Source organism: Motacilla alba, chromosome 1A (genome assembly GCF_015832195.1).
Source record: "Motacilla alba alba isolate MOTALB_02 chromosome 1A, Motacilla_alba_V1.0_pri, whole genome shotgun sequence".
NCBI classification, from domain to species: Eukaryota; Metazoa; Chordata; class Aves; order Passeriformes; family Motacillidae; genus Motacilla; species Motacilla alba.
Window position 1 is genome coordinate 41094098 of NC_052031.1, and position 288358 is coordinate 41382455.

The 288358-nt window shown below is 34.0% G+C and overlaps 2 long non-coding RNA genes across 5 annotated transcripts; one reads left to right on the plus strand and one right to left on the minus strand.

Annotated features, from left to right (window-relative positions):
• Positions 1-35291: 35291 nt before the first annotated feature.
• LOC119708339 lies at positions 35292-185958 on the minus strand. Of its 3 annotated transcripts, none has more exons than XR_005259054.1 (4): positions 185570-185958; positions 107912-108012; positions 106548-106674; positions 35292-37142 (listed from the first exon to the last, which is right to left on the minus strand). It is a non-coding gene; the product is annotated as an uncharacterized LOC119708339 (long non-coding RNA). The 3 variants fall into 3 exon arrangements; XR_005259055.1 differs by lacking the exon at positions 35292-37142 and adding an exon at positions 98849-99931; XR_005259056.1 differs by lacking the exon at positions 106548-106674 and having other exon boundaries at positions 185570-185954.
• A 3742-nt stretch (positions 185959-189700) lies between these two features.
• LOC119708262 lies at positions 189701-198454 on the plus strand. Of its 2 annotated transcripts, none has more exons than XR_005259012.1 (4): positions 189701-189911; positions 194333-194400; positions 196143-196202; positions 196587-198454. It is a non-coding gene; the product is annotated as an uncharacterized LOC119708262 (long non-coding RNA). The 2 variants fall into 2 exon arrangements; XR_005259013.1 differs by having other exon boundaries at positions 196143-196167.
• Positions 198455-288358: the final 89904 nt, after the last annotated feature.

The window sequence follows — 288358 nt, forward strand, 5'->3', positions numbered from 1 at the left end:
TTATATTCATATTAATATACAAAGTTATATATGCTGTGTGAGGCATGTCATAAAATGCATTTAGGCATGTTTTAAAGTAGAGTTTCTGAAGGTAGTAAAAGAAAAAAAGAAAAAATAATACAAGTATTCAATACTGCTCAATAAAACTAATTCCAGGGGACAGTAGTAGTGATAGGAGAAGAAAAATAATTTTGAACTAAAATATGGTAGACTTAGATTGGATATAAGAAAGAAATTCTTTGCTGTGACTGTGGTGAGACACTGAAGCACATTGTCCTGAGATGTTGTGGATGCCTAGTCGTTGGAAGTATTCAAAGTCAGCTTGGATAGTTTGATTAAGGTGACCTGTTGAAAGTTGTCCCTGCCCATGGCTAGCTGATCTCTGAAGTCCCAACACTGAGATGCAATTTGAATTATTATTCAGTAAAGCACACATACAGTTTCCTGTAGAATGAAAAGCATATACAAGATACAATACTAACCACTACTTTATTAAGCACAGTCTATTAAAATGATAACATCTTAGGCTTTAGAACAGTTTTAGTAATTAAAGCTGGTCAAACCATTCTGCACAAAATAGTTGAATTTTGGGAGAATGTTCAATTAGCCTGCTACATTAAATCTTTCTTGGTTCAAATATGTCTGGATAATTTAAAATGGGAAATCTCTGCTATATATGAGATTCAGTTTTAAAATAACACTCGCAAGTTCAGGTACCTACATGTGATTATCTTATCTCACTTCATAACCACGCAGAGCTAATCAATACAAAGATTGGAGCCTAGAAATAAGTTCATTTTGCTTTAAACTAGGTGTCTTTGTACAGATGTAATAGCCTAAATACAAGAGTTATTTTAAATAATGTTTAGTATTTTTTGAGATGGCCAAGGGTATCTGAAGCATCAACATGCCAGTGTAGCTGAATTCTCCTTTCTGAGAAGTGAAGGATAAACACAGGAGTTACAGGAAACCTGCACCCTCCTCATCCAAGGTCTTCAGGCCAGGAAACTACACAGCAATTTACAAAAACCCAAAAAACAGCTTTTCAAAGAATGTATGTTTTACTTATTTTCCCTTTTGATGTGTACTTAACAAAACTAAACCGTGAGGTAAAATAATCCCAGTGATTGTACTTCTATAGAGTGGGAGCATAAATTGCATATAGATCTTGCACTTGTAGATGAAGCATAGGAAGAGTGGTGATCAATATTATGTTTTATTGTCTCAATATTACCTAAAATACACCAAGTAAGGAAAACCAAAAGTATAGGGCTATTTTCATCAGCAGGATTGTGAGAGTACATGTGCTCTCTGAGGTGGGACTGCTCCATAATGTGTTTGCTTTTCAATCGTGAGGCTGAGATTTTAATAGATTTAATTTTGTGAAACAATTTTTTTTTTCTGAAGTAGACATTAGGATATCTAGAGCAGAGTGTTTGTTGATTAATTCTGCATAAAACTGAAATTCAATATTCTCAAAAGAAAAATCTGAGCAATACCAACATGAAAACGTAGGAGTTGCATCCTATGCTAGACTTTTGCTTGTTTCTTCTTTCTGAAAGTCACATCAAGGAATTATATGTGTACACTAGCACCTGTTAGCATAATATCTCACCACATTTGCAAACTTGCAACACATTATTTGGTTATATGAAATTATATAATCCACTGCTTCTATATAGCACCTCCTGCCCCACCTTCTCCACTGACTTTGGTGTCTGCAGAGCTGGTCCTCTCACGTGTTCTCAACCTGCTTTTCTCTGGCTGCAATTATACCTGAGTAATAACTTTTTTTTTTTTACCTTCCTAAATGTGTCATCACATTCCCATCATTGTTGATTGTTCCAGACTTGGCCAGCAGCAGGTCCATCTTGGAGCCACTGAGGCCCTGCATGACATGGAGGAAGCTTCTGGAAGCTTCTTAGAGAAGCCATCCCTGCAGCTCCCTTCTGCTGCTACCCAAACCTGGCCACACAAAGTCAATAAACTCTGTAAAGCATATCTTTCTTAGATATAAACATTTTTTACAGTCCTCTATATATATTGCTGGGTCAGTGAATCTTCTGCTTTTTGAGGACATGATAGCTATGTCACAATGACAAGTTTTCTTCCTATTTAAAGTGCATGATTGAGGAATTTCTTGAAATGATGTCAAAACAGACCACTGTTTGACTGTGCTGACTTCATGGGTAGAGGCGCCCTCCCCACCACTGCTGAAACATAGACTCATGTTTTCCACATTAACCTTGTTTTAATCTAAAAAATTCCCAAAATTTATTCTAAAGTATACCTTTGATATATCTTATGATATAACCTTGCTTTGGATTCAATTAATAATTTTTTGATTATTTTCTTTTCTTTTTTGATTATTTTCTGCCTTACTTTAAGCTACAAAATTATATAAGTATTATCTATTCTGAGATTTCTTTTTGAAGTTAATGACTCATATATTCCACTTCATCTGCTTTGGTTAATAAATTTTGAATCCTATTTCATCTTTTCTTTTCTGAAATTAATAATCTTTATGACCTTTGCAACCTTTCTTTGACTTAATATTAAATCTTCATACCTATTTTTGCTTTCTGTGTCTTGAATTGATGAACCCAGTTTTGTTTCCTTCAATAAAATTGTTTCCTTTAATCAATTGGTCTTAATTTTTATTTAGATAAGAGAACCCTTTTTTACAATTTCCTTGCCATAATTTCTTCATTTCCATGAAAGGTCTAAAACAGTAACATATCAAGAAATATTATTTAAACAATTAATCTATTGCTTTAGTACAGAGTTTCTTTCACCTCTGTATCCTCTTCCCATCCCATATATTTTTTTTTTTTCATTTTTACCAATTTTATGTTTTTATTTGTATTTTTAAAATTTTGTTTCTGTTTTGTCCCAGTAAGGTGCACTCTGAGCCTCTAGCTACACAGCCTTCCTCCCACATGCTCTCTCTTCACAATTAAATTTGCAGTGTGGCTGTAATTCATCCCTGTGGCAAAAGGTAGGAACAAAGTCAGTGAATTGTCTGAGTCCAAGAGCAGCCTTTAAAAAGACTGTATATTATCACTGTGCATACAAATGAGACTTGTGATTAGAGTTTCCTCTGTCAATTTGTTTGCTACTGTTAGATATGTATAGCCCAAAAGAAGCCCCCTGGGGGGAAAAAAAAAAAGCAAAAGAAGCAATCCTAACATAAACCAATCAAAACCATGACTTTTGTGAACTTTCAAAGTTCATATAAATGATATCACTTTAAAAAATTTAAATTAATTTTCACATTACTTATCAGTATTCTTATTTTCAAGATGGATGTTTGAGGGTTTTTTTCCCTTTAGGTATTCAATTGGCTTGAAATAATTAACATGAACTGAACTTGACGGCTGAAATAAATGTCCTTTGTGGACTCACCAAAAACTGAAGGTAAGTTCTAAGTCTGTTTTGTGAGATGGTTGAAATGTTTACTTACTCCATATTTCAGAACTCCAAGATGTCATTTCAGACCTTTGGTCAACCTCCATGCTTAGGATCTTTTCATCAGTCATTATTTCTGTTGCCATGTGATCCCTAAGCTGTGATTGAAGTTTGCATTTTTAAAATCACATTTTACATTAAAAAACATTTTAAGACTACATTACCTAGAGGGTTCCTGAATAGATAAGAATCACAGACTAACAGGATCACAAATGAGTAATGTTGGAAAGGACCACAGAGGGTCATCTAGTCCAACTTCAAAAATAGCAAGTACTACATGAGAATCATGGAATTATATAATATCCTAATCATCAATGTCCAACTCCTGGCCCTGTACAGAGTGGCCACAAGAATCACACCATGTGCTTGAGAGGATTCTCCAGACGTTCAAACTCTGTCAGGGCTGGTGTTGTGACCACTTCCTTGGGGAGCCTGTTCCCGTGCCCAACCATCCTCTGGGTGAAAAACCTTTTTCTAATATCCAACCTAAACACAACCTCAGGCCACTCTCTCAGTCTGTCACTGGTCACCACAGAGAAGAGATCAGGGCCTGCCCCTCCTCTTCCCCTCACAATGAAGTTTAGACCGTGATGAAGTCTCCCCTCAGACTCCTCCAGGCTGAACAGACCAAGTAACCTCAGACACTCCTCATGTGGCTTTCCTTCTAGACCCTTCACCATCACCTCATAGCTCTTTAGAAGTTCTCTAATGCCTTAACATCTTTTTTGCACTGTGGTACCCAAAACTGCGCACAGAATTCAAGATGAAACTGCACCAGTGCACAGCAGAGTGGAATGCTGGTGAAAAAAAGTTAGAAAGAAGGTCTACCAAATGAAGGCCTGCTCCTAAACCTATAAAACCAGTATAAAATAGATTAGTATACTAGTATAAAAATTCTCAACCTTTTTATTTAGCTTTCCTCAATGTGATAGGAAACACATAATAAATAACAAAATATTAGTTATTGGCTTCAAGTTAGATGAGGCTGAATCCCCAGCAGATTTAAATTGGTGCAGCTTTTATTTGTTTAAATTCAGTTGCATCTGAGTAGATTAAATGAGGCTGTGTCAAAATTTCATTTGTAACTTTCACTGTGTACCAAAACATCTCTTATGAGTGAAATGTCTCTGTAGGTTAATTTGGGGTCATTCAAAAGAAATTTAAAGGAATATATTTCTAAACTTGTAATCACTTAAAATACGTTAATGAAATGATCCTGTTCATTAAGAATAGTTCTTTGGGATGTTATCAGGGAGGAATGGTAACTACTTTTAATTATAACACCCGTCTAGTCTGAATAATTTAACCACAGAGCATTTTGTGTTACGAGTCATTGCTGCTGCCTATGATCCTTCATTCTCTCAAGCAGCTCTTTTAAACCCCTCACCCTCATTCTCTTTCTGTTTGCATTATTCAACACCTTGAAGCACTAGCTAGAAACACTCATAAAGAGGCAGTGATTGTGCTTCACAAGCTTAAAAAGGAGGGAGTCCTACTTGGTATTTATCTTCCATTGTGAAACACCTTTTTTTTACTGGGAACTAGCCATGCTTTGTATTTAAAGAACTGTTCATCAAGATTATTGTGTTCAAGGATGATATTTTTTGTGCACCGTGACTTTCCATGATGAATAATTACTTTCAGCTGCCTTCAAGAACCCCACTCACAGACATGAAGGAAAACAGCAATTCACTGTGATGGTCAGGACTGAGCACTGCTGACACCAAGAGAGGAAACCTGTTCCTGTTCTGAATATCCTTTAAAATGAAAAGTATCCTCCTTTCAGTCCCCTGCTGGTCAAGCAGAATGACTGTTTACTCAAAGATGGCTGCATGCAGATGAGGAGAGATATTATGGCTTAGATGGGATCTCTCAGTAAAGAGATGAAAATGACATCATTTTTAATAAATAATTTGAAATATTTAAAGTCAGATTGTTAGGTGGTTTGTTTTCTTTTTTTAAATTTCTTTTGCCAAATTTCAGCAGCTTCTTTCTCATTCAGAATGAAAATAATCTGCATGATAGAAAACAGAAATCAGAACATTCAAAAAGTCTCTTAGAATACATATATAATTTTCCACTAAATGTAATTTCCTACAGTGTGTCTTTCAGATAGACAGTACTGAGGGACAGCTAATGAGAGGAAACATGCATTTTCCATTGTAAAACTAGATTTTAGACCTAGTTAGAACATATTTCTTACAGATATGTCAAGTCCTCCTTATCCTCCTTGTAGCTGCAGGGATGGCAAATGTTGAAAATTCATAATGATCTTTCTTTACACAAACAAAACCCAAGAAAATAGTTTTTCTAAAAAAAGACCTCATTTGTACTTACACAGTTAAAAGAAAAATAAAAATTTCCATCTGGGTGTTTTGCTCTCAGATGGAAAAGAGAAAAATGCATCCTAGAGAAATCATTATAAGAGACTACCTAAAAATAATTAATAATAAGATGTGTAGAAACTGTCATATGTATATATGATATAAAATAAATTAATAGAAGTTTACATTGCTTTCATTGTTTTCCACAATGAGTGCTGTTCAATTCTATTTGACCTTAATTAGTGTAATTGATAGTAGTTTTAGAGCTGCATGCCATTTTAATAATGTAGTTACAGCTTTCATGACAGAAGAAAAATGAAATAGCAGCTGGGAGTTATGTATTAATAGTGAGAGAGCAGAAAAGTAAAAGGAAAGACTCTTCTCTTCTAGGACTCCAGGGCTTTTATGGTGTTAGTAATGAGTGACTAATGTATTCTAAGAGGAGCACACTGATCTCCAAGGATGTAATGAAGGGCAGTAGGAGGTAGGATCAATACGAGTTAGAAATTTTACATCATTAGGAAATCACATGGCTACAAGAGTATACAGATAGACCAGTCAAAATGCCAAAGCTTGTGAATACAAACCATGTATATACATACATGTATGATCAGGATTACCTGGGCCTGTGTATTTGGGGATCAGACTGTGTCAGAGAGAGTGTTTAAAAGTTTTTTGGGAAAACATGTTGTGCTACATCTGGTCACAAAGTTAGAGAGAATGGGACAATCAAAAATTTCTTTGGGATGTGATTATTTGAAACGGATTTGAAATAAGACCAGGATATAATGAAAAAAAAAAGACAATAAATGAGAGCTTCTAAGTTGTGAGCAAAACATTCTAAATGAGTAGGTACATTCATTAGCTTCAAGTGGCAATTTTTTTCTTGAAGGTTTCTCCTATCACTGTTAATGACACTCAGTTTCTGAAGCTGGGAGGCTTTAGAATGAAAGAAAACTTGTTCTACTCTCTCTTTCTCACTGATATGGTTAAAAAAAGCAGCATAAAACAAAATAAACCTCTACCAGTAGTACTTGGTGCATATTATACTGCAAGAAACAAGCATGTTGAGCTAATTGCCAATTATATCTAAATCTGTATTCCACTAAATTCCTCTCTGGCACTACAGTTTGGCACAGTTCTTTTGTAAAAGTTACAGTACATGACGAATTCATTCACAGAGGCTTACTATATTTTTTAATCTAACAATTATTTTTTATTTCTTTAAAATAAAAACAGGAACACAGAGTTAATCAAAAATATGGCAAAAGATGGCTGAATGGAAAATGAAAGAATCTGGGGACATATATTAGTTTTTAACTGTACATGTTGCCAGCAAAGAACTTAGTTGACTTAAGGAAGAGCAGCTTGCTCATGAAAATAAATAACAAAACATAGCTCTTATAACTTCAGCAAAATCATGCCTATTTTGAAGACCAAGCAAAAACATCTGAAGTGAGGTACTGACTAAGTTATTCATAAAATATTTTGAAGTTTCTGTCTTTATGGCATTTATATACAAACACACTTAAGAGTATGCAACTGCCTTACAGACATGTGAACACTCAGATGTAAGAAAGGAAAATATTTCTAAAGATTTGTAAAACAAATTCTCATCCAGCTTTTTTTCTAGTCTTGCAGAATGATTGATTTTCTTTTTCCCTCGTGTTTTTGCTGTCCGGTATTCTTAAACAACAAAATGAACTTTGATAATAGGGATTTTAAAACTTTCATCAACTAGGAAAAGTGAAAAACATTCACCCTGTTGTTAAATCTGTTGCTGTTCCAGCTAAGAGTATATTGTGGCTACATGATGGACAAAGTTATTTTTTCAGATCAATCAGTGCAAGAAGGACACACTTTTTTTTTTTTCTGTGTATTTTTTTATGACATATTTTAATATTGGAGTTGATACTTAAAGATCAATTAGATCCAGGAAAACAATGAACTCAAGGTTGGACACAGGATTCTACCTTTGATATGAAAAAATATGCACAACAATTGCTTTTGTTATATAGCTATATCAAATAGGTGCAATATTAGATGACTGTTCCAAAAATTTAAACTATGCATATTTAGTTTTGCCCTACTTAATTACTAAACATGCAAACATTATTTGCTTTCTATATCTTCTTCTCTTCTGCATTAATTCAAGAGTCCTTTAGATGTAGCCATGCACTTCAAAAAGTTAAATCTTTCAATAAAAGGGCAATGTGCAAGAGAATCAGAGGAGATATTTGAAATCAGGTCACAACTCTGATGAGGCACAGCCCCTTGATTTCATTATGGTTTTCCCTTCACAGTTTTATAAATCATGAAAAACAATTAGCATTTTTGATTCCTCCTTTGTCTTATACACTGCTCACTCAGTCCAAGTACAAATTAAAACTTCAGAGATTTACCTAAAATTTATTTTCTATGTTTCTTGTAGATTCAACTCAACTTTAATCAGTGAAAAGCATAGTATTCACTCTTGAAAAAATGGAAACCTCTTTTTTTGGTTCAAAGCCTCATTTTGCTCTAGATGATTTAATTTACTGGGGGAACTGTGGCAACATCAGGATCATTCTCCAATCAATAAAACCAAAATCACCACAAATCCCCAAGCATTTTTATCTATATAACACCTAACCATCATCTGTAAATGTTTATCTGAATGAGACATAGTGTAGTTTCCTTGTGGATAGTTATGCTGTTATGTTCTTGACTACTTTGTGCACTGATTCATAAATTGAACTGTGCAACACAGTCTGCTTAGCATGAGCAGGTTTGTAAACTCACCTGCAAACTCCCTAAATGACTCTACTTTCTCCTTCTGGTTAAGGATGGAATTACCTTTTAGGGACTTGAAAAAATGATTGTGGCAGAGTATTTACTATTTTATCCTGGAATAATCATGAACCACTTTAGACAGGTAAATCCTGGACGTAAGCTCCTTTGGATTTTCAGAACATCTTGGTAACTGAATTAACTAAAGCTTAGAAACACAAGATTTTTATCTTGTGAGTATAAAATAGGTTGAGTCATATTTCATGTTTCATATATGAGGTTATTTATTACAATAGTGGTATTCTTTTTACAGGACCTCATACTCCATTCAGTTGCAAGACGGAGGTGTCTGAGACTGACTTATCATCTTACATGGCAACATGAACAGGGTTTTAGCTTGTCATTGAGAAATGTGAAAGGTATGTAAAGAATTAGATTTTTTTGGGTTGTTTTGTTTGTTTGTTTGTTTTTAATTGGATGACTATAGCAATCACAGAATATTTTTACACTGAAAGGTCACATGAACTATTTGTTTGCACAGTACATCAAGTGGCTGTTGCTGAAAATGTATTTCAGCCTTTCCTGAGTATAATATATGAGGATAAAGACTCTCAAATATATAATACTGCATTTTTAACTTAGCCTTCTTAGGCAGTAATTACATCAGAAGATTGGGTTGAACAAGAAGCAGAGTATGCAAATAATCCATTTCTAAGATAAATATTTCATAAAACTTGTCTTTAAAAAAAAGCTAAAATATTCCCTTTGACATAGTTTAAAATCAAAGTTTTCCATTTTCAATCTTTAATTTCAATTTACTGAACAAACAGTTTGGACATCTTTCTTTCTTTTTTACTTTCTGGCCTGACTCCATTTTTATCAAATGTTAAGTGATTTGTAAAACCTCCTCATATTTACATGGCAATAAAGAAATGATATTTTTTCCATCAATGACTTTTTCCATGTAAAAAACTGCTAACTTTATGTCTTAGGTTGCAAATGCAAGATGTGGCCGGGGGTGTGTACTCTATTGCCATCTGTTGGAGGTAGGGCAGTTATCTTCTGTTAACGGAACACCTGTTAAAATCAGGTGGGGCAGTTTTCTTTATCTCTTCCACAACCCATCCTCCCTCTGGGAAATATCTTCTGTTGATGGGCCACTGAGTCTTGCTGCATGACTGATAAAATTACATAATACCATTGTGGGATGCTCCACCCAGAGGGAGGAGCCAAGCATTTTCCTGTATGTTTTCTGAGATTTGGAGCACCACCGGCAGCCTTTTCCCACTGGATTCTCAGAGGAAGATCAGGCCCCTCTGCACCACCACTGGACCTTCAGAGGAAAGCTACATGCTTCTACAGATCACTGCTTCAACAGAACCACGTCTGCCATTCCAGGAGGACTGCAGTCCTTTAATTGGACTGCTACCAACAGCCTGACCCATAGGGTGTCAGGTTGTATTCTGACTCTGTCAGTGTTGTTCTGTATTACTGCATTTTTTAAAATTATTTTTCCTAATAAAGAGCTGTTTGGCTTTTGGTTTTTTTGGGTTTCTTTTGTAGACAACATACTGGGTATGTTTCATTATTTCATGGTATTGTAAGTCCCATTTTTTAATTATTTCTGAATAGCAAGTTGTCACATATTGATGTAAAGACTTGATTGGTTTAAAATTTCCCAGAGAACATTTATGACATTTAATGATAAAATATGTATCTAAACTCATAATTGAAAGAGAACAAGAGGCAAATGGACATAAACACAGGAGATTCCATCTTAACATGGATGGAATCAGATGTAAAACCCACTTGTGATACTGTGTAATGATTCTACACTGGCACACACTGCTCAGAGCACTTGTGGAGACTTCATCCTTGGAGATCTTCACAAGCCATCTGGACATGGTCCTGAGCAACTGACCTTATGTGGCCCTGCCTGAGCAGCAGGGTGGGACCAGGTGGCCTCCAGAGGTCCCTTCCAACCTCAACAATTCTGTGTGATTCAGTGAAATCCGTGCACAGTTACAATTTCAGCTTAACAAACATTTGAGCCATTTGGCTGCTTAGAGTAAGGGACTGTATCTTTCTATTGTCGGCTGAGTCACTGCACAGTTAAGCTTTTTTACGCTTCTGTGTATATACCATCTGGAGTGGTGACTCTGATTTTGAAGTTGTTGGTTTACTCCAAAAATGCTGTGTCTGTCAAGTCTGTCTCCAAGAATTCTTCATGTAAAATATTAAACAAGCCAGGTCCAAACTTCTGCATTGTGGTGGTAGAAAGTGATCCACTTCTCAGCATTGTCTGCATTTTTTGTAGCTGTTTCTTTTAACCTTTTGATAAAGCAAAGCAGTCTTTCCCCTCTTAGAGAATATGTTCTTTGCAAAGCGTTAAGATTCCATTTTGATATTTCTGATTTCCTCTGATTTTAATCATAAATCACTAAACATTCTTCTCCTTATTGTCTAGTAAGCATATTTCTAGAGAAAATGTGATTGGGCACATCTCATGAAAAAGACATGGTATGTGTGTGCACATTGGCAAGAGCATTCTTCCTGCTGACCGGAGTATAGCGATATTAGGTTTTGTGTTTGTAACAGCTTTGTTTTGTAGTACTTCATAGGCATGAGCATCAGACAAAGTACCTCCTTGATTTCAGAGACTTGCAATGACTACTGCTAAAAATTATTGTGGGGAGCAATACATCACCTAGTAAATATCATAATCAGAGTTCTTTGAAAGATAAAAAGTACCTTTCCCCCCATTTCTATGAAAAAGGTCCAGCTGGTGATTTTACAAGAGGAATACGTTTTGGGCATAGGTTTTTTCTGAGTTTGGGCAGGGGAGTTTCCCTTTCTTTAATTTCCTTTTTGTTTTTCTCTCTTCTACACACTTCTAGTTGCTCTCAGGAAATGAAGTCTGCTCAATCCAGATTATCAGAGTTTAAACTAAATTGCCACATAAATCTTCTAAAACACTCTTCTGCTTCTTTTCACATCACTATGATGACAGCTAGTCATCGGTCTAAGGAACTTACATATTCTTCATGCTCTAGATCTCCCTGTCTAAATATGTTAGGGATAGATGGATGCTTTTCCCTAACTTTTCTTCAGTTTGAACCTGCTTGGCCCTCCCTCGTGGAATTGAAAACCTGGCATCATTTGTTAGACCCTCCATGCTTTCTTTTGGCTGGTTGTTAGTAGAGAGTGAATTAAGTGCTCTACTGAATTCATGAAACAGATTTTACTTTTGGTTCCAAGCAGGCAGAAAAACATCACAAAGCCATTGCATTTCCTAGTAAATTGAAGAAAGAAGATAGACAAATGGTATCTTCTAAGCAAAAAATCTTGGCAAAAACTATACATTTCTAGAATGTATTAAAAAAAAGAAAAAAAACTTACAAAAAAATAGAGTTTACTTTTATTAAGTACGCCATTTACTACATAAATAAATAAATCATCATAGAAACACACATTTCACTTGTTTGAAGTTCTGACAATTCAAAGACCCTTGCACAGTATTATTTCAGTAGCCTTTGGTAGATGCATTCTAATATGACCCTTAGCTACATGATTGCAGTCTTAGTATAGCTTTGGCATCTTCAGATCCAATGTCTCAGTTGTTGCCTTCTCAGACAAAGTTTTTAATTTAGTTTAATTTCCAAACTTGCCTCTGTCCTAGTTACTGCTGCATGCTTGCCCAAGCCCCATCATGTAGGCTGACTCTATAAATCAGCCTCATTCTTGCTGTTGAGAAAACTCTACTAAATTCCAGAAACTTATGTTCACTTTCAAAATACTAATTTCTTCTTTTAATTTAGAGACATGCAAAAGTGGCTTCTCTTAAAAAAACAAAAAACCCCAAAACATGATAAAGGAGTACAAACATTTGCATACAAACAGTTGAAGCGAGAAGAGATCCCACATCTGATGGATTCCCTAGAAATTCTATATTAAATGCAAAAACCTATGTTAATTCTATATTAAATATGCACCATTAAATCTCAAAGTCAACCAGTTGAAAGGTTAAGAGTTTCACACATCAATAGCATTAACAGAATACATTTAATAGAAAAGGGAATAAAAAAATGAAGCATGCAGAATAGAATCTCCAACAGAGAATATATGGAACATGTGGCATAAAAAAGTAAAGAAATCAAATAAAAAAGTAACTATATGACAAAGCAATTATATTGCTTTGAAACAATAAAATAAAATTTTTAAAATGTACTAAACTGTTGGAGTTAAAAAAAATTAAAAAAAATCAACTAAAATCAAATTAGTATTACCAACAAATCCTGCAAGTAATTTCTTTTCATTCTCTAGCAACGGGACTATATGACCACAGATACATCATTCTTATGGACTCTTCAGAAACATTTTACTTAAAAGAATGGCTTCAGGATACAAAGGTAATTATCCTAACAGCTGAAAACTTTAGTTTTCAGTGTTCATCATAAACTTTAGAAAATGTAGCAATCTCAAAGCTGAAACCTTCTTTGTATTTTCTGCTTTATATTTTAAAAAAATCCTACAATTTAAATGCACTCCTAGTTTACATATAACTATGGTTATATATTAGTTTTAATATTGTGACACTGTGACTGCTTTTATAATAGAGAATATATGTCTGATATATATATACTGGAGAAATCTCCAGTAGGCAGTAGAATTGCAATATGTGATGCCCCAATTTGTTTGTCTCAAAGTATATTTAGATTAAGTACTTAAAGCTAACACTTGACTATTGATAAGGTTTTCATGAAGTCAGGCCATTTTGCAAAGAAATGTTTGACGTATGCTGTATGCTAGAGTGGCAAAATTAATGGGACTATAATGCAAACAGAAATCAAACAGCACTGAATAAATACAATAAAGATTTTTTGACCCCTACATTTGTTTGTTGTATCACAGATGCCATAAATAGATTCTTAATCTATATGTAAATTAGATTATTTCATACTAGGAAGCTGCATTAAGCAGCTGCTGGAGTGTCTTTAAAACAGCATTTGGGTGCCTGTAAAAAAAGATGGCATTTGTACATGAGCTATGAACCACAAGAAAAAAGTTTCTCCCTCTCTTTAGTTTGGTTTAAACTTTCTCATGGTATTCGTATTGGGATTGGGACTATAGATTTTAGGTCCTCTGAATGTTCTTAATGAACCAGTGCTTGCCTCTGTGTTTCAAGACTCACAGATCTGAAATTTCTGCTGTCATGCCTAAGCATCTAGCTTTAGAAACACATGAAATCTTTTGCAATATCAGTGACACCACTACTGTACTTCACCGGTATTTCAGAAATTGCTTTTATAGTGATTAACAGACTTTTACACCTGTAGAAGCACACAACAAGCAACAAATTGTAATCCATCCTTTCTACTGTGAAGCAAACTGTCCCTCACTACTGCATGCATTTCCTCCAGCTTGCTTTTCAAGCCAGACTCAGTAATGACCAGGCCAAACTCTTTAACTTTCCTCATGTATAATATAAACTTCATCTTCTAGCCTCCTGCCTCAAAGGTGCTAAAAGGAAGTAAAATCTTTAACTGCTCAGCAGTCCTCCTGTGGTTTTCCACTGCATATCTGAATCATCTAGCCATGTGGAGCTGCTGAAAAAATACAGGCTACATTGCATTAGTTGTACTATGAAGTTCTCCTCTTGATTCTTTGTTTTTCAGCACATAAGAGAGGATAAATTTTGTCAGTTGAGTTTGAGCAGATGTGTATCATTCTCCCCTATCTGAGTGGTGATTTCAGGCAGACTTCTTCCCTAGACAGGCATTTTTGCTGCTTATAGATAAATCTGGTGTACTGAGCTTCTGAAAATTGAGTACTTTCCTCCTGCTGTGGGAGCCTTTTTGGGCCTGCTGAACATCTATGGGTCACATCCAAACAAATGTGTTTTCTCTTAAACTGTTTGAACCACGCCCCCATACAGGCCAACCTGTCAGTGTTAGGCTGAAGATTCAGGGTAATATTTTTAAAGAACAAATATTTATATATCAGTTGCATTCAGTCACAGAGAAATGTTCACAGAAAAGAGCTACGTTTGTTAGAACTATAACCAAATGCGATCGATTGCAAGAAAAAAAAGGTACAACAATGTTTTTTTCAAATTTCCAAAGGTAAACAGGGTTGAATTTTTTAAGCACAGTTTCTTTAGCATAGTATGTGGACAAACAATCTACTTATATTGCAGAGTATGTTAACTACTGAGTACTTAAAAACAGAGAGACAAACCACAAATAAATATCCCTGAAACAAACTCTTCTATGTCTAAAAGAGGACTGAAAAAAACCCAAACAAAAAAACCCCAAAAAACCACCAACAAAAAAATTACTCTTAAGATCTGGTATGACAGCAAGATGAATTCTAATTTGAAATCTAATTTTCCTATTTGCATGTATGGATTTGCAAGAAAGAATCAGAGGAAACAGGCATACTTGTCTGAGTTATAATTTAATTTGCCAGTTATTTCTAATCACATCTTTCTTGGTAGGTAAAAATCATCATTGAGAAGCTGCACATGTACCAAATTTAACTGATTATTAGTCAGCACTGACAGTTTGCCTGCACAAAGGCAGCCTGAAGATGATGACCTGTATTACTTCTGCAATGCCATCAACATGCCACATACCAGGAACTCTTCTATAGCTATATATTTCAGATAGTAATATTTCAAAAGACAAGACAACAGCAAAACAAGAAAAGATGAAATTAGAACTGGTTACTTAACTTCACATGTAAATATTTCACCAAGATTTCTGTTCAAACACTAAGAAGTTTTCTATATATAGATTAAGGCTTTATTTTAACTTCTGACAGAGAAAGTAATCAAGACATCATCATGCACCTATACAGAAAACCACTAGCCTTGGATTGCACCTGTGGCCAAGGAAAGAACCAAAATTGATAAATGAGTCTGCCAATGCTAGCCTAACTTATTGAAAATAACCCATCTGAACATAAATATAGAAACATACAGAAATAGGATGATATAAAACTTTTACAATAGGTGTTTTCAGTAAATGGTGCATTTTTGGAGCCATACATTTCCATTCTATGGTTCATTTTAGTTTTTTTCTCCAACACATCTAAAGGCTGTCTGCCTGAGTTGTATATTTTATTCTACTATTTCTTCCTCCAATCACAAAGATATGTAGAATATAAAGTATATTGAATATTAGGGATATAAAACATTCAAGATATCAGCTTCCTTTATAAATTACAAAGGTAAAACACATAAATGTAAGTTTAAGTTCTATAGAGTTGAGAGAAATATAGTCTCTTTTGAATAATCCCTGCCTCCTTTTGAAGGAAGGCATAGACTACTTAGATATTATTTTAGTTCTTTGGTATAGATTAAAGAAATAAACAAACAAACTTCCTTATATATGTGTTCAATTACAAATGACATGATCTCTCATTTAAAATATGATATGCAATGATTTAAAATGGCTTTTATTGTAAATGGAAATAATCTTACATGTCTTGAATGTATCTTTTATGCACATGTATTGAATAGAATATATAAAGAAATAAATAGCTGCACGTACATAGTGGTATACCAGCAGAAGACCAAGGCAGCACTGAAGATGCAAAATGTTGATACCCTTACATCAACAGGAGCATGGTATGTGTTCTGTGTCCACCAAAATTGGTGAGTTTATGAATCAAGAGTGACCAGAGAGCTGAGTTATAAGATCTCAAATCTAACAGTAGCCTTGGAGTGATCACTGGTTATTTTTATAGTAATTTTGTGAAGCATAAATAACTAGAAGGCTTCAAAGAGCCCAGCTGAACTCCCTCTACCTTTTCCAACCCATTCCTATCATACCTTAGTCATTCCAGTCCATTGCCAACCATTTCCAGTCACTACAAAAACCAGATAACCATGCAGCTTAATAACATATTCCATATTAGGGGACCAGCAATGTAAACAACATATATCCACATTTATGATCTAAAGTCCCTCCACTGCAATGTTCTTCTCTTCATAATATTTTATTGAATTAATATAAAATACCTTAATTAAATTTATTGACTTGTTCTACCAATCCACACTTGTGAAAATGGATATAAGGAGAAAAGCACTGTCTTACACCTCAATGACAACTTCAAGTACTATCAGATTTTTGAGTAAAAATAATTGGTAGACATTTTAGATGTATTCAAGGTGAAATTTGCTTTCATTATATGCAGATAGAAGTATCAAAAAAGTGGTCAAACAGGATAAAAGGCAGGATTTCAATTGCATTTCAAGGCAAACCATGTTCATGAATATCAGTATCTGCCTTTCATGAAAATATTATGTCATTAAAAATTGCTGGAGAAGAAATCCCCAACACAAAAAACAGATGAGAGATGTCCAGCACTCTGACAACTCCCTCAAGGGAACAGACATTAAAATGAAGCCTAAGTCATATTATTAATTACTTTGTAATTTCAGTAAGTGATTCATGGTATGACTTGATCTTCACAAATTCCTTAGAGCAAAAATTATGACTTTGTTCAGTTTCAGGAAGTAAATGATTTTGCTATTGAAAAGTAAATTGTTTCAATTAAGAACAATTTCCAAGGCTGAGCTCCTCAGCACAGACTTTCAATTGTTCCTATTTAGCTCCTTTTTCTTTTATGTCTGATTTAATATATTGACCTAAAGATTCAGATTTATTTTTTCATTTGAATGGAATTTCTTCTGCTTTTTTAATGCCAAAAGATTGTCTTCTGCTCTTTACAATAACTTTTTAAGTAACTTTACTAAACTACTTGGGAAAGTAAAAAATAGGCAGGAAAGTAAAAAATATTAAAATTATTTATATATGCTCATGTAATAGAATTGATATTAGAATAGAATTGAGATTAAGATTGATTCCACAAGCACTGTGATAGTCAACATTAACCCTCCATTTATAATGAATCATAAAGGTAATTTATAAAAAATATTTCATTCTTTAATGTTTTGATTTTGTGAAGATTACTGGGAATATTTTCATCTTAATATCCAAAGACCCTGAGAATATGAAATTTGGTTTCCATTACCAGCATGTGTGTAAAACCCTCTTGTATTTACAATGCTGTTGGAGATATTTGTAGATGTCTCATCTTTAAAGGTAGCTACTTTATAACGTAGCTATTGCTACACACAGAAATTTCTTAGAGCTTGTTTGTCATGGGTTAAATGAAGAACATCTCATAGAATGGGAATACTTATATTTACTTACCTCCTTTTCTCTTTGTCTTTCACCTTTGATGAAAGTGATATTTTGTCGGATTTTCTTTTTGGTATGGCCAATTATTTATACAATTAGTAAGAAAAATCAAAGATGTATATGTCATACAGCACAGAAATGTGGTCATAGTCACAAATGTATTTTCATCTTCCTTATGTGTTTTGGGTTTTTTTTTTTTTTTACAAATATCTGATTTCCATTGTTTGCAGCACTTATTCCTAGGAGCAAATATCAAAACATTTTGTGTTTATAGTACCACCCATTATTCACAATTTGTATGCAATCAAATAATTAGCTGCAAAGTCAGCAATTTATGCAAGCTACAGGAGAACTCAACAAAAGATGTCATGTGTAGAAGACAGCTGTTTTAGTGTATGTGAGTCAGAAATTTGTCACTGGATCCTTAATTCTGCACCTTTCCCTCTGACATGTTTCTTGCTCATTTAAGATGTGCAATGTGTTTGAAACAATTTTCTACAATGAAGCATTTATTTTGGTTTCATCAGCTTCCTTGCTAAAAATAAAATAAAAAAAATGCTTCTTCGTGTTCTCCAAATAAATTTGATTATTTAATGAAACAAAAAAACTTGTGCAACAGGGGATTTCATAATAAGAAGTGTTTGCTGGAAATATCAACTTAAACTATTCCATGTCCTTCTTGTAATGAGGACAGAAGGTGAGATTACTCATTTTAAACTCTGAATCAGTTTGCTGTTCCCACTCACCAAATGACTCTACCTGTAGCTGCTGCCAACAAAATGTGGCTGGTTAAGGAGCCACAAGCAGTATGGATGGAACAGCAAACAACAGTGATATGGAATAGAAAGAAAATGTGGGAGCATCTTAAACCAGGATTACTGGATATTTTGGATCAAGTAATTACAGCAGACAACATTTGATATCGTGAACAGTACAGCAAATATTTGGGGTGCAAAAGAAGAAAAAAGCTAAGGTTTTCCATGAATACTTTGATGTAAACATTGAGAGTTTGGAAATGCCTGACTCAGCCCTGTTTTCTGCATAGTGATGAAGCCAGATAAGTAGCTGCACTTTTCCGCTGGAGTTCACGGTTCGTAAAGCTGTCACCACTGACACTTGCCTGATAGCACTGGGGAAATGACCGCTCACAGCACAACAAGAATGCAGATTGAATTGCTTTGACTATGGGTGTCTTGGGACCTTGCTAAACATTTTATCCAGGAACCAAGTCCTGTCAGTTCTTAAAACTGGAAAAACTGCCCCATGATACAGATCCTACTCTCCACGTATTTTAGACTACTAATCTCAATTCCACTTAACAAAAACAATGGCATCTGAACTGTCAGCTCTACTTGCTGAAAGTATTCTTAAATTAATTTGCATTATGCATAATTCAGTGTTGGAAAAGACAAAACTTGATTCTAGAATTAGTTGAATGTTGAATTAATGTGCAGAAAATAATTAAGAAATAATGAACTTCATATCTAATTTTAGCTTTAGCTGGAGTGACCTTTTGCACATAAAGACTTCTTTGGAAACTTTAAGAAAAGTTAAACCAAGTCAGAAATACTTGCACTGTTCCCTAAAATATGTAAGTATTTTGTGTAAATTTAAGTATTTGTGTGTTGTTAGCCCAAAATTAGAGGAACGCTTCTGAAAATTTAAATATGCACTGGAAATCTTCTGGTTCTCCATAATGTTCAAAATTCACAGTCAGAATATTTTTGTAGCAATTGCCTGTAGAGAATATCCACAGAGTATATGTCTAAGACTGAAATGTTATGGTTCATGGCTTAAATATTGGTGTGAAGGACTTTTGAAATCTTTATAAAGAAGCTGTGACCACTGAAACTCACCTGTGCCTTAAGATGCCTCCCGAGGGAAACTTTGGACTGTGAGTTAAGACACCTAAGGGAACTTAAGATAAAGGTGACACTATTGTTCAATCATTTGTGATCTAAGAAAAAGCAAACAGGCTGAGGGAGAAAAATGTATCCACAAACCCAGCAGTTGTCCTGGAAATCAGGTCTAGCTGAGTTCAGAGTGGGGGAGGCCGTAGCCCCCAGGCTCATCTGCTGAGGCCACGTTTGCACACACTCCCCACCGACCAAGGTGGGGAGAGGAGAATTTTGGATGCGTGTCATAACCACTGATCAGAGGCAGTGATCCTTTCTCACTCAAACTGGCTGAGTTGTATATCTCCCCCCACCCCAGGAAGGCCACATCCACGGGTCAGTCACATGAGAGGCAGCTGAGGAGGTGTCATAACTCATCAAAGACCCCCTTAAAGTGCCTCCAGACTCATTCCTGAGACCTTGCAGCACAGGACTGCACATGATACAAAGTGAAACAACAGATCTGCTTCAGAAGTCTGCTGCAGGAGACTGTGTCAAACTTGCTCCCCCTCAGGAAAGGTATCTGGGCATTTCCACCTGGCTTAAACGTATATTAATCCCTTGGACTCTATGGGTTTTTTTGGGGGTACCCTCACTGCAAAGATGGAGAAGATCAATAGGACATCACTGAGATCCTCTGAATGGTGATATTTTCCTTAGTCTGACCTGTCACTATTTTTCTTTCCCCCCATCTCTTTTGAATTTCTTTCTCTTCCCCTCCCCTGCCATTTTTAGTTTTCTTTTTTAACTTTCAAAGAAATGCAAGGGAAAATCATCACTTCTAAATCTCACTGCAAATGACTGTACTATAGAGTTGATGCTGCAAAAAATAATTTTAAAATATTCTTTTTGGATAGAGGATCAGAGCAAAATATCTACCAGAATTAGAACTAAAATGGGATTGGATTCTGGTGGTCCTTTTACAAAACTACTCATTTGACTTTGATTATATTAAAATAAAAAGCATGCAACTCACTTTTATATGCTCAAAACTGAATAAATTATGAATAAAGAAAAGCAAAAGGAAAAAAAAAAATTAGCAGTGTGTCAGGTAAATCTGCACACCTATGGTGATGGTGTATTCCTCTGATGCAAAATTTGTTCACCACTTCACCCTTCCTACATGTACGCTCACCCACTTAAATTTATTCATTATTTAAAGTTATAAATATAATGTACACATGAAGATAGGGGGGATTTATTGGAATAACTCTAACTGTATACTTTTTAAAACTCCTTTTTATGTAATATTTATCATGTACAATTGTAGTGTAATCTGTGGATGATTCAGTGTTATAAATACCAACAGTTCATGTTTCCAGTGTATACATATGCATATCCTAATATGGTGAAATATACCTTATATTACCTTATATATATTACCTTATATATATATATACACTTTATATATTACCTGCATATACATAACTGTATAATATATATTACCTGTACATATAATACTATAATTTATTTAAATATATATCTTATACAATCATAGAATGTTTTGAGTTGGTAGGGACAGACAGCAAAAAACATCTACTTCTAGCCCCCTAACACATCCAGGAATAGCTTTCGCTACACCAGGTTGCTCAGAATTCCATCCAGTTTGGCCTTTCCTTCCAGGGATGAGGCATCCACGATGTCTTTGGGTAACCTGTTCCAATGCCTGACCAACCTCACAGTAAAGAATTTCTTCCCAGTATCCAATCTAAAATTACTCTCTTTCAGTTGGAAGCCATTCCCCCTTGTTCTGTCAGCACATACCCTTCAGCTACTGGAAGGTAACCATTAGGTCATCCAGAATCCTCTTTTCTGGGCTGAACAACCCCAAACCTCTCAGGCTTTCCTCATAGTAGAAGTGCTCCATCCCTCTAATCATCTTGGTGTCATCTGGACTGTGTGGACTCACTTCAACAGCTCCATGTCCTTCCTCTGCTGGGACCCCAGAGCTGGATGCAGCCCTGCAGGTGGGGTCTCACAGGAGCAGAGCAGAGGGGCAGAGTCCCCTCCCTCCTCTGCTGGCCACGCTGCTTTGGATGCAGCCCAGGACTCGTTTGGCTCTCTGGGCTGTGAGTGCCACTGCTGGGTCATGTCCAGCCTCTCATCCACCTGCACCCCCAAGTCCTTCTTAGCAGGGCTGCTCTCCATCTGTCCATCCCCCCGTTTGCATTTATAACAGCAGTTGCCCTGACCCAGGTGTAGCTCATTGCACTTGGTTTTATTATACCTCAAAAGATGCCCATGGACACATTTTTCAAGCCTGTCCAGGTTTCTGGATGGTATCCAGACCTTCAGGTGTGTCAACATCACTCAGCTTGGTGTCATTTACAAACTTGCTGACGATGCACTCAGTCCCTTCATCTATGTAATCAATAAAGATATTAAATAATACTGGTGTGTAGGTATATATATATATATATATATATATATACACAAAATAAAAAACCAAAGCCAAAACCAAACTCTAAATAAAATTAATAAATTATACAGTTCATTGAGAAGACACTGACATATAGGTATCACTAGTGCTTTCCAAAAGTGAGAAATTGCTCAATATTATGTTCAAAAAGCTAGACATCATTTCAATGAGAAGCTTAGAAAAACAATTCTTACAATTTTTCTCTAACAATCCACTACCCAGTCAAATGTAGCAATGTGCAAAATAATGTAATACACAAAACTAAATGTCATATTGTTTTTAGATTTTCATATACCAGCTTTATTCTGATTAAATAATATAACTTCTTAAAGGAGAAGCTTCCATTTTTCATATTTTCAATGAGTTCATGCAGAAAGAAGAAAAAAATAGATGGATTTTACTGCACGGTGATTATACTAACAAAATGTTATTTATATAATAAGAATTATTTTCTAATGTAAAAAATAATGTAGATAACTACAAAATATTTAATTTCCTGCTTATTTTGGTAGCCTTAGATGAAATCCATCTGAAAACTAACAGTGCAAATCAAGGAAAGAATAGCAGTCAGCAAAAATGCAAAATACTGCTTACTTGGTTTTGTCATATATGGTATTGCATTTGGTTTTATATGATGTTCACAAGGGGAAATGATTGGTAATCTAATAGAACTTTGCATTTAATATTTCACATAATATAATGTGTGAAATATCACCAGTGTATCTGAAATGAAGATAAGCAGACTGAATGTAGAAAAGTGCAAATTCAGCTCTATAGTTGAAAGATTTTTTGATATCTCAATAGTATAAAACACAGTAAAAATGTATATAAAAAAGAGATCAAGAAATTTTACTATTCCAGATTATGCATAGGTAGTTTTGACTGTGGGAACCTGAACAAAAGTTATAGGCCATTTGAAACCCACTTGGTTTTGAATCAAAGTCAGATCAGTGGCACTGTGATATGCCATTTAAGAACAGGGTAACTAATCTGAAGAGTAGAAGTTTTAGAGTGTTTTCATGTAGTTTTGAAAAAAAGATAAATGTTTGCTTCAGGTTTGGATCTATTACTGAAAATAATATACTTCTAGCACCTGCTGGTATTGATAGAGCTGGGATTGTAATACCTGCCATACTCAGTCATTTATCAAACACTACATTACGTAATGAGAGCTGCTGATTGCTTCAGGGTTCCAGAGAATACATGGAAACATGGGAAAATGCATGGAGAAGCCTTTGAATAGTGATCTTATTCAATATTTTACTATGGGTAGTATGAACTGAGTTAAAAATACCAACAACATAAAAGTACATGATTATTCATGTTTTTAATTCAATTCTATATAAACCTGTATATCTATAACATGAGAAGAAGTTGGACAACAGGATCTGGTTCCTTGAATATGGAGAGTTTATTCTGAGTAGAGTTTGAGAATGGTTTCTGATAAAGAATTTCAACAAATTCTTCTAGGACTGGGGCAGTAGCATCACAGGGAGAGCTGGTAATGAGAGCTGAATGGACATGGGAAATTGGCCCTTCAGTCATATCTGTAAGGAACTATGAATGTCTTTTTGCAACGTGATATCAGAATGTCAAACTGACTGTTCAGGGCTTCTTAACAGGTTGAAAAGGAATAAGTAATCTAAAAGAACATATGGATTATATGGCACAGTATAATGTACTCAGGCGGTTATGTCATGGAGGTCAGGCACAGGCATTGATAGGGAGATTTTTAAATCACATTTAGAGAAGCATCCTTTATTACTTGCTAATATATTATGAAATGTTAATTTCAGATTTGAAAATACATTATATGCTGCACAGCCACAGAATTTAAGTGTATTATTTTGATAAAGTATGGTTAAAATAAAGATTATTCTATTAAGTCAAGTTGGTAAGAATTTATATATGGTATCCATGATTATATCTAGCAACTCACTTAAAAGTTACAGTTGCCAAAAAGAAAAGTTATTAATTTCTTGTGAGCTAGGTCTAAAGAACATTAATCCTACTTGGAAGTTATCACCAGGGAGAAGTTAAGAAATTTATGTTCAGGTCATGATCAATATCCTTGATTTAACTAAGAGAGACAAACTCTGGCTCCCCAGAGTCTTCTTCTTTGCCAAGGAACTTAACCTAGAGAAGAAGACAAACCTTACTCTCTCATTTTTTACAATTATATCATGGTTAAAAAAAAAAAAAAAGTTTTAAATGAGAGGCTATAACCAAGGGAAACAAGTTGTTTTACCTAATGATTTATAAATCCCAAGATAAAGGTAATAAGAGTCACAGTTCTTAATTGCTGACTGAATATACCTGTAAATGTTGACATGCATAAAGAAATTATTTGGAAGACCTGAGAAGCAACTGAAAAATTACCATAAAAGTCAGGTTTAGTAGCTCTTCCTCTCTGAGGATTTGTTTATTGAGACAGTTTTCTTTAATGAAATTAGGGTTGATATGCCCTGAATTTTTGTTACAGTTAAATTTAATCATAAACTGAGGAGGAACTTTTAATGTTTAGCAGTCCATTTTCATTTGTGCTTCCTAATGCCTCTCTATAAAATATTTCTTCACCTTTTTTTCTCTGTACTATGTTATTCTCTTGCCGTATGTTTTTGTAAAGAAGATAGGAGATGAAGGCTACTTTTAATAATTAGAGAGAGGCATGATCAGACTTAGAATACTACAAAAATATACTCCTTTATGTGAAACTAAAATACTGTGGACTTAGTGAGGTTAGAATTATCCCTGTTTGAAAAAATTCACTTGTCATGAGAAAATAAATACTAAGAGGGATGGTGCAAATTGCATTGCTAAATGTAACTTCAGACATGAACACATCTCAATAATGAATAATAGATGCACATAGAATCCCATTCATTTCTACAACTTCAAAACAACTATGGAATAGTATGAAGTCACACAAAATAGGTTGGAAGAAATCAAAACCACACATGCACACATCCTCTTTAATTCATGTTCCATCCAACAATGTCACATTTCCCAGAAATTATGTAGCCATAATATAGAGGTAATTTTCCTTCACTCCATTGGACAACATGTATAAAGGACTCATCCTCCTGTCAGGAGGTATAAACTTAAATATTTCCATTAATATAAATTATTGTCAAATTTAATAGTGTTAATCAGAGTCATTCTGCAGTATGGTCAGTTGTAAGTTATATGCACACTGTAAGTTTCAATGCAAGAGATTTCACAGCAAATAATGAGAAAAATTTGTTTTCTCACTTGTAAATTAGACCCTGGGTCTTCTAGTGTTTGTGATCATCTTGTTTATGATAATTCATAAACTTCAGTACTTCAAGAACAAAAGCATTTTGCTGAAATGGATAGTATTTGTACAAAATCTTTGTTATAGTACTAATGTCTGCCATGTTATTTCTATTAACCTTTTGCACAAATAGTTATCCAAAAAATTGTGGAAAATTTTTTAGGTATGCTAAACGTTACATCAGATGGTTATGTAGATACTGTTAAGGAAGAAGTTACGAATATAGCAGCATCTTTTCTTCCACTCACTGAATGTCAGCTGTGATCGCTGAGTTGAACTAAAGTCTATCAAGTGCCATTAAAATATAGAATATACTGCTCTATACTGAAACATACTGCACTCTAGTAAAGCACAGCTCCTGCCAAGCAAATAGCAATTGGGATTTTCTTCAAGACACTATCTTTACTTGTCTTACCAACCTTCTTCATTGTCTTAAGAAAATTGAAATGTAACTGGTGGGAATACCAGTGAGTCCAAAGATTTTTACTTAATCCCATTCAGCTGATGAGCAGTCTACTTATGGAACTCAGTTCAATAGCCCTGACTGTAGGGCTGTATAAACAGACTGCTTTGGGTCTCCTTCTCACTAAACTGTCTGTGAGTTGGGTAGCAATGCATAGCTCTTAAATTGTTCCATGTTCCTCTTTCCAATAGATTAGAGTGTAGATTTAGGCAATTGCTTATCCCCCACCAGACACCTTTGCTCTGTGATTCTCCTTTGAATTGTTCTTCAATATGTATGTGGTGCAACAAGGAAGGAGAGAGAAAAAAATAAATGGAAAGTTGTGTCAGCAGAGATGTGAACCAGACTGAGTTATGTCGTTTTTTAGACTGAGGTGTCTTGATTTATGGGTGCATGCTGAGAGTGAGTGTTTGGTTGAGGGCAATGGTTTCTATAACTATAATAGAAAAGAGAATTTTATTACAAGAACATTAAATGAAACCTTTGGATAGATAGAAGGGATTGAGAGGGTCTTTATTATTTACTTATACCCACTTACATATCCATTACTCTTACTGGTTTTAGCTAAAAATTTTCCTTTTCTTTTCTATCTCATTTTAGCTTTGTAAAATTTCTGCAAGTCTCATGATAAGTAAAAGACCTAGAAAATAAATTTTTGAATGGGCATTAATGGCATATATTTGTATTTTTTCTAAATTCTTTAGCAGTCTGACATATAACTTAGCTAGATGTGGACATGCAACACAAAAATTGTTGTGTCACCTAGTCATTTCAAAAAGGAATAAACTCTTAATATGAGATCAATGCTTAGTGAGTAGTTCCCTGAATTATTTTAGGTGGAAGAATCAGACATTTTCATTGCAATCTAGACTTATTCAAGTCCCGCCAGCATTACTGTAATTTGTTTTATAGTAAGAAGCCAGCCTCTTGAAACAAACTTTCAGGAATGCATTAATTTAAAGAATTATAGTCAGTAGTACTGTGTGTTAGAGGCATATCAATATTACAATAACCTAGAGATGGATGAGAATGTGATTGGCATTAGTAATCAGAATTAGGAAATTGGAAAGTATGCAATAGATGGTAAGTAGGGAGGAACAACTACTTAGGGAATCTACCTGTTAGCTAAGAAGGGCTTTGATGCAAAATCAAAACAATCACAGCAAACTTGCATATTTCCTGTTATAATGTTCATTTAATCATCAGCCCACAGTCAGTGAGACGTCAGGCACACTAGGATTGATTCTGAAGTGTGATTGCTTTGCTCACATGTAGTAGCCAAGCACGGTCACTTCTAGAAAACACCTGCAGCAGCCTGGTAAGAAGTTGCACAGAAATCTGTGTCTGTATCCATAATCAGAGCAGCACGACAATGGATTACTGGCTTTTACTGACCAGAAACATAGAGTTAATCACATCAGACCAGTTATTGTATGTAGCAGAATAATACAGAACTCTACCAAGTGCTATGTAAATCACTAGAAATGCTCCAAATCACTCTCTTCAGTATATTTGCTTATTAACCTGTATTAACAGGCAGCTGTTATACAGGATGGAATGGCAAAATAATGCAGAATTAGCACATTATAAAAAATGTTCATCACAAAAGAATTAATACACACATTAAAATGTATTAGTAGTTCACATCACCAACACATTAATGTAATGCTTCCTCCTTGTATTATTTGGATTATCCCTTCTGGCATTTTGCATTGTCAAGCAGTATGTTCTATGCCCAAAACACTGTTGTTAATTTTAGTATTCTACATAGGTATCTGAAGAGCCTGTACTGAAAATGACTCCCTGGAGAAGACAGTGTTTATCAGTGATGATGAAAGATGTGACAACACTATATATTTCACTGGTTTGGCAACCAGCATAGTATAGAATTTGCATACCAATGATTTTTGATATTTGCTTATCATCCATGCAGGGCTTGTGTTAGCAAATTAATACATGCATTGGAATTGGGTTTTTTTCCTAAGTTTTCTTCTAGGGTTTCAACAATTTTAGATTAATGTTTTTATATATCATCTTTATTATTACCTCTATGAACTGTATATATATATATGTGTATACAACTTGGTGACCTGTAAGTATCAATCACTAAGTCAATGCATCCACATGATACAAATCCATGAGGTTTCCCCCATGTCTAAAATCATATTTATATTTATATATCTATCTCCCTATGTATAATTATTTTAATAACTATAAACCCCACAATTCCCCCAAAAGTACATGAAAAAATATTACAACCTAAATTTAAATTGAAAAAAACCTTCTAGCTTGAATCTATAATTATTGGTTTTATATGAGGGTATCTATTGACTGTAAATTTCTTAAATCACATAGGTAGGAAGCAAAGTCTTTCATTTTGGTAATTCAAAAAGTAATTACAAGAAAAAGATTAATTTCTATTGGACATTGATTTCTAGGCACTTGGAAACTTTAAATCTTAAAATATATTTTGGTATTAGAGAACTTTATAATAAATACATTTCAGGACATATTCATCCTTACAAGAAGCCTTTTTTGAATGACCATGAAATTTGAAGTCAACAGCGCATTCATTAGCTCACTGTTTTGCCCATCAAGACAGTTAAATTTATCTCATGATAGCTTCCAAAAAATGTTTAAATGCCAAATATAGTGATGTATTAATTTTGATAAGCAAAAGTGTTAGCATAAGTTAAGATGTATTTTTGGAAGTACATTCTGATCTAATTTATGAGGTGCTCTTCTAGTAAGTTGTACACTTGCCCAGTTGAAATAATGATCTTCTTAATCAGGCAGTAAGTATGTGCTACCACCTTGAACAGTTAGAACCTGGCTAAAGAACAGTAAACCAAGAACTGGAATAAATAGTTGTTTTAACAACTGTTCTTGGTGACCTTTCAGGGAACCTGTGCTTTTTAGTGTAGTCCTAGGTGTATGATGTGGAAAAGATATTAAACAAAGACGTATATATGATTATATTAAAATTATTTAGAAAGGTTAAAGTTGACAGTGAAGAATTGCAGAAGTGCTTTATGATACTAAGTAATTAAACCATAAAATGGCAAAAGAAATTCAGTATAATCAGTGTAAAGAGGAAATATGGGAAAAAAGGTTTTTTTGTGCATATATATGAAAATGAGTTCTAAACTAATGTCTTAGAAAAAGCAATAGGGTTATTAAAGGGTAATGTTATGAAAACAGTTCCTAGCAACAATCAAAATTGTGAAATATTAGAGAGGAAGAAAAAAATAGACAAGAAAATTATAAAGCATTACTGCAAGGTTTCACAATTGTGTATCTTGAATGCTGAAGGTCTTTCAGGTCTCCCCAATTAAAAAAAAAGTATAAGTAAAAAAGAAGTATGAAAAGACTTGTGTATGAAGAGATATAAAATCAACTGGGATTCTTTATCTGGAAAAATAAATTTTGGAGAAGAACAAATATAGAGAGATAAGTGTTATTCATTATTTCCCACAATATTAAACTCATAAATAATCAAAATAAATATTCAAGAAATATTCTTGAGCTAACTGAATTTTTTTTTTTTAACTCAATGTGCAAATGACTTGTGAAACTTACTGGCAACATGCTGTGCCAATATAACTGCTGTTGCAGTTATTAAGTGATATCAAACAGAAGGATGTAGAGACAAATTCCAGTTCAGAAGGTATTTAACTACAGGATGTCAGTAGCTGTGAGGTTTAACTGAGTGAAGCATTAATTTATTCTTGCATCCACAATTGACCACTGTCTAACACAAGATCTTGAAGTAGAAGTCTTTTATCTTGTCCATTATCGTTGCTTTTATGATCATTTCACAGTCTGATCCTTTCTTGAAGTTAAGTATTTGACTTGTGCATTTTTGATATGGGCCTGTGCATGGGTAAAATTAATGAACTGAAACCCAGTGAATTTGTATGGCTCTATCTGCAGACATGCAAAGAACTTGAATTGTGTTTCAGCTACTGTTAATTGAATGACAATTCTAAATAGTCATAGTGCTATGGACAGATAAGAGATAAGAGTGAAAGACAAGGCCCACATAAATGATTAGCAAAATCCTTCCCTTTGACATACAGTAACAATCTGAGTATAAAAACCTTTATTTTCTTAATATATGCCATTCAAAAATTGCATATGTTGTTGTGGTAAGTACTGGTTTACATTTTAAGATGATCACAAAGCTGAACACATTGAGCTAAGAGAAATTCAAGTTTGTAGAAGTGGCAGACTTTTTTCTTCCTAAAACTTGCAGAAGCATGACAAAGTACAGCTTCAGAGTTTTCTGTAATTCCATTCAAAGAATTCCTGTGTAGCTGAGAAAGATAAACTAGTATAGACTCAGGTATTCTGTAAGAAAAGGGAGAAGTAAAAGACCTAAAGGTTTGCTATGGCATTTATTTATTCCATCAGTGTAGAATTGTTGCCTGATGTGTATTTCAGGCATTGGACTAGTTTGCTCTGAAAGACTGAGCAATAATGTACTGCTTATTACAGTGTATACTATTTTATGGTTTCAAATGGATATATATTTTAAAACCCTTACTGTAATTTACAGTACCATTTCAGTCACATTTCTCTTCAAATTCCCTCCTTGCATGTTCAAGGACCGTACAGATTACTATTCTGGAGGAAAAGAACAGCAACAGATATTAAAAAAAAATTTAAATGTTTGCTATGTCTTTATATACTTCTCAACTCTTAACCTTTTAGGAGGAGTTTTAACATGTTATCTTCCTTTTCACTCCTTGTGCATAAGGGATTATGAAATTGAATTTTAAGTTAAGATCTTTTGGTATTTATCTTGCTGTTATTAAATCTGGTTGAAGAGGTACAGGAATATAATGTTTTGGTTTTTGGGTTTTTTTTTTAAGCAAAAGAACAAAAAAATGATGCTTATGCTATTGAATTTATATGTGCCAATCTGACTGATATATCTTTCCCAGACTGATGAACTTTAACTGATTCTAGCCTATTGCACCTTGCTCTTCTTCACATGCTGATCTGCTAACAGAAAGCAGGCATAACTTCATGTATAATGAAGTCAATCTTTTGTGGGTCTCTTTTCCTATGAACAGCCCAAGACAGAATTTAATTTTAAAAAAATCAATCATCCAGAATAATATAAGCTCCTGATTCCCAAGGACCTGATCGAGATGAGACAAATCAATAGACCAGTATTTCCTGCAGCAGCATGGAAGAGAATAATAGTCATGGTCCTTTCATAAGCAGTGGTGTGTTCAGGGAACAAATCTTTCATATGATTTCTGGGTTTGACATCAGACCTGTAAAGTCAAATTTTATCAAAAGTTGCAGTTTAAAGAATTTTGTGCATGTTCAATTATTAATTCTTTTCACATCTTCCTTTGTAACAAGAATATTAAAATTTCCCTCAATAGAAATATGTTAAACTTCATTTCGGTTTAATACATTTAATGCAGATTTCATTCGGTACATGTGGATTTTGAGATGCAGCCAATGCCTCAGACAAGAAAAGTACTTTTCAAAAAACCTTAAGGGTCTTCTATAAGAAGATTTCTGTGTTTCAGTTTGCACAGAGCAGCAATAGAACAAAATGCCACTTTTTATAGTGGCACATGGTTATAGATCAATTATTTTCCAATATATTATAGAGTAGTTATACAACAATATGGAATATTTTTATGATGTAACTTCAAATTTAAAAAATTCTCTTAACTACTGTCCTTGAGAGATCAAAGGGAGACACAGAATAATATAATTTGAAGACAACTGCTTGGTTGTAAGCCATGAAAAATATAGCACTGAATTGAGATATATGTACATAATGGTTGGATTCAATGATCTTGAAGGTTTTTTCCAATCTTAATGATTATATGATTACTTCCAATCTTAATGATTATTAAACATTAATTCTGGCATTAAAGGAGCCCATTAGATCTGGATAAATTTTTTTTGTATCTAAATTCTTTGTTAAGAGACAGAGTAAGTATTGTGCTTTTTATTTATTATTTCTCTTCAATACATCCACAGCCTGTTACCTAGAGATGTGCATTGCACTGGGCTGTTTGCATTAAGAGTGTCTTCAAGAGTTAATAATTAAAGGGTCAGGCACAAACATTTTCTGCAGTTTTCACCTTGTGCCCAGACTGTTCAGTTTTCTGAACAGTGAATTTCAAAAAGTTCACACTCTAAAATAAAAAAAAAAAAAATAGAAAAAATCAGTATGGTCTAAGATGCTGAATGCAGTAATGCTTATTTAGAGAGATTTATGGAATAAATAAATATGTTCTTCAATGGCCTGTGAAAAATCCAGATGTTACTTATTGGAGTCTTTACTTATTGCACACCTAAAAACTCAACATACAAATTCTGGGCATGCAGAATTCTTCAGAGAATTCTTGAAATGCTACATAGTTTGCACAGCATATCTTTGTCTATACAAATCCTGATTTTTAGATCAAACAGAAGGAGAAAATTTTTTTAAGCTGTCTTTATTGCCATGCCAAAACCCTCATCTCCAAGGCCTTGTATAAAGCTGAACTAGTCAATTTGTAATTAAATCTTATAGGATACAGCAAAGAAAAGGCATTTTATGGTCTGCAATCTTATTTTCAACTAACAAGATGACACAAAAGTCACATTTCACAGAAGTTTTATGTCTGTTATTTCTTGCTGGAATAATGCTGCACAAACTAATTAGCCAGTATAATAGTGTCAGGATGTACTTAGAGAAAAAAATGGATCTGGCAAAATACGTCTGACTTTCTAATACTTATAATGACCTGTGTATTGCTGAGACAATATTCTTACACTTGAAGGGTTAGTCTTTTGGAGTGCTAAGAAATAAATCTCATTAAGTCTAAGGCACTCAGAGTCTCTCAGTCTAAGGCACTTAGATTATACATAATAAATATAGGATGGTGTAGCTGCCATTTCACAAATAACATTTTTCTTACAGTCAGAAACAATGGCCACAGTTCTAGAAAAACCAAAGCTGAAAAAAAGCTATTAAAATTAAAGACAAAAATCATTACAACGTAAGTCCTTCAGTTAATTCATCCATTGAGGTAAATAGAATGCAATAAATGAGACAACACAACAAGTTTTTCAAGCAGTTGAATTAAGGCAGCAATGCACTGAGGGTAGCAAGAAGGTTTTTAATATCCATGAATGCTTGGATAAGCATGGCATGTTTTTGTGGTTTTGTTTTGGTTTTTTTTTTGGTGGGGGGAGGTGTTTGTTTTTTGGTTTTTTTTGTGAATTCTTTTGGTTTGATTTGGTTTGGTTGGTTTGGGGGGGGTTGGGGTTGTGTTTATTGGTTTCTTTTTGTCTTTTTGTTTGAAGAACAACTCATTCAGGAATGTCACAGAAAAAGACAGGAAAATGGGAAAGGAAGAAGATTGAAAGAGTCATGGAAGATTTGAAGTCAGGTGAATTTACTGCCTTAAATTTAGCACAGAGTTCTAACTCCCAGAAAACTTTTTTCATCAGATTCTTGTAGATTTGCAGATAGCTAAGATATGTATAAACTTTTAGAGGCATGATGAATGTTGTAAAGGACATCTCTTATTTAAATCAATGAACAAAGATGTTACTTGATTCTCAGAAAGCCACCAATTCTTGCAAGATCTACTAAAATGAATTTATAATATTGGTACCTTTCTACAATAGCAAGTGAGTTTCAAAAATTATAAAACTAAATAAAATGTGTAGGAAACTATCACATGTAAATATTTGTCCTGTGACTACATGATTTTTCTAGGGAGTTGCAAAGCTCTTCATATTGCTGCATTCCTGTAAGCAATCCCAGTATCCATAAGTATGAATGGAAAAAAAAAAATTCACCACAGATCCTGGCTACTAGCTCCTTTTTGTAGTCAGTGTGGAGAATATTTTCAGTCCAAATCTGTAAATAAATCTCATTTGGATATTCATATTGTCTCTCTCTCATCATGACTAGGAAATTTAGACCTTTATCAAAATATCAGCATATTTACATGACAATTTCTAATCATAGTCTGCTACTATAGAGCAGTGGCAACTTTTCACTGTTTAGATATTTGATACTATTTTAATTGGATGACTATTTCAGTTTCACATTTTAAAAACTTGTATTGTTTTATGTATTCAGAAAGGACAGACAGGTATATTAATTAATATTAAAGAAGCATTACAGCAGGATATAAATGTTCTTTTCAACAGAGGCCAACAAAACAAGTTGCAAAAATGAAAAAAAAAAGCAGTTTTCAACTATAGAATTATGGACTAAGCATTTTACTTCATTCAGCAGGAAGTGAATATCTTCATGTCTTTCCTTTCTTTAAAAAAAAAAAAAATCAGTCTTAAAGGAATTAAAAAATGGAAATATTGCTGTGAAATTACCAGACAGCCCATCTTTCTCATAGCTTATGGAGCACAAGAAGAAAATTGAAATTAGTCAGTGAAACATTAATTTCTACAACTAGAACTGTAATTGTAATATCCAAATCTACTGCTGATGTTCTAAAGTGCTCAGAAAATCATGCACATGTTTTAGCTTAAGTAGTAATGTAGTTAGAACAGATTAACTCCCTTTGCCTTGTGCCTAGTTTCCTTTACTTTCCATGCATTACGTGGAAATGGACACAGCTGGGATAAGAAAATGAAAAAAAACACCCCAAACTGTCAATGAAATAGAAAAACATTGAAATAATATCTGTGATATTTAGGTGACATGTCCCAGATTAAAAATGTGAATAAAATGTTGGCCAAAAATGTTTTCATCTAAAAAGGAAAAACACTATGAATTACTGTGTATAGATTTTTTAGTATTCAGGAAGTTTATCATCTTTAGCAATACATGCTCAAAAGTCAACTAAGACAAAATGTATAACATCTCTAAAGGAGAAAAAATGTTGACTTGTCATGTGATGCAATTTCCTGTCCATGCTTGACTTGCAAATGTTTAACTGGACATAAGTTTCAGTTTTGTGTTCTTGAAAAAGAATTATGAATTTAGCAATTTAAAAAAATTATGTCTCTATAAATGCTTTTAAATTTGTCACCAGTACTTATTAGATAGAAACACAAGGTTGAAGTTCATAGTTTAACTTACAGATTTTTCATTTAAATACTGTGAATTCTAAATTCATAATTATGGTTTAATAATATATTATAATATATATAATATAATATATAATACAAATTTTTAAATATAATATAAATTTATATAATATATAAATTCATAATAATGATTTAATAATATATCTTTCATAAGGCCTTAATAAGTACTGATATAAAAAAATTATAATTAACAGTGGACATGATGGGGAAGGAATAATTCTTAATCCATGCAGTGTAATGTTTTTCGTTTAGTCTACAATATACTATTCTTTTAAAATGGAAAGAAACTAATTCCATTTGGTTTGTGCTTCATCCCTGTATAGAACATGCACTTCTCAGCTGAAAATAATCAATCGATTTCTTGACATATTTTGCAGTTACAAAGACTGCAATTACAAAAAAACCCAAAAAATACAAAACCAAAAAAACCCCAAAAAACTCAATCAACCCCCCCAAAATATTTATCTTCTATTATATTTCACTTGTCCTTTATTGCATTAATTTCATATCATAAGTTGGGAAATGGAAGTAAAATAAGGCATCTTTCTAATGCCCACAGTAGGAGAAAAGAGTAATTTGCTACAAAAAAATGTATTTTGAGTCAATGTAACCTTTTCCCATTGAAAACATGCTGATTTACTTTTAGGAAAAAATTCATTATTTTCAAATTAAAAGATTATTCACTTCCAGGGATCAGGACTTCAGGAAGTTTTTAGAACAGACTTAGGCTTGAATAAGTCTGCACCAACAGGAGTAGATTTGTCTCTCTTATTCTGTAGCACACCCCCCTGGCCCTAAAAAGAAGACCTAGTGAAAAAGCAAGAAATTGAGTCTATCTTTAATATGTTAGTAATTGCTACAAAAAGCTTTGCTAGCAGATACTGAAAAATTCATTAGGAATCTTGACAGAGCAATTAGTGGCCACTCAGTGGCTACATCAGAGGTAGAATTAAACTATCCATTGCATGACTTTTATCTATCTACAAGATATTAAATAAAATTCAACTTTTCCAGAATAATGTTAGAAAAGATAATCTGTTGTAAAATCTCCCGTATAGCTGGAAATTTCAGACACCAAGTTCTTGATAGAAACAGCCTGTCTGAATCAAGCACGTTCCACCCAGGAATATGGTTTTGATGACCCCTGAATATGACCTACTCCCAGTGGAAAGCAATTTAATGCCCTACTGCACGTAGAACAGTATATATGAATACTGGGGGGTTGGGGGGGGGAAGCCCAAACAGATTAATTACTGACAGGAACATTTGAATATGACTGCTTCTTATCCACTTGTCTGTAGCCAGGCAAGATTGTTTCACCTTAGAGACACATGGCAGGCTGCCTCTGCAAGCTCTCATTAGGCAAACGGCCTTCATTGTCCATTAGAGGAAAAATCCCCCTATTATTTAAGGAAATGTGACAGCAGTGGAGCTGAAGTTTTGGCAGGAAATTCATCAGTGCATTACAAAGCTTTCTGCATTCTACAACTTTCACCAGCCTCTTTCCACTCTTTTATCTGACAGCTCAAATGCCTCAGGGCTGTGGTCATGGCAAAGGTCAAGAACGTAACAGCAGGACAGTAAAAAGAGATTCTTTCAGGGGGAGAAGCTGCCATACAGAAACAAATTTATTGAGCACAAGACTGAGATGAGAGCTCATATCTCAAAAAAATTATCTAATTCGTTACCATTACTTCTGAAAAACTAATAAGAATCTTAAAAAAATTATTTAAAACATTTACATGCTCTCTGAAACCTAATACAAGTAAGGAATATGAAATTATCTGTTATAACATAAATATTGGAAAACCTCATATGTTGGGAACAATTGTAAAAATGCATAAATAATAAGTAGTCTGTGTTTAGGAAAACCTATGTCAGTTTCAAACAATTAATTTCAAATATTAATAAAATAGTGTATTGCTTATACCAAGATCACTTAATTCATATACAAATGTGTTTTACTGAACACTAATTTACTTAAGCATGATGCTTAATTAAATCAGAACCTCATAATGTGTATATTTGTTATTAAAGAAATTTGCAGTGTTATAGTGGTTGAGTTTAAAGCTAAGAAGTTTGTTATGTCTTTGATTATTTATCATCAGTGGTAGCAATAATGTGAATTTGAATTACCTGTCACAATGTCCAGAAGTACTCTTATCAGGTCAAGGAACAGGTTAGCTGTCTGATTTAAAAAGCCACAATGCAAATTCCTGTTGAAACAAAGACAAAACAGAATCTTAACTTCCTATTCCATCAAATATTAGTTTTATAACATACACATATTCAGCGTGTGCAAGGAATAAAGGAATTTAAGAAGTATGAAATAATTTCTGTATGCACATTCATTCAGATATGAATTTGACAATAGATCAAAGTGTCTACAGTCAATATCTGGTTCCTATTAAAATGCACACATCACATAAAAACATGCTTGAAAGCAACTCACCCAGTAACAATTGTTAGGCTCAAACACCAATGGTTTTAGGTATATGTGTAGTTATACCAACATCTTTCATTCTCCAGATTGTATAGTAAAACATATCATTCAAACAAGATTGGACTGACCTCAGAGAGATAAATAGTTTTTATTTTTAAATTGGTTTTATATGATTAATTTCTCCAATTAATCCCCACTCATATAGATACCTACCAAATGTACTGCTAGATGAGATAAATAACATGACATTTACAGACCTGGGATTCTTCTGATCTTCATTTTTAGATTTCATACAGGTATTCTAGTCTGGGCGAGATATTTAAACTGAGAAGCTTGGATGAAAAATTATGTCTTTTTTTTTGAACATACATCTGTGTTCTGCATTGTTATGACTGCAATGAAGGAGACCATCTAAGGAAGTATATGTCATTATTCTGTCTTTAGCTAGTCTGCATTCAGAACACAGCAGTAATAATAATAATAATAATAATAATAATAATAATAATAATAATAATAATAATAATAATAATAATAATAATAATAATAATAATATAAACTATTAATAATTGCTTTAAAATTTGAAATATTGTCATAAGACATTTCAGGCAAAATAGCTGATTTGCAGAAAGAAACTGAATTATTTATCTTGAAATTTATTAGCAAGAATTGATTTCTACTGCATTGTCTGCAAATTTTTTTACCTTGATTTTATATATAATACTTGAGTATCTGTACAATATAAATGAAACTCTTGGAAAACTTAAAAAGAGTTTAAACATGGTGATCATTACTGTTAGAATTTGCTGAAAAAATGCTTATCAAAAATTTAGGTTCCTTAGACTCTACAATCACTAACAGCACGATGCAGATTGATTAGGCCTATCTAGTTGTAAAACTCCTTACAAATGCATGTTGCTTTCAGTGCATTTATCTCATCTGCAATATCTTAAAAGAATTTTTTCACCTCTTTAATTTTTTTCATGGAGCTGATCCTTTCTGTGAAATACTTGAATAAAGCATATTTGTAATATATGTTCAGAAATTCCTGGAAATGTATTTCAGATATTTCAATATTCTAAAATTAAAAAATTCATCATGTACCTTGCTTGCCCTTGAATTTAATTAATCTATTTTCGTAGTGTATGTTTCATGCTGAGTAGACTAAAATGTGTTTAAAGAAGGGCAGATTATAAATGTTTATATTTGTTAGCATTTGTACATATAATATAGATATTTATATATCCCTTAAAAAGATTTTATTTTGCCATATGTGTCACACCTTCTTATTATTAGGCGAGATCCTTAGTTTTATGCCAAGAAGTATTTTGGGAGTATTCTACAGTCATGAAAGCAGGATATTTTCCTGCAGATATTTTATATTACATGCATTTCTGTATCTGTGAATAGCTCGACCTCTGTTTTTCTATCTATCTTTATATTTGTGTATGAAAACATAGGTATGTATGTAACTAATTTCAACAGGATGTGCAAAAAGCAAGGGAGTACTATTCCTCTCCTTTTCCTGTCATCATTAACATGGCTCATAATGGCAAAGTTTCCTCATGAGTAGTCTATACACACTTACCCCACTCACCGAAGGTACTATTACATGCTTTGGTTACATGCCTGAAGTTGATTTCTTTGGACACCACTACATACTTATGTGGATTAAGCTAATATACCCTAAATCGCTCTTTTATGTGGTCAATGGAGAGCAGATAGCCTGCACTATTGCTGACTCAAGAACTTGAATATTTCCCCTTAAATCTTGGGTTACCAGAAGACAAGAAAACAATCGACAAGACACTTTTTTTCAAAGGTAGTCGGCAAAATGGAAACAATGCCAGGCAATGAGCTGAGAATCAAGGAGGGTTATCTTGGACAGAGTACATTAGGGCAAAGGCAGCAGAGAGGAGAGCTGGCAGGGAACCTGATCCCCTGACTACCTCCATCATGAATGCAAGGAGAACTGGTCGTCACATCTCGAAGCTAAGAATTTCTGATATCTTAAATTAGTGATACAATGAATTATCCTTCTATCATATCCACCAAAAGAAAAAGTAAAATTATACAATGGTAAAATTACAAAAATAACAAAAGATGCCTGTAAACCTCATCAGTCCCAATGAAGGGAAAATATACCTAAACCTCTAAAACTAAGAACGTAATACTTAATTTCTATTTGAGCAGTCCTATGCTGTAAAGAAGCATTTACGGTTTGTAGAGCAGTGTCATTTCAAGGACAGAAAGAGTTTATTTTCAAAAAAAAAAACCAAAAAAACCATAGTCTAAGTATTTACAATATTATGCTTTCATGATTAATGCTGAAAGCATGGGTAACTGTGATACATACTCTAAAAAAAGGATTAATTCAAACTTAAAATTCAGTTAGGAAATATTATTTAGATCAAAATTAAGACTTAAAGAATAAATCATCATTAAAGTGACAACAAATTATATGATATAGTGAGGTAATTCTCCAGTGATTTTAACATGTCCAATACACTGCAATAAAAAATAAGACTCAATTATCTGAAGAGCTGTTATTTGTGATGAAACTTTGACCCTATTTGAAGATGCTTTAGTACAATTATTAGAAAAAATTAAAGATGACAGAGTCATAAAATACATAAGCTCTGGCAATTTGTTGGAAGAACCACAATTTTTTATAATTGTCAAATCTTTATTTATATTTGTGGCAATACCATCAATCATAAAGCTTCAGTTTGGTATATTTACACATGAGTAGGACCTGTTATCACAGTTATTTTCCATTTTCTGCTAGCTGTTAAAAGTTAATTTTGGATAAGGGTTGTAAGAAACATGTATAACAATATATAAACCAAGATGAAATCTAATTTTGATGAATTTAAGGTATTGCAGGAAGTCACATAACCCTCTGCCTAACAGGACCTCATTCCTTAACTAGGAATAGGATTTTATCTATTTCTCAAAAATAAAAACCTAATTTTATATTTGAAAAACATAGATAAAAACTAAACTGGAAAAAACATATCCCTGAAAATATAATTCTAGGGTAAAAAGGAGCTGAACAACTGTGTTGTTGGAAATGTACAGTAGTAAGAAGTACTTTACTTGGGGAAAAACAGCCAATGGGCTGGATTAAATTTTTTTCATGGATAAATATGGGAGATGCCAAGGACATCATGTTAATTAAAGTTCACAAACTAATAATCCATGACTGCATGTTGGTGAATACTCTTGTTATGATACATGAGGTATCCATCTGCAAGAGGACATGAAACTTTTCTTAATATCAACTAGAGCGCTGCTGATATTTCAGTTTCAAAGGTCTGAATCTTATGAAAAAGCATACTAGCAGGTTGTGATTTCAGATGAAATTTAAGCTTTATGATGATGTACTTAAAATGTTATGATGGCGTGATGTGTCTCGGGGAACAAGAACAACAGCACAAATTTGTGCACACTAAGAGACATTACTGTCCTCTTTCTTACTGTTATATCTTGTAAATTCTTGATAGTGCTAGAAGAGTCCAGAAGGAGGTCTTGAGGGTATGAAGAAGCATAACTAGATTTTTCATTTACGAGAATTCTAACATAAATTTAAAACATCTCAATTTCAAGGTTCAAAAACTAAATGAGACTATTTCAAGAAATTAAAACAAAAAGCAGCAAAGAGGTAAAATGCATAACTTTTACTGTCTCCCAGGCACTATATTCTGCTGTTACATTATGAGAAATATATTTTGTCTTCAGATAAAGTTGCAAAGTCAGGTTATTGTCGCATCACTTTTTTATTCTTACACATCTGAATATAAGTTTGAGAAGAATGACTAAAGAGTAGCATTTCTCACACAGGAAAGTAGAAGAAATATAGGCCTTCCTCCCCTGATTTAAAATTTGAAAGAAATAAAGCAGAGCAATGGACTGTCATTTTTACAAAAATCATCGTTCAAAGATAGATTGGTCTAATCAGCCTAAGCAAATTACAAAAAACCTGATAGTCTTAAAATGACAAGAGACATTACTTCTGAAGATCTCAAAGTGGATGATGATGAGGCTAACTATACTTATCACAGTTCTTTCTTGAACTATCTGTAAGAAAATGAATCCTTTTCTTTGATGCAATGTTCTAACAATCAGAGAACTAAGAAATATTTTTTCTTGACTATTTTAAATAATAAGTATTTATTAAAGCAATCAATTACTCCCCAGAGCTTCATTAATATCAGTGACCTCACAAGAAGCTGTTACTCATATTTACACACTCCAACATTCATGAATATGCAGTGATCTTATTTAATATTATGCAAAATAGAGGTTAGATAGGGTCTCCCTAGAGGTTTAAAACACAATTCTGATACCGTGTCTATTTTCACAAGTAGTGGGATGATTACAAGTGAATTAGCAGGTCAAGGCAACGAAGACCCTACAGCTAAATTGTGTTTCATGGCATTACAGTTATTTTGACCATCTGGACTAAGTGCAATCCATGCCGAAGTTCCACAAGGCCAGCAGCTCTCTCTGGGCTGGGGGAAAAGGAGGGGGCACATGGCAGGCAATCGGGCAGGTTCTGGCACACAGAGCCAGCCACACTTCCCCAGCCAGGAACAGGGCATTCCCACAGGCACTGGGGCAGCTCCAGCCCCAGGAATGGGCAGCTCCATAGAGAGTGTGAGAATCTGGCCTGGTGAGGGGAACCAGCATCTCACAAATCCCTGAAGTAACTTAATTCTCCCCAAATGATGGACTCAGGCTGGAGCTGGGTCAAGACATCAGCCCACAGGCTGGACTCATATGAAGCACTTTCTCACAACTACACTTGAACCTTTGGTACGCCCAATAGAGAGATGCTGGCAAAGAAAAGCAAGGGAAAAAGAATACAAAGAAAACCCTTAAAAGAATTCAGTAACAAGACAGAGTAGCCAAAGAAAAGGCAAGGACAGGAAATTGCATTAAGACAAGAAAAAATCTCTGTGAACAGCAAAAGGAATGGGCTGTAAAACCAGAGGGCTAGTGACTGACAAATTACTTTTGGCTTCATACTGAGCATTTCAAATATGATGGTGTTTCTCAGTGGTTTAAAAGCTTTCTTTTGGTATGAGTGCTTTGTAGGCACTGATGTAATCTGCACAATCCCAGCATTTTGGATGCTCCTGTCTGCACTACATGAAAAAACAGTGTTCTGGAGTGGGTATTCCAGTTAATTTTACTCTGAAAGTAATCTTGCTTTGACTTGGCAGTCACAAGCAAACACAATAAATGAGGAAGTTCAGAAGAGTTGTTTCAGAATTGCATTACTGCTCCAAATTAAAATGCTAATGAAGATTGATCTTCTGTCAAATATAAGTGTGGGGAAAACTAGAACTAGTGCTAGACAATCATTCTCATCAACATAACTTTTCCCTGCATTTCTGTTGTAGGGCTGTCTCTAGAGAAACTGTGGACTGATCATCTTCTAAGAGCATGGAACTTCCATGCTGTGTTCAAATAGTAGCAACAGATACTGGCTCAAACTCATGAAACCTGGAGAGTACAAACAAAGAATATTCGAAATCAGGAGACCTTAATGTCTTATCAGATACAATAGAAGTAGATCATTTAGGTTCAAAATGAGATGAATGAAAAGGGATAGAAATGATCTCAAATACATTAAAGAAGGAATAAGTGATTAACCAGATAGGAAAGCTGCAGAATTGAGACAAAAAAATGCAGTAACTTCAAAATAAACTACCTTATCCACATAATGTTGTGTATTTCCTACTCTTCCTACTCTTTTGCTACTATTCAGTTTTATGTCAGCAAAATATTATTTATGAATTTGCATTATGAGTAGCATATATATGAAGAAAAAACAGTTTCTCTTTCCCTACCTTTTCTTTCCATTTTTGGTTAACAGAGCAAGACATCTACCAGGACAATAATTTTAAAAAATAGCAATTATAAAACCAGAACCACAGATCTATAAACTTAGCACTTATAGAACTAGAGACAGGGTTTTTGTTAGTGAATTGGTATGAAAAAGCCCCCCAATGCTGTATGCTTTATATCATTTCAGACAAATATGTAGTTAGCTGAATGTGAGACACTTTTCTTTCCCTGAAAAAAATTAGGCAGTTATCTAAGGAAGTAGAGACATACCACTCCTTGACAGTAAATTAAATTTTCTGACCTCAAGAAAACAGGACCACAAGCAGATATATACATTCTTAATAACATTAGGAGAAATCTCATAAATAATAAAGACAGTGTGGCTTTTTGAGTGTCATTCCCATAGTTCCATTAGAGAAATTATATCTTGAAAATTCACACATTGGCTATTTAAATTTTGGAGGTTACTTTACTTCAGTTTCTCTCTGAAAACTTTCTCTTCTGCTCCTCTGCCCAATAGTTAAGTATATGTGAGGAGAAAGTGGTTGAAAATGGAAAATTGGGGAGAAGAAAGAAAATTAAGCTGCTTTTAGATTTTATTTATTTTTTTGCTGAAATACCAACCTTGCATCTGGGAGAAGCTAAAAATACTCAGTGTGGGAAATTTCACATATATGTGTTTGCTTTGGGCTGTTTTCTGTCTGCTGAAAAAAAAATAGAAGTCTCTCAAATCAGATAACAGGATGCTATTAGATACCCATAAGCATTTTTCCCATAGACTTGGCCCTCCTTGTAAGGGAGGAAGAGAGATAAAAAGTTTGGGGATTGTAAAACACAGCTTTGTGAAGGATTGTGCTTGTGTCAGAGCTTTTTCTTTAACGTGAGGCTGGGCAGGGTGCTTGCACTTTTGGCCCCTGCTAAGTTTGAGTTAACTTAGCAGTGCATGTGTCCCCATTCTGCCAGTTCAGTGACGGAATAAACCTACTTTTTACCCTTCAGGTGTGGACTTTGGCCTTCTTGGTTGCCTGCAGATATTTGTTTCACACAGTATATTTTATATTTTGTTACAGAGATTGTGGCTTTTTAGAATTGGGTTACACAATAATAGGCATTCCACTTTATTTACATTTGAAAAACATTTTGCAATGAAAAGTGTTTTCAACATGTGAAATAATATGAAGGTGATTGTCTAAAATGAGTTTTGGAAGACAGCAGAATCAGGCATGGTGTTATGTATTTCCTAATCAGAAACAGAAAGCAGAATATGGGTTTTTATCGCTATCTCAGTTATCCCTTGTTATTTCTAATGATCCCCTCTTTTATTAGTTGTGAAGTCTAACAAAAACTTAATGTAATTTAAAACTGTAATGTTGATCAAAGATGGATCCACAGGTGTCTTACTTCACCACCAATAGGTGAAAAAAAATCTATTTTTACTTGGAACACAACATTTACAACAAATCTTGGTGTCCTAAAGGGAGCAATAGTAGTGCTCTGTGCTTTCTGATGCATCTCTGAGAATGTCTTTTCATTATTATTTCAGTTAATTACTTCTTGACAAACTCTTTTTTATTACTTAAATTAAGTAATAACAATATTCCTAGTTTATATCTTAGGAATAGAACTGTCCTTACCATGGCAAAATTTCAACCAAATATGATTTTTCTGAATCTAAGAAAATATTTTCTTCATTGCCTAGCTGCAAAATGCAGGGAATTTTTATAACAGAGGGATCATATGCAGGTATCTCTATTACATGTCTATTTGCAGTACTAGTTTTTCTGTTCAGATTTCCAAAGGCCAGAGAAGGATGTAATTTTAAAAATCCCACTGAGCAAATAATTTTAGCCAGTTGCATGGAGGAGGGGAAGTGAAAAATATCAATGATACTTGTGTAGATACCAAGAAAGATTGTAGATAAAGTAAAAAAATGTTCAACTTTAAATAACTCTATTTAGAGACAGTACAAACATTCTGATTCTGAGTGTTTTACTTTTTCCATTAATAAACTATACATTTGTCCTTATATTTGTAATTATTTTTCATTTTACATTTATTTTAATATTTAAAACACATTAGTTATATTTAGATCAAAAATAAATAACCAAAAATATAATATTTTTTCTGTTGTTCCCCAAAACCGCCAGCACAATGATAGACGGAAGCAGAACTAGCCACAGAAATTCAAAAAAAACAACTACAGAGTAGGTGCTTTGAAATGACTTTATGAGATATTCACTTTTTTGAGAATGACTTTTGCTTTCCAAGTAAGGAAATGCCTGCTTTTCAGCCTGGGGTTAACTACCACTTTAGACAGACTCTTGTGCTTAATGTTTCTCATTAATTAACTCCAGGCATACCCTGTGGGAATATTAGGTACCTAGACTCTCATTAGTCAACAAAGAGAGGGTAGAGTACTTGGTCTTCAAATTGTTTTGCAAAGGAGGCAGCTTCTCTTCACAGAGCAAGATTATTGCCTGCCTACAAAGAACATCTGCTTTCTAACAGAGTATACAGTTCCCTAAAGTCCAACTTTTGAAGCTTAAAATAGAATATAGCTTCCTTTATACTCCTGAAAATTGAGAAAATCTAACATTTTCATGTTGCATTGGCTGTACTTTTCAGAAACATCAAAAATCTTTTCACACTCATCAAATTTATTCTGCAAAATTAGTGTATACAAAACATTTATGAACATCCAATCCCAGTCAAACATTCCAGCCAAGCTGATGGAATATACAGATTTGTCTATATTACAACAAATTTTTCAAAATCTTCAAAAATTATCTAAAGAAAAATTACAGGTATTAAGAAAAAATACATGCAGATATTTTCAGAAATGATTGCTGTATTTCTGTACATCACTGGCACATTTTCTTATAAACTGTTAATGTTCTAAATTACTTACAGACTAATTTTGTTCATTTTATTTCTGTATAAGAAGCTTTTTGTATTCTGTATTCAAATCCCGATGGAATGGACGAAATTCTCAAATCTCAAAGCTTACTGGACATGAGGAGAAAATAGCACATCTCCCACAACCAACTAGAATGATGTCGATTTATTTATGCATGTAGACACAGATGATTAAATATAATTATCTATCTAGACATCAGCTTCATCTCACATAGTTCCAATATTTTAATTGGAATTAGGACACATGAGACTGTGCCTTATTGATTCATTAACAACTGCATCAAGTTCACTGTCAAGCATAAGGCTAAAGTTTGCATACTTCTGGCCTCGTGAGAGATTTGTTATTCAATCACTTCTAAAAAACTCAGTGTAGGACATTATTACAATGTGGCATAGAATTATTGCATACATCTTAGAGAAATAACACATAACAATAACTTGGGAAAGTCTTCCAATTATTGAAAACAATTCTCAGGGTGGAAGATGGCAAGTGATAGAAAAAGTCAGGTGACTGGACACTCAGAGACGCGAAGCTGACATCCCCCAGATTTTAACAGGCTTAGATTGTGAGGGTAAACAAACCACATGGCCTTCTCTAAAGCCCTGCCTGGGATTTTGTAAAGGTCTACCAATAACTAGCTGTGGACTTTTGGACTCTGCCATTATTTCTGTTATTTCCTGCTGTCTAGTATGTTTATGTCTCCCTGTGTTCTTATTTAACACTGCCCTATTTGCTTATTACTCCCTGTTGATTGAAAAAGCCCATGATTATCAGACAACCTCAATGAAGCAGATGCTTTCACCTATAAGATTATTTTACAGCCTTTTTTACTCAATTCCAGATTACCCATCTACCCTTTTGACTTCCACCTATTACAATAATGCTCAACACAAAGCCACAAAAGGCAAATAAATTTTTGTTCAGCAGAGGGAACAGTTGCACCTGACTCTTCATGAGCAACTAATGACCCCTTGACCATCCACTCAGTTATTGTTCCTGTTTTACAACCTCCCCACAGTTTACTATTGCTTTCTCAGTACTCATACCAAATAGACATATAGTCTGTTAGGATTTCAATCTGTTATGCAAACACTGACATTTATCATTGGCTAACTTTTTTACTTGAAAAACAAAGAAAGCACAATCTTTCTCTATTTCTATAGGTATTTTCTTATATTTCATTAACAGACTAATTCCTTCTGGATACCTAAGGATCAGACTTAACAATTTCAGTTTTCTGCCTACAGTTCCTTTGTGCCTTTTCCCCTTCACATGTGTCAACCACAGGCTCACTTAAATGAACCCCTTCTTTACCTTATCTCACCCAAACTTTGTATCACCTTTCTGAATCCAAGATTTCTGCTTGAAATTTTCTTCACTGTTGGAAATATTTTTATCCAATACTCTCTCGTATCATCTTACCCTTCATTTTTTTTTCTTTCCAACAGAAAAGAAATTTAGAGAATACCAGATATAATCCATGAATTAATGTAACAAAATACACTTTGCAGAAGAGGTATCTTGATTTAGTTATCTTTCAGTAGACTACTGTCTGTGTTGTTAATGCTGTCTTTTTTACTGTACTGATTTTACAGGAAAGCCATTTCCCTCATTGATTTGACAAATCAGTCTTGAAACACTGCTTTTAATTACTCTGAAAGAAAAAAAAACCTAAAGTGTCTTTCTGCTATAACACTGTAGAAACAACACGATGAGCAATAGTAAAAAAAGCAAACTCACTGAAACACTGCTTGTATAAGGAGGTAACTGTATAGCTAGCATGAAAGTAATTTTGTATTAGGCATTGCAAAATGTCCCTGAGTAAGGCATTTTGAAATTCATATCTTAAGTTACTGTACAATGATTTCTCTTGTTGACATGCCCCAATTTCTTATCTTTGCTTAGGAAGAGCTCCAGGCTTGCTTTGTTTTACCTCTTTTTGACATCAACAGCTACCATAAGAATGATAGTTCAGCTAACCATGTTAACTCATTTCTAGGTCTGGGAGAAGGAAAGGATATTTACACATCTGGATCCTTTCTGTTATTTCTTACAATCTTGGTCTTATTCATCCCATCAGACCTTTGTTAATCAAACACAACATCCATCTGGATAGCATGTTGAAATTCTCTTTCTATGGAACCCCAAGTATAAAAAAGTAGGATACTGTGGGAAAAGCTTACTTGTTGCAGGGTAAGAATGGCAGCCAACCTATATTCACTTAGCTCATGTGAAGTGAAAGTCAGAAATCATCGTAAATCCTGCAGCCAACTGTAGTTTTAGGGTTTTTCTTCTCTAATTCCTTAGCAGAAAAAATGTCATAAATAAAAATTTTTCTCCTTAACTTTAAAATTTTATGAACACAAAAAGATTATAAACCATCTGTTAACAAAAAATGGAGAGAGTCAAAAGTAATATTTTAGATAATGTTTTAAGAACCTTAAATTATTACAGATATTCATGTTGGGCTGGACAAAAGACATCCAGAGAAGATTTTTATTCTTCAGTAATAACTAATGGAGTTCAGACCAGGCAAGGCATTTAAGATGTTGCTAGATATGTACATACAGTCAAGGACATTGCACTCAGTGTCTCATGGATCAGATGTCATGGTCACACACAGTTGAGAACACAAGTGTTCCTATAAAACTGGAGCTTAAAGAAAAAAATGAAGCATAGAGTGTAAGAAAAAAAATTTGTTTTCATTTATTATTTTTGAGGCAAAAGAATAAAACTAAGGAAGCACTCTGATCATTCTTATGTGCACAAATATTCCTGAGCATGCACAATTAAATATTCTTATCAATAAAACTTGTTACTTAAGTCACTGAATATAATATATTCAGCAGTACTGCAGTCAATAATCGTATATATGATTCACAGTTATTGCCTAAACTTTTGAGAAAATTGTGAACTAAAGAGACATCAAGACAAAATTGATGTGCTGTTTTGTTAATATTACTTATTTCCCTACTAAAATTATGCCAGCCATTACTTGATCAACTACTCTAGCTTTCTAAATTTTGTTGCACACTGTTTATTATAAATAGTATAGATTTTTTATATACCTCTTTTAATTTTCTATAATCCTATTTCCAAATGAAAACTGTAAATCTCTCTCTGCTTTGCAGCTTGAATATGCTTTCAAATCAAAGTCAGAAATCATAGTAAAACAAAACTCAGATTTGACATTTTCATACTACAAAACTTGTATTTGTTAAAGCTCTTTCTTGCCCTGTCACAGGTCAATACCAAGGAACTTCTACAGACTATCAATTTTAATGTCAAGAAATGGTCTCCTAATATTCAGAAAAATATAAAGTTATAGAACCAAAATTCCATATTCTATTTGCACATTCAATCAGAAATTTGAGTCATAATCTTCTTAAGAACAACAGTTACTGTGTAATCTGATTAGCTGCTGTTTGTTTGTTGGGTTGTTGGGGTTTTTTTTCATTTTAAGGATTTGGAAGAATACTCTGATCTTTATTTCCAAATAATCCATGAAGAAAACAATCACAGCAATGAAAGATGCAGTAAAAATCCATTTGGCTAATCCTTCCACAATCCTGGCATTGTTAATAGAATCCATCAATTGCTTGTCTAAGATACCAACTGGGTAATAATAATAAAAGAAGTTCAGCATTTGGTCTGAGTGCTGTATTACTAGATTAGCATAATGATTCTTGCTAGTAATTAAAGAAAATATGAATCAATAGAATAAAGGAAATCCATACACTAAATTTCCATTTGCTTAAATATGAGATTAATTTAAATATATCTGTGAGTTTATGTGTATATATATATATATATATATAAATATATATATATAATGTAAACACAGAGCCATGTTGTTCAATAAGTTCAATAATCATAGTATTTATAGGTAAGAGAGGGTCATTTTAAAGAATGGAACTTACAGTTTCCATTTCACCTGTTGTGACACATAACATAACACTTTTAAGGGATAAGAAAAAATAACTCATTTTCACACATATGTTAGTAGAATTTAAATGGTTATCACTGAAATTTTTATTCAGATTTTCTCTTTTGTCAGAATTATATTCAATAGGGATAAAGGGGTCAGGTTAAATTGGAATAAACTGGTTTTTTCCCTACCCATCCAAGAAGGTCTAAGTCTCTTAATATTTCTCTATATCTTTTGACATATATCCTAGTTAGAAGCACTACTTCTTAAGAATCTGATGCACTGTTTTGTTAGCTAGATATAAGTGGTGAAAGCATAAGAAACACCTCAAAATATAAGCATTTATGTAAGGATTTTATTAAATCTTATAAATGTGAGAGTTTCTGCACTCTATATCACCTCAGAAACCTTATCAACAGTTTGGAGTTTTTTTTCTGGAGAGAGATAAATTGTTTTAAGATGACTGTGGCATAGTTGTCTATCTGTACTGCAGCTGCAGCACAGTTTTGAGGCAGAAATGTCAACGGGGTTTATGCACATATGCACATATGTGCATGTATACATATCCATAGATATCTTGGTATCCATACATATGTTTCAATATAGACATATAGAGACATATATAGGGTTTTGTTGTTTTATGGTTTTGAAGTCTTCAGGTTTTTTGGTGTGTGGCTGTTTGGTTTTTTCTGGGGGGGAGGGGGGAAGTTGTGGGGTTTTTATATTGTTAATTGACTTTTTTTTTCAAATAAGTGAAATTGTGTACATAGTCATCCAGAGCTGCATTTAGTGACTTAAATGAGTTTGTCAGACTTACTGGGTGATACAATGAAAAGAAGTATCTTAAGATTTTTTTTTCTGAAATGCAAGAGAGGCTGCTATGATAAGACAGTTATAGTCAGGACAATGTAACTGTTATAAAGAAAATTGATAATTAAGGCTTGGTCTTTGCTTTCTGTTCTCACAGCTTTCTGTATGGAAACCAATAAGAATAGGGACCAATGAAGTGGGAGGCAATACTCCAATGTTAATGATGCCATAATTTGCAAATATAGAATAGAGGATCTATGCTGTTTCTATTTTGCTTGTAAGTGCATCTGATTGACCCCAAAATATATGGTTATCAGATACCTAATGGTCAACAGAGACTTGACAACCTAAACTGCTTAGGTCTAATGAAGATAAATAGCATTCTAGACACGGATACATACTACATACCGAAGGGAAAATGACACAGATGTTGTTGCTAGGCAACTCATCAACTTATCTCCCCATGTAAAACATACATTTCCTATGATTTTACTGTATATATAGCCATAAAAAGATGGGGATGGAGGGGCAGGGGATACTAGTATCCTCTTTCACTGAATTACTACTGCATAGTAACATATCAGAAAAAAAAATCTATATTCACTAATTAATTTTACTTTGTTCCTAAATATAAGACATTCATTCCTTTTTATGGCTTTTGTATATAAAACAGGGTAAGAAAGCACAGTCACTGCTGGTCAGTTTTAAAAAGTTATATTACACATTTTTAATTGAATAATGATGCTCTCTAGCAATTTATGTTGGTAGCAATTTACTTGATACAGCACCAATGATTTTTTGTAGTTGGATGAAATTACATTTTGTCTCAGTTCAAACAGTAAGAATAACGGATTCAGTTTTAGCATAATTTATCCTGTATGCAACCAATTTATGACAGATTTTTGTTTTCGGTTTTATGCGCTTTCTCCTCTTATAGAATAGGTCTTTGATTGTTCTTGTTACACAGAGGTTTTCTAAGTGCTATACAACTACTGCATAAGCTTCATAATTGAGATTTGTTTCCGACAAAGCAAAATTGAATTACCATTAGGAGAAGTGCATAGAGCTAAATGATATTCTAGTAAAGCTCAGAAACCCATCCCATGACAATCATTTCTCTAAGAACCTGCTCTCTAAGATTTTCTTGGTTGTGCTACAACCGATTAATGCAAAAGTAGAATGAAGATTGTTTACAGTAAAAGCAAATGTCATTTTGCATTCCATTCCACTTTGATTCTTTGTTTTAGAAACCACTCTAAGGTACTTTGTTCCTGCATTCTCACATAGCTACTTGGTGACAAGAATAAAGCTATAGAAAGACATCAGCACACTCACTATAGTGTAACAAATACAGTGAATTTAAAATTAGTTCAGCAGTGTACTTGATACAAAACTGCATGTTCTTTGATACTGGCCCTGACTGTCTTCTAGAGAGTCTTCTATGGCAGTTATAATAAATATTCAACATTTTTAAGATGCATGAGGATTGTTTCTTAATTTTACACAACACAGACTCAGACTGTTTTCCTCACAGCTAATGCTGAGATAGGTAATTGGGAAAATCCTAACTTAGTAGCCTCCAGATCAAGCAATGAATGATACTACATACAGTTATATTGTCAAGAATCTTAAACCTAAAATAGAGATCAAGGATTCAAAGAATTATAATTTTTTGTTCATTTTTACATTCATTTTTGTCATCATTGTCTTCAGGCCACTGAACAATTAAAAAGTTTATAATCACTTCAAAAATAAAATAATGATCAAAGTTTGATTTAATGCTGTATCCAACATTGGATAGGAGAATATGTAGGACCTCCTGTAACTTAAGTCTCAAGACTATACATTGTGATATGGCTCTCTAAAATAACTAAGTTTTTTTCCATTTTTAATATGAAAAATATAATGTTCTCTATGTTTTTCTGTGATTTTTTTTCCTCTCTTGCATCTGGCTTGGAACTGTGTTTAGTAACATAACTATAACTTCTTATGTTACATTTTGCTGCCATGTGATGCTGCACAATGCCCTAATAACATGCATTAAATTTTGGTCAGTGGTCAGGTAAGTAGACTAAATTATCATCATAGGTTCCTTTCATCTGGAACTATTCAAATAACACACAAATTGCATTGAAACTCCATGAAAAGTTTATCCACTAAAGCCACAGGTTCTGCATCAGAACTAAAGGAAAATATTGGGAAAACATGGCATATTGCATTGACTCCTCCAATCTGCAAGCTGTATGTATTTTTTTCCTTTCTCTGCTGCTTTTAAATGGAATTCTTACTGCCCTGCTTAGGAGTTACCCAGGGCTCAAAATAGAAATGATTTTTTTTTTTTTTTAGTTGTCTGATTCCATTTTTCTGCAAAATATATATTGGCTTTCGAGGCTAAACTCAGATTGTGTCAGGTATACAGTATCTGTCACAAAGAAGATTCAGGGGGTCAATTTTTTTCTTAGTAAGTATATTTCAGAGAGTTAAGGCAGTGGATGTGGAGTTGGTGAACTTCCCCATGCCAGTGAAGGCAGGAAATTTATGCTTCTTTGTTTTGGTGGAACAGGGTCTTTTTGAAGGCACGAGTTCTTTTGTTTTACTCACTTATACACACTGGAAAGAAGTACATTTTGACAGGATTCTCTGTTGCCTTTTTCTGAGGACAATACTTAGTGCTTTTCCAATATCTCAGTTGTCATACCAGAGAATACATCTCAATGTAGCAGAAATACAAGATGGGCAAAGCTGAAGAACAAAGAGGTTCACACACTTTTATCCAGCAAAGATTACATTCAACTGTAAATAAAGGACCCATCATCCTGGACTTAGTCCTAGTATTAAGTGGTCACTGGATAGAATACAAACAGAACATCCCACAAGGAATGCCTTTTCCTCAGACATATTCAGTTGTTAATCATTTGTTCAAATATTCCTTAGCCTTTTGATTTTATCCTTATAACGTATGCTGATGAAATTTGTTGAAAATTTTGCACAGTGGGGTGCAGGCTTCATCATATGATAATCTTTTTTTTCTGATATGCATTTATAATCAATGAGATTATTTAAAGTTAAAATTCACAGTATTATTACTGGAACCACACTGGGTACCACTAAGATTAAAGATCAAGGTTTTAGAATTATGCTGTATTACAAATAACTCAAGAATCTACCAATAGCTCTCTCTGCTTTCTTTTGCTGGCTAACTTCACAATAAAACAGGAAGTAGGAAGAGATACTTAGAAGTGAAGTGCTTACAGTTTCTTTTAGATATTGTTTTCATGCTTAATTAAATATACCAAGAATGTTCAGATATTAAAGGAATAGTCACATATATTTGTGCTTTTAAAATTGACATGAACTAGAGCACATCAAAACAATGGATTTTTTACACTAAAGAATGGCACAGAACAAAGAATGCAGAAAACCTGAAACTTCTGTATCTTTGAATTTAGAACTAGGCTTTGTGGGTTTTGGTGGATTTCAGCTGTACCTTCAGGAAAATCTTATTCTTTCTATAGTAAGAAATAGCAAGAGGAATTACACAGGAGTAAGATATTTTTAACATTTTTATTGCTGAGGCAGGTAGGTGACATAGTTATGTTAAACTATGTAACAGTACTGTAGAGAAAAGACTGAAAAAACGCTTCATTTCTGTGACCATGTATGATAAAAAGCCTCTGGAGACTACAGCCTTACTGGCAACAAAAGATTTGGCACATATAAATTCATAACAAGGTAGATATATAGTCAAAAGTACCACTTTAAGAAAATATTTTCCATATAAAAGATTCTCATAGAAACTAGGTTTAATTTATTGTATTGGTACTGGTGGTGAAGCAATGTAATTAATAATTAAATATTTTTTAAAATTTTTTTTGTCTTCTGCCTAACATGTAATTTACTAAAAGTTATTTTATTAAAGTAGCTATAAATATTCCAAAACTTAAAAATTGGTCATCAGTATGTAAATTATATTAATTCCACTGCACTATTATTTATTTAAAATTTAAAATTTAAAATATCAAGTGTTTTTCAGAAATTGTCAAGAAAATAATATGGTTGGTATCATAAAGGGGCTTGGATTGTTAGGCATATAAATTATTTTATAATAATTTTTAATAAAATATATTTTAGAACACCTGTAAGGTCTCAACAAATATTTAGCCACCAAAGGTTTTAACAATTTTCTTGTAGAAAGTTGAAATGGAAAGTTTAGGTTATACCCTATACTCATTCCTTTTTCTGTAAACATACCCTCTCACCCCCATGCAATGAAATCACACATTTTCTCCTTAAGTCTTCCAAGAATTATTTCTAGCAGGAAAAAATTAAAGTAAAAAAATCTCTCTGACTGTATTTTTAGGCAGATCAGTGATTCTGATAAGGGAAAACATGCTTTCTAAATATGCTGCGTTAATGCTCCAAAACAGTCCAACTGGAACTACAAGAAAATAAAATGCCTTGTAACACATTTTCACATTGGCAATTTCAGTTGCCTAATTATTGACAAAAAAATTAATTTTAGAGGCAGACACATGAACCAATTAGGACCCAAAAGAAGTTAAGCCATTCCATGAATTTTACTGAAAAGGGAATTGAGATCAACAAGTAAAACAATAACTTGCTATTCAGTTACAACCAAAGATATGTAGATTCCATAGTGTCATTAACACTGCAGTGTGCAGTGTCTCCTAAATTATTCAGCAAGTTTAAAGAATGATTTTGAGGCTGGGGAGAAAGCATTGGTATGACAACATATATCCTAAGTTCAAATATTTGAATCTACCTTCCTTTTATTAGACTTTGCTTGCTTGTATGTTTGTTTGTTTTCATTGGAAGAGAAGGCTTAATCTCAAGTTATTAATAAAATTTCTACTTGGAAAAAAATATGATCTTCCTTCTCTACTGGTTTGCTGTTTCTTAATGGGGGCTACATATCCTTAATGAACTGCCTTGTTGGAGTATTCAAAAACATCACTTTGAGCACAACACCCAGTCTTCAACAATTACAAGGGAACAAAACTTATGGAGGATCTTCAGCTGCATTCTTTGTGGAAAAATCTATATTGCCAAGGGGATGATTGTAACTTGATGATCACAGACTAAAATAAGCAAGCTAAATATCCATTTAATTTACTCAATATTTCTCCTGCCTCAGTTAATAGAATTTGTTTTCCCCTCATCAAGGCTTATGTGGCAGAAATCCTTCACTGAGGCATGCTGTACAGGTAAATTCTACAGTTTATATCTGTATAATGTAAAAAAAATCTATTTGGCATCTGTTGTTAAATCCCATCATGTAATTACCCAGATTTTCCTTTAAATTGCTCCAGGGTTAAGGTTTCCTGCTTTGTGGAGGGTGTGGAAATCTGAGTTGTCAGACAGATTTCCAGTAAGCAGGCTTAGACATATTAGAACACTTCCAGCTGCCCAGTAATCACAGATTTTTGAGCATAGAAAAACCCAGGAATTTTCTTTTCCTCCATTGTGACCACTGAACACATACGTCTTCCTCATGCAATTGGCTGGACTAGGCATGATTTCTGCTGCTGAGACTCCAACCCATTTCACTGCAGGCTCATTCCTAGTTAATGAATGATGAGAACGAATTTTGTTGGTCACTGAGAAATCCTATATATACAATTAATGAACTGACCAGTAATTAATATCAAAATTTTCAGCCATAGAAGATATTGCAGAGTCAAGAATAATCTGAAAAATATAGCTTATGTGTTTGCAATAACTATGTAAAACTAATTACAATATTTCAGATATTCTCACAGAACCTATTCCAGCTTTAATAAACCTTAAATTTGTTTTGCTCCATGTTTTTAATATTTGAATTTAAAGTACTGCTTGATGGCAGAACATTATGCAAATACTGTCGTGCAATATACACTACAACTTTGTGTTTGTCTAAAGTTGATATTGTTCCATCTTTCAAATGACAATTCATCATACTGACATTTCATAAGACATTAACAATTCAAAAACTACTCTATGGCTCTCAAGTGAAATGCATGCTCGACTGATGGCTTTGTAAGAGATGCAAAGTTCTATTCTTCACTGTGATAATAATGAGAACTAGAAGAAGATTGTGTCATGGATAACTAATGAAATCAGCCACAAAAATTACTCTTACAGCTATTGTTAAAAATATCACCTTAAGAATTCTGTAAAATTCTGCTTGGTTTATAAATAATATTTTTTCTATTATATTCTATGTCTGTTTGTATAAAGCATTCCAAATATCATTTGTTAGTACTACTTCTCTGATCTTTCTTTTATTCATTTTAACCTGTATGTATTTAATTGTCGTATTTTGTAAATAAAGTATACCAAAACAAGTTAAAAGAAAATAAAATGCTTGCATGAGGCAAAATTTTTAGTTGTCTTTAAATCAATATTTATGGACTTGCCTAGTGCGATACCAGTTTAGACCACATACAGACTTTTGAGAAATATGTAAATCACATGATAATGGCCATATAAACTTGTTTTTCAACTCATCTCTGAAGAACGTGGTTTCATCGCCTTCTCCCTTCAAACCTAGTTTAAAGCCCTCTCAATCAACCCTGAAACACATGGGCTAGAATACTTTTGTCCTTCCTAGGCAGATGAAGCCCATCCAGCTCTAGCAGGCCTAGTGCTGTAAAAATTGCCCCATGATCAAAGAAACAAAAATTCTACTGGTGACGCCAGCCCTTAAGTCACTTACTGATAACGTGGGTCTGTTTTTCTGTTCCTTTCATCATTTATCTCTGCTACCAAAGGAGCTGAGCAGAATAGCACCTGTGCTCCTATGCCATCAGCCAATCAACACAGAGCCTTGAAGTCCTTTCTAATTACCCTGGTGCCCTTCTTGTCAATCTCATCACTTGCAGACTGGACAACCAGCAGTGGGTAATAATCAGAGGGATGAATTAGTTCAGGGAGTATCCTGGTAAGATCTCATACCCAAAGAGGGTGAGTGCTGCTTGATCAATTCCTTTAAATCACCTCACAATGACCCCCTGACCACCCCTTGCTCACCTGAATGGCTGGCAAGAGGGTGGATATGAAATAATTTTCACAAGTATATAAAAATTCTAACATTTTCCGTTGAATCAAGCCATCTTCAATGATGAAAGAAAAAAAATTCTGCAAAATTTCTGTATTCAAGAAGTGGGAAATGGCATGAAAGCTAAAGGTGATTTTGAGAAAGAGCAGCTGCAACCCTTACAAAAGTTTTAATAATGAGGATCCACCACCACAACAATAGTAACAGCTGGTATACATGACATCAGAGCACTGCAGAGGTGTGGGTCTTATAACTAAGAGCAAATGAGTACTTACAAAATTTGTTAGGTAGCTTTTTTTTTAATTGTCACATGTTCTTCAAAAAATTATGATTTGGATTTCCATGGTTATTGTCTGTGGTTGACAAGTATAAAGATGGTGGACGGTATAAAATATATTGGATATGTAAAATCAGAGTTGATCTTATCAACATCAAAAGAGCATTTAATTTAGTTAATGTGTTCAAAGAATGTCCTTATTGACAGGCCAAAAATACCCAATTGCATTTATTGCTCTTTCTGTTTTTTTCAAATTATTCAAAGGAAAGGAAGATATTAATAATGGATGATTGTGAATTGTTCAAGGCAATAATGACATCTGCTAAGAATCCAGTTGCAGTGTCTCCGTATTTTAGGATTCCTGAAAAATCACATATCCACATGAATTTCTAATTGTCTTCCAATGTCTTATTTGCAAGTTTTTATTGCTTGTGCTAACTTAAGCCCAGTCTGTAATAAAGATATTATCTGTGGACCTAACTAACAATACATTTAAACAGTTTCCAAATCTACATTTAAAACATTGATCATTGATAACAGGGCATTTTAGAAATATTTACAAAAGCGTCTCCCACCAGACCCACAAAAGTAGCGGCAGAGATAGACAATCCCATTGTTTGCACTTTCCCAGCGTACAAAATTAATTAGGTAACTGAACACTGAAAGCTGGTTTTCTGTGCATTCAAAGAGTTTGTGTGGTGTAGAATCTAGGAATTGCCTTTCAAAGAATTATAGAAAAAGTGTTCAACTGAATTTGAATCCATTTTTTTTCATTTCATTACTTTGAAATTGAATCAGTAAAGAAAGCAAATTTTTCCAATTTAAAGTGCTTTTATTCTGAAGTAGGGGTTTCCAATTGAATTTTGTATTAAATATTAAACACAATCACAGCTGTGACAATTCCATTATTTCTAAATGCATCCAGAACTGTAACATTTACTTGGATAGCTGTAAGCACAACAGAGAATGTAAAGACAGAATCTCAGGATATGCTGAATTGGAAGGGACCCACAAGGATTAATAAGTCCAACTCCAGGAATCCAGGAGCCTGTTCCAGTGCCTAAAAAACCTCTGGGTAAAAAGTCTTTTTCTAATATCCAACGTAAGCCTCCCCTGACATAACTTCAGGCCATTCCTTTCAGTCTGGTCACCAGAGAAAAGAGATCAGTGCCTTCTCCTTCGCTTCCACTCTTGAGTAAGTTCTAGACTACAATGAGGTCTAACCTCAGTCTCCTTTTCTCCGGGCTGAACAGACCAAGTGACTGCAACACTCCTCATACAGCTTCCCCTCTAGGCCCTTGACCATCTTTGTTGCCCTTCTCTGAATGTTTTGGAATACTTTAATGTCTTTCTTATATTGTGATGCCCAAAACTGCCCCAGCATTCGAGGTGAGGCTGCCCCAGTGCAGAGCAGAGCAGAGCAGGACAATCCCCTCTCTTGCCCAGCTGGCTATGCTGTGCCTGATGCACTCCAGGACATGGGTGGCCTTCCTGGCTGCCAGGGCACTGCTGACTCATGTTCAACTTTCTGTTCACCAGTACCAGTTTCTTCGCTTTCCTCCTTCCAAGACAGTTTAATGAGCCTGACTAGCTCCTTTGCTAGAACACTTTTTGCCCCTATAAAAAGGCCCATTCTGTCAGCTGTCAATAGATCATCCCACGGTCAAAATACCAATATTTTTCTGATGACACCAACCTTGGAACCACCAAGATCCAGAAAGAATTGAACTGATGAATCTATCTATTCCCATCAATGTTATTCCTCTCTGGCAGATTGATCAAGACTACTTTTGGTTAACTTGTTCTTGGAAATCACGAAATGTCATTCAAGTTAGATTGAAAATAGAAACAAAAACACTGCCTCAATTACTTTTGTAGAATTAAGTGCTTCTCTAATCTGATATTCTTCTCTAGTCTGATGTTCTTATTGACTGATATTCTAGCCTATATTAATTTTTTCTGCATTGTTAATGCTTCTTTTATCTGTATTATATTTTAAATAAATCTGAAAAAAAGACAGAAAAAGAAAATATGAAACTACAGTCAAAACTGGATATTTAGTGTAGTTTTTTCCCTGTCCCTTATATCACTTACCAAACCTGAATTCAGGGCATAGAGAGAATTCTGAAGAAGAATATCATGTTGACAGCAGAATCTGGAAAATCCATCACTTCTAAGTTTCCTGAACTTTGTTGCATTGCTAGGATTTTTTTTCAAAAACTCCAACATACCAGCCTGTAATAAGTTTTGAAGAAAATTTAGCTCTGTAACATTGCAGCTTAAGTATCATCAAAATTACTGACACCTTCAGATCATTTCCTCCAGATTGTTTTCTTGGAATCAATTTCATTTTTTCCGAAGGGCTACAAGAGCAACAATTATTGAACTGGAAAATCAGAAGGAAAATCTGAGATCAGTCAGGAGAATGTATGCTTAAGATGTGAAAGACTCATATTTCCAATGGTGGAAGTCAGGTTTTCCCCATGCTAGATGGCTACATTTTAAGGAAGGTGACAAAGGCTCTACTAGCAATGATTGCACTTCTAGCCATTCTTCTACTTTTCATTTCCTCTATTGTTTTACTTTGGATATTCCACTAAACCTACAGGAAGACAGGAAAAAAAAAAACAAACCCTAGATATATTTATTTTACTCTTTTAATCAAAAGCAGAATTTTACACTCTTTTTTGTAACTCAAGAGAGGAGTTAAAAATAATATAAAAAAATGTAAAAGTTCAACTAAAATGAAATGCTGAAACACACCTCTTGTATTCTTTAAACAAAATTGATTCCACTCACACACATAAAAATACAAACTTATAATCTGAATGCATGTAGATATTTCACACTGTTTTAAACTCGGATTCTGTAAGGTATCATTTATCTTTTGCATCACCTCTGTCTGTAAACCCTATAAAAATGTTAACTTTGGTTTCCCGTCATTTACCTTGAATGAGTAATTTACTAAGAAAAAGTGGTTTTGGGATGCATAAAATCTGTTGATATTGCACTTAAAGTATTATATGTCCCATGTCATATGCCTTTCACATAAAAAAAAACACAACAAAACAAACAAACAAACAAACAAACAAAACACCCAAAAACCCCACAACCACCTTATAAAATTCCTTTCTCAAAAGCAGGGGTGTATATTATGTACTGTGACCATGAAATATCTTTACAGAGGTTATCAACAGAGGCAGCAGCTTTCATGGATGGATGGCAATACAGTTTTTTCTTTTCAAAAAATGATAACTTCAAATTAAAGTAAATAAATTACTGGTGTTTCTTAGAAATACAGTATGTGTTGAGAGACAAATTAATTTACTGTGACAAAGAATCTTCCATCACTTTGTTTAGTACAATAACTGCAGTGGTTTTGAAGATATGTTCCTGTAACATATTTTAGATGTTTCCTATAACCTATTTTAGGTTCATCTTGGCCAATATACTAGGAAGACTAGAAAACAGCATACCATAAAGCCCATAATTTAAGTTACCTGCCTGGATCTGACATATTTAGGACATACTGAATAAAAGTATTTGAAAATTGAATCTATAGTCTGACAAGAACCATCAAAAGTCAATTTTCTTTTAATATTCTTCATTTGGTTCAGATAGTTTGTATTTCCTGTCCTGTAATATGCTCTTGATTTTTAGAATAATTTTTAAAGAAAACATGTAGGAGAATAGAAAAAAAAATAGTATAAACTAGCACTTTTTATTAATATGGCTAATAAGAGATACTTTTTGTGCTTAAGTGAACAGAATCACCTATCATCCCATAAATGCACTCAGTGACTACCAGTGCATCACTGATAATTTATGTATGGCACAATAACTGAGACAATCCAGTTTTCTAACTGAAAACATGAGAATTGGATGGCTTCTTCCTCATCATCATCAAAAGAGGTATTTTTAGGTTCTCCCAACTAAAGCAGATCCATCCCAAAATTTTTCATGCCTCTTAATGAAGGCCCTTTATTAAAATATTCCAGTCTTCTAATGCTCAAAAATGGAAAACGGATTTTTATTTGTTTAGTAGTCTTGTAAAAGGTTTTGTAAGCCTTATGACAAGATTCCCCTTCTAAGCTTCTGAGTTTTTAATCAAGTTGACCCCTCACACAAAAGACAAGACACTCACAGACCATATTTAAAAAGAATCAGAACACTCACTTTCAAAAGAGAGAAAATCAATAAAATAAGTAAAAGAATCCATATGCAAATAAAAAAAGTGTTACTCACTATCCTAATATAATATGGATGATTAAATTATAAAAGGCATAAATATGTAAAAAGATATAAAAATAGAAATAAATGTGGATATCTTTCCAAACCCAGTGAAACATTAGTATTCATCTTAATTTAAAGCTGTGCTACCAGAAAGAGTTATTTAAAACTAAGCTGTATTTCAGCTGCAGTCCGAGAAATGGGAGGAATTTAGACTGAGCTGTTGAAACTTGAAGATCAACTGTTAGATGGCAGTTTCCTCACTGACATGCATAAGACAATGCATTAGGAACAAGTAGACGGAACAAAAATTTCAATTAAATATTAAAAAAAAACTGGATGTGGCACTCAGTGTCATGGTTTAGTTGATGAGGAGATTTTAGATCGTAGGTTGGACTCTGTGATCTCAAAGGTCTTTTCCAACCCAGTTCATGCTGTGATTCTTTAAAGAAAAACCTCTTTACACCATGAGTGATTAAACATGGACCAGCCTCTCCAGAGATGGAGTGAAATCTTGCCCTTAAAATCTCAGAGCTCAGCCCAAAAAGACAAAGGGAAATCTGGCACTAGCTCTGAATTCAGCCCTTTGAGCAAAAGGTTGGACTAGATGATCCCCCTGAAAAACCAGCAGGATATATTTGCCTACCATAGTATTTTAACAGTTCTAGACCTAAAATAGTGAGGTTAATCCTATCTCAGTAATATTTTTGTTCAAAATGTAAAGCTATTTTCTGTTTCAGAAAACCTGATTTAAATCAAATTGCATCTAACCTAAAAGAGATTCAAACAAAGCCAAAACTCATGCATTTGTCAGCCAGATTGGCAAAATTAATAGCTTGTTGCAATGATTTACTGATGTTGTTTTTGGGAATAATAAAACTGGAATCAAAAAGGCGTGTTCAAAAGAACAAATAAACACTACAAAATACCAAATTCTCAAAAGGAGAAAAAAAGTTTATTAAGATTTTATGAACTTCAAAAGAAATTATATGAGGTTCAAAAACTGAAAGCCCATGTGCATTTGACTTTGATCATATACTAGATTCTGCTCAAATGTACTTGCTGGTATCTACATCAAATCATAGCAAAGTGCAGTGCACATCAAGCAGATTTTGACCTTCAGTTCACCTACACCTGCTATGCAACAAAGTGCTTTTTCAGCAGTTTGCAGATCCAGATTTTTTCAAAGATTTCAACAACACTTCATGTGCTGAAGAGATGGACAACCATGTGGGTATAGGATGCAAAAGGCCTAGAATCTTAAAAATTTGTTGTAAAAATTAGAACCCTAAAGATTGCATTAATTATTCATTAATTTCCACATCCAGAACCAGGCATGATCTCAGGGATGCAAAGTGTAGAACAAAATTTAAAAACATTTTTCAAGTAGGAAAAATCTGTGTGCATGTAAGAATTTAAGGCAACTCTTAAAATCACAAAATCTACTGTGATTCAGGGTTTTAAATGCAGTGCTGAAATAGAGATGCTAATTTCAGCTCGTAAGTGACCTCTTGCTAACGCACATCAAAGTTTGATTATGGCCCTGGATTACAGCATGTTGTACCCAGACACCTTACATAATCATATCACTGTTGAATTTACCAGCTCTTCCTCCCTGTCAAGTTCTAAGCAGTTCACTTTATTTTTTTTTTCAAGAATCTTCTCAAAAGCATTTAGGAGAGCAGAAAGTTAAAAAATAGCTTTGATTTGTCACTTCTTTTTTAGTGAACAATGAAACAAATTGAACTATTTTCCCAGGGATTTGTGTTGTTTCTACCTACGACACATCTGCTTTGTGGTGTCTTCAGTTTACCACTTTGCTTCTCGCCTACCTTGTGTGTATTTCTGGTTCTTTCTATGCCCTTTTCTCACCTATCACCTTGGCAGGAGTGAACAGGAATTGCCAGGGATCAAGTCAACCCTAATCATCCTAGAATTCAGAAAGAATAAAAAACTGCTGAGCTCCTGAAGTAGCTTTTCTTTCAATATGGTATATATTTTTCTTTCTACTCTCCTGCAAATTTTAAAAACTCAGAACCATATATGTGTTTTGAGCTCTGTAGTTTTGGGTCAAATTTAGTTTAAATGTACCAGCAGGTAAAGGGTTATTAGAGAAAAGGGAATGACAAATGGATGAGTGATTGCACAAACTCTTCTTAATGAAATTGGATAAAAAGGAGAAGATAAAAAACCTGTACATTTTGTGGACATTCAAAATTATATCTTCAGCACTCAAACTCCTAGATACTTTGTAAAATGTCTTTTTAAGTTATCTTTGAATAAGAAGTACCCCCTTTCAAGACATATAAGACAGTCCCAGGGGACAGAATTCAGTTTTATGGGTTTCTGTTGTCTAAGAAATTCAAGCATGGTTTGTCTGTGATTGCTCTAAGAGTAGGGTCCTTTAAATCTTTTCAAAGTAAAAAAGGAGAAGACATGGAAAATTAATATTATCTTTTAAATATTTTTATGCACATGGAATTGGTTTTGACTTCCAGTTTTGGGTTTTGAGGGTTAAAATTCAGTGGTTTTTCCTGCAAAGTTGAACTGAAGAAAGAAAATATGTGAAATTAGGTAATGAACTCAATTCAAATCCAATACTAAAGATACTAAACCTGATAAATGTCAAACTTGGATGCAAAGTAAGCAATTTACATATACAAAAATTCCCAGTAAAAGTTTCAAATTAACATAAATTAAAGTCATCACTTTTAGAGTCCTTTTCTGGTTTGGAATCAGGCAATGTTCACTTCCAACACTGCCTTTCTCCATTTTTTGGAAGTTAATATTTGAATTAGAGGGCTTCCATAAATTCATGGAGTTTGGAGTTACACCTTCTACCAAGGATGGATTGTCTTAAGCTCTGAAGGTGAGGACATAAAGAGGACCTTCAGTCAATAATTTAATGCAACTACTACTCCCATTCCAAAATGTGATTCAGCTGAACTGAGATTTTTCTCTGAAAAAGGGAATTCTACACATCTTTGTCCAATACAGAGAAAATACTTCAATTACTACAGATTCCAGTTTAAGACTTCTAAATGTCATGGATATACCTGGAAGCTTATAAGCAGCTGTATAGGACTAACATGAAATAAATTATACCAGAGACAAAGCACATTGTTGAATACATTCATTAATCTTCCATGAAGATAACTGCACAACCCAAAAGCAATAAAAAAGTCATTGAATGCTATAGTTAGTTTGAGTAAAATCCTATTTAAGAAAAAGTTTTATCTTACTTGTCTACTCTTTTCATAAATTGAATTTGAAAATGTCCTAGACGGAAGGAGAAAAATCTTCCAAACTAATTGCTGCACCTACACTTTTAGGTCAAGCTCTGGAGAATATAGACATCTTATTTTGTAACAGTTTCTTTTCAATCATATCTAGCCAAATACTGCCATACCTTCAAAGACAAAGAAAATAATATGTTAATTTATTCTATCACAGACATACTGGACAGAGGTTTCAGACTCTAGAGGTTCTTCCTTGTGATGAAGCTGTCAAAACCTTGCTAGAGTTTCTTCATTCCTAAAGGAGTGATGATGTCTCTGATAAAATCAAAACATATTTGTACTGTATAAACTTTGCTAAGGAAAAAGAAAGTCTCAGTGTTTTTTCAAATTTCCACCTCATCATTCTTTGTGAAGAGGTATGCAATTATTTGTTTGAATATTTATTAGGTCCCAAAATAATTGAGAGAAAGTCCAAATTGGATATGAAAAAAAAAATCCAGCTTTGAAAAGTTGGAACTAGCAAAGTAGGTCTGTCAATCACTGTCTTCAAGTTCGTTAAAAATACAGTACAAAAGTCAACAGTGGTTGCTTTTCATCTAAGATAAATTTTTTCCAGCACCTAGCTGACTCTGAAAATCTAACCAAAGAATTAACTCAATACCAGAACTATTTCTTAGCTTTTATTTGACTTAAAAAATCTGGGAAGCAGCACAACTCTGTGATAACTCTGGCCGAAGAGAAAAAAAAGAAATAACCCCCCCTAAAATCCTGTGTACTTACAAGACATAAAAACTCAAATCAAAAGAACAGTAACAAAACCAAAGCCTGATTCACTGGTCATGCCTCTGGCAATAGAAAGACATGAATGCTCTATTTTGCACAACAAGCTATGGTTTTGTATGTGCACACATCACGCAACTACTCTTATTCTGTTTAGAGATTAGAATGCAGCCAATATTTAGATATAAATATCATAGGTTTGCTGGCATCTCTGTCAGGCTGTAAAAGGTCATTAACATTAGTAATAGTACAACATATACATGTAAAAATTGTATCTAACAATGCAAAAACCTTTTTCTACTTTTTTTTCCAATGCTGATTCTACTTTGCTTCCTTTTTTACTGTGCTGTCCCTAAACCAATTATTAATATTCCCTATAATTACAAATACTGTGTCCTCCAACTTTTTGAATACACCAGAGGAAAATCAAAACTCTATAATCAAACATAAATATATAAGTATATGAAGAAAATTTGCAAAGCTTAAGCAGCCTTGTTAGGCGCATGTTATTAAAATGCTAATCTAAAAGAAATGGTGAAGTTAGGATTAAATGAAGTTGCTTAAAGCATGAATTATGCAGTTTGTCAAAGTCACTGTAAAGTTAAGAATTTCACAGGAATCAGTTTGAATTATTAATAGTATGTACTTGACTTCAGCAGTTGTCCAGGGAAATAGTGGTTTTGGTCTGAATGATTCTGACTGTAATTTATGGGTTTCAGAAGGAGACTGTCCTCAGCATATCCTGAAGTTACTGACTTGTATAATACATCTAGGAGGGTATTCAAAAACCTTAAAGCCAGTGTATATGTTCTGTGGCTGTTGTTGATCTACTGGAAATATCAGGGATATAAAAAAATACCTTCAGTAATAGCATTCAAAGTCTGTCTATTCTTTTCATTAAAAACCCATATATGTAAATCAGAGGAATTAGAAAAGCTGATAAAAGAAAAATGTTAGGTTTGAACATTTTGTCACAGACATAGTCCTTTGGAAGAATGAGAATTTCAAAGATGATAAAATATGAATATTATGAATATGGGGCTCTTATGGTGTATTTCCTGATGAAAATTAATTTCCTGGATGATAGTTACTGTAAATTAGTAGCCTAAACTGTACATCTTCAGAAATATGACTTCAAGGTTGCATGGAATTAGGTAGGAGTTTATGCTCATTTGGAGTAATAAGACAGTATGCTATTTATGCCTTTCTCTAGAGGCAAAGACATAATTTTAACTTACAGGAATGTACCACCACGATAGCAAATGAAAAAAGACATTGAGGACTTGAGGCTAGCCAAATTAGGGTCTCGCATGTAAGTTACATCACAGACAGTATCTTTCCTGGTTGAAAACATTTATTGCTTCATCAGCTACACTTTCTCAATAATGGTACTATCTCAAATGAAATGTTTTGTGGAAAATGCTACATTAATAACTTTATAACACCCATCTACTCAGAAAAAGAACAAATTCTGCAATATAGCTCAATTTCAGAACTGATAATGTCATCAAAGTGAACTGTCAGGGGTTTGGACTCCTAAGTACTGTTGGAAAACTGTTGACTAGAAGTCTGAGACTGAAGATGGGATACAGGTGATTCATGACAGAGTCAAAAATATATTTGCGTGGTAATCAGTCAGCCAAAGAAAGAACCAAACAGACAGTAATGCAGCAAAAAAATACTGCAGATAAACTTTTTAAATGAACTTTCAAATATTTTCCTGTTAAAATGAAAATTATTGGGATGGAGAGGTATTTTTATTTCTAATCAAAATATCAGGGAACTGAATCTTTTGTGATCACACTGAGCTGTCTTTCAATCACTTCTTTCTTTGGGTGTAAGCATGCTTTCCTGTAACAAACTCATGTAACATGAGATTCTTAGTTGCATTCCACAGTTTTCTAATATACAGCTGTATTTACATATTTATACCTTATTCTCTAAGGCTACTGGGTGATGGGGCTCCTTTGCATTCAGACTGAATAGAACAGATGGTGAAATGCTTAGATTTATCTTATGTTGGCTTTTAAATGACCTCAGTATAATAGCAGTTTAGTTTACTAGAAGTGAATTTATGATGCATTTGAATTAATTGCTAGATATACATATATCTGTTCTCAATAGATAAGATTTTCAGTAGGTTTTTTTTTTTCCTTTAAGTAAAAATTATGAGGATTTCATCTATTTAAATTAATGGAAGTGATTCAGAAAAAGGCACTAATGTATTCTGTTGCCTAAAGCATGGCTCCACAGTATGAAATGATTGACCAAAGTTCCAGCTTAATGCATTCTTGTTCCTCTCAGTCTCTATTATGAGCCCCTGCTCCGTATCTGAGAAGCACTTGCCTCTGCAGTTTTTTTTTTCAGTCTGCCTTTTAGGGAATTCAATTGTGGACTTGCTTAAAAAACCCTGTAAACATGACATTCCACAGAAAATACTAGCATATTTCTCTAAGGAAGAAGAAAAGCCCCAAACCAGACATACTGAACCCCAAGTACTCTTAATTCGTTGTTTTCCCTCACAAGGATGATTGCTATTCACCTCTCAACAATGTTATCTAGCCAGAAAAGCAAATAAGGAGGCTGAAAGGAAACAAAAAAAAAAAATACTGTGCAAAAATACTGGCCATATTTATGATTGTAATGTGGAGACAGGATCAGGTGGAGGTGAAGGAGATACAAGGTGTTGTGTTCCTTCCTAACGTCAGTTCCAAGATTATTTCTTCATTTTTTTTAGACACCACAAGAATAAAAATAGAAACAAAAATTGGTTTCTAAGTGAATGAGTATTGTATCAGTAATTTCAGAGTGACCTTATTTTAACAAAATGATACTTTCAGGGAGTGTTGGCTTTTAATTTGAGAATAATAGGGTCCCTACTCACTAGATCTTCAAACATAAGTTTTATTTTGTACCTCTATTAAGATAGCTAAAGCAGATATTGGCACCAAGCCTGTCACCACAACACAGAAACACAAAGCTTTAACTGAAATAGAAAATCTGCTGCACCTGTCTGTTGAGATTCTCATCAGATTTAAGTGACTTTAGTAGTTTCTGGCTTGATTATTGGGATGTTTACTATTTTAAAAATACTGTTTACATTGACTTAATTTTAATATGTATTAATATCCCATCAAACTAATGAAAGTTACAGAATAGCTTATGTTACCTTATAGAAGGAGCAGAATTAAACACTGTCTTGTCTTACCAGTTTTTCAGGCATACAGTGAATGGAAAAAATTCATCTTAATTAAAGACAGATCTGAAATACACAAGAACAAAAGAAGCAAAGTACTAGTACTTTCAATTTAAATTGGTGAGTATTTCTGAGATAGGAAACTAATAAAAAAAACCAACAAACCAAACTTGAGGAAGATTGACAGAATTACAATGAGAAGAACACATTTTTCTTTCTTCATTCTGTAAATAATATCATTATTTAATCCTTTTTTAAATTGTGCTTTTGATTGAAGAACTTACAAAGCCCCTCTCAGCTACTAACACATATTACTTCACTTTAGGGCAGACTGAAATAATTAGATATGTTTCTTTGGTAAACAGGACAGGACATAGAAAGAAAGGCATTTCCCTCTTGGATAGAATTAATTAAGTATCCAAGTTATAGATATGCAGACATTTCTCTGGGGAGATTTAAGTTGATCTCCAAGTCACATGAAAGACAAAAGTTCTCTATCATAGTTCAGAGAATGCAGTTGCTCACATTCTCTCATGTCTGAAAGCTTAAGTTAAGAACTCCTAGGAAAAATGCAAATGCTTAAACTGTATCATAACAGTAAAGTTACTTCATAGGACCATGTTCCCGTGTTCAAGAGAGTCTTCTGATGAAGCAGCATGCAGAATCCCCTATTTTTTAATTCTTGGTAAAATTGTGTGTATGCAGTGTGTCCCCTCTCTGTCACAAATAGGAAGGTAGATGTGCATCATTTGAGAATTTATATCACTCATGGAGAAAGAACAGTGAAGAAAATCATAATGTACTGTAATGTCTCTTGCTGGTTTGTGGTAGGGGAATGCTGAGAGACAAATAGAACACAATATTTATAAATAATTCCTCAATACTTATTATTCTTTCATTTTATGGTAGATATTCTAAGACATTCCAGGCAGAATTGGCCTGTATGCTGCTAGGTATTCGATAGATTTATGACAGAGAGCCTTCCCTGTTGAAATTTACAATCTAATTATAAGAGAAAATAGATGGGTACACTGTCCTGAAACAAGTAAATTGTGGTTACACAACTATGGATCTTGTTTTATTATGCCTCATGTCATAATAGGTTTCATATTTTTTCTCAACTACACGTCTTAAAAGAAATAAAGTTGTAATTACCCTGGCACAAAGCTACTATTTAAGAGAAAGGACAGAATATTAATATGCTGCTTCTTGTTTTGATTTGTTCTGCTTTAGTATCAAATTTAATAAAAAGGAAGTAAAGAATTGAGAAAGGTAAAGGAAAACATAGGAAAAGGAGGGATTCCTTGAATGAATATATGATTAAAAATCAAAGGGTATGTTTAAAAAAATAAATGTTCCAGGAATTTCTACTGGGAGGAAAAAAGACACATAAAAGTTCATTTTGTATCAAAAAAAATCTAATTTTGCTTTCCTTTATGACATTATCAAGGTTCAGCAGTCTTCTTCATATACCATTTCAGCATGGATTGTTCATCAGTCGCTGTCTTAAAAAGTATAAACCCAAATCCAAAATAATCCCTTATTTTTAATAAAAGACACAAAAATTTACTCCTAACAAAAGGCAATCATGGACTAGCTAAAATATTATCATGTTAGCTGTTCTTGCTTGCAACCTGCAGAATCAATTGAAAATTTCAGGCAAACTCACATAAAGTAAAGATTTTGTGATGCAGGATAACGTTCCAATATAGAATATAGGAACATAGAAGGCTTGGAACTGGAAGAACACCTTTTACAATGAACTGTTGTGTGGTTTCATATGATAGTTATTGACCTCGGAAATAAGAAGGGCAGCAAAAACATAAGTGTAACACCAGAAAATAAGAGGGTTGGCTGTGTATAAAAAACCTTATTATTAAAGGATTTTTTTGTAATAATTTTTTTACTTCCCTTTCTCTCATAATTGATCTGGAATAATATTTTTGTTGGTGGTGGTTTTTATATTTTTTTTCAACATTTAGGCTATCTTCCAGTTTATAATGTAGGATGGAATTTATGTTTGCAGTCCACATATGTTTTACATGAGAGGAATTATTGTTTCTGTATCCTTAACAATATATTCAATATAAACATGGAAAGGCAAATGAAATATAACACATCAAACCCCACTTCTGAGAAATGGAGAAAAGAAGACAAGTACTGGATTAGAGTGGACTCACAGATGAATCAAAACTTTATATGCATCTAATTTTATGCAATAATGTATATTGGCAACTTGCAAAAATATTCAAGCTATCCAAAATTGAAGTAGAAAAAGAAGGAAAAGGGTTTGTTACAAACAAAAAGGATAATAGATTATTCTATAGTAGAATAATATGTATTTAAAAATGCATAATATTTAGAAAATTATATGTAAATTATCTAGATAAAAGAAAAAATAAGACACTTCAATATTATATGAAATTATCATAGATATATTTGGTCTTACATGAAATTCTCAATTCTCACCAACTTCTTTCATATGATTCATTCTTTCTGTGGTATTTTAGTTGTCCTCTAAAAGTTTTAATCTAAATATTAAATTTGCATTCAATTTCATTGAATTGAAGAGGGATTGCAATTCAAAACAGTACAAATGGTCTTCTTCCTTTGCAATATGCTATTAGGTATTGTAATGATAATAAAAAGATATAGAACTGTGAGTTTCAATAAGATTTTTACTTAGACTTCAGGATACAATGATCCAGTGATGTTTAACTGAAGAACTACCCATACAGACAGTTCTTTACTAGTATTATTTCCACATTATAAAGTTTTCTAAATATTTCCAGAGAATTTTTCATTTAAAAAATGTATTTTATTATTATTCTTCTAATTTAAAAATATTCACAACCCTCTTCTTTCTGTGACATAAGAATTTTCTTCTGTCACAGAAGATTTTTCTTTCTGGTTATTTTAGGAGATACTAATGACACAGGTCAGCCTGCTTTCTACAACATTATGGGTAACATTCAGAGAATGTCAGCTGGGACATCTAAATTTTCCCACAGAAAATTAAAAATATGGGAAGGAAAGGTACTATTGAGCTTTACGGAAAAGACCAATATGCAACCAATGTACAAGATAGATCCTACAACAAAAGAAAAATATGAAGGGTAACTTTTTTTTTTTTTTCCAAACACCAACAAAATAACCAATATTTTTTGTGCTGGATAAAGTACTGAATAACCATTTTATTACAATTATTTAACCTGGACCAGAACTGGATTCTTTGCAAATGAAAATGCAAAATTACTTATCACATTCTTGAACAACTGTGTGACATGCATTTCATAAACCAGACCATTAGAGGGAATAGAGTTTTAGACATGTAGATTAATCTTATATTAGCAATTTTTTTTAATGTTTATAAAAGTACTTGGGAATTTGGAAAGGCTAGCAGATGGAGAATATTAAATTTAAAATGGATTGGCTTTAAGTAATTACAAATGAGACTGTTTGCAGACAGTTAGATACTCTGAACTGCAGAGAAAATTCTCTGAACCCAAGATGGGAAACTTGCAGTCCTCACTATGATGAAAACTTTTAAAACTCACTGCTTAATCTAAAACATCCATGTTAATGTATACAAAACAATAATTGGGTCTTCTAAGGCAGAGACAATGAAAACAGCAACATAAACAAAGGTAATCCGTCTTCCAAACTGTATAATTACCAAGAATGTCAGTGCTTGAGTTTTGAATTTATCAGTGATTGCACTTTGTCTCTCATTCATATCCAAATAATGCAGATAACCTGTTTACTGAGAAAATTATCAAATTAAGTGAAATGAAAATTTTATTCCAGCTAGTTTGCAATAAAAAGAACATACACCACTGTAGTTTTTCTAAACTTAAAAAGCACTCAGGTTTATGATTCAATCATTCTCCTAGATGAATGGAAAATTAGACATGCAAAATTCTGGTTTATTAATTTAGTTTTTCTGCATATGCTAAGTAATCCCCTGTTCTATGAATTCAGAGATTCATAATTCTTTTATTATTCAGAACCATTCAGAAGTCTAGATTTATAAATCACAGCATGTTGATCCATCACCGTATGGCTCCATCTAAACTTGCGTTGCCTCCCTTGTTGGCAGCACTGCACTATTGCCTTTCTGGTGTTCCATTGAGAGCTTTCATAAGGTACAGGGAATATTGTCTCCTTAATATAAAACTGATTGCAAAATAAAGATGATATAAAACCAGCTGAAAAATTTTTGACAAGACTTTCAGAAAGAGATTAAATGGTCCATAGAACTAAAGCAGAATTGCAATGCTCCTTGCATCACAGAAATTTCTGAGCCAGTTCTCTCTTCTACCATCCTTCATCTTACCTTTCTGACTTCTATTTTCCACTAGGCTAATGAGTACTGTGTGCATTCTAAGGTGTTTGGGATGTACTCATTAAAGTAAGATCTTTTAAAATATTAAAACCTTTTGAAAACCTTTCAATCTGAAATCTCTGCACTCTGTCTCCCTTCCCAAACAGCCAGAAAGAAAGCTAGAGAAGAGATCATCATAATTGGTTTGCCTGCCAAGCAAAGTCTACATTAGTGTTTTAGTTCATACCAGGAGTGAGGTCTTGAAGTAGTCATACCCACTTAGTGTACATTGGCTCAAATTTCAGATGTGGACTTATAGACTGGATTTTGAGTTTGGTTTTCATAATGCAGAACCAGATTATATTTTCTAAGAGCACAGATAATAATGTCGAAACTCTCATTTAGTCAAGAGGAGTAAAAAATCCACAGGATAAACTAAAAACCACACAAAATGTATGTAGTAATGACCTCACCTCCATCTCCCGAAAAGCCATTTTATTGGGCTGAAGTAGACCAACTTGCAAGTAGTTTAACAAGAAAGAATAATTTCAGACTGAATTTTAATTCAAAAGCTCTGCTGGTCAAAGTGATATTGTGGAATGATTTATAGCAAAAGCAGTATTTCTCTTCAGTTAAAAATACCTTTTCATAACATATATAATATACTGGAATATAAAGAAAAGTATTATTTTACACCTTACTATTTTAAGATGATCAGAGACACAAATTCTCAGTTCACATATTGGATGGTTTCAAGATGTGGAATAAATTATCAAATTACGTCAAACAGCATAGATATAACTCTCAGTTTTACTTTATCTAAAATCCAAGGCACTTACAAACTTTAAAATAAGGATGATCACATGAGCATGATTGGTTTTTAACCAATCAGGGTTTAATTTCTTCAGTAGTCTATATTATGCATAGGCAGCTAGTCAGCAAAGGGAAAGGAAGTTAATTAACACAAATTGTTCCCAGAGCTTCACGGATATAATTAATAATGTAGGTATGCACAGACACAAATGATGAAGAGGAATACTGAATTGTCTTATATAAAAAATTAGGGGTAAAACCCTTTAGTAACAGTAGTTTTGACAGAGAGCATCCTACTTTGTAAAAGAAGCTGTTAATACTTTTGCACCCAGGAGAAAACATACAATGCTCCATTTAGGTTTTGGAAAGTTATTCTCACATGCACACAATTCAAAAAATGGCACTTAGAATAAGGTAATGGTTTTGAACATTAGCTTGTAAATCTTGGCATCAGGTAAACTACAGGATAGTAACTGATCCTTCAATAGTTATTGATCTGTATCTAGAGCTTGTCCATACATGGAATTCTGCTCTCCTTCATGATTTAAGTGTTGGATTAGGTAAAGGTAAAGATGGATGAAGCATTTTATCTAAAATTTGGACGCTGCTTGCTCTTTGAATCACTTCCTATTCCTGGTAAGAAATCTGAAACAACGGGTCACTCAATATATTTCTTATGGGGTACTTGGCTTTTTTTTTCACTTCTGTAATAATTATGCCAGAAGTATTACTTCTTTACTTTGAATAGCATGAAGTATTTTAAATGAACAGTTTTAGGTAAGTTGGTTTGCTAGCCTCCTGTTAGCTAAGGCGTAAGCAGCCCTGATTCCAAATCAACCTTTCAAACAGCAGCAGGAAAACATGAGCAGGTGTGTGTATGTGAACACATTGCAGCCAAGACAGAGTAGCTCATGTGGTGCTATTGCTCCTGAAATGATAAAGCACTGGAGTGATGCTCCATTGCAAACATCAGTCTAAGATATAACCTCAATCATCTGAGCAGCTACTCAATCCAAAAGACATAAAATGTACCTTGTGCAAAATGCAAGCAATTCCTGAAAATGTAGGGGGTTGTTGCTATTGAGCATCAAAATTAGCAGCATATTAGGTAGAACTAGTATTTCAAATTCTTTCTTATTCCAAATTGCAGGAAGAGCAAATTAAAATGTGTGATACTTACAGGTAACTGCCCATGAAGGTTGAATTAGAGAATTGGAATGGAATGTGTCCCCAGAAAGGGGCCAACCATTGATATATTTGCTGACATCATATGAAAGATCTGTAGCTTGAAATTTGGAGGTAAAAGAAAGGCCACTTATACAGGAAATGAATATATGAGTGACATGACAGCAATCTCTTCAGGAGAGCCATGTCATTAAGGTAACAGAAGTGACCTTGTAGAGTAACAGATGGATGAGAGGAGAGATGGCTTTAGCTGTAGATATAATAGAAGGAAGACATGGAACTGCTGAGGCTCCAGCCTGCTGTTTTGGTGACTATATTTTGGACAAAAGGGGAGAAAAATTCAGAAGAAAGAAAACTGGAGTAAGATTTCAAGGAAGTAAAAATTGTCCCTTGTCAATAGGAAACTGCAACCAAGTAAAATCAGAGCTAGACATGAGGAATCTGTAGATCAGAAATCTTGGAAAAAATCATAACTTTATCCTTTTTATACTTCTTATATAGAAACTGGCTCTATTGAGATATTGCCAAAATTATTTAATTTAGCCTGCACAACTGAGATGGTATACAAAAATTAAAAGTAAGAATTTTTAATTAAGATCATGACATTTTCAAAAGTGAAGGAATTTTAAAAGTATTAAATACAATCTAAATTTTTAATGTTCAAACTTTTAAAATTTATTTCTGATAATATGAAAGAAAATTTGCTAGGCAAAAAAAACCCTGTAGGAACTATATAACAAGAGCAATATGTGAAGCATAAGACAATTTTATCTTCAGCCTGTGATAAGTAACTTCATATTCATGGACCAAAGCTAAAAAAATTATATATTGTTGAAATAATGCAGTACTCAAGCCACACCAAAGGTGTTCAAGGTTTATTGCAAGATATCAGAGAGGAAGGTTTACTATTTTACAGGATATTATGGAAAATTTGTATATAATAAATGAATAAAGGACATCCAGGTGAAATATAGGTATGTTTCCATCAAGAGTAAGGAGAAAAAATGTCTTGCCTACAAATAATAATTTAAAAAAAAAATCAGATACAATAAAGACAAAGCTACACAAATAAGTTATGTTGCTACCACATCTGTTGAAAAATAATAATCACCTAGAGCTAGCTTTTCCACACAGGTGATGTACACTCTAAGAGTTTACAAGTCCTGTTTACCTCATAATTTCTTTTCTACTAAATAAGTACTTCCTTTTAGGATATCAGCTTTATCCCTTTAAGCACAGCAACAGCATCCTTATGACAGGTTTGACACATCTCCAGCGATAGATAGGATCTGAGGGAATGGCAAGAATTTGTGCCAGGAGAGGTTTAGGTTAGAGATCAGGATAAGGCTCTTTGAATCAGAAAGGTTCTTCACCCAGAGGGTGGTTGGAGACTGGCACAGAGTGCCCAGAGAAGTGGTCATTGCACCAACCTGACAGAGTTCAAGAAGTGTTTGGACAATGCTGTCAGGCACAGGGTGTGATCCTTGGGGTGTCGCTGAACAGGTTCAGAAATACCATATTGTAGGGAAGATGTCAAGGTTGTCGAAAAATAGCTCAGGATCAGGAAGAACCTATACCTTGTATTGAGCCATTTTTATTTGCAGAAATGAAAATACTTTGACATAAAACAATTTCTCAAATGTACTCAGGCAGAATGAGGGCTTAGTTTTCAAATATTGTAGAAAATGGTACATGTTTAAGCATTATATTTATGGTCATGTACAATATAGAAAAAACAACATAGGTACAACAATGTGATTGAAATCCCAGCTGGTTACACTCAAAGAGGAAGAGGACTCAGACCTTGGTGGTATGTAAATTATGGCATATCACACCATATAAACATACTGCATTAGAGTTTGATGTAATAATCTATACATAATAAAGATATTATATATTGCCTTATATGGTTGCCAGACCAGAGCACAGGAATAAGAATTTCTTGAATGTCACAAACAATTCATACATTTTACTAACTTCTTAAAACACGTATTGATCTGAGTTAGATATTGCTTTGGCCTTCCACAGTAATAGTATTATAGGCTGCTGGGCTATTATTCTATTTTATTATTAGAGACTTAACCCCACAGGACTAAAAGGAAGCTTCGTTAGGATAAAATTGCAGTGAGAACATAGATTTTATTGATCAAAATAACTCAAGATACTTTTTTTTTTCTTTAATAATGAGGAGTAGAAGAATATTATATCTTTTCTATCATGTTGTTTTTGAATAAGACAGCACAGGAGATTTTTCTCTCAATTTGAATGGTGAGAAAAATTCTAAAGGAAAGAAACCAGAACACAGTTCTATACATATTTGGAGGAGAAAAAGAGAGAGAGATGTAGTGGGATCACAAATCATTGTCACTGACTGGCATAGCCAGTTATTGGTGTAACAGTTCAATGGAATGAAAGTGTTTGAAAAACAGAGGAAAAAGCACAATTTTACCCATAGAAATTGTGAAGTACTAGAAGATAACTGTGAAGGAAAGGTCAGAATTAGAAAAAAAAATGAAGTCAGATGCTCTGTCAAAGAAGTGGATCTGTAGGAAAGATGGGTGATCAACAATGCTAAAAGAGGTAGGAATAAACAATAGTAGATATGAAATAGAGCTGAAAGAAAAGTAGGTGTTTATTTCATTTTGGCACTTTAGTTTGTCTTAAAAACATTTAGCATTCTACTGCAATGTAATGTTTGACGGCAACAATAAAATAAAATGTCACTGACCCACTTCGACTGACATAACCCAGTACAGCTGTTCTGTTAGCAATGCCACCACTATGATTCATGCCAGTGTAAGGTGACTAAAAAAATCAAAGGAGGAAGCTTCAGCCTGCCTTTTACAATATTAAAAAAATATGAATTTCTACCCTGCCTTCCTTACTTTCCCCACCCTCTCTCTCAGGGAAATTATGTTCCAAGATTTTAATAGGTCTCTTCAGGTAATCCAAATGTAATGAAATAAACAGAAAAAAATATACAAGATCTGTTTTATTAGTGTACCAGTCGATATAGTAGATATTTTTGTCAGGTAATTTATAAATCTGATTTTTCTATTAATTCTTTTCTGATCATAAAGCTTATTCAAATACATTTATAGAAGGATTGTGGCTGTACTTCATGCAAAAGATGACTTCATCAAAGTGTAGTGTGCACTCTGCTGCCCACTGCAACCTAGGTGATCGAAAAGAACAAAAACTTAAATGGACTAGAACTAAGGAGGATTTTGTACCACAGACGTTCTTAAGAACATGTTATCCTTATTTCTCTTGATCAAGATGCAAATAGATCACATATATTTCTAAAATTTTGTAGACTATCCTTTCACCTTTTTACATCTTGAAGGTTAGATCTTGTTTAAGGATAGCTGGTCACATATGCCCCTATGTCAGTATTCTGCTGTTATTCTCAGGGGATTTTTTTTTATTTTTATATTTTTATTTATTTTCTAAAGTATTCTAAAGCTATTGTGATATGAGCATTTCTCAACACAAAAATAAACTGACATCAGAAGGAAAAAACTGGGAAAAAAAGCCAAAGAGCAAGAGGAAATGCAGTAGGTAATCCAATCACATACATACAAAAAAATGTTCAAATAAAGTCATGTGCTTGGCCACACAGTGAAATCTTTGGTATCCCTTAAAACTTAATTTTCAAAATTTAAGAGGAGTTGTTTGGTTTTTTGTGTGTGTTTTTTTTTTTCATTTCTATTGAAAAAACAAATGCAAAATTCACAGCTATAGTCTCATTTCTTTAAGCTGACTTCTTTTTGAAAAGAAAAAGAAAATTACCTCATTAATAAATGGAAAGACTTTCCAATATAATTTTTTTAACCTGCCAATAAAAATGCCACAAGCTGAAGTTAAAGGGATTTTCTTATTTGCAAACTTTTCATATTTAAGTGCAAAATACATCAGTAATAAAAAGGTATCATAAGAACAGCAAATTCTTTCTTTTCAAATATCTTTGACTACAAGACATTAGTGTAAGGGAGATTAATTTAGTGCATTTAAATTATTCACATTATTTTCACAGAATGGACTGGCTTTAATCTAAGAGAAAAGAAAACTTTCAGTATGATAGTGAAATAAAAGAGCAATACATGTTGGAAGTACAGTGTTAAAACTGAAGACTTATAATAATACTTGATAAAGTGCGGTCATGGTGGATTTTCTGAGGCATTCAGTAATTTCCTTTTGAGTCAGTCAGATCAAGATATGGATGCTCAGAGATTTGAAATATGATGGTTAAGACCCAAGGTGAAGCTCAAAAAGTATGTCCAATCTTGGAGAAATTCAAAATGAAATAAAATTAAGTTAAAACAACAACAACAACAAAAAAAAATCAGAAACTATGAGAATTTAAGCTACTGTTGATTTAATCAAACATTGTTTATTCCCAGTAGGGAGTAAGGAAGAAGAAAAACTGATGCAAACTTCAAGTATTTTCATGTAAATTAAGACACAAATTAGTTGTAGCCCTCTGGTCCCTGAAAAGTTGCCACTGTGGCTTTTTGTATGATGGAGGCTGTAATCCATGATCTAGACAACAGGAGAAGACTACAGTTTAAGTGAAAGCCAGAGAGTGCAATTTAAGGAATTAAACCCGAGCAAATTAGAGAAACAGCAGAATCAGAAATGTCCTCTAGATAGGCATATTTTTTCATTCATTTCCTCATTATACTCCTTAGTTGTTTCTGAAGCACTCAAGTGATGCTAGAGTTAAGTATTAGCTCTTCATTCTGTTTAGGTCTTTGTATACTGACAGAAGTTTTTTATGAAGAAATTAGTCAGATTTTATCATTACATTGAAATATTTTGGCAAGACTAACAGCATACATTTGGCTCTGTCTCCACCATAGTTGTTGTACCTTTTCTTAACCCTGAATAGAAAGTTGTTCCCATGCTATTGTCAGTTATGTCAATTGCATTCCTGCCCTTTATATTACCTTTATTTAAAAAAAAAAAAACTAAAAGAAAAATGTATATATATTTTTGCTTCCGTCTTTCTGCTATGCTTATAAAATATATTATAAATGAATGAAAAGGATTTCTTGCTGCAGTTTATCTCACCTCAACCTACTTCCGCCCTTATCCATGTGCATGAAGGCACATGCTCCCTCGCACGCCCATTTCCCAGCCAGTTAGTCATGAGGAAGAAGATGAGACTGAACTAGAGCAGAAGATAGGGCAAGGATGGAAATGTGAAGCCAGAATGAGTAACTGGAAAGGTTACAACCACCAGAACATGCACACAAATTATGTCACTGATCCTGCTACCTGAAGATACCCCTACCTCCGAGACTCACCACTGACAAAGCAAAAGTTCACAAAACGTTCACTGTGTGTGCACAAAGTTCTGTGCACGTGGCAAGAAACAGACTTTGTTTTTGTGGTTATGGCAGTTACTACATGTGCCCCCCCTCGATGATTTGGCCTGAACTTCCTGATTGCACTTTTACGTCAATAGAAAGATACAGATAGTAATTTTTTGAGTCTTTGCCTCATTAGATTGGGACTTTCTATGACCAGAACATGATCTCTGGAAGCAACTTCATGAACAGATTGGTTTAATTTCCTTCTCTTTGGAAAGAGACAGCCTGTACCAGCTCTTGAGCCTTCAAATGCAGAAGGGCATGGCTGAAGCCTTCTGATATAATTGGTTTATACAATTTTGCACAACTTTCTTTTAAATAGGAGATTTAAGGATTTTTAAATGTAGAAAAAAAGATTACTAGGTGGATCTTTTAATCCCTCACTAGTTATCAATTAATGAATCATCAGTTGGAGAGGACACCTTACAGATTTTCTCCTTGATGATGTATATGAGAGATACTGATGACACCATCCAAGTATGGAAAACATATCTCCTCTCATTGCTCATCTCTTTTCTTCTCTATGCTTTCCTGGTGTGGGCGTGGTGTTGACAAGCTCCAAATTTCAGTGGTGTGCCCACTCCAGGATATTCATGATTGCATAAAGCACAGTTTGAAAGGCTTCCCAGAAAGAATGCAAAACAGCTGAGTTCTGTTATTCTGCCCCAGAATCAAAGGAGATGATGACACCATTCTCAGCAAGACAGAAATATTTTCATCCCTAATATCAACTTGTTTAGGGGAGATATTATACTCCAGCAACACTGATGATAGAACAGATGATGATAGAACATATTGTGACATTTATTTGCACACCACATGGCTGTAAAACTTGATTGCCTGAGTGCAAAGTGACTCCACATAATAGATCAGACACCAGCATTTTCAGTATTTTCTAATTATAGGTGCCAGATGTGTCTTGCATAGTCTCTGGTGAAATTTTCTATTTGGACCAGAAGTGTAAGGACCCAGTTTTCTCAGGAGCTGTATGGTCACAGATCCACATGATTTGCAAGGAGTGAGGGCACCTAGAATAGCACTCCATTAAGTATGCTTTCAAAACAAGAAATAATCTGAGTGCTGAGGAGATTAAATAAGATGAAAGTAATGTAGCTGTACATCAATGCCTTTGGGTTTTTTTCTTTTCCTTTTGAGAAAGATTGGTGAGCTGTTCCATTTCCTTGGAGTCCTGTGTGACATCACAATGGAACATCTTTTCGAAAACATCAAAAGGGGAGATCAGGGACGAACAATCCTTTCAAGAAGGGGCAACTGTATATAGGGCATGTAAAAACAAAAAAGGAATGCTGAGACAAGAGGAAGATGGGATCGATGAGGAAAGAACAAGAGGAGTTACTAAGGAAATTGAGTGCAACAGCAAATATGAAAATGTGTGAGACGTGTTTTGTATCACATAAGATGAACTCCAAGGTGTGAGATGAAATCCTGATTTGTTCAGAACTTTCTGTCAGCACATGTGAGATAGTGCATTCTGGAAGATTGTGCCCAATCATTGATATATTTTTTTCCCATTAAAGAAACTCCTGATTAGCCCTCTGTTTTCAGTCAAAGGGAATCTGCTCACCTGCACAAAGCCCACTGTTCATGAAGAGCAACCCAGAAAGTGTACATGAAAATGGATCCACTACAAAAGCACACTACTCTGGAAATGCATTGACACCAAGCTCAATAACTGCTAAATTTTTTCATATCAGGAAAATATTTCCACAGAAGTAAATGACACATAGCAAAATATAGAAAAAGTCAAATGGCACATTTTTTACACATGAAATTAATTGAAGTAACTGGTCTTTTAAAATCTAAATGGAGAAATAAGTTTATGAAATATTGACAAGTTTACTTGCTAACACAAATAATTAAGAGACCCTGAAAGTGGTCCAATTTATACACTTGTGGCAACTGATGCTCATTCACTTTTGAGACCAAGGATGCTTATGTCTGAGCTAAAGTGCTTCATGAGGAATATATTCAAGCAATGCTTAGAAATTATTTGACTTAGTAGCACCAGCTGAGATAGAACTCATATAGCATACAATTAGTAAATGCATTTTTCCACAGCTTGATTTCTCACAAACACTAAATTTGCATAATTTCAAAAAAAGTCTTGCATTGAAAAAAGTACTTTAAAACAATTTATACAGTATTTTTTCCTTTTAACCACACAAGCAGATGAACTAAAATTTATTTAAAATGCACAAGGCAGTCTAAATATCATGCTTAAAGTACAGAAAAACCCCTCCTTCCAGTGAGTAATAGTAATTACCCTGTAGGTATGAATCACATTAAAAAATTAATTGATTCTTTTTGTTTTATGTCAAGTGTTGTTTTCTGGTTTGTTTTGTTTTGTTGTTTTTGGGTTTTTTTATCTGCTGGGGCCAATTATTTATTCACAGTGTAGAAATTGATATTTGTGCATCACTTGGAAAGATCTGTGGTACTTCTAGATGAAATATAAATTATTTTTTACTTCTATATAAGCAAAATTCCACTTTTTGCTGCATTTCTTCACACATTAGTTCTTCATACTTTGAAAAATATTCTTTACCTGAAATAAAATAGTTTTCCCATTACTTGTATCTTATATCATGAAATTGGGCAGAGACCCTTTAAAGTCCAATGATAATAGTGGTGGAAAAAAGGTTGGGGAATGAAATTTAAAGATATTTTAATGAAATCTAGTTCAAATACAAACATTCTAAGGCATATAGATATCCAATGAAAGAACAACAGTTATTCTTCACGTCATAGAAGCAGTGAATGATTTGGGGTTTTAGGGGACATGAAGATCATCTACTTCCAATCCTCCTGCTGCGGACAGGGATGTCACCCATCAGACCAGGTTGCTCAGACCACCATCCAACCTGGTCTTGAACACTTCCAGAGATGGGGCACCCACAACTTCTCTGGGCAACTTGTTCAACTGCCTCATCAACCTCATAGTAAAGAATTTCTTCCTAATATAAAATCTAAGCCTACTTTCTTTCCATTTGAAGACATTCCCCCTTGTCTCGTCACTACATACCCTTGAAAAAGTCTCTCTCCACCTTTCTTATAGGTTTCTTTCAGGTAGTTGAAGGCTGCCAACTAGGTGACCTTGGAGCCTTTTCCAGGCTGAACAACGCAAATTCTCACAGTCTGTTTTCATAGGAGAGGTGCTCCACCCTTCTGAACATCTTTGCAGCCTTCTTCTTGACCTGCTTTAACAGATTCATGTCTTTCTCGTGCTGAGGACCAGTACCCCAAACAGGGTCTCAGGATGGCAGAGTAGAGGGGCAGAATCCCCTCTCTCAACCTGCTGGCCACTCTTTTGGTGCAGCCCAGGATGTGGCTGGCTTCCCAGGCTATGAGCGCACACTTTTGGCTCTTGTTCAGCTTTTCATCTACCAGAACACCTAAGTCCTTCTCTACAGGGCTGCTCTCAGTGAATTTTCCCATTCAGTGTGCATGTCTCGTGTTGCCCGGAAGCAGGTGAAGCACCTTGTAATGGGAATTGTTAAATTTCATGAGACTCTCATGAAGTAGCTACCTTTGTTTCCCTGTTCATCTAACCTAGTTAGCTTTTCTCATTTGCGATCGGTATGCAAATTAGGGTTACAGCATGTCCATTTCTGATTCTACAATAGTGGTGAAAACCCCTGTTTGGGTTTTCTTTTTTTTTTGAAGGAGTAAAAGGAAGGCTAAATGTATCAAACTTCAAATACCTCTGGTTTTCTTTTTGAGATTTGATCTGACCATTTTTCAGCTCATCTCGTGTTGGGCTCCCACTATGTATTTAAGAAAACAAGGCATTCATCTTTATTTTCAAAATGGTCGCAATAAAGCTAAGGGGATTAGATTATAAATGAGGAAAGAGAGGAAAAAAATTGCCATTGCCTGGCAAAAATCTTTTTATTTTCCTGAGAAAAAACCTTGCAAATTCATTTTCTTGCCAGCTTGAATGATTTTTTATGCCCATGTCCAGATCTTGTTTTTGAAGGCTGGGAAAAACAGATGAGTTCACAAAATCCTACAGTACACAGGAGACAGTGCTGGGTGCTCAAGCCTGTCTGATCTCTACCCATGAGATTTACTACAATGCAAGGACCTAAGAAGAACTTTTTTGCTGCATACTGTAACATCCTATATATTTTAGAAAAAAAGGAGAATAAATCAGAACATTTTGCTATCTGAATATCTGAAAGAAGTCTGATATTTTAAACAGTCTTTGGAATGAAAGTACATGTAAAATTTTAAATAAAATGATACCTTCAGTTTGTTAAATTGCACTTCACTCTTTCGCTAAGTTATCTGTGAGAACACTCAGAGATTTATCTCAGAAACACAATGATATTTTATTTACATGTTTATTAAATATGCCATTTCTCAAAGATATTTCCCTCTAAATTCATAGAGAAGCAGACAGCCTATCTTGTAATTTACCCCCCTCAACATACTAGGTTGACGAGGTTATTTATCTTTCCATGAAAAAGAAAAAAATATCATCTGTGTGTAGTGTTGCCACTATTTGTGGTGAATGATTTAAAATATTATCTAAAAAATATCAGAGACAGAAAAATTAAAGATTATGCAACGTTAGGAGGATACATGATAGAGTGCAGCTGGTTGTCAGAGGGCTCAGTATGCACAGTCCATCGCACCTGCACTATTCTGTTTGGAATAAGATTATCCCTGCAAAGAATGCATTGCAACGTTATATAAAAGCAGTAGTAGCATTTTAGGGATGCTTATGATTTAGGTGTTTTGGACTGCAATAATACATTTAAAACTGTGCAATATCCAGGCTAGTCTGTGGCATTCTAAAATCCTCAGTGATACAATACTGGTGTCAAACAGGTCTGAATAAATCACAGAAATTCTAAATATCATATATTCCACAGAAGTCTGCAAGACCTAGATAGACAATATCCATTATGTTTCGCCCACTCATTTTTGACAGAGTAATTTTACAACAGAACTTGAATTCATTCATTCCAGAAAGTAGAAATAACAAAGTATAAAAATAGAAAGCCAGATTGTTTTACAATTATTTTTAGATTATTTATGTTCAAGTAGAATGACCTTTAAAGGAAACATCGGTACTGACCGAAGGAATATGAATAAAAATTCCCTTTTCCAACAGAAACTAATGTGTACTCAAAAGATTAGGGAAATATGTGTTTAAAGTCCATTTTATATACTTGTGTCTTTAAAATCTTAAAGACCAATCAATTTTTTTTACCTAAATTAATAATTTTTAAAAAGTTTAATATCAAATTTAATGTTTAGAAGAATCTGTTTCCTTAAATTTTTTGCTAGGTATATATCTTGATATTCTAAAATATCACAGGGGTAAGATCCTTTGTGTGTCTTGATTTTGTAAAAATCAGACATTAACAGAAAGCAGTCAAACCGTGAAAGAGATGGAAAGTAAAAGTGATCATCTGCAACACTGACAACTAGATATCTTCTAAAACACCTATTTTTAACCCCTTTTTGCAGGAACTTAGTGAGTTTTCTCTTTTAACTCTTCTTAAATACAGAGATATGGATAAGGATAGCCAATGTCCCAAGTATTGTTTTTATTTTGTGCTGTGTATTATGAAGCCCATTTAAAAACTTTTTAAAATGTACTTAATGTATGAACTGATATAAAATACAGTGGATGTAGACAAGTTATACTGAAAGGTACTGCATAAGTTGCTTATGAAGGATCACTTGTTGAGTCTAGAAATCGTTAAGCTAAAATCAAGATCAGAAGCTGACATCTGCTCTGACAAAGGAATATTTTTTATATGTATACCTAAAAGCATGGAACAAGACTTAATTTGGTTCTTTTTTCCAAGCATAGATGTAGATATTCTTGAGGGAGGAAAAAAAACCCACTGGGTTGGCAGAAAGGTGTAAAATATATTTCGGTGTATTTTTTAGAGATCTCAAAAAAATATGTAAGCTGTGCAAATGGACTTCCTCCTGTAGAAGAAAAGTGTATCTGATATCATCTGATATGTGGGATACATGTACAGAGACGATCCATGGTGAGGTGCTTGTCAGAAAAGAATTTATCATTAATTAGTTGGTTTTAACAGAATAAAACTTTACAGTTTTAAATCAAATGTAAATAATGTAAATAGATGGAGTGGTTTTCCTCCTATGTTTTCATTTATTTTATAAATATATCAGCTTATGCATATTTTGATATCATAAGTGCTCTTACGTGTCTATAATCTTAATTTAGCTCAAGTTAAAAGTCAATTACAGCCTAATAAAAATTGTTGGCGATGTCTACTGGGACATGTTTTCTAGTGGAAGGTGTCCCTGCCCGTGGCAGGTGGGTTGGTCTCAATAATTTGGAAGCTCTTTTCAACCCAGATCTCTTTGTGCTGCTTTATATGGACTCTGCATAAGTATCAATGCATATCTAGAATATTTTCTAATCTTCTCACTATACATATCTAGAATATTTTCTAATCTTCTCACCTATGCTTTTGATATTATCATACAGTTGCTGACTTGATAACCTCAGGAAAAATGCTGCTTTAAGTGTTGATTTTGGAAAGATTTTTGAGAATTCCATATCTGTAAGGAATTTGCTATTTTCTCCTAAATTAGTAACCATTTTTCCTATATTAGGATTTCTGCCCTTTAGTTTAAATATCCTTTTTATCTCCTCAAAGCTTGCTTTCAGATATCAAAACTCCACCCTGATGTTTTATACAGAGCAGCCATGATTCAAGACAAGACAAGAAAATTAAAATTCCAATAAATCCACTCAGAAGTAAATTGGAGACAATCAAAAACAGGCTTTTGGAAACAAGTAGGGCCAACGTAAATTGTGCAGACATGATCTGTTTGAACAGAGTGCTTGCAATATTGAGAACATGAGCTAATTTGATATTAGTTTAACTGAAATACTTTTTTTTCTGGAGGCTAGAAGTAAAAAAAAAAAAAATACAATAAAGAGGAAACCTTGTCTTCTGCCCTTTGTTTGACAAAAATTAACTCTCTTAATTTCTCCACTACATTCTATATAAGTTTTTATAAAAATAGACAACCATTTAGTTTTACAGATTAAAGTGACAGTAATGCAAATTATGCACATTTATGCATTATTTTAATGCACTGCTTTTGTGAATTATTTTTATTTAAATTCCCTCACACAAAAAAACTGGTATTGAGAAATAATTATCTCTACAGAAAAGCATATTAACTGAAAAATTTACCTTATTTTTGCTGTGGCAACATTCTCAAAAAGGTTTAAATGGAGTAGCAACTTAGATAAATTGCAACATAAGTTTATTAAAATGACAGATGCTTAATTAATGTATGAATGTATGTATGAATTAATGTATGAAGTCAATATTTCTGCCATATACAAAAGAAAGTAATAGCAGTTATAAGAAAAATTCAGTGTAATGATTGTGTTTTGTATACTAATTCTGCATTTAATTATCTTACAGTTAATGTATTGTTGTTACTACTTACAGGGATATCTTTATGTAAAAATTGGTACTAAATATACTCTGTAAAATAATCTAAATATAATGAGCTACTTTTGAAAAGTTCAATTGCCTTGAAAAGTTCAATTTTGAATAGAATAGAATTTTTGACATAGTAATACCATCATTCAAAGCGAAGATTCTGTGGATGTTCATTTCTTTAATGATTTCGTCCCCCACTCTGGGCAACCTGGAAAATGTCTCCAATAATTTAATTATTTTTGGCACGAGATTTGTCCTAAATACATTCTCACAACATTTTTATTCTATCTAAGATACAGCTCTGATGGGAAGACTTGTAAGCTTTGGGCTACAATATTCTACTCTATCTTCCTGTGTCTTGAGACCAACAAATTGGAAATGATTGCTAAAATCAAGCCATGTAATTAGACAGCATAACATCTAATATACTCCTTTTGTCAGCTGGCCAGAAAGAGAATTTCAGTAAATGATACATTACACTGTGAAAAAACTCTTTCAAACAAGCCTGTTAATGATGATAAATAAAGAACTTGTGCAAAACCAAGCAATTAATCCTTTGGAAGCTTTCCATTGAAGTTGCTATTAAGGCATCAAGCAATGCAAGCACATTTCATAAACAAATCCTTTGGGAATATTCTGCTTTAGATTAGTGCATTTTCTTGCAAACCCATCTGTAGTTAACTTCTTCCATAGAATTTCTTATTCACGAAAATATTGTCTTTATTTTAATAAAGGAGCAATCAACAGTCATTCATAGTGGGAGGAATCAGTTAAAAAATACATTTCAAGATGTAAGAATTTTAAATGTTCAGAGACATTGCATTCTATTTTTCAGAGAAACAATATTGATTTATTCACTTGTGAAGCAGGGGCATTTTTTACTTTTCTACAGGGACAGAGCAGATTGCAATATTCTGGCATTAATAATGCATTGGAAATAAAGAGGAATGGTAAGCAAAAATTTATTCTGCAGCTTGTAAAAAATGTGAAGTGTCAAAAGGTTATGGAAAAATCCTCCCAGTAAACACTATTTCAAATTACAGTCTTGTAAAGCAGTTTCTCAGTGTGCAGGCAACTAAGTAGATCAATGTCTCAGTACATGAGAGGATGGTGTACATTTGTGTTTTCAGTAATTTTTTTTTTCATAGGTCCACAAAATTATTTCCTGTTCATATTATGAGCTCTGGCTAGAAGCAGAAAAGAAGGTAAAGAATGGTTTAGCAATTTTTTTACTCTGTAAACACAAAACTGTTCAGATTCCATCTTACTATTAGATATGTGGAAAAATATAAAATCCATTGTATGTTTGGTTTTGGTATAAATCCCGTAAAATAACAAAAAAAAAAAAAAAAACAAAAGTGAGTATCACAATACAGTATGGAAAATTTTTGCTCTGTCTAGCATAAAAGAGATATGGATATCAAACAGATAAGGATGAAGTTTTTTTGTTTGTTTTTTTTTTTACCAAAATAACCGGTAAGATTATTGTAACTAATATAATTTTAAGTTAAAATGTAAACACTTTTTCAGGTATGGATTGTATCAATAGCCTGTCATTGACAGTTTGCAGTTTAAGACTATTTTCTCCATTTACAGGATACCTTTCAAATGAAGAGAAATGCTAATCCTGGTGTTTTTCCAAATTAAATGAATGGGAGGCTTCTAAAGAACAATAAGAGCACAACAGACAAATTGATCAGATTGCAGCAGGAGTTGTAGCAAAACCATAATAAAAGTACTTAGAAGAGAACATTGGTCGTGACCATTGGGGATTTCCTCATATCTGTAAAGACTGATAATGGAGAATATGGACATTGAATACTCATTTTTCTCCAAAGAATTGTGTAGCAGAAAAAAATAAGAGTGAAAATTCCTGAAAACGCTGACTCAGAATCATCATATTGCAGACTGGTTGAATTTGGAAGACACCATTTAGTCTAACCCCCCTGGCTCAAGCATGGCCAACCAGTGCCAGTTTCCCTGGACCATGTTCAGGCAGCTTTTGTCAAGATGAGTAAGACTCCACTCTGGTCAGCCTCTGCCAGTATTCAGTTACCTTCACAGTAAAATTTTCCTGATATTCAGGGTGAACCTCAAGAGTTTTTGTTTGTCTTTTGCCTCCTGCCTTGTCACTCTGTCTCCTCTACATTCTTATAAATGTTCAGTGGAAAGCTGAATATGAGTCAGCAGAACCATCCCAGCCAGGAAGGCCACCCATGTCCTCAGGCACAGCATCACCAGTCGGGCAAGGGAGAGCTGTACTGCTCTGCTCTGCACTTGAGCAGCCTCACCTCGAGTGCTGGGGCAGCTTTGGGAGCCACAATATAAGAAAGACATTAAAGTATTCTAAAACATCCAATGGAGGGCAAAAAAGATGGTGAAGGGCCTAGAGGAGAAGCTGTATGAGAAGTGTCTGAGGTCACTTGGTCTGTTCAGTCTGGAGAAAAGGAGACTGAGGTTAGACCTCATTGCAGTCTGCAACTTTCTCTAGAGTGGAAGAGAAGGAACAGGCACTGATCTCTTTTCTCTGGTGACCAGACTGAAGGGAATGGCCTGAAGTTATGTCAGGGGAGGTTTATGTTGGATATTAGAAAAAGGTTCTACACTGAGGGGTGGTTGGGCACTGGAATAGGCTCCCCAGGGAAGTGGTCACATTCTTCACAGAGTTTGGACAATGTTTGGACAATGCTCTCTGGTACATGGTGTCACTCTTGGGGATGATACTGTGCAGAGCTGGGAGCAAGACTTAATGATCCTTGTGAGTCCCAACAGCTTATTCTGTGATTCTGGGATTCAGACACTTCAGGCTAAGATCTCTCTTGAGCCTTCTCTTCTCCAGACCAAATCATTCCAGCTTCCTAAGCCTCATCTCAGAGGAGAAATGCTCCAGTCCCTTAATCATCTTTGTGATTTGCTTCACTTTGTCTCTTTTGTACTGGGGAATTCAATACTGGTTACAGTTCTTCAGATATCTCTTTAGATCCAGTGCTTAGAACAGTGGATGGATCCACTCCCTCAACCTGCTGGCAGGACTCCCAAAAATATTATGCAGTCCAAGCTAATGTTAGCCTCCCTTGTGGAAAATAAGTATTACTGGCTTCTGACAAATTTGGTGGCACTAGGAATTATGGGTCTTCTTCTTCCTCTTTTTATTTATCAAATATAAGCTATTTATTGCCATTTTAGCACTGTTTTCTATTGGTATCTTGTGGTGACTGAGATGTTGCTATATAGTAAGATGTGGGTCAACTAAGTGCAATTGTGAAATACATGACCTCTGTCTGCCTAGATGGAAACCGTTATTAGGTAGCTGTTATTTTCTGTAAATAGGATTCATTTAGTGTAGCTAGACTAGAAGAGGGAAAGACACTAAGTGGAGAGTGTCATAATGTATTCACTCAATGAAATATCTGTTAATACACATTTAATTATCCAAATGATTAATAAAGTCAATATTTATTCTCTTTGTTTTTATTAAGAGACCAATCTTCCTGACACATCTCTTACACAGAGTGATGCATACAAAATTAAATTCCTAACACACTAAACTTGTAAATAATATTAAACCATTTTTAACCAGGGAGCTGTACTGTTGTGGTTAAATCTCTCTTATTATATTATGCTAGTCTGCAGTTAAGAGTAATGGCTTAAATAGAGCAAAAGCAAAAAAAAAAAAAAAAGACATCTCGTCATGTTCTGTACTACATGGCCACAAGCATAAAATCTGAGTGTCTGAAGAATCTGCTGTGAAAAAATAAACCATGTTGTGTCAGGAGGGGGATGAGTGTGTGCAGAATCTACTGGGAAAGATATATACCATGCTGTGTCAAGGGTGGGGGGATGGAAACAGTAGAAATAAAAGTGTTTAAATTTGAAGGGGAGAAATATTTTTGCTCTGACTCTAAATTCAGTAAATTTTACTGATAAGAGAAGGCTGAGGGAGATTCACAATAAAAAAAAGAGTGTGGAAGATTAGCTATGCCATCCTTGTCCTTTTATTTTTTTTTATTGGTGCATGGAGTTTCTGCAGTAAATGCAGAAAAGTACTTAGTAGCCATCATGCCTATGTACAAGACTATTTTAACCATTCTTTTTTTCTGCCAAAAAGTAATATTTTTCTTCACAGTCTATAAGCAGATTTATTTGGAGTATTTTCTTTCTCAAACAACTGCTTTAACATCTGGTTAAATGACAAATGTTTTCTCCCAATACAGGTATTTCAACTGAGAAAAGACTACCGTCTGAAAAGTTTTACCCCCAGTGGAGTGGGATTGATTTAGACACTCTATCCTTCAAGTTTTTTGATGTCTGTGAGATAACTAGTCATCTTGGGCTGTTGTGAGGAATTCTTGTTTTGGGCTCACGAAGAAAGCAGCCAGTCAATTGTTTTCATATATCAGAAGTAACCGAGAGGGGTTGACTCATTTTGGCAAGGATGATCTGCTGGGGATTGCAACAGAAATTCAATCTGCTTGGTAGAAATAAGAGACATGGCTTACCTTTTGGGCCACATGCCACGACATTTATCACTTTGAAAAAAATAGAAAAAGGTTTACTGTGATTGTGGCACATCCTCATTCATTATTATAAACTCTGAAAAACTATGATAGACCTAGGATGCCTGAATGGTGTTTCCAAAATTAGTTCCCAATTTTTAACATTGTCTCTGGAAAGAGGAAAAAGATGCTGATCTTGATGCTGACTTTGTGGTAAGTCTTAGAAGACTTGTGTTTTCTGATTATATAGAGTAGTAAAGACATGGATTTTTTCTTTAAATAGGCATCCACTATCCATCTCTGCTTCTAGCTCACCACCATTTTGACTTGTTCTCTTTTTCTTGAAGCATAAACCAAGAAGAGTCATTTGAAAGTAAACAGAAACTCCTCGCAATCACATAGACATTTTCTATTTTCCATTTCTCCTGGGGAAGTGATTTAACATTTGATTCTCTGGACCTTTGATGTACATTTTGCATAAGACATTAATGTATATTAATGCTTTTATTTTTAAATTTGCATTTTCCACAAGCAAACACTCTATATTTGTACAGATGTTGGTCTACATAAAATTCATATTCACAAAATCTAGGTGAAAAATGTGCATTTTACTTTACAGGGTTCAATCAGTTTAGATAGTTCTCATCTCTCTGGATGAATTTTCTAAGGTCCATGGTTCCTTTTCATTGTAATTTTATTAAAGTATTTCTTTGAATGCATGAGGGTATTCATTTAATTTCATTTTTGCAAGCTTACACACAAAATACAGTTATTACCTTTTCATTCAAATGTATAACCTTGAGGACAAGTTTACAATTGTACATGCTTCCAGAAATTCTGTCTGGTGGAGGCTGAACAAATTTACATTTTTTGTCTCAGGTGACTGAAATCAGTGTCAATTTTAATGTTACTTTTATGTCAGGGAGGAGATGCTAGCCCTATCTGAGGATTTTCCTACTAATACAGTTATGAAAAACAAGGATCTTCTAAGAGCAAACTATCATTAGACTTATAATTTCTTCAGGAATTCGGATAATTATGTGAAGACAAACATTCTAGACAGCATGAGAATAAGGCACACAGAAAATTGCAATTAAATACACTGAGAATCTATAATAAGAAAGATCTTAGTTATCCCTCAGTTCTTCACTACAATGCCTCCTAAAGGTACAATGTTAATATACCAGTCTGAGGCTGGAAGGATATGTGCAAGTGTATTTTTAGATGATTTTGAGTGTCATCTGGATTTCCTTGAAAACCAGTCTCTGAAAGTAAATTGTGCTCATTTTGCTTTTCTTTCTTCTTTACTTGATCTACCTAACATTTTTCTTAGTGAGATCCAGAGCTTGCAAATTGCAGTGCAATTAGCGCAGGAAGCAATGCATTGTGTTAAGTTGCTGTCTGGGCAGTTTTTCATATACAGATTAATTTACTTCAGAAGCTACAAACTTTGGCCTAGATAAAATCCATACAGGATTCCAGATGGAAAGGCCTGTGGGCTTTTATTGTCCTTCTGTAACAATTCCTGAAAGCCTATGGACCTTGACCATGACTGAATGCAGGATTTAAGATGGAAAAACAACTGGATGGTAGACTACCTCTACTTTAAGAAATTACACCAGCAATTACATTTTATTTTTCCAGGGCTCATTAAGTTGGAAAAGGTAAGTCACAGAGGTGTCACTATGGGTGGTGTTGTATCTACACCCACATCATACAATTACCGCTATTTGATAAGTGAGCAGGAACAATATCAGTACTTCATGACTAATTCTGGTATCATTTGGAGTTCCTCATTAAACATTTAATTTGTAAACTCTACTGTAGAAGTAGCCTTCCAATTAATCTAGAATGGGGTTTGATGCACAGAAAAAAATATATCTTGAGTCATATTTTTGTTGCTCTCATTATTCCATTTGTGTGAGTTAGATAATTAGACTATATCCAAATTTAAAAGCACATATTGTCTCTGTAATATGGGTGGGTATAAAAGAATATAAAATATTACATCTTTGAACAAATTTTCATCAAAAATATCTAATTACTCATGTATACATAAATGAAAATTTGCCATGGTTCCATTATGAAAATATATCTTTGTTACATTCTTTTTACTGTCACATGGATAGAAGTTGGTATTTCAATTTTAATTTTATTTAAAAAATATTCTGAAGTCAACGATAACACTACTATTCTATTACACTGCTACTTTTTACTAAGCCTGCACAAATATTTTTGGGTTTGTGTTGGTATTGCATTTATACTTCAAGATACTCTGAAAAAAAGATAGAATATGAATGTATCAAGTAAAGATTTCACATTGTAGCTTTAACTATAGAGCAAATCCTTGGCACATCTGGTAATTTTGTAAACATCATTTAGTATTACAATAATACATTCTTATATCTAAGTATGTTGTCAGTGTGGGTTGAATGGCTTTCATCCAATCTGGCAAATATATGTGATGTTGATGCTCTATACTTTTACAATATTTTCCCCTTCTTTCATGTACTAACATTTACAGAGACTATAAAAATGATTTTGTACAAAAAATTTACATTTTTAAAAATAGATTGGTATTGTGTGTGCCTGTGTTAAGCTTATTATAAAGTAACCCTTAGCCCCAGAACAGATAATTGAGAAAGTAATAAATGTACTAAATTGTGGTTAAAGTATGTGAGAAATTTTGAGTGAATTAATTTATAAAGATTGTACAGTACCTATGAGAAAAGTGCACATCCTGCCATGAACTGCAACCCATGATGTTCATTATGTAGTTAGGAATAAAAGAATATGACAGCCATTATAAACCTCTTGATATAACATACCTTATTAAACACAGGCCTTATCAGAATATAGAAACATACATATTATCTTTTCATACATATTTGTTTAAATTGGCAAAAATTACATACATATATGGGAAAAGAGTGTGGCTTTTAAGAAGGGTTTATCAAGTGAATGATGCTATTATTTAGACTGTTTAAAGGAAAGAGAATCCTGAAAACTTCATAGGCTTTATTCGTGCTGTGAAAATTTTTGGTATTTCTGTTTTGCCAGTCAAATAGAATTTAAAGGAATAGTAGATTAACCGAAAAACTAGAAGACAAAAATATTTTACAAGTATTTCTTTTATTTAAATATCAAACAAAAAAAAAAGGTAATTCATTGCTTGGGGAGAGAAATTTTAGTACTTGTTAATAATAAAAGTTCAAGTACTCTCTCTTTTTCTTTTTTGCAGTTGATGTGAATCTTCAAGCAGATGACTGAATTTAAACCTATTACACTGGAGTTTTTTGGCTTAGAAGTAGTTTTTAAATTTGATAAAACATTTTTACACAGTCTTATAAAAATTGAATTGGCAAAGCTCAAATCAGGAATCTTATCTTTTAGATAATTTTATCAAAGTCCTTGGATTTCTCAAACCTCTGATTTTAAGTAGAATGAGATGATGTGCTAAAGAACAAATACATTTGTCTGTGCAGCACCTTTTTCTTCAATTAGATGACTTTAGCTGAATTATTTGTGACTTCTCAACAAACACTAGCTAGTTTTAATGAGCACAAATTGGGTATTTTTTCTTGTTTATTCCCTGCTGTCAAGCTTGAAATATTTGTACTTAAGTGCTAAAAGAGTATTTAATCTATTTTCAAGTGCTATATAAATACTGGGGTTCTAAATGGACTATTCTGCACTACTTGATAACATCTGGAAATAAATAAGGTCTTCAGGGAAATGAAAGGTGGAAAAAGAAGCTTCAAAGAAATATATATATATAAAATATAGAGATAAGAAAATATTGGTGTATGGATAAATTTTTATAGATCGATCCTGAATTTGTGCAGCTGATACATCCTTTTTTGCATTGGTTGAGTTTAGTTTTATATTTCCTTACATCAAGTTTTTAAATCTTCTTTGACAACAGATGATGCTTTAAGGTAAATAAATAATCACGGAAGCAGTGGTGGAAGTCTTTATGAATATGTTTTCAGTTTACAACTGGAGCCCCTGTATTAGTATCCATAGAACTCACCAACAGTCCCACTGACAAAGTTCAGTAACCTGCAGACCCTCACCTGGTTTTGATGGCTGTTTTCCATCTTTTCATACAACTCAATATATATTATGATAAAGTCTTTAGAAACTGTTTAATGTTTTCAGGGGGATTTTAACCTAGTGATGATGGGAGAGGGAGACAGTTGAGAACAGCCCTGCGCGAGAGAGGCACACAGGATTGCTGAGTAGAGGATTGGAAATGATGTAAACAAAAGGGAATGGAAAATCAACCAAATGGAGATCAGGAGGGGTCACCTGCAACATTTGCATGTAAATAAGGAAGTGTCCAAGTCACCATTATAGAAAAAGTGCCAACCACACTGCCTCTAGGAAATCAACAGATTGAGGTGTCTCTCTCAAATGCATAAACTTTACCCCCAACTAAACTCTAATTCAAACACAACTGGAGCATGATACATGAAATCTAAACTGGATTAATTTTAAACATTCAACATAAAAGAAAGAGAGAAACTATCAGAGGTTTTCTTGTGTTATTTAGCAGACCACCCTCAGTTATGAGTAAACATGTAATATTAACTTATATTGCAGAACAAATACATATTAAAGACTTAGAACTGTTCAAAGTTCTAAAACCTGCCTTTCATGACATTTAAAAAGTTAGAAAAATATGTCTTCTGTGCCTACTAGACACTAATTGTCCTTTAACAAAAATTATAATAGTCACTTGGTTACAGAAACATTATAAAGTAAGCTTTTCTTTCCTACTGACTGGACTTATTTGTGGATCTTATATAAACAGCCATTGAATTATAGTTGACCTAATTTGTGAAAGTGTAAGAATCTGAAATAAGCTTCTCCTTTTCAGTGTGTAATCCAATCATTTTGCTTTTGCTGGTTTCTAAGTTCATACAAGTTTAAAAGTTTTGGAATTTTTTAAATTATCCCTCAATTTAGAGCATTGTATTTCGTCTGTTAAAATATTGAAATGTGTTCTCTGTTAAAGCTGGCTGCAGTTGAAGCCTTAGTAAATGGTGTTCTTTCATGTGAAGAAGGGAGAAGAAAGAAAGAGTGCTCTTAATTGTAAGGTAATGGAGCATAAAATGTTCATTATTTAGTACTCTGAATGATAAAAGATTAGTCATCGTAATTCCATATTTTTATATTATCCTACAACTTCAGAAGACAAACTCTTTATAATGCACTCTTAAAGATTATTTGAAAATGTGCTTTCACTTAAACAAGTCTCATATAGAGCCTTTGAAAATCAGATTTCTTCAGCATATTGAATACCAGCATTATTTTTTCATTAATATACACAACTACATAGAAGCAGAAACAATAAATACTGGTTCATCTTAAAACAATGCAATAAAAACGTTTCCTTTGAAAATTAGAATAAGTTTTAGATAAAGAGGCATTATTTAATAATTATTATCATATATAATTGAGAAATGCATAATTTTTTACCCTCTCAATATCTGAAAACATAGTAATTTCTCCCTTTATCAAATATTTGCTTTTATTTACAATGTCAGTCTATTTATCATGGAAAAACCTTGAGGCTTTTTGTATGTTTTATAACTAAGAACTCAGATTATTTCAGAAGAAATAATTAACTTGGTTAACAACCTTTAACCAATTTACTAATTAATGACTTCATTAACTGTGTTAACTTTTCAATTTCTGTGGGACAAGATTGAATTAAAAGTGTAAAAATAACAGTAAAAAAAAAGAAATCAAAATAAACAAATACTTGAGTTTTCCCATCCCAAAGTTTCTGTGCCTCATTGGTAATTAGCAATAGAGAACTAGTAAATGCCATGTTTATTTTTATTCTAAATTGATGGAACACATTTTAAATGTACACCAGAACTTACCCATTAATTTTTAAGACTTTATGACTAGTCTAAGAGTCAAGCAAGATTATTTTCCTTGCTTCTCCAAGCAGCCACATCAAGACTGTGGCACCATAGGCTCCAGGGCTCTAATTCTACAAGGCAAATCTCCTTCACAGAAAACCCATTGGTAAGAAGGTGGTAGAAGAAAACATAATTGTCTGGGTTTGAAAAGACAGGTGTCTGCTGAAGAAGGCAGGAGCCTCCTCTGAAATGGAAAATGTAAACACCCTCCCTCTGAATTGCTATAAATTTTAAATTAGGGCCACTCAGGCAAAAATATGGGAGCAGGAAAAACAGTTCTTTATCAGGGAAGAAAATAAAAAGATAAAATAAACAATGCAGTAAGCCAAAACAACACTGGCAGAGTCAGAATATGACCTGACACCCTGTTGGTCAGGGTGTTGGTCGCAGTCCAATTGGAATTGTGGCTGCAGTCCTCCTGGAGTGTCAGGTGTGGTTCTGGAGGTGTGGTTGGAGCAGGGATCCTGTGGAAAGGGTGTAGTCTTCTTCTGAAGATCCAGTGGAAGTGGCAGCTTTCCTCTGGGAAATCCAGCGGAGAAGCTTTGCTGGTGTTCCAGAATCTCCAGATTATATCTGGGTAGAATGCTTGGGTCCTCCCTCTGGACAGAGCATCTCACAATGGGTTGCTATAGTTCTTATCAGTAGCCTGTTATCAGCAGATGTCGCCCCTGAGGGAGGAGTGGTTGTGGAAGAGATAAGGAAAACTGCCCACTTAACAGAAGACAACTGCCATACAGAGGGCAAATATAGTACAATTTGCTTGGCAATCCAGGACAATATTAAATTAAACATAGGATGGTCTGTGTTCCAATAATGGAACTTTCTTCTTGTTCCAAAGCCCCTGCCATGGGCAGAGATGCCATCCACTGGAGCAGGTTGCTCAAAGCCCATCCAGCCTGGCCTTGAAGACTTCCAGGAATGGGGCAAGTTCTCTAGACATTTTATTAGTATAAGAATACTATAGTTGGGTATGGTTTGCTGGCATAACCCACGTTGGTAAGAGCCCTTTGGAAGTGGATGATGTGTCAAGCAGAATTTATGGTGGTTCTAGATCTGTTCAATATTTTAATAAAATACTTGTATAGTGTTATAACAAATATCATATTTACGGACAATTTAAAACAATGGTGCATGTTCTAGGACATGTGAGGAGACAAAATAGTTTTCAAACATGTTATAGGCCAATAAGAAAAAAAAAAGTATCCTTCTTTGTAACTGAGATTAATAGAAAAAGAACTAATGTGTGGATTAAAAAGATCTAATATGTGAGGTTGTTCTTATTTCAAAAAAACCCACTCAAAGTAGGTCTTCTCTTTTAAACTGCTACATAGAGGTACGATAGCTGGCAGACAAAATCTTCATGTAATCTTAGAATGATTCACTGGTTATTAAATGTACATTCTCCTTTATAGTTTGATGGGTACTAGCCAGATCTTCAACAGTTACTAGTTAGTAATCAGGACAATACATCTGAAAATTGCTACCTTTAGCTTTAAGACAATTTGTCAATCCCAATGCACCAAGCCCAGCTGGTCGTTGCACTTTGCCCAGCATACAGGTAGTCTGGGTTCTGAACCTCAACTTTTCACACACATTTTTGCTCTGTTTTGGTGGTTTGGTTTGGTTTTGTTTGGTTTGGTTTGGTTTGGTTTGGTGGATTTCTTTGTATTTCTTCCTGATTTGCATGTTTTATTCCATGCTCTAATCAAAATTAAATTTCTGCCACTTCAGTTGACAGGTCATTTGGAAGCCCCATTTTCATGTCACTTTCCTAAGCCTTATTGTTTAAAATACAAGATGGCATCTCTAAATTAAGTTCAATGACTTCAAAAGAAAATTTCTCCCAGCAAGGAAAGTAGACTTAAAATCCTATGCATATATTAATATAAATATTCTGAAAAACCAAATGCTGCTTTTCTGCTGGAGTTATAACTAGTGCTATAACATTTATTAACTAAAACTCACTACTTAAATGAGAATAGTTGGTAGTTTTATCAACTATTGAAAATATATGGAGATCTTAATGATCTATTTATTTTAATAAAATCTTTTTGTCCTTTTGACAGCTGGGCATAAATAGATTTCAGAAATTAGAACAATCGAGGAAGAACTTTGGCAAATTGAAATGAGAAAGCATAATGTAAACAAAAAAAAATTAAAGATCAAATTAGAGATAGTAATACTTTATTGAATAAGTAATTTCCATTTAAATTAAATAGTAATGAGAACTTCACCTGTGACAACCTTTCAAGAACTTTGAAATCATTGTAGACAAGGGGTGATAATGATGATGGTGTGGTGGTGATCTTTGTTTTTAATTATTTAGAGAAACATACATTTACAGACATGTTAACGTCTGAATTTCTTATTTACTAGCACAATTGATTATTGATTAATATCTCTTCCACTTCCCAGATTCCTTCACAATTAGTATCTCCTCCACTTCCCAGATTCCATTTCCATTGATATATCTTGATAAAATAGAAATAATCATGAAGGCAACTGATAGAAATAATAAAATTATAAAAAATATTTTTTAGATTTTCAGTAAGTATTCAAGTCAGCAAGACAGTAATACAGTATTGTCTGAGGCAGAAAATTCTAGTAATGCATATGTTTAGTGACTTAAAGAATATTTGCTATTATAAACCAGTAGCACATTTCCATAACACATGAATAGATGTAATAATTACTAGGAAAAAATGAAATATATTATTACTTTTTTTTTGGTAAAAACAATCATGATTAAACAATAGCCATAATATAAAACTTTGAAAATATTGGGTCTTCTTAGTATATGAGAATGGCTGGAATTTCAGGAAAGCAAAAGGCTGCTTAATCTAGCATTGAAATAAAATATATTCGTTTGAAAAAGAGTTGAGAAAAAAATCGACAAAAAACCACAAAAAACCCAACAAAAACCATCCAAACAATGAACCAACCAAAAAAATCCAACCAAACCCACTGTGCATTCCAGTGTTAAATATTTTTAGTCTTAATGGTTGTTGCAAAATGAGCAATTCTCACATCTTTCCCATTCCTCTTCCTCCCCCACTGCTGCCATAGTGTGGCCTCCTCAATTCTGTCATCAGAGTGACCCCTCTGAGATCTGATTATGCAGGAAATTTTTATTTCTTTTTCACCCTATGATATGATCTAGGCTTACTAGGCAGAATTAATTTGTGAAAGGATCAGATGAGCACATTACGGAGCTAGAAGTAATATTCAGCTGAGAATAGAAAAGGAAGTGAGGAAAAAGGGACTGATATGACTGATATATTGAAATTTCCTCAGTTATATTACCATTATGCAATCGGGTAATTTGGGGGGTCTTATGGCTCTCTGTGTATGTATATATATATATATATATGCATGGCTTGATTTTATACTTGATATTATTGGAAATTTTATATGAAATCAAAGGGGAAAAATAAGCATTTTGAAACAATTAGAATGCTATTGCTTTTAGAGGTATTTAATCTATAACTGCTGCCACTGATAAAGAGAACAGAAAAACAGTAAGAGAACTTTCAAAAGTATTTTATCCTTTTTGAGATATTTCTTTCTCAAGAAAAAAAAGGATCTTTTATTCTTTTATATTTTGAAAACTGTCCAATGCACCACCAGGAAAGCTCTCATCTCCTCAGCAGGCAAAAAGAACAAGTTGTCTTTTTTCTAAGAGGAGCTTTAACTTCTTCATTTCTTCCTTATTGCTACGTTTCTACACAATTATTTTGGAAACGGAAAGTTCCCAAGAGTTCCAGTTTGTTTTATAGAATATGAGAGCACAAAGCTAACAGTAAGAGCCACAGAATATTAAAAATAAAAAGTGACAAAGACTTTATAAGCCAGAGCTGGACACCAAATTTATGACAGTTTTGAAGAAGAAAACTGAAGAGAGACTATTTCTTGCTCAGACTAGGAAGCTGAAAGAATTGCCATTAGACAATTTTGCTGGCAGCTGTTCTACAATATTCAGAGTTTGGTAAACTTAGCCTGATTTAGGTCAAAGCCTTTCTAATATACCAGAAATTATGCAGTTGCAATTTACCCGTTACATTTCACCCTTTCTTTGCAACTTCCATCACAGTATCAGCAATTAACCTAATTGTACAACCACTGCCAATTTTCATTCATATGTAATAGTTACAGGCCAGGAAGGTCGAGCTCTTTCTACATAGTCATAGAAATTAATAAAGCTATGCTATTCCCTTCATTTTTGAATTATCACAATCTACTTTCCAGATCTTTGTGGGTTTTTTCTTTCAAATAGATGCTGTTCTCTCTTCTTGGAGAGATATTAGCTTTTTACTATTATCTGTAATAAAAATACACCTACGCAGTAAGAAATACACTAAACCCCAAGTTTTTGTGATTACTTAGTCTTTAATTTCTTTCACCCTTAAGAATGTTTCTGTTATTGTCTTTATCTACTGTCACTTGTTCCATGTTACTTATCTCTTCACTCCAGCATTTCAAGATATGCCATCCTAGGGTTAAAGGGTGTAGTCCTCTTGCAAGGAGAGTTGCTGCTTAGAACATAAGCATGGCCATATAACTCCAGGTATCATAGAAAAAGAAAATCTTGCAGATTTTTACTTATGCAGATATCCTTTAAAAGATAATATTTTTTAAAAATTACTTTGCCGTATGATGACACACAGCCTATCAAAAAATTAACTGAGAGTGAACTGAATATTCAATTACTTTTTCAATTTAAAAAAAAGTTATAAAGAAAGCTCCTGTAGACAGGCAACCATTTTACAGAGTATTACTGTTCTTTGCAAAGTACTATACATATTTTTCTCTGCTCATTGAATGCATTTTCCTGCCACTAAATAACTCAGCTTAATTTCTCAATGTCAAATCATTGCTGATCCTGCATTCCTTGCCAGCTTTCAAAGCAGACTATTTGTTTTGCAGAAGCTGTGTACAATATTTTACTGAAAGGGCAGGTTTGCTATTCTTCCTACCAAATTGAAAAAATTAAAATATTTTTAAAGTAATAATGCAACATCTCTTCATGCAACATCTGTTAAATAGAAAATTACCTTTTGGGAACATTTCCCTTTCTCTCTGACAGATTTTAAGAGCACAATTCTTCACTTCTAGTTTCTCGCATCTAGTGACCACTGCTCCAAGAAATTTGTGTCTCTCTACTAATTATTAGTGTAGGTGTGGTAAAGTTCACATTTATTGGTTGTTTTAAATGTGATAAAATTTCTAAAAAATACTCTGAGTTCTTACAGCTAAAGAACCATGTTTAGAGATAAGACATTTTGGGATAAAATCCTTCCCTAAAAAATTCCCACAATGCAATTCTTTAATAAAAGACCTTAGTAAACAGTTAATAAAATCTAATCTGCAAAACACAGAAATAAAAGTATTTAAAACAATTACATTGAATTCTGGCTTGCTTTATGTCTCCGTGAATATTAAGTAAACTATCTAAGAACTAAAAATAACCAAATTAACATTACTAGTACTTTAAGATTTGAAATATGAGATTAGATCCTGATCTCAGGATTTCCATGTGTTCTCTTGAGAGTTTTCCATAGCACTTCCATAATTTCTCATCACTAGCAATGATTTTACTATGAAGTTGCAGATTTTTTTTTTTTTTTAAATAGCAGATATCATCAAAAGTAATATAAAGGAATTTACATGTGTATGGGGAGTTTTAGGTTGGGGATTGCATCTGCACCCAAATTGCATTCAGTAATTGTAGCAAATTCTCTGCAAACTCTACACCTGAAGCAGATGGAAGAAGATTGCATCAGGAGATCAACCCTTACAAATTACAATAGTTTGTGATGCTCATCTGCATTTTAATCAGATATAAAAGATTTATTCCTGAAATACATCAAGAAACACTATTTTCACCTCCTGAAATGCATCAGAGAGTTTATAGTCAATCAAGTAAAATATCTTGCACATTTTTACTTTCTATATCTTCCTCTCTTATGCATACAATATTACATGCATATAGATGTCAGTTATTTCATTAGCAATTATAAATAAGCTCATCAAAATAGAAACCAAGAAGTGATTTCATATGTCAAATCTTCTTTGTTAAGGATTTTCTTCTGAGCTCCACAAAAAAAAAGATTAATTTATGGTTGCATTAGAAACATTTTATTTTCTGCAAAATGCAGTGCAATGTAATACCATCAGACAGATAAAGCAGACGATGTGTAGTCAGACATTAGGAACACTGTATGGTTTGAAGGTATGGAGAATAAAGACTTGTCATGTTTCTTCTTGTGACCAGAGGAAGCATAAATTGGAATTAGTTTTGTCAGGCACAAGGACTGAACTGCAAAATTCATTATCTGAATAAGTATATCTCACGTTCTTGACAAATAAGTACCAAACAGATATTGCTAAAATATTCTCATACTGACAATTATTTAAAGAAAATTGTTTTCTCTATTGAATTATAAACACGTTTTAGTGAATAAAAAAAAAAGAAGTCACATGTCAATGAAATTCAATTAACTCAACAAACTGCATGTCAACATATTGCTAATAGTGACATTTAATTCAAGTATTAAAGAAAAAAATCAATATTAAGAATGTATTTTCTAACAATGTTATCTGAAGAATGAGCTACTAATAATGGAAATAAAGTTTTTTTGAGAAGTAATACAGAGTAGAAACTTGTCGCCATCACCTCATTAAAAAAATTACCTGTATTGGTGGCCACAGGCACTAGAGGTAGAATCACTGATGATATCCATTAATCCTAAATGTATGCTTGATTCTTAACTGTTCCTTACCTTTTCCTAATCCAGTAAACTGTTCTCCATATATTAATTTGTTCTATTTTTCTTGACCATAAATGTAATGACATAAAAGTCTTATTAGCTTCTGGTCTCATCTCTGACATAAGTTTTTAACAAACTTATGTACTTCAAAAAAGATATAAAGGTATAATTCAATAATTAATTTACAGTAATCAGGATGGAAAAACTAGCATGATCATATTAGATCTGTCATTACAATTTCCTAATAGTTTGATACAGTAGGGATAATTGTTTTCTCTAGAGACTTTTCCCCACTATCAATTTATTGACAATGATATTAATGTACGATTAGTCCTTTTATTATACTAGGCTTTAGTATTTCATTATGATGATTTTTACTCTGCTTATGAGATTCAGACAAAAACTTTTTTGGTCATATTCCCTAAAATTCCAAGTATAAACTCTTTCCAGACACACAATAGAATTATAGAGTGGTTTTTGTTGGAAGGGACCTTACAAGACCTTCTAGTAAACCTACCTGCCATGGGCAGAGACATCTTTCACTAGATCATATTGCTTAAAGCTTCTCCATCTTGACCTTGAACACTTCCAGGGATGGGGCATGTACAACTCCTCTGGGCAATCTGCTTCAGTGTCCCACAACCCTTGTTATAAAACATTTTTTCAGTAAGTTCAATGTAAACTTACACTTTTCAATGAAAAATCATTGCCCCTTGTCCTGTCAGTGCAAGAGCTGGTTAAAAAGCCTTTCTCCATCTTTCTTATAACTGCTCCTCTGTGATAAGGTGCCCCTTAAGTCTTTTCTTCTACAGACTGAATAACTGCAACTCTCTTAGCCTGTCTTCACAAGTCAGGTGTTCCTGACCTGCATTATTTTTGTGGCCCTCTTCTGCACCCTCTCTAAAAGATCCATGTCCTTCTTGGACTGGGAACCCCAATACAAGAGAAAAGCCTTTTTTTAATAAGCAATATTCCTGGAATATGTTGCATGTAACTATCCCTGAAAGCACGTCTTACTGCTCTCATCAGAAGCAAAAATGATGATTCGTAAATTATTCATAACCTCCTTTCTCCTTGAGGCAATATCTGACCCAGAAATATGTAGAGGATGAAAAATGTCTCTCTTAGAGATAAATGCTGATTTATGTAGCATTCATTTAATTCCCCTTGATTTAAATTAATGTTTTAAGTAAGCATTTTACATATTATGTTTAATGTAAAGGACTGATGAAATAGATATGCTCTCTCTAATCTGTCTAGAAAAATAGCAAAATAGGTATTTTTGATGACACTGCTTTTACTGAATCTTATTTCACAAAAGACATTCAGCATCATGTAAATGACCAAGACCTGACAAGTCATCTTTGTTTCCTGTGTGCTTAATTAACTCTTTCAATTGTCCTTGGTTATTTCAGTTATGCTTGGCCAGATTTTTTGTTTGCTGCTTTAGAAAACAAACAAACAAACAAACCTAAAATTCCCAAACAAACAAAACCATCAAAAGATAATTATGTTTGTCTAATATGTACATCACAGTTTTTATATCCTTTTTCATTTGCCCTCATGTCACACCTTGATTTGAAAACCTGAATTCTTGTTTTAATGATACCAAGTTATATAGAGGACAACATGTTTGCAATTCCACTTCTTTATTTCCTTCATGTAGGTGTTTTATTTTAAACTTATAACTTAGAAACTACAATGAGAAATTTTAAAAACACAATAAATTTTGAAAGAGACTGCAAAGTGCTCCTCACACTATGGATGTCATTCATGTTAATGCATAATATTGATAACAATGCCTAATAAATACTGAGGTTTCTGTTTTCTTATTGTGATTTGCTTTAACATTAAATATTTAACGTTAAATATTTCACTTACCTTTTAACCTTGCCAAATCTAGTAGCTATCGGAAGGGCTTGACACTAAGTTTTAAGGTTACACAATGAAATCCAAGATACGGCTGCTTCACTTAAAAGAATCTGCAGAGAAAAATATAAATCCATGTAAATATTTCAGAATATCTTTTCTCTGTTTTTCTTTTTTTTATACAGGTTCATTTTACAAAATCATCCTATTGTGTACAAAATAGCTAATTTTTTTAGGATAACATTCCTTACCTGGTTCTGTCATGGGTTGGTCTACATACTGTAATTCTTGAGGAGAAAAACTTTCCAGAGATAAATGGATATTTAAGGGACAGAACCACAGAGTTACATTCCTTACATGTGGTGACAGTCCTGGGTGAATTCATACACAAAGTTTCATAAACCAAACGAAGCACTGACATTTCCATATGCAAAGGTGCAAGGCAAAATTTGAATGAACCTTTTTTCTAACTAGAATAGAGAAAAACAACAGATGTATGTTATTTTTTTGTTCCTCATCTATGTGATGAAGTATTTCAGTGGTGTAGTAGAAAAGCACTTGCACAAAGTCCATTTAGAATGACAGAATTAGGATTCTGAAATATGAGTAGTTTGAGTTGGAAGAGACCTTCAAAAACCTTCTGGTTATTTCTGGGCAAATTGCCAAATTTTAATTTGTTTTTAGAAATAGAAATGACATTTGAGATGTGTTTTGTGGACAAAGAAATATCTCTGCTGTATTTTAGGGAAGGACTTGGATTGTGGAATCACAAAGTAATCACAGAAAATTATGAATTAAGCTGTCTTTAAGCGCTTCTCATCTATCAGTAGTTGCCTTTCCACCAAAACAGGATTGCTTAGCTTAAATGTGTCATGCAAGCATACCATAAATATTGCCGCACAGAAGCCATGAAGCATCACCATCTTCTCTCTAATAAATGTTTTCTAAATTTCAGGGTTTGGAAACTAATTGTATTGAAAGATGGGGGCATAATGCACAAAAAAAAAAAATCATTCCATAAGATGGCATGCAATTCAGGCAGAAATGCATTTATTTTCTATCAGAAAATTCAGCAAAAATATTTAGCTAAAATATTGTAGTTCAGCCTGCTATTGCCAGTGATGGGACACATCTAGTTTTAGTTTTCCTTTTGGGAACTCTTTATGCTGAATAACTTTAATTTATCTATAAAAGTGTACTTCAAAATGTATAAAAATAATTATTGTAGTAAATATAATTTTTAGAGGAAATATCCCTTTATATTGCACTTGGATACATCTCTTTATGAGATGAAAATTCACCATCCAAGCAATGAAAAAAAAATCTAAGATAAACAGAAACTAAAATATAGATAAGTGATATAACATAATTTACTGAAGGTTTTAGTATTATAATCAATCTATCCTATTCTCTGTGACAGAGTGCTCTAGGTTGATATTTAAAGTCTAGTTATGCGTAACAAGAGAAACCTGTAGGAAAAATGTCTTGAAGCTTGTAAAAGACAAGTAAGAAATAATTCATAAATTTGGAGTTTCTCAGGTACTTTGAATTTGGGTTTCTCACACGTTCTCACGTTAGGAGGCAAAAGGAAGAATTTTGGTGGAGAACTTAAAGCTCTTATTCCCTGTTGGAGCTAACAATTGACACAATGCACACAATAGACAGGAGCACTTTCAGCTATCTCACTGTGCATGTAATAAAGCAACATGAATGATTTGTGAGCTTTCAGTTCTTCTGTTATGTCCTTTGCTCAGTCTGTTTATTTGATATTCTGTCTCAGGGAAGAGATATAGCAAACACTCCTGAATAACTGATAAATTAACAAAAACTATTATTGTTTGAGTATGCCTGGGCTTAGCCCCTTCTTTTACTCTCTCAGATTGTGGGTAATATAAAGTTACTTATCTAATATAGGAACAGATTCCCAGAAGACAAGGCAAAATAACTGATTGTGACAATGGTGTGTATCAAAAGCAAGCATTTAATACTGCAACACACGAGTAGAATGTGTGCATAATTCAATTGTTTGTTTCATGTTTAAACATGCATAAAATCCCTGAGACTTCCTCTGTCCTACAGCTTCCTGAACTTGTGGAAGAGACAAAGAACTTCGGACTTTTATTTCTTCTGTGACAAAAGTTACATAAGGTGTTCCTCCTGACCTGCTCAACTAAAATTTTTTTGAGTAGTACCTTACTATTTTTGCCTCCACAAAGCAGGTCAAATTTGTCCAGCAGTCACTCACCCGTTAGTTCTGAACATGACATTTTGTGTAGAAAATATCCTTGGAAATAAGAGACATGGGCTCATGTGGGAATATCAAATAATAAAACCCACTATACATTTCTTGCCAAAGTATACAGCACAGAGAAGGATCACCAGGTAATATGAGAAACACTATATATTAGGGAGCCAATCAAGGTATTGGGGTTTTGTCTTTTTTGGTTAAAGTACAGAAAAGAGAAGGGAAGTGGTCAAAGTGAAGAAAAATTCAAAACAAAACCAGTATGGGAGTCTCTCAAAAAAACAGCCTATACCTGTACCAGTACTAATTCAAGTTTATCTATAAAAGAAAAAATTCCCCTCTGAAACAAGAGATTATATTCAAGTTCAAGATTTGTGAGCAAAACAAAACTATGATCTTTTTGTGGATGAAGATACATTAAAGCCAGAACTCTCCATGTTCTTAAAAAAGCTTCTCTCTCTGTATGTATGTCTGTACAAAAAAATAGCAACAGGCCAACTTAGGTACTAAGTGTCTCTGGGTCACTTGAACTTCTTAAGCTTTCAGGGATATAAACAACTCCATATACTTAAAACGTTGTGCTGATTTTAGCGTGAAACTTCCAGTGAAAGGATTTAAGTGTTTTTCTTTTTTAACGACACTTAAGAAAATATATACATTAAAAATTCATATTACACATAATACTTATTAGATTTCCAAAAATTAAAAAAAAAAAGCACACAGTAATATCTTGAATATAGAGAAGTAACTTGAAAGTTATAACCAATAAACAAACTGAAAAACACTGAAAGCTGCCTTACCACTTTCTTTGTAGTGGAATATTGTGAAAGAACTATTAGTACATATAAAGTCAGAAAATACATTGAAGAAAAGTCTTTGAAAATATTAGACCAACTCTATCTACTAGCTGTAATAATTTCTATGAGTCTAAGGAAAGAAAATATAAGTTGGAATAAAAGGAATCATATATGTGAAGTACAGACTGATAAATTGACATGAAAAAATCTTTCTTTCTACAAAATAGGTAGGAAATAGGGTTTATAGAAATAGCTTTATTCTGACTATGGAGAAACATATAAATTTAGTGAATACATGATACAGCACCTACTAGGCCGAGTACTCTTATAAGAGATGTACAATACTAGTAACCTAACCAACACTACAGAGAAGCTAATGCTAATATAGGTGCTCTTTGTTTAGCAACATCTGTCCATCAATCACATATGAAAGAAATTCTAGTTATCCAATACTGAATTGTCATCCAACAACAGAATTTTTGATACTGAAACAGCAATCAGAAATAAACAAAAATTCAGTAGAAAACAGGGATTGTTCATGGCAATGTGTGCACAGAACAAGAGGGTTTTTTGTTGCTGTCACTGAACCACTGCTCATCTGGAGACATGATTGCCAGCCACCTGGTTCAGAAATATAGAGACATATGGTACAGTTATTAATACTGACCCAAAGTTATTCCAGTGAACATATTCCAAGTTTGAAAAAAATCCTGATAAATATTCATTTAAATATGTAAATAAACATATTCTATTATAAATTCTATTCTATAAACACACAAGTTTTCAGTGCCAAATCAAAACCTCCCAAATGCTAGGAGTTCACAATAGTTTTGGGATATCCAAAAAAATTAAATCTAAAGGAGATCACTAAAATAAAAAAATAAAAAAATAAAAACATGCTGATCAGCATTCAAATACAAAATGTGGCTAAAATCTGAACTAGCATAGCTGCTTTGCAAATACAGCTATAAATCTACTGTGGTCTTAAGCAACAAGCCAAAATTAATGAAAGAATGTATCAGAACCAAAATGATAGAAATTGCAATCCTGCTGATTAGAAAAGGAAAACCCAGAACTAAATAACAGTTATAAAAAAAACTCAGTTGTCTCTTATACTTATTCCATTTACAAATCTCATTCCATATTTTCCATTCAGTGGATGAGTGCATTTTTCCAATAAAAGTTTCCCCAAACGAACCAGTTTATTGAAATGCGTGTACAATTTTCAGCTGTGTTTTAAATTATACAGTTAACTATTCTAATAAAGTTACAGGCAGAATTGTGCATCAAAGGTGGGAAAATATATAAATGGGATTGGTCTGGACAGGGCACATAAAGTACCAGTAAGGATTATGAGCCACATGCAGGTATTACGTTCTTTCTTTTCAGTTATTTGATTTTGATCCAAACAAAATGAAGAATTTTCTTCTCAAACTTTCCATGATGAAAAATATCTTAGGCTTTTCCAGCTGCTCTTTCTTCTAGATTTTCCCAAAACAACAGATTTTCCAGGTTAAAGTGTATAGCTCTGCAGTAAGAATCACTAAAATTGTTATCATTCTTCCTTCTGCATACATTAGTGCCAGCCCAAGTTGCAAAAGCAGGCACTCCAATATGAACATGTGGTGGGAGGTATAGAACAGAGAGTCATACCTTCTTCAGTAGCACCCAGCAGCAGGACAAGAAGCCTTAGACACAAACTGAATTCCATTTAAGCATGAGAAGTGACTTAACTGTAAGAGTGGTCAAAAACTGGACCAGGTTACTGAGAGCTTAGCCTGTTGTGTCTCTATCCTTGGAGATATTGGAAACCTGTTGTTTGAAGCCCCGATGAACATGTTCTCACTGACCCTGATATGAGCAGTGGAGTTGCACTAGAAGATGCCCAGAGACCAGTGCCAATCTCAGCTGTTCTGTGATTTCATGGAACAGGCCTAGAAGTCCTATAACATGATCAGTGCACTCAAACTGTGGTCCTTGTAATCCAGAGGGTTATGCTGGGAGGTAGTTGTACACTATGACCAGGATTCCATTGCCTACAGTTAGGGTCTTCAATTTGTGGCAAGGAATCCAGTGGTCCAGGAAGAGTGGCCGGTCAAAATAATATCCTGAATTTAGGTACTCTGCAAATCATTTTGGGTCAAACTCTTCAAAGATGTAAGCTAACCAAATCAAACCACATCCTAAACTGCTACACTTTAGTTTAAACTTCAGCTAATGAAGTTGGTATGTTGTTTTTCAGATAGCAACTATGTAGGAACAAAGATAGACAATACTTTTGATAAAACTGGTCAAACTGAAAAATATTTTTAAAAACCCAAAACCCTTTTCCTCTAACCACCTGCACTGCCCTTTAAAGAGTACTTTAATATTTAGTAAATTGTATTCTATAATATAAATCAGTGAAGTGATTTGATTTATGCTGTCATGTTTGCCTCAAGAGCCAAAACAAATGTCCAGCATAAGAGTTTCTCAAGTACATTAACAGGCAATCAACAGGCAACCTGTTTTTAAAGAAAACAGCATCTCAACCTTTTATATGCAGTAGAAAAAATTATAAATATTTCACATGAGTTTATGTGAATGTGTGTGCTCATATATAACCAATTTTTTGGGGGGTAATGTTTGTGGAAGAAATATGCTATCTTGTAGGAGATTAGTTTCCAAGCTACGCAGCTGAAACATATCAAGGTCCTGTATATATATAATCCTAAATCATACTTTTTTAATAACCAAACTGCATATAAACTGACTGGCAATGCAGAGTTCCATATTTTACTTTTGAATCTTCTCTTCTCTTTTTAATCTATCCTGCTACTCCTTTTCTTATTAGCATAACTGCTTAACTTTACATATTTTAGCAAAAGATAACTTAGTTTAATAAGCCCATTACAGGCTCATTAATGTCAGGCCTCTAAGGAAAGATGTGTATCACTTGTCTTTTATCATTCTCCTTTCAGTTTCTTCCGTATTCTTCTCTCTCAAAACTCTTCTGTAAGGTGAGAGACTGCATGAGCACTTTTTTCATTTGCTGCCTGTCCACTGACCCCTACCATCTTATTTTTAGACACTTGCTTTCCCAACTCTCTTACAGGTCAGCTAGATAACTTCTATCCTTCACTTATCTTGGAGATATTATTATGTTTCAAGAAAAGTTTCTGTACTTTAAAGATATTTAACTTCTGTTAAATATTTCTAATCAACCCGTATCTTCCCCATTGTGAAATTTATTTTACTGCTGTTGCTGCAACTGTCATGAGATTTTGAGCATCAGCCCCCTCCTACATGCAATTCTCTCTGATTCTGAGAGAATACATTCAGTTTTCATACAAACAAAAATTGGCAAAAATCTTCCTTTGAATTCTTTACAAACTATGCTCTTCCTATCACACTGTAGCCCAAAAAATCTTGCAGATAGATATTTGTGCATCAAAACACCAATCTGTCTACTCTTCACATGGCTTATGCCAAGTGTATGAAAATGTCAACATGGTTCATAAAAAGAAGAGGTCTCTTAAACCCCCAAATAAAAATGCTGTAGTTATAGTAGTTACATTAGAGTGCCTAAATGACCCTTATATCTTTATATCTTATTTCTTTTATATGGAAACCTATGGCCCTATATTTTAGTTTGGAGCTCAGTGCCATCATTATTTCATTGTATTTCTACATCTGAGGCTGCCTAGATAATTCACAGTGTTAAAGCTTTCCTAATGGGTCCCAGAGAGCAAGGCTGATAAAGGTATACATTTATCAAAAATTCTACTTCAGCCACCTGCATGCTCATCAGAGATGAGAATACATTTCTAGTAGAGGCTCCCAGGAATTCTGGATGCTCATTAAATGCACTACTGAATGACAATTGTATAATGAAAGAAAAAGGTTACCTCTTTGTTAATTGGTTATCCATGTTGCATTAGAAATGTTTACATATCTTTCACCATACAAAGTGCCAGTCAGCAAAAGTAAAATATTTATCTAGATCCACACTGTTGATTGGCTAGAGAAAGGTATAGATGAATACCTTGTGTTAAAATATCATATAAAGATGCAAATGAAAACAGGAAACAAAAGTTATGCACATATTAAATATTTTCTTTAGGTATACATGAAGTGTATTGAAACTTTAAAAATTTACCTTGTAAGAATATATGAGAATCTTTTAGTGAAAAGGAATACTAAATTTATTAAGGAAATAGTGAAAAAGAGTTTAACATCTTTAGGAAAAAAATTACCTGCAACAGTAAAGGAATTAATTTGATAATAAATAAGAATCCTTCAGTGCATTAGTGTTCCAACATTTACCATACAACATAACCTGTTTTGTAAGCAGATACCCACCAGCAAAATATGTAATCTTACATTTTAAAACTCGGATAACTATGTAATGGTCTTAGAACTGGGCATAACATTCAAAAAGGTTCTTACATTATGACTCTTCACTGCAACAGAAGAACAAAACCAAGATCGCTTCCTTGTCGTGAGCTTGCTGAAGAAAGACAATGCTGAAGGCTGGCAATATAGTGTGAATTTCCTGGTTTTTAATTATTTGCATTTGATACAGTGAACATTATTAAAATATATCATTAAAAATATATTATTAAAATATATTACTTATTAAAATATTTGACTGTTATACTCACAGTCACCTTCAACAGTTTAATTTTTGCTTTGATGCTGGTGTATTCAACACAAAGAGACATATATGACCAGACCAAAAAAGGTACTTAAGGTACCAGCAGAGGAGTATAAACACAGCATCTCACAAACAGAGTTAGTTCAGTCAGCTAAATCAGGCTTCTTTTGTGCCCTACTGCTGAGGAACTGAGCGTAGTAAATCTGCAGTGAGCTTTGTCGCAATTGCATATTCAGAGTGTCAGATATCTTTTCACAAAGATCTACAGTTAGTGATGGTATTTTTAGATGTTTCATGGTCCTATCCCTAATGCAGCACAGACTAAGGCAAGGAAAACAACAGAGTAATAACTACAATAACCTGACACATTACATTCAAGTGTTGCACTAGCACAACACTTTTTGCATCAAAATAATTTGACTATTACTAAGTCCTGGGAAACACCTTGGGTTAGATGTTTCAGGTTTTTGATCTCTGATTCATTACTTCTCCAGGGTCTAAATCCTCTTTTCCAAGAGTTAAATAAAGGCTTAATATTAGCAATACACTATTAATATATAAAAAGGACCTACCTACTTAAAGAGCAGAAAAAAAGAAAAAAAAAGGAAAACAGAATTCCGTAAAGAAGTACTAAGGCCATCAAAACTATAAATATTCAGTGAGGTGTTCTTTTCCCCTCACTGAGTTAGTTGAGGAGATCTAGTCATATAAAGATCTTTATATGAAGAATTTTAAATATTCTTAGAAGAAAGTCAGTCATGCATACTTGACAAGCTGCTTGTCATCCAACAACAAGTAAACAGGATGCTTTATGCATAAACATTGGCATATAATGAAAATACATTGCTGAAATAGCATGCTGAAACATTTCCATTATCCTGGAAATCTATATTGCAGTGTAATGAAACAAATAAACAAAACCTTAAGCAATTATTTTTGTAAACATCAATTACAGATCACAGACTATTTAACAAAACAATAACTAAAAAGGAAAGCTATTCACTGTGCTACACAGGCTGTGAGATGTGAAATTAGAGAAAATGGGACATGACGGAAAACAATGATACCAAAACAAAACCAGATTTGGTGACATTTCTGGGAAAACTAAAAAGAATATCAAGTTTTTAAACGACAGAGGGTCTGTATCTTGATTCTTAGATAAGCTGCAATAATTATTTCAATACTAGTGAAGTTTTCAATACATGGCACATTTGTTTACTCATGTCTTCATGAGTAGGCAGAATTTTCTATTTATTAGAAAACCAAACAAATCTGAAAGCCTTTGGAAGAACACTGAATTTCATGTTCTGAATAATATCACAAGTCTTCCTGGTGTTACTAAAAATATATACTAGCCAAGGATAAATTCTTGTCTGTCAAATCCCTATAAATATGTAAGGTAATAACCTTTATTTTACAGGTTTATTTTTCAAAATCAAGACCTAGCTCCATTGCATATTTTAGGTTTTCATGTTGCTGGAAACATTTCACACTTTAAACTACTCCAAGGATAGGTAAGGCAGGAAAAATAATAAAAGAAAAAAATAAATTCTTCAACATATTAACATACATAGGGGTTGTGAAGTGACAAAATATTAAAAAAATACAGGTTTTATTGAAGTATAATGTTATACATTCATCTTAAACTTTGATATGTAAAAGAATATAAGCATAAAAAACAATATATAAAGAGAGTTGTGCTTTAAAAGATAGGGAAAACAAGCAAAAATTTTTGATTTTTCACATAATTCTTTTTATCCATATGCAACTCCTTCCTGACAAAAGTACTATTAATGGAAACTTCTTGATGTCATGTTTAGAATAATTTCAAAGCTGTGAAGTTTCATAAACCCAAAGTAACTGACAGTAACTGTAGGTGACACCTTTTATGGATGTTTCTCTTTTGTGTGTTGACTTTCTAGATGCTGTGTCTCTGGTGTTTAAATAAAAGTCAGTCATGAATTTACTGTGAAGAAAGTGAGTCATATAATATCTGAAGTTTGAATGAATTGATCCTTAAAGCTTTAGTAAAATCCATATCAAAATTTCAGTAGTTCTCAGAGTTTATTAAACCCTGGATTTCTGTAAAAAATCTTAGCACTTATAAATTGAGGGTGTGCAAGTTATTCATAAAACTAAAAACAGAGACACAGTTCCAAAGTTTTGAAACTTTACATCAGGAAAGAATTTTCTCCTGGTTTGGGCTCACATGTTCACTCATCAACATGTGCTACAAGAGATCTGGAGATAAAAAATAAGCAGTGCACCCTGCAGTTTCCCAAAAGCATTTAAAAATAGACACACATACACAAACACTCCCGTTACTACAGAATTGCTTAAAATGTTGTCTTAAACTGCCTTAGATGTCTTTCACATTGTTTTTGATGCATGAAACTACTGAAAGAGCATTCCAGATGTACTAGAATGATTTAGAAAAAATCACAGCAGTCCTGGGAATGATTTTGGGATTATTTTGAGCATCTGTGTTCTCAGAGTACAATCTGTGGTGAAAAAACAAAGTAAACAGAAAATAAAGAGTTTGATTCATCATCTACATTGTTTCTCAGTGACTTGGGAATGGAGTGATGGACACCTACTTTAAGGTGTCTTCATCATAAATCTCTCAGCACTTTGTCACGTAGTCACCATGGAACAACCATAGCAAAGAAAGCTTAATGGAGAAGCTAAAAGAAATAATTTAGTTTCTTTTCCTATACCCTCTCTAGAACTTTATTGGGTGTAAATTATGAAATCTGAAGGGTACTAAGAAAATCTCTGTTCATATTGCCACACAATTACTCAGAATCATCACTGAAAAAATAAGTAACCCAGAGTGTATTTGGGGTTTATTTTTTATTTACTCAACCTCTCTTCCACATTTTTCAAAAGTTTCTGCAAGAAGCTGAGCAATTATTTGGACTCTTAATGCTGGGTAAAGTACTCAAGTCACAAAAATCAAACTCCAGTATCTTTCACAGATTCATCAGGATTTATAGAGGAAAATCTCCAAGACATTAAAAGAGAACAAAGCACACAGAGTGTTGAAAAATATTAAAAACCAAAAATATTTTAAGTCAGTGTTACAAGATTTGCCCATCTGCTCCTCAGTCATCAGACTGGAAAATTGAAAAAGGCAGGCTCTGATAAGAGCTATATCTGAGGACAAAATTTTAATTAAACTATGCTTTTGAGCTTTAAACTTTAAAATATGCTTCCTGGGTATTGTATTTTAAAATTCTGTACACAGACGTGATGAAAATCAGTTTTTTGAGTTACCTTCTCAACAATGACAAAGGAACGGATTTCCCAACACCAAGAACTAACACTGTAGCAAATACTAAGTGACTACACTTTACTTTTAAGAAAAAAGAGACAGAGATTGACTTTTTAGTAATCCCAGAGAATACGCATTTTGGTAGCAAAAGGGATTTACTGAAACAGGAAAGGTAGCATAACTGTATTTGTAGGACTTTCATTAATATATTTTGTAATATTTCAAGTTATTTTTAAATTGATAACAATCTTTGTCAGCTCTGGAGCAAACAAACCTACAAGTACCACTAAGACAAGACTCAAACCTACCAGGCTGTGTAGAATCACTCACAAACAAAGACACAAATACAAATTGATACTTCCATGGAATTATGGCCTGGCTCTTAGTGCCTGACAACCTTGCAACTGAATGAATTTCTAATATCAGACACTGTTTTGAGACTCTTCTTTTAGCTCAAACAAAATCCCTGTTAGACTTGATTCCAAAAAAAGTTCAAATGCCAGCAAAGCCTGCAGACTTTAATGGCACTTGGAATAACAAGCCTGATTTACTATCACTTTAAGTTTCTACTATCTATGGGACAGCTCTTAAAATTATTTTCAGTGATTGCTAGTATTTTGCTAAGGGGGTTATAGGAAGCACTGGGCTTTTAAGGGATTTTGAGAAGTATAATATTAGCAACTTAATCAGCTTTTGATGTTTTCCTTTAAGTAGATTAGGTACATTTTCCATTTAGTTTGTGGGTTTAAGGATCAAAAAACAAAAACTCAGTTAAGAGACCATATTGAGTGAAAAGTGAGAAGAGTTACATTTTAGGCAAGTAATTCTCTCTTCAGTACAGAGAAATGTTAAATAAGGCAGTGAAAATATAAAGCCTATAAAGGCAACCAGTATTAATATATTACACAGTCTGACCAGCTTGTATTTTACAAAACCTTGTAAAGGGAAATATTACAACAGCTACTTGCCTTTATAAAAAGTTTTACATCAACAATAAAACTCTCCAGAACCAAACTGATTTAAATCTATCAAAAATTTCTGAAGCTGAATGACATAAAGCCCTCTTTACTCTTGTCCTAGGAAGCATTTTTTTTGTCAAATAGAAGAAAAAATGAGTAAATTTATTGCTTGTTTGTTTGTGATGTTTTAATTTTGATTTCCAGAGAAGTAGTAGAAAGTGCATTACCTTCCCAAAAGAAAAGCTTGCCTATTTTTTTTCATAAGCCTTTGTGTTTAAAATAAAGCTGTCATGATGTACAAGGCTTGTGTAGTGTTGAAGTTAGTTTCAGCTTGTACAGAGACAACACTTTCTGTCTGCAAAGCAAATCTTTTGTTTTCCTCAAGCCACTTCCTGTCAGATGAAAGGTCTATTATATTTCCAAAGGTCTTGACTGGAGGAAGGTGAACTTGATGTTGTTTTTCATAGCCTTAATCCTGAGGTAAATTGATCTTCATTAGAACAGACACCTGTTTTTCCTTTGAGCTTACTGCGGATATTTTCCTCAATTCAAGGATACACAGCTGCTGAGGTAGCTAACATCCAATCAGACAAGAAATCAGTGGTTATAGAGTGCTGGATGAGACAAAGAAAAAAGGGGTTTACTGGAAAAGAGTGATATCAGTTCATCTAATGCTCCTGCATAGCCCATGGAACTCCTACTTGTGGTAAGTACTTCTGTTGGAGAGTCAAGCCACCAAAAGTAAAGTTTTCACTGAGCATAATCTATTAAAAAAAAACCAACAAAACAACAAAAACTCTTATAAATTACTATTTTTCATGTGCAACCTAATTATGCAGGGTAAAAACAAAAGAAGTAACTTACCTGGAGCAGAGACACGAGTGCTATTGCTGGCTACATGTAGCCACTTCAAACTTGGGTAGGATGTTTATTTTTTTGGGGTGAATTGATAAAAAAAGTGAGGCAACTAGATGTGTTATCTCGCTTTTGACTTTCAGCATAAGTTACTGGACTACGATGGCTCCTGGTGCCACTCTAAGCAGAAACATATTCAAATGTTTCAGCTTTGGGCTTCTACCACTCCTTTAAAAAGTATTACATTCATGAGACGTTGTGAATATTGCTTTAAAATTACTATTTATGGACTCACCACTGGCCACGCCCATCAGTGATAGTGGTAGTGCCTCAGGGATAACAGATTTTAGAAAGGGAAAAAAATCCTAAGGCAGTGAGGTGAGTGAGAATATGTGGGAGACAAACCCTGCAGACACCAAGATTGGTGAAGAAGGAGGGGCAGAATGTGCTCCAGGAGCTGGAGCAGGGATTCCCCTGCAGCCCTGAAGACTGTGGAGGGGCAGCTGTACCCCGGGAACCTTTGGCTGTATTTTCTCTCTCGTCCCCAGCAGAGGGGAGGGACAGATTTGGTGAGCACCTGATGTCCAGCCATAGTCAACCCATCTCATGAAGTTACTTTCCTCACCGTGACATGATTATTGCACCCGATGTGTCTGTCCAGACTGCAAAAACTGCAAAAACCTCAGCAAAATACTGAGGAATATCCAAACACATGTATAAGAAGCATTAAAAATTGAATACACACACACACACACACACACACACACACATATATATATATATATATATATATATATATATATTTGTTTACTATTCAAGTCCAGTTTCAAGGAACTCAGTCAACTCAGAGTACCAGGAGCAATTTCCTGCAGTCCTTAAATATCTCTCTAGGGAACAGAAATTTCCCAATAGGGTACTCTCAGTCTGGCATATAAGGTCATGACAAAGCATCAAGCTGGAGCTGAAGTAATCTACAAATACTGCAAATAAAAGTAAATTTTTATAGACAATAGAAGGCCATTTTTCTTCAGAACAATTAACACAATTAACTGAGGCTGGGCTAAATTCTTCATGATGGGAATTTTTTGGAACAAGATTTTGTTAGATAATTCAAAAGGAGTATGAAACATGTCCCAATAATAGAGTCTTTGTCTTATTATGCAAGAAATGAGGTTATATGATCAGCATAAACTTTTATGACTCTATGAAACCACTGAGAAAAAAACTACTTCTAAAAATAGACAAAGATTCATCAACTCAACATTAACAAATACAGACTCCATAGTAAATTTTTCAAAATATCTTTATCATAATCCATACCTTTGGGGTTTTTTTTATTTTTATGATGTATTTTATAGAGAATTAATTATAAAACACATAGATATATGTATGTTTGCATTGGTTATCAGAGAAGACAGTGAACCTTCCAGTAAATGAAAACAGGAAAATCTTTCCATAGGGATTACACTAAATGCAACCAAAGCTGATGCACCAGGACCTAAACAATGTACATACAGGATGTTGTCAGCTGGAAGGGGCCCTAAACAATCATCATGTCCAACCCTAGAGTGAGTGGCCTGTACACCACAACCCTGGGGTCTTTAGCACCATGCTGTAATCAGCAGAGCTAATCTCAGGGATTTAGTTCTGTAGTGGTTTACCATAGGAATAATTATTTTGCTAGCCAATTAGAGAAAAAAAAATGCTAAAATCTTGGCTTTCAAATGATTTAATTTGTATGTAGTAGGAGAGGTGACTTAGAATACAAGGCTAATGAAGAAACAGTTCAATACAGTTCTTAAAGTTTCTCCTTCCAATCTGTTAAATTCTAGTTTGTTCTCATCAATGCCCTTTCAGATCCAATTATGCTATAGGAGAGCAGGGAAAAGAGAAAGAAAAAATGGTGTTAAACATACTAGTATTTTATTTTTCAACCTTTAGGTGGAAGTGGAAAAAAGCATTGCTTGCTCCCTGTACTCATCTTTTAGAAGAGGTGAATTTTTTACAGCTATGCTAAAAGGAATGAAAGTTCTATGTTCTATGAACACTTTGCTAGTAATTTTTTAGCTAACTTTTGGACATTAATTTAATAAACTCTTTTTCCACAAAAATGGAAATGGTCATAAGCAAAAACTCACTGGGGCACTGCTACGTAATACCGAATTTATTTAAGTTTTATTTACATTTAGAAAAGTGTTCCGCCCAGTCAGCAACTTGCAACACTGATTATATTTAGATATAAATCCAACATTTAAGGGTAGCTTTGGGGTCTCTTTGTTATTTTTTTAAAACAAAAAACAGGACTTTCCCCTCTTCACTCAAGTTCTACAGCAGAACAATCCTCCTTACTTTAGCTAAGATTTTGACATGTCTATTTCTACACATCCAATTTTCTTTCTGCCATTTTTACTGCTGTCCATCATATACATAAACACACTCTGGGAATATCTCAATCAGTCACTGCCTGAATTCTAAGTTTCCTTCAGACTTAATGTTTCTATTCACACTTATATTAATCCTTTGCTAAGGTCAGTTAAGTTTATCATATTGAAGCATTCCCTTAATAACACATTTTTCCTTTTAAACGACTTTTCATCTGAAAATTGGAATGACATGTGCAGAGTAAAGGTATGAAAATGTAAGTTTCATATTCTCTCATTTCTCAAACTTCTTCTGAAAACAAAATTAGTAACCATGGAACATTAGCAATATCATCCTATAGCTGGACTGTAAACACTACAGAAATTTTAGTGGCATTTATAATAAATGCCAGCAATATTTAATATCATTTTATAAAAGCACAGTATGTAACAATAGAATTTCATTTAGATTTTACTGCTGTTTAATTACATATCAAATGCATAATTAGATGAGACATTTTTCATCCCATTTGATGTTAGAAATATGTATTTAGTCTTGGTAGAAATCAAGACTGTCCTCTCCCACTACATCTCAGAAGTAGATATAAGCTAGTAATTATTAGCATTATTATAACTATATAGATATACCTATAATTTTTATTAGTATAATTTTACCCTCCAGGCAACTCTAAAAAACATCAATTTCAAATTTAGCCTAAAGGCACTCATCTAATTTATTTTCAGGCATATGTTCATTACTAAAATGATCTAGAATTAAACTGTCACACATTTCAAGTGCATATTGAATAATTTAAAACAATATTTAACTGCTGATTATGATATGTTAGAAAAATCACGGTTGGCACCTAACTTTTTTTTCCTCACTTTTAGCAACATTTGTATGTCCAGAATGCAAATCTAGTTAAAAGTTCTACTTGTTTTCCTCTCTGCCATCCCTTTTTCTTCATGTATATATAGAGAAAAAAATATAAAAAGGTTTTTAAAGCAATCATTAGATAAATAATGGTTGTTCATCTCATGCTCACAGATCTTCAGTCAGATTAAATACTATTCATATAATCACATCAAGACTCCAGCCAAGAAATTCTGAAAGTTCCAATTATGGGGGAAAGTGAAATTATATCTCCTGGGAATGACTGCTTCAGAGGAAAACAGGCAAATGGGACTGAAGATGAATCTATTTCATCTGAAATAAAACAAACAAACAAAAAATCCCAAACACCAAGAAAAAAAAAAACCCAGACAAAACACAACAGTCACAACAGATCACACATCTGAATTCTAAGGTGCTTTGAGGCTACAATTGGAGTTTTAAAGTTTCCTCTTGATCTACTAATAGGATTTAGTGGCCACCTTCTATTCTAAATGGAGAGATGTGTATCCAAGAAAAGATGATGTCTGAAGAAGTTAGGAAGCTTCCCTCAGCAGCTACAGGACTTTCACTGCTGTGATCTTTTGAAAACAGAGAAAGCTGATTACTGGACAGGCTCAACTCAGGAACATCAAAATTCATTTCTTTTAAATGACAACTAACATAATTCTATAACTGTTTTTAATGATCTTTTAGGTATAATTCCAATTATCTTTCCATAATGCTGGCATTCCATGAGCTCCAAAACTGAAATATTCTCTAGACTGCATCTGTGTGAACAGAGGTAAGAATGTGGAGTCTTTTTCCCCCCCTATTTGTCAAAGAGTCTATTTTCTGAAAGCAGGTTTAATTACAGAATACTTTACTTACATTAGAGATTTGTCTAGAGAAGATAAAAAAAAAAAAGTTAAAGGAGGTCATTACATTATTTGGTTAAGCAGCTGAAAAAATTCAGACAACTCACATTAACATTTAATTTGCATGAAAATTCAGGGTACTGTGGAATCTCAGCCTGACACTTGGTCTGCAGCCAAAGCACATACTTTTGTTTACCTCTTCTTTTTCGTTAAAAAATGTCTGCCAGTATAAGAAAAACATGGAGTGCTAGAAACCAGGATTAATTGCAGAAAGCATAGATCTCTCTAAAGTCCCTACCAGAAATATCAGATGTGTTCTGCCTCTTGCAAGAGTGACAAGGGTGTTGTATTATTAATTGATATCTTTGTTTCTTTAGAATATCTGACAACAGAAATTATATTTGCAATTTAACAATAGCAAGTCATATTAACAACAGTAGTGGATTAATAGTGCTTTGTCATTGGATTTGATTAAGGAAGGTACACTTAATTTAAGCTTATAAAAAAGTATTTTTCTAAGGCAGAGATATATTCTTGTCATTTTTTTCCACTTAAAAAGAATCTATAACTAAAATCTAGAATACTTTATTAAAATGAGTTAATTAATGTAAGACATTTATGCTGATTAGATAAAGCCAAAATTTCTTTAGCTTTTGTAAGTTTTCACTTAGCTTTTGTTACAGAATATTAGACATGAATAACTGATCATTCAAATTCTTTCCTCCCATAAGAAATCTGAAATTAATGCACCTCTCTCCTCAAAAGCTAGGGATGAAATTAGTATTATTAAAAATAATTTTTTCAATAATAAAAACAATAATAATAATAAATTTTCCAGTCTGACTCCTTTAAATTTAGAGAATACATTTTGCATTTCTAAGTAAAATAACCTAGACTATTCAAAAGACTTCAATGAGCAAAAATCCCACATTTTCAGTTATTGATACATCTGGTTAAAAGAGACGTCTGGTATTCAAACCAAACATGTCAATAGTACATAGTGATTTCTGGCAATAAAGTCATTCCAAGAAGTAGTATTTAGGTTCTATAAATTCAAAGAAAGAAGAAACAATAAATTCTTATGTAGCTATACTTCATGCCTTGTACATGCCAGCAAATTGTGTTAACAACAGGATCATGATCATTTTATTAAGAGAAGCTGAAGAACTATTTACTGATTTATAGTGTAGGAAATGTTCATTTACCAGTTCCAATCTTAGTAATGCCTGACTCAAAACAGGTGAACTGGCAATGATATTGCCTTGCCTTCTGCTGTCCTCAAGAGTGTTATGCTTGGGCCCACAGGAATGAAATGACTCATGCCTCCTCCATGGAAACAGCATTCCTCATGGCACCCCAGGCAGGGAATGCCCTAAGAGAGAAAACCTTCGTTACGGAAAAACTGGCCACTCTACAAGTGGGTTCTTTCAATCTACCAATTTACACCATATAGACGAAATGATGGAAAGCTTTTGAATTTTAGGGTCAAAAGAATATTTTTCATTTGGTTTCCTATCCCCCAAATTGTAGATGACTTTTCAGAGTTCTGATTAATACAAACCTGAGAAGTATAATTTCATCAACTTTCATTTTTTATTAATAAAAACTTGCTAGAAGTTTGTTTATAGAAATTTGTTTCAGCTTCTTTAAGACACTGGAATTCACATGGTAAGGCGTCTAAAAAGTAAAATCATATTAAACCCACAATTTGGAGACCATCTAATACATCTTAAAATGCTTTTATGGGTAGTAGCTGGTAGACATGTTTCTATACTATTTCTACAGAAACCACTGATAGCTTTTGTGGTATTAATCTAGTTTTTACCTCTTTGTTGATAAGGAACACAGAAGTGTCACTGATGAAATTTGAACGTGGGATGAAGGCTGGGCTAGGTGTAGGCAATTGAACATAACAGTTATCTGAATTGCTAAGCAGACAGAATTAATAAAGGCAACAAATGTGTCACTGCATTCTAGTGTCAACTGACTGGTGTTGAAGTTAAGAAATCTAAGGATGCACAAAATGCAGGCATCTTCATCTTAGGAAGCAGAGACTGTGAAAAAAACTTAGACCATGGAAGAAAAGCAAAAGACTACAAAAGTACTTCATTACATATATAACATTGGATTCCCAGTGAAGAATATGGCCAAGAACAAGAGTTGCACTTGGTATTTATATAATTTCAGGTGTATTTCTTTGTCCAGCTCTGGTATCCAGAATTCAAAAAGAGGATTAAAAGATTGAGGGTGTTCAGAAAAGCCACAGAAAAGATAAAGGTTTAGAAAGTGTACTGCAGTAAAAGATAGCCAAGAGGAGGAGAGGGAGAACAGGAAAGCTCTGTTGTGTGTTGTCCACACAGACTTCTTAAATGGAAACCCATTGTCCACACATACATATATATCAGAAATGGCACCCACAGAGTATTATTTAAAAGCACACCTAGAAACCAAAATATGAGCACACTCCATTAACAAAGTGTCATAGCTGCTCAGCTACCTTAAAACATATTGGAAGCATCTAGAAGATAGGGTCCTGAGTTATGAAAAAATATTTTCACATATCTATTAACACCAGCAGTGCTCCAATTTTAAGTGACAAACATATAGTTAGTGACAGATCTGTCATTTTTGCCTTTTAAACTCATGTTGGTTTTCTGCATTCCCAATACGTTTCTTTTGTTTTAAAAATTTCAGAGATTTGGACTTACTACTAATATATTGCACTAAGGAAGGAGTGCTGAATAGAGTTTATGAAGTCCTACTACAGTTGATTACCACAGCCATTTTAAAAGTCAGTCAGTCTGTTTTTCACATATAAGAGAGAATTATTAGCACTAGTCTAGTTCACATGTTCCACTCTTCTTGACTGTGCTACAAAAGGTAGCCTCTGAACACCAATCACCTTAAAATTAATTCATATTTAATAAAAAAAATGAAAAGTAGCTACTTTTTTAATAGCTTTTCATATAGTATATGAACCCCTATATTTTATTAGAATTTTGATACAGACTGAATTATGTGCATGCTCCCTCAGTTCCTTAGATAGAAAAACGACCTAAGGTGTAACTCATCATCTACCACAAACGTTTTACAATACTATAAAGAAGATTAAAAACAATGTGCAATTTGAACATTTGTTCATTGTTTGCAAGAAGTATTCGCTTATATTTATATTTACACTTATTTATTCAGTGCATATGCCCCTTCTCTTGCAGTATCATCCAGACTTGTGTTGAGGAAACTTTCCTGTCTGACCATCCAGGAGGCACGCTGACAGTTTCCCTTGCTCCACCTCAACTAGGACCAAGGTCCCTTTGCAAAGGGCTGCTACAGTGAGACGATGGGTGCCTCGCTTGGCTCCCTACAAACACCACATTCACACAGATGAAATATTGGAACCCACACAAGAAAGGTTTAGATTATTGTTTATCTATGTGGGTTTTTATCCTGCAAAGAACTAGTGTAGAAAATTCAATAGTTCACAAGACTTAAATCTCAAGACCTATTGCAAAAGAGCAATAATTTCAGGGGTATTTTTACAGCTTATAATGGCATGTGAGGAAGTCTCTGAAGGTTTCATTATCTAAATTTGTGCCTGGTTTGTGAGAAAAACCAATAAATGATTAAATACAAACAATTGAATAATTACTCTTCAGCTTCTTCAAAGAATAAAGAGAATCACCTACAGTGACACCGTTTCGATTTGTTTACAATGCTTCAACATCAGCATAGATGTGAATCACAAGGAAATCTGAGACAAGAAAATTGTGCTATTTGAGCAAAAAGGAAGAGTAAGAAGCAAATAGTAAACTAAAGATATAGTTTGGTTTGTTTCTGAAGCTTCAAATGTAGTCTTATGTCCTCATGTAGTTCTGGAAAGAATGGAAGGAAACAAAAATTACGTGCTAATGCCGGAGTGAATATCTCCTCTATATCATGTAATTTCCAAATGAAGCTTGTTAGACCCACTAAACTAATTTAGTAAAATCAAATTCAATCAAAAATCTAAATATCAACCATAATTTCAACTCCAAGTCTACTCAGAAAGCTGTCTGGATTTTCCTAGGACAAACAGATTCTTGCACAGTTTGTAAACCTTGATGAAATAAAAAGAAGTTCTGTTAAAAGTGTGTTCGAGGCTATGGTTATTTTGTGAGTCGATGCAGAGATATAATTCTAATGAGGGTTCGTACATGTCTTTGTTTTGAATTGTTTTTGGGTTGTTTTAGGCTTTCTTCTGTAGACCAATTTCTTGTTAAATATATTGTTTTACCTCTTCACAAAAATGTCTTAATCTTCTCCCACTTGTTTGTGTAATGACTTTGTTTCTAACAACCCTAATTGTTTTCTTAATGATCTCTGGAGGTTAAAGTTATGTGTTAAAAAGCCACGTCTGCAATAAAAAAGCAGCAGAAGGAAAGAAGGAAAACAGCTATTTGAAACTCCAGCACTTGTATTTGTACGTGACAGTATGGTTACGTGCAAAAGAAGTCTGCACTCATACAAGTGCTACAGAAGTTCATTTCAATCACATTTAGTTTATTCATTCTGTTTCAGTCTGAAGGAACAAATTCATTCTGATCATTTCATCTATGGCTGAGAAAATTGAACTCTAACAGATTGCAGTCCCAGAAGAAATTGCTTGGTGTTAGAGCTGCAAGTAATTGTTAAACTCCCACATGCCTCAGGGGCGAAAGCATGTCCTTGATTACAAAAACAAGCAGGGGGAAGGAGGGGATGGGGGAAAGTGTGCTTGTAGTTACGGGTGTGATAGCATTATATATGAAAGGCTCTGGACAACTAAGTTATATTTTCTACTTTTAACTAGAATAATATTTCATATTTAAGGTAAAAATTTACATGTAGAGGGTTTTTTTTTTCCTATTTAAAGGTATCTTTATCCATTTAAAAGATACTTTTAATGAAAAATTAGCTGTTAGTAAGCAGATAAACACACAGGGCTAAGATACCTCCAATTCATTCTTATTCTCATTAAGTTGCGTACTTCTGACAACTCAGCATTGAAGGCATGTTTAATTGTTCTACCTAAAAACATATATAGCTGAAAATCCAACCCATGACAACAAGAATATTTTTATTGTGAAGAATATGAGTATTGAAACTTACATGAAAGTGAATATTTTTCATGTTTCTGGTTATATTCCAAGTAAGACTCATTTGCACACTGACCACTCTGAACGACAGAAGGAGAGTTGCAAAGGCCTAAGTTACTTCAAGACTAAAGATTTGCATGACATCTTTCTTTGTACTCAAAATTGTAAGTTATGTATATACTGTGACAATAGTGTTTATTAACTATTTTCTTAAAAGCTATTTTGTGTTCATATTGAAATAAGGAAACAGTGCAGTTATATATTTCTAGATACCTAGAAATCTTCATTAATATTAACAGAAGGAATATAGCATAAATGCTCTTGAATTTTCAGATTTTGAGAAGGCAGGTGAAGGATATGAGTAGAAGGGGATGTAAATTTATGGGTGATATTCCCTAGTTAGAAAGCTTCAAATAGTAACAGGTGAAGCTTCTCGCACAAATAAGGAAGACTCTTTTTTACCCTAGACCACTAAATCTTGGGAGCTTTGAGAGACTGGTATCTGTAGTTCTCAGAGGGACCTCAGGTTTTGTTTCAGGAAACACAGAATATTTATTCCTAATTTTTCCTGTAGTAATTAGAGCTTCTGATGCAAACTTGTTTGGAGCAGTTAACTATCACATTCATCCAAGCAGCAGGAAATTTGAGCTGTGGGGTTTTCAAGCTTGACACAGGGCCTATGTCTTCCTTAATATCTAATAGGCAGGGGAGTCCTTTTGCATCAGGAAAGCCTGATTTCTTTTCTTACTCTCAAGGACAGACTGTTTTTCAAGCCACAGTTAGAGGACAGAAGTGTATGCCCACAAGAATCAAAGAATCTCCATTCTCAGAGGAAGCCTTCACAGATTAATGCAGATACAAGACATTTATATTTTATTCTCTCCCGAGCCTGCTCAGATCATGACTCACATTCAGAAAAGTGACTCCATTTCATGCTTCCCTATAACCTGGAGGAAAGAGTATTTTCCAGCAGAGCTATAACGAAAGGACTGAACCTCCAGAAGTCCATTAAAAGCCAAAAGCCTGGACATCCCCTACCAAGACTGCACATTAATTTATAAAAATGTGAAGAAAAAAAACACACTCATTTTTTTTTTACATTGACTCATATAAAGAATTTTCTCAGTCAATTCAGTTACTTGAAATATCTTGCTCTTACCGGCTAATTCTATGTAGTTTCTTCCTTCCTTCCTTTATTTTTTATTCCCAGAATGTTTATTATAGCTTTTATTTGAGAGGCACAGATGCAGATTCCTGTTAGGTAAAGGAAAGAAAAAGTTTCCTCTGATTGAAACCTATGGTGCCAAGCTGTTGTATATAAGGGAAACAGCACATTTTTCTCTTCTAGTTTTGCCAATCTTTATTTCTTTTGATACTTCAATCAGACCAGAGTATTAAGGTAATCAAACCAAGAAGACAGAATATTAAATAACTTAGAGAAACTACTGTTAATACTTCTCTCACTAATTTCTTAGCATAAAGGCCACACTTTAAAAAGTTTTCACTTTAGATATCCTAAAATATCTGATGCCTTTTTCAGGAGAAAGCTGTTAACAAGTCAAGCACCACATAAGCAGTCTCTAATATATCCTAAAAGTACAGGCTGGGACTGCATTGATCCATTTTAGCATAGCCAAAAGGACTAATCTAAAAACTTTAATTATAGGAAATGCAGTAAGGAAATCAATAGCATCCTCATTTGCAAATAGCTGAAAGTATTCAAAGGTTTTTCAGTATTGGGATTAAGAACAGTACACCTGTTTCCAGACTTTTTTCTAGCATTAAGTCTCTTTTACAGAGATGAGGAAAGAGCACCAGGGATGCTAAGTACAATTTGCTTATTGTACTAGTTTTTTTTTTCTCCAAATCTATCAACAATGTAAAACAAGTGGAATTAAGTAAAGTAAATCAATTAGTAAACAAGCAAACCCAACATCTTTCTACCATTATGCTGTTAGTAAACTAAGAAAAAATATGTTAAATTACCAATAAACTACTTGGGTTCATTAAGACAAAAAAAACCCCAACATATGAAGGACAAAAAAACATGAGGACACTGAAAAGTAACCTCTTGCATTATCATTCCAAACAAATCTTAATGCATTTATATTACCTTCTCTACAATTTGGAAATATTTATTGTGTTATAAAATTACTTCAGAAATGCCATTCATTCTTCCAGGTATAAGTCCAAGATAAAATCTGTAAATTTATGTTCTTGAAAATAACTCTGGTTTCTGTTCATATAACTACAGTATATTGTCTGTAGCCTTTGAAATGCTGGCCAGAATATCTACATAAACACTGAGAGCCTCTGCCTGAATATGTTGATAACTAGGTATATGTATTTTGCTAAAATCCAATGAAATTATCAGTTTCTGATTTAAAAAGTGAATAAAGTGAATGCACTTACCATTTTATTCTTTGAGTAGTTAACAATAAAACAAGTAAAATTGAGCAGCTCTTTGAATATTATTATTTCAACCACTAATTTAATTTACAAAATTTTTTTCAGAATTGTTTTACTCTCTTTTCAGTACCTGCTGACACACAACCACATTTCTGAAATCCAAGAAAACTGTAGCATGATAGTAGTAAGGAAGTTCCCTAAATTTTTAATTCCTAATCCAGAATTTGGCATCTGATGATCTTCCTTGGAATTTTCTCAAATATTGAAGATCTTCAGTCTGTTACCCATGAGAAACAAAAATGCAGTTGTTCATTTTGACAGGATTTAACACGTCAGATATACTATTATTTTCAATAGAATTTGTGAAGAACTAATACTTAGTAAAATAATCGAGCTAACATCCATGGCAAAAATGTTTAAAAAGCCATTTTCACTGAACATATGGAACTTAAATGTATAAAATAAGTAATAAATAATTATATAAAATAATCTTATTTTTCCACTTAACTGTAATGTTTCCTACTCTATTTCAGTACATACTGAAATGTGAATTGATTTCTGCTTTCATTGCAAGGTTTGAACTTGTTCTGTTATTCATGTTGATGTAACTCAGAAAATAGTATTCCAATGAGACTTTTTCTTAAATAATGACTCTAGAACATGATCTTCTTTGATACAATAATGTGTTAATGTATTATGAGGAAAAAAGAAAAGGAAGACTATTTCTATTTAGCTGAAAGAAAAAAAAACCTACATCATTATCTCAGATCAACAGGGATTGCATCCAATGCTACATGATGCCTTAATTTCAAAAACCCACAACAAAATAAAAAACTCAAAAAATAGATATGGTAACCAGTCAACAAAATAAAAAAAATGACTTTTCAAGCTTCCCATATTCAAAGTTTCAAAATAGGTTGCACTACAGTACAGAAATAGAGAGGCTTCACTGAGAAAGGAGATTGAAATTGCTGTTCAATTTGTCCAGGATGCAGAAATCCCACAGGCACATTCTCAAAGGCTTTCTAGATTATCTAGGCAGCAAAAATTGGTTCAACTTCTATCCAAATAAGCAACAAAAGACTGTCTAAACTTTCTCCTATTCTTATGCAAAACACATATCAAGACAAAATGCTATCATGTTGTGAATCACTTTATTATTTTGTAGAATGTTTTTTTGGTATGGAGAATATTTGTTTGATACTTCATCTCTTTGCTCTGTAATGTACTCTTGGACTTTTTTGCCATTTACATCACTCATATATAATGCTATTTCCTTTGTATTTAATTTACATAGATCTTATATAGTACAGCAGCTTTTTTAAATACTGTGGAAAACTGTGTTTTAGTTTGATATGCTTTTAAATAAATGTCAGTAATTCTTTCAGTGAGACTAGCAAGAAAAATTATTTATTCATAAGGTATCGCACAAAATTCATTAGCACAGCTGTTACTGCCTGCATAAAGAATTCCAAATGAACATGATGGGTTATAAATTTAAATTAAAATTGATTATTAATGCAAATCTTAATGAGTGCAGAAACAAGACTGTGTAAAGTCATGACATTGTGTACAGTATTCCTCTCTCATGAGTTATTTTAAAATATGGATATTTTAAGCCATGGATAGTGCCAAACTGCATCTATGGAGGAATGTAAGAAATGAGCCCGAACTCACACATACCATTAGTGGCCAAAGCAGCTGCTTACTGAACCCACCTGTTAGTGAATATTTCCTGCCAGGAGGAGAAGCCTTGTTTAGCACTCTTTCCAGGGCACTTTTGTAACATGTGAGTTATGGTTCTCTACAGTCATTTTCGTTGGCAGTTCAGCTAATGCCTTTAATGCTGTTAATATAGTCACTCAAATGCTTAATATCTCAAATAATCTGTTCATTTCCAAAAGAAATAAACATACTGACAGACTCAGGTAATGTATTATTCTGCTCAAAGGAGTTTTGTTATATGGATATATACTTTTCAATCTGTATTAGAAATGTGGTTGGCTAAATTAGCTTTATAAAAGCATAGTTAAAACTTACATATTCAGCTGAAACCCTACTGGAATACTAAATCTTGTCTCTAATTAGAGCATCCTTTGACACACTTATTAATTACATATTATGTTTCAGAAACTTCCAGAGATTAGAGTGAGGAGAAAAAAGTACGATGTAAGAATAGAGACTGCAGTTTGAATCCATGGGTTTAAATCCTTTCTCTTATTTCATTACTGAGGCTGTTATACTTGCCAATCATACAAATACTGAGTTCTACTCAAATGTTACTTTATTATCTGTAAGCCTACATTTAATTTTTACAATTAGGATCTATGTCATGATTTTGATGCCACATGTGAATGTTCTAGGCGAGGGGTTTAATCTGTCTCAGTTATTGCTATAAGGTCATGTTCACACTCAGAAAGAACTTTATTGTGGCTAGTTTCAAGGAAAGCATACACTGCAAGGCTCAAATGAACAAGACATTGCCTTGACCTTGCTTCTAAATGCCAGAGAATTTTTTCTCTTTTGAATATATATTTAGGATGGACAGTACTTATTTCGATAGCAGACTGGAATAAATCAAATTCAAGAAACAAATACAGAAAATAAATTTGAAAAAAAAAAACGTTAAAAGGGCAAATTCTTTTTGCAAAGCAGCCAGGAATTTTGATAAATATGGGACAACTGGGCAGGATGTATGAGAAGTCAAATATAAAGTGGAACAAGCATAGAAAGAAATGAAATAAAAAGGGGAGTGGCATATATGTGGAGAAGTAGGGGGAGGAAAACAAAGAGTGAATTATTGAGATAGAATGGCAGTAGTAGGGATGTGAAGAAGGACAAGATAATTTCTTATAAATGAGTAGAAGCTACATGACTATGTAGGCATGTAAAAATATTCTGTAGATCTAAAAAAGGGATGTAAGCATAAGCAATTTGCAGATTTTGTCACTTGCAAATTACATGAGTCACCTCAGAAAAGTGTTGATGAGAAATTTATACTACAAGAATGTAATTCTTTGTAAATCACAAGTTTTACAGAAATAAAGATTAGGATCAGATCTACTTTTAAAGTAGGCTTAGACTATTATATAGATTTTTTTTTCCCCTACAACTAAGAGCAATCCAAGAATTCATCTTGCTAGATAGAAGCCCTATGATGGCTACAAAGAAGGTGGAAAATTAAAACAAAAAACTACATAGTCATCTGTAAGTCTTCCACATTTCCTGGATGAAATTTCTGTGTCCTTTGCATCTAAAATATTTTGGTATTGCAAGATTTTGAGAAGTTACAATTCTCCTAATAAATATTTTCAGTCATTTGGCACCATGTCATCCATGACTCTTACCAACATTTTTAATGCAACTTTGTCTCTAAATCTCAAGACTAATTTCTTAAATTCTTAAGCCTACATTTCCATGTTTTGAAGACATTTGATTAGACTACTTGTTCTTCTTCTTTACCAAAATAGACAAGAATTTGGATTAAAAATGAACATAAAAACCCACAACTTTTCAATTTAAGCAACTACCCTGCGAGTAATGCCTATGGATACATATATGTTTAAAATTAATCTTAAATTTTAGCCCTCACAAAGCTAAGGATCGAAGGTAAACAACAACAACAACAATATAGAGAAATAAAAGAATCAAGAGAAATTCATTGAAATTATTAATCAACCAGTGAATTATGGTTAAATAATAATGTCATTTAAAGTGGAAGGAAATTAAACAGGACACCTTTTAATTTAAGTTTTGAAGCAAAAGATAAGGAACAGTGAACAGAAGACTGGCAAAATGTTAGAAGGAGCACTAATAAGAGAAGAATAATGCTTGCATAGGAAAGTTCACTAATGAACCTTTATAAGTTAAACATTATGAATTAATTGTGACAGGTAAGTAGTTGTAGATAGGTAACTGAAAAAAGAAGAAAAAGTAATTAGGAAAAAAAAAAAGCAAAGGAAGCTCATTTCTCATGAGATGTTCCACGTCTTGTGCATGATTCACTACTAAAAAATAACAGTTTGGCTAATAGTGATGTTTGAAAAAGAAATAGACCCAGAATATTAAAAAGACATCAGTTTGTTGGAAAAAATGTGCTTCCCATACATGTAATCAAAACTGCTCTCTCCTGAGAGAGACTAAAGTCCTGAGCACCTGATGCCTTTGACAAACATCTGAAATATAATCATCAAAACCAGTAATCTTAGCTTGTTTTGAAAACCTTATTATAAAATTAAACTCTTAGCCTTCACTACAACATTTTAAAGAGAAGAATCTACTTAAACTGAAATGATTGGGTGGGAAAACAAGGATTTTAAAAAAATACTAATTAATATATCTCAGGATTAATATATTAATCTATATTAATAGATTTTAGATTGACTAAGTACACTTAACTCTTTTTTAAAGCCATCGCTAGATTATATTTTCTGTATTTGATATCTTCCTTCACTATTTTCAATCCACTTTCTTTCCATCTTTTGAATTACATATAACTTTATGGCCTTTTATAGGCCTATGTTTAGACTTGGAACCACCTCCCAGAGATTGCAAGTATTTCCAATCTGCTCCCAGGTCTGCTGGGAATATATCTTTCTTCAGATGCATTCTATCCTTATGATCTTGTTGGACTTCAGTAGTAAATCTCTGTGTACAGTAAATCAACCTATATTTTTCCATTCCATGCTTTTAGACTGCTCATGGAAACTCACAGTTTACAGCATATACTCTGTAACCTTTTGGTATCTCTCTTTCTTAGGACTGGATGAGAAACAAAAAATTTCCAAAGTCTGGACATCAGTTTTTATCCACAAATTCTGTATAAATAAACAAAGTGGATAATTTTTTGTGAGAAAGGACAATAAAAACAACAATTCCTATAATGTTGTACTGAACAGGCTGATTTCTTCTGGATGAATGAAAGTTCAAGATCTCTCTCATCTTATTAAGAGAGAGACTCAGTTGCTGTACAGGTATCTACTTCTCATGCTGCAAAGGTATCTACTTCTTCTTTTCAATGTTAATTTCTTTATGTTATCAAATATTGCAAAGGAGATAGAAAAGCTAAAAAAAATGGCGAATCTTTTGTCTATTGCATTGGAACACCACAAAAATGAATCAAGGTGAACTCACTCCAAAAATTGTAAGAGGGAGGAAGGAGACAGAGAGAGCAGTATTTTTGTCTAGAGCGCCTATAGACCAGAAAAGATTCCTTGTCATTGTCTGCATGCAGATATGACAAGACGTTCAGTCTCAGGAAAGTTTCCACAGCTTCTACAATTACTTCTTTTATTAAAACAACTTTTTTTTAAATGAAAGGATGTAAATTCACCAACCTGACATTTTTCCATTTTACTTAATAGTTCTCAACTGTACCTCTTACATAAATAATGTCTAAAATAACATAAAGGAAGTTAAAAATTTTTATCTAAATTTCTATTACCACAACAGTGCTACTTGACTAAATTTTCATCTAAAACTTGCAAACACAAAATCATATGTGGTACAGGAAATACAGAATAAGAATTTATTAATAGCAGGTCACCATCAAAATATTCATTTCTCTTCTTACACACTGTGTGGAAATAATCTTTGCTATCCCCAAAAATAGTAACATTTCAGTTTACAAAGAATGATTCCTTTCTCATAAATAAAATGCTAATTTCTAATTGCTTAAACATATATTTGCATATAACAATCAGGTAGATTAATCTATTTGAAATTATATCAGGAATAGGCAAAATCAGTAAAACATTTCTGGAAAATGGACTGTACTTAGGATTCGTATCATCTCCTCTTTGAAAAGTTCTTTTTAGCATGTCCTGTGTTGGGGTTTTTTTTTTCTGTTTATATTTATTCTTCATATTTATTACTATTGGAAAAAGACACAAAGTAATAAAAATAACTGATTTTAAAATCAGGTTTTTACAGAAAACAGCAAACACAGATACAATTGTAAAACTATGCTTATTACAATAGACTAGTGCAATGGAGCAGCTAGTTAAGTAGAAAGAAAGGAAATCTTTCAGTTAATGTTTACTTACCTCAGAGGTTGAGTTTTTTCAAGGATGATGTAAAAATATAAATCTTGAATAATAAGAACTCACTAATATGCTTCCAAGAGTGATCTTTTTCACAGCATGTATTGCCTCCATTTTCAGTCTTTAATCCGTCATTTTGTAGAATACCATGGCACACATATTTTTATAAGATACTAGTTATGACTTTGGTTGCTAGTCATACTAATATTCTACCTTGTATATTCTCCACCTATTGCTAAATCAAACCGTAACTCTTTCTCTTCATGCTACTCCTCTGCACCTTCACAGCCACACTTATAAACATATGCAACAAGTCCTACTTCCGTGTTTATAAAATATTAATTGTGATAACATCATCATTAGGGCACATCTGCAGCTCTCTCAGTGAGAGGTGATCACTTGAAAATAGGGTACTTGCAGTGTCATTGACAACTGTAATCAGAAAATAAATTGTTCTTTTTCCTTTTATTTCCTTTTTTTCACTTGAAACCATGTGTAATGAATTGAGTCATGACTGAGTCATGCATTCTCTCTGGAAATAAATTCATTGGTAAATGAAAACAACTATAAGGGACAGAAACAGAAGCTACAGGATCTGTAGACAAAACCAGTATTTTATCTGGAGCTCATCTTAAGATGCCAAATGCCTTAAGTAAAAGGCATCAGAGAAGTATAGAATCATAGAATCATTAGGAATTATAGAAATGTAAAGACATCTAAGATTGTGTCAACCATTATCACAGCGCTCTCCTGTTCACCATTAGCCATGCTCTCAAGTGACACATCTAGATGATTTTTTAACACTTCTAGGGAGGAAAATTCCACCCTTCTCTGGCAGCCTGTTCCAGGGCACAATAACTCTTCTATTGAAGAAGTGAGGTCTTCACTAAACCTGCTCTTCTCCAGGCTGACCCACCACAGCTTTCTCAGCTTGTCTTCATAAGGGAGGTGCTCTAGACCTCTGATCAACTTCTTGGCCCTCCTCTGGACTTGCTCCGAGAGTTGCCTGTCCATATTATCTTGGAAACACCAGAACTGTATGCAGTACTGCCGGTGGGGTCTCACAAGAGCAGAGTAGAGAGGTAGAATCATCTCCTTGAACTTGCTGGCAACTCTGCTTTTGATACAGCCCAGGATTCCCCTGGCTTTCTGGGCTTTGAGCACACATGGATAGCTCACTGAGTTTTTCATTGACCATCACCCTCAAGTTTTTCTCTGCAGGGCAGCTTTCAACCCCTTCTCCACTAAAACTGTGGTGTGCCTGAGATTGCCATGACCCACACGTAGGACATAGCACTTGGCCTTGTTGAGCTTCATGAGGTTCATGTGGGCCCAGCTCTTAAGCCAGGCAAGGTCCCCCTGGATGGCATCCCTTCCCTGCAGGGTGTCAGCTGCACCATAGCTTGGTGTTGTCAGTGAACTTGCTGAAGGTGTGCTTCATCCCACTGCCCACCTTGCCAACAAAGATGTTGGACAATACTGGCTCCAGTACTGACCCTTGAGAGACTCCACTGGTCACTGCTCTCCACGTGGACAGTGAGCCACTGACCACCACTCTGTGAGTGGCCATCCAGCCTGTTCTTTATCCACTGAGTGGTCCATCCATCAAATCCACATCTTATTTATACTTTTAAATTCAGTAATATGCCGTAAAAATTTTCAAACTGTAATGCAATATTTATGTAGAAGGTTTAGTTCTCTTCTTCCCGCAGCCATACCATCAAATAAATTATTTCTTATTTTATACCTCCGTGATTTTGCTTAACTGAGTGGTATTCTTGTCACAGGAGTTCATGAACCTGCATAAAAGCAAGACTGATACAGCCATATCACATCATTCCTGACAAAGACCTTTGTTGCAAATAATCCTATACAGTTCTGCACCATATACACTAACACAATTCATATGCACTCCTACTTCAGCAATATCCTATGGAGTTTCTCTTATTTTCCACACGACTAGTTATTTATCTTAGAGAACAGATATGATTCGTGTAGCTTTTGTATTTTTATGCCTATGCAAAAATGTTACAACTGTTGGGGCATATTTATGTGTTTGCTTTGGGGTTTTTAACAGTGAAACTGTTTATTATTTATACTTATAAAAAAGAATATACAGAATATACAGATTTATAAAATCTAATGCAATATTTAGCTAGTTTTTTAGAATGTTGATCCACAAAGGCCTGCATCTGAAACTGTGATAATCACTATACCAAATGTTAGCTTTTGTTTTTCAAGGTATTTAAACTTTTTTTAATTAACAATTTGAGTGAGCATATAATGTTTATTTACAAATTTTAAAAAAATACTAGTAATTTAGTCTGTCCACTTGCTTTCAAATAGTGTTGACTATGTGCACTAAAAATATTTGACTGATTGACTAGCTCAATTCCTATGGATGGAAACATATAAGTGTTAAAATAATTGTTTTGAAGAAAAACAAGGCCTTTACAGATCATGTGCCATAGAATCACAGGATAGTTTGGGTTGGAAGGAGCCTTTAAAGATCATCTATTTCACTCCCTCTGCAATGCATAGGGACATCTTCAACTAGATCAGGTTGCTCAGAGCCCTGAACAACCTAACTTTGAATGTTTCCAGGGATGGCACATCTACCACCTCTCTGGGAAATCTGTGCCAGTGTTTCACCACTCTTCCTGTAAAAAATGTCTCCCTTATATCTAGTCTTAGTTTACGCTCTATTAGTTTAAAACCATTACCCCTTTTCCTGTCATTACAGGCTCTTTTTCTTATCAGCCTCCCTGAAGTACTGAAAGGCTGCAATAAGGTCATCCCAAGACTTCTACAAGTGGAACAACCACAAATTTTTCAGCCTTTCCTTGAGGCAGATGTGTTTCATCCCTCTCATCATCCTCATGACCCTCTTTCAGACCTGCTCCAATAGACCCACGTCTTTCCCGTACTGAGGACACCAGGGTTGGATATAAAGCTCCAGGTGGGGTCTCGCAAGGCCAGAGTAGAGAGGTAAAATCCCCTCCCTTGACTTGATTGTGCCTCTTTGGACACAGCCCAGCATACAGTTGGCTTTCTGGGCTGTGAGTGCACAATGGCAGGTCATGTTCAATGGTATATCCTTCTCAGTGGGAGTATTCTCCACCCTTTCATCCCCAAAGCTGCATTTATATTCAGAGTTGCCCTGAACCAGGTTCAGCACCTGCATGTCACCTACAATTTACAATTAGAAATGTCAGGATTAAGAAAATAAATTTACTGACTAAGGAAGCTTATTCCAAACTGAGGGACTGGTATTTCAAAATATCAGGCCTTCTGAGCCTGAAGCAATTCAAAAATAAGAATAGATGATGAGTGGATTTATCTAGCATGGTGTTTTAGGATGTTTGACAATGCACTGAAAAATTGGATCACTGGCTTACAAATTTAGGGAGAAAATTTGAGGCTTTTTTGTACTGAAGTTTGTTATGTTAATTCCAACATTTAAATCAGAAACATATAATGTACATAGAATGTACATCTTCATCAATATCAAAACAGCTAAAAAATTCATATTCTTTGAAGGAACATTTTCAGACAACATATTTATTGGTTTAACAACCTTTGATATTCTTGAAATCTTTTTAATTCTACTGTACATCTGACAGTACCCAAGTATTGATCCTGGTGTTCAAAGCACAAGAATTCCTGTTTTATTATAGACATTTTAAGGTAGTATTACTTTTACACCAAGTAAGAATTCTAAGTTTTGAAAAGCTTTCTCTGACATTTGAATTCATACATTCTCTGAAAGTCCTCAGAATTTTCATGTTTGTATTGATGAATTCAATCTCTAGAGGAGATACAATTTGTTTCGCAATTAATCATGTTCTGCTAAAGCTGTATCTGCATTGAATTAATGGCAATTCTTATATAAATCATAGTAGGTAAATACCTTTTCAACTACTATCATTGCAAAATGGAATTATACAATTGATTTTTCAATCTGACAGATTAGTAGGACACAGTTCAAACAAACTCTTAATTGAGGCCAAGAATGGAATGAATCTATTCAAGCATCAAGAGTAAAACAAAATACTGATTTAGTTTAACAGCAAATTAACAAGCTAGGGGACCTGTCTGCGGATCACATTTCATATAAGATTAATTCCTGGTGCTCCAGAATGGATTGAAACATGTAATTATAATAATTACCAGCAATTTTGCCCCCTACTAGGATTCAAGGGTGGGAAAGTTACTTTATGAAATGATTACTCTCAAGAGAACCTATGAAAATAAATTCAAAGAGGAGGAAGCACATAAAGCTGCTCACTGCAGAAATCCAGGGTTCTTTGCCACTTGACTGACAATGCATACAAATGATATCTGCTCGTGTCACCTCACAGTGTTTATTACAAATCACTGCTGCACTCACAATTTGTGAAACAGAGGGGATGAATCAAGAAAGCAAAGTCATACATCATTTCTACTACATTTAAAGTTAAAAATATTATCTAGGTATAATTTTTTTAATAGAGATATTCTAAATATAATCCAGATAGGATTGGTCAACTATGCTGCATTTATCAAAACATAAAAGACGCAGAAAAACTCACAAAAATTATGTGGAACTGTATAAAATTCTTATTTCCTTGGAAATTTTTGGGAATTTCCTTTTGATTTATAAGCTCGGTTTTTCATCTCTGCCTAGCAACTTCTACTTTAATGTCTTTTTTCACATTAGAAGCTGAAGAATATACTTTTGCCAAAGACAGTATTTTGGGAAAAAATCAAAATAAGTAATCATATGGGTTTTTTCCAATTTACATTTAAATGCACGTGTGTGTTTAGTACTGTCAGACAGAGAAGAGAAAAGAAAAAAAAAATTACTTTAGGAAGGGGAAAAAAGCAAGGCAAGACAGAAAATTAAACTGCAAATATAAATATTGCTAATTTTCCACTGCAAGAAAATTAACTTGTTGACTTTTTACACCTAACATTACATTGAAATATTTTATTTGGCTTTATGTTTTGAGGTTTCTTACATGTAAGTGTGCATGAAGATAATTTTGAAAAAAATCAGAGGCAAAAATTCCACTTGGATAAGGTACTTTCAAGCTTTATGCCATCACATCAGAAAAAATACAGTATAGGGTGGTATAACATGACTTGAAAAGTGTGCTAATATCTTCCAATGCAACTGAGTTACCAATTTTTCAATGGATGAGTTATTTAGAAAGATATTTATTAAATGGTACTAAAATGAGATAGTAGTTAATACCCAATTTACAGGTTTAGGATTTTCTATTTTTAGAAAATATTTGCAAATGAGGAACATTTCACTCTAAATCAGCTGAACAGTTGGATGTGGAAAGCATTTACAATTTGATATTGAACTAATAAACATATTTTTGAGTATCACCTATTATTACTGAAAGCCTAGATGTTTCATTGTAAAGACTGGGAGAGCAAGTGTTGCGTGCAATAATATTGAAAAGAGCAAATGCAGAGAAGAAGATGGACCAAACTCAAACCAACTTCACCATCTGATACTGAAAATTATATGGGTCCATGCTCTATGTATAGTGTTCCATAAAATTCATTTTCCAAATTCATTTTCCAATGAATTTCCGAACAGAAATAAGAGTAAAATTGAAGCTTCCATAAGCACACTAGGAGAAATTTAAAAGTGGGTTGGGGGGGGAGGGGTGGTGTGGATGGGGGCAGTGGAAATGGGGAGCAAGGAGGGTAAGAGAATGATGTTTTTAATGTTGGTGCTGGAGAGGATTAGTGAAATACAGATCTTAACTATTTGTGCTTCCTGTCTCTTAACCAAAGCATCTTCATTGGAATAGTGAGAATTTGTTATGTCTAAGTGGGATCCTCACAGCATGCTATACCTTTCTCTTACATGACAGAGGAGAAACACTGTTAAAATAACTGACACTTACAGTTTGTGCATTTATTTCCTCTCCTATGATACACATTACTCATCCTCCAAAAAAACCCATTATAGTATAGTTCTCAATACTCTCAGAAATGGTACAGTGTACTTCAGTTGAGTATTTAAGGAAAGAAATTCATCACATTGAAACAACATGTGTCAAAACAAACTATAAACAGTACATTTTTTTCTCTGGACTACCAAAAGAATATGATTTGGTAAATCTTATCTGTCCTTCACCAATAGGCTTGAAAGCCTCTAAGACCAAGGTCCAAAACAGATCTAGAGTTGAATCCACCTTTCACTGAAATAAATGGCAAAACTCCTGTCAAGACTGGGCAAGTCACTTAGAACTCCTAAATAAAAGATCCCTTAATCATAAAAAATACATTCCACATAAGATCCTTGACAACTGCCAGAGAAAAAGGTTTTATGGATTTTTTGGTCTGCTGAGTTCTATTTCAAAATTGTACAGATTTTTTTTCTTTTTATTTCCACATTTTTCTATATTTTCCAGTTATTTCATGAAAGTAGAATAAAAGATGGTGCACATCAGAATTTTTTCTTGATGTTATTATCTTTCAGCACTTTTATGATCCCGGATGATTAAGACTGGTACAGAAGTGCAGTAATAAAGTCATATTTAGACTGCTTTTTTTGAGATTGTACTTATGTTATTTGACATATTTTTAAATCATGTAAAAGAATGAACAATGCATCACTGAAGTGGAGTTTGGATTAGTTTTTCTTCTATTAATAAATACTGCATTTGTATGTGGTCTTCTTCCTCACAGGCAATGAGGAAGTAAGAATTAGAAGTATATTATCATAACAAAGGGGAAAACTGGAAATCAAGTCTCAGATATGTTGAAAGTATAATGAGAAAAATAATACCTACATCTCATATCATATTTTCTAATATAAAGATGGCATAAATATAACTCTTCAACATTTTCAGATGGAATGTCTCAAAAATTATGTCAGTTAACAAGCATAATGGTAAGCATCAACAGTAACTCAAAATATCTCCAGCAAACTTTCCCACTTACAGAGAATTTCTATTTTCAAAACATAGAATGTAATGGTAACGTTAAATCAACAACTCATGCAGTGACTCAGCTTTTGTTCACAGGCTTCTGAATTTTGGAAGATTTTCAAAAATGTTTCTAAGCCACAAAAGCTTTCTGAAAATTTAATTCACACTTCTTGAAAGGTCATTATCTAAGGATACAATTAAAAGTAAAAATGCACAATAGAATCCTGTTTCTCTGTACACAAATCTCTAGATCCTTGTATCAGGCTGGATTTTACTATTGAGTTGCTACTCATTTTGTTTGGTCGATAAAATTTTTTTTAAAAATTGATAGAAGTAACTGAAGGAAATCTATCCAAAGGGTTGATAAGTGATGAGATAGCTTCCATTGATCCATTGTGTGTGTATATATATATATATATTTATTTATTTATTTTTATTTATGAAACATCTGTAACAACTACATTATTACATTTCTGTTTTTTTTGGGTTTTTTTTCAATCACCTGAAGGATCATGAAGAGTCTTATACTTAATGTACCCATAAAAACTGCCACCACAAAATCTGCAAATCTGCATGACTTTGTCTTTTTGTTTGCCCGTGAAAGAAATAACAATTAAAAAAAACTAACAAGTCTTTTTTACATAAACCTTGTGGAAAGTAGGCTGTGCAATATTTATACCCTCACCATAACATACTATGGTCCTGAGGCAACTTAATGTGGATTCAATACTCCAAATAACCATATAAATGATTTCTTAATGTACATCAGAGTAACTATTTTAATGCAAAAGGATAATTGCATTCCAGCTGAGAGGAGTGTCTCATTAGTGTTATTACAGTGGACTATGATTAACAAATCTTGGCAGAAAAGAAACGTCTTATTATTATTTTGTCACCACATAGTACTGTGTAAAGACTATTGAAAAATTCATTCTTTGATGTGAAGTTTTCTCTTTTTTACCTTTCCTTTAAGCAAACTTAGTGATTTTTTAATTTGATTTCCTAATGACAGGTTAAGAATCAGGCAAGCATATAGAGTTGAGATGAAAGTCATGTCTTCACACTTTTATACAGTTCTTAAGTGTAGATGTTTGCATTCCTGTCTCCTCTGAGGCAGTTAGACTCCATGCACAATAATATAAAATCAACATTTCCCACATCTTGCAAAGTTATTCAATATTTGAAAACTGTATGCTCACTTTATACTTTTCTTTTTTACCTAACTAAGAAAAAATCCAAGGTACTATCTTTCAATTTAGGTGAATATAGCAAATTTACTTAAATTAAAAAAAAAAAGGCAGATGAATGTCATGTATCACATATTTACTATCAACATCCTTGCAGTATTCAATCCAGAGACAGCCCTAGAAATATGGGAAAAAATAAGCAGTGCTTCATGGCTTTTTTCTCTGCATTATTTTCTGTTCCAATTTAAATGTGAGGGAAAAGTGCTGGAACTAAAATAAAGCCAGTTAAAATGAAAAAGACAATATGCAACATTTTTGATGAATATTAGTTTTTCATTTGTTATTTAGTTTATATTCATATTAGCCAAAGATCAAAAGTAATTATAAAGTCCCTAAACCTAACCACGGAAGAGACTTCAGAAAAAAGCTTGCCAAGGCAGACAGCACACCTAGTGTACACCACTTAAGTACTTTTGAAATAAATATTCAAGAACCAATAACATTTTAATTAGAACTAAACAGTCATATTTACACTCACTTAAAAAAAAAAAACAGGAAAAAAAGTCTGCAAGTGGTGTCTTAAATTCAAGTTTTTATATATCAAGAATCAAAACAGAGACTTTGTCATTAAGTTAGTCAATATCTAAATGAGGTTGTTACTAATCAAATTAATTGTTTTTCTCGTAGACAAACTTTAATGCACCAGGAAAGGTCTTAAAAAAGTAGAAGTTTCTCAGCTCAATGCGAAATATTGGTGAGCTCTCTGATGAACAGCTCTTCATGCCCCTAAAATAATCTTTTCAGAAAATAATTTTATTAAGCTATGTCAGTTTAAAAATAAGTTTTGTTGCCATGCTGAGAGTCCCAAATTGAAATACATGACTTATGCAAACTGACTGAAAGCATACAGTTCCAAGATTCAATTCAAGAAACATGAGGATGTGAAGCTGCAAGTCCTCAAAAGGTTGATACTTGAGGGATGGCCAGAGGCAAAGAAAGAAGCTTCATGCTTAATTCATCATTGCTGGTCTGTTTGTGATTAACTGATGGTTGTTGGCAGTTATGAAATAAAAGAAAAACAGTGATCTAAAGCTTCAGGAGGATAGAAAAACGTAACTTTCATGAAGGACATTAAAGTATTGAATTATTTTAATAAGTAGATTCAATAAAAGTGAAGGACTTTTTCTCCACTATAAGCAGAGCAAATAAACAAATTGATGCTATGATTTGAGAGTATTCAAACAGTCAGGTGTATTTACTGAAGCAGTCCAGAGAACTATTATATTCTTAGCAAGCACTAGAATCACTTTGGCAGAACTGCACTGACTGTTTTTGTATCTGAGGGAAAAAATTTGTGTAACATTTGGTGGGACAGTATACAGAGATCCTTGATCTAAGAGCTACAAAGCTGTTGTGTTGACATGGTACTGCACAGTAGAAAGCAAAATATTTTTTTTTATCACCTATAGGAATATTCTTCTACGAAACATTTCACAAAGGAAGAAAAAAGTCTTTGAAAATTCCAAGCGGATTTTTCAGTAGGTAAAATTTAAGAACAAAAGACACAAAGATAGGTTAGGAGAAAGTTATAAAAGGTATACTGAAAATTACTTGGGACATTAGAATTCATAAGTAATCTGTCAAGAATTATGCTCATATTAAAAATACATGAGAGTATAATCAATACACCCATCTATATGCTATATGGTGAAGTAGTTTCAAAATGAAAAAAGGTACTTGGTACAAGAGAGACAAGTATGTAAAATAATTACCAAACTTCCATGTCTGAAATTGTACTTTTTTTGTTCTTTCTCAGCTATAGCAGCCATGTGATTAGTGGACATGATGGGTACTCTGGCACCAATGTCTAGTAAAGTCAAAGCAATTTACTGTGCAACTGATGATTAGCAGCACTGGTGAGCTGCTTTGAATTCTTGGAATTCCTTGGTTCCTTTTCTAGAGATGGAATTGGGAGCATAAATGCATTTTAACCTGAGAGTTCCTTCTACTAGCAGCAGTGACAGCTATTTCTCCCATCAGACTATGATTCCTTATCCTGAGAAAGGAAAAGAGCTAATTTTTATTTCATTGTTCTTTCACTGTTATCTCAGTGATGAACAAAGCTTATGTCAGGACTTTTAAGTTATGTGTCAAGAAGTGTCTGTAAATAGCTGCTCATTTGGTTGTAGAAGTTCAAAAGATTTTTCACTCTAATGCATTTTCCAGAATGTATGTCATCCTTTTCCTGTAACTTTAATGTCTTTGAATCCTTTAAGTGCTGCATATGAAACATTCATCCTAGTAAGTTCCACCATGATTTTTGAAATTAACTTCAATAAAGCCAAAATTATATTTACAGTCTTCCAAGAAATAGGCTAATAATTCTTGCCAAAGATTCTCACATTTACAAAGTCACATATTAGCTGCACGGCCATGAAATGAGTCAAACACAAGGTTAAGAATAATGCTTTCTTTGTTACAGATTAATCATCGAATAATCACCCTTAATTGGCATTGAATTAACTTTTCTTTCCAGTTTATAATATCTCTGAACTTATTAATTCAAATACTGTTCTTTGGTCCTAATCAGAACTTTGATAATGGGTTCAGTTGGCCCAGATATTGCACAGATAACAGACAAAACTCTTTTGTTAAAGTGTAGTTGATGTCCCTAATCTTAGCAAGAAGAAAAAACCAAAAGCAGAATGTTAATGTGTTTAGAGTTTACTCCTTCTGTTGGAAATATTACCAGAAACCATTTAAGTGTGTGGTTCTAAGTCATATCAAGGTTGCTTAACTGAAGTTAATTAAAAGTACCAATTGTTAAATAAAAGCACAGAATTTTGCTGTTCTTTCTTATTTATTGCAAGCCTCTCTCAGATTTTTTATTTTGTTTTGGTTTTACTGCTAAAATGTTCTCAGAAAACATTTTAGCAGTAAAACCAAAACAAAATAAAAAATCCACCAGTTACATATGCAGATATTTTAGAATGTAGCAAAAATCAGACTTTCAGAGTTAAATTTAATTAAAAAATAGACTGATTTTCAGTAATGCAGACTGTTTATGTACTTTCACAGAAGATAGAATCATTTCTTGGTACACAAGAGAAGACTTTCCCCCAAAGACCTTAATCTTTTTTCATGGCTTTAAAAATCCAGAACGTAAACTTTGAGAGAAAATTAATTTTACCAAAACTGTATTTGGAAGATCTCTCACATTCTGGAATTGTACATACACAAAGAAAGTTATGTCTGCACCATTTAAAAATAAAAAAAGAATACCCTGTTACCAAAACAGACAGTGAAACTGATTTCTTGACTGACTTATTTTCAAAAGATCCCCAGAATACTGTTTGATGGCCATAGATTGTTTTGCAACTAGGTTTTTTATTATTTTATTAATTAATAATTTAAAAAAAAATTAAAATTATTTTTAAAAAGAAAGTCTAAATTGTTTTATTAATTACCAGCTAATAGTTGGGTAGGTAACACACTCTTTCACTTAACCATAATTAAGGGAAGAGAAGAAGAAAAGAAACATAAAGCTACTTATGATTATTTGGAACACTTTCCTAAAAGCAAAGTACAACGCAATCCTGCTTGATTGAATGGGCACTGTGATCTACTCAGACAACAAGCCAAAATGAACAGCTGGGGATCCTGACTTTATCCCTCTTTAAAACTCTCTGATATTTGTTTTGTTTCTTTGAGATATATATATAGACCTATAAAAAATAAAGAGACAGTGTCTTCCAAATGACAGATTATCTCTTTAAGGTAAATACAATTATCATACAGTATTGTATAAATGCAATAACCTGCCAATGCCTGGCTTGCGTTTTTTACAAAATGTGACAATTTTGTGAACCTCTTTCTTCTTGAATTCTAAGTATAAAAGACATTCAATATATTTATAATTGCTATCTACCTCAAAATTTCCTTTAAAAGTATCAACTTTCTTCAAAAATTAAAACTGTCTCAGTGGTGAGGTGTTTATAGCATTTCTCTTCTTCAGTACAGTCAGAAAAGGCTCTGATTTTGTCCTAAGTACAGGTAAACAGGGAAAGTACAGCAGCATCATGCACTCTCCTCTGCAAGAAAAAAAGGAGATGTTTATTGTAGCCCATTGCAGCAGCGGTATGGAAACAAAAAGGAAGAAACCCTGCTAGAGTCCTAGGTTTTCTTTCTGATCCTTGTCAATTTGTGGCTTTGATCTGCAACAAACAGCTATTCTGTGAATTGTAGAGGTATTAAAGATGGCAAGAACTCCACTTCTAACTACAGAATGCTTTGGAGAAATTGCTTTAGTTTGTTGGTTTTGGTTTGTTTTTTTTTTTTTTTTCCTTCAGGTCCCTTTCTCTGAAGCACTTCTTTGGAGCTTTCCTACAATGTGATGCTAGAAAATAAAAGAAGCATGCCAATATTTATTTGAGCATTCTTATAAAAACCTGGATTTTTAACTGAGAAATTTAAAAAAAATCACTGTGTTCCTCTAAAACTGCCTATTACAGTACACCTGAAATAGCTAGATATCTATCAGTGCATGCATATATACATGTATCATTGCTATCCATGAAATAAAAGAAAGCCATGGCAAACCAAACCCAAAATTTTATCAGGAAAAATTTGAAACAAACAAATAAATAAATAAAACAAAAGGGTTGGTTAAGTTTCTACAAAAGTATATCACCACCATAATTTATACAGACATTTTCAAGCTCTTATGATACAGAATTCAACAAATGTGAAGATTTATTTTATAGTAAAGAGTTTAAAAAACCCTGCAAGTTTTGTGCCTATCCTCCCATGCACGTATGGAGAAAATGACAAACACAGGAAGATCCTGGGGACTCCTGGAGACCTCCAGGCTGCAGACCAAAAGACCATTTGGCTGAGGTCTGTGATAGGAGGCCAAAGGTACCAAAACAACTGAGTTCTAGAGCCAGAGGAAGGCTGTGGTTATAAAAATAATATAAGTAGATAGAAACCTGAGTTCTCAGAACTGATGTAGAATATCTTTAGGTCCCATCTTAGGCAAAGTCACTGCTCCTACAGAGATGTTTTTTGAATCCATACCAAATAAAAATGCTTTTCAGCATGGCACATGAAATTTGCCTAACATTAATGTGTTCACAGGACTACTCTGTGGGGGGAAGAAGCTTCACTAACATAAATGCAGCTATCTGCCCACAACAGAAAGTTTAAAAGATACCCTTGAAACCTCAGCCAAATACTAAGTCTGAAACGTTTTGTCTTATCATCACTGAGACCTGCTTTTCCACTCCATTTCATGTCAGGCTGCAAAGCTGTGAAACCATTACATGTTGCTTTGGCACCTTGCACAGAGCTCACTTTGAGAGTAGCACATTTAATATAAGACCTGAACTTCCACTCAGAAGCCTTGAATAGAGGAGAATCTAATTTTAGGAAAAGTTCTGACTGAAAAAATATATTACACTATAAACCCGCAGCCTATAGTCTCAGTTAATTAAAAAATATATAATTGTCATACAGACTGCTTGCTGTTATATAATTTAGGCTCTTAATAAGGCCTTTCTGCTTTATGAACGAAATTTCCTTTTCTTCTCAACTTGAGAAATAGAACCAGAATAGGACCATACTTCATATTGATACAAACAGGAACTATACATCATACTTGTTAGGGAAGTATTTATTAACAATGAATACACATAAGGGTAAAAAATAAGAGGGGTGTGGGAGAAATGGCATCTTGCAGACAACTGTGAATTAACTAAGACTTAGAGTAATACTTTTTACCCATGCAAATTCTACTGCTATTTTCGATTAATTAATGTAATTGATAACAGTTATAAAGATATCTGGCATTTTAATCATGCAGATATGTCTTTTACTGTCAGAAGAGAAAATTAAAACAGCTAGAAGCCTTTTATTTGCAGAGTTAGCTGGAGAGGAAATTTAAAATGAGCTGGTAATAAATGAGTAATACATTCAATTTAAGAGATCACAAATGTGGGTCACAAGGATAGAGGACTCAGACAGGGATCATGACCCCAAAACCATGTTTCTTTCCAGACGTAAGTGGAAACATAAACTAATGGGCTTGGTAGATCATAATGCGACAATTAACAGAAAGATTTACAATTTATTTGATGTCATTATCATTAAAGAACAGTTAAAATACCAAAGCAACCCTGTACAAGTTGCACTTCTCATAGGGATTTTTTTTCATTGAACTTTGTTATGCAGAGATTCCATTTTTAAAGGAATTTACTATATTGTTATGTAGTTAATACATCAGGTCCTTCAAGAAAAGCAAGCACTTTTTAAATTAAGTGAGATATGAGTCATACAAAGAAGTCAAGAAGCTCTGATCATAAGAGGAAATGGAAAATTTCATATGCAGAGCGAGACCTGGACTGGGTATTTTCCTCTGACCATTTACAAAATCCAATAATACGGAATAATTTTGTCCCCGCTGAAAGAGTGATGCCCTTAACCATTCCTTTCTTTAGGGAGACATCAAAGAAACACTGGAAAATTAAGAGATGAGCACTCAAAAGGAGTCATTAAAATCTTGGATTTCCATAATATATATGCCTAGATCTTTTGAGTATTCTAGTTAAAAGACAGAAGACAGACAAATGTTCCTCAATACTTTGCCAATTATTTTGTGATGCCCTTGATACAGAAGCCCTCTTGCTATTTGTGGATATTTTTTTCTACTCACAGTAGATGAAATAGGCAAAGCACTAATCTCATTCTTGTATGACATAATGCCAATTCATTATTTTCTTTCTGAGGATATCCACCATGAATCCATTCACCTTCTGCATTGTCTATTATTTTTCAATAGGTAAAACTAAAACGGTGTGGTACATGGGACTAATAGAGCAGTCACCTGGTTTAGGTGCCAGGCTGCAGAATTTTAGGTAGTTCCTTAGCAATAGAGGGGGCTAACAATTAGAGAGAAAAGCCTGGATAAATTTCTACTGTGCAGATGAAAGATACTGAAACCTAAAGAGGTCCTGATGTTTAAATCAAACACAAAAACATACACTGCCTTTTCTGAAGGAATCCCCGGGTATTCTGGGTCAAAACCAGTGAGAAATACTGTGTGGATGCAACACAGACTAACAGAAGGTTAGCCAAGACTTTTGAAAAAATTTAATAACGAATGGACATCTGTGGTCATCAGCAAGTATCACACACCCAAGCCAGCACCCAAACTGGTAGATAAGTTGAAAACTTTAAAATAAATGGAAGGAAAATAATTTTTTTTCCACTTTAGAGGTCACAAATATGAGTCACAGAAGAATGCACAAAGAATTACTTGGCAAATAAAATGTCTCTTTTGTTTCTCCTAGAGACACCCTGAAACTGAAACACTCAGATTTATGGAATAAGTATTTCTGAAATCCTTATTTTGCTCTATGAATCATATGATAGTTACAAAGGAAAAAATATGCTGTTTTTCAACAGGAATTGAGAAAGAGAACACTTGGGGCTCTCATTCATCAGGTTGACTTTCTTAACATGCTTGAGGAAGTGATACGTATGTTCTGTTGTACAGCATCTTCATATAGGCTTCCCAGATATATTTAACATTCCAGTGAGAAATCAATTAGGTATTTTTTAAAATAAGACATACTGAGACTATGCTACCACCAACAGACATCTTTCTGGAGTTAATTTAAACCCAAAATGCACAAAAATCATCAGTAGCAAATTTCTACCTGCCTGCACACAAGACACTGATTAGCAACTTATTGCTTTTGCACCTGCTGAGCCCTCAGCCAGGCATAGAATCTTGGTGCTGGAAAACAGCATTTTAAAACTTAATTGTGGTGCTGTACTATCATACTGCTGACAGTGAGATCTTGTGACTTTTAGGGCTTTTATTTCATTGAAATATACATATACGTCTTCGTTGCACATTGTACTGAAAAACAACATCTATTACAGCTCCATATTGCTATGTTGAATTTAGAAAGGCTTGAGGTTTTTTTAAAAATCTTGATTCTTTTATCAATGAAGCTTAAAAGAGAGAATGAAATAAGGTAACATCTGCATATCTGATTTCAATAACAAGAATAAAAGATATTTAATAAATGGGACAGAAATAAAAGTAATTTTTAGGCTTCTATAACTTAGACATACAGACATATACACATACACAAAAAAAAAAAAAAAAAAAAAAAAAAAAACAAAACAAAAAACCAAAAAAAACCCAAACAAAGCCCAAAAAAACCCAAGAAAACAAGACAAGCTATCACTGTCCCAAATCTGGTACACACATAGACTCCTATTCAAAAAAAAATCCAATTCTAAAGAAAGACCTTGAGTGTGACTTGTAAACACTACAAATAAATATTAAAATTGTCATTTAAGTAAAAATCTCAGATTGAGTGAATCCTTTTGGAAATATTTTTTAGAAACAGTTGAAATGGTAGTGTTCTTCTGGGGCTTGGTGCTGACTCAGCAGGTATGTTTTTTGGAACAAATGCTCTATCTATGTGTGTGTGAGCTCAAATGTGTAATAGAGTCATCCTTGTCCTCTCTTAAGTTTAGAATCCATCAAATCAGCCATAGTTGAAAAAAAAAAAAGAAGATAGCTGAGATTAAAATATCTAAAAAAAAGAGATTTTCTTTAAAATCTAGAATTTGTAGAAAATCAGATTGAAATATAAGAAAAAATTAAGAAACCCAACACCCAGGAGAGATTTATTTTGACTTAATTTCTAGTTAAAAAGCATGGAGGGGGGAAAAGGGAACAGAATATTGCTGGAGGGCAAGAGTAAAGAATAAATTACAGGAGAGATGTTTTCAGAAAATATTTAATACCATGACCCAAAATATTATTTTTTAATCTTTAAAATCAGCAATTTTAAGAATTTCTTTCTTAATTATTTTTCTTCTTTTTTTCTGAGTTAGATTAAATAAAAATGTCCCTATTTATAACATAATTTTAATACCTAGCTAAATCTAATACTCTCTCCCTTTGAACTTTTTCTTAGTTTGAATAAACACAGTGGTCAATTCATCAAGGCAAAACAAGTACAATGTGAGGAAAATGTTATCCTTTATTTAAGGATATTTCTTCCTTGTAGTGATAGATAGGCTTGTAAGAGTCAATCCACTTTGAAGAGTGTATTACCAGAGCTCCAAGTGAAAGATTGTGTGGTGTTGTTTACACTATGTAGAGGCATAGGCAATCCTTACACAGATATTGAAAAACTTTCATAAATGCCAGAGAGGAAACACTCGATATCTTTTGAAACTCAGGATCCTAAGAAATATACTAGATAATGGATGCTTAATAAAGATACCAAATGAAACAATATATCAAATATATAAAAATGAAACATTAATAAGGAATTTTGCATCAACAAAATTTTGTGCTGCAACACCATTAACTGTTCAAAGTAGCTTTCGCAGTTACAGATTTCATTTTAGACTGGTAGTATAAGTGATTGTTGTGCACAGATACCGTACTTGCTTTCACCTGCTGTGACCTGAATGCAGGATGCTGAAGTAAAGTGGCTGGCAAGCAACAAGACCCCGTCCAACAGTTTTAGCCAGCTTTGAACTCTCTAGGGAGGCTTTTCTAAGCCCTCTAAAGCAAGCTGCTGTGCAGTTAGAAATGCTTTTGTTTATTTTATGCTATCAAGTATCAAAGTATTTATAGTGTGTTCCCTCTTGTAGAATGTTTCCTGAACTTTGATTATAAAGCCACGTTTTAGGATATCAGGCAAGGAAGCCATTCAAGGATATCAGCCAAATTTCACATCTCACTAGTGGATGGTATAAACATAAAAACCCCTGTAACATTGAAGAGGTTCATATTTAATTCAATAATTCACTTTGTGATTCAAAAAGTCATGAAAGCATGAGCAAATTACCAAAAACAAATTGGACCTTCCCCCAGGCATCCTTAAATTATTCATCAATCTTTTTAGGAAAAATAGTTAAACATATTTTAATCCGTTTAGAACCTATTTCATGTATTTTTGCTCTTAAAGCAGAAGATGTTAGATAAAATTTCTGCTGGTGTAAGCAGAGATATTTAGAACTGACATTCCATTCCTAGATAAATAAATGGTTCTTTAGATGCTGCTCAAGCCAATATAAGAAAATATATTTTTTCAATGTCAGAACATGCATGCATTTCTAATCCAAAATTAAAATCAGGTACAAATTATTGGGGGAAAAAAATAGGAAGGGAGAACTAAGCAAGGATATATTGAACAAAAATATATCATATAATAGGCAACAGAGTGGAACATTTGGCAGGGAGAAAATGCTGTCAGGAAGAAAATCTCTTCAGGAGGAATACATGAGGCAATCAGAAATGACCACTCATGCAGTAGCAGATACCCAGAGTGGAAAACAGCAAGATAAACTCAGCTACTGTATATCAAAGATACAGCATATGAGGTGTTTAAGCTAAGATGAATTATCATCTGTCACTGAAAGTGAAGAAGAAATATTGTATTTAGTTGTTGGAAAACTTGAGGAATTCATAATACAAGCTATATGTGTTGCCTAAGTGCTCCCTATCCAGTTCTATAAATAGTAATGACAAAATTTTACTGACCTACTGTTGTGGGAAATGGCTGGATTCATATTTTGCAATGAGATTTTTAAGTATACATACAAAAAATAGTTTCTTTCATTTATAAATCTATTCTATACATAGAAACAAAAATTACAATGGAAAAGTAGAATTAAAAACCAACCTGAGACCATAAAAATTGTAAGGTTATGTTTTTTACCCTGTTTAGGACTTCAATACACAAACACTCAAAGTAAATTGTACTCAAACATAAATTCCTCTACTATTTGCAGGTCAAAAGAGACTATTCATTCTTCCTATATTTTCTCTTCTTTTTTTTTCCTTTCATAAGCCCTGCTTTATATCAGTCTAGCTTCAGTTAAATAGAGATGCTAATAATGCAAAAATCTTTCACATTTGGTGCTTTCACATGTTTTCCACCTTTTCAGGTTAGGTTTATCAGTATATCCTTTTTCCATTAATTGTTTTTTTCCTATTTTTTTTTAAATATTTTATGGTGATAAACTCCTGTAATAACTACAGAGTCCTAAATCCAGGAAATCAATGAAAATGTTCAAATGGGTAATTTTTGAAACATAAAGCTTAGCATGTGTTTTCCTAGCTTTGTTGGTTTTGCTGTTGTTGTTTTTAAACAGAGCCATTTATACAGAACAAGACTGGCAGGAAATAAATCATGATAGCAATGGTGCTAAACCTCAGTGGACACTGTTAGTCTATGTGAAAATAAGTAGGTGGTATGTGTCAAGTTGAAAAAAATCCAGACAGAGTAAAGCTCCTGGGCAATCTGCTCTTAACCACTAGAAAAAGTAGAGTGAAGGAAATAAGGTATTATCTTATCCTGAACCTAATTTAATTTTTTTTTAGATTTTGTGGAGTCTCATTCACACCTTTAATATTACTGTAATGGCTTATTTGTGTAAATAAATCTATATTTTTCTCTTTTTCCACATTAAAGGGATCATATATTTACACACTATCTATAGCAATATTTTTTCATAGCATGATAATTAAGTTGTCCTTCAAAATAAAAAATCCCAGCTACAGTCAAACCTTGGAAGCAGTCTCTCTCTGGAACACTTTTCACTCTGAGAATTTCCTTGTCCAAATATGAAATATTCTCAGCTGATTCTGATACCCATAAATTTTTCTACATATGGCATAAGTTTTCAATTCTAAAACAATTATATTCTGGTATCATTTCAATATGTTGTAGCTACAAAAATACTCTATTATTCTGCCAGAATAGAGGCATTTTTCTAAGAAATGAATATAAGTAATCTACCAACTAGTGTATTATAAGTCAATAGCGTGGTCCCATTCTCTACTCTGTTTTACATATACGAAGTGTCGGTCCATTCTTCATAAGTTCCCTTTATTCCTCTATTTCAATAGTTCCTGGGAAGGAATTTTCTACTTAGACAAAAACACTTCTTAGAGAAAGCTGAAATTTTTTTTTTATTGATATTTTTATGGTTATTAAGAAAAAAAAAGTCATTACCTCTTAAACATAGTAAAATATTTGGCAAAAAAAAAATCTATATTTCACAAAATTGTTTCAGTGAAAGAAAAAATGCTACTTATAAAACATATAGATACAATTACTGAAAGGCCCATTCTTGGTCAATTTAGATACAAAGTATAGGTGAAAGCAGAAGACACATGTAGCGCAAGATGGCTCTGCAGCATAGGGTATATTTATCTATACCCTACACAGAGATTTATGTCTGAAAGTTTCCTTTTCAGAAAGCTTGCAGGTTGTTACTGCATAAGTTTGTCTAATATGTGCACAGTAGTACCAAACTTTTCTGTGGAAATTGATTCCCTTAAAGCTCAACTTACCTAAATTATATTTGAATACAAATCTTTGAAGGAAGGAAGAAGACTTTCCTCCCACATTTGTACTGATAAACTGTTCTCTGGCTTCTCAGCAAATGATATGGCCTGTTCATATCCTCCCTATTTAGCATTTGCTCTGAGGGCTCAACTGAGCTCAGTGTGATCACAGAATCAGAAAACCACAGAATGGTTTGGGTTGGAAGGGGCCTTTATAGACCATCTAGCCCAGCCTTACCTCTGTGGGAGGGTATACATTCCATTGGATCAAGTTGCTCAAACTCTCACCCAGCTGGGTCTTAGCAAAACCTGTTCCAGTGGTCCATCATCCTCATCACAAAAAATTTCTTCCTTATTGTTATGAGTAGAAAAGGTGTCCAATTTTTTTAGAGTTGCAGAGTTAACAGGTTAAACCAATTGCTGCTAAGTTGGAGTTTTAACTTTTTGTTGTTAATAATTTCATGTTGTAATCACCTGTTGTTAATAGTTTTTCTTTAATTACCTGTTGTTGATGGTTAGAAATCCCTCTTTGTCGGGTATCACCCTGCTGCCTCCTGGAGGATGGCACCCAAGACTGTGAGGAGGAGGTGACATCAGAGCTGGTATGCAAATGTGGAAACACCTCACCAAATCTAGCAGGAAAAACCCCTAAAACAAGGAGCCACCATGGAATTAAGAGATCTAAGTGATATCTAGAGGTGAGGAACTGAATCCAGTGTTTGCTAAGATCCTTCTTACCTTTAACCCTAACCTAAAAGGATCAGCTAGAAAGAGGAGCTCGAATGTCAAACTGAAAAATTGGAGTCTCCTGATGCTCTCATGAGGATGGAAGCCCCAACTCTGCCTGCATACCAGCAGACACAGCTGCAGTCTTTCTCCTCCTCCATGCCACTCCTAGCAGCAGTGGTGGCATGTGTGGGACCCGTCAGTTCTCCCCACATGAGCTGATATTTGTAAATAAAGGCATTAAAAGGAGAAGGATCTCCTACCCAGCTTATTTCACTTACTCCATCTTCCTTATAAGTCATCTTTATGTATTGGAAGGCCACAATAAGATCCACCCAGAACCTTTTCTTCTGCAGACTAAACAACCCCAACTCTCTCAGCTTTTCTCCATAGGAATGGTGCTCCAACCCTTTGACTGTTTTCATAGAAGTCATCTGCATTCCCTTTAACCAGTCCCTATCTTTCTCCATGTCTTCTTCCCAGTGCTGGGACACCCAGAGCTGGATGCAGTATTCCAGATGGGGTCTCACACAAACAGAGGAGAATAAACTCCCTTGACGTGCAAGCCACGCTTCTTTTGAAGGGCTGAAAGAGCACAGTGCTGTCTCACATCCATTTTTCATCCATTTGTACCCTTCAATAGTTATCTGCAGGGCTGTTCTCAACCAATTCATCCCCCAGACTGTACAGAATTGGGAATTTCCCTGACCCAGGTGCAAAACCTTGCACTTGGCTTTGTTGAACTTCATGAAGTTTGCACGGAATGTAAGTGTTGAATGTCCAAGTTTGTGACTTAATGCAATGGAGGAGAGATTGAGATTGCAGAGACAGATTGGATTAAGTAGGGGAGAGAGTCAAACAGGATGCAGGTATCTTCTCCAAACATAGTCCTGAGAGTGGTGGTTTCTGCCACTTTCCTCTGAATGCCTCAAAGGAAATTGTTCCAGAAAGCCTTACCTGGAAACTATACAAATGATGTTTTAACTTTTGAGTGCTGGTTGATATGTGATCCAGATGGAGGATGAGTGCACATCATATCACTTCAGGCACTTAGTCCTGTACTCTAAAGATCTTAGCAGATACCTTCTCTACTCAACAGAAAAGGCATACACTGTCTTCATGACAATTACAAGCAGAAGCATCTTTCAGACTGTTGGTTATAGAATAAGGTAAGATTAACCTTCTGGAATCTAATTTTATAAAATGTGACTGTTACAAATTCTATCTTTCCCTCTATTATAAATTACTGAACAGAAGCAGTGAAATACAAGTTTTATTTAATATTATTTACTCAATTAAAAAGTAAAGACTGATAGAGAAAAGGTGAAGGAAGAAAGAAAGGAGAAAACAGATAACACAGAACATATTCTGCTGAGGAGAATATTTTTTTCATTAATTGAAGAAAAGCTAAAACTTACCAAGTATTCCTTTATTCAGAAGTTTGTGCTTATAAATGTAGTAAGCAAAAAGACAGTTGATCACTTAGAGAGATGAATACTAAAGCAATTTTCTATATACTTTCGGATAATTATGGTTCTTTAAAAGACAATCAACAACATGAGCATGAGCATAATCAAAAGTCTCTATTTCATTCATGTTATCATATAGTAAATTACAATTTAGACATTTGCCTATAGAAGAGTTACATTGTGTAATGTGAGATGAAGTCCCAGTTATGCACTGAGTATTAGACATAAAGTATATATCTCTGAGGGTCTTTTTACTGAAGGCCTGTTTAATAAGGATTTTCCTTAAGTGGTACAAGGCAGTCGCTACCATGCAGCCTTATACACTATAAAGCATCTCCATCTTTGCAGCAGGAGCCCTTGGTAAAGTATGCAAGCAGCGCACAGTGAGAGAAAATCCTACTGCCCACACGATAGCTGTTTGCATCTGTTGTAATACACAGCCTATCAAACATTTGCCATGAATCACATCTACCAAGTACAGGAAAGGACCAGCTCCACAGCTACAACTTGCTATCTACCCGTTTAAAATAATGCATTTTTCTTATTGTTTTAATGAAATAAATTTTGAACACTACTACACATTGTATCTTACGATTGCAAGCAGGAGTCTGATCATGCCCAGCCCATGTCAAGAGCATGGTGTGATGGATCACAACAAGAGGACTCCCCCTCACTCAAATAAAATTAACTCTAAGAACTGAGTATCATCTGAGGCAAAGTACAGGAAAACTCCCATGATGAGGAAAGAGTGGATCTCCAAGGTGTCCTTTTTACCAGCATTGTGAGCTGATAGTTCTAGGTATCTACATTTTGAATACTATGAAAACCCAAGACACTTTCTTTCCCCCACCTATTTACAAGATTCCTGATGTGGAAATTTCAGAAGACTCCCAAAGCAGGTGATCGTCTGGAAGATTTGGCCAAATCTTTTGAGACAGATAATCCAATATTTTCAATTTTTTGTAGGCGGTCATTGAAATCGATAATACTCATTATAATATAGATTACCAAGGGCCTAATACAGTGTTCATGTCCCCTCACTACTGGTGTAATTTCTGCTTACCATGTCTGAGATAATTACCAAGACAGCTTCTAAATTACTTTGTCAATTTGCCTGGAACAGATTTTTACTTAAATGATACACTTTACTGCTGTATACACATAACACTGAACAGGGTAATGAGGGCAGATTTCTTATTTTGCTTGAAAATATTATCTATCTTGCAATAAAGCTGGGTCTGGATTCTTTGAAGATTATAATTATGTTTGTCTCATAGCTTCTTTGTTTTTTTTTTCCTTTTTAAGAGAAATACTGATCATGTTTGAGATTAAGTACAAAAGTATCAACTGGTTGTTATTTTGAATGTGATCAGCTTTCTCTCCTCTTATTCTTTATAAACAAACTTATTTATCTTCCTATTACCAGTTTTCATGGGTTTTTTTGCATTCTAGAGCAATTAAAAAATTTACCAGGCTGCCTGCTACAGATACACACATTTTGGTGCATGGGAGTTTGTGCATTTGACTGTGAAAATGTGCATAAGTGAAATCAGTTTTACTTTAAAATTAAAAACACCTCTCCATCATTCAAAATCTTACACCAAGATTTTCTACAATGTTTCAGTTTTCATCCCTACATAGCTGTCTACACACCCATTTCTAACAAAATTGCTTTCTCTTGTCCTCCTCTTTCACAGCCTCTTTTTGCTTACAGTCACACATTGTTCTTTACTATCTTGACCATGTAGGGGAGCGTGAATTAGTTCCAGGTATCTGCATTTTAAATCCTTTAATAACTGTTAAGATCATAAATGATAAGTCAGAATCTAATCCTAGATCAAAAATTATAATTTCATGTATTTATAGGGTTATCCCCCTATCATCACTGATCATCCTACCATCAAGCTCATGAATTGCCAATCATATTAAAATTTTCAATGAAGGATCAATCAGAAGGAGAGATAGGTATAAAAACAAAGGCATATGGACACAGAGTAATTTTTATATAACAGGAACTTCAGTACTTCTCATTAGTAAATCAAATTACTTTTGGTCTCTTAAGCAGTGTTGAGTGTCACTATCCTGTCAAAGCCAAAAATAACACAATGGAAAACAGGGAATTTGGCAGTACTGTAATGGGCAGGAAGAAATATAAAGAATGTATATAAGATAATGCAGGTATGAGGCATGGCATGATTTTGATAAATTCTTTTAGAAGCCCACCAAATTACACAAACTGAACATTCCTGCTCTGAATTTATACCCATCTCTGTATTTATACCCATGGTATAAATCCTTAGTAATAACCAAAAAGAACCACAGATGCACTTTTTGAAAACCATTTTTCAAAGAATCATAAAAGCATATAGAATGCTTTGAGTTGGAAGAGACCTTAAAATCATGTAATTCTCACTGCCTTACTGTGGACAGGGAAACCTTCCACTAGATCATGTTGAGCCCCATCCATCCTGGTCTTGAGCACTTCCAGGGATGGGGCACCAAAACTTCTCTGGGAAACCTGTTCCAGTGTCTTACTGTGAAGAATATAACTTTAGCATGATTATTATTTTTTTCAAAGGGTTTAGAATCTAGTCCTAAGTCACTCACTAGAGGCAGATATTTCCTCTTACAATAAAAGCAATTTTGAATTCCAAATTATATTTTCTGGCATAAGTTAACTAGTCAGCATTATAATAGTCATATAATAATTAATTTTAATGGTAGTACTGATTTAGGATTATAAAAAAAAAGCAAATAAAATCTGTGGCTCAGATATTTTTCCAATGTTCTCATTCTTGTTCCTCTTCTTGTTTATCTCTTCTGAAGTGTCCAGTCTTTTTTTTTTTTTTTTACCTACATCTGTCGCTGCCATTTCTGTATAAACAAGGTTTAAAGCAGATAAGAGAAAATATCCCTCACAGGTACCTTATCTATCTTGGTTACTTCTCCAGGTCTGATTTCAAATATTAAATTGTTCAAGAAGGTTTCTGGTGCCTGCAACATTTTTAATTATGGTATCAATCCCGATTGCTTTATTTTTTTAATGATGTAGTGATAAATTATTACACAGCAACTGTTTCATATTTAAAAAAAATATGCAGAAACTTATTGCCAGAATCTTATTTGCTCTTGACTGTTCCTTTTTGGAAAACCACTTTCCCTCTCACATTTTCTTAAAAAAATTAAAGATCAGCTATCGCCAGGGAGAACTGGTGGATATGCCACCTATACAATCATTTCCAACATTAATTATATTCTGGTACAGGAAAGCAGCAAACTGTAGCAGACACACCCTACATCTCTTGCAAATACTGATAGTTCTATCGACTTTCTAATGATAAATACTAGCATCTGGCCCAAATTAATACACTGCTTCATACGTTCTTTTTATACAGTATTCCAAGAAGAACAATCAATGATAGCTATTTCTTCAGAAGTTAAAATGCAGAAGAAAAGGAGCTAGGAAAACATTATTGACTGTATTTCTTTAGTAGTGTACCAGTTTCAAAGATGTATGGTTAGCTTGTGTGGGAAATGGAAGCACTTTACAAGTCTTGCATGTGGCCTTATCTCCCATTCTGGCCTGAGCTCCATGACAGGAGATGATGTAATTTTGCATCGCTCCTCATATTTCAGTGCTAAGGAAGGCCAAGCTTTGGTTCTAACAGGATGTCCAACCTCTGCCCAGGCACTGAGTGCAGAGCCCAGCCACCTCGAGTGCCTGTGCACATGCTCACCAGCTCATAAAGCTCACATGGCTTTAGGGTGTATAAGGAGCAAACTGACAAGTCAGAAGGTCAGAGACTGGAGCCTAAGTCCTTGTACAGCTCAGCTAGATATGGTGGGACACAGAGCAAAAGAGAAAAAGTGCAAGAATGCAGAAGCATGCAAGGGGACAATTCAGAACATTTAAGATATCTTAAATGAGTTTGTGTGAAATTCACCTAAAAAAAATGAAGAAGGTACCTTTACGATTGTTTTCTGTTTGAAAACTACATATGATAGGTGCCAATATAAACAAACAAATTTTAAAGCTAAAGATAAACTAATTCTGGATACTTTTTTATCTTACCAAAAGAAATTGTTAATAAATAAAGGAATGAAAAACTGAAAGGAAATCAGTATGCTATGTCAAATGCAATTGCAAACTTGATTTTTTAACCACAAAAGCCTCAATGATATGATTGATAAAGAAAACCTAAAGAGGTATTATGACTTCTTTGTTATGCTATTATAGAAATAAATTATGCCTCTGTCTGATAATCTTTCTCTTTAACAGGAATCCACCTTGGTATTCTATGGCAGAATAGAATTTTCTTTTGTAAAGCAAATATTAAGAAGCACGTAATTCACATGAGAAACTACAGTGAATTCTAACATAACATACAATAACTTCACTGATTTGCAGTTATTAAAAAAAAAACCAAACCTTGAACTTTAGTTATTGCAAATCTAGGGCATTTATGTTTGCTGGTTTTGAAATTAAATTCACACTCCCAAATTTCCCCTGGCAAAACCAATATTTAGAATAATCTTTTTGAGTGTCAGGGAAACTATGAAATCCTAGGTTTGAAGGATTCTCTTTAGCACTCTTAGTTGGAGAGTTCATGTTAGTATATTCCAGATACTTCAAAGCTTGAAACTTAAATTTTATTTTCAGCACTTTTCTACTGCCAGAGTATATTAGAAACAGATAACATCACAGAGTAATACTGCAAATTCTACACATCAATGTCAGGTCTATTGAGAAAAATGTGAAAGGACTGGGTTTTTTTCAGATGTTTATTTCAGCAGTTCTACATCATATTACATTCCATTCACAAAGGGAATTAGGGAATTACATATTTTGAAAATGATGTAATATATAACTGAATGAAAAAAATAATTTACTTAATAAACAAGAAGTGGTATCATTCTTAGGAAAGAATAACACTGGAAAACTCTTACAGCGAAACAAGCATGTATCTGTTTCAGAGAGCTCAACACAAACATATCTCACAGAAATTTGTTAAATTTCTTGTTTAAATTAGTTGCAACAATGAAGTAAGAAGTATTAATAACAGGAGATCAATTTTTAAAAATCTCAAAACACATAATTGAACCATTGCTGAGAAAATTAATACAAATACATTAAAAAGTCCTTTAATTACTTCCTGTTATGATTATTCTTTGTGTTAATTTTCTCCATTTTTAGTATCAAGAGAAAAACTGAAAAAAAAGGCTACTTTAGATATAGGACATTAATCTAGATGCAAACTACTCATCATTCAAGCAATAGATTAAAGAAACATAAATTTAACCTGCATTTTCTTGTATAGAGCAAAAGCTTTTGCCTGTCAGTTCATCTAGTCTCAAAAAGTTTTGAAAACACACTAAATCATCATTCTTATCTGAATTCATAATATTTCTCAAGCTCATATCAGAAACATTTGCTATATGAATCCTTGTAAACTGCAAATAGTTTAAATTTTTTAAAAAGGATTCAGCCCTGTACTTGGATCTAATCTTAATAGGAAGCGATTTCAGATAAGAAATCACACTTTAGAAAGCCATGTGGAAGAACTATAGCCCTTTCTGGAAATTAACACCTTATTTTTGACCAACTCTTCTTTGTTGGAGTTATCACTTCAAATTTATATTACCTATAAAAACTTTTCTTACGTTTACAGCAAAATTTTTTGAAATTAAAGTAATTCTGTAAATAGAAAATTAGAGGAATTGTGGTTGCACAATCACACGAAAAAATTATTGCATTTGTCATATTGACTCACTGAAAAAAGCTGTTTTCACTGAATCTTGACCATGCTAATTTTGGCTGAATTTTCAAGTCTGACTTTTAAGTTTCTGAAATTCTACAACCACAATCCATGGGCTAAATTGCCCTCACTAAATATGTACTTTTCTGCTTTAAGAACTTGTGCAATAATGGTTCAAAATCAAAATGATAAAGAAGAAATAAAAATAAATCATGCAAAAGGCCGTAATAGCTGTCTTTGACCCTTTCAGTTCTTATGAATGAGTCATATATGCCAGTATAAGCACACACTTCTGGTAGTTTTAGTTTGGAAGAAATGCAGGAAAAACATTACCATTTTGAAAGAAAAAAACAAACAAAAAAATTACCCTGATTTTGTACTATTTTGGTACCAAAAAGCTCTCATTTTCTTTCACTGACAGAGGTTTTGTCACTGATGTTTGTTGAAGCATATGCACACACTTTCCACAAAATCATTTTAACATTCCCTTCTCCATTTATGTTACCTTTTAAATTAATATAACCACAAAAATCCCCTTAAAACACTCATGTTTTGTTTCATACTCCTTCCATTAGTTTTTGGGCAACACTAAATTTAGAACAAACATAGGATTTTTCTTTACTTTGAACCAGAGTCACTTTACTCTCAAAGCCAATGTTCACAGTACTGTATGAATTCTGGAAATACTAAGGGAAGTTCCTAACTAATAAGGGTTTGAACATTCTTTCTATGGTTTGGATTGCAGACACGTCAACTGAAAAGCAATTGAAGGAGCCTTCTTACCAAAACCAAGATCTTAATTTTATTCAAGTGTAGAAGCAAGCAGTTACTTCATTTTTCAGATATCTTTACAGAACAAGAGAATGCTTCCCATTAACACACTGTTTAAAATTCCATGCAAAGAAGCATTCACAGTTTCGTCTTTCCTGAGAAGCACTGGACAAATAGTCTACAAATGACAATTTTGCATACATTTGTGAGGGGGTTATGAGTCAGTCACGAGCTTGAGATGAGCATTTTCATCCTACTACCTCTTTCTTTCTTCATGTAAGTTTGACAATAGGAAGCAAAATATTTGTAAATTAGGTCTTATCAAAGCACAGAAAATAAGATATTGAAGAAAATAAAATAAATAAAATATCTGATAAGCAATTGTAAACATTCCAATGGTTTGTTGGAGGAAGAGTCATCCTCTTGATTCTTTCTTTCCATTTCAGAAACTTTCTTTGATTTACAGAGGAAAAAGTTTCCATGTCCTTCCTGCAAATCTCAAATAAAGTTTCTTCTGCCTGTGACTTTCTCACTGAAAAACTACTCTGCACCTTTCAGCAATCTCCCACCTATTTCTATTGTGCAGATTTCTTTATATTCTATCTGTTTCACATAATACTCCAGAAGTTCTCCCGAATCAAGTGTTGTGCATTGTCAGGGAGGGAGAACTTTCCCCTCTATGAAAAATTGCTCCTATTTAAAGTGGAATCAGTGACAATACCACAGTCAGGGAACATTCCTCTCTGCTACTTGGCTACATCCTTTTAACCAAAAAAGCACGTGTACAAGAAACTGAATGAGCAAGCCAGACAGTTAGACCATCTGTTATCATCACAGAATAATTGATTACATGCCATTTTGCTTTCTCTAATTAAGTATTTACATTTTGGGACATTGAATGAGCAGAATAATTCAAAATCCTTCAAACCTTAAGTGCTACTATCGTTGTCACTCTGCTAAGTAAGAACAGAGCCCTTATGTAAAATTGCATGTTGTAGACTTGGATATAGAATTAACTGAAGCATAAAAATGCAACAGATCTGTGTAACACTGGTAGAATTATTGTTGGCTGAAGGAGTGCTATCATTTTTCTTTTACTTTGATCAGGTCCTGTATTCATCATTGACACTTTCTTGTAGTGTAACTTGCAGTTAATTAATGAAAACTAAATTTGTGAATCATGTTAGCACTTAAAAGCTCTGGAGGAATCTACAAGTTATCCATTGCCAAAACCAATAGGTTTACTCACATACTGTCCCTTAAAATCTTAGGAATTGTTTAAAATAATGAAATTCCTGTTATTGAAGCAACTAAGACAAATGTTGTGCAAGTAATATCAATTTAGGCATAGTATTAATGTTGGATTCTCATTTTCTCAAAAATCTCAGTAATGATAATAAAAAAAAAACTATTGTGAAATGAGGAGCTGGTAAGAATTTAAATTCAGATGATTGAGGTGTATCCAAATTAATAGAAGTCATGTGGGGAATAAAATCTCTTCTAATTTTTATAGATATTAGCAGCATAGTAGTACAATAAAACTGAAAAAATGTACTCAGGTGGTAAATTTCTAACAAAGAGTTTAAAAGCTGCTCTACCATGGATATAACTTTAAATGGAAACTAATTTTTTCCCTCTGTATGAGCTGAAATACTACTCAGAAATATTTTATCATGCTAAGGATAAAAAGACCCCCAAACAACCAAGGGTCTTTTTTGTTAAGTGTAAAAATTATCCACCGCTATCTTTATGGGCTGATACATAAGTATATTAATGAATTTAAACAAGCAACTTGGAAATCCACTCTCTAGGAAGACTGTGACTGGTGGAATTTGACTGGAATGTGATCTGCCTAAGAATTAGTTGCTAAAGGTGTGTAATCAGCACATAAACCTCCAACTGTAGTCTTGTCAGTTGCCACCATGGAGAGAGATACTCATTGATGTGACCCTTGATATTTGGAGACTGTCTGAGGAAAAATCTTATTGTACATGTGCACGTTTTTAGTACTGAGAAGATTCTGGCTCTCCTCTGGCCCAGAGTGCCTGAATAACTCAGTAAGGCTCCCTGTGTCTGAGCACCTAGCAACAAGACAGGTGGGCATTAAAGAACAAAGCTCTGCCAAACTCCACAGTGATTCTCGTTGCACTGGCTCCTAATTTAGTACCTGTTTTCATGTTTGCTTTGAAAACACTGAAGATTCTGGTAGCAATTTGGATAAAGGTAACTAAAAGGAAGATGGGATATTGATGCACTAGGCTACATAAAAATTATTTCATTGCTTGATAAAACAAACAGTAGTAAAGACTGACAATTCTACATAAGTATTGTATACTACACATAATATATTCTATATGTACAGGCAAACCCTTATGACAAGATAATAATATTATCTGTCTTGAAACATGCTTTACATTGTTGTGGCTCTTTTTTTTTTCCTTCTTAAATAGAGTATTAAATGTGAAGATGTTTCCAGAAAAAGGTAACATGGCACTCCTAAAATTGAACAATTATATTTTCTATTGTCAGAAAATGTATCAGGGATCTTTTACAGTTCTGATTCTATTACACACAATATGTCAGCTGTTTACCAGAATAAGATATTACTTTAAGGACATGTCTATCATAGACAAAGGAAGCCCTTAGAGAAAGTTTTTTATTTAGCTAAAAAAGTAACCATTGTCTATGTGATATGGGATGATTATAATTCATTATTTCTTGCAAAAAAAAGTCAACATCTTTTCAAATAGTCCCTTTCCCTACTTAGTGACACTTTAATATTATTCTAAGTATATTCTAAGTCAAGGCAAACTATCACTGTTCTGAAAAAAAAAATTTGAGAAAGCTGTCTATTATCTAACAGCTTATGCAGAGAATGAATCTAAATCACACAGTCAGTGATTCTCAAAGATCAGCTTCCTCAGACTCCAAAAATATATCAAGCCAAAAATGACGGCCGAGAAAAGGCAACAGACATTTACAGGTGAGTAAGGAGAACATAAAAAAAAATTAAACATAAATGAAAAGTATTCAAGAAGTGAAACCACGGCCTGGTCACCAGAAGGAATGTAAAGCCAATTGTCCAAAAATGAAAGGGATAATGTAAGGAAAGAAAAAGTCCACCTGGACTTGTGAACCTGCTGAGGTACATGCAGGGAAGGAGGGACTCCTCCAAATGTATCATCAGCAAAAGGAAGATGAGGGAAAATGAAGGCTCACCATCATCTCTGCCGATTAGAGAAGGAGAACTGGTGACAAAGAACATGGGAAACGTCAAGATATCCCATGCCTTTTCCACTTTTGTCTTTGCTGGTTATATATGCCTTCAGTGATTACTGGCCTATAATAGAGGCAAAGCTTTTTTACTTCATTAGTGACATGGATAATTTTTAAAAACTGTGCAGACTGTCAAGAATGCATGAGATGGGTGCACTGCCTTACAAAGGGCCACAGAGGGACCTCAAAGCTGGGAGAAATGTGCACATTGGATCATGAAGTTCCACAAAGGAACTTCAATGACCTGTGACTGGGGTAGAACAACATCAGGCACTAATGCACACTGGTGGTCAGCTGGCTAAGAATCAGCTTTTCCGAGAAGGGCCTGGAGATACTGATGAACAAGCTGACCATGAAATACCAATGTGGCCTAGCAGCAAAGAAGTCCAAGAGCACCCTGGAATGCATTATTAAGAGTACTGCCACCAGGTTAGGTGATCCTTTTCCCCTCCACAGCCCTGAAGAGACACACCTGGAGCATCCTGTTCTGGACTCCCCAGTCCAGGAGAGACGTGGACTTACTAGAGCAAGCCCATCAACATACCACAAAGATAACTAAGATAATTAAGGCTTTGAAGTATCTTTCATATAAAGAGAGTCTGAGGCCTGGGTCTGTTCAGCTTGGAGAAGAGAGGCCATCTTATCCATGCTCAAGAGAGCTGTGAAGAAAGAAGAGCAGGCTCTTTTTGGTGTTATTTAGTGACCGGACAAGAGTCAAATACAAGAAATTCCTCTAAAACACAATAAAGATATTTTCATTATGAGGGTGATCAAACACAGAAGATTTGCAATTTCTCTTGTTGCATCCCCATGCCTAGAGATGATCAAAACCCAACTGGACACAGACCTCCTTAACCTACACTAGCTGGTCATGCTTTGAGCATGTAAGTTGGAGCAGATGATCTGCAGATATCCTTGCCAACCTTAGCCATTCTGCAGTTCCGCAACATTGCTTCTTTGTGTTTATACTCTTTTAAAACTCTATACATGCTCAAATAATTTTATCACATAGACTCACAGGTTTATAGATTAATTTAGGGAGGAGGGATACACAAATGACATTTGACTTAACCTCCCCAGTCAGAACAGGGATAGTATATGGCTAAACTAAAGCGATGGAGTCACCAGTTCTTCAAAAGGGTCTGGAAGAAAATAGAGTATTTTACCAAGGTATCCATATCCTTCATGTCATATCCTTCACTCCCTCATATCATTAGTTAGACAGTATTGTTGCAAAACATTATGTGACTGATTCAGTTTTGTACAAAATACAATACTTCATACAAGTATGACGTTTCAAAATTATTGGCTTCCTGGAAGAAGAGAAGTGATTCTGCTAGTTCTTTCCCAGCATCACTTTAGCTTATTCCAAATAAGTATGCGGGATGATAAAGATAAGAAATTTTGTGTACTCTTTTTTCCTAAGTCATAGAGTTATAAGAAACTACTTAACTGAACAGATAAAATAATCAAAATATATTTGATATTTGAAAAAAAATGTTTCTGAAACATTTTACTTCTTCCAGAAAATCTCTTATACAAAATACAGTGATATTTAACTAAAGAAATGGGTATCAAGATCCTTGATACCTTTTAAAAATGTATAATATAAAATATTTATAAAATAAAGTTAGATTTTTTCATTTTTACATTTTAAATAAAGAACAAATTTTACAATGCAGCTTTAAAAGCACAATCTTTCCATAGATTGATAGTATTTAGCATTTTTCATATATTACTCTTTGATTGGCCATTATAAAGATTTGAGTTGTAGCAAGGGTGGAAAATTGCTGCATCTCAAAGCTCAGCATGAATTTCAATTCTAGATTATTTCACATAGCTGTAGCTTAGTGAAGTAATTTTGCCAAAGATCACTCGAAATAACATATAGGATCATCTTCTGCTTTTATTTCAAGCACTGTTTTTCTCCCATTTATATGGACAGCCTAAGAAATATAAATTGCTCCTGACAAATGGAATAGCTTTGTCTTATTTTTTCTGTGTTATTCACCTTGTTTTCGTTCTTTCTCTATAGCCCCAGAGCTTTATGTCCTGGTGACCGCCTGAAGCTGATAAGTAGGAGTTGCCTCAAGTAAGCAAAACAATTAAACCCTGAATCAAGTAATGAATTTTCTGTCCATCACTCTTTGATACTGTGGGTGACACCTGCCTGACACCATCAGCTCTGGTTGACATGGATTTCATGTTTACATAAATCTCTTGACTCAATGATCAGATACGAAGCTATGAGTCCATCAACTCCTACACACAAAAATATTTTTTCTGCTTCAGCATGATTGTTAACATGTCTATGCTAATGACTTGGGAAGAGAAGTTGTCATTCACTGTACTAAATTATTACTACAAAGTCAGATCCTGTATTCTGATGGTTTTTGAGGAAATGGCAACAGTTCAAGACATTACTTAGACCTATACTCAGTAAAAATAAGTATTCATCATCTCCAAGATCTTATTTGGTGAAAAAATTCTACCCTGTTGTATAGGGAATATTTCTAGGGAATTTCATCATATGAAATATGTTTCCATTTTATTTTCTGGCAAATACACTCTTCACATTTGCCTAAATGAGCAGCATGAATTTCCTCATGGACAAATTTTTGTTTGTTTTACGTTTCTGACCTGCTAAATTATGTCATATCAAATTATGGCAAATTACAGGATGTCACATCATGTTACATAGTTTACATTATAAGTCAACTCAACTTGACATAGTATGACCAAGTAATGAAATATATCAGTTCTATAAGCACATTCTTTAAGCAATGAGATAACATTTCAACACACAAACCAGGGCACCTATTTAGTATTAAATATCCATCATCTGCTTCAATTGCAGTGTGTGGAGCAATTGGATCTACTGAAAAGAGCTATTTTTGTTGTTTTCTCTGCTAATTGATTAAACAGTACTGTGCGAGCATTCTGTCCATATTGTAAAAACTAATTTCATTAAAACACTCACTCTACATGTCAACACTCTGGGAACAGTACATATCTCAGTTGATAAATTATGTGCTATTGAAACATAGAGCTTGAGTTTTAAGCAGCACTGGTCTTCATTAAAACCATGACTGAAGTTGGTATTTCAGTAATCAAACTTCTATTGAACATTAAATATTTGTGCAAGATTGTGGTATGAACAAAGTGTTTTCAGGGCTGAAAACTTAAAATAAATTTTCTCAGTAAAGATATGCCAGTCAATTGTAGTAGAAATCCATATAACATATCTGTCAGGAGTGACCAGACTACTTGTCCCTGTCTCCATACAGCAAACACTAAGCAGGATGCTGGTCACATTTACATTGCCTCACCACTCATGTTCTAAGCATTCACCCAGACAGCAAGGGTCCAGTAACAACATTGCATCATTAAGGAGGTGCAGTATATGTTTACAGTAAGATTGCCATGTGAAACACAGGTACTTTAACTTGATTTAGTAACAGGGAGGAATTTGATCTGTGTTGTGGGACTCCATATGAATTTGAATGGCAGCCTACTCAATTTCTGGAGAGTGACCAAACTAACATCCATGCTACTAAAACGGAGTTTCTCCTGGTTGCATTGTACTACATAAAAACCAGAAGTTTTTCCTGTCAATGAATCCTTGCACTCAACAGGAGAAACCCTTACATAGGTCAAAGGGATTTTAGTCACTGCCCCATTGAGCTTCTGCTATAGTGATAGGAAAAGAGTGAAGAACAGACAGAATGCTAATAAATCAGCCTGTTTTCAAAGCCATTATCCCACAAGTTTCTCCAACTAGATGGCTTAAATGGGAAGGCAAAATATTTCTGAAAGGCACTTTTTCTTTGATATTTTCAGTTTAGTTAGCCATATAGCCATCTGTACATCCCTTTCTGCCATACTGATAAGAGAAGCAATGTCAGGAGAAAATTTTGAGAGGCAGAAGGCTGCCTAACCCAGCATCTTAGACATGATGTTGGTGGCTGAATTATGATTCAATGAAGAAATGGGGGTACATGGAGGAGAAAGGAAGACAGACAAGTTACATGAAACAGACCAGTTAGAATTTCAGCAATATTGCACTAAAAGCTATAAATACTTCTATATGTAAGAAATTATTTCATCCTGTCCTTTGCAAAAAAAGGGTTTCTAGGGAAAAAGCAAACTTTTTTATTGAGAAAATTATCTTTGGGTGTTATTCTTGACTCCCAAAAATGTACATTGAAATATAGTTCTACTTTTCAGAAAAATCATTATTTAGGCAAATAAGTATAATTTGTGTTTTACAACTTTTTTTTTTTTTTTAAATTGTGTTTAGGCTTTTTTGTAAATCATACCAGAAATCTCTGAAAAGTAAAAGTCTTTCAACAGTCTATTACATAAAACAGTTATCTCACAATCTAAGAATACTAATCAGAACACAGCTAACCAGTATTTTAATTGCTAAGTAGAGCATCTTATGTTTCAGATAGGTTGTTTAATGTTTATATGTAAAGTTTATAGAAAAAAGAGTTTGTGTAGTTTTATATGTAAGATTGTTGTGGATCTTGAAACTAATTTTCAAAAGAAATTAAAATGTTACATTTGCATTTCAAAGTCACAAGATATTATTTTTCATTTCCACTCATATCTATCAATCTATCTATCTATCAAAAGCATTCATGCAAAAAATCTTTGCCATCTATCATTAGAAGCAAGTCTATTTTGGTAACTCATTTTTGTTTGTTTCCTTTTTAAATAAGAATGGAGTCTTAGTTGAAGTCAGAAGGCAGAGGACACAAACTAACAGCTCATAAAAGATGCATCATCCTTTGTCATAGATACTGAAAATAATGTACTTTATTTTAAAGTTAGAGACATAGTACTGAACACACCAATTCTGTATGGTAAATTTGTAATATGTTCTCTAAAAAGTGTAACAATTTTTTTGGATTAATAGTTAATTGATTAAGAATAAAATTTCATATTGTTAGGTTACTTCAATTTGGCTTGATGGACTGGTAAATTTCAGCAATCATGCTTTTATATTTCTTTGCCAAACAGATTTTCACTCTACAATGAAATAGTGTTTTCTATTGCATATAACTAAATCTAAATTTAAAACAAAAAAACAAACAACAAAAAAAAATCTACCCAACTAAAAACTAAAATCCTTTTAAAGGCTTTTCAAAGCATCTGCATGAGCCCTTGTGTATGTCTTACTTGGGTAAGATGGATTTCATTTGAAGCTGAGAGTTTTGACAGGCAGTACTGGCACTGAACCAAGGGTGTTTACTTGCAGATCTTGTATCTGTGCCTGGGAATGGGCTGTGCATTCCTGAGATTCTGCTACAGCATTTGACAATACAGAAAAATCTAAATCCTCTTTAGAGAGCAGGTACAGAACCTACAGGAAATCTCAAACAGGAATTTCTGGCTATGGAACCAACCTAACATAAAGAAGATCTAGTGCTAATAAATGTCTTTTTGGAATACTCACAAAAAATATTCACTCCCTCAGTAAGCATGCCTAGGGCTGGGAAGTTTCAAGTTATTACAAATAAATATTTTGCCCTTATGTGTTCATAAAAATACTGGATTGGAAATGATAACCTGCAGATTTTGTTCAGGACAATAGTCGGTTACCTGCATGGAATTTTGGATTAAGTTTTTGAGCATTTTTTGAAATTTTTCCTGGGCACTGAGTTTGTCTATTGATTTAGCAATACAGAATTTCTTTTTCACAATCATTTCTAGGAAAGAATTAGTAGGTTTCATCTGATGTACTTGCAAGACTGCTATTGCATACAGAGACCAAGTATTTCTCCAAAATGACCTGGAAGTCTGCCATTTGTATACGATTAGAGCTACTGTTTGCAGTACTTCTATTTTGAATAAATGCACCATATCCAGTAAGTGATCTTTATTGTCTCAAAATGTAATTGCTTGCTCTTTATGGTTCAATCCATACACCCTGGCATTTTTCTCTACCAAGATCATTATGAAACAATGCACTATAGTGAATGTTGCCATGTGTTCAATATTTCTTCTCACAGGTTTTTCTGGGGTTTCTATTAATTTCTTCTTCTACACTCCCTCATTTCATATGTAGAGATGCTTTCAGTATGAAATTTGAACTCCTTCTGTTAATATCTACCAATATTTACACAAAATCGGTGTGAGAAAATATGTCAGTGTTATGTTTATAAATCCAGGTGATTTCAATTTTAAATAAGAATTTTTCTTTAATTTATGCTTTTTCTTTTTATTTTTTAAATTTTCTTTAATAATAATAAACTAAATGAAGCAACTAAAAGAGTTATATGTATTTATATATGATAAAGTTCTGCTTGGTATCTTCATAGTGGTGAATGGTGCTATGTCATGTTGGCAAATGGTCACTAGTGAGGTTTCACATGGCTCAGTTTAGGGTCAGTCCTGTTTAATGTCTTTATCATTACCCTGTAGACTCCCTTATTGCAAAGCAGACAAAGCCATAGTCCTCAGCTGCTGTTCATAATACATTCCCTCCAGCCCTTTAATCCATGTCCTCTAGAGGCATTGAAGGACTCTCACTCCTCAAATCATGGGGCCCAGAGCTGCACACACTGCTCAAAATGAGCCTGCACTGAGTGCAGTGAGATACCTCTTCTTCTTAGATGATCATACAGTGTTTGACGAACCCTGGAATGCATTTTGTACTCTGGGCTGTAAAGGACCACGGATGGTCTGTGTAGAACCTGCTGCTGAGCAGCACCCTCATATCCCTTCCTGTGGGGCTGCTGTCCAGCCACTCCTCTCACTATTTATATTAGAGCCAGGCAATGCTTTGTACCAGGTGCAGAATCAGGCATTTTAGACTTGTTAATATTCATGCCAATATTCATAGCTCAGTGCTCTAATCTATCTAGATTCTTCTTGAGGGACAAGTCCTCAGCACCTCCCGGTTTGGTATCATCAGAAAACTTGCTAATAGTACATCAAACTTCTGCTTGTGTATTGTCAAAAAATATATCAATATATCGCTAGAACTGAACCCTGAGGAGTACTGCTGGTGGTCACTTGTGACACCATATTTCTGCAGAGTACCTAGGAGTCAAAACATAAGACAAAACAAAGGTAACAAACAGCTTGATTTTCTGACAAAATCATAGTTCTAAATTTCTTAATTTTTAAAATTTATTTAGAAAAATGAATTAAATAATGTAGCCTGGCATCCTCAAAACAGTTTGACATCTATATATAAAGAAAGCAAATTTTACAGTCTTTTAAAGCAATGTATTATTTTATTTTAGCAAGGGAAGTACAAAGTCATGTGTCTGGGGAAGAGCAACCCATGCAACAATATATGCCAGGATACACACAGAAGGAAAGAAGCTTGGTAGAAAAATATCAGGGGTCTTGATGGACACTGAATTAATCATGAACCAGTAATGTGGCTTTGCCATGAAGGAGGCTCCCAGCTTGCATGAGGCAAAGCATTGTCAGTACATGGAGATAGGTCATACCTGTTCTTTACTCCGCACTGATGAGGCCACATCTGGAATGCTGTGTCCTACTAGGCTCCCCAGTACAAAAGAGATACTGGCAAGCTGGAGATAGTTCAGTGAAGAGCTGCAAAGATGATGAAGGGACTGGACCATTTCTTCTATGAGAAAATTCTGAGGGAAATGGGACTGTTCAGCTTGGACTAGAGAAAGCTTAAGGCAGATTTTACTAATGTGTACAAATGCTCAAAGAAATGGTGCAAATAAGATGGATCCAGGCCCTTTTCAGTGGTATCTACCAACAGGACCAGAGGCAATGGGCACAAATCAAAGCACAGTAGGTATCCTCTGAGCACTGGGAGTCACTTCATGAGCACTTGCACACACTGACATAGAGTGTCTATCCTTGTAGGTATTCAGATGCTGACAGCACACGGTGTTGGACTTCCAGTTCCAGGTCGCCCCAGAAGGGCTGGACCAGTTTACCTCCAAAAGTCCCTTCTCACTTCACCCATTTTCTGATTCTGTGATTCTGTTTTATTGTATTAGGAATTCCACTCATGACCTTTAGTCTAGATGCATGGAAAGAAAGATGGTCCTGATCAAGCTGAAGATTAAGATGCAGCAACACACTCTGTACAAACTTAGAAACTCTTAAAGCATTGCCCATTTAAAGGTCTACACACAGGTTTAGCTTAGTGTGCCCAGTCCCTTTAATCTCCAGTATTGTGGAAGCCAGAAACAAACAAGGAAAAAAACCCCCAAAACAACAAAACAAACAATCAACCAAATCCCCAGACTTTGAAGTTCTCACAGGGCTGACAGATCCAGAATTACTAAAAACAAGCAAAGAAGTTTTAAAAAAAACTTGCTTTAAAAAATACCCAAAAAACCAATGCAAGAACCAAAACCAAAACAAACAAACAAAACAACAAGAACAACATCAAAAAACACTCCAAAAACCAAGAACAAAATACTTCACTATCATGTATGTAGTGAAGTACTTTTATAAAACTGATCAAATCTGGGGTTTGCTCCACTAGATTAGGTAAACTGTACAGATCTTTACAGCTCTTAAAGGTCCTTATTGACTCAGCAGTTTGACTAATGTTGCAGCAGGTGTTTTGGTGGCAAGGGAAGTGTCAGAGCTCTAGGTGATTTCAACCTGCCTTTCTAGCTGCCAGTGTGCTTTTACCCAAGGAGGCACACACCAGAGAAATAAGTTCTTTTCTGAAAGTGAGCACAGTTCTCATTTTTCCTCCACTGACACTTTTTGACAGGAGGTAGAGGAGACATGCAAAGAGTGCAAGGCACTTTTAAGGTGAGGTTAAATGTCATAGCTGTTGTAATTTAACAGTTTACTGCTGCAAAAAAGGAGGAAATTCTTCCACCTCATTACTCTGACTGCCTCAGATACTGCCTCAAATACTCCCCGGTATTTTGATGCTGTGATTCAGGTCTCAGATTCATCAGATCCTTATGATTCTCATTACTAAACTATTGAAAAACTATTCAGTTTTTTCCACAAAGCTATATTTTTATCAGACTTATTCTTAGTGGCTGATGGAGGGGCTTGGTAAGCTTCAGAGTCAAAGCCAGAAGACGAAAGGCCATATAGCATTTTTTTTTTGATGTTGCTGAAGTGGCTGCTGTCACATCATACTGATGCACGAACTCACTTCCTATTAAGGAGCAGTAGTAAAGCATACCATATGATGGTTAGCATAGATTATAGCACGGGAGGGTGGGAATCAACTGCTGAGTGTGAAAGGCTGTTTATGGGAGTGATATTTCAGTAATTTAAAAGTGCTAAAAATCATCCCTAAATTCCAGAGACTGCACTACATTATTTGAAACAGTTTATTAATGTCCTTGAGAGTACAGAACACAGAAAAGAGAACAAAATATTTTTCCTAGTGTCTTAAAATATTTTGTGAATCTGTTTTTTCTTGATGTTGTTTGGTTGTTTGTTTGGGTTTTTAGGGGTTTTTTTTATTATGCCCATTTTATCTCTTCTCTATTCTTCATGACTTTACAAGCAGAAGATAGATAAAATATTAACCTCATTCATTCCTATACTGTATATGAACAAACAGCTAGGGAAAGCCTACTGGTTCCTCTATTTCTTCAAAGACAGTAGTAATAAAAAGTAAAATCTCTTAAATATTATTTTCTCTAACTTTTGTCATATAATATCAGAAAAGTTCAACACAAAAAATTAGAGTTGATGAAATAGGATTAGAGGAAATACTGGAGAAAGGAGGTAAATCTTCACTAAAGACAGTTACCAACTCCTCCTTTTTTAATAGTGTAATTTCATTTTACAGAGAACTCTTCTATCTTTCCATATAATGCTTGAGACATTTAAAACCACAAATTAGAAATGCTTCTTGTTTCACACAAAAATTTGCATGCTTGCCAATTTTTTTAAAGTTAAGTGCTGCTCCAAAATAGTCAAATAAGAACCTGAAAAGTGTTTGAATAGAGGTGTTTGTGATGACAACATTCCTCAGGCGTGTCCTTCAAACAATATCCATATGAAATACACATTTGACCCACTTCAAATAATGAAAGTTTGGGCCATCAAAGGCATTAAGAAGCAATCAAAGAATTCTTTATGGTTTTTTAAAATATTATTTTTTTTGTCTTCCTTAACTTCTGGTTAAGTAATTTTCAAAATTTGAGAAGTTATGGACTGTTGAAAAGTTTTGCCAGTCTTCAGCAGCAGCTGGAAAAGCAAAGAATAAGCAGTTTTACGTGCAAATAATGTACCTTTCAAAGCCTTACTAGGAGACACACTTTAAGATAGAAGGATGGACATTAAAGGGCAACTGGAATACTTAAACATATGGAATCTTATTCCACAGTCATTTATTCCATTGCCTTCAATGTAGTGACTTCCAGAAGTGTGAGAAAGAGGCAAACTGGATGTTAAATGACATTCAGAACAAGATCAATCACTATAATTTCTTCAGTAATGTTATTTATCTCTCTATGTCATACAGTAATTATAATGACAGCATTAAGTTAGAAAAGCAAGATTGAATCTCCCTGAACAAACCAAATTTTAATTGCACCTGAAAATACGTACTGCAGAAAATTCTGCATATTTATTGATAAGAAGAAGAGACCAGCCCAGGATATTTCAGAATAATTTCTATGCTCAGCAATACATAAAAGAATGAAAAATGAAAGAAAAGTTTAAAGCTATTCTCACTTTTTTTAGTCATATTTACTTTCTACTGCATAACAAGGTGAAAGACTATTCAAATTTACACTAAAAAGTTTATTTTAAATGATCTTCGAACCATATACTTAGAGATTTTCTTGCTCTAAAATTTGGGTTTTCCAGAAAGGTAATAGGGGGAGTTATCACAGATTTTCAAATGTGTTTCATAGCATTTGGTCTGTGCAGAGTGAGTGAGGAACACAAACAGAAAACCCCAAATCTTTGCAAGTGTTTCAAAACAAAATGCTTTACTTTGAATATGTCAAACTAAGGTAATCATAGAACAAGAGAATTAATGCCAACTTTTATAAAATTAACCTAAAAATACATAATCTGAAAGATATTACCTGTAAGTCAAAATTACTTCATTTAATCACAGATTTGTCAATATTTTTATGAAGCATGTCCCTTTCAACATGAATACCAGCTGCTTAACACTTTGTCTGTTAGGACAATATAGATATTAAAATTGTGTTGTTATTATTTGATCTGAATTCTCTTAAGAGATGGAGACAAAGTAAAGAAGGAGAAGTTAATTCAAGTGCCTATTTATCTTTTTAAAAAAATTATTAGAATATGAAAATATATATCTACTCAGTCAAATATTAATATTTACTAAAATGTCATATATAACTAAAATAATGGACTAAAAGATACAACACAAAACTTGTGTGAGGACTTGGACTTGTCCCTGTAACTAGGCAAAGTATCCCATAATTTAAGAAGCTGGATCACACGTTGAGAGCACGTTGAAGCATTTCAACCAAAATAAGACAACTTGTCAAATGTGAACTAGCTTTGTATGATCTTTCCACCACTATTTCTTGAATTTCCTTACAATAATCAAACATGATTCTCAGGGAAAACCATCTTTTCACTCTTGTTCATTCAAAATTGTGAGATTATGTGTGTCAAAACTCAGATTTTCTGTATGTCATTAAACCTACTTAAGTCTTAGCAGAATTAATATGTAATTGAATGTGCTGTCTAGTTAATGGCCTGTGTAAATGATACGTATGAGACAAAATAATTGATTTAATAAATGCTTAAACAGTAACAAATCAGTCCTGAAACCTAGAAAGACGTACAAAGGGAAGAAATAAATCAGGTCATAGCAGGTCATCCTGATCTTGGAAATACCCAGGTTTTGCCAGAGAGCATTCATTCTGTCATTATCCATGCCCCTAGGTCTTTCTTCTTCTAAGTACTTTTCCCACAAGTTACCTGCTAGAGTTCAAAGAATAGATGATATCAAAGAGCCATGAATTACGTTTTTCCAAAAAATGTTCCTAGAAATATTATTTTTATCCACTGCATAGAATTACGTGTTATCACAAACACATTGCCAAATCTAAAATAAGTAAGAATTAAGAGGAACAACACAAGTAAGAAGCTGCCTTTTTTGTATCTATTCAGTGTAATATCTTTACCTTCTAGAGGCTCACTCTGGGAGAAAAACAAATTCTAAACTCAAACAGGTGTTCAATAAACACAAGGGAAAACCAGAAGCATTACATAAAAAGGTTAAAAATTTTCCTTTTGTTGTTATAATTTGTGTAGCACACAGCAGAACAGGAAGGAGTAGAACCTATGGTATCAAGGAAGGAATAGAGTCAACATATAAGCTTACTTCAGCAAAATCTGGCTCAGGAGATAGCCAGTGTTGGCTAGGGACTGGTGAAGAATGTAAATAAAATGGGTGTATTTGTTACATTGCTGTAAATTCCTATGGATAACTAATTTTTTAAATGAACTTCTGAATGTAGGAAAGAAGAAAGAACAGTAAACTAAAGGTGGAACAGCAATATCAGTGGAACCAGGACAGGCAGAGGTACAGACTATAACTTTAACACCATAACAAACAATTTGTGCTTCAGCTTTCTTCCCAGACTATTTTCATCCATTTATGCTATTCCACATTTTGTAATATGTTCTTTACAAAAATGGTCTAAAAGGATATCAGAAGGTAGTAGAAATATCCATACGAAAATGCCATAATATCAGAATCCTCTGTATTGTGTGTATTACAGCACATCGTGATAGAAAAAAGGAAAATAAAACACAATGCAAAGGTAAAAAGGAAACATAAAGGTAAAATCTTCATTTATTTTCTATTATTTAATATCGCCCTCCCATTTAAATCTAGTTTTATTGTGTTTCATCTTGCTTTGAAGAAAAGATCAAGATACTTTTGTGTTGCTCTTGGTTACTCCCAAACACATATATCAGAAATACTTATATTTCAAAAGCTAGTGGTTAAAGAAGCCAAACATTTAAAGGGAAACATATAAGTGAACCCAAAGAAGACAAAATGGAATGTGATCTGGAAAAGTTAGTTTTTCATATGAGCAATATATAATAAGAAAAGCCTGTATTACCCTCTAAGTTGTGACATTCATAAGTGATTGCACAAAATGCTGAAATATCCATGGATATCTAGAAGCATGTTATGATGCCTCTATCTATTTAAGAGAAAAGTTTGAGAGACTGGGGAAAACACAGCTATTGTGTACATCTCCTTTAAAAAATATCTTACTGATGGTAGGACCCTCTAGGGAGAGCTTAATGGAAGCCTCTCTGCCTGAGTCTTTCTGAGGTCCATAGGAAAGGAAGTGCTTTAAGAGAGTTCATTGGAAATGTGATAGAATCAACCTCTCTACTTTTTTTCTTCAGCCTTTCCAAGGCACTAGAGGAAAGGAATTTTCAGGTGTTACATACAAGAGCAACATGTACTACTGTCATTTTTATTAGTGCCTTGAACATACTATATTCCTTAAACAGAGGAAGATAAACATGCTAGCAAATGCTCTTGTCTCACATTTACTTCTTCTAACCAATACAGGCTTTTGAGACCTACTTCATATCCCAACTTTGTGTCCATTTCTATCTTATTGCTTTCAGCATTATATTCAAAAATATGACAAGCATCTGTCTTGTGACTAAAAATCCAGTTCAGCATATCCACTGCACTATCAAGTACACCACAGACAAGCTCATACATCATTTACTCTTGGTAACATGACAGCAGCCCAGCCAGTGCACTGGACAAGAAGCTACAGATAAGCATTTTTATTTTCTCAGGGCTTAACTCCTGCTTAGCCCTGCACCTGCCAATTTGTGCTTAAGTCTCAGAGCTTGCACTCAGGTAGAGTGCCAACTTGGAAATGAAACAAGGCCAGGACTTTAACTTAAAAAACGTGGCAGTGCTTTTTCCATCTCTGCAGCAACTCCCGCGCTTGGAAGAGTTCAAAAATGCCTGGCTGTTTCTGCAATTTAGGGATCTTTCATTTTTAGGTCAGGCTGCCTCACAAGCTACAGACATGCAGTAAGCAATTCAGATTAGGAGGAACATGCTGTAATTCATATAAACACAGAAGTTTAAAAGGCAAGAAATTCTTAACAGATTTTATTTTTAAATCTCCTGTTATGGTATATAATCCTTCTGCTTTACTAAGAAGCTCCTGGAGTGTGGCAGTACAGATGCAACAACAGACTTCTGTCATATATCTATCAGAGATTTTCAGATTGAAATATTGTAACTCCCCATCTGAAAGGTTAGAATATCATATTAAACAAGCAAATATCTAACTCCAGAATTAATTTGTAGTACTTTAAGGAGAGTTCTGCATATATCCAGGTTGGAAAATATTTTGCAAAATTAATACTCATCTATAACAAATTTAAAATCAGACATATGATTTTGCTATTGATTATTTATTGTTTCAGAAAACAACATTCTCTGGACAGTCAGCATAAACTTGTGGCAATATAATATGCAGCACAATGGATTTTTGCTTTTTTGTTTAAAGGTTACGGATTGGTTTTGCTTGGGGGGATTGCTGACAAAGCACTTGGCAGTAGGTACAACACATCTACAGTAAGTAGATCAGAGTATTTTACCTGCAAACATGCTGCAATAAAGTGCCATCATTCAATCAATACAGACTACTTAGTTAACATTTTTCTTAATGTATCTGGATTACCAGTTCATTAGATCATTACCTGATAAATAGTGTGGGTAATGAATCGAGAGAGTAACTACATACCTTCAGGAAGAACCTGCCCGATAACAATAATCCATTAGAAAAACTGGCAGTATCCTCTGATCTATTGCCCGCAAAGCTATGACTTGATGGAGAGTTTCATTCCCTCTGCTCAGCACTCCAGAAGAAAATCAGCACAATTTAAATATTTCTCAGGATGTGACAGCTCTCTAGATCCCTGGCTGCTTTCTTTTCCCAGGGGTTGACAATCTGGTGTTCCAGTGTGCGTAGAGCAGTGAAGATGAATTGAAAAAGCTTGAGATAAATTAGGGATGGCTAAGTTAAAATTGTCTCTGCTCCCGAGTCTCTCATCTGCAGTCTGCAAGCCTATTTTGCTGTGAAAAAGCTAGATGGCAGGCTGCCTCAGTGAGTTCTTCTTAAGCGACAGGGAGCATTTTCAATGAAGAAAAATTCTCCCATTATCTAAGCTAATGTGACTGCAGCTAAATCTAGTCTTAAAAGTGTCTAATAGCATGAAATTCGTTCTCACTGCTGCTTTCTTTCAAGTCACAGGTTAAAAAGGAGAAAGGAAAAGAAAAAAAAAACAAAAAACAAAACCACCCAAAAATAAACAAAAAACCAAAAAAACCCCAAAAACCCCTCAAAAAACCAAAACCAGAAAACCAGAAAAACCCCAACCCCCCCTCCACCAAACCATAAAAGCACCACCCTAAATTTTTTCTATATGAAAAAAACCCTCAAACTTTTAAAAGTCAATAAATGGCAACACATTTTATAACTATGCCCAAAAATCTAAGTGATGGGCGTTATCACCATTTCCAAAACTTCATCTGTTTACACTCAGTTCATTTTTCCACTACCTCTTCTTTCTATTTTGTTTTTAATAGGTATCCTGTTGTTGCAATTGTCTTCATTTTCAATGTTCTAGGAAAGGAAAGAGCAGAATTTTCCCCTTGTTGGCAAAAAATGAAGTGACAGCTAAAATTCTTAACAATCACCATGTTTAGCCTTAGTAGATAATCCTAGATAATCCTCAAAAAAAAAAGTGATTGATATTTTGCCATGGCTCTAAAAATATTGTGTAACAAGTTTTTTTGGTTTTTTTTAATTATGAGCCACTTCTCACCCTATTTCACAAAAAAAGAGATAGAATTGAAATTTTCTGAATATCACTTTAGTGCCAAAGTTATTTGACAAAGTAACTAATACCTACTGTTATGTAAAAAGTTCTTACATTGGAAACACTAGGGCAGGGGTTTTTCATTAAACATATCAAACAAAGTTTTTTATCCTCTAAAACATTGGATACAATTAATAAAAAAAGATTTAATTTCAAAGAGTCATTCTCCCTAGTAAGCAGATATTTCTTCAAATCCTCCTTCTAGTTTCAACTGATCTAGTTTTCTGAAGCTCTAGATATCCACCGCTAATGACTTTCCCAGACTTGATTTCTCAATATCATGGAAATTCAGCCCCCCACCCTAAGCTGTAAATAAATAGAAATGCAGCTGAATACATATGGATACAGTGTTAGTGTCAGAGCATTTTGAGAATGATAAATAAATATATTGCCAAGAAAGAGATATAAACCCTGCTTTCATCAAACAGGCATGAAGAGACTGAAAATCCTTAGGAAATGACTGCAGAGGCCTCATTTTTTTCCCCATGCCCTGGGGTAAAACATTCACTCACATTAACAGAACTCTACCAGGTGAAGTGAAAAGGCATGGTCAACACTTACACATTTCTTTGGGACTTAAGTTACTAATGCCACAGCCCCACAGGGCCTCTGTGTTTTACACTGAAGGCATTATGCCCAGCCTATTTTTTTTTTTTTAAACAGAAGCTCCTTTGGCCTGTGTGCTAATAACCACCCTTTGAAGCATATGCAAGCACTTGACCAGATCCAATTGTTCAGTACACACAATACACTTAAATATACCTCAAAGTAACATATAATCCAAACGGATTAAAATTTTTCCCATGCTGCCTTGCTCTAAAATTATTTAGGACATTGTAACCCTCACACTTCTAGGTGACTGTGGCTGTGCTGCAATTCCTGTCATTAATATTCGTACATTTTCTATGTAAACAGATAACAATATCACAAGTCATAGAATCATAGAATGCTTTTGATTGGAAGAGACCTTAAAGATCCTCTAGCCCAAACCCCTCAGCTCTAGTGGCCCTGTTTGAACAGGGAGTTTTGTCTACGTGACCTGCAGAAATCCCTTCCAACCTCAACAATTCTGCAATTTTCACTATTCTTTAGGAACCACCAAAATCCTCAGTTCATAGCTCCAGTGATATTATATTTAAATGTTTCTTAATTTCGTTAGCCTTTATTTTTCAAAACATCTTCCCTTAATTATTTTAGATTGTTAGATTCCTCTTTTCTCCTGCTCACACAATTACAGCATCTGCTGCTGAAACTAATAAAACTGCTGAGACTTCATTGTGCAGCAGCCCAGCCCTAAATTTTCCAATTTCTCATCACAATAAAGAACAAGCTGAAAGCCACCTGCTAGCTTTAAAGACAGTGCTGGTTTGTGTGCTATTTATTAATTTTAGAATGAGAATCACTCACGTCTCCCTGCTCTCAGCATCTACTGCTTCAGCCAGAGCCATCGGTGCCAATCTGCTGCTTTTCTTGGAGCCTCAGCAACTTGGGTCAAACAGCAATATCAGTGTCTCAATTTTCTATTCATAAAAATCTACTATCTTGAAGTCAATTTTTGTAAATATATAATCATTGTAATTCACTATTTCTAGTGGTATCGTTATTTTAGAAGGTATGATTCATTCATATTCACTGGTTTGAATAAGTAACATTGACATGTCAGCTTCTAGGAGGTTTCTGATGAATTTTGGGGGTGACATGGAAAGAAATAGAAAACCAATTTAGCAAGCAAAACATAGTAATCCAAACCAGTAAAATTCTGACCTTTGACTACATATTCTTCTCAGCTTCCTCTTTTTTAGCATCAGATGAAGAAAGGGAGAATGTAAAAAATGTTTTTTTCCAGGAAAAAAAGGTTTATTAATCCTTGAGGATGTTTAGAGATTTGGTCCAAGACACCCAGCAAAGTGTACTCACTTGGTTTGCAGAGTATTAGAACAAGACATAGATTCACAAGAATTTCTCAGATATTTCCAGGACAAAAATGCATAGGTTTGGTTTATTATTTGGTTTATTATTTTGGCTTGGTTTAGTTTTGGTGGGGTTTATTTTTGTTTGCTTGTTTATTGTTTGGGTTTTTTTCCTTTCCAAGTTTTCTACTGGTACAGTTTAATATATTTTAGGAATCAGTCAGAGAGACCCAGATGGAAGCAGAGGTGACACTGTTGGCATAGCATGCTAGATATTTTTGGTGTGTTGTAATCCAGTTATGAAAACATGTTTCAATACCTCAAAAAACAGCAACATCATAATGAGCAGAGGTGAAAAAGGTGATCATGGAGTGGTACACATTGTAACACTGTGACGTGTTACCTGCCTGGGTAACAGAAGTAATTGCTGTAAGAGTACCTGGGTACTTCAAAACTTTAGGAAAGCTGATTACTATAAACCGTAGTTATACACTGTGCCTATTTAATTTTTTAACTTATACTGTAGAACAATTTCCACAGTTACAAGGCAGATTTCTAAAGAATATTAAAACCACTTCTGTATAATAGGATGCACTAAAAATATATATATTTGGCTAAATCTTTAGAATTACTAGTCTCCTGCAACTGGTGATTCTTACTAGGTAAAGGAACTCAGTTTACTTAAATGTTTGTATTACCTATTTATCTGTCATTCTTCACTGCAGACAACATACCGGTTAATAAATTCAGAATATATTCTCCTCGCTTTACCCTGCCTCTCTTGCATTAGATTTTCATAGCAGAGAAGAACTTCTAATGGGGAACTCCAGTGGGATTAGAGATATGCAATTCAAAGATGAAAACTTCAGTGACAGAAAGTGAGACTTTGTCGCTACTGTATATTGTACTTTGCATACATATGTAATAACAGAGAAAACTGCAATGTGTATGCATATAAACAGTTAACTTTTTGAAGTCTCTCTTTCATTATTGTGAAATGAACCCTGGCATAGTTTTAGATTTGTCATATGTTTCTTCACTGTTTGTTCTTGGAATACCTGTGGTCAGTGTTTGTATGTTTTTAGGCCATAGCTTGCTGCTATTTTTTCTCTTTTAGATTCATAGAGGAATACATCTGGATGAAAATAAATCACTCATAAAAATATTTTGCCTAATCTTAAGAGTTAATAGTCGAAAGTGTTGGCTTCTATTATGAGTGCGACGTAATGCTCTTCTCCCAGTGGTTTTCATACAGTAACCACTTATAACATGGGAAATGACATTCCAAATGGAGGTAAGTAAATCTGAAGAGGAAATTGAGACCTAGATGTGCTATTCAGGTTCTACTTGCCAAATTCTGTGGGAGAATTTACTCAAGCCTCTCTTCAAAGTTGTCTTCCGTGTGGTTCCCAGAAGAAATTAATTAAGACTTAGCTAGGAGAAGAAGGATGAAATTAGATGACCTTGATATGTGGATGTTTATTCTCCTTTTTAATTACTGCAAACTTCCTGCTGTCTTTCCTTCCTCATTGTGCATGTTAAAGACAATAGAAAGAAAATAAATAATAATATGCAGAAACATATACTGTTAAACAGTAAGGAGACATATGTGCTTCTAAAATTTCAGCACTTGATGAAAGATTCTTCAAATTTCCTGCAATCAATGCAATCAGTCTTTGAGCTAAATATTTGTTCCCTTCAGCTCTTATTTGCATTATAGTGAATGGGGTCTTACTTTGAATTCATACATCAACTTTCATTTTGAAGACTCAAGCCAAGTTTATTGTTTCTCTCTTGAAACCCACAGAACTTGTGTTAATGCAGCCCAAAGACTCAGCAGCTCTGTGTGAATAGAGAGTAAAAGATTAAGATACTAGAGGAAAATAAAGCAAAACAAAAACCCTGTTGCATAATTCCAGACAAATGGGGGAGGGCATTTAGACACGACTATAATATAATTAAACAGTAATGACAGAAATAATATCTTAAAAAATAGGATGGGAAAAAACATAATATAAACACCATGTACCCTGTGGGAGAACACTGCAGAATTCAGAGCACATTCAAGCATGTCCAAACCTTTTAGTTTGCTCAGAAAGCTTTTTCCTTAGCTCTGGGGTACTGTTGAGTGGTTTTGCAGTGATAAAACTAGATAAACCTTCCCTGAACATCCTGATTACCAATAACTAAATAAATTAAACATAAATAAACAAACATATATATTGATATTGAAGACAAAAAGGACCATAGGTTGCTACTTGTTTTCTTGAAATGGAATAATTGTCTTTAATCTTAAGATTACCTTACAAACAAGGTGTCAGGGGTAAAACCCCTTCATTTTTTCTTGTTTTATCATTTCATATTCATAATCACAAGCAGATTATTTAAGGATAATGTTAAGGGAAAATAATGGGAGAGTTCACATCTTTTTTCCAGTTCTCTCATCAAAAAGAAGAATGAAGAAAGATTATATATTATACATAAAAATAGATTATTTCAGGCTTTTATTCAAAACTTCAAAGCATTATTCTTCATGTTTTGTTTTACATGTAGATCAGAGACAGATATGAATCTTAAAAACTAAGAAAAATGAAAGTCCATCTTGATTAAAAAGCTCTCAGTTTGAATTTATAGTAAATTTGTCCAGAAAACAGCAATCCTGTGACATAAGAAACCCTCTTACTCTAATGAAAATATTTGACAAGTGATGAGATATCCTTGGATGTATCCATTGCTGAGAACTGTCTAATAATTCTCACATGGACAAGACTTCAGGATATAAAACCTAATTCCTTATATAAATTATCTCCTATTATACACATTTTTCAATAAATTACATTATAAAAAGGAAATTGAATGAGGGTGGCTGTATTTCAAAAGAAATCTTTCCAAATAAACCATGTTTGCTATCATTGAACACAGTTCTCCATGTTCTGTGTACCTGTATTTGATTCTGAAACATGTTTCAGAGACTCGCATTTCAAATGCAGAGTGCCAGGCTGAGTTTACACAGAATACATGTGAATTCTCAATAGACCTGTAATTTAAGACAAATCAGAATAAATGAAAAAAAAATCAAAACAAGCTTCATTTCAGTTTCCCTGTCTTTGTCTTCATTAGAAAAACACCTTTATAGAGTCACAAAAGCACAGCTTTCTATGCACTTGTCATGCCAAAAAGAAATTATCATTTGTTCCAGTAATGGATATGAAGGTGCCTTAGTAAATCTTATTTAATGCACTAATGCATTCTCATATTGGAGAGCTCTATGAGCACAACCAACTCTGTTGAACAAAATTCCAGTGAAAGATATGCTCCAAGCATGAAGGATACATGCATATTTGGGAAATGAAATAAATTTTGAATACAATTAATTTATTTGTAACCAAATGAAAATAAAAAGCAAACAAAAAATAAACATCAAATAACCCTCTTATACAATCGTATAGGTAAGAGTAATCAGCTATAGAATATATGTAAATGGTACGTTGCACAAGAATTTCAGTCCAAATAAATAGATAAAAAAAACCCAAAAGCAAAAAAAAAACTCAAGAAAACAAAGCCATTGCAATTGGATATATATATGGATCCCATCTCTCACTTTTCAAAATTTGCACAAAATAACATTTATGGTTACTAGGAGATCAATTCAGGCTTCAAAAGAGATTCAAACTTCCTATTTCATAAAATGGAGGTTTTAGTCTGAAATCTGATAAATATGATTCCTAAAATGGTCTCTATGTTGGAATAGTAAACCAGCTGGAACTCAGACTTTGACTCCTGGACTGTGCTTTTTTTAGTAGAATGGCACACTTTTTTGATAAGGGAAAACCAAACTCACTGAACAAACAAAAGAAAATAGTTTTCCTTAAAATGAGTTTATGTGTTTCAAGATATTTCTGAAAAAATGGAACCCCAGTGTATGTGATTCAATGTGATGCATGCAGTCGGCATCATAAAATTTTTCTTTAATAGAAATTAAATGTAATCTGATTTCTTTTTTCTTTCCCCTAAGAATTGTAGCATGCAATGAGACCTAAAATGGGTCCCAGGAAAACTGGGCAGACCTAAAGTAAATCTTAGTGATTTATGTCTTGATGCCAATTCATAGCCAAGTCCTTTCTTGTGGTGACAGGCTACGTCTTTTAAATGAATGAGGTGGCCTAGTCCTTCAATGTTTGCCAAAGAATTTAGGATTTCTAGCAGTAAGAATTTAGGCAGGCCTGTTGTACATATTTATGCAGGAAATTAGCTTGATCAGTCCAGTTGTATTTTATGGATTTTAGAAAGCAGCCAATTAGTTACTTACGGGTCAGTTTCCCTCTGAGACCTACACGTCTCTGCTTAAACAGTTGCTAATGCTTCCTTTACTCATCCTGATGGCTGATGGCATGACTATTGTTGCACTTACATCCTTTTCATTTTGATGCATTGTTTTGCATAAAAAGCAGACGTTGTACAACCAAAAAGTCTCCCAGATGTCTAATTCAGGCATGTTTTAATTGTACTGCTGTAGCATGTCATCTTCTGAAAAGGGCAGTACTTTGAGAACTCAGTCTCAAAAAGCCTCCTGTACACTGAACTGCAGATTTGATGTACTGGTTACTATTTTGTAGACACTGATGCACTCTCCAAAGAATTTAGTGACTGCACTTAAAATAATTCACAATACATATCTTTACCTCAGTATAAAAATAGTTCATTAGTGAGAAGAGGCCTCCCTCTTTGGGAGGTAAAGTGAAAAATTTCTATCTAATCATTGATTTTAAAGCTTCATTGCAAATAATTGCCCCCACAAATGTCAGCTTGACTATATAACTTTTTCCCCTGTACCAAGTACAATTTTATGTACCAAATTTAGCCTTAATGGAACTCTCTTTGAAAAATTTTGGGGTACCTGGGAGAAGGAGAATAACAACAAAATATATACATACTCCAATGAAACTTGAATATATATTCATTTAAATCTAGAGTAGAGCAAAGCTTATTTTACTCTCAGCACACCTTTTTTACTGTGAAATAATCTAATGTGGCAGTTTCCTTCTCAGTGGTGAAAACAATATTGGTTCTTTTATAAATAAATTGTTTGCATACGTAAAAAGGAACTAATTCCTCACACAGAGATGTTGTTTGTACTTGCAAAGATTTTTAAAAATTCTTCCCCACCATAACTACTCCACAGGTCCTATTACTCACTGCCCTGCCCTTCCCCACCCTACAGGTTTATTATTGGGCTATTTTTAGTATAATGGTCTTGACATTTTTTAGAAAAACATTTCATACAAATAAATGGGTTTTAAGCAAGCAACTGTACGCAGTGTGGCAGCAACTTCTCTTTAGCACCATTTTCATGCTTGATGTTTGTGGGGCACACAGATGATGAGAACTGGACAAAGGTCTTCCTGACAGATATACTACCTTTCAAGGGTTTTTTCCAAAGCCCAGGGTGTGGATCCTGAAGCAGCGCCAGAGACTATGGTCTCTTGCAAACTCCAGCACACGGCATTCTCAGACCCCAGCATACAAAGGTCCAGCCAAGTCGTAGGCTTAACAGTGTGCTCACTTTCATATTTCCCAAAGTACATCTCCTCTGGGGTCTGACTTCCAGCCAAACAGCTTTCACCTTTCTGAATCAAACACAACACTAACATCCGTCAACAGCGTAGAAAGCAAAACTGAATCAAGGTTTGTGTAAATTGTGTTTTTTCCTTTCAGCATCCATCTTCTGTGTCCTGGAGGCAGCTGCTTTATTTGGCACTAGGCTAGTGGCAACAAAGTTACAGGTAAATCTGTTCTTTCATGTCTATTTTCTCTTTCTTTCTTTCTGGCACCTCCCTTTTCCCTGTCTTGTTCCTCTGGACAATTTCTAGTATAATTTGGAATGCCTGCATAAAATGCATAAATGAAAACAACTAAAATTAAGCAACCTTATCTGACAAATACAACCACAAAAGAGTCCAAGCTTTTAATGCTACATTTAATATAATAGTCTATTTTAAATATTTAAGAGCAAATATTCTGTATTTATCATAAATTTCAATAAAGTTACATGTGTGATTATATTCATTTTATTAGCTTTCATTATTCTGAAACCTTTCAAGCAGTACATTTTCATACAATAAGACACAGCAAGTTATATTCTTGATGCATTTAATAGCTTAGATTATTACTATTTTAAAGCAACTTTCCTCCTCCCCCATTTAGTTACAGTTAATGCAGCATGCTTTGTGTGGGAGATCTTCTCCTTTTTCCACCTGAGTGCTAATGTATCTGATAAATCAAATGCCATTAAAGCTGCTAATCATATTCCAGCCCACATGATATTTCTTAACCAAATCTATTCACTTAATGACACATTCCAGGTAATATCATGAGATTATGTCCCCAAAATAAAGATAAATGGAAAAAAATTTAAACCAAACACTTTTTATACGTAGATGTAAACATCTTAGTGTTCTTGAATGCTTTGCAATTGCGTTCTTTAGGCATGAAGGACTACAATTAGTACATGACACTGAATAACCTACTAATTTTGTTACTTATGTGTAAATGCATCTAACTGGATCATGTGTAATCACAAACAAAAAGAATTCTACTGATGCTTTCCCCATTCCACATTCTTGCTTAAAAATAGCGGCATATTCAGATTTTTTTATCTAGATAATATTCATTTGAAAATGTCTCTTGTTGCTCACATACTTTTCAGCAGAAGGAAATCTACAGCGCAGTGGTACCTTAGAGCTAACTTTTAAGTTAGGTAAAGCGCATTGAGATTGAAATGGAAAATACAGTACTCCAGGTAATTAACAGATGTTGAGTGATTCATTTCAACATGAAACATAGTGGACAACAGAGTTTACACCAATGACCAATGAGGAATTTTTTTGTTCTTCCTTTTAACTTAAATAAAATTTACTCTGACTTGTTTACTCAGCAAAAATTTCTAGCAGTAAAAATTACCTTGGAGCATATATTTTTGGCTGTAACTTATACCACAAAATATTTGACATTCCATTACCAACATAAACATATAGGTCATTAAATTTAGAAATGCATCTTTTGAAGAAAAAAAAAATGAAATAAATTTTCAGCTGGTACTGAATTTCAATTTTCTTTTTCTCAGTCCATATGCTACCTTTTACTATGACTCAGAAGATTATTAATACAATGTACTTCAGCTGTGATATATACTGTATTACATTTGATTAACAACACTTAGAAATATTTACTGTAGGTTATAGTCTGTATAAGGCTTTCAGTATAATAAACAAAAAGAACTACATTGTTTTTTGAAAGTACTTTAGTTAGGTATATTCTATTGAAAAATATTCAAAAAACACATTGCAATTTTGGAACACTACATTTCCCTCATATTGCACATCACATAAATTATACCATGGAAATTATCTAAACTTAGAATTTTTTTATGCTGAGTACCTCATTTAAAAATAAAAAATAATTCTAGAATAAGAAAATACTTACCTGACTGATCAATGTGAGATTCTATTCTTTTTTGTCTCATCAGGCTTGCTTTGGGGCTGTGCAGCAAGGTCAGTTTCTGAAAGACTGTATCCTTACCTAATGTGTAAGTTCTTTTGAGAATATTGTTAATTAATGCATTTGAAATTACTTTAAGATTATTTTATGTTGTATAACATCCAGCCAGATATTAATCATCTATAGCAAAGTGCAGATGTTTATTTAAATCCTTTGTTCCACTATGGTGTCAGATGCACTGAGGACACTTTTGACAGCTCTGAAAACTGGTATAAAAATTTTCGTTCAAATACATATCCTCCAAAATTTCCAGATTCAAAAAGTATTTCACTGCTATCTGACACTTCAGGACAGAAATCTTGCCTGTGGCTAATTTCTTAGATAGTTAAACATTCCTAATTAATTATCCCCCAAAGAATGTGTACATAGAGTGAAAATGAATCATTTAACTTTGTTACTATTTCTGTAACAGACAGCTTCTCTGGAAGCCCAAATCCATGAAGGAAGAAGTAGAAAAGAAAGGTTCCATCCACCCACTCAAGCTGCAGATGACACTGGGCATACCATGACCATAAGAATAACTTTGGTACTTGTATCATTTGCTGAGATTTCTGAGGCATAAAATTTTTTTCATATATAATCTGCTTTGCAAAATTTTTGTAATATTTGACATTTTGATTTAAATCTGTGAACCCACATACACAAAGTCTTTCCCTCAAACTCACTTCTGAATGTAGAAATAATGGAATTCACAGTAGTAGCAAAAAAATCCACAAAACTACAAGCTGATCCTTTTGTTAAATATAAATCATTAAATATATTTATGAAGCAGTCTTTAGAAAGGGGAGAAGAAAAAGGTATTTCATACAAAAAGATGCAACTTGATGATCATATGATCAGGGAAAGTTACTCAGTTTGGGGATGCTTCCTGATCACAAAAAGTGGTGACAAAAAGCATGAGAAAGTGTATGGGTGGGAAGAAGAGAAGAGGTGATCCTCAGTAGAGTAGTGAATAGATACACAGCCACACTTCACAGGAGGTTGAAAAGACTTTTCTTGGACAGCCAGACGCACCCACATGGAATTTCCTGTAGCCACAAAAGTCACTGAAGGTTGCTGTATGAAAAGCAAGACTGAAGGAAGAGAGCAGTACTAGAAATGCACAGGCTGAGAAGGACTTATGAGTACTACTCGTTACATCTATATCTATTTTAGTAATTCCCCACCTGTGTAGCTTTAACTGAAATTAGATTAAGTGCCCCAGAAGGTAACAGCTGTAAAACTATTTACACCAGCACTTGAATACATTTTACTTGGGATGTCACTCAAACTTCTGCTTGAAAATGTAAACAATGTATATAATATGGTGAATAAAATCAAGGGATTATTTTAGGGCTCAAGAATCATGTGGCAACAGACATTATAATGAACAATTTGTCCTCTTTTTTCCATTTTTCCTCTCAACACACATGATCCATTACTCTGACATTTTTATTCTATATTAATTTCCTCTTCTCATTATTTTTCATAGCTACCACAGCTCCATTACATCTTCTATAACAAGAAGACTGATGCTAAGTAAAAGTTGGGTCCAATTAATCAAGAACTGTATACCACAAATTATTTATACTGACTCTGAGCTGGGGAAGATAATGTGCTTCAGGTAGTGTTTGGCAAGACTTTGGCATTATAAAATCCTGTATTTACAAGCAGAGTCCCCATTCCTGTCAACAGAAAGTTACTGCTGGTAGAGTAATTTTGTTTTAGAAATGTCACCCCTAACTATGCACTTTCTATTGGGAGCTGTCCTGGGGTGACTTTATGATGCCAAATTGTATCCCCATTCATCTGTTTGGCCCATAAACAAGTTTTGCAACTTTAAAACTAGATCTAAGAGTGAAGGGGAGGGAGAAGGAGAAGCAGTGGAATTTCTGAGGTGGCTGTATTAAGAAACATACAGATAAGAGCTTCATCTTTCTCTCTCTCTGTGCATGTTGTCTGCAGGACAGGCAGTGCAAAAGAGCTCACCTTTGCTTTGAGTAAGTTTTTTTAATCTAGCTGAGGCAGAGAAGTTCCCCAGACTGTGTTTTTTTCTTGGAACTGGTCATCCTACTCTGGGCTTAAACCCAGAAAAGCATCAGCAGCTTGCACCTGTGGGCCCTGGACGTGGCATTTTCCAGCACAGGAGGGACTGATAAGAGACTGAGCGAGCTGAGCTACACCCCATGGAAAGGACTTTCTGAATTTGCCATTTCTTCAGAACAGCTAGAGGTTCCATTGTTTAATATTACACCTTTTTTTTTTTAATTCTTGTGAATATTTTGCTTGTTAAATAAACAGTTTTTTTCCACTTTTCTCTGACAAAATCTTTTCCTGAACCAGCTGGGAGAGGGGCTGCTTGAATCTGCTTTCTAGAGGGACCCCTTTGGAAGTTTCCTCTCATATTTGCCCTAAACCAGGACAGGAGCAAGAGCAAATGAAGGTTTAGCACGAGTTTCTTGAATTATACAACAGTTGCAATAAAGCATGTCAGTTAAGCTCAGTGCTCCTTAGCTCTGACCATTTCTGGTTTATGATTATACTGCTCCATCCTTGCAATATATGCATAAGAAGAAAAAACAATAATAGTAATGAAAGAAAATAACAGCAAGTAACTACTAATTTTTCATTTTCTCTAGTTTCTCTCAGCACTAAACCAAGCTAGGCATATACCTAAATCTATATGACAAACCTTCTATTTGTCAAAGCTCTGAAATTATGCCAGGGCATGCATCCACATCTGTATTATACTAAGATACTAAAGGTAGCTGTGAAATGCAAGTATTTGAAATGCATTTCAAAATAAAATGTTCAGGTGTCATAGAAATTCAAGATTTGGACATGGAAATATTTAGGCTGATGATTAAATTAACATATACAAGGAGCTCTAGGAACATCAAGAAATTATATAAGCTGAACATATTTATTACTATATGTAAAGCTGATTCAACTTTTTTCCACCTGACTGCAAAAAATATTATATAGTACATATATATTGTTTCTAGGGGATTGCATGTTCCCATGAAGCAGAGATAAAGTGGGAGAAAACCAAGGAGATAGAATTTTCCTGCCCAGTAGTCACTTTATCATGTTGCAATTCCACAATATTACCTATACAACAGACCTTTCAGCTAGCCAGGGTAAAATCAATATCATATATTCTGTTTATTTTCGGTGGAGTGAGCTACCATTTATCAGAGACTGGAAGATCAGCTGATAGAACAGTAAGCATACCTTAAAGGCTTGTATTTGTAGGCTATCACTGGAATTAGCCAAGGTTTTGAGGTACTACCTGTTTCTCACAAGGACTTTACACTTCCATTTCTTCTTCCACTAACAATTAAAATTGGTGTATGGGGAAGGGAAAGGGAGTAGGGAATAGTTGTAACATTCAGTGGCTGGCATCTCACGTACCACATTTTATTTTTCATGTAGGCAGGAAAGTTTTAATCTTGCCTGGTGCTCTGCAAGGAAAAACTGACCAGAGCTCTGGAGATTTCAGCCAAGGGGAAGGAACATCAGTCTTGGGGGAATACTATTACACTGGGTGATGTCTTATGCAGAGAAAACCTGAGGGGTATCCACAAAAGCCCATTTTGAGGGTGCTAAACTAATTAGGCCATAATATACCACTAAAATAATTTGTTTGTACTACTAAAACTCTGGGGAAATCTGGCTCAGCAATAAAGCCCAGCTGTTGCTATTCAATATATTTTGATTTTGGACTTGCAGTTCAGATAATGTTGAAGACATGCAGCTGGGAGCTGCTCTGATTAGCAAGAGTTTGTACCTGGGGTAATGTAAAAATGAGTTGAGCTCCTACTATTTTTTTCTATCCACTTATAATATAATTTGTATACTTTCATAAGCAAAAAGCTATTAACAGTACTCCCAAACAGAGAAAGATGGTATGAGAAAGTTTCTTCCCTGTTCTCCAGCTGGCTGTACAAGGTAGCTACTTCTAAAACTTGATCTGGCACAAGGTATTCTACCTCTAAATAAACTCCACTGTTAGTCATTTGAAAAGTCACAATGGAATAAACATATGGAGTTTTGCATATTTATTTCTAATATCTTGAATTACTGATTTCCTATGTTTTGCTGACACCAACAATTGAGACTAAAATCTTTGTCTAGTAGCATGAAGACATAATGTGGTACTCTACAAGCTAGTCTTTTATGTTAATTTCAGTGTTAATATTTATAAGTATTGAAGACTTCGCCACCTGGAAGAGCAAGGGCATAGGAGATATAAAAGAGATATAACTAATTAAGAAGACTATAATTTAGTTAAATTGGTGAGTCAGAAATTAAGGAGTTGTTCATCCAATTCTCCCTCTAGAAACTTCTACAGGGTAGATCTTAGCAAAACAAGAACAGTTATTAAATAACAGTGCCACTTAGGCACTGGACAGATTAATCAATGGACAGATCAAGTAAGTTTTTTCCTAATTAAAAAAGATTATGCTTCCTTCTACCAACAAAGATATTCTCAGACTAGAACTAAAAAAATTACCATTCTGCTATGGATTTTCACAGAAGAATATTATAAGAGCCTTGTGCAACCTTGGAATTACATAAATTCTATGAAGTCACAGAAGTTTCGTTAACTGCCATTTTATTAATCAGAATTCATCATCAATATCTGTATCAGACTGACAAAAAGCACAAATACTTCTGGTGAATCTAGACTGTGGACTTTCAAAGAGAAAAGCAAAATAGACACAAATACATAATACATAAAAGATCCTCAACATTATGCACTAATTTTCACTAATCAGTCAATCTGTCCAGACTCCATCCCCAAGGGTCACAGAAGATAGAGAATGAAAAACAGCCAGCTCACCTAAAGGAAGCCAAGAGATTCTCCCCACCACAGGCAAAAGCCTCTGTGTTTCAGAAAGACTGAAGTGATGGGGTGAACTGGGTACAAAGGACATTGTTATTCTGTGTAGCATTTGTTTTGTAACAGGTGAGGAGTTCATTAAAATTGTTTATCTATAGAATTACTCATGTCATTGTTTGAAGAACTGATGTCCACTTGATATCTAATTCAGGGGAGTTACACCCTTAAAAAGTAGAGTATTTCTAATGTAAGACCACTTAGCAGAGGATAAAGAATAGATCTCTGAAAGGAATTTTGTATTTTAGGTATTTAGGGACACAAAATAAGTTTCCCAAAACTAATTTGAGTCTTTAAGTAAGAGCCGTAGGGATTTTTCTTGGATTTTTTGTTTGTTTGCTTTTATTTTGTTTTACTTTTGCTTTTTTTCCCCTGTATTGTACTTTGTTTTTAAAATTTAGTTCTATAAATTAGGCATTTTGAGAGAAAGCAAAGTAAAACTTGTTTTTATTTTACATTTAAAGAAAATATAAATAATTACTTAGAGATTAATATGTTAAATTTACTAGCCCACATTTTACTTTTTGGGATATTTAGAGTTATAGAAGAGGAAAAGTAAAGAGGAGAAGAGAAAAAAGAAAAAGAAAAAGAGAAAAGAGGAAGAAAAGGAAAAAGAGAAAAGAAAAGAAAAGAAAAGAAAAGAAAAGAAAAGAAAAGAAAAGAAAAGAAAAGAAAAGAAAAGAAAAGAGAAAAGAGAGAAAAAGCATTATTGAAACAGTTTTTAGTCATGTGAGATGATTAATTTTATTTTGATTCAGTGGCCTGGATTTTGCCTGATAGCAGATTGTTTCCGGACCCATCCTCAAATCCTTTACCTACTTCAGTTTTTTGTCTCTGTAAAGACAGCCAGCCTGCCAGCTATTACATCAATGGCCTATTAATGTGATTTTTTTCTAAAGAACTCTTTTCTTCAAGGGTGCATTTATTGTCCAAAAACTTTGAAATTAATCTGGGTAAACCGGCTAAAGTTTAAAGCTGGCTCAAGAGGAAGTTTCTTTCTGGAACACCTGCTGCTACTGCTTCTGTCACCCCTAGTAGTATGTGCTCTGCCAGCTTTTTCAAGTGTATGGTGCGGTAATCTATTTTTTTATGTTTTGCCAACAGCCTGTACAGAATAGCACACTAATGTAAGAGAAATCACAGGCAACAATTAAAAGTGGCGTCCTTTCTGTACCCTGGGATACAGATACAGAATAAATACATATATTGAGTTATGATCCTCAATAATATCTTGAAACAGATCTTGCCCCTTTTCTGTTGGCACATTTCCTCTGCATGAAACGACATGTAACAACTTGTTTAATCCCTGCTGTTCCCAACCTTAGTCTAGGAGTCTGAAATGCTTTTCAACTACAAGGAATCAGTTTAAAATAATGGTATCAAAACCTAATATTATGTTCAAGTAACATGTTGATGAAGATGTAGTAGTTCAGTCTGGGTTTTTTAAGTTATCCGGGTGCAGAGTTTCCATTTTGACCACATCTTTCTGTAAATTCTCATTTGGGGTTTTTTCTGTGTTTGGTCGGTTAGTTTGTTTTGTTGTTGTGTTAATTAAAAGCTGCCAAAAATATTAGGCAGTAAAATACATTGATGTATCCGTAACATTTTTCCTTTTCAAAATATCTCCTCTGTAGTCCAGAATTTCTATCTCACCAGAATAATCACATACCTGAAACTTTAAATTTGGCAAGTTTTTATCCTGGTCTAACACTTATTCATCCTGAATATGACCTACTTTTTTGCACATATGTTAATAACTTTTCAAATTATGCAAAAAGCAGTGTATAAGGGGTGGAAATGACAGACAACAAAAGAGTAGCATAGCATTTCTCAGATACTTAGGGAAAAATTTGAGAACAGAGCCCAGCTGGAGACAAACCCAGCAAGGAATATTAGAGATAAGAAAAAAAGGCTCTTGCAGTTAAACTAATTGCAAAAAGAAGTTCAGGGAAAGGTGTTTTGCTGATGGGTAGGGGAACTAACAAGTGAGAGATGCCATGGGGCAGGCTAAAGAACTCAATGCCTTTATATCTTGATCTTCATAGGCATTGCCTGTTTTCACACCTCTGTGTGTAACAGCTTAGGCTGAGGAGTGAGACAGCTATCATCTGGGAGTAACACCTTAGAAGTACCTAGAGAAACTGGATATAATTAAATTCACCAGCTTGAACAGCAGGAACATTTCATCAACTTTTTCAGTGTGAAAGTGCTGAAAGAGTTGGTGGATCATGATTGTAATGTGCCTGTATGTCTTCAGTGAAAAAGAGTGACAACTGGAGGAGGGATCCATGATTGGGAAAAAAACTTCATGTTATTTCCTTCATTAAGACATGACAGAAGGAGTGCCTCAATAACTGTGGGTTGCACAAGCTCTTCTTTCTCCTTGGAGGAGAGAATGTCACTTTGGAATTTATATCCAGGCATGTGCAGGCAAGTGAGTAATCAGGAATACTCAACATAGATTTAACAGTGGCAAATTATGTTGGATGAACTGATAGTTTTTTCACCAAGACTGGCTATATGGATAAAACAGAGGGCTGAAAGGTCTTTAGCTTGACCTCTCCTGGTCTTTTGGCGCTCTGTCCCACAATATTCTCTTTTGTCAGATGAGAAAATATGGCCTTGAAATAATTAGTCTGTTGGAGTGAGTCCAAAGGAGTTAAAAAAATTAAGCTTTCTTAAAGACTCTTTAAAAATCATAGTAAAAATCTTAGTATAAAACATCCAGTATTCTTTTATAGAATAATATTTTTCCTGAAAACTTAAAAGAAAATTGAAATCTGATATGTACTTTCATTTTAATCAGTGTTATTTTGCCAATGCGATCATTACATTAGCATTCTTTTTACTTGCAAATTCTGAGGTCATTAATGGCAAAGTATAAGGTCATATTGTATGTCTAGTGGCATAAAGTCACACATTAATCCTCCTAATTAATTTACATACCAATTGAATAAAGGCTTTTGTAGCCCCAATCTAAACGTTACTGTACAAGTAGTATTTAAGCTGTGAAATTATACTGCTTCTATTGAAAAGGAATCTAACTAAAACTGTCAGTAGTACAAGATTGTGTGACTTTAATTAGATTGTAATTTGAAAATAAATTTAATTGCAATTAATTTTTATGAAGGTGTAGTTTCTTCTACAAAGTTCCAAAATGTCATCTTCATAAAAAATTAATCTTACAGGTGAAAGAAAATTTCATAACTGAGAAAGAATTCATTACGGATTAGATAAAAAAATCTGAAGGATTCAGATTATATTTTCAGTCCATTTTAAATTCCTTATCTTTAAACTGCATTATTTGTTGAAGAACAGAAATGATGGTAGAAAGACTCTCATAGGGTACTGATTTGCTCATGTTTCTTATTTCATGTAAAGAGGAAGGAAAAAAATATGCACACTCTGAAGAAGAGAAGCAGTGAAACAAACTACAAGCACCATTAGCTCAGGGAAAGGCAACATCTGAGAGAATATGAGGACTAAGTGCTCCGAAAAACGCTCAGGCACTAAGACATTTCTGCTGTTTCTCCTCTGCTTCCTATTGTGTTTGGAGAAATAGCATTTTGTGCCATCTTTGTAAACAGGATTGAATTAAAGAAACACCATGTTTACTTTTGTCTCCTAGTGGAAAAAATCCATAACTCCCCAAATGTGGTAAAATACTGAAGACAGAAGGGAACATTGCATTCTGATCAGTTTGATTTGCCTGCTAAGTGAAGGGAAAAGGCAGCATGATATCAGAGACAGATTGGCTGTATGTTAAAACTGCTCATACTGCATAAAGGTGTCTCTGCAAGCAGAATGTACAGCTCTTGCTCAATGGACAAGGGATCATACCACACAAGGAGGAAACAATCACCACCAACAGAGTTGAGAGCTGCTCTTAGAAAACTTCTGAAATTATCATTACTGCTCTGTACAAAAGAAGCCAGAAAATAACTGTAAGTAGATTGTTATGCATGATCACAAATTACCGGTTTCAGAGAGGCAACAATTCCAGTTTCTATGTGATCCATATGTGCTAGCTTTCTGTAGAAGAGAATTAAGAGACAAGAATAGAAGGAATATGCAAAGACTGTCACTGTGTTATATATAAATGTAATTGAACATGAGACAGCAGTGTATGCAGAAGTCAGTGGGATCCTGACCTGTATCAGAATAATGTGGCCAGCAGGACTAGGACAATTATTTTCCCCCTGTACTCAGCACAGGTAGAGGCAACATCTCAAATCCTGTGTTCAGTTTTGGGCCCCTCACTTCAAGAAAGACGCTGAGTTGATGGAGAGAGCCCAGAAAAGGGCAACAAAGCTGGTGAAACATCTGGACCACAAGTCTTTTCAGGAGTTGATGAAGGAAGATCTTACCCCTCTCTACAGCTACCTGAAAGGAGGTCATAGCCAAGTGGGGTTTGTCTCTTTCCACAATTATGGGACAAGAGAAAATGGCCTCAAATTGTTTGAGGAGAGGTTTAAATTGGATATGAAGAAAAAATTCTACACCAAAAGAGTTATCAAGCACTGGAACAGGTTGACCAGGGAAGTGGAGGAATCAGCATCCCTGGAGGTAGATGAGGCACTTAGTGGCATGCTTGAGTGTCACAATAGTGACAGACAAAGACAGGTATGACACTTTGAAAGTCAAGCGGCAAAAAGCTCCCCCTTCAATGTTATAGACTATTTTTATACAGTTTTCAAAATTGTCATGTTTAATTCTACTTGGTTAGTAACTTTTTTGCCACTCAATGCATTGGTTAGAAGGTCCTTGTGTCTGTATGTGCTAAGGCTCTCATATTTTACATTTGCCTATTACTCATTTTCAGAACATATCACTGAGTAAGACCTTAATGCTGTCTTAAATGAGATCAAAGACAAAATTACTGTAAAGTAAATAGATGTTTGGTGTACTTGGGAGCCTACAGAGTGAACTGAACTGGGACATTGCCTATTATGTTTTTAGTTGAAGTCAAAAAAAATGACAGATCTATCAGCATTGTATGCTCCTCTTCTAGGCCTTCAGTGTACCAGTCACTCCACCTCCCAAGTACAATTTGAAATGAAGCATAAAAAAAAAATAATGAAGAAACTATCTGCTTGTAAGTAGTCACTAAAAATAACAAATTCCTGGGAAGCAACAGTATTTCTCCTTTGAAAAAAATGACAGTAGGAGTCTGACAATCTGTTCGGCATATCCTCACTGACATAGAAATCATCAGCAAACCACTTGATTCTGGTTGCTACTCAGTCATTGGCACCATTATTAAAATTGATTCAATTCATCATGTGCCTTATGGGCAATTAATTCTACATTTTAAATTGGTAGAATGCTTTCAAATCATTGAATAAAGAACAGTAAAAGAAAACCAAGCATAATTTAAACTTTTACCTTACCATGAACATCTGTCAGCTTCAGAAACAGCAATGATAAGGATATTCATTTATATTATAGGAGATTGATAAATGTATTGCCAGGATATTCCAGAAAAAATTGAGATATATTACATGTCTCTGATTTGTTGTTTTTTTTTCCTAAATATTTAAATACCTAAGACATTCCATACTTACTGTAGAAAGCTGTCAACTATGTCCAAAAATGCCTTCTACTCCCTATGACAGTAACTATGATAGCACACTTGTTCAACAGCCTAAGCAGTATGGTGCAGCATTGTAACATAGACTTGAACGGGCAGAGGGATGACCTGTGCCATGTCCCCTGCAAGAAATGGAAATGCTAACCATTTTTAACTTCAAAATTACATCTATTTACTAGATTGTATAATTTTATTACTAAGGTGGACGAGTGTAATTAATGTCCTTGCAAGTAACATCCAATTTTATTAGCAACTTAGAACACATTGCTCACATAATTTTTAGTACATTATGCCAGTCTCCAATATATTCTGTTTGTTCTGTGAATCTCTGAGAGTGTAGGGCTTTTGTTCTCCCATGAACTTCCAATGGTCCAGTTTTTCCTTCACTATTAGAGAGTATTATTAACCACAAGGATTCTAGTAGTTTCCCTAATGTTCTGCAGTGTCTAACTTTAAACAGATTTTTCTCAGAAATTAATTGCCACAAAACACAATATGATCATACAAGTCTGAGGCCCTTACAGGTACTGCATAAAACACAAAGAAATGCACAAAAGTATGGGCTAAAAAAGCACTATGATTTAGAAAAACAATGTAAAATGATAAGTGTAGTATAAATTCTCCAAAACGAGAGAATCGTTATTTGCATTCTGAAAGAATGAATGTAATCCCCAAGCAAATTTAAACTTCAGCAATTCCCCATTGCCTAAAAATTTTTCTGATGGGAAGATACAGAAGATTACTAATATGAAATGAATATATAGTACTGTTTTCAAATCAATAACTCACATAATTTAAATATTTAATTACAACTTCATTTGGACTGAATGAACAATAATAGTAAAATAGTATTAAAATAAAAAATATAAAAAGGTAAAATAATTTACCTTGGCCACAGCAAGGATATTCAACAAAAGTATCTTGCCAAAGAAAGATTAGATTCATCCACAAGAAATATGGAGAACAGGTTATAAAATAACAAATTATCAGACCTCTGGTTTTTCAGTAGCTATCTTTAGCTTCATTTTGACTAAAGTCAGTGTTTAGTCTGTTGTCCACACTTATATTTCTTTTCTTCATTGACCACCTAATTCCTATAAAATACTTGTCTCTGGCAGTACCAAATCTCTTGTCAACCCTTGGGAAAAAGTCACAATTTAATTCTCTTCAGAATTAAATAAAAATGAAAAAAAAATAGCCAAGAGAAGCTTATATGTAGCCTCTCTGTGTCAACACTACAGACTGGTAATGAGGAAATCTCACTGTATGATACTAACTTCCAATATTTTGTGGAGCTCAAAGGTCAGTAGTCATGTCATTCTTAAAATGTTGGTATTTATGATTTTTCCATTACTTCAGCGGATGATCACTGAGAAATGAACTGTACCAGAGGATGCTATGTTGTCCCACTTAACAAGGTCAGGGAGGAGACATGACCTTTATCAGCTAGAATTCAAACACACTGAAGAAGAACTATTACTATAAAATTGTATTCTCATCTAACTGAGATGAGTCCAAAACAATTCTACTGATTCTAAAACACCATCTCTGCATTTTAAATAATATATGTAAGTTTAAAATCCATTAAAGTATTAGCCATCTCACTCAATGTACTGATGAGCAACCAGAGGCAAAATCAGAATAAGGCAAAATAAGATCATTTATCTTAGGGTTGTAGATGACTGGTCTCTGTCTATAGACACACAATCTGTACAGCTCTTTTTTTCAAAGTAGGGAATTTGTTTTTATAACAGAGAAAAAAAACCTCATACCTGTTTTGAGAGTTCTAAGTCCCTGCTGGAAATACATCTGTACTTCACTGAAAGGGTTTCTTTGTTCTACAGTTTTTTACTGTACCATATCTTGAAGTCTCATACTGCAGAGTGAATTTTGAACACTTACATCTTTCTCTGCATTTTTTAAAGGGTAATGTTCACTCAATAGCACAACACCAGAAGAACATAATTATAAAGGGTGAAAGAAGCTGCATTCAAATTACCCATGAGTTTAAATGCTTGGCTCTATATAATTACTTTCAAATTATTTCTGTCAAACACACGTTATAGTTGAGTTAGTAATTTATATTTTAAAAAGAAAATTAGGAAAATCAAGGAAGAACTTATTCAGAATTTTTAATAAGCACAGCTTATTCTTTAACAAAAGGTATCAGGTTTTTAAGCAACTTATTACTTAGCCAGTTAAGTTCAGTGGATAGTCAGGAAAACACATTAACACATCAGAGACTACAACTCCAGCTTTCAGTGTGAAAAAAATAATAATCTATCATAGATATATTATAAAATAGAAGTGTGTTTCTGTGTGAAACATTTGCATGTTTTAAATCAATTTTCATTTTTCTGAATTGGTACCTTTTACTCTTCTCACACCCTTCAGTGAGTGGGTTCCCTTGGAACCATAACATTGTGATGTATACTGCATTGTGTTCCAGGCAGTTGATGTGCTCATGCTTAGGACGGGAGGAAAGAGAAAATAAAATAAATCTTTTGTCTTATTCACTGAATTTGTATGTATGACCACCAAGACCAGCTATTCTGTGAACTTCAAATCTATTTGCAAGGAAAGAGGCAACTGCACGTTTGCAAAGATGGACAGCAGGGCATCTTGAAGTGCCCAGATGGATTCGATTCTTTTTTTCTGATACACCAACCTTAAAAAAATTTTCTCTGTACATAGAAACAAAAATAAAACCATTTAGAACACACCACATGATTTCTTTGTACTTGTAAATCACATTTTACGGAAAAATTAATAGCATCTGAACTACTGAAGGGTTAAAATATTTATTGGTCCATTTTTCATTTGTTGTTGTAGTTAAAATTCTGTATCTACAATCAAAGATTTCCTGAGACTTAAAACACAGCCCTCACTACTAAGTCAGTTGAACTTGGCAGATGCACCTGAGAAGCCTAATGAAATACTCAAACAGTTGTAATGTCAGAGCACTTCAGATAGAAGTGTTTGTCTCTGATACTACTTTAAGCACGCACTTCATACTGTAAGGAAACACTTCAGATTTTTTATTTATATAAAGCTTCCTTTTCCAAATCTCTTAAAATATAGAGATCATCTCTAACATCATCTGTGATGGGGTGGAAAGCAAAGTAAAGCAGCCTACCTTAAATCTTACTGATCAGAAACTCCATTGGATTATATTATGATACAACAACAACAACAACAATTAAAAAAACCTTAGTGGAATGCTTGTAGGTTTTTGGGTGGGTTTGAACAGTACAGGTATTTCAGCTGTGTGCAAGCTGCACAAGGTGTCTGGGGCAGGTTTCTGGGGCAGGCCAGAGTGCACAGCTACACTTCCCATCCCTGTTACCTTTGTTCCTTGAAGTATCCTCATACAGACACTAGGAGGTTCACCTTATATGACATGCAATATTCCTTATGTCCATAGTGATATCCTTCAGCCAAGATATTGAGATACTTTAAATATGAGGTTGTTGACCAAACTGGAAATAGAGTTTGGAAAATGAAATGTTGTTTAATGTCACTGACGTCTGTTTTAAAGGTTAAATTACGCAAATGCAAAGTCTGCCAGTGCTTTCCCAGGCAAGTTCCAGTGCATGTTTTCCCTACTTCGTACAAGTGAACTCCATACAGCAAAATTTTCTAAGAAGAATCCAGAATTATTTAGAATGAAAATGCATACTGACAAATAAATATTCAGTGCTGAGTGGCTAGACTAGAGCAGGAAAGCAAACTGAGTATCTGCAACCTCCTTTGCTGATCCCTTGGAGATAATAGCTTCAGTGTGTGGCATAGGATTGTCACCGCAGTGGGAGGGGAAGATATCTTGAGCTGTGTGATGTGTATCAGAAATTCAGCTGATGCAATCTATAGTGTTATCAAGAAAATATTTGTGCACAGGAATGCTTTTCTCTAGGAAGAATCAGAAAATCAACTTTTTATGACTAGGTATATTGCAATGAAATTGTTGCATATTCCATGATGGAAAAAATTATACAAAATCACAAGTGCCATAAAAATATTACCTAAAGTTATATAAATCTCCTTTAAAAATGTGTGGGTTTATTCCACTAAAGACAGATTTTTTGGAGCTGATAAGAATGTTGTTTTGATCTGTTTTCCTGGAGAATTTTTCTGTAATTAATTAAGATGAAGAAAGACATTCTAAACTGCTGTGTCTTCAGGGACCCGTGTGGGTGCTGGAATTCACGATCTTGATATTCTCTGAAGAAATAAAGCATACAGTACAGAAATTAATATGGTTGATATGTAGTTCTTAAATATAGAAGAACTTTTTGATTCTGAGTAAGCACCCATTTGATTTAAGTCCATCACATTAAAATTACTGTGAAGCAAAAAATGGTATGAATTCACAATTTAACAAAAACATCACAAAACATTTTCACATTATAAGGAAACCATTTGATTTCTTGCTGCAAAATTCCTAAATACCAGTCAGCTTACACCAAACTGTTCAGAATGTGTTTTCAAGCTGAAGGTACTGTTTATTAATTGGCAAAAAATACTAAAATACATTTCTCTCAATCCTTCAGAACTACATGTTTTAACAATAATTTGGTTGTTCAGTTATAGTGACATATCCTTCCTGGGGGAAAAGGGAAACCAGCAGGAGATTGGACTTAACAGCAACAAAAATTAATTTTTTCAGCTTCAGTGGAACTTGGTTTTGGATGGCATGACTATTTAGTGCTAACTGGTTTAAGTATGAAAGTTATCATATAAATTCTGACACTTTTAAATGGAAAAGAGACAGTGTTGTAATTAAACCTCACAATAGTGGTGTGGTGAGGTGTGAAAAATAGGAGGCTTATTCAGCACCAAGATAAATTATTGTAAAACTGTAGTAGGTGTATGTCAAAAATGAATTCAAAGTGCACCGCAGAAGATTTTTTATTACTTCTGAAATGCATGACGCTGCAAGTTTTACTGCTGACTGCTGTGCTCAGGAATTAGGCTGGGGAAAAGGGATGCTAACTAAACTGTGACTGAAAGTATTCAACATGTATTATCTGTATGAATAGTATAAAACCAGAGTGTTGAAGAGAGAATAATTTGTTTCACTGCATCATTCCTTTCACTTAGTTGTACATCAATATTTAAATTCTCAATCCCTATTAAGTGAAAAAAATCAGAATAAAAAGAAACTAAACCCCCAAATACTAATACACTAATACTAAAATTTTTATAAATGAAAAGAATTTAGACAAAGTCTAAAGAACATATATTTTTGGAAAAAAAATGTACTAGAAACTGGGAATTTGCTTTCCTCTTCATATAACTAATTCTCATTATTTTCAAGTAGCTTTCAAAACTGGAGGAAAATAATTTGAATCTAGTAAAAATCTTGTAATGCATCTTAGCCAAAATAATAGTCTACGGGAGATATCTGAATATGTGATCCCCAACACAAAGTTTTGTGTTTTATTCAGTAATTACATAATCTGAAACCACATTCCTTACAGAACTATCAGAAGGCACTTGAATGTCACAGACATTCACACGGAACTTGAATGCTTGGGATGTTCAAATGTGGACACTTCGTTGCAACTCGTCAGATTGGGTGCAATTTACTAGCTGGATTAAGTGCAGCAATTCTAAACAGGTTTATCATTGTAAAAGAAAGAGGAAAATGTAACCCAAAAGTTTGTATGATAATGACCAGTAAATAATCATCCAGGTGTACAGAAGTAATTACTTTCATAAATCAGAGACGTTATTTTGCTTGAAAGGATAATCTTCTTGCCGGAACTCGTAACAGTGTAGTTGCTGTCTTATAAAATGTTTCTTCTAAATCTATTTAGAAAATTATTTATTTTTTATGCTTATAGCCAGAGAGGAAATGCACTTAGACTCAAGTGGATATGTATTTAACTTAATAAATTAATAAAAAAATATCTACTAAATTGGGAGTTTAAGTTTTGAAACTATGAGAAAATTATAAAGACAACCATAGAAAAGAAAACTCTGTATTGCAGCCTACCAGAAATTCAAAACTGTGGTCTACTCTGTGACATGAGCACAGTCACCAAGCATGTGAAATAATTTTTCTCTAAACTAAATCTGCTTAATAGCCAGTTTTCTTTCTGTATATTTCAACTGTGTGAGGATCTGAGGAAGAAAGAACAAAGTCTTAACAATCAAGTAGAGGAAAAAATGAGGTTCTTTTAAGATTTCCAACTATTTAATTTCAGAATTATTCCTGACTTTTGTTTGCTTAGTATCCTTTAAAACAGTAAATTATAAAAAGATTAAGAAAATGGGATAAAATAAATTGTAAAGCCAAGAAATTGAAAAGTTTTATGAAAAATAATGCAGAGTTTATCTTTTTTAAAAAGAATATTCTATTTCTTATTCTGTAGTGAAAAGATAAAATTGGTCTACCAATTCAGGATAATGCTCCTCTTATCATTTTATAAAACCTTCTAGATTTGAGAGAATAATCTATGGAAGTCAGCCTGGGAATACGTTTAGAAAGCAAATGTTGACATGCATCTGCATTAGTACCTCACATAAGAAACTTTTATGCTTCTTTCTTCGTTAAACCATTAGAAAAAAAATGCAGACAAAAATTAGGTCTAACACCTCAACTTAGCATTAGAAAATTGTTTTTAAGTATCCTTATATATAAGATAGATTTTACTGCATCAAAAGCTGTGATGAATTTTCCTGTAGATTGTGGAAGAAAAATAGAAGTGATTTGGTTAAGGTTAGGACACATCAATGAGTAGAAAGAAAAGATTTTGTTTATTAAGGAAGACAATATGCCTTTATGATAATAGAGTAAGTGCTGATAATTTGACAGAATGGAATTTAATAATTTAAATAATTTATAAGCCCTAGTTACCTTATATGTTAACAACATATGAAAGTGATTCCAAATGACTGCAGAATAGAGCGTGGACAATGACATAAAAGGCAGACACAGAGGGGGTTGTGCACATTAAAAACGCTGGATTTTTTGTTGTTATAAATCTGTGATATCTTGTTGTTATGTCTGGGGCTGTTCACTGAAACAGAACTACAGGAACTATCTTATTTGGTCCTATCTTATTAAAACTTATCTGATCACTGTTATCAGTTCCACAGACAAATTACCTGTTCATCTACTGTGGATACATCTTGAATCCTTTTATTGGGTTAACAAATACAGTGGTGATAGCCTTCATGTTTGCTCATAAAACCTTTGACCTGAATGCAGAACAAACTTGTAGTGTACCACATTTTCCTAAGGTTTGAAAGTGAAGGAGGATTTAGTGTCATTTGCAGCTACTCATTGTGACATTAACCCCCTTCCAACCCTGTGTTACCTCAGTTATGGAGAGCCATCACCCTCATCCCCTGAGTAAGAAACAGCAGGCACACCTACTGAGTACAAGACAGTGCAGTTGTCTGAAGCATAGCACTGATTTGATCAGCCACTCAGGAATGGAAGCTGTGAGCCATGTGAACTTTCTGTATTGTAAATGCAGTTTTACATATTGTTCAGTGTACATGGAGAATTGTCTTCATACTTTCCTTATTCTGCACCTTTCCTTTTGAAAAATGAAAGGAAGAAATAGAATTATTTTATAAAGTTAGCACTAGAAAAATGAAAGAATTTGATTTTCTGAGATCTCACACTGAAAGCCCATGACATAGTTTCTGCGGGATCAAAGTGTCAGGAGTTAAATCCTTTCTTCTGAAACCATACAAGATCTTTTTTTCTAATACTATGAATGCTAATAGGATCCAAAATACTGTTGAAATAAGCTCTCATGAAAGGAATCTCTGTTCAGAAGCAGAAAAGGTTACCAGAGGTAAGGGATATTTTGGAAGTGAACAAAATGTTCCTTTTATGGCTCTTCTGTCATTGTTAATGTTTTTTCAGTCTTCTAGAAATAATGAATAGCTACCATAAAGGATGAGGGAAATGTAAAAATCCTGAGAGGTATGTCAGAGTCACATATACAAGAACCAAGCTTATGATTTTGATGGAAGTAGCAACTGATTAGAAGCTTTTGTTACAGTTTAAAAAGATCTCTATCTGGGATTTGGTTGGGTTTTATTAGAAGAATCTGAGCAAGTATCAGTGCAACAAAATAAAGAGTAGTGAGTGGTTTGTTCTATGGAAAAATCTCTTTTACTGAAATATGTATCACCATTCATAAATATGAAGATCATGTACCCACATTTGAATCTATAAAATTAAATTTTCCTTTTTTTTTTTTTTTCCTGGCAACTCAAATTGTTACAAATATTTGTTTTTATTTTTCAGTTATTTTTTTCAAGGAAAAACTGTATAGGGAGAAAGGAGTATGCAGATCAGGTGAAGATAAAGCAGAATATTTTTAATCTTTTGTAAAATTTTCCCCCGTTGAAGAATAATCTGAATTTATGGTAGCTTTGTTTGTTTTCTCTTTCCGTACAGATTGACACACTTTTATAAATATTAAGAGAAGAAATAAGTAACAGGTATATCTGCGAAGTACAGAATTTTTTCTATGAAACAGTTTTTTTTCCATTTTATATTCATAAAAGTTCAGGATATGATAGTGATAAGCCTATACTGGCAGAATATAAGTAGTGTTCAACACTGACTATACATAACAATAGGATCATTGGCAGCATGTTTAATAAAGCTTTTCCTTCCAACAGCTATTGAGTTAAACTGTAAAAGTTTGAAAAAGTTGTGTTTAAAATCAGTTGTTCACAATATTTTATGGTAGAATATTTTCTGAGAACTGGTTTTCATCCATAAAAATTATGAGAATAATTTTAGTGTTCTTGACTAAAAGTGCATTAATAATGTAAAAATGATCAGACTCATGGACAGACTACAGACACTGCATAAGAGAATACTGGAATATAAATGTTCTGGTGTTCTACTCTTATTTTAGCAGACCTATTACAGGGTTCTTAATAAAAACTAATATTAAACTTGGAATGTGCATGTTCAGTGTTACACAGATCTCACTGTCTGGTACTCACCTTTAAAAATAAAAAGGGACAGAGCACTCAGCTGGTGCAAATTACCATTCACTTTCAGTCACTCCTGCCATTGCTATATGAAGTGTTCATCTATATTTTGCACCTCACATTTTTATATCAATGGAGTTTTAGAATCCAATAGTTTTTTGCCAGCATTACAATATCCTCCTGTTTTATTTAAAGTTATATCTGAGATTTCAGTGAGGAGCTTCCCTTTGGTGCTGATCCTGGTAAAACAATATCCCAGAACATAATCCAAAATGCACTAATGCTGCTAAGTGACGTAGACAGACTTTGATTGAAATCCTCACTGTGCTTGATGAAGTGCATTGAAATATGTGATGTAAAACACAGCATCTTTTAAGAGTACTGAATATTTTGTTTTTTCCTGTGGACTGTATTTATGATTAGCTTTTGATTGCTTCATGTATTTAGTTCAAGTAAGTCAAGATCCCACAAGCTCAGATGAACAGTTACTCTTTAGGGAAGTTTATGGTAAGGACCAAATGAAACACTATCCCTTTAAAGTCCAGCTTAGTGCCATAAAAACAATATCATCTTTCTCTATTGCCAGGCGCTGACATTTTGAAACAATACCCTTCAGTACTTAGATTTTAAATTAAGTTTGTCAAATACCTTCTCATAATACTGATTTTCTAAAGACTCAGTTCACAGGGAGATAGGAAGATGGGAGAGCTTGGGTGAGCTGTATTTCAGTTAATATGCATCAACTCTTAAGCCATCTTTTTGAGTCATCCCCAAAACATTCAAGTATATTTTATACCAGTGCCATTTAATTTAATTTTAACATTAAAATTTATTCTTCTCAATTGATGAACATGGGAAGTGAATTAAATGTATTGCATTGTAACAATGAAGGTTGTTCAGAAGGTAAACACCATCCATTAAGACAAGACTTCATCTTGTACTGACATCTCAAATCCATGGAACTCCTCTTTGCAGTATCCACTATTCACTGGGAGAACCTCATGTGATATAAATAGCACCACCCAACATGATGTCAGTGAGGAGATGCAAAAAAAAACCTGGGAGGGAGCGTGGCCAGGACAGCTGACCCAAATTATCTAAAGCGGTATTCCATATCATAATATGGCATGCTCAGTGTATAAACTGGGACAGTTGGCCAGGAAGAGATGATCATTGCATCTCTCAGTGGCCAGCGAGCAATGGTATTGTGCATAATTTTTTTTCCTCTAGGGTTTTATTCTTCTTTCTCTTTTTCATTAATATTCTTTTACACTTCAATATTTTCCAGCTTTTCTTGACTAAACCTAACCTGTTTTAACATTGGAAATGGTTACAGGAAAGGTTTTAGCAGTGGCTTAGAGTACTATGTTTTCCATTCCAATTTCTAGGCTCTTTTTTCACAGGAGCTGTTTTTTGAGATAAGTCATATAGTTTTTCATGACTGATTTTTACTCCTATCTTTTAAAGAGCAATAATACATACAAGGTAGCCTTTGTCTTCCAATGGTGCTACTACATTTTATAAACTTAAGCCTAGTTGTCAGTGCATCATTAACCATTTGTTTTGTTGTTTAATGGTACTGACTTGTAATCTTCCCCAAACAAATATATACACTGCTTGTTGAAGTTGGTAATTATGATAACCATTTGGTTGGAGCAATAAAACAAATCAACCAAATAAAATTTTTCTCAATTACATCACTGGGAAAAAAAAAATGAGCAAAGAAAATCCCAACCAAAAAAAAAGTTCTACTGTGGTTGGAAACAATCTGCACTTGAAAAATTATTTTGATTTTTTCTTAATCTGTGATTTATGAAATATTGTTATGTCTACCTTAATGGGGATAGAAAATATGCTAGCCTATATAAAAATGAAGGAGGCTAGGAATTTCTAGGAGCTAAATCTTTTAAAAATAGTTTTGTTTGAAGTATCTCACTTTTTTCTCAGCCTAATTAAGAGAGATGAATCATTTATCATCATTGATTGTATCAACAATGCTTTCAAAATGATGGAATACCAGTACTAGAAAGCTTGGGGAACATGTATCATCATTTCACCATTCTGATTGAACATTAAAAAGTGAACAAGAGAATATCAGAAACTAAAGCTTAGACTTCCAAGGTCTTTACTCTTTTACAAGGGGAATTAATTGACATTTTATTCTACAAGGTCACAGAACTTTCTTACATACATAATATGTGTTGTTGTGAAATACCTTTGCAATTTTAACCCTTGGGGATCAGAAATAAGATGATAATACGATGATGCGCGTGATAATTGAGTTAATATGTTGATACTAGTATAACATTTTGGCTATTTAGAGTACAATGTTTAATGAGCATAATAGAAAAATATCTCATGAGTGGTTTTTTTTTATTGTACTGCTAAGTTCAAGATATCATTCATATCAGTCTTCAAGGTCATTACAAATATAAATCAAATTCTTCCAGTTCCAGTGGAGTTTGTGGTCTCATGCAAGAGGATATTTTTTTCTTGACCATATAGAGTTAAATAATGTGGTTTTCCTTCTTGCTGAGGTTGTTGAGGGGAACACTGTGATCATGGTACCTGTCAGAACTGACTTCAGGATCTTCATTAAAACATATTAGAAAACGTGTAAATAATATTAGAATATCTCTCAATTATCACGCGTGTGCAGCTGTTTAAGAAGCCACATATGCATTTTCTTGTGCACCATTTAAAATTGAATTTGTAAAAAACATATCATGCATTGGAAATCAAGCTTCCTAGTAATGAATATTATATAATCTGAAAAAAAAACCAAAACAACACTTTAGTTCAGGTGGTTCTGGGATTAAAGGGTTAAAAATGGGAGATTGGTGAGGAAAAAGTTTTTTTTAAGAATTCTTTTCACTCAAGATGACTTTGCAGGTGGGATATGCTAAGAATATCCAGTCTGGAAAACTTCTCATTGTTTTCTTTCTGATTTGACAAATGGAATTTCTGTAGAAGATAATAGAATGCTTCAAAATAACTAAAAGGCATTCTCCATAGGCCTAGGCCGCCTGGTACAGGACGAGAGGAAAAGAGAGATTAGAAACTCCGAGGCTGTAAAATCACAGCCTTGCAAATGAATGTGCAAATGCCAGGCCCGATGTAGTAACAAAGCAGAGAATAGGCCTGTCATGTGTTCTTTTTGTCCCTGTTAAGTTTGGGTTAAGTCAGTAGTGTAATGTGCCTGTCTGTCGGTGAAATAGTGGCATAAATATTTTATTCACACTTCAGCTGTGGTTTGTGGTCTTAGTGTTACCTGCATATATTCATCTCACATGGGTGCTGCTTCATATTTCAGGAAGCTCCAGCTCAAAAACAAGTATTTTATTTTAAAAGTACTTGGTTGGAGTTTGGGATGTTTTTTTGGGGGTATTTGTTTTTGGTTGGGTTGGGTTGGGTTGAGTATATTTTCTACAAGGTAAGGCATTTCTATTTTGTAAGCAAGACTTGTTTGAAGCATAGTTTCGTCATAAAAAAGGAAAATCTTCAATATCTTTTTGCATTGTATTTGCTCTGTTTGTGTCACAGCTGCACACAGCTTTATGCCTCTGCAGGAAGCTTCATGTAGAGGCAGTGCTTGAAAGGTTAATGACAGCTACTGCATTGCTAATCTATTCTTTAAACCACTGATTAGCATTGAAATTGATTCCCAGCTCCTGGTGGCTGAAATGACATTAATCTAGTCTCTCCTATTAAAAATGTTACACCTTTCCTATGTTACCAGGTGATAACACATCATTAATTTGATAGCTTCCATTGTTCTGTCCTTCATTGGAACACCTATAAATGTGAGCAATGAGCAAAAATTTAATGTATTCATTCAGAAAGAAAAAAATAAAGTAATTTTTCATCAAGTACATTTGAAATGTGAAGGACAAGTATTTTTTGTAACCATCAAGTATCCAAAGGTATGGGTACAGGTATTAAGTTGTGGTCAGATAGATACAACATTATTATAGTTATAGAACTTGCAAATGCAATCTACTGTGACAATGTTGAAAGGTGAGTGGACAGTACCCAGTTTTCAACTACTACTGTGCTATCTTCATATGACATTCAAATTGTAAACAAAATGGTAATTTCTTTTTTTATTCATAAGAACAAACCAAGTTGCCCAGTTCCACAATGATAACATGAAAGAACATATCCCCTTCAAAGCTACTTTCAGTTTCCAAACACCAATCTAAACCTTGCCTTTACACAATTGGATTAGATTCCCACAGCATGACACACTTTTGGCTATGTAAAGTCCTGTGGCTTAGCTTTCTTGTCCAGAATGCTACTTTCATTATTAAATTAAATGGATTGCAAAGGCAGAATCTATTCAGCAAGATGGGGTTTTTTTCTGCTGATTCTAATTGGTATCAAAAATAAAAACCTTTCATAACAATTTATGCATTAATCTATAGCCTTATTTTTAAGCTGTAGAAAATAATCTGTCCTTGATGGAAAGATAGGTGATAAACAACATGTTGCTTCTTTACAAATATTCACACCTGGCTTATGAGTGTCCTGGCATAAGCTTTTAATCAAAAATTATCACAGAATGCGGAAGAAATTAACTTCACAGTATCATGAAAACAAATCTGCTCTAGGGTTTCTTCGTTCTAGTGAGCCAGCTGAAAAAAACATGATGGTCTCAGTGATGTCACTGAGAGTATATTTTAAATATTGAATTCAAGCCCTTTGCTAAGACAAATACATGTTCACCTTGAAAATAAAATAAGAAATCAATAGAACTGCAGCTTTTGTAAACAGTATTAATTTATGACAGTACTTCTGACATAATGAAGGTCAAACAATCAGAAGATAAAAAATACTGAAATTTCAAATCAAGCAAATTTATAAAAAATAATAAAAGCATTCATAAGACTTGTCTGCATGTTATGAAATGCAGATGATGTTTGCACGAAAAAACAGAAGGAAAGTGAACTGCTGGGTCAAGAGAGCTCTAGAAATCACTCAATAACAAAAATATTTTATTGAAAATAAGAAAAAGATTTCACAATTAATAGTGTTGAACAATTGTATTGAAAAAGAAAACTACTCCGAGTTTTAAAAATACTTAGGGAGAGTCACAATTAAGCAAAATCTGTAATTTAGAATGTTACATAACACAAATGTCATCAAAGGAAAGAAAGAAGAAAGTTATGAACTCTCTATGAGCTTTCTTTCTTATGAATTACTATCCCAGGAAGGTCCTGTTCTTTTAAAAAAATATGCAAATGCAATTCACTTGAGAATTAAAAATCCCAAGAGAAGTACCAAGATAGTTTGAATTTTGAAGGATAAGGCAAAAATGTCCATAAAGGCCTCAAGACTGCAGGCCACTACAAAGTGTGCACATATATATTAACCACCGTTCTGCACTCTACAAAAAGAAAAATTTCCTCAGATTATGGTAAAAATATGTATGCACAGAGTGGAGAATACAAAGAAATTGATAGAGAGGCAAACAGGGAAAGATGAACCTGAGAGATTAATCTCTACATAATAGTATGATCTTTTTCATAATCTAATTTTTTTTCTGTTAATATTGAGAATCACGAAGAAAGAGAAAAATACAAAGTAATCTCTGTAGATGACTTATTTTTATCATTAAAGATTAAAAAAACCCAGCACAACATAGTTAGAGAACAGGTCTATGTGTAGCATTGTCATTTTGTATTGAATGAAGGAGCAAATAAAAATTTCAGAAGGAATAAAATACTTTGAAAAATGTGTACTAATATAGAAAATTGTCCTGGTGAGAAATGTATAATTAGTGATGCAGGGCTAGGTTACCCATCTGTCTAGTCCAGTTATTTGTCTCCATCAAGAGCCTGTGCCAGCTTTATTAGGAGACTGTGTGAAAAATATCCTGGAAAATGCTTATAAAAGGTCTCTTCTAAAGAAGGTTTCAATTCATTTAAAGGTCGCTAGTTTTTAGAACAAGCAGAATTCATATTAATTCCAAATACATTTTTTTAAAAATTTCTGTTTAGTTGGGCACTGTACTACCAATCCCTTTGTGGAGTCAGCTTTCAAAGACATTTAGGAACATACTGATGAAAAGTGTTTGTTTCATAAGTAAATTCTGGTGCTTACTCAATTAATTATTCATTATTTTCTTTTGACAGATATTTTTCAATTTAGTTGGTATTCTCTTCAACTTGAGATAAAATAATGCAATCTAGCTCTTGATGACAGAACTGTAATTTACCATGTAGCTTTTCAAAGTAATTCCTAGTATTTTTAGTCCTTGTATTGGCTTTTAGTTTGGGGTTTGGTTTATTTTTGGTTTTTTCCTCCCAAATGTCTCTGCCTATTCAGAACACACTTCATTGAACTTCTTCAGTTGCTCCATTTCCAAAAAACATTACATGTGAAAATAAATATACTGGCGGAAAAATCCTTAACATTTCACAGCCAGAACATACTAAGTCACATTCCCCAACTGAATTGATATAAATTCTGATTCTAGTAGGGAATACAGGACTCCATTTCTATAAAATACTTACATTAAAAAAAAAACTAAAATTATACAAAAATCAAAATGAACAAATGTTCAAAAATAAAAACTGTAGGTTAAAACTTCCTAATATTAAAGACATAGAGAACTGCAAGTTTACCCAAAACCTTGCTAATATCATAGAAGAGAAAATTCAGATTCTTAAGATGGGAGAGATTAATGTGATCAATGAAGATGAACAATAAGGTAACCAAACATAATATGGTAGAAATATACTGTTTTGATAATAAATTTCAATCATGCAAAGTTAATGCTAAATCCCGAGACAAATATTTGAGCCATAAAATGAAAAAAATGCATGATCTTAGCAATTTAGATTTCTAATTTCTGATAAGAGATTTTTGAGATACCTCTGACAAATATTTTTACTGGTTTTTCCTGCCTTTCCATTTCTCTGGAACAAAGATATATAAACAATCAGACAGATGAAGAGATAAAATTTCCTAGCAGATGGTGGCTGAGATGTCAGATAAAGTAATGACCTGTTTCTAAGCAGCGGAGGAAGAGGTGATAGCTCAGGGGGCTTCTTTAAGAGAATTAAAACTAGGCAGATGGTGTCCATTCTTACCCACAGCTGAGGTGTAACAGTAATATTATGTCATCACAAATTTATAGCTGAAACAGTAGTTATGCACCTTTTCTACTCCTTTAGTGATTCTGTGAAGAGAGTAGAATAAAATAAATTCCATGTCTTTGGTCATTTACCTTTTGCTCTTAATATTTGATAATAGAAGTATCAGATATTGTTGTTTTCTAATATTCATATTTGCAGAAAGTATTAAAATCCTCCAGATTTGTTATAATCATAGAATATGCTAAGTCAGAAAAGACCCACAAGGGTCATGGAGTCCAACTCCTGGCCCTGCACAGGCCACCCCAAGTCACATCCTGTGCTTGAGAGTGTTGTCCAAACACTTGAACTCTGTCAGGATTGGTGCTGCGGCCACAGCCCTGGGGAGCCTGATCCAGTGGCCAAACACCACCTGGATGAAAAACTGTTTCCTAATATTTAATCTAGACCTCCCCAAACTCAGCTTCATGACTTTTCTTTGAGTTCTGTCATGGGTCATGAGAGTGAAGAGATCAGTGTCTGCTCCTCCTCTTCTTCTCACAAGAAAGTTGCAGACTGCAGTCTCCCCTGTCTCCAGGCTGGACAGAGAGAGTGACCTCAGGCACTCCTTGTACATCTCCTCAAGGCACTTCACCATCTTTGTTGCCCTTCTTTGGACATTCTCCTGTAGTTTAGTATCTCTTTTATATTGTGCCATCCAAAACAGCCCCCAGCACTCGAGGTGAGGCTGCCCCAGTGCAGAGCGGGACAATCCCCTCCCTTGCCCGGCTGGTGATGCTGTGCCTGACATCCCAGGTTGGCCTTCCTGGCTGCCAGGGCACTGATGACTCACATTCAACTTTCTGTCCACCAGGATGCTCAGGTCCCTCTCCACAGCGCAGCTCTTCAACCTCTTGTTCCCTACATTAGCTTGCTTAGTGAAAGATATAGAATTTATAGAGAAGAAAAAAAAATCATTGTCATCAGATCTTTTACTGAACTTGATTGTGATTTTTTTTTGGCACGTACATTTTCTAAAATCAAATTATTTAGTTGTTATTGAATACGAACTACGTAAAGCAAGCACTGTTACTGAAACACAACTTAAAAAGATAGAACAAGCATATGAAAACTGTCTTTTGTACTCTTTGATGGAAATTTATCATCTGTTTTGGTAGTTTGATGTCTACAAATTCATACTCACAAAGTTAATTCTCAGCTCTCTTTAAGAAATTTCACATGTTCTAATTTGCTAGACAGACTCTTTAATGCTCCTAGTCTAGCACATACACGGAACTCCACCATATTCTATACTTCTGAATAATAGCAGCCTGAATACAGAAATAGATACAGCTGAAGCAATAAATTATTCAAACTCTTCCATCAGCAGAAAGGTTGTTTACTATCAAAACCTTACAAATTTTACAAAATACATAGTTCTTTGCTTTTGTTTCAGATATTAGTGGTAGTAATGGGATTTTGGTTAACTGATGTTTTTTGTGAATGGCTCAAGACATTATGAACTTTAATGGAACAAAGAATTAAAAATGAAGAAGATTTTTTCCCTGTGTAAGCAGATTTTATAATATGGATATTATGGCAGCTCTGAGCTATAAATGTCAAGAATTTATTGATTTATTTAAGCTTTATGTAGTAATTCTAAAAAAAATAATGTATTTATGTGGTAGTGAAATGTATCAATGTGGTAGCAACATCCTATTTTTTTCTCCTTTTTTATCCTGCCCTTGGCATTTCATTTAAAACATTATTATTTACTTAGTGTTACCTGCATAAATGAGCAATGTAATCTCTGGTGTTGCAACAGCTTTGAACAGAATTTAAATTAGTTCACACTTGGAACAAGATATAGAATATACTGTGAAGATTCTTGAGCTTGTCAAAAGGAGATGGAACATATTTCAAACTCCAAACTCAGTGTCATTATGCCTTCATTATAAACATAGTGTGCTTTTGTGTACTCAGACACTTCTATAGCTCGCATCCTTTTTTGTTTGGTTTTGTTTTTGGTGTTGATAGTGCTGTAACAGGGCCAGTCAATAGCAATCTGGAGAGACTGCCAAGGTCATCCACTTAAGAATAGATGAAAGTGTAAAGAACATCTTAATTCCCATAAAAATATATTTGAAATTGTGGTCTGTATCCCTATTGACTGAGCTACCCATGAGCATGTGCAGAAGCAGTATTTTCTGCATCCAGGGAAGCTTTGAAAAAAAAGAAACAGAGGCATGAGTGCCATAATGTTCTGTATTAGAAATCTCAATACATATAGGCAAGTCTTTCCTAGACTTTGACATAAATATAAAAGAAAAGAAAGAAGTAAGCTCTGAACATTCCACACTACATCCTGAGTGTTCCGTCATATAAGGAATATTTTTATTTCTGTCATTATTCAACATCTGCTGCAAAATCTGATGTTGCATAAACGCACAGTGGATAGCATTACCTGCTAAGCATTGATTGCCATAATGGCATAAAATACAAGGCAATTCTTAATCTTGTATTAAATAAAAGCAGTGTAAACACAAGTATCTTTAGCAATAAAAGTTAAATTGTTTAACCGCTTTATTGATCAACATAATTGTATTTGTGTAATATAAGACGTGTAACTCCATGTTTTTTCTCAATAAAATAAATAACCTGACTGTTTACTGGACTGGTTCAGAGATTGTCAAAGAGTACAGCTGCTGAGAGAGAAATAAAATAGATTTTCTACCTAGGGGCTGTTTCATTATGCCAGACAACACTTTGTATTGATCCCTCTCCATTTATTTCTAATTTTGTTGTCCCTGATTGAGCAGAGCTCTAAATCTTGTGATGGCTTACACGGTGTTAGGATGCAGCATTGTAACATGAAGTGCAAGGTAGCAATGTTCTCATTTTAAGCTGCAATTTAGTCTGATTTGCAACAAATTAGGCTTTCTAAAGTAGCACTTTAGTACAGAGAGACAATTTGTTTCATATGTTTTCCATAGCACACATAGAAATTTCTTGGAACTTGGTGAATTTGTTTAGTTTTGCAAGATTCCTGGGAATTACCTAATAATTTTTTTTTAATTGGCATTACATATCTAAATTTCTCACTTTTTATAGCAATAGAAAAACTATTTCACATTACTTCATCATTTTATTAAGTCACAGAGATCAGAGAAGGGCTAAGTACCAGGTTTTTCAGGCTTTTCTGGAATTTAAATATATACTCAATTGGTTTACCAGAATGTTTTTTGCTTCCTACTTTTGTACATTACAGCTCCATTGCCTTACAAAGAATCTTCAATGGAGAAGTTAGTTCCTGATCAGTAGAGACAAACAGGAAAAAATCAAATTGCATGATAATTCTATGCAGTATCCAAATTATATGCATATATCCAAAATAATATAATATAATTCTATGCATATATCCAAAAATAAAAAACAAGATTACTAATTTAAAGGACTGTATTTTTCCTTTAATGTCATCAGTTTTACACTCTTTCTTGGCAAAGCACATTCCTAATGTACTCATGCAATATATTTGGCTACATAAGTGAAAAAGAAAATGCAAGCATTTGTTAATGCTTGCCATGAATTTTTAAAAGGAGAAAAGCTAAGGAGGGAAAAAAATCATGTAAAGTATATAATTTCCAATCTAATAAACCTCACTCTTTTTTTTACAGATGACACAGGTGATCATCCTGGGACTAAAAGTCTCGTAAATTGCATTTTATTAAGCTAGTTGGCTTCTTTGAACATTTCATCCAAATTGAAAGAAATACATGCTTCTCAGGGCGGTACAAAGACAGCAAAAACATCCTCAAAGATCTGGGTTAACTATTTTAAACAAATTTTATAGTAATATATTTACACTGTTCCATACATCTTCTTAAAGACTTTTTCTTTAGGGAGATGTATTATAAAGAAAATGGAAGTAAATTTAGAATGTTGGATTTTTTAAACTAGTTTTTAATTATATAACCTATATTTTCATGCTTCTAAATTTATTTGCCAATCATGGTCTCAATTTTTTCAGTCACAGAAAGATAATGCCAGAAGAAGGTATTCTTTTAGTAGATAAAAGTTTATAAAAGTCTACAGACTTAACAGGTTTTCTTTTCTCCATCTGTTGGAATAAAGAAATTTCTTTTGCTAAAGAGAGGCCACATTATAAAAAATATTATCTAACTTTCTGTACTGGTATCCTTACACTGGTAAGAAATGTAAATTTTTTTTTCAATTTTAACTGACCAGATGGTAAGACTCTGAACTGTATATTTGGATATTTTTATGTAGCCCAGATAGCTATGCTTAGAAGAAAAAGATTTCTGATATCTTGGAACTGGGTAAGGGGAAATTTACTTTTCTAGCTATCCCTATTTCACTACACTTCTGCTGAAAGATAAGATAGGGAGCTAATTCAGTTCTGCCCATCCATGTCCATGGAATGTGAAGTGTCACAGATCAGAAAGGAGATGCCTGATGTGGCCTGAACCCAGTTTACGTGCAGCCTGTCTGTTAACACTGCTCTTTCATATCTGGTTAGCTACAGCGAAAGCAGATTTTTTTAAAAAAAATCTTTACTCTGACCTTAAACGGACTCTATCTCCTACCTTAAAACAACAAAAATAGTAATAACCTAAGCTCATTCAAAATCATAAAAATTAAAGCCCAAAAATTACTATTATGAAGCACTCTCTTAAGTCTTCATTTTGACAATGTATTGTAGGCTGAAATCGCTAAATCTTTATTTGAAGAGGGATATCATTTCAGGTACAAAATTCTCATCTGGACACAATGATGTCTCTGTTAACACCTTAAAGATATGTTTGACTCTTTTTAAAATTATGTCTAAAAAAGAAAAAATCCAGGATTTGATTGCTGAGAATCTTTCCATATTTTATCATAACTTGGAAGGCCATTCAGTTAAACAGCACAATTCAAGTACAATATATTCTGAAAAAACTGTAGGGAGTCACAACCAAGAAAGTAGGAGCAAAACTCACTCAGTCAAGGAGGTTTGCCACTGAGCCTAACAATCACATAATCCAAAGCTTCTGGTGGAGTAGAAAAAATACTGTAAAGGAAACTAAACAACTATAAAAAAGGCCAGCATTTCAAAGTTGTGAGTGAAGAGATGCTCTTGGGTCAGAAGAGATTGTTCTACGAATATGATTTTGTTGGTCTTAATGGAGCCATGGTGTTTCATCTCTTCCCCAAAACTTGCGAGTTTAGCCCAAACTCTTTAACATATATTCTGGACCTTTTGTATTTAATTCAGCTTAAGCTTTGGTTTGAATACTGACTATTAAGCTCAGCTATTTCATTAAATATAGATTTCATAAAAGAAAAGAATAATGTGATATCCAAGAGATGGCTGTTGGAGAAACAGGATGGTCAGACTATGAATTGCAGGCTGTGACTTAAACAAGGAACAACAATTTGGTATCAGCAGACAAGAAGCAGCAAAACATTAAGAAATATAATAATTTTTTTCTGTTCCATTTTCTATTCTTTCTGTGCTTTTCTTTTGCACCTTTGCCATTCCTAATTGTCATTTGTATCCCTGTATTTTCATGCCTATGTTTAGCTAAGGAAAGGAAGTCCATCTTTGTCATATTTTGAAAACTGCCAGCACTGATGTCTTCTTGTGGAATTCGTGGCTCATGACAACTAAGCAGAGCTGCAGCTGGACATATGTTCTATAAAAACGTCTATTAACTATGAGATACTGCATTGTACCACCTGTTTCCAGGTTACTCTACGGTTATTAATGCAGAGTAAAGTTACCTTGGGGAAGGTGAGTAATGTTTCTTGACTCTGCTCTTTGGATTTTGTAAAATATTTGAACCCTATTTACACACAGACTAAAGATAATAGGAATTTTGCCATTAGAGTTAATGGGACAAGTTTTCACTTCACTCCAGCACACACCACAAAATACACTTCCAGCATAAATGATTCCTCTTTCTGCTGGAGAAATGATCTTCCCACATTGGATTTCTTACCAGGTTCATAAATGTTAAATCATCTTGTTTGTTTGTTTGTTTGTTTCCTTTTCCTTCCTAACTTCATCTTTCCATGCAAATATATGTAACACACAAGTACAAGTACAAATCTATGAATCTTTTCCTTCTTTTTCTAAAATGTCTGATTTTGGCCATTGCTATCATGCATATGATTTCACAGCAAATACCTAAGCCTGTTTTCATTTAATTTTCCCATTCCTCTGAAAACAATGAAAACAATCAGGCAAGTCTGTGCTTAGAATATAGCTCAGGGAAAGTTTCGGTGTGTAAACGGCAATGAAACCAACCACACATCTAGGCTGGTGTAACTCTGTAACAGACTAAAAGCAAATAGACTTTTTTTCTCAATGGAATTGACACACATATATAGAATTGCTTTTTTTTTTTTTTTTTCCCCTCTTTACTTTTTTCCCCTAAGGAATTAATCTGAAAAAATTTAGACACATCTAAAAATCTCAGACATGAAAGACAAATGCCATTTTATTCTTTGGGTGTATTACCTGGAATGTACTGGCTCTTAATCTTCTCTGATCGGGGTGAAAATGGAACAAAATTGCCAAATCTTCCCTCCCAGAAGAGAAGTTAAAATATAGAGGTAATTTATGATCTTTGTTTATGAGACTATGCAGATTTTTAACCTAGGTAAAAGAGCATCACAGAAAAAAAACATTTAAAATTTACACTGGAGAAATTTACTCAGTTAACAATAATGTGCCAACTTGTAAAGAGTGGGACTAATCACACAAGTGGAATAATTTACAAAGGAATTTATGAATTTTCTATTACTGCGGTTCTTGAGAGAAATTTAATGTTGTTTAAAAGAACAGGGTCATTTTTTGTACAGAACACAGCCTTATATATTTTTTTCTTCAATTGCAATTCCTTTTTACATTATCCAATAGGTCAAACCAAATTATCATAAAAGTTCTGCTTTAGCTCTGAATCTGGGAAAGATGCCACAAATAAAATTATTCTACCAATAAACTACTACATTCCTTAAGAATTTACATTCCATTAAATTCTGAGTATGTAATATAAGCAGACTACTCATGCACAAAACCTAGATACACTTGACCACTCTCCTTTTCAGGGATACTAACAGCAGCATCCTAAAAACCTTCTCTTTGATTAAATATGCATCCATTTTGTACTTTTAATTGTATAGAAATAGATATTAATTAATATTAATTTGTCTTCATTTTCCTTCCTTTTCAGTGAAAAAAATTCCGACTGCTCTCTCAGAGTGTTTCCTCATGGAAGAGCACTAATTTAATATAGTAAATATTCGCTTCTATTCAGCTGTCTTCAATGTTACTATTTTGATTATGGATCCTCACCTCTTTTCTCTGTTGTGAGTAGTTTTCAGCCACAGATTTCTTGGAAAATTTGTAAGTTTTTATTCATGATCATAGAGGCATTTTAAAAGGAAAATAATTTAAATAATTCAAATATGAAACATTTGAAATAACTTGTGATGTGAAAGGAAAAGTTTTGAAGAAAATTTCAATGTCACTTCTATCTCCATGTGCACTGTATTGAAAATTTGAGAAGCAGAAAATAAATTGGCCAAAAAGAATTAAGTTACTGAATTTGATGTGTTCTGTGACCAGTATCCATATATCTTGACCTTGCCATTTTTTGCCCATTGTATGAAAAGATGTATAAACTTGCTGCATTCCTCCAAGTATGAATAGGTGATGTAAGAACACAGGACTATTAAAGAGCACAGACCAAAGGAGAGAAGGGGGTTGCTTTCATGTTTTAGTAGATGAATATAACCTTGTTATGAGTGATGAGACAAAATTCTTATTAACCAAATTCACCATTTCTGTGTTTCACTTACACGTACAACCAGTCTTTTAAACAAGAAATTATTGCAAATATAAATCCACACAGCTTCAGTAGCATCCATCAAAGAATATGATGAATGCTCAAGGAATTTCAGCACTTAGTATGTTCTTTAATATTGACAAGAAGGTGATGCTCACTCCATGGAGAAATAACGTACATGGAGCTGGAATTTATGAAATATTTAAATGTAAATCCAAATAAGTTTCCTAATGTTAAGCTTTTCTCAAAAGACTACCAAGAAACGCCAAGATTATTGAATGTGTCAGGTTTTTTAGAGATAAAATACAGATTTATTAAAATGAAATATTTCTAGTGATTTTTTTGTGGCCTATATTTAAACTGCTTTACTCCTAGTTTCTTTCATAACTGGCGGGGGGGGGTTGCTCCCATAAGGGTATTTCTATGCCCTGTATCGTAACTTTTTCAGAAATATGACAAAAATCTGGGTAAAATTGTAAATAAAATTAATTATTTTAAAGACTTTCAAATGACTGTAGCTGAATTAGGCATGTAAGGGCTATTAGATATTGCATAAACTTTCATAGTCAATAGGGTCAAAACCCTCCTCCAGTGTCAAACTTTGTATGTGTGGGTTTCATTTTATGTGTACTTGTATTATACTATTCTTTATTCTACTACTTTTTGAGTAAAAGAGGAAAGAGTATGCTTGACAAGAATTTAGCAACTATTTATAAGAAATATAGAATTCTTTAATTATATCTCAATTACATAAAACCTCTGAAATCTATAAATATAACCAGTGTTACCTCACAGGATTTTTCTAGTGTAAGTTTTGTACCATACATTTTTCTACTGTATGTCTACTGCAATATTTGCTTAAATATGTATGGAAGCTGATCCTAAATCATGGCACTTGAGAAAATGTCTACTTATAGTTCTGTAAAAAGCTTAAAATGGTTTTATAAAAGAGGGTACTATATTTTAGATGTTTTCTCTACATATATATATATATACCACAAGTAGAGGTACATACCTAAATCTATATATGTATTTGAATTTTCTTGTTGGAAGAACTGGATATCACTCAGAAAACTTTATTTTATTGAAAGCTTTCCTCTCAGTACTGACATGGCAAAGCAAAAGAGAAACATCATTTGGTTGTATCCTCAGGGACTGTTATCTATTTAAGGCTGCCTAACACAGAAAAATTCCTGAGTAAGCATGGCAAAATATATTGGTTTTAATCTCCCAGACATCTCTAAAGCTACATAAAAGGATTATTATTTTATAAGTTTCTTTTAATACTGTATCAATATTGATCTTTTCATGTAATTATAGAATATTCCCCTACCCTGTTTTCCTGGGATAGAGTGGAACTGCTTCAAAATTATATATAAGTAGTTTAAAATTTGTTTCACCAGAAGTGAATGTGCCAGAATAAACCATGAGTTCAGATTTTTTTCAGCTCTAAGCTTTTCACACAATGAAAATCCAATTTATTTTCTGTAAGAGTAAAGTAAGGACCAGGGTCAATAAAATTGCTTTTCAACATAGTCACAGACACTGGATAAAAACAGGCAAAAGGATTTGAATGATTATATTTGCACTTAATTACCATTTGGCAGCCTAGCTAACTCTCTGATGGCTAGTACATGGAGAATGTCAGAACTCCACTTCCAGAATGGAAAACTTGTTCAGTTCAGGTGATCTATCTTTCTATTTTCCTTCTATCTTTCCAAGTCCAAGGCCATGACATACAGTTGAAATGCAGTCAAACCTGCATCTTCTCTCTGGAAATCTGACGTCCTGTTCTGATCTGTTACCAAAAGTTATCATCCTCCTCCTGCTACTATTTAGAATAGTATTCCACACAACCATGGGCTGGAATTCCACACAACGATGGGCTGGAATTCACATCCTAGGGGATCTTATGGTAATCTTGAACTATATGGTAATCTTATATGATACGGTATATGGTGTGAAAAACCAGAGAATATCAGGACTAAAATGGGAGGGGGCAGGGGGGACAGTTGTGACAATTCTCGTTTTCCAGAGCTCTGCTGGTTGTGACAATTCTTGTTTTCCAGAGCTTTGCTGGAAGACAAAAATGTCAGAAATATCAGCCTGTCAAAGACAAAAATAGGAGGAAAAAGATCTAAAGGAAAAAAGCATGTCTTCAAAATTTGGCCTCTTATGAAGCATAGCTACCAGTGCTCCAGGACTATACAGACTGTTTTATGGGTTTCACTAGAATTAGGTAGTGTTCCTCACAGCTTCAGGAAGCCCTGAATCTTCCTGTGTACAAAACACACACAGATACACACAAACACAGAGCTCAGCAAGAATCTGTCACAAATAACTATTATATTGATATCTGATGAGGTTAATATCTGCAACCAAAATAAAAAAAAAAAAAGCTTGCTTAATAGTTATTAAACATTACAACAATATAGTTCTACACAAATAAATGAGAGGGTTGTGAGCTGTTTATGTTGACCTTTCAAACTGGTAAAATATTATTTTACATTGTCACGTGCTTATCTTAGGTGAAAGAAGAAACCAAAATAAATCACATAGCAATTTTGTTCAGAAAATAATTTAGTTTAGCTTAGTTTAAAATAAATCTATAGATAGTTTTTGCAATACATTTTATGCTCTTCTGTTGTCCCACATTAATGGAGAAGGTACTGAATATACAGTAACTGCAGTCATGGAAATGTCAGACTTTTCAGGTTTTGATTACCGATAGCAAAAGAAAGATTTTTCCCCCTTGCAAATATTAATTTCCATGCATATTGCAGCAGAAACAAATGTCACATATTTGTTGAGAGAGTAATTTTGGGCCATTTTTTGCTTGGCTTTTTACACATTCTATCAATTTCTATAATAAGTGTTCCATCATTCTACTAGGTTTTCAAGTATGTACTGTATACTTACATGGCAAGGAAATTTTTAAATCATGTTGTCAAGTCAATGTACTGGTCCTATATTAATACATATTTTCAGTTGGTTAATTCCAAAAGAAAATACAGGCATTTCATTCTTCAATACAAATGATCAGAATTTTAAACTCTGAGAGAAACACTGCCTCCCAAATGCCGGTGGCACTTCAGTGATTTCCATTATTAAATATAAAACTTATTAAATATTTTAAGAGTGCTAAGTAAAAGCATTCAAACAAGGAAAATATTAAAGTAAAATTATTTGTGCAACTTAATACCCATGGATTCTTTGTGCAAGCACATTTAAAGATAAGCTATGATTACACAATCTGTTAATTATATTGAATTTATTTTTCTCATTTGGCTCTATGTATAGTAAAATATAGGGCATTGGCCAGGATCTAGGAGCTCATATGGTTGGGTCCACAAAAATTAAGAGAAATTTAAACTCAGACTTCATACAAATAGCTGAAAGGACATAAAACACTCTTTAACGTAGGCTTCATCCCTCAATTATGGCTATAATCTTCTATGAGGAGATGAAAAATGTCATATGTGAAGTAAAAAAATGTAGAAAACTTAACTGGAAACATCAATAAAAATATATATGATTATTGACTAAAAGAACCCCTGATTATTTTTTTTAATTCCAGTTGCAAATTTACTATAAGCAAGTAATAATAAAGCACAGAAAGTCGGGGGGAGAAAAAGAAACTTATGCAGTATTAAAAAACAACTCGGCTTTCTTCAAGTGAAAAATTATTCAAAATCACAACAGGTTTCATGATCCAAACATTTCCTTTCTACCTTCTTTATGTTTCTTGCGTGTGCAAAAAGCCAGACCTGACATCAAACTCAAAGACACATTTGGGAAAATCAGTTTGCAGCAGGTACCTAGCTGAAGGAGGAACACATTCTAGGATAGGACTGCAATTTGCAGTTCTTTATCATTACTCAGGAAATAGGCAGTTCACTTGGTTAGGGAGCCTATTGAGGACATTTTCATTTGTCCTGAGCAACTCTGTAGAAAACTAAATCACAGAAACTGGTCTGCTGTGCTGACGTGCAGAAGAAAGTTATGAGTCAATATAGTTCATTTTCAGACCCAAGCTTGAGCAGATGAGATGCTGACAACTCTGGAGACAGAAGTCTGTTGGAAATGTAAATTTCATAAACTGTTGTTCTCAAGCTAATGTGTTTTTTTTAATTGGGAAAAAAATCTCCATTTATGATTCTTACTAATCTTTGTTTCATTGCAAAATTACTATAATATCCTTGTATTCCCCTCTGTCTCATTTTCTGTTATTTGCTTTAAACATATTCTAGAAGTTGCATACACTTATTTGTCTACAGTATGTTTTGCTTCTGAGAGATTCTAGGTGCTTGAGAAATGAATTCTCAGGAAAGGTGTCTGTTTAGGAGCAGAGTGAAAAGCCCTTTGCAGCATATGCAAACACCTCAAAAGAGAAGGGCAACTTTCAAAGGCAATCTTTTATGCAGTCTCTAAATCTCAGCCCCCTTGTATATTTATCTGAAGGTTAGGATTAATGCAAAGCAGTTTGAACAGCAGGATTTGCTTGACATAATTCAGTTGGGATTTTTTTTGGTTGATGATGAAAATGTGTGTATAGAAACATACTGGAACTGCCTATGAAATACTTCCTTACTCCTAAGCCTTCAAAGGATGTTTTCCAAATATTGATCTTCCACTTCTGTGGTTGTGCAGCAAATGTGATTTCAAATTATTTTTCTGTATATTTAAAATATAAAATAGTGGATCAATTTTTTCCTTCCATAATGTTTTAAAGAAAGTAACAGAAATTATCATATCCTGCCCCTTTACATAAGTAAAATATCTGTAGGCTTTGCTGCTTTTGTTTTTTCTGTATGAATTACAGTTCACAAATTGAATCCTACACTATAGAGATAGGACCAAAGACACAGGCAATCCACTGTTAACCATCTCTCAAATGTTAGTCCCTTAAAAACGGGAATTTCTCCTCTAATTAGTCAGCTTAGTCTCTTTTCATGGATAGTTTATATTACTCGCTCACAGAAATTCTGCCTAGCTCTAGACATCAAGTTCACAAACAGCAGAACAAATGAATCCTTCGTTTCGGTAGATCTACATTCTTTTACTAATAGTCTTTGCTAATTATCATTGCCTGGAGTTGGTAGAGAAGATATCTCTGGGATTATATCATTTTAGCATTCAGTGGGAACCATTTATAGCAAAACAGTCAGCAGGAAAAGAATGAAGAATAAAATAAATACAGGAAATAACTCTATCAATCAATGGTTTACCCATACCTTAAATACTGTGCGCAGTTTTGGTCCCTGTATTTCAAAAAGGCTAAAATGGCACTCAGAAAGACCTAGATGGCATCACTGCAAATGATGAAAGGTGTGAAAAGGCTTTTGACAATGAAAAATTAAGCTAGAATTCTTCAGATTGTCAAAGACAGAACACCAGACATCCATTCTAACTTATATTATTTTGTCATTCTAAAATATGATAAAGAATAAATCCCAATGGGGATAATAGCTTCAATGTTTCTTCTTTCCCCAAGATGACTATTTTTCCTCAAATATGTAAAGCCTTCAAAGCTTTAAAGTATTTTATTTCACTACACCTACTTTTCACACATCAGTGAAATTTTGGCTGAAATTTGTGTAAGTATAGTTGATACAACTCAGATGGACAGGTGTATGGCAGTGCTTAATGAAACAGGACAGTTAGAGGTTTTTCTACTTCAACTACAATCTACTCTTGAAATAATAAAAAATGTTGAAAAGCCAATGTCACCCTGGTGAGCCTGTGGAGGGAAGAGCCGCTTAGAAATTCCATGCCTGCAACAGCACTGTAGATTATCATGCTTCTACAATGAGTAAATATTTTAAAATTCTCTGCATGCATTTCTTTTCTTACATTTCTAAAGTCAGCAATTTAGTTTGTGTAAGAAGGATGAGAGAATTAGGTTAACTCCAGAATTATTTCCTGCTGGTTAGATTAACTTAATTCATTTCAGACAGCATGCTTTAGATGCTGATTTTCTTGTCTGACTAGGAATGTGAGTTCAATGATTTAAAGACACAGCTAGGTAAATCTAGTTTTTATCTTACCTCATCAACAACTACTCTATTCCCAGGCTTCTTTATATAAAATCTCTTGACTCCAGAACTCTTCCCTTGAGGCAGTGTGTCAGTTTCTTTTTCACGGAAACATTTATTCTCTAAAAAAAAAAAAAAATGAAGCCTCCTGCTTTAGTTTCCAAAATATTTACATCTCTATTTCTTTCACATTTTTCTGTTATCTAGGGTTTTTTATGCCCTTTTTATTCAAGCCATTTAAGCTTCTTATCTCATCATGTGGTGTTCAATCTTTCATTGTTAAGAGGTGGTAGTGAACCTGCAATTCTGGGTACATCTGCACAGACTTTGGGGCTTGGGATGTGCCAAGTTTTTTTGTCCCTTTGAATCAATCATGTTCTCCAAAGCTCTAATAAAACCTTCAGGTATCTCATCTCTCTCACTGCTTTTAATTAAGAGCTATAAACACTTACCATGGCTTCTTGAGTAGTACAAGAATACACTAGAAATGAAAAGAAATGTAAAATCTGTTCTTTAAGACCTGTAGAATTGTAAAAATATTCTCTATGGGAAAAAAAAAAAAACCAACAACAAAAAACTCATAGTTTTTTAAAACATCCATACAGCCTTTCTTGTATCAACACCTTAATGCCTTCTTTGTGTCACTCTTTAAAGAATAATCATCCTTAGGGCAAGCAGCCCCTGAGCCTGTAAACAGGGATCTCCCCTGTAATCCAGCAGGAAGGAGTTAGTGACCTCCTGAGCCACCTATACACTCACAAACATAAGGGGTCAGATGGAATTCAGTGAGGGTACTGAACGAGCTGGAGGAATAGCTCACCAAGCCACCCTCTATCACTTATCATCAGTCTTGATTAACTGGGGAAGTCCCAGATGGCTGGAGGTTGGCCACTGTGAAATCCATCACCAGGAGGGTCACAAGGGGGATCTGGAGACCTAGAGTCAGTCTGACTCCAGGGCCAAGGAACATTATGAATAGATTATCTTGAGAGCAATTGCACTGCAAGTACAGAACAAATAGCGAGCATGGATTTAGGAAAGGCAGATCCTTCTTGACCAACCTATTCTTCAATGACCAGGTGACCCACCAGGTGGATGAGGAAAAGCCTGTAGATGTTACCTACCAGGACAGTAAAGCCTTTGACAGAGTCTCCCACAGAATTCTCCTGGAGAAGCTGGCAGCCCATGGCTTGGAAAGGTGAAACCCTTGCTGGATTAAAGCTGACAGGATGACTAAGCCCAGACAGTGGCAGTGAATTATTGTGCATTCAGTTAGTGGATGACTACTGGTGGGATTCTTGAAGGCTCAGTATTTGGGTCAGCCCTATTTAATGTATTCGTTGATGATCTGTCCCTTACTCCTCCTTACCAGAGAGGAGGCTGGGTGTGCACAAGGAGTTGGGAGGGGACACAGTTGGAGCTGGTGGCCCCAACAGACCAAAGAGGTATTTTAGACCAGGTGACATCATGGTCAGCATCTAAAGTGGGGGAGAAGAACAAAGAAAGGCATACAATGGGAATGATGATATTTGTCTTCCCAAGAAACAGTTAGGTGTGTTGGGGCCCGGCTCTCCTGGACATAGCTGAACACATGCCTGTCCATGGCAAAAGGTGAAGGAATTCCTTGTCTTACTTTACTTATGTGTGTAGCTTTTTTTCCCCCCCTAATAAACTGTATTTATCTCAATCCAGGAGTTTTCCATCCTTTAATTCTGGTCCTCTCCTTGATCATTCTGGTGGAGAGTGGGTGAGAGGCTGTGTGACATTTAGTTGCTGGCTGGTGCTAAACCACAACACATAAATGAGTCATTGTTTTCATTTCTATAATTCATTGAATTATATTGACAATATAATATGTAATTTTTTAAATTTCACCCTGGTTGCAACATTACTGATGACAAGATAACTCTTGCTCTTTAACAAGGATTTATCAAAATTAAACAAATTTCAAATCTAAATAATCCACAAAGAGAAATCGGTTGGCAATGTGAACATGAAAAGAGAGGTAGAGATCTTCTCTTGCATTTACTTTAAAATTCATAATCATTCTTTCAAAATACAACATAGTTTGACAATACTAATTCTAGTACTAGCATTAAATTTTGCATTACAATAACCTCCAGAGGGAGAACAAAAACTGTAATTCTTCTTATCTAGAGTTAAATTTTTAGTCAAATAACTCCCTCCCTCCCACAGGTACACTAGGAAAATGCATATATATATATATATATATCTATATATATATAAACATGCATAGGATTCACTCATCCTAAGTCTTAGTAAATTTTCCCCCCCTTCCTAAATATATTTCAAAATAATCTTGTCATTAAAACAGGTGAGATTGTATTTATGCTATCACGGTGAGAACAGTTAAGCAGAAAAAACAATCATGTTCTTGTTTCTCATGCTTTTTGGATGATTTAACACCCACAAAATAAAACAAAGTTAAAACAAAAAATAACTAAGAACAAACTGTGTATTCCGTTTTTGCAGGTTAACACTCCTTGCTAGGAAAAGTAATAGATTTTAAGTGTTAGTAAATTGAAAAAGAGGATTTATTCTTCATTGACTGATGGAAACAAGTATTGGATGGGACATTAAATGAAAAGCCTTACCGGATCCTTTGATTTATCATTCATTGAAGAAACATAGTTTGTTATTCTTCTGATGCAAACTGCTGAGAGGTGATTTAAATTAGTCTGGTTTATAATATTCAAGATGCAATTCAGCAGGCATTTAAGGAGTGATTACAAGTTCCTTTGTTTAACTTATATCTGGCTACTTAACAATTGGGGTTATTTGAGCACATTCAGACAAAACACAACTAACAAAATTGATTTTCTCCTTGAGTTTTCAAATCTAAATGAATACAATTTTCTCCAGTGCAGTTTGTTTTGATTTTTGGGTTTTTTTTGGCAAGAGAAATGTACATAATCTACACCTCAGTGTACACAGAGTATCAGTGGAACAACCAGTGAGGCATTCCACACATTGCGTGTCACTCAACAAAACATATTTTCAGTTGTCGCTGAGTAATAGATTCATCAGCAAAGAAAGAATGTCATGGCAATGAAGAAAAGTACTTGAAACACTGTTATTTTCAGGGCCTTGAGCAGGGCATGTCCCTGCAGCTTTTACCCACGCCGCTATGGCTGCCTGTGCTCAAGGCCAGCTTTGCTCACAGCGCAGCAGAGCCGCCATGGATCAGACAGCAGGGAGAAATCCCTGTGAGGAAGCTGAGCTGGGCACCTTTGTCTTGTGCCTTGGGTACCCAGCACTTTGCCCTGGCTGGAGTTGTGTTGCAGGTATGCCAAGCCCATCCCTATCCCTGGCCTGGCCAAGCTAAACCAGTCTGACCTCGGATGCTGTCTGCTGGGGCTGTGCCCTCATCTGGCTCACACCAGGCTGTGGCTGACCTTGGCTGTCCCTGCCAGCTTTGCTTCTCCTCGGGTAGTGGCTGGCTAATCAGGTGCTTGATCACTATATGATCATTAAAAATGGAGTCTCTGCCTACAAGAAAAGACAATTCAATCACCAAACCAGTTACTACTTTGCTAATGATGATCTGAGTTGGAGCAAATTTATATCTCCAGTCTCATTATTTTCAGTTATGATATGACTCCAATGACACTCCAATTGATAACTGTAGATACAAAGAATTTATTTCTCAACACTGTGCAAGTGGGCATATCCTAAGAAAAAATACATTTTTTGGAGATGTATAACTAATTTCTCCACCAAAAACGTTTAAAAACAAGTTCCTAAACCAAAGCATAACCTTCCAAAAGGGTTAACTTAGCCAGCATTGTACTGCAAACAGCATATTAATTAATGCAGAGCTAAGAACTTTCACAATTTACATAAACAAAAATCAGTGAAAATTCAATGTGAGTCTATTCTGAAAATTCAAACAACAATTCTTTAAAATTTTTTGATCCATTCATGTGACTTTTCAAGATGTACGTTCTGGTTTTTTTCCTAGTATTGAAATCAGTTAGATGATTTAAAGAACAACATTAAGCAAGTTCTTCCATAAGAAGTGATACCAATTCAGTCCAGTCTCTCAAGAATTTATTTAGCATCCCAGATGAAAGATAGCTTTCTTTAAACTTTCAGTTTCAAGAGGACTTTTACTACTGGAAAGTTATCTCATGATGGATTAACCCTTGTCAGAAACCCTCTCATACTTACAAGATGCTCTAACTGACTAGATCTAGACCAGTTGTTGATTGAACTCCTTAATTTGATTCTATCAAAACAGGTAATTGACCTCCTAAATTAAATCAATAAACAATTAAGATCCTTTTCAGTGATGTACCCAACAAGAAATCTATATCAAAGGGCAGGCATATGAAAATCAATCTGAGTTCCTTTCTTAGCTACTTTATCCTCCTGAATCTAGTTGAGATGCAGATTCAAATTTTAAACTACTTAGCATTTCCCAAAAAAAGAATTACTGGGGAATTATTATGCTAATGCATTTGCAGTGGCATACTATGTATTTGACAACTGTAATGATTTTTCTTTCCTTTACAATTTTATAAAAATATTGAAATTTAGAGAAGAAAACATCACTGCTATTTATAACTTATACCAGAATAAATATGGAAACTCCAGATTGCTTTTTTTTTTCTTCTTTTTTAATTCTATCCTAAACAATATAGGAATTTTAAAATTTAATAGAGACATTTTATTTTGAGGAAACACCCACACCCGAATTTTTTATCTAAAAAACCTCAATATCTTACAATTTAAAGTATTACATTACTAAGTTCTTTATACTGCTTTTACTGTCTTGTTATAAAGCAGAATGAGCACTTCTGTCTTCTTAAAAAAAATTCACTCTTAAATCTGATATGTTCTAGCAGCTCTATTTGGAAAAAAATTTATATCTTAAATAAGTAAGTTTGTTCTTACTGTAGATAATTACTGCAAACCCTCTTTTTGATTGTTCATAATCAGAACAAATTTTTAAAGTTGCACATAGGAATTCAGTAATGAGTGTCTAATGGGAATTAGTGGTTTTGAAAACCTTTTGAAATCTGCAACATTTATTTTGTTTTAGGTAGAAGTTTCAAGAGTCCATTCTAAGCATGAACAGTTTTGTATTTCAATATGTTCTTGGTAGTCTAGAAATATTTTACTTAAATGAAAGCAATTTATTCCTTTTTTTGCTTAATTTTGAGTCGGCAAATGATGATAGTTTCAAACACTCGTTAAAATTTCTTACAAAAAACTTCAGTACACATACTAAAAAAAAACTTAAGTAGGCCAAAATTGAATGTTTTCCTTGACTACAGATTTCAATACTAAGTTCAACATTTTGGTGAATCAGAACTGAATTTTTGTCAAAACTTTAACATAAGTATGAGCTTTTGCAGAAAACATCGCAACATAAACCAATAACTGGTTGCATTTGGTTGTAACCAGATGCGTGGTGGATCTGTGTTGATTTTCAGCTCCTCTTATTTTACTTGAAATTATATGTCCCCAAATCTTCTGAAAATCCAGGCCATAATAGGAGATGAAATTGTTTCAACTGGATAATACTGCATCAAATAATTAATAGAAAGGTTTTCAGAGGTTAAGATTGGGACCAACACTGTTTAACTTGCTTGCTGGCAACACAGACAGTGTGTTTGAGTATAACCTCAGCAAGTTACTGGTGACTCCAAGCTGTGTGGTGCAGCGACACACTGGAGGGAAGAGAGGACATCCAGAGGGACCGTCACAGCCTTGAGGTCTGGGCCTGTATGAACCTCAGGAGTTTCAGCAAGGTCTAGCAAGTGGTTTGAGGAAACCTGAAGCACAAATGTAGGCTGGGCAAACAACGGATTGAGAGCAGTCCTGACAAGAAGAACTTGGTGGTGTTGGCTGGCAAGAAGTTCAATGTAGCATGGCCATGTGCTCTTGCAGCCCAGAAAGCCAATTTTATCCCGAGCTGCAAGAAAAGCAGCCAGCAGGTGCTTTTGGAGGCGATGCCCTACCCCTACTCCAATCTCTTGAGATTCCACCTGGAGTACTGTGTCCAGCTCTGGGATCCCCAGCATAAGAAACATATGGACCTGCTGGACTGAGTCCAGAGAATGGCCATGAAGATAATCAGGGAGCTGGAGCATTTCTCCTATGAAGCAAAACTGTGAGAGTTGGTATTGCTCTGACCGGAGAAGTGGAGGCTCTGGGAAAACCCTGTAGCCCTTTTTGGTACATAAAGGGGACTTGCAAGAGAGCTGGAGAAGGGCTTTTTACAAGGCCATGTAGTGACAGGACAAGGGGAAATGCCTTTAGACTTCAAGACAGTAGGTTTAGATTAGATATAAGGAAAAAATTCTTTACTGTGAGGATAAGGAGTCACTGGAACAGGCTGTCCAGAGAAGCTATGGATGGTACATCCCTGGCAGTGTTCAAGGCCAAGCTGATGGGACTCTGAGCAACCTGTGTAATGTGTCTCTACCCATGGCATGGGGATAGGACTAGATGATCTTTAAGGTCTCTTCCAATCATTCTATGAATCTAGAAGATGATCTTTTTTTAAAAAATATAAGATTATTTTAAAGCATCCCAGAATGTCTTCTTATAGTAATGTGCACTTTTTCTAAAATTATTTTAGAGTGAAACTTGAGAGAAGGAAAAAAGGTGAATTCCCTCTCTGAGGAAAGTGCATATAGTCATATCACTGGTCAGATACATACACACCAGAGTTTTCAGGCAAATCTGTCAAATGACCACTAGTATAGTTTTGTGCTTGAACAATTTGGCAGAGTAAAAAATCAAATACTGTGACCTTCTCATCGTTTTTGCATTGAGGATAATTTCTGCCAAATATGGTGGGAAAAATTCAGTGTACAAAAATGTAGAGTATAGGTATATGATCTCATTTCATCATTATAGTACAAGTAGTGAATCATATGAAGATTACGCTTTGATTTTAATTTAAATGGATTTTACTGGTAAATTGGATTTTTTCATGCTTCATAAGAATATATTTCGTAAAGCAAGCTGAATTGCCTACCTTTACAAATTGATATGGATCAGAAGAGAAACTTCATTTCATGCAACCTTTGAAATATCCATACACAAATGTAAAATTTACTCTTGCAAGTCATCTGTGGCTCTAATGCATTAAAAATTATTTTTATCTAACCAGATGCAAAATTTTGCCTTATATTTATCATGTTTGTTTTATCTTCATCTCCAAGAACAAATGAAACCTTAAGTATAATATCTGTGTATTTCCAAAAATATTAGTATTAATTTCTTAGTTCTAACCATTGTAAATTTGCCTCAATTTCCTGCTTTATTCCTATGCCTCATTCAAGCTAATCTTTTTCAAAGTAACTTGAAATACTTCTTCACACATGAGATACCAAGTGTGAACTTTTTACAAAACATAACTCTGTATTTCTGGAAATTTCAGTAAAGCAGAATAGGCTTGCTTCATTCTACATTTCCCATAGGATTCTGCATGTGATTTTTTGCATGGCTTCACTCATGCCATAAAACTTATGTTATATGGCATGCAAGTAAACAATCTAAAACCAGTATTTTAATTTTAACAATCTAGTATTTTAATTGCATATATATGAAACATAAATGCTTTATTGAAGAAGTATTAAACTGGGTATGCACAGGTAGCTAATATTCCATATATACAACAGAAACCCCTAAAAATGGAAAATATTTTAGTTATTGTGGAACTAAACTGGTAAAAATATTTTCATGCTGTACTTAGAAAACAATGCATAAAGAATTTACTCTATTTGCTTAAATTAGTAGTTTCTTATAACCTAGGCAGTATTATTTGCATTTAAGTTCTCTATAATATTTATATATTTTAGTATATTTTCTTCCATTATACTATTTTAGTTACATTGTATAAATATTTCATAGTATAAACAGTGCATTAACATATCTACTTGTAAATCATCTACTGACAAAAATATCATAATACTCCCACATGTATTAGTCTGAAACTATATATCCAGAAAGTATCAAACAAAATTATGCTTCAAAATGCCTAAACTGCAGTGTTTTCAAGGTATACTTTAAAAAAAACCAAAAACAACGAAACACAAAAATCAGCGATTATAGATAGTTACTCTTATTGCTAAGAAAAAACCTTACTCAAAATCATTTGATAAACTAAAAAGATTATATTTTATACATTAAATGATGTATCCTAAAATGTAGCTATAATGTCAGCTAGTCTCTAAATATCCTGTCCTGTAACATGATATTATAAGGGTATCTGCAAGGAGCAGTCAGGGGGTGATGAAGGCAAAGGTCAGTTCCACACGGAGGCCAGATCCCACTCTTTTCAAAGATGACACACAGAGCCAGGGTAGAGTTTGGGGTCGGCTCTGGATTTGGTGACCTACAAAGCTTCCAAGTTCAGGAGGACTGGGTCGAGGTAATTCTAAAAGCTATGTGTGTCTGGGTGATTTTCCCTACACATTTTTCAATGTGTTTTTCCATAACAGCTAGCCATACTCTAATCCAAAGCTGCTTTTTCTTTTCCACTACACTAGATAACCAAAGCATTTTAGAAAGATCAAATTGTACAAACAGTCAAACATATGATAAATTTTTGCTCATAAACTTAAGGTGCATTTTTCTGATAGCAAGCCCTTCCTGCACTAATAATGGTCTTGTAGCATTGTTATGGAGTAAAGGCGGTGTATCTTAAGTGAATAAAATTTTATAAATATTTGTTAGTTTTGTCTTATTATTATTATATCTGTTTCCAAGGGGATTAAAGTTAATATTTCCCTTGCCTTAAAGAGAAAAATGAAAATGCATTCTTCTTTCAGAGAACACACAGAGCTAAGTTTGTGGTCAACAAAAATATTGTGAGTGCTGTTGCCTAGCAACCTTCATGTGAGGAGAATTATATTCCTGAGCACAATTTACACTGTAATATATGATTGTAGGATACCTATAAAATGTTTAAAGCTACAACATTGCATCTGTAAAATGAACACTGCCTTCTATAACATACAAGCTGTCAACTTTAATTCTTACTAAGAGTATCATTTGTTCACCAAAAAAAGACAAGATATATAAATACTAATTAATATGGAAAAAATGTAAAAAAATCACATCATTAGTCACTAGGGAAAACACACTCAAGTCCATAATTAACACTGAATTCTTATTCCAAAATCTATGCCATAGTGTTTGGGATTTTTTTTTTTTAATAATGATAAATGTTGCTCTTAAAGAAAGAGATTATTTTTTTTCAAGTATAAGAAGTGCATCATTGTGTGGCAAAAAGCTCATATGCATATTTTTCAGTAATATTAAGGCTACTTATTGGATGAATTTTCCATCTTACCCAGCTTCATATATTCACAGGGTGGCTCCATTAGACTGTTAACTGTGCTCGCTCTGTGTGACAGCTTGTTTCATCTTCTACTCCATTTCAGATAAAAAAAATTAGGATAAAAATTGTGAATATTTTGGAGAATATTGGTATAGGAAGTGGCACAAAAGTTGATTTTGTCTTCAAGTATAATCAATTTATAGAGATTACCTAAGCAAATTCAACACTGCAATAAATGTCTATTTAACATAAAGCAACAATATTCAAGCAATGCTTCTTGAAAAACAAAATCTGATGATAGCCAGTGAGAACAAGGTACCAGAAAACAAATTTCAGAGCATTAAAATTTAAGAGGCATTATCTCAGCTGTCTGACCAGCCTGGGACTGACCATTCTAGAACTTCCAGACCCGCCAAGAAGAACCGGGGCAGGATTCAATGGCTAACTCTTCCCCAGATGGTTAAGGATTTGGGGTAGTGATTTCTTTTTAATCTCTAGGTTTCTCTACAAATTCCTGAAAAGTTTAGAGTCTTAGATGACACCTCACAAAAGTGATAAGAGCAGGAAGAAACTTATGTTTTAATAGTATGTATAGATATTGTTTGTTTCTTAAATGTTGAAAATCCACCACAACCAAGAGTTAAATTCAGCTTTAGACACAGCTGGAGGTCTAATCCATCTCATTGAATTTTTTCTGCACTGAAAAGCAAAAAGGTAAATTTATGCAGATACTATAAGTTGTGTAGAAGAAGAAGATATGTAGATTTATCTTTTTTTTAAATTTAGGTGGAAATTTGTTTTTGTTTTTAGATGAGATTTTTGAGTGGTCTTTTCCTTTTTAAGAAAGAACAATAAACTAAATAGGTCATGTCACCAGAGAGCAAAATTGGAGAAAGAAAAATATTCACTGCATCTCCCTGCTGTCCTTTGAGATAAAGCATGCATAGGAAATTCTCTCAATTTTTCAAAATACAAGCTCAGTTTCAAAAGCTTGCCCATCGTCAGGGAAGAGCTGTTCCCAAGGACTGTAAATAACCCTTCCCTCTTGTCAGTTCTGCTGCTGCAGTAACACTGCCAGAAGATATCGGCCTCAAGGTATCTCCGGTGCAGAACCAGTGAAATTTTTCACTGTGAATAATGTATTTTGGCAGATGCTTGATCTTATCTTTTAAAAGTAAAGCTGAAAGTAGACTTCCACAGAGTTCAGACATTTCATCTTTTTGAAAAGTTCCCTTTGACAAAGTAATAGATAGCTGGCTATCCTGGGTCTCTCTTTCTCTTACTGCATCAAGATATTAAGCTGTAGAACTGTGATGAGCATGCCATTCCTTTAAAAAAAATCACTGAAAAATATTTCAAAATATCTATTAAAATAGGCTGTCTGCAAAGGTTACATCCTTGTATTTCAGATCTCAGCTAGGTGTTCCATCAAGTTCTGTTCTTTATTTTGCAGCTTAAGAATCCCACTGGAGCTTGAATTTGAGAGCAAGACCTGAATCAATTTAGTATTCAGTAGGTACAAGACTGGAAAAGGGTCACTGGAATTTGAATATTTTCAACATACAATCTCATGATCTCTCCATTAGTAAAAAGAGCAATCACAGGAAAACACATCTAAAGTAAAAAAAAAAAAAAAAGAAAAAGAAAAAAAAAGAAAAACAAAGACAATACCCAGGAGAAGAAAAAAAAAAAAAAAGAGAGAGATATTATCTGTATAAATGTGTATGTGAACTGTATGTGGAAAGAAGAGTGAAAGGCAGAGAAATGAAGAAACACAACCAAAGGTATTGGAGGTAGAAGAGATTAAAAGGAAACATAGCTAGAGATCATTTAAATTGGAAAAAAAGAAACAATTTGCTTAAACTTGGAAACTAAAAGAGATATAAGAAACTAATATGCACTTAACAGAAAAAAAAAGGAAATAAATAAATAGAGATGACAAATCATTTATAAGGTGACGTCTTTAGGAAACAGAAGTCAAAAGAAATTATGTGAATAAAAAAAGAAGACAGTACAAAAAAGGTTAAATAAAATTCAGAGTAGTGGAGTAATTTTTATTAAAATATAGATTAGTAATAAGTTGACGTTATTATTTTAGGGGTTTTTTTCTGCATAAGGACATCTTAAATTTTCAGTTGTGTAACTTACATAGTCCATTGCTCTAAACATAAGCAATTTTAAAAAAACCCATCCCACTAATGCATGGCGTTTTTAGTTTAAGCTGTGTTTTTTAATTGGTCAAGTAGTAGGAAAAGATTTGAGAAAGTGGAGAAAGAAAACCCAATAATGCTTATGAGATCCATTTTGGATCTTGAAAATAAAATGAGGAAAATATATGTCTAATCTTTTTGTTTACATGCTTAAACTTTTTAAATATTTAGTTTGTTTAAGTACAATCTTCTGTTTTTCTTGCTTCTGCTCCTTTCTTCTGTAAATTACGTGGTGAATTGTTTTTATATAGTCAATATTATTTCTCACTGATACAGTTGCTAGAAGCAGATATTAATCTTCTTTAAGAGGACTCACATCTAGGTTAAAAATCAAAAATTTAGGTGTCCATATTTTAGCTGTGTTTGAATCAACTCTTTAGCCTCATGTTGCAGTAGGCGCATTTATAAGTAGGTATTTCAACAAAGCCCAATGAAGTGCACATTAGCAATCATGTCACTATTCTTCCCAAGTAACAATGGCCTACACTAAGGCCATGACTTCCCAAAAATGTCTAAACATCTGCCAGCTGCTGGGAATGAGGAGGAAAATTCCTGTTTTGTTTGGCTTGCATTCAGAGCTTTGTTTCATCTGTTAAACTGTCTTTGTTGCAACCCACACGTTTTCAGCTTTTCCCCTTCTGATCCTCCCCTCCATCCAGCTGGGACAGAAGTGGGGAGTGTCTGGGTGGTTGCTCAGGTGCTGGCTGGGGTCAACCCACCCCAATAAAAATTGAATAGAGCCCTCTGCTTATATAAAAGCATCTACACACAGATGTACCAGTATTCAATATAATAGGCATTACTTTCAGGAGTCATACTGGACTTTCTGCATAGAAACTATTTCCTTATTCAGTTTTGAAACAGTGAATTCAAGAACTCCAAAGGCTTGGAGGATTTTCCGAAGGTTGTAATATTCCTCATTTCACTTTTTAGCATTGCTAGTCCACTTCTTCCTATTGAATATTTAGCTTCCCAACCACTTTATAGTGCTGAACAGCAAAAAAATCAAGTTACACAAAACACATCACATTTATTTTTACACAGTCCTAATGCTGTTATTGCATGATCTGATCGCTGAAACCTGTGTATAGGCTGGACAAAAGCATAAGTCTCATGGGTAGAAAGGAATGCCTAATTCAGCACTTATTTATATCAGCAAATGATTGCTTCCTCTACAAGCATTGAACACCTAACTTGATTATGAACCCAGCATTTGACAGCCTGCATGATCTGTGAGTCAATAGGCGCAGCAGCACTTTCTGGATAGATTAAATCTTGAAGTAGGGTGGGCAGGGGGAGAAACTGTGAAGGGAAAGATAATTTAATGAAATTAAGAAGTAAAATCACAGTCACTGAAATACACTTAATTGAATAGTTCTAACTGTTAAAGTATATTTGGGGCATAAAATTACTAACACTGGAAAATTGAACTGACTTCTAGGAAGGTTAGGGTAAGAAATTTTGTTCTCAATTGCTTTAGTCAATTATTCTATTCATTGATGCAAATCAGCTAACTCTAGGATTGGATTGACCTAAACAAGGGCAAGTAGATTCAGTCATTCAGAGAATGACCTTTCTTTAAAGGAAAACTTATTTTTGATTTTTTTTTTTTTTTTTTTTTTTTTTTTTAGTACAAACTTAAACCAAGAGAAAGAAATAATTTAGTTAATATAGGAAAACTGAAGTGGATGAAAAAAGAAAATCTTATGCCATTTAGTCTACTTTGAATATTCTATTAGATATTATATTACATAATACACACATTAAATTTTAAATAAATTAAATTTATTACTTGGATATATATTTTATATATTTATACATATAAAACCTCATGTACATATCTAGAATCACCATTTTCATACTTTTTATACACACAAATTTAAGGGATTTCTATTGGAAAAATAATTGATAAATAGCTATTTTTCTCCTCAAATTAAGCATTACCTCGCACTTTTTTTTTTTTTTAAGGAGAAAAATCAAACGCTTTAAAATCAATATTTTTAAATAAAACAGGTTACCAATGTGCATTTTAGGATAAAAAACTAGCTTGGTGGAAGTGTTTAAAACACTTAGGAATGTACCCTTTTTACCAAGTGTAAATAAGTGAAATGTGTCCTTAATATTTAGCCCCCTTTGAGAAGCAATTTTTCTTGAATTCAGACAAGAATGCTAAAATTTTAATCTCATTCCTTCATTTTTCCATTAAAAATTCTGGAGGGGAGGCATGGAAGATTTTTAAAACTATACGAAGTTAAAATTCAGTTCATTAAAATACAAAGTAGGGCATTTGCTGAACATCAGAAGTATTTTTCCATCCCAATGAGCCAAAGTAGAACTTGCACTGTGGAGCTAATCATTAAGAATTCTAATCATCTTAAATTCTTCACTCCATGGGTGCTGATCTGATGGGTCCATAATTCAATACATAAGAATAAGACTACATTAGAATTTAAAAAGAACAGTCTTCATGGTCACAGAGGGCCAGTTTTAGGCCTTCATGAATAATACATAGACAGGGAACAAAAGAGATTTCACTCAGCATTCTAACCTGAACAATTATAGAAGAGTTTCGGAATAAAATTAGTTTCTTTGATTCTATTCAGCTTTAAAGCTTTCACAATCAGCACATTCTAAATTTACTACCAATGTATGAATAAGCTATAAGTACTGGATAACTTATTTCACCAAATGACATTGGTTCCATACAGTGTTGTATTGCTTCAATTTAATTAAACTAAAGATTTATTATTATTATTATTATTATTATTATTATTATTATTATTGCCTCAAAATGAAAAATTATATATTATTATTATAGCCACAAAAGAAATCGTTGTGCAAAACACTACTCTTGTCCCTGGAAACTGATTTTGTAGTACCTTGTTACTTCTCCTTGCCCCTTGAATTTCAATGAAACTTAAATTTTCCATGAGTGACCAGATTGAGAAAGTCGGGATTCTTAGAAGCATTATTCCACCAGTTCTCTCTATAAATTACAGCTCAAAATTACATAAAATCCTATTGAGAATTTAGAAAAAGCAGTGCTGGTTTCATCTAGAAAGGAAGAACTAGGAGAATGAGAGCACAAAAGAAACCCGCATAAACAGCAGTATGTGAACAACTCATAAAATGTGGTCCTACCCTTTCAGGAAAGCCATTGCAGTGGAAACTTCTGAAACTACTCTGACACCATGTCTATCTGTCATCATTCACCTTTTAAAGGGGTCCATGAGATTATTATGAGAAAAATTACCGATGTATTCATTAATCCAAGTATTCCCTTTACTTTTCAACCTGAACAAAACCTGATCAATTTTAATAACGTCTTATCTCTTCTCCTGAAGCTGTTTTAGCTTCTAAAATAAATACAAATTTTATTCATCTATTTTTTAAAGAGCAACAACATTTAAATTAAGTATTGCCTTTCATGAACAATTAAGGAACGAAAAAGGGAGAAAAAAAAACAAAAAGAAGAAAACATAGAAGTGTCAGTATCAGTTCAAATGCATAATGATTTATTCTCTCCAGAGAAAAAAACTTATTTCCAAAGCTAATATGTGGTAAAATACCTCTAGAACTTTATATCCAATAACAAATACCTCAGAAAAATCATGTTGGTAATGTGGCTTTCTCTTTGTCCTTTCTCTATTCTATCCTAGTGCCTACTTCCATTTTTCCATTTTCATTGGAAAAAGTGCTTGCATTTCCATTTACTATTTGATTTTTTTATACTTTTCAGGTCTGTGCACACCTCTGTAAAAAAAATCTCATGTCACCAGTCAGAAATATATCTGAGGGAGAAACCAAACATTTTGTAAAGAAAGAAGTTGTTTTTTTTTACTATAATGAATTGCTATAATATTTTCTGTTAGTTTGCTTTCAGACCAATACGACATTATATACATCATATATTAAATGCCTTATTCTATACTAAAATTCTATGTTACAAGGAGAACATAATAAAAGTGATATTGAATATAATCTTTGTCTTGAGATTGTCTATACTTTTGATTTTAATTAAAATTGTCTCAATTTTTTTTTTCCTTTTATTTGTAATACTTGTTCCATTTGCTGCTTTGGGTTGCTGCAATTTTTTTGTCATTATACTACACTCTTCATTTCCAGGTCTCCAATCAAATCACTGTCTGAATTTTATTTCTTTTTGATACGAAACATTTTAGGAACAAGCAAATGAGTTGAGGAAAGAAGAATAGAATGGTTCATTGTTCACATCAAGTAAGGTTGCTGGTAGCATCTTGATATCCCTCTGGAACAAAAATGATAAAATAGAGAATGAAGTTTAGGAATACTTTCTAATTGAAAGTAATAGAAAAATGGTTATATATGGAAGTCATAATGTGATTAAAAGTTTAGAATTTGAAAGTACATCGTTTTTGTTCTAAAGAAAATTTATCTGTGGTAAATAAAGATGTGAATATGAAATGTACCTAAATACCTTCTTGATTATCTCATTCAAAAGGTAGTGTTGATCTGCTTTAGCTTCATCACTTTGAGTGATGAAGACTTCATACAAGTCTTCATCACTCAAAGTGAAAAGACTTCCATACAATAATTTAATGCTCTTTAAATTCACATCAGTAATTAGCAGAAGTATCCTAACTGTAGAATAGACTTGCCCTAAAAGACAGGATGATCAAGAACATTGAAAGTTGCACTGGGATCAATTTAAATAGAAGATTTCAGGGAATCTGCTGCTGAGAGTACTTTACCAGCTCATGTCATTTTACTGGCTACTTAGGAAAGGGCAGTCTCAGCACTAATAAAACAACTTTTCAGCAATAAAAAACACTTGCTTTGAGCAAAGATAGGTCATAGAAGAGCAATTGTTCAGAGTAATGTTCATTAAGGCATCAAGGATTCCAGGTAAAGTAAAGGGTGAATCAGTTGAGAGCAAAGTTCTTATTAACATTTTTATTTTAATATTTTTAATGTTGACTTTTGATAGACAAAATAACTTTGGTTTATTGGCAAGAACAATGCAAAGAAAACAACTATGTCATCAGAGGAATGCGAGACAAGCATCTGAAAAAAGAGGAGTGAATCCTGGAAAAACAATTCTAAATGGCAATTTGTAAGTGTAATTGAAACAATTAAACATGTGCATACCCAAGGGACAATAAAGAGCACTGCCCTGAATACAGTAGCAAGTAATCAATAATGATACTTCAAAGGAAAGGTTAGAAAACCAAAGAAGGCTCTTTTTTATTCCCATTTGCTTTCTAGTAGCTTCTTATAGGCAGTACAGGAAGATTTCTGTATATTCAATACTCTCATTATTTATTTTCAAATTTTTTACTGTTTTGTTATGGAATCTGTAAACCTGAAAGGATGTTGCTGAAATTTCCAGTGTACTAGTTAAGACATACTTAAAAATGTGTTTTCTATTTGGAATGCATGTACAAAAGAGGGTTTTAATATTTCCTACATGCCTTCTCATGAATTCTGGGCCAATTGGGGAGGGGGAGGTGGGGAAGGAACTTTTTTCATATAAATGTATTTCCATATTTCTGATCAGTTATGGCCTTTTCTGTGCTCCTGCTGCCAGTTCAGTCTAGCACTGCAGCACTGCCTTTCTCCCCTTTCCCTCCCATGTGTTGCCATCCCAACCTGGTCCAACACGACAAGAGCAGGGGTGGGGATGCAGCATCTGGGGGCCACTTGTTCCTTGGACTCCCCTTGCTGGCAGCACTCCTGCCTCTCCTTTGAGCCAAGTACAGAAGGCAGTCTTGGAGGAAATGCTTACTGGGGTTGGCCAGTAAGGGCAGGGAAGGCTATTCCATCTCAGAAGAACGGGAGACTATCATGGTGTTACAGAATCTGTTATGCTGCCTGCTGTAGCCTCCTCCATGGGCAAAGGATCCAGAGGGAAAGGATGCTAATAGGAATACAGAAATCACAGTCCTCAGCCATAATCCAGCCAAATCCAAATTTCGATTTCTTCTTCAAAACACTTAAAAGTACCGCAGTTCTTCGTATTGTAATACTATTTAATTTAATTTAAAACAAACAAAACTCTAAAACCAGCAGAAAATTAATCCATAGGTGTTAACAGTTAACAACTTTGACTCATTATTTTCCATGAAGGTTTATAGGCATGGATAAAATTAAAGTCTGAGTAATAACTGTATTAGTATCCACAACTGATGAGTAAGTCCTATTAAACCATATGAGAATTATATATGAGTTTTCAGAGAGTTTTGCATACAAAAGGGACTAAGATATTAATTGAAATAATTAGAAATGAGTTTTTTTTCATTATTAGTCTAAAAATCTTGAAAAAATACAAGTATGTTAAGAGTAAAATCTTTGTAAAATTATAAAGCTGTGAGACAATTCATGTGCACTGAAGTAAAAAAGCCTCTTGCTCTTACCAGGTAACAGTCATCAAAGTATTCCATCCTCCATCTAAATCATCATAAGAAATGTGAACAAAATGAAAGTAAAGAATAACCTTTGCAGTAAGTGATAAAGATTTATAACTTTCTTATTAATTTATGTATCTGTCCAAAATTATGCAGAATAGATACAGGGGAATTTTATTTATTAAATCACTGTAAACAAAAGATGTGACTGTCTTGGTTCTGGCCAGACAGAAGAGACATGTTTCTGTCAATTTTTGCAGTATCCAGGAGGAGGCATAGCCAGGACCCAGAGATTATTCCATACCACCTCGTGTCATTGGCTGGGGATAGGAGGGGAGCAAGGAAGGGAGGGATCTCTTCCAGGGAGGAAGGGTTCCTTCTGGTTGAGGTAGCATGGCTGAGGTCGGGTTGGGTCAGGCTCTGTGGTGAGCATTTTGCGTGTGAAACTGAAAGAGCTGGTGTATCAAGGACCACTTCCTGCATTCCTATGACTAACTCATTTGAATTTTTAATTTACAAGAACATGACTGACTTTCATCCTAATTGCATTCTCATTCCAATGCAGAAATCGGACAAGAGGAATACATAAAAGATATAGCAGTGAAGTCCTTCACCTAAGTAAATAGTTAAACACCTGATTATGTAAGGAAGCCCAATTACCATCAGTAGAGCTACCCAGCTGCTTTAAGTTAATGTCTGTTTATCAACTTTGGTGGACTATGACCTTAAAAAAGTAATTTTTATGCTCACATCTTATTTTTTTGCAGACAGACAAATGATAAATCTTGAGAGTTAACCGATAAATCCTGTGACTCAAAATGTTTTTCTTGAAATTTTATGAGCATCAAGAACAAGATGGTGTCATCCATCACAGAGATAGTGTCCCTAACAAAGTTATTTTTTTAATGCTTTGAGACTTGCTATTGCAAGGAATGCAAGGAGTGTCACAGGCTTAACAGCCTCTCAGAAGAATTCATGATAAGACACAGTAAGTTTCCTACTGAAGTAGATATCATCAGACTATCCAACACAGTTCCAGTGAAGCTACGAAGCCATGTAGTTTTATCCCAAATAAGAAATGGATCATTAAGCTCTTCCACATCCTAAACATAAGTTTGGATTAAAATTCTGTCAATATAATAAGAATAATTAATTTTAGGTACAAATTAATATTTTTTTGATGTTAACAATGAGTACTTACTTTTGTATTCAGGACAGTTTACTACATGCCTAATATCTTATTTGCATTGTAGAATAAAACTGGACTACTTCTCAAAGTAGCAATGTAGGTAAGAACCTGTTAAATGCACAACAGTTTGCACATTTAGTAAAATCTGATATCTGAAAATCATTAGGAATGTCATTGTCAATCATAATAGGCATTGGGTTTCTATCTATTCCCACTAACTAATGGCATTCAATTTGTCAGTTTTTTGGAAAGCTAACACAAAGTAAATTATTGCAATATCTATTTCCTATTTAGGGAAATATTCCTGCTGTTGATCAATTGAAAATGCTGTATTGCTTTAATAGGAAGAATATCAAGTTATTGACTAATATCTCTAAGTTTGCCCAAAGAAAGCTGGATAGGGAATATTGATTTTTAGGACAAATTATAAAGTCTGAGAAATCTCTTCTTTTCTTTTCTCTTCCTTCTGTTTAATTTTGATTCTTTCTTTTTTCCATGTAACTTAATTCAGTCTTTCAGGATGATGTCCAGTTCTGCAAACTTGATTTAAATCCTGTTGCTGGTCATGTGATCACATGGTGGCATTGATAAACTGCAAACCGAGAGAAGTAAAAAGATAAGAAATATATTTCTTGATTTCCTATCTGTGTTTGAAATCACAGTTATTCACCTTTTTTTTCATCACTAAAACACTCAGCAATAGAAAAGAGAAAATTTATCCTGGCAACCAAACTGGGAACATGACAGACAATGGATTTGCAAGATTCCACACTCAAATACTCTTTTTTTCCCGCTTTAATTCCCATTAAACCTTTATCATATATCAACATGATCATCAAAATTATATATTTGCATGACATTATGCTTGTAATATAGAACACGGAACAAACCCTTAAAAAACCTCCAACAATAAAAACCCTACAAAGCCCCATACTTCTAGTGACTTATGGCAAAGATTAGGAATTGAAACCAAGTACTTTACAAGATTGCATTATCTATATCCCACTTGAACAAGCAAAATCCATAAAATGGCTCACAATAAATTTCTGTTACAAAAGACCAAGGTAAATCAACAACTCTCCAAAGTATCTCGCAGCTGCACAATAGAAATCCTAGTTACCAAAAGCAAATGAAAGGCAGAAGACCAATAAATATCATGAACAAGCCAACATCTAGTGCCCAGAGAGTGATACTCACCCCCTAGGGATTTTAGCACAGACATTAATTATGTCTTCAGCAGAGCACTGCTGCCATTTACTAAAGCAGACCTCATTTCACGCCAATAACTAAAATCTCACTTAAAGAATGGTAAGTGATGAGCTGAATTTTGTTCTGAATTCCCTGGGTCCCTACTGTCAAACACTGTGTCACAAAGTATCAGACATGAAGGTCTGATGCTATACAAGCATGGAAAATTCTGAGCAATATCAACTTAGTGGGCTATAATTCCATTAATGATATACATAGTGACTTAAAATTCTAGAGTTCTGACTATATTACTAGATCTTGCAACAGAAAAGAAAGAAATCTTGACACATAAAGAAAAAAAAAAGAGAGAAAATGAAAGAAATATACAAGAAACAGCGATGATTTGTTATTCCAAAAAAGGACAGTCTTGGCTTCAACAGAATCAGTATAAAGATCATAAAAGTGTTACAATACATTTTTCATCTGATATTGAACTGCACTCAGTCATATCCTAACATTTTACTGAAGTCATAATAATTCTTTACAGGAATGGATCCACAAAGTTTTGTGTATTGCAGCTCTGAAAAATTGAAATTATCACTCATATGTTATTGTATGTTGGATGCAAAAGGCCTAAAAGGACTTCATTATGTCCCCTTTGGCTCTTTTGAATGTCTCTATATCCTAGGAATTAGGATAGGAATTTATCATCTGCTCTTGCTTCTCAAAATACCATATGTATGGGAAAGAAAGGTAAGGAAAGGACATCAAGACACACACATAAAAAAAATATTTTTCTCAGATAAGGTATCCTGACACATGGTGTTAGATAAAGATAGAACATTCACAGGAGTGTAGCCTCAGCCATGGGAACTGAAACTTAAATTTTAAAATTGAAGGGAGACTATGCTATCTGCAACCTGCACGTATTACTTCAGCCTTTTCAATATTCTGCATTTTTTCTGTATTTGCTTATAGATTACTAAAGCAGCAATCATGAAAAATTGCCACTAGCAAATGAAATTTCAAAAAGCTAACAAAATCACAGGTAATTCTGTTTATTATTATCTTTCAAGGACTATAAAACAGTTTTGACAGTTACCGCAGCAAATGTGAAATGTCATAAACCTGTTATCATAACAAATATTTGCACAGCAATTGAAAATAGTATCAACTCTGTACAATCGTGACTATATTTTGAAACAAATTATTCTAGCACTATTCATCATGACTGATAGTTGTGAAAAGATCTAAACCTGGACTCCAAGATTTGCTTTAGATCATATTTTGCCTGTGGCTAAAAGATAGCCTCTAACCTCCAGCTAAAAAGGTTGACAATGTTGGATTTTAATGAGGGAGAGGAGAAGGGAAAAAGAGTGGAAAGCAGCGAGAGAGGAGAATGGTTGTTTTGAACATTTAAATGCTTTTCTTCTCTGCTGTTAGAGGAACCATGACAAATTAGCTCAGAACATAGCTGCTCTTTTTGTTTCTTACAGAAGTACAAAAAGGCTGTAAATATTTTTGAAGATCTGTACATGACAACAGCAACAGGATTAGGGCAGAATTGCTGAAAACCCCTTGGTGATTAGAAAGACAAATTTGAAGAGAAAAATATTTGCTCCTTTTCAAGACGCAGTGAAATTTCCATTGTCTCAGGAGATGGGGAAGAGTCAGATAACTTCATTAGATAAATCGAGGAAACAATCAAATGCCAATGAAATGTAAACTTACTAATTAAATAAACTGCAACAGTATTGCAAAGAGTATATTAAAATATTGGCTAGTAATTGACTGGCACTTTTTTATACAGCATCTAAATACCACATAGTTTCATAAAGATTGTTCTGCCTTTGAAATAAATGAAAGGTTTTGGGAGAAAGAGGCATCTATAATAAACTGTTCAGAGAAACTGGAACACATGTTCTTATTTTCATCTTGATCATAACTATGCCATTTTAACCAAAATGCAATAATATTTTCTCCACACTTACACTCTTTATGCCTTAGTACCAGAAATGAAAGCTACTGTTCAGCCATGTTCAAGAAAAACAATTAAATTTTTGAGAGGAGCAGTACTGAGAAGCAGTCTTTCTCATAACTTCCAAAAAATGACCCTGAATTCAAACTATTTTTTCACTTTTTAACAAGTTTACCTTGCACTGCTATAACGTCTTTTTATTTTCATAGCTCTAGATCACAGTCAAAAACATGGGGAGGTGTGCTAATTCCTGTGTGTTCTATTCTGATTTATGCAATTCCAGTGCAAGTTCCATATTGCAACACATCAAAATGTTTATGAATGGTACCAACCTATTTCACTCCTTATCTGAACACAACCAATAATCATCTATAATCTTTGTTTATCAATACAGCAAGACATTGACTAATGATACCTGTACACAGCAATAGCTTTGGTTTTATTGTCATTTAGCGACTTCTTCATCCATTTTCAACCCCAGTATATTAGTTTTAGCTCCTTTAGAAATTCATCAAGTAACTTTATGTTTACATATGCATGCAGTACACCATTAGTATAAGCTATGTTATACTTTTCCATGTTCCAACAAAAACTTATTCATAAACTGATCATAATTTTATCTTCACAGTAATTACATCTATTGCAGGTCAATGTGACTAAAGACATGTTGATCTAACAGTTTAGATCTTTGACTACCACTTCTGTAGACATATCTGAGTTATCCTAGGGACTAATGATAGCTTATCTATGATGATATAAGGATTAATGTGGGCTGAAAATTCAATCTAGGCACTAGAACATTTTGTTTGTATTTAGTTCTGTTCAGAGTTGGCTACACAAATTAACTGCCTGCTTTCTAGTTTAAAAAAAATCTCATGGCTAATTATACTCCAATCTACATTTGAATTGCAGGGTGAAATAATGTTTCAGCCCAAACAAATGCCTTTGGGAGAAGAAGTAGCAATCCTTACCTGTTTGTTCCCGTGAAAAAAATCACCACAAATTCCATGCTTTGGCACAGGCTTCACATACAACTTGTGCTGTGGGCTTTGAATAAACAGGCATCATAGTTTTATTTTACAGAATTTAGCAGAGATATTTTATCCCAAGTGACACAATGCTTCAGATAAAAAAAAAAAAAACCAAAAAAAAACAAACCCAAAAAACCAAAACCAAACCAAACCAAACAAAAAACCCCAACAAAACAAACAACAACAAAAAAATCCCCAACCAAAACAAAGAAAAACCAAAACAACACGAAAAAAAACCCAAAAAAACCCAAAAGAAAGAAACAAAAATGTAGATCAGATGTATAAATATGTAATGTCAGTGATTGCACCATCAAGCCATGAATATTTTAAGACTGGTATTTTATCCAAAAGATAAGGCTCTACATAAACAATGAAGATATAAATTGCTTAAGCAAAATTTTCCATTCAAAACTCATTTACTGTATAAGTATTGTGCTAGATCCTTGCATCAGTGTAACAGGATTTTTGTATGCTCTTTTAGGATAACAACAAGAAATAGAGAATAAGTTGCCTTTACGATCAAATCTTCACAGTGCACATGTGAGGTCCTTGCTGGATCAACTAAGAACTCTTTTGGCATGACAAATTATTTGAGTCCATCAGTTTCATTTGTGGGTTCACCCTTCTACAGTAAATTTGCCTCACTTAACATAGCAAAACAATGCCAGCTTGATATAAGTATTTTAAACTTAAGCATTAAACAAGACATAACCATCTGGTGTTTACCTCTCTTCCCTTTCCCCTATTCAATACCTAGTACCTGCTGTACAGAATTCAAATCTGAACTCTATTAACATAAGAAAACAGATTACTCTACTTGAGTCCTTAGATTTGAATTCATCTCTTCAGGGAAAATACTTCCTATTTCATTGTACTCCAGGAGAGAGCAAGAGGTGGCATAAACATGGTCATGACTCTCATAGTCATGGGGATTTTATTCCAGTGGAAAATTTCCAAATCCATGAAAAACTTTTCACTGTCTATTCAATTAATAGCTGCTTTTTTGTGTCTAAAACAGTAAAAAATGTAGGAAATATTAAATCATTTCAGAGAGAAATAGATGTATTTTGTGTTGCATACATAATATCTAGTAATGACTTTGAATGCAAAAATTTGATTTGCAAAGTAGAAGAAATGAAGGTATTTTACATAAAACTCTATATGTAAAGAGCTTTTATTCCCACTGGACTGTGATGGCTAAGGGAAAAAAAGGATTAAGTCTACACAATTATCTTTTGAAAACACAATGCAAGATTGATTTTGTACTTTTTTTCTTTAAAATACATTTGCTATTGACTTTTTTTATGTTGTACTAAAAAGTGTTAAAAAAGTTTCATTGTTTATTTCAACCTTGTTCACTTCTTCAACAAGAAAAAGTTGAAGTTGAAAAATACAATAGATGTACTTTTTAATTTTTCCAGAAATTTTTTGGTTAAGATGCTTGAAATATTTAAATATTACCTTAGTACAGAAGCAGTTCTAGTCTGAATTGCAGGTATATGGCCGAATGAAAAAAACAAGGCAATTAGTGAGATTTGTATGGGAAAAAATCCCATAGATAGATAGATAGATAGAATGAGATGTGCAAAATGTGGCCTTTTTCTGTAAACCTCGTGTAAAAATCAAGAATAAAGAGAACAACACTATTTTTTGTTCATAGACAATTACATCTTATCTGAACAAATTTGAAAAGATTAAATATCGTGACTCCACCTAACAATACCTCTGCATTAAAATCTAAATTCTAAATTTTACCAGAAAATTTAAGATTTTTAATCTTACAAAGTATGTTTGAGTCTGAAGCAAAGCTGAACCAGGACCAAAGACAAAGAGCTGAAACTGAGGCATCTTTGCACCAAAAGGTTCCCTTGCTTTATAAATCTCAGTGATGTTACCAGAACACATGTGCTGTGGAGATAGCTGCTCACACGACTAATTCCAAATGATGCTTTCTTTAGTAGAAGTCTTACATAGACAACATTATTAGAAGATACCTTCACTCTCTGTGTATAGATATAATGAAACTCATAACTAATTCTTCTCTTCACAGATTGTGTTACAAATTTTCCAAAGTTGCACCACGTCTTTTGGACATGACATTAACAGAGACTACAGCAATCTGAGAAGATTCCTAATCATATTGATATTTTTGATATTTTTTTTGTAAGTTAAAATGTAAATTTGGACAAAGCAATAACTGTGAAGTCAATTGTAGCCTTATCCTGGGTTCAACAGCCAGTTTCAAGCATAAACTGATCAGGAAATTGATCCAGGTAGCCAGCACACTCATGATCACTCCCAGGGCTTCTCTTTATATACAGTCTCAACAATTAATTTGATATCAAATGAAAGAAAGAATCGGAGGAAGTTAAGATAACATTTAAATAGGGAACACCTACTATTTAAAATGAAATTTGTGTACCTAAGCTTCTAAACACATTCAAATTAAAAATACAGTGCTGCTTATTTTGAGCATAATGGTAAAGTCTATATACAGATGTCAGGGTTGGCGTGCATGTATCTAAAATCATGAGAAAAATAAATTTAATCCTGATTAAGACTTTACAAACAAAAAACTATAAATGTGTATTAGATGCTAGGAAACTACTCTTCAAGTCTGGGAACTTTCTGACACCAAGTATTTAAGGCCAAAACGAAAATTTACTATTGTGAGAGCTGTATAAATAATATCCCATACTCTCTCTAAAAAATTCATTCATGTCCCAAAATCACAAAAAAACCTGATGATTATAGGTCTGTGCATGGATTTTGTGGCTTAAAACCCCATTCAGGCTCTGAGGTAAGAGCCTGAATTTTCATTCACAATATAAACATTAAGATAGAAACGATATTGATTTTTCAAACCTCTGTGGAAATGAAATGTTATATAAAATTGCTTATATAGAGAGAGTGATAATTTTCTCCTGCATTCATTATGAAATATAAAAAAAAAACTAATTACATAGTTATCTAGTAAAAAGCTTTTCATTCACTTCACAAAGGAACAAATATTATTCACCTAAAATACTTTTAAAACATATTGCTTGGAATATACATTCTCAGAACAATATCAATTTGACTGATCATTTCACTCCACTGATGGTTAAAAACCTTAGTATCATGATTTCTTTGACATAAATTTAAATAACACAGTCTTCTGAGCTCATTTAGAAAAGAGTAAATGTTATTGTCCAAATAAGAGAAGAGGCGGTTCTATTATTTCTGCTCCACCAGCTTTTACGAAAGTAAGACAGTTTCATATTTCTACTTCATGAATTTCATTTCCCTTTATATAGATCATTATACCAATAATCTTGTTGATTATGGAAAGTGGATGAAGGTTGATAAACACAAAGCTGTAGTCCCAGTTCTCTGTTAGTGGGATACATCCAATTCAAGGTCATCTGGCAAAATAACAGGGATAAGAAGATGTCATATGGGAAGCAGCAAAGGCCTTCCAATATGAAGCTTCTCCTGGGGTTCCTCTTTTCTGCAGCAAGAGAATTGGAATTGAAATAACATCCAATCCAAATAAGAAATACCCTGGCACTTTTTCCTCCATACAATATTACCTTCTATTGACACTCAGTTTTTCTACTGATCTTTGTTTCATGGCACAGCTGGGACTGATGTTTAACTAGGTACAATTGTTATGTATGCCATGGTTGTCTTAAATGTGTTTATTATTGTTTAATATATATTGGATATTTAAAATAATATTTTTTCTTATTTTCTATTTTATATTTGTAGTGTAGAACAGCAACCTAGAAGTCTACACATAGAATGGTGAAGGAGAAGATGAGAGCATTGTGAGAATCTGAAACTATAAAGCAAGGCAGAAGGAAGACTGTGAGTAGACAGGATGTCTTAGAGACTGAAAGCATTCCTCTCCTTGGGTTAATCATAACAATGACTCACAAAGCCACAGCAATAGGACCACTTGAAATTCCTAGTCAAGGATTATCAGCTGCCCCTGAACAGTAACAGGATGTGGAGGTGACAGCTTTCAAGTGGAAAAACAGACTGAAAACAGAAATTGGAAGTCTTTTAGCGATACAAAAGTTTTTATATCCAAATAACAATATACATATTGATGTTTCAATGCATTCCTTTCCAGATTAAAAAAAAATGTAATAGATCATCTGATTACTTGTCTTGTCATGGGAATAAAAAGATATTGGCCAAATAGATATTGGCCAAAAGTAAAAATATATTGGCCAAAAGTAATAAAGGATATGACTAAATATGGATGAGGGTCTGAAGGGGGCAGTCAGGCGGAATCGGGGATGGTTCCCCTGAATATTTAGACACATAAATAACATCTCCACCTCCAAAATTATGATAGGAGTATTGTATTTGAACATAAATGAAATATGCCATTTCCACTGTCTCTAGATGGATGCCACTTCCATGACTAAGACATTTTAGTCTATAGTTATTCAAAAGTATTCCTAAATAAGATATGAAGGGAATAGTGTAAGGGAGTTTTTTTCCAAACAACTTTTGCAAGCAGACCCACCTTGCTACAAGAAAAACACTTCTCAAAGTTCTCATAGAAAAAGAGGGAATCTGATAATAATTTTCAGGTGCCCAGTCCAACTCAAGTTGAGTAAAGTGTGAAACTCAGGTTTCCTATGTACTAAGTTCTTCTGTTACTTAATTTGGAACAGGACACACAATTTCACACGTCATAAATGTCATACCAATAATTTTGAATTTTTTCCTGATTGATATGAACTCAACTTATATAAAATTCTTTACTGATTAAAATGCAATGAAAACTAGAATAGTTCCATTAATAGTTTTGATTACAAACTTACTGAACTGTTACCTGAAAACTAACCATATGGAATAATCATCTATAAAATATGTTTTTTAAAATATTGTGATTTCTTCCATTACATTAAAACAGATATTTGTGTTTAGTAACATAGATTTCATTTTAGCTATTGATTTATTCATACTTACAAGAGAAATTATGATTCCAAGTCTTTTGTAATTTTACAATGCTGCAGTGAAGTGAGCAAAGAGTATTTGACATTCATTTGTCAGTTGTGCTCATTGGTGGTCCCACATGTTGCTGTCTTCCTCATCTTGTCTGCCTCACTTCCTAGTCTATTTTCCTCTTTTTAAAACCTGAGTTCCAATTCATTGACTGCATACATGCACTAAGGCCAGTAGTATATTACGTCAGTACAAACAAAAGCTGACTGCCTGAGATTTCATTTTATGAGAGAGAAATAAAAATGTAAAAGCAGCACTTCTCTTACAGGTTGATTAATATTCTTTTTTTATAATTCTACTCTCTCACATAAATAATGCATACACTTACGACCATGTGGACTGATGTAAAAAATCTAAGATAAATACATGACATTCTGATCTACTTTACTATCTGGCACATGGGAAAGTAAGCGGTCATTGTCCACATGTATATGTAGAAATGCAATACAATAGCCTAAAATGTGTTTAATACTCCTGAAATATGAATTGTGAATACAAAAAATAAGTATGGTAATTATAATTTAAAAGTTTATTATTGTGAGATTATCTGAGTGAGATTGGAAAGGAAGACAATTTATAATTTTTTTTTTATTTGAATCACAGAATCAGAAAATCACAGAATACCAGGTTGGATGAGACATCAAGGATCATCTGGTATAGCCTTTCTTGGCAAAAACACAGTCTAGAAAAAGGGGCCTAGCATATTGTCCAGATGAATCTTAAAAGTGGGAATCTTAAGTATAAAAGTGGGAATATTAAGTATATAATCTTAAATATTGGGAATGCACTTCTTCCCTGGGCAGATTATTGCAATTGATGATTGTTCTCATTGTGAAAAATTTTCCTTTTCTGTCCAGTCAGAATCTCTTCATGAGTTACTTGCACTTATTATCCCTCCTCTTTTCCCTGTGACTTCTCATAAAAATGGAGTCTCCATCTTCTTTGTAGCCTCTCTTTAAATACTGCAAAATGATGATAAAGTGTCCCCTCAGTCTTCTTTTCTCAAGGTTGATCAAACCCAGTTCATCCAGTTCTCTTAGCCTTTCCTCACATGGCAGGCTTCCCAGCCCCCTAATCATATTTATGACCCTCCACTAGACTTTCTCTGACCTGTCCACAGCTATTTTGAATAGCAGGGATCAAAAAAATAACACAGTTTTTCAGATGTGGACTAAGAGCACTGAATAGAGCGAGATAATGACTTTATCATTGCTGGGGATGCCCTTGTTGATGTAGCCCAGCATCCTGCTGGCTTTCTGGGCTGCAGCAGCACTGCTCACTCACACTGAGCTTGTCCACCAGCACCCCCAGGTCCCCATTTGGGTAAATCCCAGCCTGTTCTGCACTCCTGGGTTATATTTCCTGTGCTTGAGACTTTACGCTTGGTCCTTGCTGAACTTCATGACATGCTTTCAGCCTACCCAGATCTTTATGCGGAGTAGTTCTCCCTTCCAAAGTGTCCACTTCTCCACTCACTTGGCATCACCAGTAAACTTTTTCAGGGTACACTTAATCTTGTTGTACAGATCACTTATGAAGACATTGAATAGCATTGGGCCTGACATCAGTCCCTAGGGGATCCCAAGTGTGACAGGATGCCACCTTGAAAAGGGGATATTTACTACTAACTTCTGGAATATTTTAGATCAGTTCTATGACTATGACTTGTAAAACATTAAAAATTTCTGCAGTATTTGTTGTTTGACAATAGGAAAGATTATTAAACTATAGGTTTAATTGCAAGAGAAATGCTGCTCAGTCAGAGTCATTTTCAAAGAGCAACAAATAACAAGGATTAAGGTTATAACCTAGATAAGTACTGTGCTTACAAGTAAGATAGCAGTTAGATTATTCCACCTGTATCTTGAACAGACTTTTATTAAGCAGCAAACTGAATTATGCTGCGTAATAATCCATCTGGAATGGAGTGTTACAGGATTATTTACTTGATAAGGTCTTGTCCTACTTGAGAAGTTATTAAAGAATCTGTCAGACTTCCTTTTGGAAAGATAGATGGACCAGTCCATCTTTGATAGAGAGTAGCCAGGATTGAAATACATACATGTATGCTGATCCCTGGACAAGCCATTATGTATAAAGTGCAGATAATATTTCTTTCCAATTGCATTGCAGTGCAGTCACTAAACAGAATATAAATTCCATACTAGGATTCTTTAAGCAGCTTTTAAAAGTTATACAAATATTTGTGAAACTCTACCATATAAGAAGCTTCATATTTCGTTATACCAATCCTATAGATACATGAGGAAAATTATTTTATCCTTCAACTTATAATCAAAGCTACTGCAACTTATTTAAATTTTTGTTGAGTTTTGTTTTGGTTTTTTGTTTATCTTTAGCATTTTACTGTTCAAAGGGAGGAGTATTTAAATTACATGTGATCATAGATGCCTTCAAGAAAACATTTACAAGTGAATCAGATTTCTGGTTGTTTAGGAAACATTTTTGAGAGTTGCATGTGAAGAGAAAATGAATAGCACTGTCTTACAAATAAAAGAAATCTAAACTAAATAAAAAAATTAAATTTATAAATGTGTCTTTTGTGGTTTTTAAGGTTTATGTATTTGGCATCACTGAAGTATCCATTCATCACCTCAGAAATTGTGCATGGGAGCCTAATTATATTCCATCACAAAAAATCATAACAAACCGTAACACATGTGCTAATAATTTAATTAAAATGGCAGATTTCTAGTAGCAATTTTGATGTGTTTGTCTAACCAGGACCTTTTGACATATCAGTCTCTCTAAATAATGCTCTAATTATGTTTTCAATACGAATATGTGAAGCTGTAGTACAATTTCTAGTAGAACTACAGTTTTGAAACTATCATATCAGACAATCCAGTCAGCTGCTGTAAACAAATAATAGAAAGATATGTTTGTAACTGCTATCTATTCTAAAATTGTCTTTGAAAATTAATGTATATTTTCAGGACTGTTACACCACCAGTGATGTCAGTATGTCTAAGTAACGGCACATTCCTATTGCACATTTTATAATGTTAAGGTACTGTTCAAATGTTGGTTAATTATGGTTTTGATGGAACTAGGACAGGATAGAGTCAGAAAATATTCATTTGATGCACAGTATAACATTAATAATGACAGTTGTGGTCAACTTATTCCTCAGTATTAGTACTGGATCAGCATGCTGGAAGACCCATTTTTTTTTACTGGTGTTATAAGATCCCTAACAAAATCAGCACATGCAACTAGATGGGACATGATTTAATGGTGGACTTGACACTGTTAGGTTGGATTGAATGATCTAATATGTTTTTTCCAACCTGAATGATTCTAGGTTTCTGTGTGACAGCAGAGCTCTAAGTTAATGCATAGCTAAACTTAACCATTTGCACTTACCTTGGAAACCTCATCCAAAATTAAATCCTTAGGTAAAACAAAAGACATAAATCATGCTGGACTTTATGTATCTACACTATCTTTACTTTCCAATATTCTGTTTTAATTAAGATCCAATTAATTTGAACTAATGTGAAATTCCTTGTGAAATTCCTTGTGAAATTCAGAGCAATATCTTGTCACATAGTGATGACATCAAATCCTAAAGCAACTCTTTCAAAATACCTTGAGAAATGGGAATGAATGTCACTAGAAATAATATCTATGTAAGCTTCTGATGTCTCATACAATCTAACTCTAGCAGTGCATTAATCCAAGTAACAAGGTAAATTGCATTCAAATATGTAGACATGGTAGAATATATGGATCTATGGATGATGCAAATAAATATCCAAATCCAGTTCAATCTGCAAAAAAAGAATGACCTAAATTAACAGTATTATTGTATTCTCTTCCTCCCCAAGAAATCTCTTCTATTTGCATTTGTTGCTTGTTTACTTGGCAAAACTCAAAGAAAAATCAAAGACAAACATCTAAGAAAAAGAGAAGCACAAAACAGGACTATCTAGATGCTTAACATGCTAGTATGTTAGGTTCCCTATCTGTTCCTTGGATAGAACTACTCCAGTTTCTGAATTTCTAGGTTTTCCCAAGATGTTAATGCTCATTATCACTGCCTCATTATTGCCTGCTATAAAATTAAGACATCAGAGTGAAGAGGATGTTGAGGTCAAAGTAAATTTTATAGTAAATGCCTAGGAAGGTAGAATTAGAGGGAGACAAGGCATTGAAAAAAACAGCATCTGGTTAAAGAAATATAAGATTAGCAAAGAAACAATTCAGAGAACTGTACAAGCCTGGGAACAAGCCTCAGGAGGGTATAACAAAGGAAGAATAACAAGACAAAACGACTAGGAGAAAAAACAAAGTATACACACACCCACACACATCCCCAAATCACAAACAAACAAATCAAACACTTCCTTCTTTTTTCTGATTACATTTTTTGGTATTGTCAGGAAAGTTAATTTTAACAACTACGAAGAAGATCAGTTGTCAAAAAGAAAGACTAAAAGGTCAGATAACAGGAAAATTGACTCATTTTCCAGCTTGCCTGATAATGCACATACAAGAAACATGTATTACATTCAAATGGAAAAACCTTAATTAATTTTAAAATCTTCCCTTTAAGAGCATTGTTCTTCCCACATTTTTTGGTATGTTAATAATGATTTTCTGTAGGACAGGTGCCTGCCTAGAATTCCCTGTCTGTGATTTTTCAGTCAACTTTACAGTCTAAGCAGTTTTCAATAGCTCCACAGTTACTGAGACCTCATTCAGGCCACATTTATTTCATCATATAAACCCTTACCTACCATGGAAAGGAGGAAATGGATACCTCTGACAGATAATAATTCTGTTGCCATATAATTGTCCCCTTGGAAAGTTTATTCAATATAACAAACTCATTCAATATTAAATCATGGAACCTGAGCTATCAATGAAATGTGAAATAGTGCTATCAAGGTGAGCTATAAGCAGATATTATTTCCTACTGTGATAGAAGCTACAACACACATGGGCTTTAAATGGACCTCAAATGCTATTTTATGTATAGTTTATTTTCATTTTAAAAGGATAGTGCAAAATGAGGACTAAACTAGAAGTGGCCATTTTCATTGCTAAGTAAACAAATAAGAGAGAAGTGCTGCAGGCTATTTTAAATCTGTTTGGGAGCTTTTATCAGTAGCAAGATATGTGCAGATTGATTTTGAATTACATTGTTTTCAAAGTTGGTTCTTTTCCTGAAAAAAAAAATCCAGTCAAACAACCTTAAGAGCTTTACCTGACAAGTCTTAATTAAATCCAAGGATCTCTGTTTCCTTAGTAACCACTCATTGCATCACAAGCTTTCAAGAGTGAGCAGCAGGTGCAAGAAGCCATAAAAATGAAAAATCCTATTTTGCCAATGACTTATTGAAATATTAGATTGAAGTATTTAATACTGGCTTCCTACTGATTTCAGTGACTTCTGAGTACAGTCTTCCATCAATCTTTAAAAAATTATACACTACTGACAGTCAATTTTATCCTTTTCTTCTTTGACATTTTACATTCTTATGTTACAGGACAGTGTACTTCAAGTTATTCTTGTAGTTTGATACAATTGCATATTTCAGAGTCAAGTGCATACTCCTAATGTTGTTCTAATCTTCATGATCTTTTTGTGTTAGATTTTTAAGACTTGCAATTGATATATGAAAGTATATAGTGCTGTAGAAACTGAGGAGACACCATTTACACGGGCTTTACAGAGCAAAAGACACTTTACAGATGAAAGAAAAAAATGTAATTGTAGTGAATTAAAAATGGAAATCTGTGAGGGCTTTCTATATTTCAATGGTAGCCTTTCAATGTGTTTTATCTCATGTTTATATTACAACTACTTTTTATAGGAGTAATTTGCTTTACTTAATAACATCCACAAAAACAAAGTCAGTTTATATCAAAAGAATATTTTAAAAAAATAGGGTTGCTCATCTGGGTTGAGTGGGTGAGTACAAAAGAATCAAGTTAATACACTCCTTCTGACTCTGAGGGATAAATTTTCCCCAAACATAAAGAGATAATTTGGCATTTAAGGCATTTGGCATAGATAAGGCATTTAAGCAGGCATGACATCTCTCTGGCTTCGAATTTTTAAATGCCATAGTCATCTTGAAACTTTTACCTCCTATCCCCACTTTTCTCTCACAATATGCTTTCAACAAAAATGTCCTTTGCTCAGCATAAGAGCAAATTGCAGTGGTAAGATGTTGAAATGTAGGTCTGCTTCTGTAATGTTTCTAAACTTGTATTTTCAGTCCTTAATAGAGCAGAGTCCATTTAGCACATAAAGAATGGCTTAGTAACAGTCAGTCAAGCCTGTTGTAAACCTATAGCAGTTTTTTAAATCATGACTTCTTAATATCCTGTCACATTTGGTAACCCTAACAAACACAGTAGATAAAAAATGATAAAAGAATAAACAAAGGAAGTGGAGAAGTATCAGAAAAGACAGAAAATAAAACCCCATTAAATAAAAAAGAGAAAAAAAGAACATTTTTTCAAGTAAAACCAGGTATCAAGGCCATCAAAAGATGTTGATATCTTTTTCCTGTCTGCATATGTCCTAATTTAATATTTCCTTAGTGTCAATTCAAAACCTCAGCTTTCATCCTTGACTAAATTCTTGACATTACAGTTTCTCTGCAGCCCACAATTCTCTCTTTGAAAGTCCTTGCAAGCATTTAGTTCTCAGCATGAGAAGATCCAAGCATCCTGTTCAAGCCTGTGAAAATTTAGCATTATTCTTAGTCCTCATAGAGAAAGCCCTCCCTATATGTCTGGGCAGCCACATTCACACAATGGCTCAGGATATGTAATTATCCAGTTCAGTTCCTCCACTTGACCTGAGAGGAATTAAACCCATATTAAGCACAGTAACTGATGTATCACTGTGTTAGACACACTCACTCTGGCTTGTGGAAACCATATCATTAATGAGAAAATAATTACACATTTATTAAGCCAAAGTTTGAGAATAGAAACTGTTTTTCAGCCACTTGTTGGAACGTTCATATGAGAAGGAAAATCCATTTTCTGTTCCAAAAACTGCTGTAGTATTTCAAGTAATTATTCCGTTCTGGTAGAAGCTGGAATTGTAAATGATCTGTTCCTGTGTGGATATTCCAGTCACCAGCTCTGCTCCAACCTCATGAACATTCACTAGTGGAAGATACAAAAAGGAAAAAAAAAAAATCAGGTGAAGCTAAATGTGTTCACTAAGTATACATTATCTAATTAGAATGCTAAGAAGACTAAAAAAAATTCAGATTTGGGTTTTTTTTTTTAGTTTAATGAGAGGTAGTTCTGTGGCTTTTTTTTTCTCCTGATTTTTTAATTATTATTCAGGAACTTTGATACGTATTTTTGAAGCTTCCAAAAGAAACAAGTGAATTATCACGTGAAGAGGTAAAGTACAAAGGTGCAGTATCAATAGTGACTGTTAAAAATTTTACACCATCATATACATGGCTCACCTACATTTAATAGAGTTTATGACAAAAATGAAACATGTTGTTCATGTATATACATTCACATAAACCACAACCTATTAATTTCTAAATTTAGTAACCATGATCTCAATATTTTTATAGAGTGATTTATTCACAATAATAAATTCAAAGCTGAGACAGTATCTTACCTTCTACTTTATAACTAAACAAAATATAGGACACAATACAATTTTCAGGACAGACCAAACCTTGAGAGAACAGGTTCTAGCATTACTGGACCTCAACAAAGAGAGCTGTATGTAACTTTCCAGGAGTTAAAGGCAAATAGCAGGGACCTCTACCTAATAATTCATTCTGTCCAAAGAAGAAAATGAAAAACCCAACAAATGGAGAAGCAGTGCAACTTTCATGCAACTAGTCGTCTTCAGATAAACTTATTCCTATATAACTGTTTAAAATAAGTCCTCATGGATAGTTATATATGCTTTTAGCTGTGATGTGAATGGCAGCCAGTTATTGAAAACAATGAACATCAGAGTCTTAAAGAACCAGATATTTAAGGAAACTTCTCCTTATTAAATCCTCTGCAAAGGAAAACTTCATTACTATCTCATTGATTTATTAAAGGGTTTTTTGTTTGATTGATTCTTTTTAGTTTGAGAATTCTGGTATTTTGTTGTTGTTCTTTGTTTTTGCACTGCCCTTGATATTAAGAAGTGACTGATGTAGGTAAAAATTTGTAAAATTTATTCATATTGTTTTAGGAACAGCCTTCCTGAGAAGCCAGAGAGAGAAAAGTTTCCAACTTCTTCTTTTTCTCTTTAGTCATAACTTATCAAAATTAAATCATGAAGTTTTTATACAGTGAGATGACATTGCGTCCCAATTGCGGGAGTTGATCGGCATGCATGCCAGGAGTGGCCATGCCCCACCTCTGCTGCTGGCAGGCAGGGTCGTGGTTTGGCCACTGGCTGGGATCCCGGACCGCTAGGAACGGCCAGTAAATGTGGACCCAACGCTGAAGGATCGAGGAATAGGAAAAAGGAAGGACTCTTTTTTTGCTTCTTCAAGCTGCTTTATTTCTTTCCCGCTCAGAACCAGTGCTGGGGCAGCGCTGTGTGGGAGGGGCAGCGTGGCGCAGGAGTTATTCTTTCCTGCAGTGGGAGCAGCGCCAATGTGAGGCAGGTGACGCAACACCCGCGGGCAGCGGCAGCACCACGCAGACAGCGGCCATGTGGGTGGTGGGGGCTGTGTGAGGGATCTCTCCTGCGGCAGGAGCTGTGGCACCCTGAGGCTGCAAACTGCTGTGCAGTGCCGGGGGGGTGCCGGTGGGACGCAGGGCCCGATGACTCAAAGATGTAACCGTGACAAAGGGTGGGAGACAGAAAAACAGTGGCTTTTATGGAGGGGAGTGGAATCCCAGGAGGAGATTGTCTAGTGAATCAATGGCTGGATAGGAGGGGCCCGAGGTGACAAATGTAAACATAACCTGGAGCAGGAAAGAACATACCAATGGCAGAAGGGAAAAATTATAACTGACAGTGAACCTTCTGGACAAAGGGGTGTAACAAACCATGACAGACACCTACATCTTCAGGGGCAGGATTTTTGAGGAGAGACAGGGAAAAATCTGGAATTATCATAACTGCCATGGTGAGACAGGGGGTAAGCAACTTTAGACAGAGACTAAACATATTCTTTAAACCCCTGCTGCTACAGGCAGGGAGAGACCAAATATCTTCAAACCCCCACTGCCACAGTGAAAAAATACTTAAACGCTGCCAGCTGCTGCAGATGTAGCCATGTATTTTGGTGGTGAATAAGAACAAGTAAATTAAGAATAGTTAAATGCTTATCCATAATTGAAATGTAAGATTTATGATAAGAATTGATTGATTACTTAATTCCATCTCTCGGGATCAGAGTTTTGGAACTTCTTGGCTGAAGGAAATGCAAAAGACTGTAGTGAAAAGAGAAATGGCTGACCTGTTTGAGAATTCAATTCATTTGTAAATACTGGGAGATTGTATTCACATTTTATTGTAAAGAATATTTATAAACTGTTCTGATACAATGAGATATTTGGGATTAATATTCAGGTCTGCATCCTGACCCCATGATGCTGTGTCTGATGAAAATATATGTATGTATGGCTCATATCATCTAACTGCAGTAAGTGCAAAAGTGTAACTGTATGGGTCCTCCTACCTACAACTTTTGTTTCTTCAAACAATTTTCCATGAATTCAACCAACTGATTTGCATGACAATGAGATAAAAGAGTCTATTTTCATCAGTCAGCCTCAGAAGAAGAGTGCAGTCACAGTCTGAAGCAAAATGGAAATTACACAATAAAATCCAGATTACCTTGCAGACTACAAATAGATCCAAGCTTTTCCTTCAATAATGTGTCATGATCTTTGCATGCTCCCTCATATTTCATATAGGGTCATTTCTCTTGATCTGCTAATTTTCTCCAAAAGCTCCTTGAAATACTGTGAAGTAGAAGTTCTCAGTTGTGCTCATTCCTTTAGTATTTCTGAACAATGGAGCAATTTATATGAACTGATTTCTTCCTGAATATAATTAAATAAATCATGGAATATTAAAATAAGTTTGATAACATTCAAAGGTTTCAAATGTATGATCACTATATTTTCTATTGTTTTCCCAACTGGTTTTTATCCCTATATTATCTGTTAGCTTTGATTACTTATAGATAATAACTGACAATCTAATCAAACTGGTGCTTTAAATCTTTACATATTAGTTAAAACTGGTTAATATTTGTACTTACCTTAAAAAATTTCAAATTCTGTACAAGTAAAACTACTAGTTCTAACCATACCATTCAGATGCTCACTAGCCTTTTGGAAAATGGAAAATTAATCTCTAACAAACAAATCTATTAAGATTATTTAGGACACTTAAACAAATAAAAAAAACCCCAAAGAAAATGGATGGAAAATATTTACTTTAGGAGTGAAAAATGTAGGAACCAAATTTGTTCACAGTGTAGAATAAAGGAAAAACACATAAATTAATTAGGTTTATCTGCTGGCTTGGATATGTATCAAAGTGCAGTAATTACTATAATTTGCATTAAAAAAACTCCAACAATCTTCTTTGATATTAGACACCTAAAAGAAAGAATCATTTCATTACATATGCTTTGCTATATCATAGGGGGAAAAACCAACCACTTGAAAGAACTAAGCCATTAAGTTGGATATAGGAACTCCCCAATAGTTTCTGGCTGGTGTTACTGAAATGTTCTCATTAGTTAAAACTAACTGGAAAAAGATCATAGCCTCTTCTTTGACTTTTAATTAACCCAAACATTCCTTTCCAGGAAACCTGTAAGAACCTGGGAGAAGTGGGGGATTACAGATACTTCAAAGGGGCTAATAAAACTAGAAAATATCCTTGAAAACAAAAACAAACAAACAAACAAAACCCCACCATCACCCATCATTAGAGCATCACAGACACAAAGTACTTCTATTACATCTACATCTTCTATTGCATCTATCACATTGTTGTAATTTAAAGATTTCTGCATCACCTGCAAAAAATGGTAGACTAGTCTTTTATCATCTTTTAAATGTATTTGTACTAAAAAACCACAAAAGCCCCAACCAAACAAATAAAAAGCCCCAACCAACCAACTACAGACACCTGATTCTATTTCACATCTATTAATATTTTTGTAATTATCTCTGTCATATTATATGATCTATGTCCAGTCTAACAAGGAGTCTGGCAAATCTTCAACACAAAATAGTTCTAAAAAATTACTAATTGAGACATATGCATTTGAATTATTGACATTAAAGCTTAATCAGTGCATAGTCATTCCCTGCATATAATTGGTTATTAAACTAATTTTGGACTGGCTTACAACCACTGTTCCACTAAAAGGTAATTCCATCTCCCAGAATAAAAGGCAAAAAGGCACAACCTAGCTAATTTTTTGTGTCTAATGTTCTTAAGATTTTTAAGTGCCTTTAGCTGGGAAGCACATCAGATATGCTAAATGCAAGACTTTGGGCTGAAGTTTCTGGAGCTGCTAAAGTTCTGCTTCAGCTCCAGATCCACCTCCTCACATGTAGCCCCTGTGGCTGCACTTCAGTTCATCAGGAAAGAAAGGGGCTCAGACACCCATTTACTTTAGAACAGTGTGTCCTGGGTGTTTCCTGCTGCACAAACACTGAGTATTTGGCTACAAACTTCCAGAGGAGTTTGCACAGAATAAAATGAATCCATTCTCATTGTGCATGCTGTTTTATCTGTTTACAGACACAGGTTATGTCCAGACATTGCAATTCTGAGCATGCACAGACATTCCTGAGTGTTCACAGTTTTGCACCTGTTTCTTCTATAAATCCAGTTAAAATGACTAGAATAGTTATTCATCAACCAGAGTAGCTTGAGGCAATCTGGTGTGTTCTGAACAGATGTAGAAGATCAGGTTTCCTGTTAAAACAGACCACAAGGGTTTCTAGAGGTAGATAATGAGGGCTCAATCATTTTTTTTTCCTGAAATGATGCAGGCTTCCTGCTCCTCTCTGGTAACTCTCTTAGCACTCCAAAATAATGTGTTCTGCAAGAGGATATTGCTAGGAGCAGGGATTGGCAGTGAAAATTTCAGACTCTTCTTACACAAATAGAGATGAACAGAACCAAAACCATCATGTAAATTACCACGGCTCTCCATCCGAGTGATCAGGATGCTTACCCAGGCTGCTCTAGTACCTAAGCCAAGTAGTACTTCAGTTGCTATATTAACTAGCAATTGTTCGCAAAAACAAAACAGAAATTGAAGAATAGTAGTAGCACAAGTTATTTTGGTTTTTTTCTCATGCTATATACCTTCTCTTAAATAGCTTCTCTCTTATGCTTTCTTTCCCTCTTAAAAACATATCTGTGAATAAGTATACAAATAAAATATATTTAGCTATCTCTGTGTTGACCTTGCAGTCATAATCCTTACGGATAAAAGATGAAGGTTTATATCAATTTTAAAAAATGTAGTGGGAAAATTGAATGTTGTGTAATTGCAGTATCCCCTGAACTGTGATATAAGAAGAAGTCCATACTTCATCTCTCTGGTTGTCATTTGGTAGTGGAAGGCAACAACTACGTTCTGGATAGTGATGAATATTGGATTTATGAATTCTGAGAAGAAACAAATGCTTTAGTTTAGGAAAAAAAAACAGGTTGCCTCTGCAGGTCCTCTCTGAAAAGAACTGTGCACTCCTATTTTATGCAACAACAGAAGACCCTTGAAAAGCATACTAATTATATTTTTCAATTATTATTTCAGGTCTTATTGCACAAAGAACATTACAAGAGTTAAAGGTCTTAGAGTGTCTGCAGATCACACATTTATTTGGTGCCCTTCTCAATTACTTTGTTTGAAAAGAGGCAAAATTGAGCTGTTAGTTTTTCATGAGGTATGCAGAAGCCTACAAAAACCAGAGTTTGAAATGAGAAAATTTGAAATACTTTGTCGGCATGACAATTAGTACAATTATTTGGTGATCATATTAATAATAGGAATCAAATGTTTAGAAAGAGATTCTTTGACTCCTCAACCATTCATGCTAGTTTGTGAAAGCTTAAATGCATAATTTAGTTCTCTATAATTTAAGATAAAAGGTTTAATTTCCTATTCATATAAAAATACATATGAAAGTTAAAGGAAAAACCTTATTGCTTTAATTTTTATGAATCCTACAAAAACTGCTTTAAGTAGTGTGCTCAATCTTTCAACATTTGCTTCTACATACCAAAATTGAAGATCCGCAACTCCAAAGTTTGTAGAGATTTCAGAACCCACAGGAAGTATTCGGTGCACAGAGGATTCAGATATACTAAACTTTCTGGCCCTTGTTGGTTTAGACAAGTTAAAATGTGAGTCTGCTGAAGAAAATTAAACATGGAAAGTTCTTTAGACCTTTTAGTGTTGAATAGTGACTCACACTGTCTGCATTCTCCAATAAGAATTCCATATTTACCTCTATTAGCCCACAGTTTGTGAACATTTGCACCTTTTGAGTGGCTGTTTTAGCTGACAATACGTAGAAACACAAAATCACAGAATGGTAAAGGTTGGATGGGAACACTGGTGGGGTTTTCTGGTCCAACCTCCCAGCTGAAGCATGGTCTTCCTAGAGCATGTGGCTCTAGGAAATGCATCCTGATAATTACCACATTATGTTACGTCTCTGGTGTATGTACATACAAAAAAATGACAATATTAGCTGTCATATTATAGTTAGTACAAGTGAAGAGAGCAGGAATTTTTGGAAGTGTGGTTTAAGATATCTGCGACAGGTACTTAAAAATGGCATTAAATTTGCTTTCACAGCATTCTATATTTATATAAACTAGGTCTTCTTGCTCATGTTTTAATTTCATAAGTGCAGCTAATTTGGCATGCATCTATAGGTTTCACTTTAATTAGAATTTTCATATTCACGGCTTAAAATTTCTGTACCAGTATATAGGCATCTCAGCATCAGCTTTGATTTTTTCTCATTATTATTCTCAAAAGCCAACCTGCTTTCAAGATCCCGTACTACAAGACCCTTTGAAGTTGTGTACCATGTGATATCTTGTTACCCTGCCCAGTGAGTGATGCTGCATTCATCTTTCCACTGGGGCTTTTCTTTAATGGTTAGTAGATGATATGATATAGACAGGGGGTCAGGACAGCACAAGTGAAAAAGAAATACACAGCTTTTCACAGCCATAGGTTGTTAATTTAGATTGTGGGTGTTGGACATGACATTTTCTATTTCAAATGGGTTGGAATTGATATTTGCTGTCCAGACTTGCCTTTTCTTTTAAGCATGAGTATACAGATCCCAAATTTGTGATTTGACCTGAACAAAAGGCTGTCCAGGAATGGATGGTTAACATACAAGTTAACTCCTACAGTAGAATTGGACACATTAGGTGAGAAAAACCCCAAAACAAAACAAAGAAAAATTGCTTGCAAGATCATCAGCAATCTGTAAATACCTTCTAGATTAATATTGCTCTCTTTGTAGTTTTTCAGACTGTTCAGCACCTTATAACCTAAATTTCAGCAGCAGAGCAGCTGTTGACACAGATCACACATGCAAATACATAATAAATTTTCTTATATTATACTGTTGTATATATTTTATTTAACAAAAAATCTTTGACTAAATTATTTTCTATAATTTAGGCTTATTTTTCTTAAGATTATAATATTCATGCAGATGTCATTCACTTTTCATCATACTCAGTTCTTTCTTTTTAAATAACTTTGTAAGAACATCTGCTCTTAAAAGCAAAAGATATAAAAACACATGATATTTCTCAGTGTGCTGATTTAGTTTGAGTTTGGAGAGAAAAATCAGTGCTAATTTTGACAATACAATACAATTAAAGAGTGATAAACATTCAGGGCTGGCAAATATTGATGTGATAGTGAAGAGATCTAGAAAACTGACTCTGTAATCTATAGCACCTGAAAACTTGTAAAAACTTTTTTAATTACTGCCACTGATAGATTTTTTTTTTTCTTGCACTTTTCAACTACCAATTAGAGCCTCTGTTTATTCCTGGAAAAAGTTCCTGTGACACTTATTTAGAGAGTTTATTTAGAGTTATTTAGAGAGTTTATTTCGAGTTATTTAGAGAGTTTATTTCTAGTGCCCACAGTTTAGATGGATAAGGGAAAATGATTCATAGGCTTAAACTCACCTTTCTGGACCACTGCCACACTTTATGTAAAGAATTTCACTATTTACCAAAACAGTCACTTGAGTATGTGCAATTCCTGTAACAATGAATTACTTAATAAATTAGTCAAAATGCCACTTTCATATGTACCATGTGAAATGATCAATCCCAAGGCAATTATAAAAGAATTTTTTTTTGTTTAGCTCAAGATAAACTATGTATCATGCTCACTGAACTGCAAGCTAGCATAGCTGTGAAAACTGGCCAAGTCATTCCAGTGTTTTTGGATCACAGATGCTACCCTGCCAATACCCTCTTACGCCAGATTGTCAAAGCACAGTCCAAACTGGTGTCTTCAATATGTGAAGGTGAAGGACTGTTCTGTGTTACACTCTGTCACAGACAATATAGATATTATCTCCAACCCTCGGCTAATCAACATGAGGCTGGTATACATAAACCTTACAGGAAAAATCTGTGAAGTTTTATTTAAAGTCTGAAAGATTTTGATTTATGTTGATTCACTGAAAAAAGGCACACTATATGATTCATTTTGTGCCCATTACAATTGTACGTTCTTACAAGAAGAATACTGCAGAAAGAAATACTGAAGAAAACAAACTTTTCTGAAATATCTGTATTTTAATCCATGTTACTGAAATATTGCTATTCTGTTCAAGTAATTAATTTGGCAGTCAGATGTAATTTTTTTTTTCTCAGAAATGGGATATATCAATATCCTTAAGGACTTACAAATTAATTTTGATAACAGAAGAACAAAAGTAAGTCTAATTACAAGCAGTAAAAATGGTATTATACAGGAGTTCAGAGCTTGTGTTCCTTTAATTGACTTTTAAGTTCTTTCTATAACCTGATTTCTGTAAGGACTTCTGTCTCTGATTTTAAATTAAAAAGTAATTAAAACACTTATCTAGTATCTGTGCATTATTTGGAGTTTAGAGAAAATAAAATACAAAAGATAAAACTGAAAATATAGAACTTACAAAGGGCTGCATGCTGCAGCACTGAGGGTAGCCAACAATTGAGTCAGACACATCTTCAGGAACTCTGTTATTAAAGTAGGTGACACTTTCTCACAGAGTTCTGTGCTACTGCATTTGTTGTTGGGAGCCTTGAAACCTCTCATTTCAGAAACTTTGTGTTTAATTATTGCTGCATGGTCTAGCACCAATTTTATTAACATGCTATTGACAGATAAATATCTCCCCATCACTAATTTAAATTCATGAAAGCTAGCTCAACCTTGTAATTTCTAAGACCTTCCAAGAGCACATTTTTTTCCTTCAGTTTTTCCAGTTTTACAAGAGAGCAATCTCTTTCAGTGGTGGTTTAGACCAACACCGTGGAGGCGTTGTCAGCAAATGAATGAAGTTGCCCAGCAGAAACACAGTTTAAAGTGTCAAAAATAAAGATAAATCTTTAAAAAATAAATCTGTCCTTACACGACAGATAACCTCCCCCCCCTTTTTTACCCTGCAGTATAAATTAGCTGTATGTGAGATGATTTTACCATACATATAATTACAGCTTTCCTGCACTTAGAAATTACAGGCTTTTTCCTACACTAAATCACAGAATCAGTGGATTTGGAAGGGACCCACAGATCATGAAGTCCAACTTTGGGGCGTGCATAGGACACTCCAAGAATAACTCAGTATGCCTGAGAATATTGTTCAAACTCTTCTTGAACTCTCAGGGCTGATGGTGTGACCACTTTCCTGGGGAGCCTGTTCCAGTGCCCAGCCACCCCCTGGGTGAAGAACCTTTTCCTGGTATCCAGCCTAAACCTCCCTGACACAACTTCAGGCCATTCCCTCAGGTCCTGTCACTGGTCAGCACAGAGGAGACCAGTGTCAGCCCCTCCTCTACCCTTACACTCTCAGTGTAAACGTGTCTTATGAAACTTGGAGGTATCTAACACAAAATGAATGTTTTGCCCTTTCTTATCACTCTAATTCTAGGTAACTTACAAATAAATCAAAAATAAGAGCTTTCTATTTTGACAAAGATATAAAAATTCACTATGGAAAGTCCTTCAAAAATAGAGGACGTTTCAGGAAAAACATTTTATATTCTTATCTAGCCTCTACAATTCTGAGAAGGGGACAAAGAAATAGCCTGGAGACATTGTTTTTAACAACAAGGATACTTTTATTCACTAGAATCTTGTTTCTCTTCTAAATGCCTTTGTGCATTTAGAATTCCAACTCTAATTGGAATTCACTGAAATTAAAATTATCTAATGTCTCTGGAACAAGTCTGTGATGAGACACCAGGAGAAATTATGGGTTTATTAAATTACCATTATCATTGGTAATTTGAAAAAAAAATTATAGTATTTTTAATTTTTTATTGCAAAACTATTGCATAAAAGTTTATTTTCTAATTATGTTACTTATGAGAACCAAACCATTTAAAAAACAATTCAATCTTCAGACTCACGCTACTCTTAATGTAAACAAGGTCTGTATAAACAAGACTCTAATCATGCTCAAACCATCAGCAGAATGCACAGGGAAGAGTAAAAAAGTTTTGTATTCATGTACAATTAACACACTGAGTGGAGAATTATACACCTTCTATAGTTTTCTTCTGTAGTTTGGTCCTTTTGAGAGTGTGGAAACTCTTTTCCTCCATCTTTTTTAATATTTTAGTGGTGATACTAAATGTGAAGGGAAGGTTCTGAAGAGTGATTTTCTCCTCCCTCACTTCTGAACTGCAAAGTGTCATTGTTTTACATCAATAAAGGGATGATAGCAACTTGGGTACACCCTGAAGGCAGAATTGTTTAAAGTACTTCTTAAGAGTTCTTTCTGTATAAAGTGGAATTTATGTTCTCATCTTGGTGTTGCAATAGGGTAGTAAGTATATTAGAGAAATACCATTAAAGTTTTTCACTGGAAAGAAAGTTGGATCCTCTTTAATTGCAGTGATGATTTACACTGTCTTTTCTGCCTTATGGAAATACTATCTTTAGAATGAATTGGTTCTATTTTCCCCTCTGCTGGTTACTGAATTTTTTACTTAATAGAATAGTGTGGAGAGATGTGGTTCCAAACATTATAGTACATGCTTTTTCAGACACATACTCTCGAAAAAAGAAAACAAATGAAGGGAATTTGGTTTTTGTCCTCTAGTACACCATTAGAGTAGCAGTAAGGAATTATTCTTTTGAATATCTCATGAATTCACACCAAGAAAGAATACTGCGTTTATCTAAATAGGTAAATAGTTTACAGAAGCACATGGAAGACTGATTTTTAATCTTTTATATCCCAGCTACCTAAATCATAGTAGCTTCTTTTACCTTTTTATTTTTTCTCTCTCACTCCTCTTTTTCCATTTTTCTTAATAGTAGTAATCTGCACCTATAACTGCAAATGCGAAAAAGGGGATTTTTTTTCCTCTACCACTGCATGGTAAGACTTAATATAGAGTATTTATTCTCATAAGTTATCAGAGATAAATTTGCATCTTCATTTGGAGCTGTGAAATATGCAGTTGGGGAAAGCATAATGCATTTACCCCATAGGGGTCTCAGTCTGCCACATAATTCAAATAATCTTAGGAATGAAAATTCGTATTTAGAGGAATTTTCCTACTCCTGATCAACACATATAGTAGTACAAAATTTCTCACTTTTCAACAAACTTGAAGTATGTTTTTCTTCAAATCCAACTGAATGTTGATTTGCATGAAGAGCTGATACTCCCTATTTTATAAGTGGTCCACATCTATTTTAAAGTATTTCAGGGAACAAAGACATTTCAAAAGTGAATCAACAGCCAAAAGTGGGATAAAAGATGAAATTCTAGATTTCCAATTAAGTTCATCTACATGATTTAGAATCATCTTTATAAAAATAAAATAATTCTGTGTAGTACAGTCAAAATTGCAAAATTAAATATGCTAAAGCATCATGAGAAAAAGTGTACCAATAATGAAACATTTTCCTGAAATTAAGATCTTTGGGAAGAAAGGCTAGCTAATGAAACTCCAGTAAACACTACAGAACCTGGCAAGGTACATGTCCTTGATCCTACCTAAATTGCAATTGCTCCAAGGAGCAGAAATAAGACCCATGGTTGCAACATGTACTACAGGGTGCCCAAGACCCACAAAAGAATATATAGGTTTGATGGTATGTAGACAAAAGGATGCAAATTGACCACCTGCTGTTAGGTTATTTCTGCTATTTACCACTTACATGTATTCAGGTTTAACATTTGATAGTATTTGGTGGAAAAGTTGTTTAATAAGTATGTCATGAATGGAAAACACTTCCCAGCTCTCACTCCTGGTTACTTTTTAAAAGAAACTCACCTCTTCTAAAACATTTCTCATTAATATTGACTACCAAGAAAATGAAAACAACTGTATATTTTGTCATGAGTTTTGAACAAATGCATTTATTCTGATGTCATTAAGGTAATATGTTGAATACCCAAACACTGCACCTAAACTGGCAAGAAAGAAGAAAAAGGGATAGGAAGAGGTATTACTATTTTGATGTAAAGTGATGTTTGCCATGGGATCTGCAGCACTTTGACTGCCCTGCTCAGCAAATTTCTGACAGAGATAAAAAAGAATCTCCCTACTCCATACAGAGTGATTAATTTACCTAATTATGATCCTTTTTTTATTTTCCCGTTTTATTATAACTTGCTCCCATTTTCTCTACATATTTGAGGCATTTGACTAGCATGAGAGGGGTACAAAAATAGTTCTCATCATTGCCCCATAATAATTGTAGCCTGGATGGGGTCAAATAAAGTAAACTAATTTTCCATATCCTCTACACATCAGGAGACCACGTGGTCTTCAGGTATTTCCATGAATTTGGCTTGAGGAAAAGCATGACAGTTTGTGTAGCAGCTTAGTACAGAACAGGGAGCCTTGGATGCTAAACCAGGAAAGTCATAAGAAAATAACTGTGCAGAAGCCAATTTTCAAACAATGGATAAGGCAGCACAGTAAGGATTTTCAGTGGACCCAAACATGATACTGTGAGTACTTTGTCAATTGGTGCTCATTACCAGAAAATGAAAGCTTTCATTCCTGGTGAGGGAACTGGCACCCCACGGTCTATCAATGTTTAAGAGAGGATCTTCAAAAGCATCCAAAGGAAATTAGGAATCACAAATGTCTATTTTCTTTTAGAAAAATAGCCTTTTTTGAAGTAATGTCCAATTGGAATACCTGTGGTTGAACTTCTGTTTCTTTTATAGTGTTACAGTTCGTATCTTTGATCCTCTCTGAAGACTTTAAAAAGACACAGAAAAAAGGGGAAATCAGAAATTTATTTTCTGATTATTTTTACCTCCCATTATAAAACTATTATGTATCCTTCACAGCATTGGGGGTTTTTTATGGCACTTGTAATGAGATATCCCATTGCCAAAAGCAATAGATCAGAGGTTTGCAGTGAGAGATCTAATCATATCTTTCCTTCTCATCTTCTTGTTACGCTGTATTATAAATTCCAACAGTTTCAGACTCTTCTACTCTCCTCCAGCCAGCTTCAGGCAATATATTTGAATCTGATTTCTTTGCTTTTCCCCTGAGAATATTTTGAGGACAACTGACAGAAAATGTGATTTAGCCTGCATTCTTTTCAATGTTTTACATTCCCTAGATAAAGTTCTATATGAATATTGTCTGTGGTAGAAAATTTTCTGAGCTAAAAACTTGTATTTGATATTATAGTTCAGAGTTGAGGCTATAGTTAGGTCAATATTTTATCAGTCTCTAACAGAAATACATATTCATCTGAAATTATAGTTATGTAAAAGAATCCAAAATTTCCTGTCTGCTAACAACGGAGTACCACTTAAGATGAAAAAGAGAAGTTTTAGACCAGATGCTCAGATTCTATGAATGCGTGTTCTCTATCACAATTTTTTTTTGTGACAGAGATAGTCAGTCTAAACTCCATGTTTGAAAAGTCACAGCATTCAAATTGAGATTCTGATTTTTTTATTATTACTTCAAAGAATACATTATTATACTGCCACTAGAAAATGCAGAATCCACAGAATTATAATGAAAGAATAGCATAAGAATTCATCCTCACTATTTCCAGCACTCAAACACAAGAAAACAATGTCCCTAACCCCTTATTAGACAGTATGTACTGTCAGTCAGGAAAATCTAAATAACAAAATACCGAATGAGGTCCAAACTCCCCTTAAAAAAGTATGACCAGAACACTGATATGACCAAGAAAGTTCCATCTTGATTCTTCTGTTCCTGAAAATTGTCTTTCATGAGAAGCTACCATTAACTAATTCGAATTTTCGAGTCAATGATGAAGCTGCATGAGAAGAAATCATGAATTTTGTTTTGTAGTACACAGCACAAGCTATATGACATTTGCATAGCACAAGCCTAGCATAGCAATAGGAAAAGATGAATTTTGTATTAAAAAATCCTTTTTTTCTTCAAAGGAAAACTTCACTGTCCTTTCGAATGTTTATATTGGGAACAATTGTATCATTTTTGTTGTAACTCAGCCCTTTTGATTTTTCTGGTATTGAAAGAGACAGGAAGAGTTTCTGTTCAGAGTCTAGAAATCATAATAGAGAACGTAGATATGAGGAAAATCTTTTTTTCCATATGTGCTAGATTACACCATTCACTAAGAGTCTGAAGTATTAATTTCCTTTTATTATTCTTCATAAATGCTTCTTTAAGATCTTATAATTATGAATTTAAAGATATTCTGCTGAAGCAAAAAATTTCAATCAGGACTACCCACTTATGTAGCATTAAGGGCATTACACAGATGTTTTTGCTCAAGTACTGTTCATTTAAACTTTTAGCTTTCCAGAGTGAAAACTTTCACTTTGTTTCTTTATAAGACAGTTCTTTTTGAACAATTTCTCCCAGGTGAACATGATGAAGCCAACAAGACAATGCAAGAAGCAGTATATTTTAAAATACTGCAATTACTATGAAAGTTTCACAATTCTTAAATATTCTTCTAGGACCTAATAAAATCAAATGTGCATAATTTTATATTATGGTTGCAGTGTTTCTGTCGATAGCTACTAAAGTCCTTAGGCAGCATCTTTTTCAGATTACAGTATTGGTCCCCTCACGACATACTGAAGTAAGTGACAAGGAAAGGGATGACACAAGGAGTTTCTGAAAGGTATAAGAGCATAAAAACCATATTTACTTTTGGACCTGCAAACCTATATATTTGGTAAAATCTCTGTTAAATCACCTAATATAAAGGTGCTCAGTAATATTAAAGTGAAGTGAGGAAAGGCAAAAAAAGAAGATATTGTGAAGTATATTTAGCTCCATAGAGTCAGTATTTTATACATTCCAGGATCTTTCAGATATTTTCCACATTTTTAATAAGCTCCCCATTATAATACTTTTCCTGCTAATTAGCACAGTCATTCATAACCTGGACTTATAATCACAAAAATTAAAATATTTTTATAGATTATGTAATATCATCTACCTCCAGAATTTTACAACAAATACAGAAATTTTAATTCCACATGAATTTCTTTGTAAACTTTTTAAAGGATAAACTTTTAAACTGAATGTGTTAAATCTAACTGAATATTATATAAAGATATCTAATCAAGAAGCAACATTTTAAAATTGTTTTGTCCAATTCATATTAAAAGTCATTGTAATTTTATTATTTGTTGGGTAAAATTAATGTAATTTCAGCGTGAATCCCTAAAAAATTCAGAATTACAACATATTTTATGGTGTTTTGTTCTCAAAATTATGGTATGAAAGGATGTGCTAAAAATTTACAACATAGTATATTAAAATAAAAAAAGAAAAATATTAGAAAGCGTACTCTGGATTAGATCAGTTTCTCTATCTAATTCATTTTTATGGACATCACCAGAATGATATTTGGAAATTTGCCACTCAAACAAAAGTAAGCCTTCAGCTTACAAAAACACAATTGTGAATTGAACAAAAAGAACTTACACAAGTGGCACAAAATTCAGCTGTATGAGACCTGGAATACCAAACTAAACCAGCAATAAGAAATAATAAAATCAGATACATTAATTAAGTGCATTTTCTTGCTTGGGTTTAGGAATATAAGGTTGGGTTTAGGCATAGATATGCATGGATGTAGAATTGCTGCCTAATTCCTGTGTAACTTGGAGGTATATCTCTGGAAATCAGCCTTACAGATACTTTAGAACATTTTTTGGCCATATAAGAATTTTGATATGGAATTTTCAGGTTTTTAAGTGTTCTCTTAGATATGACCCTCAATGATGTTCTTATTGATGTTTACATGAA